The following is a 287,596-nucleotide window of genomic DNA, read 5'->3' as shown; positions in this document are numbered from 1 at the left end:
AAGACCTAGGAAGGAAGGATTAGACTTTGTCCCCCGAGGGGTGGAGAGAACAAGCCAAGGGGAGGGGTCACTTCCGGAGTCTGTGCAGCGAGACAGAGCCAGGAGAATGAAGGGGGAACCGACACTTACTTAGTCCTTACTATGTGGGGCACCTTTGACTCACGCAGGCCTCTGAGCGCCCCTATTTCACAGACCCATTTTCTAGATGAGAACTCTGAGGCCCAGAAGGGTCAAGGAACTTGAGTGACAGCTGGTACGAGGTAGAAGCAGGATTCGCACCCAGGCCTGCTTCTGGAGCTGGGGTCTTCACCAAGCTGCTGTCCTCCCTCTTAGGAACAGCGCCTGTGGCCTGCTCCCTCTGGCTCACCACACAGTGGGAGCTCCAGAGCTTTCCAGCTGCGTGACTTTGAGAAGCACCTTTGCCTCAAGACCCTGCTTTCTGCATCCTTAAATGGGGCTTCCAGTCCTTCCTCCCAGGGATGATGATACGATGAGAGAGGGCATGAAGCCACCGGCATGCGGCCTGACACAGCTCTGTGCTTCCCCCCAAGCCCCCAGCCACTCCCGAGGTCCCCACAGCATCCTTGGAGCTGCAGACCTAGGTGGCCCCTGGGATACACAGGACAGGACATCCAAACTCCCTTTGAGAGGCAGATGAGCCCCGCGCAGGCAGGTACTTGAGGAGGACTGGGTCCCCAGGGAGGACAGAGATACATCATGAGCAGGGCACAGAGACGCTCCAGGGCCCAGAAGCTAAAGCCTGTGATTAACGGAACATATCTCCTGTAGTCGCTGGTCACGGAGATGTGTCCGCTAGCTGCATACAGACCTCTGCACACTCGCACACCTTCCCTCTCCTGGGCTTTCACTCACGCTGCTCTCTCTGCCTGAAGCCCTTCTCTCCTCTCTTTTTTCTGGTTCACACCAGGTCATCCTTTAGGGCTCCACCAAGGGGCCCCTCCTGCAGGAAGCCTGCCCTGATTCCCATCCTTTCACACATTCCCCTGCCTGCCAAGGCTGAACATGGGCCCCCAAGAACCCCACGGTGCCCTGAACACTCCTCTGGCATAGAGCCTCTTGCTTTGTGTCATGATTGTCACTTCGTGGGTCTGTCTCCCCGCCCTTGCAGGGAGCTCCTTGTGAGTGGGTCTGGGTTTTATTCATCCTGGCCTCTTCTGGGCCTGAACAAAGCCTGCACGTGGTAGATACTCCATAAATGTTTGAGTTGCCATGACCCTTGGAGAGGCAGAAACAGAATGGTTTTCAGAGTGAAAAAGTATAGTGATGCCTCAGGGCCTGCAATGAGAAAGCTAGGTGAATGGACCATCCACACTTGAAGACCAACCACAGGCTTCTATGGTTGCAATTTCCAGCTGTGAAGAGATTGCTACCCCAATATCCAAAATAATTCTGTCACTTGTTTCTAGTGGTTGAAACCCCACAGTTAGACATTCACTCCTTTGGCTGCATTCAGCCAAATTCATTTCCTATTTCAGCGGAAGCCTCCTGATATTAAACTTGAGCATTCACTGATACCATGTTTGGAAGGAGAAACAAGTGAAGCCACATATAGGTATGCCAGGAAGCCCTGTGTCTCAATCAGCATGCTCTTCTGCTTCTCTGAGTGCTTATTTTGTATATCCTTCTGTTTGGGCTCATATAGTTTTATTGCAAGTTTTAAGAAAGACTTAATGCATGGTTTTCCCATCCCTGTACTAGACTTTTTTTAACGCTGGCCTATTTCTTTCTATTCTCACACAATAGCCCCTGAACACAGGGGATGGGGAGATGGGTACTCTGTGCGGGAGGAACAGGGGTCCAGAGAAACAGGTGCATCCTAAGAAGCGCTTCTCTCTGGCTCCTGACAGATGCCTGAGTGTCCAGCCAAGGCCAGGGCAGGGAGCAGGGGCCATCACTGGCCCACCTGGGAATCAGGGAGGCGGCTCTTACTTGGACAAGGCCAGGCCGTGCTTGTCCAGCTGTGGGTGCAGGTCAGCCAGGAGGATGCCGGCCTCCACGGTCACCTGCTTCTTCTCCGTGTCCACCTGCAAGAGACCAGCGGAGACTGGGATGAGCTAGGCCGTCGCTCAGTCCTTGTCCTGCAGCCCCGCAGGGCTGTGAGTACAAACATGTCTCCCGCTGCAGGCAGCCAAAGGGGTGCAGGCAGAGCCCTAGCGTGCTGGGGCTTTGGGACTATTCTGTGTAACCCTTCTTTTCACAGGGGAAAGAAATAAGAAGCAGGGAAGAGAAGGGATTTGCCCAAGTCACTGCAGGACTGGGGGAACTGTGCTGTGTCCTGAGACCCACCGCCCCCAACCATGGCCCGGGGGTCGGGGGAGGAGCAGTCTCTCTCCATTTCACAGTGAGGAGACTGAAGTTCAGGGACTTGAAGTCACTTGCCCAAGGTCACACAAACATCCGTGGCGGAACCGAGATGAGAATCCCATCTGTGTGACTCCAAAACACACATTCCGTTGACCCTGAGCCCAGAGCCTGGCAAAATCAATTACTGGAGCCCAGGCCTCACTGATTAGCAATCAGAGTTAATTTCTGCCATGACTGATGTCTTGACTGGAACATTTTCTACGGGGTGGTGACCGTCAGCCTGAGCAAATCAGGAAATAAATAGTAGAGAGAAACCCAGAACCTCTGCTAGCAGGGCTGGAGGGGAGGGTACCTGGCAAAAATTACAGCTCAGGGGAGCTGGCCCCGTCAGGTCAGGTGAGAACAGGAGCCCTCCTAACGGGCGGCACGCCTGCCAGAACTCTCACTCCCAGGCAGGCACCTGAGGGGGTGGTGGCGGGGCCTGAATTCATGGCTGAATTGCATGGACAGTATCCCAGCACAGGGCTGATGTCAGACCCCTGAGTCCGCAGCCCGCTCTGCTGCTGATCGGCTGTGTGACCTTAGGCAAATCACTCTCCCTCTCTGATCTTCAGTTTCCCCATACGTAAAGTAAAACAAGTTAAGTGCAAAGCCTTCTGGATTTCTCATTGTAAGCCCACCTTTGGGGGCCTGACTTGCCATTCTTGTTCTAGAGAAGTGGAGAGGAGGCTCTGGCCGGAGGGGAGGAAGGACATCCTCTCCGTGGCCACAAGGGGGCGCACAGACCAGACGAGAGGCCTGAGCAAGCCCAGGCAGGACCCTGGGGAGGGGTGATCACCGGGGACCAAGAATTGGGGGGTCACTTTGGGACTCAGAGGTGGGGAGGGGATAATGCCCAAGGAAAAGGCTAAGGAGTCTCCGCCTGGATTCTGAGACGGAGACCATGGCTGCCCGGCATGGGGCCCAGCAGAGGTGGGGAGCCCAGGGCTCCGAGTACCTTGAGGACGCGGTTCATCTTGCCCATGTGGATCATGAAGCCGTCGGTGCAGGCGATGTCTGACGGTGAGTGGCCGCCGCCCACCACCTTCACCCGCTTGTTCTGCTGCCTGGCCAGGGCCAGCACCTGCCGAGGCAACGCCTGCGTCAGCCCCGGCCCAGGCCTTTCTCCGTGAGGCCGCCGGGCCGCCCAGGGTCTGGGCCCCCAGCGCCCCAAGGCCCTGCCTGGCTGGAGGCCGCTGTGCAGGCCACTCCGGGAAAGAGCCAGAGAGACGGGCCGGGAAGCGAGCGGGAGGGAGAACCAAGGAAGCACCCTAAAGTGGGCCTCCTGGGCGTGCTCCCCGAGGCAGCTGGCAAAGCTGATCACATTCTTCTCCTGAGCAAAACCTTTCAAAGGCACCCGGCACCTTCAGAAGAAGGCCCGTCTCCTCGTGTTGGCCCACATGGGCTCAGCTGTCTCCCAGGGTGGGATGAAGGCTCCCGGGGGCAGGGGCGGTGGCTTAATTGACACTGTAGCCCCGTGTCTACCCCGGGCCTGACGGGAATAGGCCGTCTCTAGTGATCTTGAATGAATAAAGAAATGAATGCATGATGTCACTCAAAGGAATCCATACTCTTTCACCCTTGTGTCTGGGCGTGGAACACCAGTCTCCGGATTTATACCTCGAGGGGTTCCAGGGTCAAGGAAGATTGGGAAATGCTCCATAGCCCTTGTCTTCCACGCCCACCCCCATGCGTGAAGCACGTGTAAGGCTGCAGGTTCTACTGAATGTCAGTACAATGAAGACATCTGTTTAACACCATCTCCCTCGCACTCCCTTGACCACACAACTATTTTTATTCCCCGCCGCCCCCCGACCCTACCAGCTCTCCAGGGAAACACGGGCCTGCAGTAGCCTCCTCCTATTTGTAATTCACAGTCGTGCAGGCTAGCACAGCTAGAAACGGCCTTCACACGCAGGACATCAGCACCCCTCCACCCTCTCCCCTCAGCTCAGAATGAAGCATATTGCCTCGGCATTCAAGGCCCTCAGATCTGTTCAAAGCCACTCTGCCTCCCAGCCTTCCTCTTCTGCCCTCCCCTTCCCCCATGCAGCCACGTCTGACGACGCTCCAGGTGTCCTCCTCACCTTCCTTCACCTCACACTGCCCTTGCCCAGCTCCCTGTTGAGCTCCTATGCATCCTCCAGGGCCCGGCTCAGTGACCACTTTCCTTCATTCTCATGCATGAGAAGTTGGGGGTTTTGAATCCTGGTTTGGATCCTGGCTCTGACACTTACTAATATGGGAAAATTACAAAGCCTCTCTGAGCCTCAGTTTGCTCATCTGGAAAATGGGGATAATAATCACTACCTCACAGGGGGTTGTGGGGACGGATGAGACCACAGATATGAAGCAGTGGTGCTGATCACTTAGTGGTGACAGTGTCGTTCCCACTGCTCTCCTCCAAGTGCCCTCACACACACCCGTTCACAGACTCACACCCATGCACACACACGCAGCATGAATTTCTCCCTTCTCTGTGCTCTGCTGGTGCTAGTGAAACGTCTGCATCCTCTGGGGTTAGTCACATGCAGCCTGTCTTAGGGGCAAGGCTTTAAAGGGCAGAAGTTGGGTCATGTCCATTCATTCATTCATTCACTCACTCATTCAACAAATATTCATTAAGTGCTTCCTGTGTACAGGTCACAGGGCTGGGTGCTGAGGATAAAATGGAAAACAAGACAAGCATGGTCTTAAATCCTTATGAGGGAGAGAGACAAAAGCATGCAAACGTTCATGTCAACGAAATAACCACAGGTTTTGAACATGCAATGAAAGAAATAAGCAAGGAGCTGAGATACAGAAGATGGGGAAATACTCAGATAAGATGGTCTGGGAAGGCTCTGAGGAGGTGATTTACTTTGAGACCTAAAGGATGAAAAGGAGTCAGTCGCATTAAAAGCGATGGGACAGGCATCCCAGGCGGTGGGAACAGCAAGTACTAAGGTACGGAGGTAGCGAGCCAGGGAGAGAGGGACCTTAGGGAGGCCGGAGAGACAGGCCCAGAGGATGCATGGCCTTGGGGTCAGGAGTTGGGGTTTTATTCCACAAACAATGAAAGCCTCTGAAGGGCAAGGAAGTAGCCCAATTCAACTTACATTTTAAGAAAATTACTTTTGCTGATTGTGGAAAGTGCATTTGAGGGAGGTAAGAACTGAAGCTGGGAGATCAGGGGTGAGGCCATCACAGGCCACGGCATGTGAGGAAGGGATGGTGGCCTGGGCCTAGTGACAACAGTGCCGGAGAGAAGGAGGTGGGCTCTAGAAACCTCTGAGGCAGGACTTGCTGAGGTCCGATAAGGGACAGTGACCTACTTCCTGGCTTCTAGTTTGAGCAATCCCATGGTTGCTACAGAGTCAGGGAAGACTACACTAGGACAGGTTGAAAGCAAACAAACATCAAAAACATCGTTTGGGGAATATAAGTTTGTGATGTCTTCGATGAAAGAAGTCAAAAGCGAATCTGAAGTTCAGAGAAGAGACCTGAGCCAGAAATAAAAATCTGGCAGTCACTGGCAGACACCACAGGTGGTCACGCAGCAGCAGAGTTCAGCTGGAGCCGACCACATGGAGCTGTCACCCCACCGGCAGTTCTGGGGTGGGGATGAGGGTCTTAGCTGGGAAGTCCACCTCCTCTCTGGGGCTGGTCCACAGGGCCCAGATGGAGCTGGAGGTCCGGCGGCTGGACCACTGGGCCCTGTGCTGAGATGGGCACTCACCTCTCTGATCTCCTCCACGGACGTGGGCTGGTAGTACATCTCCGGGTAACAGCCATAGGTCCTCGCCCAGTTTTGGAATTTGACTCCTTTGTACCCATGGACCTGTGATAGGACAAACCCCGGGTCACCACCAGTAAGTGGTCTAGGGCTGCCCTGACCCCCATCCCACTGTCCCAACATTGTAGAGGTGGGAGGCTGGGGCCACGGCGCTGAGCCACTGGGAAGCTCAAACACACAGTGGAAGCTCTAAAGCCATGCAGCCATGTGCGGGCTTCCTGTTACGATCTCCCTTGATCCCCATGGTCAGGGGAGCAGATCACGCAGAAAACTCGGCCCCCCTTAGGAGAAGGGGGTTACATGAGATCAGCGGTGCAGCCCTGGGAGACAGCACAGCAGCCTTTCCTGGCCTGGAGGCCACAGCAGAGAGCCTTGGGGAAAAGACTCCCGTTTGTGGGATCCCCGCTGTGTGCCGGGCACTGTTCTGGGGTCCTCCACATGTCATATCTCTCCACATGTCATACCTTATTTAGGCCTTACAATAAAGCCATGAAATAGGTAATATTACTCTCATTTTCAGGAGCAGAAACTGAGGCCCAGAGAGGTAGAGTAACCTCCCCGAGCTCACAGAGCAACCAAGGAAAGACACAGGAGTCCAACCCCGGCCTTCCTCTTCCATCCCTTCCCCAGCACCCCAGTGGCTCCCCAGAGCCGCGAGTCTAATTCAAGAGCTTCCCCGTGGCCTCCCCGTGGCCTCCCAGTAGCCCCACACCCGCCCTCGTTTTGCCCTCCCAAGCCGGGTTCACAGGCACAGCCTGGATGCAGACGGGCAGGGCTGAGCGGCTGGCCACGTGGCCCTACCATGGCTCCAGCGGTGGGTCAGTGGCCTTGGCTGACTCTGGCCTCCTCGTGGAGCAGAGCACAGGGCAGCGGGGTGCGGAGGCCAGGCGGAGCGGGGGGCTGGAACCAGCAGCGCGGCGATGGTGACCGCAGGAGCTCAGGGCCGACTCTGCAGCTGCAGCACACAGAGGGGCCTGGGGCCCCGGCAGAGGTGGATAAACAGTGTGACAACAGGCTCCACCCAGACAAACAGCAGTTTGGCCTGGCCCCTGCCCCGGGGCTCCTCTCAGGCCGCAGGCTGGACACGCAGCATTTATAAGGCGGCTGCTCTCTTCTCAAAAGCTGCTGAGCTCTGACACCAAGTAGAGGCGTTCTGGAGCCGAAGGACCCCCGGCCTCGAAACTGGGTCCTTAATGCCACAGGTCAGGGGAGGCTGTGACATGGGGGCCCGTGTGTTAGTTCACTTGTCAGAGCTGGGGGAGGGATACACCAGGCTGCCCATCGCTATAGGGAGACAGAACAGGATGCTGGTGGCTGTAGGACGGGGGCGCGGGGGACGGGTGACGTGGGGGGGCGGATGAGTGACACTCAGACCAGGCAGAGTCTTCTAGCTGAGGTCTTCCTTCCCCAGGCCTTAAGGCAGGCAGACCTGGGTTCCTCTTCCATGCTTTGCCAGTTAACCTCTGTGAAGCTCAGTTTTCTCTCCAATAAAGTGGTGGCATTTTTGCCTAATCCTCTGGGTGGACATAAAGGTTAGAGCAGACGTCTGAGAAGCACCGGGACACCATCAGAGCTTGCGAAGGTATCAAGCTCTTGCATCTGCCCCCAGCGCTGAGCTTTCGGTGGCAGGCTCCTTGGGACGTTCCTGTCCACGTCACCACCCCTTGGCTCAGTGCCTGGCACCGCACCAGCCTCTGAGGCATGTTTGTGCAATGAACAGATTAATCAGTCACTGAGCACCTTGGCATTCGATCTCTCCAAGCCAAGAGCTGGGGTCTAGCGGGAAGTGTGAGCAACAGCTCTAGGGTTTTGGAGGCGAGGCCGGGCTGGAGGATCGGAGCTTGGGGTCAGATATACACAGAAGTTCTGGAATGGGGGTTGGGGGACACCTGTGTCCCCCAAACCAGGATCTCCTCCAGCTGCCGGGTGCATATGTGTGTGCATGTGCATGTGTGTGTTTGTGCGATCACACTCCCCAACTGCAAAGTTGTGTGCTGAGGGGGAGTGGTAGCCACGTGTTCCCCACAGGGGGATCCCAACTAGTGGAGATGCTGTTTATGATCGCTTAGCAGCAGCTCAACAGCAGAGAGGAAAGTCCCAGGTACGCAGAGCTCAGGGCCACAGAACCGAGCCGATCTGGCACAAGAGCTGGGACCTGTGTCATGGGCTGAATCGTGTTCCCCCCACCAAGTTCCTAGGTTGAAGCCTTAACCCCCGGGACCTCAGAATGTGACTGTATTTGGAGATAGGATTTTTAGAGGTAATTAAGTTAAAATGAGGTCATTGGAATGGGCCCTGATCCAATATGACTGTGTCTAGATAAGAGGAGATTAGGACACAGACACAGACGGAAGGCCAGGTGAGGACACAGGGAGAAGACGGCTGTCTACACGCCAAGGAGAGAGGCCTCAGGAGAAACCAACCCTGCCGACTGCTTGGCCTTAGACTTCCAGCCTCCAGAGCTGTGAGACCATGAGCGCCCGATGTTGGAGCCACTCGGTCTGTGGTTCTTCGCTCTGGCTGTCTGCAAGCCTCCATGCTAGGGTCTCCACCAAGGACTTTGTGCGGGAGGAGAGCAAGGCCTCTTGCCTCTGCGCTGTCTCCCTCGGGCTGTCCCTGGTGGAAGGCAGGGCCAGGGCGCTCCAAGGCTGCCAGCTCCATCACCCGAGGGCACCTCCCCATAGACTCCCTGCCTGGGAGAGGCAGGCCTTGGTAGGGGTGCAGTGGGGAGGCCCAAGGGCTGAGGGATGGAGAAAGCACCTATCAGGTTGGCTACTGTCCCTCCTCCGAGTTGGAAGGGGGTCCAGGGGCTGCAGCCACCAGATGGGGTGGGGTGAGCATCATGCCAGGAGGGCAAAGAGGCCCATGGCAAAGAGGGGAGGGGACAGCCCGATGCCACCCCAAATAAATAGCTTGCTTCCCGCTCACCCTCAAGCCCTGTCCCACAGCTTCAGGCGAAATGTACCCTGTGCCCACCCACACATGTTCCTCTGCAACTACAGTGGAAGCCAGGTTTTCTCCTTTGGGTGAATGCATTCTGAGGCAGGACATTCCAGAAGCTGGACCATGGGTGTCGGTGGGCCTGGCCTGTGCCCCCAGACTGCCTGCAGGCTCCCTTCCCTCCTCTGCTGAGATTTCCTGAAGCCTGGAGTCACCCACCAGGCTTGCTTTCTTCACCCTGTGCTACTGCCCTTGCATGGAACGCTTCCTCCCTCACCCCCAAACCAGTCGCATCACTTTTATGAATCGCCTTTACTGAAAAAAATAAAAAAAATGACATGAAAAGAAATATAAAGATCAGCAAAAATGGTGTCTATCAGTTAATTCAATCTGCCTCGCCACCATCTCGTGGTTGAGGTCGATGGTATATTGCTCATTTCTTCTTGTCTGAAGGACTCAGCTTGTTCTATACTTGCTGAGTCTTAACTTTTCCAAACATTTGTTGGCAAGGGAAATTAACGTTACCATCCCGATGGCCACTGAAGCTTTTTTTAAAAATCTTTTCCCCTCCTGTGCTTATTAATCAGTGAAAACGAGTCCTTAATATACAATTTGTACATGGTAACTTAACACATTTCTTTGAAACACTGTGAACATTTGGAAGAGTGTTTAATGATTTCTGATCGGTAGGTATTACTTCCTAGTCCCACTCAGCCAGCTCGTTCTCTTTAAAAAGGCTGCTGTACCGAAGGTAAAATAGTTGGCTGGTGGGAAGCAGCAGCACAGCACCGGGAGATCTACTCGGTGCTTTGCGATGACCTAGAGGGGTGGGATAGGGAGGCTGGGAGGGAGGGAGGCTCAAGAGGGAAGGGATATGGGGACATGTGTATGCATATGGCTGATTCGCTCTGTCGTGCAACAGAAACTAACACAGTATTGTGAAGCAATTATACTCCAATAAAGATCTATTAAAAATAAATAAATAAAAAGTCTGCTGTAAGGCATAAAGTTCATTCAACAAATGACAAAGTTGGATGGCAAGGTTTAAAGTATCCCCCGCTTCTTAGGGTTCTTTTCCATCTCAGTCCAGGATAACTGATGGAGACAGTGACCAAATAATACATCTCCTCAATCTATTCCAATGGCAACAAAGACCACTGTTTGGGGCTTTCTCTGGATTTTTCTTACCTTGATTTGCATAAACAAAGCATTGTTTTTGTCTTGCAAATTCTGACATAAGCCAAATAGTCACACAAGCTCCCCAGTGCTGAAGCATTCTGCCCATCCATCTTGGCAGTAACTTTATGGAAAACAGTGAGGAACTACATACAAAACAGAGGCTAGGTCCTAACCCAGGTCCTTTTAAAATTGGAGTTAAATTTTTACTTGATTAAAAAGTGAGTTTGTGACCGGCAGAATGGGAGAAAATATTTGCAAATCATATAATGGATTAATATCCAGAATATATAAAGAACTCCTACAGCTCAACAACCAAAACCCAAGCCTGATTTAAAAATGGGCAAAGAATGCACATTTCTCCAAAGAAGATATACAAATGGTGAATAGCACAGGAAAAGACGCTCATCACTTAGTAGTAGGGAAATGCAAATCAAAACCACAAAGAGATGCCACTTCAAACCCATTAGGATGGCTATTACCCAAAGCTCAGAAAACAACAAGTGATGATGATGATGTGGAGAAATTGAAGCCCTTTGCATTGCTGATGGGAATGTAAAATGATTCAGTGTGGAAAACAGTACAGTGGAGAGAATTATCGTATGATCCAGCAATCCCACCTCTGGGTACGTACACAGAAGAACTGAAAGCAGGGGCTTTAAGAGATACTTGTACACCCAAGTGTCAACTGATGTATGATTGGATAAACAAAATGTGGAATATACATACAACGGAATATTATTCAGCCTTAAAAAGGAAGGAAATTCTGACACAGGCCACAACATGGATGAGCCTTGAGGATTTTAGGGGCTCAGAACGAGCCTCCCCAAAATGTGTTACTTTTGCACGAGGAGTTAAAGGCAATAGAGCCCCTGTGGGTTCAAGAGAAACTACTGCTCCTCCCTCAACTACCTACAAGAATTTAAATTGGGGATTTTTCCCAGAAAAGAGTTATTACCGGAGATAAATTTTGTCTGAGTGGCACCATGTATATGGCAGGGCAAATACCTAAGTACCCAGCATCTGCTCTTCCTTTTATCATCCTGTGAATGACCCTCCTGTACTTGGAAGCCCCAGGCTCCTATCCCATTCCTTAGCTCAGGGTGGCATATATACCTCATTTTACCTTTCTCTTTCTGACCCTCTCATGTATGTAGGGTTCCCGTTATGTGCAAAATTAAATTTGATCTTTCCTGTTAATCTATCTCATGTCAATTTAATTCTTAGACCAGCCAGAAGAACATAGAAGGGTAGAGGAAAGTTTTCTTCCTCCCTGACAGGATCTTATACTAAGTGAAATAAGGCAGTTACGAAAAGACAAATACAGTATGAATCCACTTATATGAAGCAGCTAGAGTAGCCAAATTATAGAGACGGAAACTAGAATGGGGGTTTCCAGGAACTGGGGGATGGAGAAAAGGGAGTTAGTGTTTAATGGGGACAGGGCTGTTTGGGAAGATGAAAAGGTTGCGGAGATGGATGGTGGTGATGGTTACACAGCAATGTGCATGTACTTAATGCCACTGAACTGTGCACTGAAAAATGGTAAATTTTATGTTATGCAAGTTTGACCACAATTTTAAAAAAGTGAATTTACAGGAATAGGGGTATCACTGGTATTCTTTCTAAAGCAGGTGCCGGCCTCAAAATCCAGGAAATATGTATGGAAATAAGACAAAATGTATTTAGGTAAACTGCCAAAATGACTACCCATGCCTTATAAATATGAAAACTGTAAAAACCTACAGTATCTTTAAATACTTCAACTGTGTTATTAAAATAATTATCACATTTGTTTCATGAAGCAGAAGCTCAGTGACATACCCTCGTGGTTTATCCAGTGGATCCTAGGGAAGATGTGTAGATGTCTAGAATCTGGATGTCTTCTCCTGAATTTAGTGCTATCGGCACACATGCCAACAGTAAGAGATCTACCAAGGCTTGGGACAGTGAAAATACTCAGACAATTGGTCGTCTATCTCATGAAGCAGGACATCAAAAATCAAGCATTTGAAACTAACTCATTTACCCATTCAAAACACCAGGCATGCGCTGGGCTAGGATCAAGGATGAATCACCTAGACAGTCAGGCTCCAATCCCAAGAACCTGACAGTCTGGCAGAAGAAACAATTAACAATTGGGTGCAGCAGCCAACACTGGGGAGAAACTTCCGCAACTGCCAAGAAAGTATTTTATTTGTTGCCAGATGGATTCCCTTGAACTGCGAGGCATGATATTTCCCACCCAATTCTTGTTGCCAAAACCTTTGAGCTTCTGACCTACATATTTTAACCATTGTTTAGTTTTAATTTGTGCTCATGGTAATGTCAGTGTGAACAGTGGGCCTTAGAGTCACTTCCAGGCCTAACACCATGGGTTCATTATACCCCAAGAGAGACAGGAATAGCTTTTTGTCGCATGTTCTAAATAGATGCATTTTTAGAAGCTATTTCTCCTGGAAACCTTGGACCCTGCTAGTTGACAGCCATCGAGTGTGAGGACAGAACCTGTGAGTGATCTCAGCTCCCTGGAGGGAGCTCTATGATCTCACTGATATGTGGGTGGGGTCTTCCATGCCTCTTTTAAAAAGCTAATTCCCTCTGCAGAGGTAAATACACTTGTTATTTATGCCCTCTGTAGTCTGAAATAAAAATAACATTTTAAAATCAAATCAATTTGAACATACTTCAAACAACTTGTACTTAACAAGGCATCTGAAAAGTATTTTCGGGAATGACCTAAAGACCTTTTCCAATGGAGCGTTTTTTTTATGACCCTCAATCTTGTATGACTGGTGATGCTTGTGTCGCAATGCTATGAACTAGATTCGTCTGGCCCTTATTTGCCGAAAGAGTAGAATTTCTGGACATTTTGAATGGTTTACAGAGATTACTGGGGAGAATACTGGAAATGGAGACAGGCCGAATAGGTTTGCCTACTTGTGCTTCTTCAGATGAGAGATGTTCTAAGATTCTTGTTTCCTCCAACCAATCCCGGACAAATAAGCCTGGACACACGCAGTTAGTGAAATAATGTTAGCCGGCTTCTGTAGTCATTCCCCCAGAGCACACATTTGCTTTTTAAATGAGTCCTTTAATTCTCTGATCCACAAGGGAGGAGGTGGTGGTGGGCTGGCTGGAAGTTTAAAGCCCTCAGAAGCCTCATCCTGGGATAAACCGGAAATTTTATGGCTAACACATCAGTAGCACTTCCTCTGTGCCAGGCACCGTTCTAGGGCCCTGTATGTATTACCTCATTTAACACTCACGATCACTTATGAGTTTGGTGCTATTAATGTCCTTTTCTAATAGAGGAAACTGAGGCACAGTGACCTCTTTCTGGAGGTCACTCTGTGGTCAGTGGCCGAGCAGGGATTTGATCTGGGTAGTCTCACCCCAGATTTAGAAAAGAAAAGAGCTTTTGGTAGAAGGAGCTCAACCTGCAGAACCAGAGAGCATGCATCTGAATCTAGGCTCTGCCCCGCACTAGCCAAGCGACCTTGGGCAAATTATCTGAACCTCAGTTTTCCCATCTGTTAAATGGGAAGGATAAGAGATGGTCAGTGTAGGGCTCCAGGCACACAGGGGTATTTAAGAATGAACGCCGTTAACATTTCTTTTCTGCACACACCTGGACATACAGACCCTTTTCCGCCTGGTTAATTTACATTCATCCTAATTCAGAATTCAGCCTGGAGACACCACCTTGTCCACAAGCTTGCCCTGCAGAAAGAGCAGCGAGGGAGGTGAACATAGGTTGGTGAGCACACCATGCCAACGGAGCAGGGAGACAGGGCACATGGCTACGCGTGGCTGGTGGCCACTCTATCTGGTAGCACAGAACCGACCATTTCAATCGTGTCAGAAAGTTCCACGGGAATATAAATTGGTGCAGCCACTATGAAAACAGTACGGAGGTTCCCCCAAAAGCTAAAAATAGAGTTGCCCTCTGAGCCTGTTATCCCACTTCTGGGCATATACCTGGAGAAAACTATAGTTTGAAAAGATACTTGCACCCTATGTTTGTTCCAACACTATTTACAATAGCCGAGACATGGAAGCAACCTAAGTGTCCATCAACAGATGAATGGGTAAAGAAGACGTGGTACATATATACAATGGAATATTAGCCATAAAAAAGAATGAAATACTGCCATTTGCAGCAACATGGGTGGACCTAGAGGTTGTCATACTAAGTGAAGTAAGTCAGAAAGAGAAAGACAAAAACCATATGATATCACTTACATGTGGAATCTGAAATATGATACAAATGAACTTATTTAAAAAACAGAAACAGACTCGCAGACATAGAGAACAGACTTGCGGTTGCCAAGGAGGAGGGGGGGCCGGAGAGGGATGGATTAGTAGTTTGGGATTAGCAGATGCAAACTACTACATATAGAATGTATAAACAACAAGGTCTTACTGTATAGCACAGGGAACTATATTCAATATCCTGTGATAAAACATAATGGAAGAGAATATGAAAAAGGATGGATACACATATGTACCGGAATCACTTTGCTCTACAGCAGAAATTAACACGACATTGTAAATCAACTATACTTCAATAAAATAAATTAATAAAAAAAGAAAGTTCCACCAGACAGCACTGTTCCAGATCACGCAGAGACTCGTAGAGAGGCTCAGAGCAGAGGGAACAGTGTTCACCCAAACGCGATACTTTCTTAGAACAATCACTCTGCTTTCCTCCCAAGAACACAAGGAGCACTATGGCAGCTGTCTTCATTTTATTGAATAAAGGAGTTCCCATCTCTGCTGAAAAGCTTCTCAATTGCTGATTTTGCATCATCAAAACGCTGACTTGATTAGCCAAAGAGAAATCACCCCCTGGCCATCCCATTCTGTCCCCCACAGAATCCTTAGACATAAAGGGATACGTTTATACCCAGAGAATTAATCACACGTGATTTTTCCTGTATCTAAAATTATGTCAAATCTGACTCATTTCATTTAGAGAAAATCACTCTTTGCTGCAAACCCTTTCAGAACAACGCTGCTGGTTTTGAGAGATGAGGGTAAGGCCCCATCCGGGTACCAGAGAAGCGCCCCCAGCAGATGAAGCGGTTGGAGTGCCTGCTGGCGGCTGACACAAGTCACACCCTAAAGCTTCGAGACCTCCGGTGGGTCGCTGGCGTCAGTCTTCAGCCACTCAATGAGGATCTGATTCAACTCTGCGGGCCTGGAAAGGGAACAGAAGGCAATTCGCATCTGTCTGGACGCACTCCCTCACTCAGGTGAAGGCAGAGGTGGTAAAGTAAGCGGCTTATTGGAGGCAAACAGGGAGCCCTGACGTCCCCCACCCAGGGACCCCCATCTCCTTACTTCTCCATCTGTGTCCAGTGTCCACAATCCTTAATGTGACCCCTTTTCAGGCGGGGGATCTGGAAGAAAACCCCACCCGGAAAAGTAAATGGCAGAAGGCAAGTTCTCTGCTCCCTGTGGGCCACCCCCCTGAAAACCCCACATGATTTAGGAAAGGAATGATCACTGATCAAGCTCCTACTATGTGCTAGGTGCTGCTCTTGCACTGCCTTATTTATCTTTTTTTTTAATAAATTTATTTATTTTATTTATTTATTTTTGGCTGCGCTGGGTCTTCATTGCTGCGTGCGTGCTTTCTCCAGTTGCGGAGAGCGGGGGCTACTCTTCGTTGCGGTGCACGGGCTTCTCATTGCGGTGGCTTCTCTTGTTGCGGAGCACAGGCTCTAGGTGCGCGGGCTTCAGTAGTTGTGGCACGTGGGCTCAGTAGTTGTGGCGCACGGTCTTCGTTGCTCTGCGGCACGTGGGATCTTCCCGGACCAGGGCTCTAACCCATGTCCCCTGCACTGGCAGGTGGATTCTTAACCACTGCGCCACCAGGGAAGCCCTGCCTTATTTATCTTTGACCATGATCCTTTGGGTAATATGAAGGCTCAGAGAGGTTAGGTAACTGGCCCAAGGCCACACAGAGAGTGGCTGAGCTAAGATTCAAATTCAGGCTGACCCATACTCATCACAACAGACTCTCTCCCTCCAGAACCATTAGGACTTGGCCCGTTCACTGCCTGGAAAATGCCGGGTCGAGCTTGGCTCTTGCCCTATAGCCATGACTGCGTCCCCTTCCCATGTCGCCTCCCTCCTCCCTGGTGGTCTGCACGCAGGGCTGTTCAGTCTCCCTTTTGGCACCTGAATCCCCAAAGTGGGTCACAGCCCTCCCTTCACTGGCTCCACCACCCACAAAGGGCGTCCTTGGCAACATCCCTTGAAACACGCTCTGTCCACTGCACTGGATGACGCTAACAAAGCCACGGCCAAGTGCAGGCGAATGCTCTCCGCATCCAGCCGGGATACACGAGCAGTCACGGTGACCCCACTTGCAGGTCTCCCAATCCCTACCAACCTCCACGCTTTCAGCAGAGTGTGCTTCCAAACCACAGGTTTGATACCCATCTCTCCACTTCAACGGTCCCCTCACCCATAGGTCCACACAGCTCAGCCTGGCCCAGTGGGCTCAGGATAACCTCCCAGCCCCACCCTCTGACCTCTCTCATCCATCCTCACCTCTCAACACCCTGTCTCCTCTCCCGTTCTCTCTCTGCCAGGCAAGGCTTAGGAGTTCCTCAAGGCCAGAGGCAGTGGTCAGCACCTCTGTGCAGCCCTCGCTCCCAGCTGTGCCCTCGTCCACAGAAGCCTCCTGCATGTGGGGTTAACTGCTGGACATGACCTCCTGCGGGGTGGGGGCTGCACCTCATTCTTTACCTCCCTGGTATCTAGCACTGTCCCAACTCATCTAAGTGCCCAGGAAAAGCCCGTGAAATGAAAGAATGAGTGAGTGATGAGAGACTGCATCAGTGAAGGGGAAAGGAAGCAGCAGTCTTTTTTTTTTTTTCCTTTTTTCTTTTGGCCACACCGCGTGGCATGCGGGATCTTAGTTCCCTGAAGCGTGGAGTCTTAACCCTTGGACCACCAGGGAAGTCCAGGAAGCAGCAGTCTTAATCGCTGCTCCCAAAAGGCGACAGTGATGTTGCCGAGAGGAAGCCCTCGTCAAGCGCGTGGCTCCCCCGAACATCCCGCTCTGCAGCCTCTGGGACGCCCGTGCCCTCCTCCAAGAAGCCCCGACGGCCCCGAGCAGGACCATTGCCTCACCCAGTCCTCCATATGCTTGGACATCTCAGGAACGAGCACGAAGTCCTTCTCCGCGGTGACCATCAGGGCCGGGATCAGGATCTGGGGAGGGATAACGGGAAGGAGAAGCAGCCTGCACGCTCAGGCCCTCCCTCACCCGGGCAAGGAGACGGTATTTTCACACCGCAGGGCCTCCTCCACTGTTAACTCCTCCACAGAAGACCCCTCACAGCACCACTGTGGTCCGGCTTTGTTTCCACCACGTGCTTTGCGTGAAGGAGGCACCAGTATTACTAGAGATCTGAAATGATGGTGTGCGAGATTAGAAAACGTACATCTTGCTCTCCGCCCCTGGTTCCCGGCATAGAGCCCCTGAAACCCTTGTAAGTTCCTGAGTGATAAGAGCGTGTATCTTGCTCTCTGCCCCTGGTTCCCGGCACAGAGCCCCTGAGACCCTTGTAAATTCCTAAGAGATAAGAGCACTTGGAGCGTCTTTTGTTCCAGTGAGGTGGCTCTGGCTGGGCTCCTGGATGGGGGCTGGCCACCAGGAAGACAAAGCCATGATTAGACACTTGGGATTTTCAGCTACTTCCTCCTCCGCCATGTCTGGAAGCGGAGAGGGATGAGGGGCTGGAAATGGAGTTAATAATTGATCGCATCTACGTGAGGAAGTCTCCATCCCAGTAGCATGGAGTTCGGAGAGCTTCTAGGTTGGTGAAATCCGCACCAAAAGGATAACACACTTCAGATCCACAGGGACAGAGGCTCCTGGGCTTGGGACCCTCCCAGACCTCACCTTGTGGATTCCTTCGTCTGGCGGTTCAATTGTGTCCTTTATCAAATCCTTTAATAAACTAGTAAACGTAAGTAAGTGTTTCCCAGAGTTCTGTGAGCCACTCTAGAAAATTAATAGACCCAAGGAGGAGGTCCTGGGAGCCTCCAATTTATAGCCGATCAGTTGGAAGCGCAGGTAACAACCTGGACTTGGGGTTGGCATCTGATGTGGGGAGCAGTCTTGTGGGACTGAGCCCTTAACCTGTGGGCTCTGACGCCGTCTTCAGGTAGACAGTGCCAGAGCTGAGTTAAATTGTAGGCCACCCAGCTGGTGTTGCAGAGAACTGCTTGGTGGTGTGTGGAAAAACCTCCACACATTTGGTGATAAGAAGTGTCAGCAAGAAAGTGATTTGTGTGAAAGTAAAGGAGACACACAGGAGGAAAAAACTGGGTTTTTCTCATACGGATGGATTCAGCCACGTACTGACCACACAGGCTCTGTGTGCGTGTGGTCCACTCTGTGTGACTGATATTCCTGACACCAAACAGATGGCACTGGGAAGGAGGAAAGATGCCCTTAGACGGAGATCAATATTCCTTTTCTATGAATTGAACGGACGCTTCACAAGGGCAGCCAGAGTGTGACTGGGCCAGCCACGCTGGGGCCAGTGTGACATTACAGGTAGCAAAGGGACTTCACTTTTTGTCTGCTGATACATGGGGCACCGCAAGGTCGAGAGAACCTCCTTTTACTCTGTGTTCTCACGCTACCATGACAATTTCCAAAAGGCGTTCACTGTCCCTGGGTAAGGAATGCGCACCGTTTTTTACCTACGACGCAGAACTGTGCGCTTCTCACTGCGCCCCGTTCACCCGGGGGTGAAGACCCAGGGGTGGTTTTGTGGCTGAAACGAATCCTGAGGCTGCTGTGGGGGTGGGATGGACATTCTAGAATGTTCCAGGTGAGAACGTAAAGCGGTGGCGGAGGCAATGGGAGGAGGTGGGAGAGGAGGAAGATCCGGAAGGAAACTGCAGAAGAGGCGGTCCCCAAACCTACTGCCATCAGGGTTCACCTCCCCGAGGACCTCCTCCTCGTCCCTCATGCTTTGAGAGAGTCTGCCAATCAAACTGCAGTTTTGTCATTTTTGTCCATCACAGATTAGAGTGATGATAGGCTAAAGAGCATTCATTAAACCACTACTACATACTAGGCACTGTTCTAACTCAGCATTTGATGTGCGTCAACTACGTGATGCTTACACAGCTCCTGCCTGAGGTAGGCACCGTTCTTGTCACTTCCATATTGGCGGCCACGGAGAACAGAGTGTTTAAGTGCCTTGCCCAAGGTCACACAGGGATTACCTCCCAGGCTGACTCTCTGCCCAGCCTGCTCTGAACCACTGCTTTTATGCTCTACTGCCTCAAGACCTAACCCCGTGAAGTCAGGACCCCGCCTGTGTTATTTGCACCATTCCTGGCATATAGAGGGCCGTTCATTTGCGACTGAATCAAGAAGATGGCCAGGGCTACCGAGTGAGCTAAGGAACGTGAAAATGCAATTTCCCTTAGGTTTTTAATGTTTTGAATGTAAACCAGGGACCCCATTACTCCCTTTGCAGACCCAGGGATTGGAAACCTGTCTTCTGCTTGACAAACAAGGAAACTGAGACTCGGACTGACTCGGTCGAGGTGGTGCAGCCAGAGGTTAAAGCCCCGTCTCTCTGAGAGCACGTAATGTTCCTCTGTGAGCCAGGAGTTTCATCCTTGTTACCTCTGGGAGTTAACTGGACCACCTGCGCCCTGAGCCGGGGCACCGCCGGGGGACCTAGGCCGTCCAGACCGCTGCTGCAGTCACCTGGCAGACCCCTGTCCCCACCCTCTCCCCACTCTCTGCCCTTCCAGGAGAAGCAGCAGCAAAAGAGGTCCTAAGAGGAAACCCTGCAGTGGAGGCACCTCCAAACGCAGCCGGCCGGTCTGCCCACCCCTGGCTCTGACCCAGCGGCCTATCAGTTGGGTCCATGGATGCCCGAAGGGTGACTCGTGTGGGAGGAGAACAGCGCCGAACTCACCTTCCTTCCCAAGCCTTTGCAGCCCCACTGCCAGTTCCTCTCCATGTTTCGGTACCAGTTTAGAGGCCCCCTGGGAGAGGCGGACGAGGGAGTAAAAAGAGGAAAGCTTTTAGTAGATGCTTGTGCTACAGACCCCACCGGCAACCCGCTCAGCATAGAGCCAGTCTTCCCAGGAAGAGCAAAGGCTCCTGCAGGGGGAAGAGAACAGAGCCCAGGATTCACACCCCGGTGCCCTGCGTGCCTGCCGGGCTTTATCGAGCATGGCCTGGTGCAGGCACAGCGCGGGGCTGAGGGCTGGTGTTCTCTGAAGTGGGCATCCAGGGACACACAGAAGTCAGCCCTACGGGACTCTCCATTTTCTCCCGGGACTGTCTTGGAAGAGGGTGGGGAGCTTGGTTTGGTGCCCTCACCAGCCAGGGCCGCTCCCCTGTCCCAGGGAGCCCACAGAAAAGGGCCACCGGGAGGTGCTTCCTCCTAATGTGACACCGGGAAGTGATGCCAAGGTGTCTCCTCCGGACAGGTAGGGTGGCTCCAGGGCTGTACCTGGAGCATTCTCCGGATCCTCAGGTATGGAATGGGCTGGTGCTGGCCGGCCCTCGAGGCTTTCGGTGAAAGGGAGGGCCCGGAAAGACCTTGGACAAGCCACGTGCCCTCTGGGGACTTCTAATTTTCCCTCCTGTGCAAGGAGGGGTCGGATCGGATCGCCTATACGTTCCCTCCCAGAGAACCTCTGTCTCCCAGTCTGAGACTCTTAAATTGTCACCCACTTCGCGGGGGTGGGGGAAAGAAAGGAGATGCTTAGGGAAGGGTTGAAATTGTGATACTGGAGACACTGGGGTCTAAAGGCCACCACGGGTGTTCACGGCCAAGGTCGCCACACTGTGAACTTGTGGGCTGGGCTGACGAAGGCGGTCCTGCTGTTGGGCTCCTTCTGCGCCCCTGGGTCTGAGTGAAGGAGGGGGGCGTGAGGAGAGAGGAGGAGGATGGAAACGCGGTGACCTGCAGCGCCCCTGAAGGACTCACGAGCTTCGAAGATTTGCAATATGCAAATACTTGAAGGGACATGCAGAAAAGGGGCTGTTAAGAGGGATTCTCAGTGATTTCAGGGCAGGGCCCTGAACCGCAGCATAAAAACAGACCTGAGGAAAAGGAACGAAGTCTGGCAGAGACCACAACATGGGCGGACCAGAGTGAAAGGAGCCACACACGAAGGACCACACAGCGAACGACTCCGTTTGCGTGAAACGTCTGGAACAGGCAGCTCCAGCGGGACGGAGAGCAGACGGGGGAGTGACCAGAACCGGGGGCCCAGGGGAAGTGGGGGTGACCGTGAAAGGGAACAGAGCTGCTTTTTGGGAGATGAAAACACTCTAAAATGGATCGTGGCGATCCGTAAAACGTATCGTGACGGCGCAGCTCCATGAAATGACTAAAAACCATTGAACTGTACACTCTCAGAGGGTGAATTCTATGGTGTGTGAGTTAGAGCTCAGTAAAGCTGAGCCTATAACCACCGCCCCCACCACCGAGCATGTATGCAGTTTTTGAGGTTACGTGGGGTTTTGTGTTTTCCTGAAGTAAGAACTCAGAGCTGTCATCTGTTCCTCACAGAGGTCATCAATGAAAAAAAGTTAAAAACATCTGCTCTGAAGGGGCCCCTAAGCATAAGGGAGAACAAGCTGAACTCTCCAAACTCGAGCAGGCTGAGCGTCGTCAGATAATGAGCCTCCCGACGCTGGGGGCATTCAAGCAGAGGCTGGCCAGGCTTTCACTGGGACTGAGCTGGCCCTGGGCCTCACCCAGCACTGCGAGAGCAGAAGAGCCCCTGTCTGCCCACCTTCTCTCTCCTGTGTTCGGGGTGCTGTTCTCTTTACCTGAAACCGGACTTCTTGAACTGCTGAACATAGAACTGGATCTCCTCCTCGGTGACCATCTTGCTGAGGCTGGGCTCCTCTGGGGTATTCACAAAGAGTCCTCCTACAAAAAGCCACTTGTTTCCTCTCCCACCCTCTGGGTCAGGTGTCCAAGTTCCAACACCTCTGAGACCCTTCACCACCTCTCCTTCTTTCATTACTGCTCTCTGTCTCCCCAAGAGACTTGGGCTCCCGGAGGGCAATGGCCCTGACTTGTGCGTTTGGATATGGATACCTGCCCCTGCCTCACACCAAGTGTGCGCTCAAAACTTTTGAGGAATGAAGGACTGAACGATTGACTACATGAATAAGTAAAGAGGTGGAAGGAGGGAAGGGAGAGGTGTTCCTGACCAGTGAGAGGAGTATGGTCTTTAGGCTTGGAGGAGTTTAACCCCAGCCTGGCCACCTGGACAAATTCTGTAACTCTTCTGAGACCCATTTTCCTCATCTGTAGAATAGAGATAATAGTGAGAGTCTTTACGGATGTCACGAGAAATATAAACAATATTACTAAAGGGAGCTAGCCCAGTGTCTGATGCACACAGTAGGTGCTCAAACAAGTGATAGCAATCATCATTATTAGGGAATGATGGCAAAGTCACAGGCTTGGGGTCAAACAAGGTTCTGTGGGAACAGTGCCGGGTCCAGGAGTCAAGGGGATGAGCGCCAGTCTGCTCCCGGCTCTGGCTCCTCACTTATATCCAAACTGGGAGGGAGAACAGGGGCTGTCCTCACGGGATGGAACTGAGCCTGATGGAGGGGAGGCCAGGGCACTAAGACAGAGGAGACCTGACTGGGGGTCTGGCCTGATTTCCGCCCTGCCTGCACCAGGTGACCCTGCAGAGGTCAGTTCCTCTCCTGGGTCTCTGTCCTAATCAGTAGAGTGTGGATCTGCCCTGAAGAGCTCTGAGAGTCCTCCAAGCTCTTACTGTTTAAGATCTTGAATCCAAAACTTCGTGGGGGAGAGGAAGCCAAGGCTGTGTGGTCAGCCCAGGGTGAGGGTGAGTGCGATTCACCAGCGGGGATCTATGTTAAGCAAGTCTGGGCTTAACTAGTTCAGGGCTGGCAGATGGAGAAACGCTCATTTAACGTTTGGCTGGTTCCCATCATGGCCCTCCTGTCTCCATTCCCTCCTGAGAATGTCTCTTACCCATTTCACAGACTCTGTTCGTGGTGAGAAAAGTCTGTAGGGAGAAAAGTTAGAAAGGATGTCATGGGTCAAGCAAAGGAAATATGTAGGAACGGGGCATCTAAAAACCCTACAAGTGCCAGCAGACTATACAAACATGCTAAATGCCCAAGAGAGCTAGGCGGGTCCTGAGTGGTCAGAGCAGAGGCAGCTCACAACCAAGCTCCAAGGCCAAGACTGCTCCTGGGTGCTTGCGGGTCTTGGGAATGTAAGGACTTGGGTGTATCAACCAGTGGGAGCAAGAGATGAGACCTTAGGTCAGATGCGAAGGTAAAAATGAGATCCTCCCCACCCCTCCACGGTGAATCCAGTCAATCTGGGGTCCTCAGTTAAAGGGTGAACTAGAAAAAACCCACCCACCCTGACAGAGAGATGTCAAAGGAGTTGGACCATTCAGTTTGGTACTAAGAGGAAACCAAAAAAAGCTCCCCTAGGAATTCATAGCCACAAGCCTGCCTTCACACGTGTTTCGGTTTGAATCCACACTACAAGATCTGGAAACCCCTGCTAAGTGAAGTAAACGACAACAGCAAAAGTGAGCTTGGGCTGGTAATGCCACCAGAAGGCCTGGCAGGAGAAGCAAATGCTAAACCACCCAGGAGGGCCATTTCCTCCATCTCAGCTGAAGCAGGTTGGAGGAGAGTTAAGTGCTGCTGAAGATGAGCTCACAAACCCAAATTACAGAGCTCTCTCACTACCCTGCCCCACCCCCTGCACATATACACTAAAGCTCCATTGCAGGAGACAGCAAACATAGCAAACAGTAAAACAAGACTCTCCAAGAATACCAAATAATAGAACTTGCACAGAGTGAGAATGAAAAATGAGTATGCTTAAAATGATTAAAGACAAAAGAAGGAACTGAACAACAAGAATAGAACAAAACTCTATTGAAAGAGATCAGAATGCTTTGAAAAAGAACCAAATGCAACTTTCAAAAATAAAGACGGGCTAAACTGCAGATCAGACATGACTAAAAGACAAATAATACACCAGAAGGTAGACCTGAGACCAATTTCTTACAAGCAATGACAGAAGCTTCTAGAAGAAAATAATTGTCAACCTAGAATGCTATACTCAGATAAACTGTTCTTTGGGATTGAAAGCAAAATAAAGATATTTTCAGGCCAAAAAATTATATGAGTTTACTGCTAACAGACTGTTACTGAGAAAACTACAAAAGAAGGTACTTCAGGAAGAAAGAAATTTGAACTCAGTATGAAAGAGTGAGGTCCCAGAAGTGGTCAGCGAAGAAACTGGCAAAAATCAGGCCATCTAAGTAGGCACGGACCAGATAAAGCAACAGCAACAGTGACTCCTAACACGTAAGACAGGAGGGTGTTAGACAGGGGTTACCGCGTTAAAGCATTCTAGGCTCCTGTGGTTGTTCAAGAAAAGGGTTAGAAGCATCAATTCATTCTGCACTTTGATAAGCAATTATCCATATGAAAATGGTAATGGTAATAACAGCAGAACTTCTAAACTGTCACCATTATAATCCTTCTTTGATCTGGGTTTCAAAGCCCTACTGGTGTGTGACAGTGAGGACAGGACCTTTCCCCATTAATGAAGCGACCAGTGGAGTGACGACCCTAACTGCCCTAACTACAGAAGTCAAAGAAAAGAAGGCAAGGTGCTTATTCCCAGACCCTGACATCCCCTATCCCCCCATCCTCCCAGGGAAGCCATCTGGGGACCTGCACCCCTGCAGCTCCCCCTTCCTGCTCACCCCCCACCCTGCCCCCCACACCCCTCACCTCATCACTTGCTCTGAAGAAGCTTCTGAAAGTCCGATTCAGATTCTGTTCCAGTTCAACCTCCGCCACTCCCTAGAACAACCAAGAAAGTAAAATGAAGGACTCAGCAGAGACCTTGGAAACTGATCTGACCCAAAGCCAGAAGCCCCCAGCCTCTGTCCCATCCAGCCCAAGTCTCATTAGAAATGCATGAATTTGAATTTTCATATTGAAACACGTTTTGTTTTTTTTTTAAAAAAAGGTTTGAATAAAATATGAGATGCTCACAGTGGTCCCCTCCACCCTGCCCCGCACCGGGGAGGTGGGTTTATGGCTGCTGCTTTCTTTTCTGTTTATCTAAATCCCTACAGTGGGAATGTATTACTTATAATAATCACTTTATTATTATAGGCTGGGGAGCCTATAATAGTAAGAGTATGGCGGTGTATGGTGGTCCATTCTGGCTGCTATAACACAATACCATAGATCGGGTGGCTTATAAACTCAGACATTTATTTCTCACAGTTCTGTGGGCTGGGCGGTCCAAGATCAAGGCATCAGCAGATTCAGGATCTAATGACAGTTTGTTTCTTGGTTCATAGATGGTCATCTTCTCACTGTGTCCTCACATGGAGGAAAGCACAAGAGAGCTCTCTGGAGTTTCTTCTAAAGGGCACTAATCCCATTCATGAGGGCTCCACTCTCAAGACCTAATCATCTCCTCGAGGGCCCACCTCCTAATACCATCACATCAGGGTTAGGATTTCAACACACGAATTTGGGGGGCTCACAAACACTCGTCTAGAGCACAGTGCCAGCCTACTTTCTTCTCCTCCTTTCCAACTGCTCACCTGAACCAGCTAAACTGAGTTGCAGGATGTTTTCTGAATGGGTGCACCCCTCACAGAGCCTTTCATGTCCTCTCCATGGTCCACCCTGAGAGCAGGCAAGCTCCTACTCATCTTCTTCCCCAGGGCATCTGTGACTGGTCCCGGATGGAGCAGAGGCTGAATGTATGTTTGTTCCTTTCCTCCTAGTAATGTTCCCGCAGAGAAGGGTCCGGTAAGCCAGGTCAGCAAAGCGTTCTGGTGGCCAGCGGCCCTCAGACCCTGCACACTTTAAGAGGTCCTGCTACCCTGCACTCATTTGTTCTGCATATTGCACGTCATGAGAGCTCTGGATCTACGAGACAGCAGCACTGCAGGCAAGGAAACATTTATCATCAAGCAGTGCTGGATCTGCAGTTCGAGATTTTCTGAAGAAAGCAATGCCGGCATGTTAATTACAATCCCCTCACATGTGTAAGATTCCATTATGACGGAGAATCAATCGTGGCCTTCAGTTACGTGATGAATGTCGAGGCGAGAAACAGCCACGGAAGGCAGTACATTTTACGCGTTCAATAAACGCCCTGCATGTTGCCACAGGTCATCATTCTTATTTATTGAGAGCAGTCCCTAGCTGCTGTTCATGAGCTTGTGATGTGTCTCAGTGTGTGGAGGAATCTCCATGAGTCCAGAGGTCTGGACTGGCTGCAGAGCTCAAATAGTACTTAGAAGAGCAAATGAATGTCAAAAGGGTCAATAAAAAAATCAAAGAGAGCCCAAAGGTAAATAAGTCTCTCCACCCACGTGAAAGCGTGTCAGGTCAACAGGGATGAAGAGGACAAAGGTGAGGGCCAGAAAGGGGAGAAGATAAGAGCATTTGTACTCTGGTTGTGTGCCCTGCTGATACCATCGGACGCTGTGTAATTCATAAAAGGTGATACCCTATTTTTAAGTCCCACAGACCAATGGCAAGCCTCCCACCAGTCCAGCTGGATAGGGCTCCTCCCTTTGTGCTCCTGATCACAGGAATTAAAGGATGAACTTTGGAATCCAACAAACAAGGTTCCAAGCCCCAATACTACTACTTATTAACTGGGCAACTTGATCTTCCAGAGCCTCAGTTTCCTCATCTATAAAATGGGAGTATTGTAAGGATGATAGGAGATATTGCCTGTTTCTGTCCATGCCTGGTAGATACATAGGAGGGAGGCCAATAAATGGTGACTGTTGTTGTTATTATTATCTCCAACGTTAAAGTTATCTAGTTGTATGAGAATTGTCTATTTTTGGATCTGGTCCCCTCACAAGCCTGTGAATTTCTTAGGGACACACACTGTATCTTACTCATATTTTTATTCCCACCGTGATAGCACGGTAATAGCAGGTACCCAACACAGTCTAGAAGGTTGGGAAGAGGAGAGGGGAAAAAAGGAAAGAATGTGAGATAAAGACTGTGGTGGGGGTGACTTCTAAATGATCACGTGGATTGTGGCTTTTATTTCCTTGCCCTCCATTGCAAGCTCACATTCATCAAAGAGGATGTGAAATAAAATCCATATTTTATGGCAGGACAAGAAAAATTTAAACATAAAAAAATTTTTTTCTGCCCTTTGGCCTCCTTTCTCCCCTCTCCTGTGCACTGTGTGTCTACATTATGCATCAACCAAGCCTCCCCCATCAGTAGAAATACCTGCTCAACCATAAAGAGCAATATTCTCCCAGCATCAACAAGACAACTCCATAAAAGACAACATTCCTTCCTGATGTTGTAAGGGGCCATGATGGGCCATGACCCACTACTTGCTAGATTGTGTAAACTGTCAATAATACATCATTTAACACACAGCCCTCTGTCTCAAAACATGTAACTGCGGTTTGTTTTTTTGTTTTTTTTTAAATGTACCTTTCTAATTATGTTTGGGTTACCTAGTATTTTTATAAATTTATTTATTTATTTATTTATTTATTTATTTTTGGCTGTGTTGGGTCTTCGTTCCTGTGCGAGGGCTTTCTCTAGTTGCGGCGAGTGGGGTCCACTCCTCATCGCGGTGCGCGGGCCTCTCACTATTGCGGCCTCTCTTGTTGCGGAGCACAGGCTCCAGACGCGCAGGCTCAGTAGGTGTGGCGCACGGGCCTAGTTGTTCCGCGGCATGTGGGATCTTCCCAGACCAGGGCTCGAACCCGTGTCGCCTGCATTGGCAGGCAGACTCTCAACCACCGCACCACCAGAGAAGCCCCTGTGACTGCGTTTTGACCTCGAACAGGCAGAACTTTCTGAGCGGCTGTCCCCGGGTTATAGTCCTCAGTTCGGCTTGAACAAAATTTTCCGTTTCTGTCTTAGATCGATGGATTAATTTTTTCGTCGCAGAGGTAATTCACCTCCAGCTTGAGGTGGCGGGGAGCAGTAAACCTACAGAACTCTGCTCAATGTTATGTGGCAGCCTGGATGGGAGGGGGGTCTGGGGGAGAATGGATACACGTACATGTGTGGCGGAGTCGCTTTGCTGTGCACCTGAAACTATCACAACACTGTTAATCGGCTATACTCCAATATAAAATGAAAAGTTAAAAAAAAAATGAACGAGTCTGCTCTACTATTACCCCAAAGCTATCACCTGGGCAGGCAACTGAAGACAGCTCTAGGTTCTAAGGAAAAACTCCTAGAACAAAGCCTTTGGAATTCCATGAATCCTGGAGCTTTGTCTCAGAAGACTCTGGGGCTGTTTAAGGAGAAAGACTTCCTAAGAGTCAACATAGAGCTCATGAAGGACTTGAAGTATAAGAAACCAACCTTGGGGCTTCCCTGGTGGCGCAGTGGTTGAGAGTCTGCCTGCTAATGCAGGGGACACGGGTTTGAGCCCTAGTCTGGGAAGATCCCACATGCCGCAGAGCAACTAAGCCCGTGTGCCACAACTACTGAGCCTGTGCTCTAGAGCCCGCGAGCCACAACTACTGAGCCCGTGCACCACAACTACTGAAGCCCGTGCGCCTAGAACCCGTGCTCCGCAACAAGAGAAGCCACCACAATGAGAAGCCTGCGCACTGCAACGAAGACCCAATGCAGCCAAAAATAAATAAACAAATAAAAAAGAAACCGACCTTGGAGAATTCGTCAGAATCTCTTGGCCTCGTTTACTAAAACCAGCCACCTCTTCTCTACTCCTCTATTTTAAACTTGAAATCACAGAAACTTATAGCTAGGAGGAAACTTCTAATTCTCTTCTCCTTTGTTTCCAAGGCTTCCAGATCAATCTCTATAGCTTCGTCCTGACTCCAACTCCAATATTTCCAAGTGTCTGATAAACATGTCCATGTGGATATCTTATCACACTCCTCAATGTGATCATTAAAATTCACTTTAAAAATTAATAAAGGAAATGCAGTGTTTGATGAAACATGTTTTTTCATTCAGACTCCAAAGTCACACCCCACCACAGTGGGTTGAACAGTGGACCCCCAAGAAGATACGTCCAAGACTGAACGCCCAGTACCTGTGAATGTGACCTTATTTGAAAAATAGGGTCCTTGTGATGTAATTGAGTTCGGCTCTCCAGATGAGGAATGAACCTACAAACCAAGGAGGGTCAAGGGTTTCCGGCAACCACCAAAGCTAGGAGAGATGCATGGAGTGGGGTGGGTGCCTCCCTCTGAGCCCCTGGAAGGAAACAAACCGGCTAACACCCTGATTTCAGATTTTTTTAAATGTCTGTTGTTTTAAGAGTTTGCATCTGTTACAGCAGCCCTAGGAAAATAACCCACCCCCTCAAGAAGTCTCTTGATTTGAGCGGTGGGTGAGGAGGGAAAGGGATAAGGCTCTACATAACCTCCGGGTTCAGTGCGGTCAGGCACCCACCTAGCAGCCGGGTGACACGTGTGCTGACACAGGTGGGGGATCCGGAGTTTCCCAGGATCCAAAACACCCGAACTTCTCTTCACCCCCCACCTCAGTTTACTCTCCATGTCCATCCTCAGCTCAGTGTCAGAGGAGCCCCAGAAAGAACTTGGAAGAAGACTAAGTTCTGCCCAGACTTTTCACCCAGAGCGCTGGCAGGGGTGGCGTTCTCAGTCACCTCATCTGCCGGGGAGGTGCCCGCAGCTGGCACTTCTGTTCTTGCCAAGATGTAGAATAGGTGTGCTGCAGAAGGGGCACTTCATTGGGTCTATTGTTTCATGGCTAAGACAGTGGAGACAGCCACTTAAATAACAGCTTAGCATAGCTCGGGCAGCATCCGGCCCTCGATGGTTGACAGCACGAGATGCTTCTCCGAGGGAAGACAGAGCATCCCTTTAATCAGTGGGCTGGGGACAGCTACTCCGCTTCCTAATCTGTCTACCTTGATAACACTTACTTGAATTCCTCTGATACTCTGGGGCAGAGTTCTCTCAAAATAGGCCAGAAAACATGGTGGCTGGGGTGGTTATCCCTAGGGTGAAAGATGCCAGTGGATGGAGTCATCTAAAATCTGGGCAAAAAGAGAAAACTGTTTACTACTCTGCAGTTTGGCCAGGCAGATGAGAGGGCCTCGGAGGGGCTGGGTGAAGCCACCTTCCCTGTGTGGACTCTTTTGTTCTTCACAGCAGCTCTGAGTTGGAAGGTCATCTCATGGACGAAGAGCCTCAGGTAGACACGTGACCTCGCTCCAAGCCAGGAGGAGCAGAAACAGCCAAGCTGGAAACGAGAGCTCCGGACTTTAAAGCCCTCACTATCTGGTTCTTTTCACTATAACAGAATACTACCCACTTGAGAAAACAAAAATAAAATGCCAAGAGTTTCTTCCACGGAAGGCACACAAACTGAAACCGTGATAGTTAAAGACTGGTGAATAAGGTAGCATGTGGTGACAGTTTCTTTTAAAATGTATTATTCAGCTGTGAAAAACAATCAAAATGATGTCCCTCAACAGAGGACTGGGTAAATAAATCATGGTCCATCCGTATTATGAGGCACCAAGCAGCCACTAAAAAGAATGAGGTAAATCTACATGTACTGACAGGAAAATCTGTCCAAGATCTAGTAAATGAAAAAGCATACGATTCCACTTGTATTAAAAAATATATATACACACACACACACACACACACACACACACACACTCATGTACAGACACACTTAAAAGCATATTTTTAAAACGTCTGGGAAATACTCATCAAACTACTCCTAGTAGCTAGTTCTACAGGAGTGAAGGGGGAATTTGACTTTTTATTTTACACAGCTCAGTGTGGTTTCTTTTAAGTAGCAAGCATGAATTACCTAAAAAATAAATGATGTTAAGAAACCACCAGCTGTCTCTGTAGCTGGAGGAGTTACTGTGTTCTAGGGATTAAGGAAGACTCAACACCGTGAGGGAAAAGAAAATGATTTGTGGATGTCGAGGTAGCTTCCACCTCAAAACCACCTCTCTTAACCGCTACCTGTAATTTCCTTTCCCCACGTTTTCTCTCTATCCCCACGTTTTCTCTCTATCCCCACGTTTTCTCTCTATCCCCTCGTTTCTCAGCTGGTTGAATATTTAAAAGTGAGTTTTAGTGCTTCAAATCTGCCTATAGTTACGGTTACACACACACACACACACACACACCCATGTGCACCATACAATCTTTCCCAAAGAAATAAAAATACAAATACACTGCTACAGAAAAATAAAGAGGAACCAGTGTCAGGGTTGGGAGAGGGCAGGGTTAATAGGATACACTAGACATGCGCTGATTTGGGGGGCAAAGGGGCTCTGAGATGTCCCCAGGCGAAGCAAGGACGTTAAGAATCCTAAGATTTAAAAAATGGAGCAGGTGGTGCTGAAATTATCCAGCTGATTCTATCTGTCTTTGCTGCCCAGAGCTGCCTCCTCTTCCCTTTCTTACTACACAGATGCAAAGGCCGTGATCCCTTCTCTGAGAAGAAAATCACAGCTTTTGATCTGAGTTTCCACCAGACTCGGCAAATTCACAGGACAGGACAGTAAACGTTGGCCAAGCGTTCAAAGAGCTCAAGGAGCTGGATCTTAACCTGGCGTTTGTCTAAGCTGCACCTTGAGGTGCTCAGCAAACTTGAGCAAGACGTGGAAGGGCTGCGGGCAGGAGTCTGGACCCCTGAGGGCTGCTCCTGGACACGGCCTCCAGGCTGGAGAGCGGTGGGGATGACAGCGTGGGGTGGGAGGAGGGACGGGAAGGAGGGGCTCCCAGTGCCCACCCCTGAATCAAAGAGTTGCTCTATGTTTTATTCATTGGCTTGAATTCAGCTTACGTTTAAAGCTATCATCCATGTGAAAACCATCCAACTAGACCATCCTTTTTCTGATGAGGAAACTGAGGGCCATAGATAGGAAGGGACTTGGCCAGTCCGTTTCCTCACCAACAGGGAGCAGACAGGCTGGCCGGACCGCCCCCCCCCCCCCGCCCCCCACCATGGTTTCTCCTTAAGACCCAGCTTGGTGCCCATCCGGTCCAGCCCCAGTTGCTGGATTCACCCAACCGCTTCCTGGGAGCCTTTTAGTGGACAGATCACTAATTTGAATATCGAACATTTCCCTGCCAAGAGGCTTTGTTCTAAGAACAAAACCATCCGCCAACAGCTACCACAGACCAATAAAGGTACCGATTTTTCCACAAAGACTGTAACAACCTTTGAAATGAAAATCCTTGCTCTACTAGGGCTGCAATTAAGTAAGCATCTTTCCCCTGAGGTCCCTCCTTCCATCAAGACCTTGAGCTTATCTTGGTTTGCTCCTCCCCTCTCTGCTTCGATGCACAGAGCACACAAAGAAAGTCCAAACTCCCTCCAAAGTGTGGCTTAAGAGGAGGTGTGTGGGCTTGGAAGTCAAACAAGGCGAGGTCAACATCCTGACCCAGTCGCGTACCTGATCTCAGGCTAGCGAGTGAGGCCCCCAGGGCCTCGGCTTGCTCAGCTGAAAAGATGGGAGAGAACGCCACATACTGTTGCGAACAGAACCACCTGGCCCAACAGGCACCCAAAAAGCAGTAGTTGCAACCCAAGTGTCCATCAAGGGGAGAATGGATGAACTAAACACTCACACAATGGGATATTATTCAGCCTTAAAAAAAAAAAAAAAAAAAAGGAAATTGATACATGCTCCAACATGGATGAATCTGAGGACATCCTGCTAAGTGAAATAAGCCAGACACAAAAGAACAAATACTATATGATTCCACTTATATGAGGTACCTGGAGTAGTCAGATTCATAGAGACAGAAAGTAGGTGGGTGGTTGCCAGGGGCTGAGGGAGGGGAGGATGGGGAGTTAGTGTTTAATGAATAGAGTTTCAGCTCTGCAGGATGAAAAGAGTTCTAGAGATGGATGGGGTGATGGCTGTACAGCAATGTGAATGCACTTAATGCCACTGAGCTGTACACTTAAACATGGTTAAGATGGGGCTTCCCTGGTGGCGCAGTGGTTGAGAATCTGCCTGCCAATGCAGGGGACACGGGTTCGAGCCCTGGTCCGGGAGGATCCCACATGCCGCGGAGCAACTAGGCCCGCGAGCTACAACTACTGAGCCTGCGCGTCTGGAGCCTGTGCTCCGCAACAAGAGAGGCCGCGACAGTGAGAGGCCCGCGCACCGCGATGAAGAGTGGCCCCCGCTTGCTGCAACTGGAGAGAGACCTCGTGCAGAAACGAAGACCCAACACAGCCATAAATAAATATAAAAATAAATAAATTAATTTTTAAAAAAAAGACCTAAAGAAGAAATACATGGCGAATATCTTCTCTTCAAAAAAAAAAAAAAAAAGGTTAAGATGGTACGTTTTGTGTTATGTGTATTTTACCATAATTTAAAAAATAATAAAGAAAAATAATTTTTAATGAGCTGAATTCTGTTGATAAATACCCTAAATGTAGTTTGATCAAAGATAATACATAGTGAAACTACTACTTCCCTTTTTCTATCTCCTATAACTAATACAGCCTAAAAAAAATAAAAAGCAGTAATTCTCAAAGTATATAGTCTGGAGACCTTTGGGGAGCCCTGAGGCCCTTTCAGGGAATCCATGACAAAAAACTTTCGTAACAATAGTAACATGTTATATATCCCCTTTATTCTCATAAGCGTACAGTGGAGTTTTCCAGGGGCTCCAATAACATGTGACATCCCAACAGACTGAATGCAGAAGCAGATAGGAGAATCCATCTGTCTCTATTAAGTCAGACATAAAAGAGGTTCGAAAAACGTAAAACAATGCTATAATTCTCACTAAATCTTTAAGGAAAATAAAGATTTTTAAAAAAATAAAAAGATGTTATTTATATCAACATGGGCACATTATCCTTTTTTAACGAATTGACAGTTTTAAATTTCAATATCTAGTATGGTAAATACCAGCAGATATAACCCACGTGAACTAAAGCTCTTTGAGGCCCCTAATAATTTGTAAGAGTGCAGAGGGGGCCTGGGATCAGAAAATCGGAGAATCACTGTGATAAAGGGAACCCTACGAGATAGTCAATGCCCTGCGCGGTCCCCTCCAGCCACTCTTGACTTGAGCCAGCTGCCCAGAGGTCTCCAATTCACTGAGAAGGACGGCTGCCCGCCCATCACTACCTGGGAAGTGGCTGGATTACCCCCTTCCTTGGGGCTACACTGATGTTTCTCAAGGTGTGGCTCCAGGACCTCACCAAAGAAATGTGAATCCTTTGGCCCCAACAAAAACCTACTGAATCTGAACTCTGGAGGTGGTGTCCAGGGATCTACGTCATAACTAGCCTTCCAGGTGATTCTGAAGCACACTGACATGTGAAGATCATCGGACTAGAGAGTCACAGAAATTGATTGAGAATCACAGAAGACAGCTGTCAGAGCTGGGAGGTTATGCGCATGGGGGTCACCTGAGGGACCTGGTTAAAATGCATATTCTCATTGGGCAGATCACAAAGGGGGCCGGTGAGTTTGCATTTCTAGCAAATTCCCAGGTGACACTGACGCTGCTGGCCGCCCCCTCCCCGACTCCGCACCTCACCTGAAAGCCCAGGGCCATCCAGTTCAGCACCTCTTAGCCTTTATCGAACTGCTAAGGTTCTGATGAAAGTTAGGGACTCTTCCTGGAAAAATGCGTGCACCTATTAAACTCTGGGGGCAGTTTCCAGATGTTCCAGACCTTCTGAAGTTCACCTAAAGGATCACTGACTCTTTTGTTACCCTCTCTTTCTCATCTCATGACATTTATCCCTGAGTTAAGGGGTTTCATAAGCATCTTCAGTCACTTGTCCCCTCAGGCTGGCAGCCCCTTCTCTCTCAGATCCCTCCACCCAAATCCTACTCACCTCCCTGGGTCCAGTTCAAATGCTCCTTCCTTTGCTAAAAGCTAACTGTGTTTTCTTGTGGGCTCCCAGAGTAAGCTGGACCTCCATTATGGTCCTTTCTGCTGCCTTATTCCCTGGGTGTCTGTTACGTGCCTGTCTCCCCAAGAGTTGTTTAAGCCCTCAAAGGTTGTCACTCATCTCTAGATGTCCCCCAAAACTGGCACACAATAGATGGTGCATAGCTACTTGCTGGACGAACCAGTTCTTTACAATTGACACTAGTCAAAACATTTCTGACATTTCAACAGATTTGTCAGGCTCCAGCCCTCCCCCAAATTACAGGCCACCTCTGTTTTGCAGCAGATAGGAGTCTTCTTACGAATGTCCAATTCAAAAGGATAAGAAAGAAAATGGAAAAAAGAGATGGAAGAGAAAGAAGCGGGCACACAACCCCACGCCCTCCCTCTCCCTCTGGATGCTCCACGTGCGGCACCACAGCAGTGGGAGCCAGAGTGTCAAGAGCCCGTGGTAACCTACCAACGGGGCCTGGGGGCTGGGCCGGGGGAGAAGGCAGGCAGGTGAGAGCAGCTCTGACGCACGGGACACTCGAGGTGACGGCAGAGCCGGGTGGGGTGGCGTCCTCTGGGCACACAGAGGGCAGTGGGAGGGGGTTGGGTTTTGGCGGGTGGGGACCAAGCAGGGCCAGAGATTGAGAAAGGGTCAGATAAGAGGTTAGAGGGACCCAAACACCAGCTTCACAGTTTTATGTGGGGCTGTTTCCTTCCCAATCCCTAAAGGCTAAGGCAGCTGCCACTCAAGAACCTAGAAGCAGCACTTCGTTTCTCTCCCACCACCAGATGCTTCTCACCAGTCTGAGATGCACTTGAGTGATGCAAACACCTGGGAAAGGGTGACCGGCAGTGCATCACACCTTGGTCTGGGATGCTGACTTCTAGTTCAGCCGAAAGAATTAGATGGGGGCCACCTACGATAAGCGTTAAACCTACAACAACTCTCTACTAATTCCGACATCGACTGCAAACCTGGGGCTGCTTTCCAGGCCTTGCACAAGGACACGCCCTCCTTCCTGTACCATGAGCTCGGGTCTCAGTCCAAATAAGTCAGTTTCTCACGGTCCCCACCCTTCACCCTCATGGTCCCCCATCTGTTACAAGCTGAATTGTGTCTCCCCAAAATTCCTACGAAGTCCTAACTCCTAGTACCTCAGAATGTGACTGTATTTGGAGATAAGGTCTTTAAAGAGGTAATTAAAGTAAAATGAGGTAATTAGGGTGGGCCTGATCCAGTGTGACTGGTGTCCTTATAAGAAGAGGAAATCTGGACAGGGACACACACATACAGAGGAAATGCCATGGTGAAGACACAGCAAGAAGAGGGCCATGTACAGACCAAGGAGAACAGCTTTAGAAGAAACCAACTGTGTGGACACCTTGATCTCGGACGTCTGGCCCCTAGAACAGTGAGATAATAAATTTTGTTGTTTAAGCCCCCCAGGCTGTGGCACTTTGTTATGGCAGCCCTAGCTGACTAATATACCATCTAAATCATCCTTATCTCTCAAGATCAAACTAACTCAAGACCCTGTGATTCAATTCAAGCCAAAGGAAGCTCATTAGCTGTCCACACTCTGGGCTGTGGCAGTGGGGCTCTGGCCTCAGTGGAGGGTGTGATACTCAAGCATCTTGTCATGACGTTGCTGGAGGCTCCTGGTGTCTTACTGAATCAGTCAGATTATTGCTTGAATCAGGAAGTTCCTCTTCCAAGGCACCATCTTATTAATTAAAATCATTCTTAGAGAAGAGTTACTCGCCACATCAAAACTGGGATGGTTGTGACCCTCGCTGGCAACGGTACCTCCTATGAGTAGCAGACGGGCTAGGGCTGGATGAGAGGTGTGGTGAGATGCTCTCGTGCTCTTTATCAATTAATTCGATCTATTCTTCTCTCTTTGGAGTGTTAGGAAACATCTTTTATCCTCCTTGGAATTACCCAGACATAGCTGGGCATCGGGGTCCAGAGCCCACAAACAGAGGAGCAGGTACCCTCCACAGATGAGGGCAGCTATGGGGGGTGCAGCCAGGCCAGACAATGCTGCTTTCAGTGAATCCAGTGAAAGGTGGCAGCCACACCCATCACACATCATCCAAACCCCAGTGGGCATCTTTGAAAGGTATCTTGAGCTTGTGGCACATAGGTGACACCTAGAAACCTTGCACCATCTCTCAAAGGATACTTGGGGCCTGATGCAGGGCTTTTAGGCTCTGGCACTCTCTGTAATCACAAATGTCACTCCTCAGCAGAGATATCAAATCCCTGGCAGGAGGCCAGGAGCTGTCACCAACAAGAGGTGGGTTTCACCAGCCTCTCAGACAGAGAATTAAGAAGAAGCGGCTCCAAAATAGAGTTCAGCCCCCATTTCCCAATTTCAGAGAAGCAGGGGAACCCCATGCACCATCCCCACCCTCCTGCTCCCCTCATCATCCCAAATACACACACGGAGAAATGCACCATCAGCCGGGAAGGACCAGCCCTGCTCTGGCGCCAGCTTCACCTGAACCCATCTGTGAACTCATTTCTCATTAAAGCCACAGAAAATTCAAGGGGACAGAGATAAATCAGATCAACGGGAAGAAGGAGCGAGGAAGGCAAAAGAAGAGCAAAAACCTTGCTGGGATCATTGCTCACAGGGCCCCAAACTTACTGGTTCCTGGAAGTAGAGCTGGTAATCAAAGACAGGATTGGCTTTGATTATCTCCACTGGGGACACGTTGGGATTTGCTGGTATGAAGGGAGTATTCAAGCTGGCCACTGCCCTGTGGAAAGAAGAGGTGTCAAGACACAGACCCCATAAGAAGACAGTCTGTAAGGACCAGAAAGGACCTTATGTGTCAAAACCCAAGCTCAGAGCGGGAGGGTGCTACACACAAGATCTCACACCAGCAGTGCAGGGAGAACAGGAGCTGAAACCACACTTCTCGACTCTCCAGCCCAGTGTGGTTTTTTTTTTTTTTTTGCCACTAAACTGCAGTATTTCTCACCTACTTGCCTTCGACAAAGACACACACGCATACGCGCACGCACACATACACACACGTTACATGCAGTATATCCACCTTGATTAGAATATGTGAACAGTACAATCTTTCTCTAGTTTGTAAAAACACAGTCATTTCTTCCTTCCTTCACTCACTGTTTCCTCTGTGTTGAGTGTAATTCCATGCCACATACTAGGGGAGAGAAAATATAAAACCAATACTCCAAGAGCTTATTATAGTCTAATAAGGAAGGCTAGTCAAATACACCCATGACTATATTATGAGATAGACTGCAACATGAGCCATAGGAATTCCTACAAAATACCACAGGAATTCAAGGAGGTAAAGGATTTCTAGGTTTGGGCATCATGGAAGACCTTATGGAAGAGACAGCATTTGAACTTGACTTTTACAGGTGGGGGAGAGGTGGGGAGGGGAACCGATACCTGCAAGGGAAACATCATGAGGTCGCCTGAGCCATTTCTAGAAGGAGGCAAAGCTTGGGGTTGAGTTTGATGGAGCAAGGAGTCTACAGGGCCAGAGGCCAAGTGGTTAATGGGGCATCTTGGGAAATGAAGCCAGAAAGGCTCGTGGGACCCGGAACATGAAGGGCCCTGAGTCTGGACTTGAAGCTGCAGAAAACAAAGAAAGCCATGAGGGCTTCTGGGAAGAGGTGAGAGTGGATGGAAGCTGCAGTCAGGAAGTGATGTATCAAGCAGTGACCCATCACATGGATGCAGAGATGGGGAGAAGCCAGCAGACTACTGCATTAGTCATCCCGAGGGGAAGAGGATGGCAGCAAAAGGAATACAAGAGAGGGTGAATTTGAGAGACCGCACAAAGGCAGAATTGATAGAAGTTAGCCAGGACTACATTTAGCCTAGCTGGTCGGCAAAGAATTCCGTATCCCACGCTTACCCTGTGGAAACTTTTTCCCAGAAAAGAAATAGATATATAAAATAGGAAATATGGGATAATTAGGGCAAATAAAACAATCAGTGGAAGGACTGGTGAGGCTTATCCAGCACCAACCAATAGAAATAGAATGCAAAAAAAAAAAAAAGGATATATATATATATATATATATATATATATATATATATAATGCAAGCCATATATGTAATTAAAATTTTTCCAGTAGCCAAATTAAAACCAGTAAAAAGGAACATGTGAGATTAATTTTAAATATTATTTAATATTAATTAACTTATTAATTTTAAATTTAATGTTAACTTAAATGTTAATTTAATATTTAATCCAATATATCTAAAGTATTAATAATTTCAACATGTAATCAGTATTAAGAATTATTAATAAGATATTTTACATTCTTTTTTTCATACTAAGTCTTTGGAATCTGGAAGGTATTTTCTACTTACAGGAATCTCAATTCAAACTGGCCACATTTCAAAAGTTCAATAGCCACGATTAGACAGTGCAGGTTAGGGTATAAAATAAGTTATATTGATGCAGGTTAGGGTATAAAATAAGTTCCTAATGCTACCATAGTGAACCTATTTTAAGCATTACTTAAATCACAAGTCAAGAAATTCTAGCTTTTACTGAATATTCTGTACAGAATGGGGTGTTCTTTTTAATCGCTTTGACAGATCATTTATTCCATATATAAAAATATCATCACTAAACGAGATGATAATATATAAATGCTGCTGCCAACTGCATTAAGATTAAGAAAAAGCTGAACCACAGCCTCCTTCTGGCAGCAGCGTCTCCAGGTGATTGTTAAAGAAAGGATATAAAACAAACAAGTGAGTAGACCCTTATTTTAAATAGGTTCCCAAAGCTTATTTCAGTAGAAAGGCGAAACCAAGGATTCAAAGAAATATTCCACATTAAATGTGGGCTTTTTTTTTTTTTTTCTTTCATTCATTGTCTGGCTAGAAAGGCAGAGATTAGTGCTGTTAACAATACCCTTAAATAAAAGATGCTTCCAGACCCAGAGATGCGGGGTCCCCTCCTGGACAGCCCTGCAAGAGGGTCTCGGCTCCCTCCCGCCCTCCCAGGAAGGAGGTAACAGGGCTGCTTTGATGAGAGCAGACGTAGAATGAGCGACTACTCCAGAATCAACAGCAGGCACGGTGGAAACAGCACAGGAGAAGAGGAACAGGAAACCAGAGCACGCCTGCATCTCAGATCTGATGTTACTCTGCACAAAACCTCACTTGGCTCATGTTAAATCTTTTAAAATTCTCACAGGAGAGAGAACTAGATTAAGTTTAATAGAACAACAACAAGGTGGAGACCATATGTTGTTGCTCTATTTCTTTTTTGTTCCCTTCAAGGAGCATCTAACACAGCCTGCTGTGAACTTGATTCTTAAGAGCTTTCTTATCTCACTTTTGAATGACAGAGAGGACAAAGAGAGAAGCTAAAGGGATCAGAACAGGGTGCAAAAACTTTAAAAATACTTTAGGAAATGTTTGATTCTTTCTGGTCTTTGAGATCATCCAACCATTTGAGCTGGGGTTGAGCTGAACCAAGTTTCTCCAGTGTTTCCATTCCTATAAACTCAGCCAAATAAAAAGTAACTGGATTAGCTAGGGAAACACAGATGGCTGCTAAGGATGTTGTTTTAACTAATTTGCTAAGATCCGAGGCTGAAATGGGAGGTCAGACAGGCTTTAACTGCAGTTACCAGCTCAAATGGGGTGTGGCCACAAAGACCACCTGACTCTCCAGATTCAAAACCCACCATCTGAAAGCTCCCACTAGTGTCCTGAAATGTCATTCTGAGAATGATTATGAGTGATGTGATGGTGATCATGAAACAAGGTGGAGACCATATGCTGGAGACCATTCCAACCTGACATGAAACAAGGTGGAGACCATATGTTGGAGACCATTCCAACCTGACATGAAACAAGGTGGAGACCATATGTTGGAGACCATTCCAACCTGACATCTGTTTTACTGTATTTTGCAGGTTGAGTAGTCGGGTAGGAGTGACCATTACCACTTTGTGGTTGAAGATACCAGGGCCTAACGGGTGAAGTGATTTGTCCCGTAGCCAGTTCAGGGTAAAAGTGAAAGCCACATTTTTTGACTCTGACCAGGGCTAAAGTGTCTCCTGGCACTCAGTTCTATGAATCTGACATCCCCTGCTGCCTCACTCCCTCCCCTCAAAGTCCACCCTCATTCTCCTGCATTCCCACTGGCTACTCAGGCCCTGAATTATGCGTTGCATTACTGGTGATTGGGACAGGCCTTGTGCCCAAGACATTAGCTCATTAAACCCTCCTTACTTATACACCAATGAGCTAAGGAGCTATGGTGTCACCTTCCCAGATAATAACCTATCGTTTTCAAGAAGTTTTCTGGAATTCAAGACCTGAGGAAGGAGTCTAGGGAATTTAAGTCCAGTGTGACCCAAATTCTTGATGCCCGAGGCCTAATTACCTCACTCTCTTGGGGTAGAAAAGAGCCATATTCCACACCAGCATGCCACCCCAGTCGTGGCCAATGAACACGGCTTGAGAGATCCCCTAGGAGGACAAAGAAGGGGGCTGAGTGTGAGTAGCTTTCTGGGACAGGGGATGGGTGCTGAGAGCCGGAGGCCTGGGGCTCCCCTTAGGCCTAACCGCAGCGGCGACTCCCAACAGCCGCCCCCTTGAAGCCTCTGGTCCCATGTACAGGCCCCACCGACCCTGCACACAAATGGCTGGCCTTTTAAATCTTCTCAGAAGACTGAGGCCATTGGCCATGAATTCCCTCTCTACCTTCCCACAAATCAAACTTTGTTTCACCTTCTTTCCTCCCTTTTGTCTTCACGTTAGAATGCCACCTCCCCTCCCCTCCGTGCTCATCTTTCATTGAGTGTTTATTATTCTGTTCCCCATTCTTTCGGATCTTTTCTACAAGCCTCAAAAGCATCCTTTACCTCCCAATTTCTCCCTGCACCTTCCTCTCCTCTGCTGCTGTAACCACAAACGACAGCTCCCTTCATGGAGGACCTTCTGTGTCACAGGCCCTTTATCTGGAATCCTCCCAGTAACCTTCGAACTCACATTTTACAAATGAAAAGACGGCTCACAGGGGTCTGGTGACTTGCCCAGCCTGCACGGATGGTAAATGGTGGAACCGCCATTCAGACCCAGGTCCCCTAACCTAAAATCGGGCTCCCTCCTCTATGCCACCCGCTGACCGCTTTAGGGCCCTCCATCCTCCCCAGCCTCAACACCAGCTGGAAGGGTGGTTCCTTGCCTCAGCTCTCTGCCACGCTCCGTCTCCTGTGTTCTCCGGCTTCTCACAGTGGTTTATATCAGGTGCCTCCCTAACGACCTTCCTAAGTCCCTCCAGTGGCTTCTTCCCTGCCACACCCAAGTCCACTGAAACTTCTCTCTTAAAGGCTACTAATCACTAATCATTTTTTTCCCCCTCTTGGTTCTCATTCTTCTGATTTTTCTGCAGTGTGAGTGAAAAAAGATGCTGCCTGGCGTATCAGTAAACAAAGGATGTTGCAGCCATCAAGCCACTGCAGTCACCTCGCTGGTGAACCCTGAGGGAACTCAGGATGGAGACAAACAGGCTGCCCACTGCCAAGCCCTCAGTCACTGCAGCCACCCTCAGTGGGGCACCCGGAGGGGATTCAGGATGGAGAAAAGCAGGATACTGGCCCCAGCTAGCAGAGGTGCATGTCGAAGGAATGATTTCTATGAGCCCAGACTCTTGCACCTTCCAATACAGAGAAAAATGTTAAATTCTTTAACTTGAGATGTCTGGTTTTCTTTAATTAACAGTAATCTTTTGATGTTCCAACTACCTAGTCTTTGCTGCAGAAACTACTATATATCCTGGCTCCTCTCTTACCTCTCTGGAAGCGGTCTCAGAGCTAGGCTATCTGAGATGCTGTATCCGGGCTTAAGTCCTCAGTTTGTCCACCAAATAAAACACAATTCTCAACCTTTAGGTTGTGCTTTTTTTTTTAGTCAACAGCAGCATGAGGCATTTCCTTTGAAACATTCTTCCCTGGGCTTCTGTGACACTGTGCTTTCCAGACTCTTCTTACTTCCCCGAGTCTACTACTACTCCCTCTCTACCTCTCACTTGGGACTATTCCATGGCTCAGCCTTCTGGCCTGTTGTTGGGGAGCTCATCTCCTCCAAAGGCTTCAGGCACCACCTCCAGGTGGCAAATGACCACCTCATCTGGTCACCCAGGTCATCCAGGTTGGCCCAGTCTCCTTCCCACATATCCTAGTCATGACTGGGCCGGGGACGGACACCTGACCCAGCTGGCCAGCAACCACAGAGACTCCCTCTCAACCATCAGAATAAGAGACGCTCCCAGCCAGGTGGAAATCTTCTAGAAAAAGTCAGGAGTGGGGCGGCCACACTGGGCCTTAGTTATCCCCATCACGCTCAAAAGTTCCAAAAAGCCAGTTCCACAGGACTGAGAATCTGCAGAGGATGGGACGTGACATTGTTACCGCACGTCCTACACCAGGCCCTGCTGTAGATCTGGAACTCCTTCGTCATCTCAGTTGCTTCTCTCAACGCACACCCAGTGAACAGGAGAAAGATCCCACTGCTCTGAGGTTCTCTCTTAGCACCCCCGCACTGCCACTGTCCTGGCTGGGCCCTCTGCCCCCTCAGCCATGCTGCGGTGTCTCCCTTCTGCCACGTGACCTGGCTGAGGATGGCAGAGGATGTACCTGAGTCTCAGAACAGTGTGTGTGCCCTGCAGCAGCGTATTCTCAGATGACCTCTGTTGATCGTTTTCATTGAGTTTGACATTCCAAACCATGTTAAACGAAGACATTCGATTTTAAATATTTCAAAAGGGATGGAAGTTTTAAGAAGTTGGGAATTATTAGCCTATCGGATGTTTCCCAAACTTCTTCAGCTGGCACTAAGGCTCTTCATCTGGCTTAAAGCCAACAGAGACATTTCATTCCCTGGAAGATGCTTTTCATGAAACAAGAACCAAAACAATCTCACCTCTATATTCTCCAAACCTGTCTTTATAATCCCTTCCGACCCACCACCCCACCTTCCCGCTCCCATACCGCTCCCTCAAGGGCTCTAACAGCTGACACCTTCAAAGGTTACATCTTTTCTTTAATTGCCCAGTTCCAAACAGAATTCTCCAAAGAGATCAGTTCAAAATAATTACTTACCAAATTATCCAGGAAGGTGACCATGTCCTAAGAAAGAAAACACACACAAAAAATCAGAACTGTATCCATCACCTCAGCGGCTTTGAGGTTAGAATTACTATGTTTGCCTTGGTTACAGTCTGAATTGTGTCCCCCACCTTCCCCCCCCCCGCGAAATTCATATGCTGAAGCCCAAACCCTAACCTCTGGTACTTCAGAATGTGACTCTATTTGGAGATAGGGTCTTAAATAAAGATGTGATTAAGTTAAATGGGGTCATTAGGGGGGGTCCTGATCCAATATAAGACAGAAGATTTGGACACAGACACATACAGAGGAAAGACCATGTGAAGACAAAAGCAGCAGATGGTCATCTATTGATACAAGCCTCACATGAAACCCTGCTGATACCCTGATCTTGAACTTCCAGCCTCCAGAATGGTGAGAGGTAAATTCCTGTTGTTTAAGCCACTCGGTCTATACTGCTTTCCCATGGCAGCCCCAGCAAACTAACACCACGTTCAATCACTTCACACTAGCTTTTTAGTTATCTCCCTTCCCCTTCCAGCATCCTTTCATAACCACACAGACTCCCAACAGACCCAGTGAATTATTCAGGGTAGGTCAGTACACATCCCTAACTGAAATGGACCATTCTCAATATAAGACAGAAATCATGGCTTCTTCCCTGGAAGGAGAAAGGGGAAGAAAACTGCCCTGGAGAGGTCTGGCTGCTTGCCTCGCCCCAGGACGGTCAGCTCCTTCTCCCCATCCCCCAACAGATGTGGACACCTGGCCACATGGCTGGAAACCACGGAGTCTGAAAAAGGTGTATGAGATGCTGAGGAAGTGTCTCCAACACGCAGTTATGTTCTGAGATTCTGGGCATGGGAGGAAGGGTCACCTAGAATCAGGGCCGGCACGGTTGTATGGGCCACGTGTGAATGAGCAGGTAGGGGAACCCTGCTGGGGACATAGTGGAGGGAGGACAGGGCAGACATGTGGAGGGAATGAAGCGGAGACCAGATGGGCTGCCCAGCCCTGCAGAAAGCAACTGTGGCTTCCTGTTTCCCAGCCCTGCTCCTCTGAAAAACTCCCAGATAACTTGTCAACACCACCCGTTTACCTGAGCCAATGCGAGGGGCCTCTGCTCGCTACAATAAGTCGACAGAGCTGCGTTTATGGAGCCCTTGCTCAGCACCATCGTTTCCTCTCCCCTCAAGCGGAGCTGCAGGGAGCGGGTGTGTCTTCACTTTACAGATGAGGAAACCGAGGCTCAGACGGGTTAAATGATGCAGCCGAGACCACACAGCTAGTAGTGGCAGGACTGGGACTGATCCCAGGTCTATTTGATTTCACAACCTCAAAATCAAAACTTTCAAAGGCATCCTTTTTTATTACGTAGACCAACGACTTTATTTTAAATATTTTCCAGCCCCGGAATCCTCCCCTCTTTCTACCATTTGGGAAGTAATCTTAATTTGTCTTTGATTCTCCAGGTAAATGTCCTCGTTGGGAGCTATAGAGATTGCACAGGCAAGAGTTTGAAGAGTTGGAAAATAGATGCAATTGTATTTCCATCATCTACTATTCTAGGTGCTTCCAAAATAAAGGGTGATTTTTCTTCCTCCTCTGGGCTGGGTCTATTTTTTCTTCTAAATTAAGCAAGGAGATGGAAATTTCAGGACAGCAGGAGACAGAGACAAGACAAAAGCCCACAGCCCACAGCTGTGGGTATCTCTTCCCACAGCCCTCGTATCTCTGCCCCAAGAGCATCAGAGAGTGTTCAGATATTCCCCACCCTGGTCTCAGTCCTCTGCTGGGGAACCTTCCAAGATGGACACCCCCTTTTAGGGAAGGAGAAGATGCGATGCAGAGTTCTGTCTACACCAGTGACTGCTTCCAAGGGAAAAGCTGTTAACAGATGTCTGATTCCTTTTGAGGCCCCTGCCCCCAAGCCTGCCCTGTAAACCCAGGGCCATGATGCCAACTTCACGTGGTGGGGAGACAATGGGCAAGCCTCTCATTGGCCCCTGAAAGCAATATTAAAAAGCAACAACAGGGCTTCCCTGGTGGTGCAGTGGTTAAGAATCCACCTGCCAATGCAGGGGACACTGGAGCCCTGGTCCAGGAAGATCCCACATGCCGTGGAACAACTAAGCCCACGAGCCACAACTACTGAGCCCACGCGCCTAGAGCCTGTGCTCCGCAACAAGAGAAGCCACCACAATAAGAAGCCCGTGCACCGCAATGAAGAGTAGCCCCTGCTCGCCGCAACTAGAGAAAGCCCGCACGCAGCAACAAAGACCCAACTCAGCCAAAAATAAATAAATAAATAAACAAACAAATAAATTAATTTTTAAAAAAAAGCAACAACAGACATGTCCAGAGGGCCAGACTGCACGCCCCTCCTGGCAGCAGTAGCATGAGAGCAGAGTACGAACTACAGTGGCTGGAGTCATGGCAGGACAGGCATTTAGAAAGTTTCTTCCCCTCTTTGGCCAAGTATTAGTTGAAAGAAGTGCAGCCAAACCTGTATCCAAAGGAGGCATTATGCTTCCAGAAAAAAACTCAAGGAAAAGTATTGCAAGCAACAGTAGTCGCTGTTGGATCGGGCTCTAAAGGAAAGGTTGGAGAGATTCAACTAGTTAGCATGAAAGTTGGAGATGAAGTTCTCTTCCCAGAATATGGACGCACCAAAGTAGTTCTAGACGACAAGGATTACTTCTTATTTAGAGATGGTGACATTCTTGGAAAATACGTAGACTGAAATAAGTCACTATTGAAATGGCATCACTGAGGCTGCCCATTCCACTCAAGTTCTGAAATCTTTTCATCATGTAAATAATTTCCATGTTTCTCTTTTATAATAAACTAAGGATAAAAAAAAAAAGCAATCACAGATGACAGGTTCCACTGGTGAAATTACACACTTTGTTTTTAGAAGGAGGCTCACAGTATTGGTGTAATTCACTTCAATCATTTATTTTCATCTTCCCCCCCCAAAGAGAGGGGAACAATTATTGAATGGTGCCAGGAGGTCTTTTGAACCCTCTGTTATATGGACTGAATGTCTGTGTCCCCTCAAAATTCCTATGTTTGAAGCCCTAATCCCCAGTGTGACTGTATTTGAAGACAGGGTCTTTACAGAAGTAATTACAGTTACATGAGGTCATGAGGGTGCGGCCCTGACCTGATAAGATTAGCGTTCTTATAAGAAGAGTCCCAGAGAGCCGGCTCTCTCTCGCTGCCATGTGAAGACAGCGAGAAGGTGGTCACCCACAGGCCAGGAGAGGGTGCTCGCCAGACCTGACCCTGCTGACACCCAGATCTCAGAACTGTGAGAAATACATTTCTGTTGTTTAAACCACCTGGTCGGGCTTCCCTGGTGGCGCAGTGGTTGAGAATCTGCCTGCCAATGCAGGGGACACGGGTTCGAGCCCTGGTCTGGGAAGATCCCACGTGCCGCAGAGCAACTAGGCCCGTGAGCCACAATTACTGAGCCTGCACGTCTGGAGCCTGTGCTCCACAACAAGAGAGGCCACGATAGTGAGAGGCCCGTGCACCACGATGAAGAATGGCCCCCACTTGCCGCAACTAGAGAAAAGCCCTTGCACAGAAACGAAGACCCAACACAGCCATAAATAAAAATAAATAAATAAATAAAATTTAAAAAATAAAATAAAATAATAAGAAAGATATATTATAAACAAATTAAAAACAACAACAACAACAAAAAAAAAAACCCCACCTGGTCTGTGGTGTTATGTCAGCTTGTTATGTCAGCCCAAGCCGACTAACGTACACACTAATGGGGAATTTAGCTGAGGGTTTCCCAGAAATCCTATAACATGCAAAGTGGCAGCACCCATGAGGTTCCCGATGAGGAACAAACAGACTGATGTAAGAGTGTCTCTAAGGGATGAAGGGTGCAGAATTGTGGTCCAGCTACAGTGGTTGAGGTGAGCTGGGACCCCCATCAGCGAGAGAAGCGATTAAGGAAGAATGGGGGAAATTAAATAGGTGCAGGGACGCCTTTACCTTCTCCTTCTAGGACCCCCAGCTGATGTTGTCCAAACCACTCCCTCAGCACTACAGTTTTATTCATAGCATCTCTCTGCTTTCTTCTTTCTTTATTATTCCTTTAACTTTGGGGTTCTCAGACTGGCTCCTCAGACTTGCCCGAGCACGGGCTGCTGTTTGCTGAGTCCACGCCTCTGCTGTGGAAGCAACTCAGAGCGTGGGCTTTGCTTTTCAGCAACTTGCAGAGGCTGTTCACAGGCCAAAGTGGAATCAAGGTCACTAATTCCAGGGCAGCCAGAATCTTGTGCTATTCCCGGGACCATTTCATTTCTAATAAGAAACTGCCTCATTCTCAGAGCTTCCTAAAAGATCCCTGGTCCTGGTGAAATTGTTTCCAGAAGGAAGGCCCTGGATCCACACACATTCTCAGGGGCCTACCCTGGTAACTATCTATTGGAAAACTCACTTAGTGTACTTTGCCATTCGGACAGGTAGGATTATACCTGGACATGCCAGGTCCCCTCATCCTGCTGGTAAGAAGCATCTGCAATTCCATCCCTTCCCTCCCAAACCTCCATCACCAACACACAACCCAGTAAGCTCCCTGCTTAACAACATCTATCCTCACAGTTAAAACTCACTCAGCGCCTGCTATGGACCAGATACTACTTAAGTGCTGGGGATGCAGCAATGAACCAAACAGACCAAACCCATGATGTCAGGGGAACTTTAATTTAAAAACAGAGAGGACAATCGACAGATGAATGGATAAAGAAGATGTGGCACATATATACAATGGAATATTACTCGGCTATAAAAAGAAATGAAATTGAGTTATTTGTAGTGAGGTGGATGGACCTAGAGTCTGTCATACAGAGTGAAGTAAGTCAGAAAGAGAAAAACAAATACCATATGCTAACACATATATATGGACTCTAAAAAAAAAAAAAAGTTTATGAAGAACCCAGGGGCAGGACAGGAATAAAGACGCAGGCGTAGAGAATGGACTTGTGGACACGGGGAGGGGGAAGGGTAAGCTGGGACAAAGTGAGAGAGTGGCATGGACATATATACACTACCAAATGTAAAGTAGATAGCTACTGGGAAGCAGCCGCATAGCACAGGGAGATCAGCTCAGTGCTCTGTGACCACCTAGAGGGGTGGGATAGGGAGGGTGGGAGGGAGGGAGACGCAAGAGGGAGGAGATATGGGGATGTATGTATATGCATAGCTGATTCACTTTGTTATAAAGCAGAAACTAACACACCATTGTAAAGCAATTATACTCCAATAAGGATGTTAAAAAAAAAACAAAAAACAAGACAGAATATGTCATGATCCCCCTACCCCTTTCCCCCAACTACAGTGGTTCCTCTGTCTCCTTAGACCTCTTCAAGGATCTGATGGCAACTGTGGGTCTTCTCCCAGGAAAATACTCATGGGCACCTTTGCCTCAACCTCTGCACACACTACCAGGGGTTCATGGACTCCCGAGGGTCTGCACACCATGGATGAAGCATCCCTTATCCCTGCTGGACTGCCTGCAGGCCACTATTTTTTCACTTTCCAATTAACAGAGAAGCTGGAGATTAGTTCAGCATTGTTTCCACAGCCCACAAACTGAGAATCACGCTCAGGTCTCGAGGGGCCTTGGAGAGCATGAAGCCCACCCATTCACTGTATTTTACACCTGACAGCATGATCTGGAAAGGTTAAATGACTTACCCAAGGTCACACCCAATGAAAGGGACAACTGGGTGGAGATAAACCTCCCGACATTAATGAACTTTAGAAGATAGTGGGGTAATGTTATGTCATAATTCTAGTTATTACTTTAAAATGTATATCTCAGAAATAACTAAATTTCCTTGTCAACTGCATTATTATGAACTTTCATCAAATCTTTAACCGTGGTCATTTTTAAGTCTTTTGTCATTTACAGACAGTTCTGGGTGTACTCCGATGCTTTTGCAAAAATGTTCCTATAAAAGGATTTCATCTTCAAGGAATTCATGGAAAAGACTCTGACAAGTACAGGTTTCTGGTAACTGACTATACTGCTGAACTGAATAAATAAGCATTTTCAGAACTGTAATGGAAAACTGATGAATCCATAAAAGTGCTAACAAAAATCAAGATGAAAAAAAAATTAATTACATGGGACTGAGTGAACTGATGAGGATGATTATCATTTTTGTGACTTTCTGTTTGAATAATAAAAAAAAAATCCCACAAGGACTCAGAGGCAAAAAATATACAAATCAATTTTCACTGCAAAGTAAAGGAGCTGTTGCAGTGGAGGATTACTGGACTGAATGTCAATATCATGACATAGTATGAGTGTGTTTCATGTTTGGTAATTGCAATCATTGTTGCTTTTGTTGTGGTCATCCATTTACAATGCTTGGTGTCAGTGTATTTATCTCTTGTAAAAATAAAATACAGCGTGTGTGTGTGTGAAAAAAAAAAAGATAGTGGGTTTTTTTGTTTGTTTGTTTTTTAATATATTTTGGCTGCGCTGCATAGCATGTGGGATCTTCGTTCCCCGACCAGGGATCGAACCTGCCCCTCCTGCAGTAGAAGCGCAGAGTCTTAACCACTGGACCCCCAGGGAAGTCCTGTTAATGAACTTTAGAAGACAGTGTTATTGCTGTGTCGCATCCCAATATTCCTAACTGGGAATCCTAGGACTACAAACGTACAGAGAATAGGTTTATGGTCCCTTAAAGGTACCCATTCTAAAACAAATAACAGTTGTTTGATGAACTGGCACACAAATTTGTAGTTAAGAAGAAAGGGTTTTCAATACTTTTGAGGGGGAAGGTAGTTGAGAAAAAAATTTTAGGGGCACTTAAGGGTAATCACCATTAAGGATCTTCATTACGTTTTCTATAACCCTGTATTTTAAAGATGATAGAGGCTGGTGAGATCTTGGCAGGATCAAGGGGTAGATCCGAGCAAGAAGTGGCAGAGTGAAAGAGGCAAAGATTCAGAAACTGAGGAAGGAAGGACACCCTAACTGGAAACTAAGTTTTTTCCCATGCTCCCCTGATGAGACATCAAGCCTACATGTGGGGCCTGATGGGGTGTTCCAGGCAGAGATGTGACCCTCCTAGATGAAGGCTTTCTGTAATTTTAGCATAATCACAGGCATAGCCAGTTTTCTGGCCAAGCAGGAGGCTGTTTCTTCCTCTCGGTCCCTCCAGCCTTTGCTTTTGCTCCAGGGCTGATGGAGGCTTGGGTGGCAGTCTCTCCTCACCTCAGCCTTGGCCTTCCCCTGCAAGCTCTAAGATGAGGGTCCCTCTCCCCGATGGTGCGTATGCCTGTCTTAGAACAGGAATGCCTCTGCAGTCCCCAGTCCACACACTAACTCCCTAGATCTGGCCAACAATGTGTTTACCACAATAAAGTGATTTTTTAAATTCTCAGAATGGAAAGGTGATATGGTGGAGTAGCTAAAAGCAGGAGCATGGGAGCTACTGCAGGGTTTAAACCTGGCTCTACAAGCTGTTGACCTCAGGCCGTTACCTAACCTCCCCATGACTCAGTTTCCTCTTCCATCAAATGCTTAGAAAAGTACTTGATATACAGTCAACATTGGCTATTATTTCAAAATACTTCGACTTTCAGAAAGAATTTGTACCCAACTGTTGTGAAATGCTGCTTTCCTAGGATTTAAATGAACACCCACACTTCTGTCTTATATCAATGAAAACCCAAGGATGGAGAAGTTACAGATGTTACCCAAAGATCCTTCTTACGTTGCATAACACTTCCACGGAATATTCTTCTATTTCTGCAATTAAAAATAAAAGAAATACACTTAATTTGCATGTTTAAAAATTACCAGCAAACTAAAAGAGCCCCTTTGGCAGAAAAAAAAGTATATATCATATTAAATTCTTAGGTTGATACAGTCTGCTTGCTTATTTTTGTTGTTGTTGCCTGTGCTTTTGGTGTCATATCCATGAAACCTTTGCCAATACCAACATCATGAAGCTTTTCCACTATATTTTCATTTAGGAATTTTAGTGTCAGGTCTTCAGTTTAAGCCTTTAATCCATTTTGAGTTGGTTTTTGCAGATGGTGTAAGATAAGGGTCCAATTTCATTATTTTGCATATGGATATTCAGTTTTTCCAACACTATTTGTTGAAGAGACTGTCCTTTCCCCATTGAGTGGCCTTGGCACCCTTGTTGAAGGTCATCTGACCAGATACACAAGGGTTCATTTCTGGACTCTCTATTCCATTGGTCTAAATGTCTGTCTTTATACCAATACCATACTGTATTACTGTAGCCTTGTAATATATTTTGAAATCAAGAAGTATGAGTCCTCCAGCTTTGTTCTTTCTTAAGATTGATTTGACTATTTGTAGTCTTTTGTGGATCCATATGAATTGTAGAATTGTTTTTTCTATTTTTGTAAAAAATGTCATTGGGATTTTGATAGGGATTGCATTGACTCTGTAGATTGCTTTGGGCAGTATGGACATTTTACCAATAATAGCAATTCCAAAAAAGAAAAAGAAAGAAAAACAGAGAAAACAGAAGAAAAAATTTATCAAAGAAATAATTCAAGAAAATTTCCAAGAACTGAAAGTTAAGTGTACCCAGCAAAGTAGATGAAAAAAGACCCATATCATAGCACAATACCGTAACATTTTAGAACACAACAGATAAAGATCCTAAAAGTCTCAAGGGTAAGGAAAAAAGGTAACATGGCACTGGAATGCTGTATAGCAACAAGGGAAGCTAGAAAACACTAGGACAAAGGCTTCATAATTTTAAGGGAAAATAATTTGTTACTTAAAATCTACTGCCAAATGATCTGAAATTTATACACAAATGATCTGAAATGTACATATATGCACCTGGCTTTAGAATCATTGCACTTGGCTTTAGAATTAATGTTATGCATAATCTTAGACAACAGTTAACACGTAAATTATGTTTTTCTTTAAAAAAAAAGAGTCATAATTAGGGTATGACCATAAGTCCCAGTTTGTCCAGGACAGTTTTAGTTTATGTGTTATTATTAATAGTTTCTCTTTTAATAGTGTTGTAGTTTGAACGATAAATTATATTACTAAGTAATGCCCATGGGATTCAGGGAAGATTGCAGTATAGATAAATAAAAATAAACATTTAAATAATGAAGTAAAAAAAAAAAAAAGATGTCTTTCCTGAATATTTGGACTGAAGTCCTTCCTTTTGTCTAAAATGCTTCTGCATTGTTCAAGAGGCAGTAAGCAGAAGCTGAGTCGACACCATGACATTTAGGGAACAACCATGGAAGCACATCTCTGTCATGACAGGCTGAGTGGCCTGGTGGTGGCCTCCTGAGTGACTGAGAGCCCCAGCCCACGTCAGCGGGCTTCAAACTCAACACAACAGGCCTGACGTGCATGCAGCCAAAGCAGCTCAGAAAAGGGGTGGTGAGCTGCTGCTTGGCTTGCTAAGCTGCTAAGAGCATCACTGACCATGGAAGGACCAGCGACTCTGCTGCACACCTGGCTGCTTCCCATTCCTGCCTCCACCCGGGGTTCTTAAAGGTTTGGGGCTGAGGATCCCTCTGAAACTGATAAAAACAATGGACTCCCCCCTCCCCAAGGAAAATGCTCATAGACCCACACATGTTCTCAAGGGTCCACAGGTCCCTGACACCCATCCTTGGAAAGACTCCCACTGGGATCCATAGACGCTGGGTTAAGAATCTGGCCTATGAATTACCATATGATCTAGCAGTTCCACTTCTGGGTATATACCCCAAAGAATTGACAGGAGGGACTCAAAGAGATCTTTGTACACCCATGTTCATAGCAGCAGTATTCACAGTAGCAACCCAAGTGTCCATCGATGGATGAATGGATAAACAAACCGTGGTCTATACATACAACAGAATATTATTCATCCTTAAAAAGGAAGGAACTTGTGACATATGCTATAACATGGATGAACCTTGAAGACATTATGCTAAGTGAAGTAAGTCAGTCACAAAAGGATAAATACTGTATGATCCACTTAGATGAGGCACCTAGATTAGTCAAATTTATAGAGTGAGAGAGCAGAAGGGCACTTGCTGGGGGCTGAGGGGAGGAGAAATGGGGAGTTACTGTTTAATGGGTATAGAGTTTCAGTTCTGCAAGATGAAAATAGTTCTGGAGCTGGATGGTACCTCCTACATCCTATATCCTCAATGGCTAGCAGGAGAGTCCCTTGGGGCACAGGCCATTGGGTTTCTTGTATTCATTCAGAGTATGAGGAGGAGAGACATCTGGGGCCGAAAGTGCACAGACACGGACACTGCAGGAGCTGGGACGGGAGGGGGAAGTCAGACCCCCTTGAAGGGCTGCCTGCTCTGACCTGGGACCAGGGGAAGACAGTGCAGTTGGAGAGCTCAGACAGTCAGAAGGCATGACCAACACCGACAGCCGTAAAACAGCTAACCCACCAGGAGGAGCAGGTGACTCTCCATAGCCTTTCATGTCCACAGCTAGTACCCGGAAGCCCGCCTGGGCCAGAGCAGGGATCTAGAAAAGAAACAATTCAGACCCTCTCCAGTGTGGGCTCATCGGTGTTTTGCTGACACCACCTCTTTGCTTCCTTCTATCTCCCTGTTATTGTAAATGGCTCAATTCAAAGTGCCACACGGCACGACCTGGTGTCCTCATCATGGGGCTGGAATGAGCCCACCCGGCTGCCATGGATGGTGGTAGGGTTTGTGCACTGCACCTAATGCCACACCTGACAGAGCACCTTTCCTAGCAAAGACCTTGCAGATTTCTATGTTCATTACAGAGATTTCCCAGCAGGTGGCATAAAGCATCTTGAGGAAGTATGCTTGTTTTTAATCTGCAAAGGTGGCCTATAGGCTAGCACAGCTCTGAGCTCTGGAGCAATCTCCGGCCCCAACATTTCATAGATATCGTGGTCATACTTGGGAGATGATGTTCCACGGTAAGGTGCCAGCTTCTTAATGCTATTCCAGGCTGCCTCACACCATCTAGACTCTTCTCTCCCCTCACCCTGACTGGGGTGCACTTCCCCCAGTTTCCCTTACCTGGTACCTCCAAGAGAACCAGCTCTCTGGAAATCCATGGCAGAGGCACACGGCAGGGCCGGAGCCCAGCTCCACAAAATGCAGACGCATCCCAGGCTGTAGAAGAGAGAGGTGAGCGGGGAGTGACCTCAGCGCAGGCCGGGGGTAACCAGGCACCTCTTCTGTAGATTGCCCCGGGCCATTTCAATACGTTGCCAGATCGCGCCTGACCCAGCTTTCTCAGCCAAAAACCCACCAATGTTAGAAGAAAATGTCTGAGAAGAGACAAGTGATCAAACTGTGCAATAAAAACAGGCAGTTTCACTGGAACAAGAAGAGCCTGAAAAGAAGATCATAATGTCGGAAAACAAAACACCTTGGCCTTCCTCCCTAAAAGGCCCTCATCCTGTCAGAGTTTCTGCTGTCATTTGACATGTTTTCCGTATTTTAAACTGGGGGCTGATTTTGTACAGGGCATGGTATTCACATGAAGGTGCAGAATACCATGATTATTTCATTAAAAGCTGTTTATCTCTTGAATATGAAAATTTTTTCCAGCTTTGCTATACTTCTGGTCTTTTGTGGGCTACATGGGTATGGCCAAGACTGCTGGGGCCTAATATCCACCTTCTTCCCTTCTTCTTGGCTCCTGCTGGTATTTTCCAGGCCTCCCCCAACCTTCCTGCAGCGGGTGTGGCCGTGTGACTGGCCAGTGCAATATGAGCAGAAGCAATGTGTGCTCCATCTGGGCCGTAAACCTCCCGCGCACCTGGTTCTCCCTCTCTTTTCCTATCTGCACCTGAATGGACTGGGCCTTAAGGAAGGAAGAACCTGCAGAAAGAAGGCGCCTGGGTGCTTGAATGACTGCGAGGAGAGAGCCCACTCCCAACCCACACGGGATTGTGCTGCAAGCCAGAAACAAACTTGGAGTCAAGCCACTGAAAGTGTGGGGCTGTTTGTTACAGCACTGAGCCTGCTCTGACTATTACAGGGGGGTCTAAGCAAAAGAACTAAAGCAATATATAGTCAAAGTACCCTATTTTTCCCCAAAAGTACCTTATCTCTAACTTTCTAGTGGAAACAAATGAGAAAAATAATCCTCACTTTATAGAAATCCACTTGGAACAACTCTATTTCGCTGCATCTCACACTACTCCAAGCTGGCGTTCCAAACCGGAAGTTTCATTCACAATTCCCAACAAGCTATTTTGCTCAAGAAAACGTCGGGCTGACATTTTACAAACCCTTTCTTGGACTACAGTCTTTTTTTTTTATCAGAATATGTTCTCTAGTCTTCCCTTTAGTACTTGGCAAAAGGAGGGAATTGAACTTTAAATTCTATGCTCCTTTATACTGAAAAATATTATAGTTCTGATGTCCAATCAAATGATCCTAATCCGCCTCTGTCCTCAATGGATCTTAACTAGAAGGCTCGCTCTTGCTGCTACATATTTGATTCAGCTGAGTAGCTCAGCAAATGCATGCACTTTCCCATCTTTTGAACAGTGTGTTCTATAATTGCCCTTAAGCCAGAAAACGGAAAAGATCTATTATCAACGCACTTTGAGTTGCATTAGCATCAAGGCAATAGCACTCCCAGAGCCTGGGCTCCCCAGAGGCCACTGCCCCAGCTCTTTAGTTTTGGGGTGAGGGCAGAGGAAATGGTCAGGCAGCTCTGATCACACTCCTTCAACGTCAAATGGGGAATCTACTGAAACTGGCTGGATACGCAAGTGTCAGGAGGATTATGAGAGTAACCCTGTCTGTAGGGTTGGAGATGCAGGGTCACAGCCCAGACAGACCCCAGCCCCAGGCAAAGAGCCCCTTACTCGGCATCAATATTAGAGACGAGGTCTGAAGGGAGCTTATGAAACCTTATGAAACCGGTCCAGGAGCACCCAGGGTTATAAGAGCAGCCACATTGACCAGAAAAGCCCTTTCTCGCTATCCAAATCCCACTCATCCTCTGATGCTCACTTCACCACTGAATCTCATCCCCCGCAATTACAGTCACTCTCTCCACCCCCTACAGAGCCCGTTCTGAGTGCTTGAGCCACTGCTGTTAGGGCCGCATCCTGTGATGTAACTGCAGGGAATGTTACCTCGGCAGAATGCAGACCATACAATCCTTGAGGTCACAGAAGACCTCCATTCATCTAGGTATTTCTCTCTGTGCCTAGCAAATAGCAAATGCTCACCGAACACCCATGGGGCTCTCCTCCAGGGCAGCAGGTCCTCCCCAGGTCCCAGACCTGCACAGCTCAGGACACCAGCTCTCTTCTTTATGGAGCACGAGGTACTAACACCCCGTGATCAACATGGGGTATTTCAACTAATCCTTACAAGAACATTGAGGGGAGGTATTATCGCCATCTCATTATAAAGCTGTGTACACTGGGGTCCAGAATGATAAGAAATGTGCCCACATTTGCCAACTTAGTAAGTGCCAAAGCCAGGATTCAAACTGGTTCCATCTGGCTCCAAAGCAACTGTTGAGTTTTGTTTTGCTTGTGAGCTAACCTGTAGCTTTAGGTCCTTAGTTAAATGGCCACAGTGACAAATGAAGAAAGATCGCAAAGTGAACCTGAGAAGATGTTCTAAAGCCCTGCTCTGTATCCCGGCTGGGTCAGGAGTCAGGGCCCCTCTGCACGTGGCCTTGGTCTTGCTGCAGCCCTGACCCCTGGGCTAATGACTGCCCATTTCCCTCTCTGTATCTGGTGCAGGTCTGGTGCCTCCCCGCATCCCTCCTATCTGGTCCGCGTCTGACACAAAGGAAGGGCCGATAATACCCACTGGAGGAAATAATGAAATAAAGTGCCAGACACGCAGGCTGTGGGGACAGAGCAAGGCCCCACGTGGTCTGTTGTTCCGTGGGAGTCTGACCACATTGGTCCACGTCTGCTATTGATTTTTGAGGAATCATACTTGTGGGAAATACCATTTCCGTATACATGATGGATGTGTAGCTACCCTTGAGATTTCACAAACGTCTCACAAGTCGTTTTAGGGGGGCTGGTTAGAGAGACTCAGCTGCTGGTGAGAGAGCGCTGACTCACCTTTATGGGCACGTACCCATGGCTCACGGTGCTTGGATCGCAGGGGATTGGTCGGGGGGCTGCAGTTTGGAGAAGCTGAAAGTAAGAGAGACACAGTGAGGCGGACGGCTCTGCTTCCTTCCACGAGAAGGCCTCAGAGTGAGTTCACAGAACTCCATAAGACAGCCCCTGGGTCACCTTTGCCATGGCCTCCTGAGTCCTATGGGTGACTGACCAACCCAGCCCCCTCTCCTCTAGGGTCATTGGAGTCCGGTGACTGAGTTCTGGCCAACAGGATGCAGACAAAGAGCATGGCCTATGCAACTAGAGATGATCACACTAAGTGAAGTAAGTCAGAAAGAGAAAGACAAATACCATATGATATCACTTACATGTGGAATCTAAAATATGACACAAATGAACTTATCTACAAAACAGAAACAGACTCACAGATATAGAGAACAACCTTGTGGTTGCCAAGGGGGAGGGAGGGAGGGAGAGCAATGGATTGGGAATTGGGGGTTAGTGGATGCAAGCTATTACATTTAGAATGGATAAACAAAAAAGTCCTATTGTATGGCACAGGGAATGATATTCAATACCCTGTGATAAACCATAATGGAAAAGAATATAAAAAATGCATTAAAATAAAATAAAAAAAGAAGAGCATGGCCTGACCGCCAGAGCTGTGAAAATCCCTATGTGATTCTCTATATTCTTTTCCCCCTTTACATCTGGTGTTCAGTGTGACCTAGGAAACCACCAGTAGAAGACGGGGGTTCTCCATCAACCTGGGTCCTAGAATGGCTGTGAGGCAAGCCCCTGGTCACCACCCACTGAATTTCACATCTGCGAGGAATAAACACCGCTTGCTCCCAAACACTGAGATTTTGGACTTTAATGAATATAATTCTTCTGTAGGGCAGTTCCTCAAGTGGTCAGCCAGGCTCATGCTGGACACAGCCAGGAATGCCAAGTTCACAGAGCAGTCATCCCATCATTACATGACTCTGTTGAAGGGTTTCTTCTTCAAGTCGGCCAAAATCGAACTCTCCGGGCCTTGTACGGGTCAGCTCGGGCGGCCACAACGCTGTGCCGCAGACTGGGGGGCTTAAACAACAGACATTTATTCTCTCACAGTTCTGGAAGCCGGAAGTCCAAGAAGGTGTTGGCAGGGTTGGTTCTTCCTGAGGCCTCTCTCCTTGACTTGTAGACGGCCGTCTTCTCCCTGTATCCTCACATGGCCTTCCCTCTGTGTGTGTCTGTGTCTTAATCTCCTCTTCTTATAGGGACACCATTCTTAATGGAATAGGGCCCATCCTTATGACCTCATTTTACCTTAAATACCTCTTTAAAGATCCAATCTCCAAATACAGTCACATTGTGAGGTCCTGGGGGTTAGGGCTTCAGCATATGAACTTGGTGGGTGGGGGACGCAATTCAGCTGATGAAATCCTTCTGCCTGTCGGCCCCAGTTCTGTCCTCTGGAGCCCCAGAGGGGTCAGGTTACCCATCTTTGTCCATCTCGGTAAACAGGAAAATTCCTGAGCAAAGGATCCTTAAGAAGCTTCCGTAATGTATTGGTGTCGGTTTCCTTGAGACAGAAATGACAAAGGACAGGACGCTGAGCACATGTAAGTGGGCCTTCTGTGAACAGCATCATGTTGGTGACTCCCACTGTTTGACTTCTCATCTTTAGTCCTAAAGGTGAGACCTAAGGAAGAAGCCGTTCTCCTCCACCACCAAGTGTTCTGCCCTCTAAAATGGGGGGGAGTAGACTATGGAATTCACCTACTTTGAAACACGGAAGAGTCTGCCTGGGCAACCTCAGAGGTTGAGATAGGTGGGCGCCCACCTCTGTGGCGTCTGGAGAGGACCCAGGGTGTGGCCCGTGGGGATGGGCAGCTGGGTGCCTCTGACGGCAGTGAAGGAGCCCAGACACCCACCAGGGCCAGCGTCCCCTGGGGTCCTTTATCTGATGTGTCCCCGACTTCCTAGGTCACACACCAGGGGATGCCCATTGGTTCCAGGGGTGGGGAGGGTGCGGGTTTCCTACTGTAATGATTCTGCCATGTGTTTGTCCAGTTTATAAAGCCCATTCATGACTGATTCCCACAGCCTTCCTGAGAGACAAGAGGCGCTTCTCTTCTGTTTAAAAAGAAATGATTCTCATTTTTCCTTATACCTTCCCCATACCCCTCAGGAAAACATAGGTGGGACAATGGCTCACTTTCCCAATTTTACAGGACAGGTGTCTGTGGCTCAGGTGTAATGAGGGGAGGAACCTGGTAAGTGGGACCAGCAAGAGGATGCTCCGATTCCAAGTCGGGATGATTTCTTCTCCGCTGCACGAGACCTCCAGGCTTGCAGAAGGACACATCAAGCTTGGGTGAGATGCTCTAAGGTTGTAGAGTCACTAGATATACGTTTTAATTTATTTGTTAAAGACGAAAAGTCAGCTGTTCCTGTTATGGGGGCAAAACTGTGTGCCCTCCAAATGCATCTGCTGAAGTCCTAACCCCCAGGACCACAGAATGTGACTAACATTTGGAGATAAGGTCTTTAAAGAGGTGATGAACCTTAAATGAGGCCCCTGTAGTGGGCCCACTGGAGGCAGAATCCAATCTGACTGGTGTGTTTACAAGAAGAGACACATACAGGGGAAGACCGTGGGAAGACACAGCGAGAAGGCTTCAGAAGAAACCAACCCTTCACAACTTGCTCTTGGACTACTCTTAGTGAGATTGCTGTCTCAGCCACCAAGTCTGTGCTACTTTCTGGCAGCCGTAGGAAGCTAATACAGTTCCCTTTGAAAAAACCGTGTGACGCCTTTTACGTCAATCAAGTGTATGGGCTCCCGCACCTCCTTTCCCATCACACTGACACGAGCAAAGCATGGCCTACAAAAGCCTATGAAACTGTCACTCCCAGACTCAGTGGGATCAGTGATCTTAGGTAAAATTACAAGAACAAAAGGTGCCTCAGCTCTGGCAGAGCAGGCTAATCCCATCAGCCCCCAGGGGCATTATTACGGGCATCCCAGCCTCCCGGGCTCGGGATAGGTTAACTTAGGAGCCTTCCCTCTGACTGCCAAGAGGGTGTGACCCAGGTGGAACTAAGCCACTACACCTGAGCGCGAGCAGCATGACCAGGCAGAGCAGAGGAGGACTGGGGGCCCCTCCACACCCCAGGGGCAAACCCAGCAGCTGCATTCTCAGTATTTACTCTGAATGGGTGGCTTTGAAGGCCCCACTCTAGTCTTGGTCCCCTGAGTCTGACCAGTATAGATTCTTGCTCTCAGAGTGTCCTTTCCCCGTTCACTGACTGCAGAGAAGGAAAGAGGAAGTTCTTCAGGGACATCATGCTGATTGCACAAAGGGTCATGGTCTCCCACCGAGGAGCTCCCTACTGGGAACCACACCGGGAGCAGGGAATGCCCTCACTTGTTTTGTCGCATGCATACCTAAACACAGACGAGAGATGGGAAATCTGACTCAGCGCAGACAGCAAGTTACCTGCACCCCGGTTACTTTCTCCAGCTCCCTCAGGGCAGTGTCAGTGTCACGGACGAGGATGGTGACCATCCCCAGGTCACGGGCCGGCTTCAGATTAACCCCGGAGTCATCCAAGAAAACCACCTGAATGCAGAGCATGGACACTAGCATCACTTCGACCAAAGCAAAACTCATGCACAAGGGCCACCGGCCAGGAACACGTTAAAGTGAGAACCGTGGTTGAGATTAAGAATCAATAATCTCATAATAAGATTGATTGATTAGAGATTAAGAATTATTTTTTCTCTCCATGTAACTGTTTACTCTTAAAATTAAAAACATTTAATTACCTAAGCATAAACATAAACACACAGATAGATACACATGTTCCCTGAATTCTGAAACTGTAAAAAGATTAAAGAAGAATATAAACGTATCAGGATGACATTAAAATTCGTCTAGGAAAATCAACATGTATGAATAGAGCCCCCCAAAAATGTCTGGAAAAGAACTATAATAAAGTCAGATAATAAAACAAATTATGAAGCTACTTGTTCTTCCCTGGTGGTCCAGTGGTTAAGACTCCGAGCTTCCAATGCAGGGGGCCAGGGTTCGATCCCTGGTCGGGGAAGATCCCGCAGGCTGCGTAGTGCAGCCAAAAAAAAAAAAAAAGAATAAAAAAGAAAAACTATGAAGCTACAAAAGATAAAAAGAAAAAGTTCGGTACTAGAAAAGAAATAAACATATTAATGAAATAGAAGAGAGTTGAGGAATAGACTCATATACAAATGAAAATTTAGTTTCTAATAAAAGTGTCATGCCCAATTGGTGAGGAAAAAGATTATTTAAAAGATTATTTAATTATTTCAACTGTTTGGGGAAAAAAGTGGGTCCTTCCTTCACTTATTCCCCAAATAAGTTCTGAATAGATCAAAGATTTAAATGTCAAAAGAAATGATCCTTAAAGAAAAAAGAAAATCCTTAAAGTTGTAGAAGAAAGCGTGGGGCAGTTATTAATAATCTTGGATTAGGGCAGGCCTGGATATCTAAGCAGCTCCTCCAACCTAAAAGCCATCAATGAAAAGACTTTTATTTATATGCATACTAAAATTTACAGCGCAGTTATAATGCTTAATCTGGGGGCTGAGAAGAGCAGAAGCAAAGTTTGAGAGGAGAGGGAAGAGTTCTGGGATTGAACAGGTAAGGATTTCCCTCTGATCAGGGTGTGGGTGAAGCAGGGTTAACAAGAAAGGGTCAGAAATGCCAGAGAAAGGAATTTCATCTTGGTCCAAAGGCCTTTTTGGAGATTAGAGTAGGGAAACACAACAAAAACAGCATTTTAGACTAGATAATCTAGAGACGGCATGAAGACAGAATTAAGGGGTGCGGGGATACCCTACAAGGAGACTCCTGCAGTATTGGAGCCCATTCCCGCCCAGTCTTTGGTGGGGTGACCCTGACTAGCCTGTGTCTTGGGAAAGCCTCCCAGGGTCTACGTTTCTTTTAGGTAAACTGAGGCAGCTGGTCTGGCAACTTTTGACAATACCTGTTTTAACCAAGGTCCTGTAAGAGCCACGGAGAGGAGCCAGATGCCCACCACCGGTAGAACTTTCTAGGCTGAAGGGGTGGGTAAAAACCCTTTAGAAGTCCTGGCCTGGGAGAAGTGGCACCTGCCACTGGACATAGGACCACCCTGCCAGGCCCCAGGTGTCTCCTACCTGTTCACGCCTCCTCAAGTTTTCTTGATTGCAATATCTCTAGAACATTCTTTTCCACTGAAAGGCAGTGTGTAGGTACCTCATTGGGGCTGGCCTTCAAGACGTCCAGCACGAACTTGTAGATCTGAGGGTCAGGCTTGGCCATTCCGATCCTGCATGACTCAATCAGGAAATCGAAGTGCGGCCTCAGTTCACACATCATCTGGGCCAGGCTGCCTCTCTGGGTGCTGTCATCCAGCCAAATGTTGGTGAGGATGCAGGTTGTAAATCCTGAGTGAGAAGATGCCAGTGAATAGACCAGCTACAGAACTTGGCTCTGAGAAGCTCCGGGTATCCCACAGGGGGCCCCAAGACGGGGCCAGGCGGGGTTCTGCTCACTTACATCAATCTCCTGATGCCTGGCTTCTAAACTGACAAGTTAGAAAAGCACCATCGTTACCCATAAGCCCCTCCCGGCGCAGGCGCTAGAGCCAGCTAATGGTGTGCACCAAGGGCTTTCAGATGGAAACACTACATCCCTTCATTTCTTGCAATCGTAGAGCAAGAAGTTGTGATATTCGTCAGCTCATTTGATCAGTGTTTTGACATTCATCAGCCCACTCAATCCTCACACCTTTGGGGCAGGCAGGGCAGATCTTACCATCCCACTTTTACCAACGGGAAAATGGAGGCTCAGACAAATTATAAGCTGCCCAGAGCCACAGACTGCAGGCAGAGCTGAGGCAGGCCCAGAATCCCACCTTTGGACTGCCACTCCAGCCCTCCTCCCAGTCTACATTACTGCAAACTCTGCTGGACCACGCTTCAAGACACCTGCCTTGGCAGAGATGGTGTTCCCATTTCAAAACTAGAGAAATGTAAACAGAGACAGCATTATCCCCTGCCTAACCAGACAGGACAAGAACCAGGAGATGCTGGAAACAAGACAAGGATAAGTCAATGGACACACCCTTTCCATGTAATATGAGTGGGAAATATGGACCAGGAAAAATGTGTCTCAGCCACAACCAGGTAAGGCTACTGGTAAGTGGGTAGGATGACCTCAAATATGCCTGTGACGAAGAGCTGGGCTCTGTCACTAAATAAATGCCTATTCGAGGAAAATCAACCGAAGGAATTACTAACACATATGAGTATAAATGTGCCTGTCATTGAATAATGTGAGCCGACTCCTTGGCAGATTCCAACACTATTTTTGAACCTGAAAAAAAAATGTTTCAGCATTTATCACATGCAGGTTTTATTTTATGGATTTCATGGTAAGGAGTGACTAACTTTTTCGTAAGGGGTTGGCTTTGACTTAAAATAACTTTTCTTATAAGAATATCATAGGAACATTAAAGGGTATTTTCAAAAGAAAAAAAAAGAAATTGCTTATCATCCTATCAATACAACACCTTGCCTTTTCCTTCTCTACATCCAACTGCATTTTTACATATCTGTGATCTTAGTGTTCTGACAGTTTTGCATTCTGCTTTTATTATTTAACCTCACGTCTAAAGCATTTTTCCATATTTTGAAATCATCTTTGTAATTAACAATTAAATTTTCATGTGCAATAAATAAATAAATAAATAAATTGCTATTGACTGAACATGACCTCGTATCCTAGCCTATTTCACACTGCCTGAATCCGTGTCAGCCAGCTCATAGCTCAGCTACTCTGACATCAGAGGTTAAGAAAATCATGGTTGCTTGAAAGGCTCTGTTTTGGGGACTTCCCTGGTGGTCCAGTGGTTAAGACTGTGCACTTCCACTGCAGGGGGCACGGGTTCAATCCCTGGTCGGGGAACTAAGATTCCGCATGCTTGGGGGGGGGGGAGAAAAAAGGCCTTGTTTTCTAATAAATGTGACAAGAGGTTGGGTCATTCGGGTCATTACTAGTACATTGGTAGGGAGAGAATTTTGCTCATGAGGCATAAATCGCTTTATTAAACAAAATTCGTTCATTTTTCCAGCTGACAGGGCTGATTTTGGCCATTTGCTGAAACTTACTTTGAGGCTATGTTTGAAGAAGAGCTTTTCATCAAGGCCCAGAAGATTCGTGATCTCAATGCACATTTAGATATATTCTGACCTGACCCACCCAAGGGTTCTGGTGTGGTTGGGTCAGAGAACGGCCAGTATCAGATCCTTACCCTTCTTTTTGAGAGTGAGAGCTGCCTGAAGCATGGGGTGGTTGACCTTTCTTGCTGCAAGCGCCTTGCCAAAGATCTGATTTATAGAGAAATTCTCAGGGAGGCAGATTCCAGAGTCCTCAGAACATTTCCTGCAGTTTTCTTCCATGAATGGCATCCACTGTGAAAGTGAATTGATGAGGGGTCGTCAATTGGTGAAAGCACTTGGAAAAGCTTTGGGCAGCATTTACTAAATCTGAACACATGCATTCCCTGTGATCCAGTAATTCCACTCCTGGACACATACCCCGTGGAAATGTCTACATATGTTCACCAAAAGACACGTACAAAAATGTCCATAGCAGCACTTTTCCTAAGAACTGCAAACTAGAAACTACTCAAATCCCCCTGTTAGAGCTGCACTGGGTCCCCGACAAATTCATGTTGAAGTCCTAACGCCCAGGACCTCAGAATGTGACTGTCCTTTGGAGAGAGGGTCTTTAGAGAGATCATTAAGGTAAAATTGTGGTACTCCAAGGACAATGGTGCTTCAAGGACAAAGGACAACCCTGCCTGTAAAAGTTTCAGCGTTACACCCCCTACAGGACTCTTACTCGCTCTCCCCACCGTGTTGCGATGGTTATGAAATTCCTGAGCCCACCTGGGCAACGCCCACCTGGGCAACGGGACCTGTCCCAAAAAAGGAAAGGCATCTTGCCTGTCCCACTCCACCCTATAGAAGGAAGGTATATGTGCCTCGACCAATCCGTAAATGAAATTTTCACCTCGGACCACTTCTTTGTTTTCTGCCTATAAAAACTGATCAATAGCACATGTTTGGCCTCGACTCTCCCAGAATACTAGGAAGTCAGCCAGCCCACTGTTCAGGCAGCCACCCCTCCCTCTAATAAATTCTATCATCTTTACATTCTGCCTTGTGTCTGGAAATTCTTTTCCAACCTGCGTTCGGACCACGACAAAAATGAGGTCACGGGGGGCCCTAATCCAATCTGACTGGTGTCCTTATAAGAACAGGCAATTAGGACACAGTCACACACAGAAGAAAGAATGTGAGGACACAGGGAGAAGCCGGCCACCTACAAGCCAAGGAGAGAGGCCTCAGAAGAAACCAACCCTGCCAACACCTTGGTCTTGGGCTTCTAGCCTCCAGAGCTATGAGAAAATAAATTTTGTTGTTTAAGCCACCCGGTCTGTGGTATTTTGTTATGGTAGCCCTAGCAAACGAATACACCCATTAATAGCAGAATGGATTGTGGTATATTTATACACTATCATAGTAGCACTCTTGTCTCGTATATAATAGTCCCGAACTAAAAATTACCCAAATACCCATCAATAGCAGAATGATACAGAGCCCAGAAAAAAACCCCACGTGTCAATTAATTTATGACAAAGGAGCCAAGAATACACGATGAGGAAAGAACAGTATCTTCAATCAGTGGTGTTGGGAAAACTGTATAGTCACGTGTAAATGAATGAAATTCATACCACTTCTCCCTTTCCTTACCTTCCAACAATATTACTGCAGCTTTTTTTTTGATTCAAGCTTCAGTAATGTTTATCCCCAATGGTATCATTACAGTTTTCATTCACAAGTTGCCGAAATATGTGTGTGTGTGTGTGTTTGTGTGTGTGTGTGTGCATGTGTGTGTGTATGTGAAAGAGAGAGAGTTTTAAAGTGACCACAATTCACTACACTCCCCACGCTAAGACCACACTTGTCTTCACTGGAAAGGTGGGCTTTGCTTTCTATTAGGATGGGCCCCAAGTTCCCTGTTAGACTGATAGGTGGCTGTAATTCATAAATTAAGAAAAAAGCAACAGACTGTTTTATCTGTGTGCTCATAGAGTAGATTCTCAATAGCCTTTCTTCTCCGAGGCACTAATTGAGAATTGAAGTGGTTTTAGATCCTGATTACTTTATTTAAAAATAATCTACAACGACACTTCAATTTAAAAAAATCGAGGTTGTAGTAACAACAATAACTACTACTCATTGAGCACTGATTACGTGCCAGGCATTGTGCTAAGCACTTTTCAAGCTTCATAACAACCTAGGAGACGGAGCATGTTATCGATCTCATTTTACAGGTGGCAAAACTGAGACTTTGAGAGGTTCTGTGACTTGCTGTGCTCACACGTCTGTAAGTGGGAGCTATGGTCCAAATCCCGACATCAGATTCCAAAGTCCACCCATCTTATAGTTATTAATTAACAAAACTTCCCCTGACCCAGTGGCCCTTGTCTGAAAATAACTAAGGATGACTACTATCAAGAAAACAGAAAATAATAGGTTGGCAAGGATGTGGAAACGCTGGAAACCTTGTGCACTGTTTGGAGGAAAATGTAAAATGGTGCAGCCGCTATGGAAAACACTACGGTGCTTCCTCAAAAAACTAAAAATGGAAAACTACCCTATGATCCAGCAATCCCACTTCTGGATATATATCCAGAAAAACTGAAAGCAAGATTTCAAACTGCTATTTGTACACCCATGTTCCTAGCAGCATTAGACATGATGACCAAAAGGAGGAAGTAACCTAAATGTCCATCGATAGACGAATGGATAAACAGAATGTAGTCTATCCATACAATGGAATATCATTCATCCTTAAAAAAGAAGGAGATTGTGACACATGCTACAATATGGATGAACCTTGAAGACATCATGCTAAGCAAAATAAGCCAGCCGCTAGAGGACAAATATTGCATGATTCCAGTTATATAAGATATGTATAGTAGCTAAATAGAGGCAGAAAGTTCAATAGTGGTTGCCAGGGGTTGGGGAAAGGAGGAATGGGGAGTTGTTGTTTAATGGGTATAGAGTTTCAGTTTTGCAAGATGAAAAGAGTTCTGGAGATGGACGGTGGTGTTGGTTACCCAGCGTGAATATACTTAACGCTACCGAATTGTATACTTAAAAATGATCAAGGTGGTAAATTTTATGTGATGTGTATTTAACCACAGCTTAAGGGGGGAAAAAAAAACAGCTACTCTGGCTGCTGTAATTCCCTGGCATAGATCTTCAAGGGCTTGGAAATTTCCTAATCACTGGGGTGTGGCCCTCTGCTTGGATCAAAGAGACAATAAACAATCTTAAATGTCTCCAGCCCCGCCTTGTGAGTTAAGTGTTATAAGGGGTAAACGGGTGAGGCGGACATGGCCCTGCCCTCACGGAGCTTACGGTCAGAGGGGGAGATGGGTGTGTAGTTACAGAACACCTTCTCAAGGGGGTCTATGAGGTGTCGCCACACCTGGGAAAATGTGATCTCTCCCTTCATCATGCGGGCACTGGAACCATCTGGGCCTCCTTTCATGAAAGCTCCATTCAGAAAGCCTCTGCAAGACACAAAGAAACATCAGGAATGTTCAAATGACTTCATCACAATGGCAGGTAGGGGACAGACACCTTGATTTTGGACTTCTAGCCTCTGGAACTGTTGTTGAAGCCACCCAGTCTGTGGTCCTTCGTTAGGGTAACCCTAGGTGATTAATACACCTCAATGCATATTCATCTCTTATATGTGGTCCTGAGGAGTAGCAGACACAGAGAGACACCAGCTCATTACCCTCTCACTTCCCTACATTACAAAACATAAGGTCCCATTCCACTTTCTTCATCATTTCCCACACCCAGTAGTGGCTGAGCTACCCCAGCATGGCTGGCTGGGTGACACCAGCCAGATAATGGATGGCACGTACCTGGCATGCCCGCACAACTCTGTTCCCTCGAATCCCTGGCCGATTTTAATAACCCATCACCACATCCTATACCACTGCATCCACACACTGATTTATGATCCCTCTTAGGACAGTGTTCCAGGCAAATATTTACAATGGACTGGAACTGGCAACCCAGTTAAAAGTATTTACCATTCCCGTGTTAAGAGAACAAATATCTGGGAGTTTCATATCTGATAACAGTCAACAACCTTTTACCTGACTCACCGTCTTGCAGGTAACAATAATCAACTTTAGACAAAACATTAAAAAAAAATCCCGACTATTTGTAGCCTTGCTCAATTTTCCGGCATCCGCAGTGGCTCTGGCACATCTTTGCCATCGGTTGTCTTTTTTAAAAAACAGCATTGTTAAATTATACTTACATAACACCCAATTCACATGTTTTCAGTGTACGATTCAATGACTCGTAGTAATTTTATAGAGGTGTGCAAATATCACCACGTTGCAGTTTTAGAGCATTTCCATCACCTCGAAAAGATCCCTCATGCCCTTCCCCAGCTGCCATCCAATTTCAAGGAGCAACATACAGTTCAACTCAACAATCTTGCATTGAGGACCGAAGGCATCAAGGCATTGTGCCAGATGCCGTGATATAAAAATGGAAAAATTTGGATCTATTCTTAGGGAGCTCACAGGAGAACAAGGGAGGCAACATATAAACAAATAACTATTACACAGTGGATGAGTGAGATGGAAAAGCAAAGGGAAAATTGTTTTTTATGCCTGAAGATTAGGGGCTGATAAAAGAAGAGGAACTGAAGGAAGAATACAGCTATAGAGGAAGGAGATGTCAGTGACTCTATAGGACAAAAGCAGGCAGTATTTTTTAAAAAAGAAGCAATTTGAGATAAGTTGTTGGCATTGGAAAGCATGACTTTCAAATTTTAAGGTTAATAAAAGCAGTGAACAGTGAAATGGCTATTACAGAAAATGAAATTAGTCAATCAAAAGACCCAACAAATTTTCCAAGAACAAAGAGTAAAATGATGAAGCAATTAAAATTAATGTGCAAAAAGATAAGACCTGTGGAGGCCAAATTCCTTCAATAAAGAAGAAAAATCACAGAAGGAAAGATCAGAGAAGCAATAGTCAAAGGAATAATGGGAGAAGATGTCTCTGGGCTGAAGAAAAATCTGAGCTCTTAAATCAAAAGTGTTCGCCAAACACCAGGCAAAATTAATGAAAAAGAACCACAGCAGGCATAGAGTAGGGAAACGTTTTAATTCCTGGGATAAGAAAGTATAACAGACAACCTTCTGTGTAGAAAAACAGATTATACACAAAAGAAAAACAATTCAGACTGATAACAGCCCTCTATTCTGCAACTTTAAATGTGAGAAGATTGTGGAGTAATACTCAGGAGACATTGAGATAAACAGATAACTAGAAACAATACCCCCCAAATCTATCTGCAGACAACTTACTTTATGTCCAGTGAGGCGCCTTTGTTTTAGAGATCTTGGTTGATTTCAATAACTGACCAGTTGGGTCATTTGGTTTTTCCTCTTCCCATGCTTTAAACTCCTGCTCTTGTTTTAAATTCACCGATAAAGAGTGAGCCCACAAAACCACGGCGGCCCCCACCATGATCCCCAGTAAAAGCAGAATTCGGGCCCATGTGCTCGCTCTCTTTCTCCTCACGTCCTCACTGTGTGGCCCTAGGAGTGCTGTGTAATTTCCAGGGCTTGTAAGTAACAAACCTTTACTTTTTTCCCTGATGACTACTCCTGAAGGGCGTCTTGCAGTCACAGTAGAACCACAAGGACTGGTCCAACCACAACATTGATTATTGATAAGCTGAGAAGCACACAAACCAGTTTCAGACAGGTAAAACTAATACGACAGTTTGCTATCACGCCTTTCCTGGAAAAAGAATTCAAGAAAGACTTCTAGTCAACTTAAAGACAGAGCAAAATAAAAATCTTGAGGACAGGAAAGAGATGGTTTAAAAGAAATGATAACAAACAATTGGAAATGAAATTTTTAAAAAATATCATTTACCTTAGCATTAAAAAAAAACACAAAAATAGATCTAATGAAAGAGGTTTAAGACCTCTACACTAAAAACTACAAAATTAAGAGAAATTAAAACCCTTGAAAGAGATTAGCGGGGGACCTTCAAGATGGTGGAGGAGTAAGACGTGGAGATCACCTTCCTCCCCACAGATACATCAGAAATACATCTACATGTGGAACAACTCCTACAGAACACCCACTGAACGCTGGCAGAAGACGTCAGACCTCCCAAAAGGCAAGAAACTCCCTACGTACCTGAGTAGGGCAAAGGAAAAAAGAAAACACAGAGACAAAAGAATAGGGACGGGATCTGCACCAGTGGGAGGGAGCTGTGAAGGAGGAAAGGTTTCCACACACTAGGAGCCCCTTCGCGGGCGGAGACTGCGGGTGGCAGAGGGGGGAAGCTTCGGAGCCACGGAGGAGAGCGCAGCCACAGGGGTGTGGAGGGCAAAGCGGAGAGATTCCCGCACGGAGGCTCGGCGCCGAGCAGCACTCACCAGCCCGAGAGGCTTGTCTGCTCAGCCGCCGGGGCGGGCGGGGGCTGGGAGCTGAAGCTCGGGATTCGGTGCTAGCCGGTAGGGAGTCCGGGAAAAAGTCTGCAGCTGCCGAAGCGGCAAGAGACCATTGTTTCCTGGTGCGCGAGGAGAGGGGATTCAGAGCGCTGCCTAAACGAGCTCCAGAGATGGCGCGAGCCGCGGCTATCAGCGCAGACCCCAGAGACGGGCAGGAGACGCTAAGGCTGCTGCTGCCGCCACCAAGAAGCCTGTGTGCGAGCACAGGTCACTCTCCACACCGCCCCTCCCGGGAGCCTGTGCAGCCCGCCACTGCCAGGGTCCCGTGATCCAGGGACAACTTACCCGGGAGAACGCACGGCGCGCCTCGGGCTGCTGCAACGTCACGCCGGCCTCTGCCGCCGCAGGCTCGCCCCGCATCCGTACCCCTCCCTCCCCCCGGCCTGAGTGAGCCAGAGCCCCCGAAGCAGCTGCTCCTTTAACCCCATTCTGCCTGGGCGGGGAACAGACGCCCTCAGGCGACCTTCACGCAGAGACAGGTCCAGATCCAAAGCTGAACCCCAGGAGCTGTGCGAACATAGAAGAGAAAGGGAAATCTCTCCCAGCAGCATCAGGAGCAGCGGATTAAAACTCCACAAACAACTTGATGTACCTGCATCTGTGGAATACCTGAATAGACAACAAATCATCCCAAAATTGAGGCAGTGGACTTTGGGAGCAACTGTAGACTTGGGGTTTGCTTTCTGCATCTAATTTGTTTCTGGTTTTATGCTTATCTTAGTTTAGTATTTAGAGCTTAACATCATTGGTAGATTTGTTTATTGATTTGGTTGCTCTCTTCTTTTTTTAAAATTTTATAAATATATATATTTTCCTCCTTTTTCTCTTTTTGTGAGTATGTATGTGTATGCTTCTTTGTGTGATTTTGTCTGTATAGCTTTGCTTTTACCATTTGTCCTAGGGTTCTGTCTGTCCATTTTTTTTTTTTTTATATAGTTTTTAGCACTTGTTATCACTGGTGGATTTGTTTTTTTGGTTTGGTTGCTCTCTTCTTACTTTTTTTTTTTTTTACTACTTTTTTCTTTTTAATAATTTTTTTATTTTAATAACTTTATTTATTTTATTTTATTTTTCTTTCTGTCTGTCTTTCTTTTTTTTTTTTTCCTCCCTTTTCTTCTGAGCCATGTGGATGACAGGATCTTGGTGCTCCAGCTGGGTGTCAGGCCTGAGCCTCTGAGGTGGGAGAGCCTAGTTCAGGACATTGCTCCACCAGAGACCTCCTGGCCCATGTAATAACAAACGGTGAAAGCTCTCCCAGAGATCTCCATCTCAACACTAAGACCCAGCTCCTCTCAATGACCAGCAAGCTACAGTGCTGGACACCTATGCCACACAACTAGCAAGACAGGAACACAACCCCACTCATTAGCAGAGAGGCTGCCTAAAATCATAATAAGGTCACAGACACCCCAAAACACACCCCAAAACACACCTGGACATGGTCCTGCTCACCAGAAAGACAAGATCCAGCCTCATCCACCAAAACACAGGCACCAGGCCCCTCCACCAGGAAGCCTACACAACCCACTGAATCAACCTCACCCAATGCGGGCAGACACCAAAAACAACGGGAACTACAAACCTGCAGCCTGTGAAAAGGAGACCCCAAACACAGTAAGTTAAGCAAAATGAGAAGACAGAGAAACACACAGCAGATGAAGGAGCAAGGTAAAAACCCACAAGACCAAACAAATGAAGAGGAAATAGGCAGTCTACCTGAAAAAGAATTCAGAGTAATGATAGTAAAGATGATCCAACATCTTGATAATAGAATGGAGAAAATACAAGAAACGTTTAACAAGGACCTAGAAGAACTAAAGAGCAAACAAACAATGATGAACGACACAATAAATGAAATTAAAAATACTCTAGAAGGGATCAATAGCAGAATAACTGAGGCAGAAGAACGGATAAGTGACCTGGAGGATGAAATGATGGAAATAACTACTGCAGAGCAGAATAAAGAAAAAAGAATGAAAAGAATTGAGGACAGTCTCAGAGACCTCTGGGACAACATTAAACGCAACAACATTCGAATTATAGGGGTCTCAGAAAAAGAGGAGAAAAAAAAAGGGACTGAGAAAATATTTGAAGAGATTATAGTTGAAAACTTCCCTAATATGGGAAAGGAAATAGTCAACCAAGTCCAGGAAGTGCAGAGAGTCCCATACAGGATAAATCCAAGGAGAAACATGCCAAGACACACATTAATCAAACTATCAAAAATTAAATACAAAGAAAACATATTAAAAGCGGCAAGAGAAAAGCAACAAATAACATACAAGGGAATCCCCATAAGGTTAACAGCTGATCTTTCAGCAAAAACTCTGCAAGCCAGAAGGGAGTGGCAGGACATATTTAAAGTGATAAAAGGGAAAAACCTACAACCAAAATTACTCTACCCAGCAAGGATCTCATTCAGATTAGACAGAGAAATTTAAAGCTTTACAGACAAGCAAAAGCTAAGAGAATTCAGCACCACCAAACCAGCTTTACAACAAATGCTAAAGGAACTTCTCTAGGCAAGAAACACAAGAGAAGGAAAACACCTACAATAACAAACCCAAAACAATTAAGAAAATGGTAATAGGAACATACATGTTGATAACTACCTTAAATGTAAATGGTTTAAATGTTCCAACCAAAGGACACAGACTGGCTGAATGGACACAAAATCAAGACCCATATATGTGCTGTCTACAAGAGACCCACCTTAGACCTAGGGACACATACAGACTGAAAGTGAGGGGATGGAAAAAGATATTCTATGCAAATGGAAATCAAAAGAAAGCTGGAGTAGCAATTCTCATATCAGACAAAATAGACTTTAAAATAAAGACTATTACAAGAGACAAAGAAGGACACTACATAATGATCAAGGGATCAATCCTAGAAGAAGATATAACAATTGCAAATATTTATGCACCCAACATAGGAGCACCTCAATACATAAGGCAAATGCTAACAGCCATAAAAGGGGAAATCAACAGTAACACAATCATAGTAGGGGACTTTAACACCCCACTTTCACCAATGGACAGATCATCCAAAATGAAAATAAATAAGGAAACTCAAGCTTTAACCGATACATTAAACAATATGGACCTAAAACTGACCGTTGTAACCACTTTTAAGTGTACAGATCAGTGCCATTAAGTACATTGTTGTGCAACCATCACCACTATCCATCTCCAGAACTTTTTCATCTTCCTATCTTTACAACCTAAAATTGTGTACCCATTAAACAATACTCCTCTTTCTCCCTCCCAGCCATCATTTTAAATCAGATTATATTGCATACATTTTGTATGCCTGTGCACCGCAATGAAGAATAGCCCCCGCTCGCCGCAACTAGAGAAAGCCTGTGCGCAGCAATGAAGACCCAACACAGCCAAAAATAAAGAAAGAAATAAATTTATTTAAAAAAAAAAGGTTTAAGAGGATCATCTCCTCTGCAGGGAGGATCTGGGCTGGCCTTCTCATGCAATGTTGGGACAGGTACAGCATTTTTTGAACAGCTTGGCAGGATCTGTCAATATTTTAAATGTAAATACATACACTTTTACTTGGCAACTCCACTTTTATAAAACTACCCTACAGAAATATTACAGTGATATTATTTGTAACAGTGACAACTAACAAATAAATAAATGTCCACCAACAGGGAAAAATGGTTAAATAAATTATGGCACTTCCATATTGTGGAATACTAAGGAGTGGTTAAAAAGAGCAAGGTAGATCTATGTAAACGGACACAGAAGATATCCAACTGTCGAATGAAATAAAATAGTTAAAATTCCGTAAAAATATTAAAACCTAGAACAATATATGTTCTATGTTTCTATTGTGTTTTTTTTAACCTACCTGTCTACCAATCTACCTACCTACCAATCTATGCATAAATGTGTCTGCAAATTCATATAAATAAGTGACAGGCTGAGGATCCCTTATTTGAAACCTCAGAACTAGATGAGTTTCAAAAGTCAGAATTTTTCCGATTGTAAAGGTAAAATGGGGGATATACCACATATTAAGTAACATCTCCAGGAGAGCCTGCAGCAGCCTTCATAATCAAACTCATTAATATGTTTACAGTGAGATGTGTGATTATTTACAGTAGTAGGATAGATAATGGTAATAAATAGCCTCATGCTTATTCAGATCAGACTTGCTACCAAATGAAGACAGGTCGGATTTTACTGCCAAAAAATTATGAAAACAAACAAACTAAACCCTTGGTTTTGGATAGATGAACTATGTATCAACTAAGATGATATCTGGGATGGGGAGAGGAACAAGGAAAGGTGAAGAGGCACTTACATTTCCTGTTCTACATTATTCTGTTCATTTGAATATTTTCATAATAAGAATGCATTTATGCTATCAGTTGTCAAATTAAAACCCATATGTAAAATTAAAAATAAGGAAAGATGCTTCAGAGAGTACAGAAAAGCCCAGAGGTGGAAAAAGCAACCCCAAATCTGGGAACTGCCCCAGAAGCTCCTGGAAACATTCAATAAATATTTCCTGAAATAGCACACAGGATATGAGTAGAAGTCCTGGTTCTCAAATACTCTTTCTGTATTTGCTGGTCACTTGTTTCTCTTGCTCAGAAAATGTTCACTGAGCATTGCATATGACAAGCACCTCAAGTTCTAGGGTAAACATTTTTGAAAGAAATTGACACTTTAATCATTCCAAGGGTTCAGTCAGTCCAGTGGTGCCAGGCAGACCCTCCACGAGGCTGGGTGAGAAGGTATTAAATGAAGCACACGATGACTGTCTACATGTCAGATCTGGATCTCAAGGAACCATCCTGGCTCCTCCAGATCATGTCAGCCTCAGTTGCCAAGGTACCACCATCTCCAGCAAGCACACCCTCAGCGGCCTCTGGTCTGGAGGACCACAGATGAGATTGGAGCTCCCTCTCCCTCCTTCCCCTGTATGATGCTGGAGGAATCTGCATCTCTCTGTTTCACCCCAGGTATTCAACAATCTCTCCACTTCTGGAGTTCAGCACAGCCACTGGCCCCCGCATCACCTTGTCCTCAGGCAGGTATTTACAGATGTCTGGGCCCTCACCCCCTAATGCACTCTCAGCTTCAACACCAGCCTCACAGGCTTCCTTTGTCCTCCGCTGGGCCCTGGAGCCTGGATTCTTCATCTTCATCTTCGTCTTCCATGCCAATGACCCTGCAAACTCCTAGCTCAAGAAGGTCTCATTTGCTTCCGTTCCAGTCTCCACCGGGCTTCACCATCTCTCCACACTGCTCCCCCTCCAGCTGCCAAACTCTCAAATCTTAAACTGGGAGCAGTGGCCTCTTTCCTCTCGCCAATGTACTTGATCCATCACCGCAGCTGATGGTGAGCAACAATTATTTTACTACATCTCCACCCCAACTCAACTCAGAGTCAACTGCTATCAAATTAGGTACAGGCTCAGCCTGACTTTCGCGTGGTACTACAGTGCAGGCCCAGCCAACTTCCCCACTTCCCTCTCATGCCTTCCCTCCTGTCTGGCTAGGCTGGAATATTCAGTGTTTTGTGAACTCTCCTTGTTTTCCACCTCCCAGCCTTTGCTCATGCTGTTCCCTCACCTGGAAAGTCCTCCCTTCACATCTCTCCTCATCAGCAGCCTATCAGCCTTCTCACGGTCTGCCTTCTCAGGGTCTGCCTGATTCCCCCTGATCAGACCTAATCTCTCCCGCCTTTGAAGCAACTAAGAACTCTGTACCTCTCGTGGCACTGCCTTCATTTTAAACTATGGCATCTGTGGATGTCTGAGTTTTTATACCAGATAGCAAGCAAGTTGGAAATGCCCAGTGCAAGGTAGGCCCTTGAGGCTCACTGTCTGAATTCACACCTTCATGGTTAGTTCACAGACTCCATAGGCTAATAAGGTCAAAGTCATGGACTCTGACCTCCTGGGGTCAGCTAGGTTTGCTATAACCTGTTTATGGCTTCTGGGAACAATCGTGACCGTGGTCACAGGGAGAATGTGTGAGTCAGTGTCACACCAGATGAACGAAATATGCCCAATAATCACTCTGAATGTGCATGAGACTTTAATAAATAAAAAAATGTATCAGGAACACAGCTACCCACCCACCTTACATGTCATCTAATCTAACTAGCACAAAAATTTCTGGGGGAGGTGTTTTCTTATTTTAAGACTAAGACTAAAGTCTCAGTTAAGTTGACTAAGACTAAGTCAGGTTAAGCAAGGTCACCCAACGCTAAGTGTTAGAATTGAGATTTTAACCTGGGTCTGACTCAGAGACCAGTGCTCTTTGAAATTCCCCACATCTGTAAACTTGTACACTTGTGACCTGTGTACTCACAAATATACTCTCAAGTATATTCACTGGTATACTCACAAGTATACTTGTGACTTGTATATTCACAAGTCATGTTCACTCCCACATAGACGAGGTCACAGGTACAAACATATCTCATATTGTAGCTTACGCCCTTTTTATGTCTTTTTTTAAAAAAAATAAAATTTATGGGCCAAAAAAAAAAAAAAAGTGAAACAACACTGTGGATAAAAGAGCTTCCAGGAAATGCAAGCAAAACCATAGTGAGATATCACTTCATATCTGTTAGAATGGCTATTATCAAAAAGACAAGCAATAATGTGTGTTGGCAAGGATGTGGAGAAAGGGAAACCTTTGTGCAGTGCCGACTGGAATGTAAATTGGTGCAGCCAGAGGGATATTATGGTATATTTCTTCCAGGCATATTCAACATGTAGCTTTTTTCCATACTTGAAAAACAGTTTTTCCATAGTTTCCATGTTGTATAAATAGTTGTACGCTCTGGTGGGTTAATTGTTTTGCACTTATTATGACAGATATTTTCTGATGTCACTGAAATCTCTTCCTGAACGTCACGTTTACTGGTGATGCTTCCTTGTTTACCATTTTCCAGTGCTTACGCTTTGGGGCCGTTTCTGGTTTGCTGTTATAATGTGCAGGGCACAGGACTTTTTTCTCTAGAAACCTCAGCTTAGGTCTTTAACATCCATTCCATTACAGAGAAGTAAGCGGGCAGCAGACAGCTCGGGGAGCAATTTCTCTTACTTTGAGAAAAGCTTTCAATATAAAGGTCAATTTTGGAGTCCTTAGAGAGATTTAAATAACCAGCATTTAGAAAGACAGTGGATCTAGTTACACACACTGGTACTTTAGGGTCGAGTAATTGTTTTAACCTTTCACCTAGCGCTCTCGCCCAACAGCAATCTGAAACCAGGGCTAGGAGTCCCGAAAGGCAACTTCTCCAAGGGGTCGCGCCCCTGCCGCCCGGACCCACCCGCGCAGGCTTCTGAGTGCGGGCAGCGGCCCGGGTCCCCTTACCTGGGCAGCGCCAGCTCCTCCTCCGCACGGTCCCAGGAGCTGGCGAGCGAGGGCAGCGCCAGGACCCCGTCCAGGTCGAACACGGCAGCACGCAGCGCCATGACTGCCTGCACCTCAGCCTTCCACCCAGGACGAAGGCCGGGGCGAGGGACCAGAGCGGCGAGCCGACGGGGCCTCCCAAGTCGAGCTCGGCCCCGTCCCAGCCCCCTGTCCTGGCCCCGGCTCCGCCCCTGCCCCGGCCTCCGCCTCGCCCCATGTCCCGGACTTGACCACGCCCCACACCCGCCCCGGCCCCTGTTCTGGGCCCGGTCCGCCCCCCTCCCCCGCTCGCCTTGCCCTGGCCTCCGCCTCGCCCCCTGTCCCGGACTTGACCACGCCCCACCTCCGCCCCAACCCCTTGTCCTGATCCCGCCGGCGCTGCGTCCCACCGGGCCTCCCTTGATGTACCCGCACCCACGGCGGCCCGGGCTCCATCTCCACCGCCTCCCGGCGCCTGGACCCGGGGCTAGAATCTCACTTCTGGATGAATCACCTTCCGTCGCCTAGCCTTAAGTAACCCCGCGCCCCGGCAGTGGCTGCTTGAAGAGGTGGACCCAGCTCTGGGAGAGGCTGACCGCTAAAAGAGAACCTGCCAGACTTTCCACAGTCTGGGCAGGCCCGGAGAGAAGGGGAGCCCTGAGAAAGAGCCAGAGGCCACAGACCCTTGAGAGAGAGAGAGATGCCAAAAGTTTCTTCATTAAATATTTGGATCCTCTATATTTGTTTTGGTTGTCATATCTAGTAAAGTAATAGCTTTGTTGCCCTTCTTTTCTAGATTCTGTACATATAGTTACAGGTCTGTCACTATCCTGACCATGAGCCTCTAGTCACGCTCTTCTTTGTCAAAGCAAAATGTATTTCTAGAATAAAATATCATGCTCCAGGTATTGTATGCCAACCCAGAATATGTCCATCCCAGTCTTTTGTGAAATGAAGTTTAGAAGGAATAAATGTGAACTATGATTACCCCTTTGTACAGTCTTCTTATACTAATGCTGCCTAAAAATGTTTGAGCTTTGTTTTAAACCACACTCTTGGCTCATTTGTGTTTCTGGAAAACCTAAGCCTTAGGAGTGTCCGAGCTGTGCTTGCAAACGGGTTGTTGGACTCTCTGTGCCTTTGTAGTCAGCTCCATGAATTAAAACATACTCCTGGCCTGATGTTCCAACTTGCCATTAGCACGGCTCAAGGACATAGGTGCCGAAGACCTCCCTCTTGACCTCCCTCCCTCCTTCACAGTGTCATCTGTGAATTTACCCAAGATATTTTCCCCCTTTAGCTAGAAGAATGTTGTAAGAGATAGATACCCTGCTGAAATCAAGAAATACTTGATCTACCAACCATCAATCCGATCGACAAGAGAAATGAGTCTGCCTTGGGGTGTCTTGTTCTAGTGAACCAGGACCATGCTTGCTTCTCTTGCCTCATAACCTCTTCTGGGATTGTGCCTGAGACAGTGTTTTCTGAGATCCACCCCTGAGAAGCAGGAAGTAATTAACAACCCCAAATGTTGTAGAAATAACTGAAAAAAAAATTCGATATTGCACTTGGATGACGCTGGGTGACCTGTTTCAGAACACTTTCAGTGGAGTTTTTGGAGATAGACGCTAGATTACCCTAGGTTTGAAGACTGAGCCAGAGTTAAAGTGAGTACATACAGTAGTCGCTCAAGAAGTTGGTGATCTCAAAAGTAAAATTGAGTTAAAAAAAAGAAAGCAAATGGCAGCATGCTTATGTAGTATGAAACCACTTAAATTGAAATCTCCAGTTTAGACTTCCATTTACCTCCACACTTGCATATGCAGTTTCTTATTCAGCACCTCCTCATGAATGTCTCATAGGGTATCTCCACTTTCTCATGACTAAAACAGAACTCTGGCTGCATTCCCACCTCCCAAGCCTGCTCCTGGTCCTACTAAAGGGCATTTCCTTTCAGTCGCTCAATTCAAAGAACTTGGAGCTGCTTCCAGACCCCTGGTTCCCAGCTAAGCCCTGTGTCCTTGAACTCAGTCCCAGTGGTGGCCAGCTGATTGGGGCAGAGGTGACAGCTTCCACATCAGTGGTGGTGTTTTTCTGGGAGACTTTCTTAAAGGCCCAGTCTGGAGCTCACTCCGCCATTCTTTTCAAAGATTTTTGCAGGTTCCTAATTTCCTGTATTCAATCTCTCCCTATTTAAATTAACTAGAGTGATTTCTGTTGCCTGACTGGTGCAGTACTGTTTAGGAATACATGTATGTGTTTGTAAAATGTAGCAAAGTGAAGAGAAAGGTCACACTGACCGAACTGGATTTTATAAATCCCCCTTAAAAAAAAATAAGAAACTTAGAATATGAGACTCCACTTTAGATGGAAATCATCTTTGGTGAAGAGGAAGTTATGGAGCTGTCTTATGGACCTTTGTTTGTTCCAGGGCTGTAAACTATAACACCTGGTGAGTTACAGAACTTCCTGGATGAATTGCTTAGGCAAGGATTAGAGGTCTCGACTGCATTTTATTGTGCTCTGCTCTTTCTCATGCATCATTGTCCTGCTATGCTTTCTGCCACCCAAGGTACAGGAAGATGAGAGCTCACTCAGCTGGGCTATGGAAATGGAATATCTTTTTGAAATGTACATCCTAACCCTTATGTCTGCTAATTTGAATATTTATAAAATTTGTTTTAGGTGATAGCACGGATTCATAAAACACGGCTAATGTAGTAGTGAAAATTCAGAAGTTACACCTGCTGTCAGTCACTAAATTTGTATTGAACTCATTACACTGAACTCATGAGATTTCGTGTTGGATTTCCTGCCCCTGCTACCCCTTTCCCACCTCCTGTTAGACCTTGGTTTTCCAACGCTACTTTAACACTCCGTTTAATTCCTAGTGGTTGAGAGAGAGGTTCACACTGCTGCTTCTCCTGCTGTAGGTGTTTGAATCAAGCTTAAAGTTGTCTCAAGCTGTTTTCTAAACCCACATTCCACCTGAAGCTTTGTCTTTCTTTCGTGCAGCAAATGAATTTCTTTTATTCATTCAACAAATATGTATGGAGCACCTGCTATGTGCCACGTGCTTTCTTGGCAATTGGGATTCATTGGTAAATAAAACAGACAAAAAATAGAGATGACCAAGAAGTTTCCATTTTAGTGGAATGATGAGTTCAAGCAGTTGCCAGTTGTTCGTGGGACTATGAGAAAAATGAGACAGGGAATATTGATGGTGGCTACTCGTCGTGTTTCTTCTTTGTCATTGTTTTGGCTGCCAATACCTATAACCTCTTGCTACACTTGGAAAATTCTGCCCCGTAGCGGACATCTGTCATTCAGAGATGCACAATGTCCTTCAAACATCGCTCTGATTTAATATCTCACATTTTGAGTTGTACCTCCTTAAGGTAGCCTCCACAAACACCACGTTAGCTGGGCTCCCTTAACACTGATCACGTGACGTGGGCTCTGCCAGTCACGTGAGAGTTGGGTATGGGAATGAGCAAACTGAAGCAACAGCTGTGTGAGCTAGAACTTTCCTCCAGCCACAGCAGTAGCAGAAGCATCTAGTTTTGATCTCAGAGAGACAGCAGGGGCTAGAGGTCATAGGCAAAGTGGCCCTGACTCTTTTCCCCGTTTGAAAGCTAGAATGTTTCAAGGAGGCAAAAACTGTAAAAACAGGTACAAAGTTTATTGTTAGAGACACAGCATAACATCTGGGAGAGCACACAGAGAAACAGTTCGTTTATTAAAGACAGAAGCAAGGCAGAAATACACACCCAGAGAACAGTGCGGGAGTCCTGAATGGGGAGTGCAGGAAAGAGATGATTTAAATCACTTATATAGGACAGTCCTTCCAGGTCTTTGTTTACACTTGACCAATTATCTTGTTTCTTTTTCCACACTTGACTGGTCCCAGGACACTCCCCAACATGCATGCGCAACTTTTCGTTAAGGTGGATCCCACTGCAGAGACCTGTGGGCGCATGCCCACACTTACTATATGCAGTGGCATCCCCTCCCTTTTTGACCCCCAAGGAGCCTTCCTGCGCATGTGCAGTCAGGGAAGTTTTCCTGACCTCAGGAGTGGCCATCTTATCTCTTTATTTCAGCGGAGCTCAGCTTCTGCCACTAGCTTTGTCCTTGGAGTATCTGGGTGAGAACAAAGCTTCAATTTTACTGCCCTTGACAAACACCAGCTGTCCAGCCCAGGGGACCATCTATCTCCTATCTCAGATTCTCTGGGGAGGCTGAGACGGAGCTTCTCCAGTCTAGCTCTGGGTGTGCACGGTGCCAATGGGGTGACACAGTGATGGCTTTGTTAAAATTGTACCTGGTGTGGTTTGCTGTCACTGCATTGTTCTTGGCTGTGTGGTTTCCACACCTGCTTCTCTTGTCCTCCCTGAGATTCTGTGAGTTATCAGTATCCTATAATAAGACCCTTTCTGCTTATAAGACTGAGAGAAATGTCTGTGGTTGCAAATAAGAACCCTGTAAGACGTAGCCACCTTATGAATCTTAGAAGGAAGAGCCACTCTGACCGTAGAATCCAAAAATGCTAAGTGCTCACGTTCTCAGGTGAAGGCCTGTGAGCTTAGCTCAGCAAATCAGATGTACCCAGTCCAGACTTTACAGCAGGAGCTGGTGAGGTGAGCAGGGCAAGAGGAGAAAGGTTTTGGTTGGCAGTTTCGGGGCGGCAGCAGCAGCCGGTGTCCCCAGCTGGCAGGGATGGCGCAGGCCCTGTGACCCTCTGCTTTCGGCAGCAGTAGTTTCAGCGTTATAGTTGACACTCACAGTGTGAGCACTTCAGCAATAGGGTCCAACTCTAACCTTTTACAATGATGAAGGCTGTGCCTGCCTTCTTTTCTTCCTTACTTTGTTAATCTATTTTATTTTCTGCCCACTCCATTACTTTATATGCAGTATGCTTTTGATGGACTTTATGGTTTATTCCATACGAAACAGAATTTCAAGATGACATTGTGTCAGGATTAGAGCAAGAAAGCGCATTGTCTAGAGAGGCAAGACTTGGAGCTAACTGGAGTAACTGACGAGACATAAGACTTCATCCCTTTGGGGTTGCGATGAGCTCTTTTGTGTCTGTGAGGAATGGCTGTCTTGTGTTAGTGCTCTAACTATGTTTTCTTAGATTCACTATTGGTCGGTTTGGCATCCGTTACAAACAAGACAACTGATGGCCAAAGTTGTTTACATCTTCCCAGTGATCCAGCCTTCATGGGAGTACAGACATCATATTACAAACCCTCCAGCCAATCTCAAGTCCACACCCCCAGCCATCTCCTTTACCTCTCTCTCACACCGGGCCAATATTTCCCCTGCACTGAATCCCCCCAGGGCCAGGTACTGCACCACCGGAGACCACCCCTATACCCACAGCCCACCAAAATTATTCAAACTATCCAGTCCTAGGCTGCTTACCCTGTCCTGCCTTACCTTCCCTACAGAAACTCCAATACATACTCTGGGCCATGCTTTCTCCTTTGCCCTTCCTGCCCTCTGTCTGGCCCATGTGCTTCCCCATGTGGCCCTATGTGACATGCCATGATTCCTGCTTCTGGGGATCTGTGAGTATAAACTTCTTCCTCTGTGACAATCATTCCCGTGTCTGCATGTCTTAACCATACCTGATTAAAACAAATTCTGGGTACACATTTTAGAACAGAATGGGTAGGTGTAAGCATTTGTTTCAAAGTGTAATTATGGAAAGTTGGGTCTGCATTGGTGGGAGGAGCCAAAGAGCAAGATTTGCGGGAGTTTCCCAGCATTTAGACTCCTTTCAAATATTCTGGGAAAGTTCCCACCTTGAATGTGGCAGAAGCCACCTTTCACATAGAAGCTCAAAACACCAGATTCCTGCTTCCTCAGCCTTCCATGCATTTAGTTCATGAGCACATGATTAATCAGATGCGTTTATCCTGACCTTTGTATTGAGAGCTAGTGACACAATGAGGTAGGAATAGAGGAGAATTAATTCTGGCAGCAGCAGAAGTGGCTGGTTTCCAGGGACAGCAGTGACAGCAGTACCAGTGACAGACGGTGCAAGGTTCTGCATCCATTTCTGCAGCAGCAGGGCCCACTATGCCGGTAATGGCTTGTGACTTGTGCTTTAGCCCGGCTGGTGTTTCCCTTGCTCTCACCTGTGCTCCAAGGGGGTTCTCCAGCTTTGTAAGTACACCTGTGAACTTCCCATTGCCCTTTAATAAAATCATTTTCTGCTTAAATTAATCAATAGATTTTTATTGCTCAAACCAAAGACCCTGACTGATACAATCTATTATTTTCCCTTTTCCTTCCCTCTTTCCTTCCTTCCTACCTTCCTCCTATCTTTCTCTCTGTATGCATTTAATACTTGCATAACTTTATATACACATAGATATACATATATATCAATATGAAAGTACATATGGTAAAATATTAACATTTGTTAATTCTGGATAGTGGGAATGTTGGCGGTTACTTTTATGTGTTTTAATATTCTCAAAAGATAATACTAGCAATCATATACACATGAGTAAATATATGCACATATATATCATATTTATATATATCACACATATATATCGGGTTGGCCAAAAAGTTCGTTTGGGTTTTCTAAAGAGCTTACAAAAACCCGAACGATCTTTTTGGCCAACCAATATTTACAAACATACACATATATATCATGTATTATTTCAGTTTTCTAAGCCCTTTATTTATACTAACTCATTTACTCCTCATTACAAGCTTATGAAGTGGAGCCAGTATTCATATCCTCCTTTTACATATGAGGAAACTGAGGCACAGAAATCTCTAGAGACCTGTCCAAAACCACACAACTTTAAAGGAGCAGAGCCAGAAGTTAAACCCTGGCAGTCATGTCCTGCGTCCTTGGCTTTTAACAATCTGTGGGAGATGAGATAGCAAGGTGCAGACCCCAGAGTGTTTTTAGGATGGAGGATGAGCTTCCTTATGGGCTGAGGGGAAGGAACAAGCGAGAGGGAGAGGAAGATACGAGAGAGCCGGGCGACATTTGACAGATGGGGCCACCGTCAGGATCACAGGGCCACGCTTCGCCACGCACAGCAGGAGGAAGAGGACTCCTGATTTGATGCGGGCGACAAGGAGGCAAAGGGTCAATTTATGGTTTGAAGGAAGGTGAACTTCCTTATCTGGGAAATTGAAGGCAAGGTCACCCAGCAAGGAGGTCGAGGAGGAAACAGGCAAGCTGCAGCCAAACCAGGCGGCAGCACGAGGGAGCCGGGGTCCTGCAGGAGGCTGGCTGCGGGGAGCAGGGGCTCCTCCAGGGGAGAAGGGGAAGAAGAGAACTGCAGGCTGCGGACTGGCGGCTCTGTCCTTGGTCCTATTTTACTCAAAACTGTACTGCTCTGTCGACAGACAGTCCCAGGACATTCCCCATCTATGGGTGAGGTTGGGGGACCCAGGAAGTGATCCTGGAGCGCAGGGTCCTTCAGAGCAAAGAACGAAGCATCTTCGTAACCAGACAGAGGGCAAGCAGTCTGCTGTCAGTCCCCGCTGGGCAAGGACTAGATAGTCACAGGCTCCTTCTCCTTCCCTCCAGCGAGGGTGTGTGTGTGTGTGTGTGTGTGTGTGTGTGTGTGTGTGTGTGTGTGTGAGAGAGAGAGAGAGAGAGAGAGGGAATATGAGCATCCATCTGTGTGCCTGCCAAGCTGGCGGTCCCTCCCGTGGACCCGCCTGCCTCTTACCTGCAGAAGCATCCGTGCCAGGCTCTCCGTGCTGTCCTCCTCAGCAGGACCTGCATGCAGCTTCTCCGGTCACCAGAGCTGGGAGCCTGGGCACAGCAGCCTGTCTTCAGAACTTGTCCAGCCCTCCCCAGGAAGCCAACCTGACTCTCAGTGTCAGGTCTTCCTCATCCGCCAAGGCATGTCCTGTCCCAGCATCTGTTTGACCAGGAAATGAAGACACCCAGCTGGGCTCTGCACCTGCCTTTCCATTCTGGGGCGACTTTGGTCAGCTGACCAGGACCTCCAAGCCAGGCTGGTACTCTGTTCTTTGAATGGCTTGTCTTCTGTGGTCACAGGTAAGAAAGGCGCGCCCGAGCTTGTGTTGGGGACGTTGTGAGGGCGGTTCAAAGTGATATGAGCAGATTAGCAGCTTCTGGGTACTTAGGAGGGAGGTATGTCAGAATGCTGGGAGTTGCCTGCGTCTAGAAAAATGTTAGTCTTTTGGTTGTCCCCGCTGGGGCTGCTCCGATCCCAGGGACAGTCACCCCCTCCCACTGGTGAGGGTGGCTCCATCTCAGGAGTTATTGGCTTTACTTTATTGAATCTGCTTCTATGTCTTTATTACCACTCTTCCTCTTTTGTCATTTATTTATTCACTCAGTAAATACTCTACATGCTTTAACAAAGGCTAACAGACATCAGTGTTATTCACTGACTTGGAAGATAGCAAGTTCTTCATTGCTGGGTTTTTTCTGAGGCTGGAATGTGTGGGGGGAAATGATCAGCTGGTATGGTAATCCAAATGACCTTTACGATTCCACCCAACCTTGAGATGGCAAGCTTCTGCGATTAATTGATGTATTGAGCAGATCAAATATAAAAGCTAGAAATAGGCTCTCTCTCTTCCCTAAGCATCTGTGATGAAATGATTTGGAAGAAAAGACACTGTCATTTCCTCAATGATTTGAAATGATTTGGAAGAAAAGACACTGTCATTTCCTCAATCAAGAGACTTTCTTTGGGGTGTTGACAGTTATGGGAGAGTAATGACTCCCAGGCTTGGGATTGTGCCAGATGGCGGAGAAGTGTGGGGTGAAATCGAAGCAGGTTTTATGGAGAAGGTGGGGCTTGTGAAAAGAATAGAATGGGGGTGAGAAGTTGAAAACCAGCTGCAGTAGGAAGATGGACAAAGAAGTCAGCCCACATCACCTTGACTTCAATGGAACCAGGATTCAGGATGTGGGCAAAAGAGGCTGACCTGAGTTGGGGTATGGGGCGCGGGATGGTCTGGACACACTGGTACATTGCAGCGATACAAGCACAACGAGGATATTGGCGTCTGAGCCCTTTACATATGCAGTATTTTTTGTACAGGTTTCCCTGAGAGCTCCATTCACCCAGACCCACTTTACAAACAGAGACATCAGCCCACAGACACCACCGCCCCCCCCCCACAAACCTGCCAATCCAGCCACTTAGAGGATCAAAGGGTCCAGGACTCTTCCTTCTAAAAAGAGGTGGAAGTTTAATCACTGTCAAATACCTGGAAGAATTTCTCCTTTGGTTTCCAGTGACAAATTAATGAAATTATCATAGTGGGCTAATTACAAGGGATGCAAATTTGAGGCGTCTTGCAGGAATTTGTCCGCTGGAGTCAGTTCAGTCTCATTTGCACATTCTTCCAGAGGGTCCAGGATGTCTCTGGTTGGGTCTTTATACGATGCAAGTTCAGCATGCCTGGACTTCTATTTCTTTTCCCCCTGTTCTCACTAATGGGGAAAAAAAAAAACCGTGCTTTTATTTAGTGCCCTTGAGTGAAAGGTGAAACAGATTATAGCCTTGGGATTTGTGCACGTGATGTCAGTTGGAAGGAGAGGTGAGTGAAGCTGCACACAGAGGAACCTCTTAGAACCTTGGATCCAGGTGAGCCTGGATTCGGGGTAGGGCACCTGTACCTTGTCACCACCTGTCTGCCACAGACCTCAGTCGTGATCATGGCTGAGCAATGACAGTCATGGTGCTAAGATCTATAAAACACAGGCGAGCACTGGCTGAGGTGCCCATACAAAATTATCCTTCTAGTTGGCACCACTGAGTAGCACTTGAACACGTTATAGTTTAGAAGCTGAAGATGTGAGCTTGAATCTTGACTTCATAGCTTTTTAACTATGTGGCTTGGGCAAATCAGTCAACTTTTCTGAACATCAGCATTTTTAAAATTTAAATAAAAGAGGTAATAATAACCCTTCCCCATACCTTCCTAGGGGTGATGGGAGGCCCAAATGAGGTCAAAGGTGTGAGGCACGAAGGTTCACTTGTGTCAAAGATGCATCATCCTAAGAACCCTTTCCTGGGCTCACTCAGGCTTGGCAGTCAGAGGGAGCCACGTGGAATCCCCAGGGAGCTCCGCCGTGCCAGCTCCCCAGGCCCTGCTGGGGAAGCGGTCCGAGGTTCAACCCACAGCCAAGGCCCGGCCTGCCCTCCTTCTGATGTCCAGCGGCAGCCAGACCCCTCCTCTGAAGCCATGGGCCCCGCCCACCCTGCACTCCCGTCCACGACAAAGCTCGGGCTGTGGTGGCTTTTTCTGATCCCGGCAGGTGAGTGGGGATGGTCCCTAGGGCATCCTGTCACACCTGTGAGCTCACACATGCCTCAGGGAGGAAACTCCTGCAGGTGGGCTGGTGGCAACCGCCAGAGCCGCAGGGGAAGTAGCTGTTCCACCGCGGGAAGGTGGGGGGGGGGCGATCACTGCGTCACCTGAACCCCCCCCGAGTCGCAGTGCTCCCCATGTGCACAATGCCAACTGCACTGTGACCCTCCCAGGGCTATTGCGTGGTGACCTGGAATGAGAGCCTGTGACTAGCGCCTGGGATACCATAGCACACGGCAGCTGTTCTTATCGATGTTCTGAATTTTAGAGCAGTAGTTCTCGACCTGCTCAGGCAGGAGAACCCTGAAGAGGTGAAGCTGTTTGCAGAACATGGTGAAATCAGACACGGATGATTCCATCAGACAACTGGGGACACTGCCCAGCTGATGAGAAGGAGCAAATGCCTGTGGTTTGAGGATAAACAGGCGAGATGCTCCAAATGGAAGAGAATTTCATGGTTAGCATTAGTGGTTCATTACAAGAGGATGGGAGTGAAAGTTCCTGGGGCCAGGTTCCCCCATGTTGCTGTCCCTTGGGGCTCCCCAGTTCCAGGCTGGATTTCATGCCCTGTCTGACTTCTTCCCACTGCTCTGCACCCCTCTCAGCACTTGTTTTCACCCCTTATCCATCAGTCACAGAGTAACTGACATTTCTTGAGCACCAACCATGTGCTGGTTGCTTTGTAAGCTCTAACAGACATGATTATATTTCCTCCTCGACAGTGTTTTGAAGTAGGTTCTGGATTAGTGTGCCCATTTTGCAGATGAGGAAACTGAGGCTCAGTGAGGTTAAGTGGCTCTGATTGGACAGGAGGGGGAGCCAAGCGCCCAGCACCACGGACTCCCGGAGACCCCTCTCTCCCCTCCTGTCCCACAGCATCCGTGCAACAGGCCTCCCCCACCCAAGCCGAGGACCGCCTCTTCCAACACCTCTTTAGGGGCTATAACCGCTGGGCGAGGCCGGTGCCCAACACCTCGGACGTGGTGATCGTGCACTTCGGGCTGTCCATCGCCCAGCTCATCGATGTGGTGCGTCTGTCCTACCATCCTTTGCCCCCTTGGGATCAGCCCCAGGCATGGGCCCCTTTCTGGGGCTCCTCGTCCCTCCCCAGCCCCAGCCCTCCCAGCCCACCTCAGTCAGAGCAACACCCCTCGGAGCCTGGGGAAGCTCCATCTCCCTCCCGCTCTCAGCCCTGAAACCCCTCCTGGGAGGGCGTTGACCGGCAGCAGTGGGTTTTCTAAATGCCCTGCCCTGCTTGTTCCACCTGACACAAGCCCAGAGGACCCAGTGGAGATAATCTGAGTGAGGGTGGCAGTGTCAGGAGGGGTGGTGGGTTGGCTGGGCTTGCAGTGTCACCTGAGAGGTTCTCTGGTGAGTGGGGGGCCTGAATAAGCCCCTCCTACTCTACCTTGTTTTCTGGGGCTCGTTCATCACTCTAATCGCTTTCTTTCCCGCTACCGGCCAGGATGAGAAGAACCAAATGATGACCACCAAAGTCTGGCTAAAGCAGGTGAGGACCCCTCCCCCGGGCAAGACAGGAGCGGGGTGGGAACCCACAAACCCCAGCCCCTCCCAGGACTCTTCCACTAGAAGCATGATTCTGAATTTACCTTTTGCCTGAGTTGCCACTCAGGATGTTCCCAAGGCCAGCCAACTGCAGACTGCTTCTCGTGAGGGGCTGTGCTCTTGTGCGGCCAGGCTCTGTCCAGCACCTGAGAATGTCACCTACAAGAGCCACGTGGCCCCCTTTCTGGGAGTGGGCATTGCCTATGTCCCTGCTACCGTTTGCAGATCAGCTGGCCGAGTCATCACCGAAAACCATGCGAGGTTTAATTCTGCCCGTTTTACAGCTGAGGAAAACAGAAGCAGAGGGCAGCTGGTCTAGACAAGGGTGGCCCAGGTGTGCCCCACTTAGAACCCGAGGCTCCTTCTGCAGGAGAACGCTGAGTGTTCTGTGTCTACGCTGCCTAACAAGCTACCCCCAAACTCACTGGCTTAAAGCAACTGACAGTTTATTACATCTTTAGTTTTTATGGCTAGGAGTTTTAGCGGTTTCTTCTGCTTTGCACGGGGACTCCTGGGGTTACTTGGTGGCATTTGGCTGGTGTCTGGTCTGCTCTGGAGGGTCCAAGATGGTTTCACTCACAGGTTCATCCCTCAGCAGAGATGTCTGGAAGTCTCTGGAAGGTTCTGGAAGCCAGGCCCAGCTGGGCTCTTCTCCTCCAGGCACTTTCAGGGTCTCTCTGCCTGTTCTCTCCAGTAGGAGAGTTCAGACTCCTCACCTGACGGCCCAGGGACCCCAGAGCGAGGGTCCCAAGAGATAGGAAATGAAGTTGTTGTCTCTTAACCAGAAACTGGCTCAGCACCAGCCCTGGCCAATGGATGGGTAGCCCTCTTTGATGTGCCATTCTTGGGGCAGAACTTGGGGGCACAGGCTTTATAACAGCCTGAATATATTCTCTCCTCTTTACAGATGAGGTGCAGAGCCATGAAGGGACTTGGGAAGCCATAGCAGTGCAAGGGTCAGACCTAGAACCTGGGTGGCCATAATTGTCCCCATAGGCCAGTTACCTAGGCTTCAGGGACTGGAGTAGGGAGGAGAGGAAGGAGCACTGGAGCAGGAGTCAGGCCAGCCAGCACCGCCTCTGATTAGCCTGTGATACCATGCAAGTTAGTCTCAGAGCCTCACTTTGCTCATCTGTAAAATGGGGACAATATAATCTATTGCCGATTAATATAACACAACTTGGTGTGGATGCCCCCCCAAATGTTGGTTGAACCTGAAAACTTAACAGACAATGGACTGGGGGAAGGGGGTACATTTATGAAGACCAATCCCTTTCAAAATTATTCCTCAGTGTCCTGAGAAATCCTGACAATTTTAGCAACATTTTTATCTTTCCTACTTTGCAAGTCTGGCCCCTCTCTCTGCCTAAGCCTTCCCCTACAGAAAATCAATCAGCACCACTGCTGGGCCAGCATCTTCCCAGGTGTGGTTTCGGTACCAACGGCAGTTTTGTGAGATGATTTTAGTTGGGTCGCAATCCTTTTTTTAAAATAGTCATATATTTCTATTTTAGTGGATGGTTTCAAGCGCTGTGGGTTTTCCAGTTATTTCAGTGATGTAAAATTCAAAAATGTATGTAGGTTTAAAAATAATGAACTAATTTAAAGGAAAATACTAAGTAAATGCTAATATAGGCAGTGCGAATATATTGGCAAAAATTATGAAGCTGGGACTTGAGTGCTTGAAGTTTGTGAACCATTGGGCTGGATCAGTGCTTTTCCTCTCATGTGCCTGCTTCCTGCAAACACTCCTGTTTCCCTTACTTCTTCCTGGATCCCTAGCCAGTTGACGTGCTTGTGTAAATGTTACACGACTATCCTTAGAGGGGAAAAGGCACCACGCATGGAGACTTTTCAAGGGCACATCACTGCCCTATTTTAGTGCAAATGCACAAAAGCAAAATGGCCCCTAGAATTAGGGCAAGTTTGGAGACAGGGAAGGCTGGGTTCAAGCCCCAGTGCTGCCACTTATTGACAGAGTACCCTCTAAGCCTCACTTGAGAAAACAGATTCGCTTGGACCAGCCGGTGGAAACAGGGCTCCTAGGGGGCGCTCTAGAGCACAGTTGGAAATCCACCGGGTGACTCCCCTTTCTCAGCTGTGTAACTCTGATAAAGGGGTTGTTTTACCCCTCTTGTCCTCAGTTTCCTTATCTGTTAGATGGGGAAATACTTCCACCTGCTCTGCACTCTTTGCCCGGCTGTCCCATTGAGGGTCTTCCTAGACAGAGGGTGTGAAAAACCTTTGTAAACTGCGATACAGTAAAAAATGTTACTACGAATGAGTGAGGCTGCTTGCCGGGGTCGTCCAGCTAAGGAGTGACAGAACAGAGGCGGGACCAGGGTGACCCGTCCTCCAGATGTGCCCGGGACTTTGAGTACAAGAGTGGGGGCAAAGCGAGGGCTAGATTATTTTAGACGGGACTCCCCGTTCCCATCTCGGGGCCCTTTCCGGGCATCCGCGGCACTTTCTATTCTGTGGGGCTAGGTGAGGAGCTCCGGGCGCTCCGGGCGCTCCAGAATCCGGCTGCTGGGCGTCCCCAGGCTGCCCTAGGTTTGTCCCGAGGCTCCCTCCCCCGGCAGGGCTGCTGACCTGACTCCCCTCCCCACGCACAGGAGTGGAACGACTACAAGCTGCACTGGAACCCGGCCGATTTCGGCAACATCACATCCCTCCGGGTCCCTTCGGAAATGATCTGGATCCCCGACATCGTCCTCTACAACAAGTAGGAAACGGCTGGGGTTGTGGAGGCCCCTTGGGACCCCTGAGACAGGGGGTTCCCTGCGAGGGGCGGGTAACGTGAGGCTAGGCTGTGTTGGACTTGGGAAGTGCGCCCCTTGTGTCCAAGATGCGTGGCCTTCCTTTCAACTCCTGCTTTGCTCATCCTCGCCGCACCACCTTTTCTCTTGATTCCCTTATTTCTTTCATCTTGTTCTCTCACTCATACACCCAAAATTTATTGAGCACCTACTGCATATCAGTGGCTGCGCTGTGCTACTGGGACACAGCTGTGCCAACACTGGGCATTATTTGAAAAATATGATTGGTGCAGGCTGTGAAAACAATGCCTAAGTGTTGGAGTTTTGCAGGATGGCATTATTGTTGGAACAGGTAAGCAGCATCCCAGGGTAACAACTTTGAAGGGATCAAGCATGGGTATTTTAAAAAATATTATTTATAGTTGCCCTGTATTCAAAACCAAAGAGGACCAACCTTTGAACATAATGACTAAAAGTTAGTAAAAGGCAGGGGAGTCTAAAGAGAGCCCCAGAGGACCAAGTCGGTTTTTTTTAAAATAGAAGATATAAAGAGCTATAATTTCATTCATGTTTGGCATCAGGTAATTCTTCATTTAGAAATGAAGGACTTAGATGTTTGGCATGATGTTTGTCTAAAAATATTTTCTGAAGTGGGGCTCTAGGGAGCACTAGTTCCTGGAGATATGAATAGGTATGAAAAATAGTTCTGTGGTCAAATAATTTTAGATAACATTGTATGTTCGTTAAAACCCTTTCTGCACCCCAGCCCCGGTCCTTTGGAAAATGTCATTTTAAATGTTGTTAGAACTTGTACAGACAAGAAACCCCTTTAGCCCAGCATTTCCCAATTCATTTGACCCACATTTAGAATAGCTATTTTTAAACAATAGAATAAAGGGAAACAGATCCACTTCTGAAGTTAGGTGTCTCCAGATAGGTCAGAGGAGGGTGACAGTGATCCCTTTACACTGCCCAGTCCTGGTCAGGCCCAAAGCCCTGTCATCTGAGCCATCTCTGTAAACACACGTTCAGCATGAATTACCTGCAAGGTCTAACATTGCCACTGGACTCACGGACCCCTCACCCCATATCTGCACCCAGGATCTCTCTAGTTTCTGTTTCCTGTGCACCTGGCAGAGGGCAGGAGCAAAGTCCTAGCATCAGATAGGACCCAGAGTTTTAGGATTGCCAATAAGGCTTTGGCCAGTGTTACTTGATTATAACAGGAAATTCTTTTGATGGGACAAAAGTTCAAACCAAATTCTTGCAGACATTTAAAGAAGGGTATCTCCTCCACCCACTCCACTTCAGGTTAAGAAGACCAGGGGAATTGCTTCTTTCCTTCCTCAAAATGGGGGCACATGTTGCCATCTAGTGGTGCTTCTGTATGATGACAAAAATGCCTTAAAAATTTTTTTTTTAAACTTTTGCCCTGATCTGTTTGTAACTCCCTTTCAAAGTTCCGGTTTCCAACCTGCCTAACTCTCTATCCTGGAACTACTTCAAGGGAAAGAAGTCTCTCTTCCTGTGTATTCTTTTTTTTTTTTAATTTTATTTATTTTTGGCTGCGTTGGGTCTTCGTTGCTGCGCGCGGGCCTTCTCTAGTTGCAGAGAGCGGGGGCTTCTCATTGCGGTGGTTTCTCTTGTTGAGGAGCACGGGGTCCAGGCACGCAGGCTTCAGTAGTCGTGGCACGTGGGCTCAGTAGTTGTGGCTCACAGTCTTAGTTGTTCCCTGGCATGTGGGATCTTCCCGGACCAGGGCTCGAACCCGTGTCCACTGCATTGGCAGGCGGATTCTTAACCACGGCGCCACCAGGGAAGTCCCTCTTCTTGTGTATTCTTCTGGTTCCCCTGTCTTTAGGATTGACCGTGGGAACTGGAGAGGGAGGGAAGGCGGGGGCTGAGAGCTCACTGCGCCACCTCGCAGGGGGAAATCAGACTCAGGCCCGACTGGTCACCGCTGTTCCAGTGTCCCCTGCGTCCTCATGGGCCCTTAGATGCCTTAAGGGCCCTCACGACGCCCACTCGGGCCCCGCCCTCACTCACGCCCCGCCCCCAACTCGGCCCAGCAGCTCCTCCAGTCCAAACACACAGTTTTATCCTTTTATCCTTTCCCTCCTCTGTTCCTTGTTCTGCGGATGCTCTGCTGGTCCGCTCTCCACCCCCAGCTTTCTGCCAAATCCTACCATCCATCAGCGCTTTGCTAAAATGGCAGTGTGCATGGTGACCCTGCTCACCGGAAGCGGGTTCCCCCCAGTAGTTATAATGCTGTTGCCAAACCGCCTGCCTGGCGTTGTAGGTGTTCAGGCCTGCTTCTCATTTCCTCATGGTTCCCTAAGGGCAGGCATGAGTCTCCCCTCCACCAACAGCTCCTGCAGAGGCCCCAGTGGGTGTGGCTGGCTCAGAAATGCATGTTGAAGGAAGACGGATGGCGTCTTCCTTCACCACCAAAGATGTCAGGTGTCTTCTGAGCAGGGAAGTAAAAATCTCAGGTGTAAATGACATGACGCCCAGCAGAGGGGCTTACTCACCATCTGCAGGGGTGGCGGGGTGGAGGAGAGAAAAAATACTCATATAAACAATCACTCTAAAATGTTAAATGAATACAGACAGGCCATCAAACTACATATATACCACATGATCACAAAAACGTAAAAATGCTGTATGTGTTATCTAGATGACAATCAAATATATATGAGATATAGATATATCTCATATATGTATAGATATAGATCTATAACATCAAAACGTTAATAGTGGTTATTTTTAAAATTCTTGGTACTTTCCTATATTCTTAAAAATTCCCACTTTTGTAGTTAAAAAGATGGTGTTTGAAAGACAACTCAGGTAGCTCTGGATGTCTGTGTGCTGGGGAGTCTTACTTGCACAAATCCCAACAACCTGGCCCGGTCCGGCTGTGTTATTGGGGTCCCCCTGCTGAGGGTTATCTGGAGCAGTCTGGCTTGGGTGCCTGGGGTGCGCAGGGTCCCCCCAACGCCTCTCCTCTCTGCAGTGCAGATGGGGAGTTCGTGGTGACCCACATGACCAAGGCCCACCTCTTCTCCTCGGGCACCGTGCACTGGGTACCGCCCGCCATCTACAAGAGCTCCTGCAGCATTGACGTCACCTTCTTCCCCTTCGACCAGCAGAACTGCAAGATGAAGTTCGGCTCCTGGTCGTATGACAAGGCCAAGATCGACCTGGTGCAGATGGAGCAGACGGTAGACCTCAAGGACTACTGGGAGAGCGGCGAGTGGGCCATCGTCAACGCCACGGGCACCTACAACACCAAGAAGTACGACTGCTGCGCCGAGATCTACCCTGACGTCACCTACCACTTCGTCATCCGTCGCCTGCCGCTCTTCTACACCATCAACCTCATCATCCCCTGCCTGCTCATCTCCTGCCTCACGGTGCTCGTCTTCTACCTGCCCTCCGACTGCGGCGAGAAGATCACGCTCTGCATCTCCGTGCTGCTCTCGCTCACCGTCTTCCTGCTGCTCATCACCGAGATCATCCCGTCCACCTCGCTGGTCATCCCGCTCATCAGCGAGTACCTGCTCTTCACCATGATCTTCGTCACCCTCTCCATCGTCATCACCGTCTTCGTCCTCAACGTGCACCACCGCTCCGCCAGCACCCACAACATGCCCCACTGGGTGCGGGTGGTCTTTCTGGGCTGCGTGTCCCGGTGGCTTCTGATAAGCCGGCCCCTGCCCCCCTTGGAGCTCCGCGACCCCCCAGATCAGAAGCTCTGCCCCTCCTACCGCTGGCTGGAGACCAACGTGGATGCGGAGGAGAGGGAGGAGGAGGAGGAAGGCAGATGGGCGTGTGCGGGTCATTCGTCCCCCTTCACAGGTGTCCCTTACAGCCATGGTGGTCGGCACCCAGGGGCCTCGGGTCCCAAGGCGGAGGCCCAGTTGCCGGAGGGTGGGCTCCTGCTGTCACCCCGCATACAGAAAGCACTGGAGGGCGTGCGCTATATTGCCGATCACCTGCGGGCCGAGGATGCTGACTCCTCAGTGAGTGGGGGCTGGGTGAGGGGCCCGTCCCCCGGGGGACTCCACCAGCCTAGTCGGGAGCCATCCCTCCAGGGTGTCAGCTTGGGTCAACCCAGGCTCCTCCATGAGGACCCATCTCCCTTAGTCACGGCCTTGGAGTCTGGAATGAATTGTGATGGAGAATGTCTAGCTGGCAGCTCTGAAAACGTTTATTGGGTGGGTGGCAGAATAGCAGTGAGAATGTCCCCGCTCGGCCTAACTGGGAGACACAGGACAGAGATGGAGGGGGTCTCCCCACGCCATCCTCACGCAGGCCATTTCCCACCATTGCCCGTAGGCGGGGGTGGGGGGTGGGGGGGGGAGGAGTGGGGGGAGGGGGAGGGAACTCATCAGGAGGACCCCAAGCAATCCAGCCTCCCCCTTTGTCCTGACGGGCTCCTCCTCCTTCTTGTCCTGGGCTCTGGGCATTTTGTGAACTTCACTATTCACTCACAGACACTGAGGAAGCTTGGGTGGGCCTGGTGGGCTCCCCTCCCCCGCCCCCTGCTGTGTCCTGCATTATTAGGTAAGCAAGCCACTGCCCAGGGTCACAGAATCCTTCTTATCAACTTAGGGAAGGATGAAAGGCCAGGAGGTTATTACTGGGTGGCCTTGCTGAGTAGATAAGACAAATTAATTGTTATCTAATCCGGGAGCAGCTAGGAGTCCAGATCCACTTGCCTGGGCTGTAGGCCCCAATTCCACAAAGCCCCTACCCCACTGCAGACACCACCCTGCCCTTCCCTGGGCCACACCTACCCTCACCTACCCCCCCAGCGAGTGGGTGAGTGGGTCGGGAGGCAACATGGGGGCCCAAAGTCTTCACCATTTTGTAACTTCTGAGTGTTGCGTTTAAATCACTGCAGGCCCCCTGGGAGGGTCCATGCCCCTGGGTGATTCTAGAACCTTCTGTGTCCCTCCAGCCTCCCTTACCTGGAACTTGAGAGCCTATGGAAAGGCTCTGGGCTATTGTCATAGGGGTGGTATAGGACGGGAATCTCTAGAAGAGGGTTGTTTGAGTCTTGAGACATCCCTGTTTACCGCCCCCCCCTCCTTAGCTCCCAAGGTCTCAGTGGCGTCACCGCTATCCCCAGTGCCAGTCTTACAGGGGCTGCGCATGCGCGGGACACCTCCCCTTTCCCAAGGCCTCGGTCGGTCACTGTGCACCCATCTCCCCTGCAGGTGAAGGAAGACTGGAGGTATGTGGCCATGGTCATCGACAGGATATTCCTCTGGTTGTTTATCCTCGTTTGCTTCCTGGGGACCGTCGGACTCTTTCTCCCTCCGTTCCTCGCTGGAATGATCTGATGCCACATCGCCTGCTTTGGCCCAGACGTGGCATAGCTGACCGTCTTTAACGGCTGCCGCCTCTGGAGTATGCCTTTGGGGTCAACACCATCCAACTACAGGTGCCTTTCCATGGCGTCCGGACATGGAAGGCTTCTTGGAATGATTCACTTGACATTATTGTAGTTTGTGCTGAGAATCTGCTGGGCACGGAGCCCTGTGCGGATGCTGAAGAGCTGGGCCAAAAGGAACTTGCTCTGCAGAAGGTTACGACGTGGTGGTGACAACGTGAAGACGTATAAGCTGCTCCTGGGATGCAGACTCTGAGGGATGCGGGTGGAGGGAACCCAGGGGTTGGGGAAGGGCCATGTGAGGAGGCTCAGACCTCAAAGGAGGGGTGTGTAGGGAGAGAGTGCCTCGCGGGGGTGGAAGGGCTATGAACAACATTTGGCATTCAGGAACGAGCCCCAAAAGGCAGGGGGGACAGCCAGGCTGAGGTGGGCTTGAGGCTGGGGAACAGAGGGAGGAGGTTGGAAGGGGAAGAGGAGGAGGAGGGCCACAAGTGGGGCAGATGCAGGTAGCTGGGCCGTCCCACCCACCTGGAAGCTCTTGTGACAGCCCAGACATCCCCCTACCTTTAGCACCCCCCGCTTCCCCGTTGCAGACCGGCTCAGCACCAGCCGGCCCTCCGAGAGGTGTGGCCGCACTGAGACTCCCCACCTGCAGGGGCGCTATCTGTCCTTCAATGCGCATGGACAAACCAGAAGGACACCTCCAGCCATTCCTGACCCAACTCAAGCCCGCGGTGCGCTCCCTCCCTCCCGCACAGGGTGAGTGGTGGTCGACCCCCAGGCATCCAGGACTTTTGCTCTGAGGAACTGAGAGGAATGAGCTGGATGGCTTTGGACCCCGAGACGTTGCAGGAACCCTTCCCTTCCCAGCCTGCCCGCCCTTCTTACCCGGAGCCCCGCGATGTCTTCTGACCGGCTCTGTGCAGCCTGTCCTGCCCCTTGGAATCCCGCAGTCCCTCGCCCTGAACTGAGAGGAGCTGCCGGCGGGATCGGGCCTCACCCCAGCACCGTCCAGCCCGAGGGCAGAACCTCAGCCCTAACAGATGTGGCACTGGGTCCTCCAGACAGGGTGGGGACCCTGGGTGAGCAGCCAAGCAGGGCAAGCATCTAGTTCTCTTTGACCTTCGGAGTCCCCTCCTTCTGAGCCCCACTTGCTCTCCCTGACAGACCCCGGGGGACCCTGCCACAGCGGGCCCAGTCCTCCTGCCTCAGTTCTCTGCGAGACCCCCCACTCAGAGGCCATTCTGGTTTCTGGTGTCTTCTGCTCTGCGGACGCAGCTGCAACCTCCCCCGTCCTCCCCGCTGGCTCTCCTGGAGCAGTGGTGCTCCCAGACTGGACCTCCTGGTGCAGCGATGTTCCCTCTGGTTATTCCGTTTCCCACCCCACTGGCAAGTGAGTAAAGAGATCAAATAAAGCTGAAGGCCTGCTCAGTCAGCTGTGGGACCCCTCCCCAGCACCCCTGGGACCACCCCAGCCCCTCAGAGCCCTGGCTATTTGATGGCAGCTGGGAGAGTGCCATTGGCATCCCTGTGTGGCCCTGGAGGGGCTGCCTGGGACCCCACTGGAAAGTCGCCCTTGGCTCAGGTGCAGGGAGCGGGGGGGGGGGGGGGGGGGGGCGCAAAGGCCTGGGGCAAGCGCCTGACCCCGCCGCCCTGGCATCACCGCGTGCCCCGGGGGGTTGAGCCCTGGCTTCAGCCTTTGATCTTCGCCCAAAGTAAGCACAATCGATTCCTTCCAGGGCCGCGGCTGTAGGTCATCGTTACCCGCCCCGAAGGTCAAACAAACAAAACAATCAAACCACAAAGCAAATGGTACAATTTTAATTCATCCACAAGTCAAATAGAAAGAAGGTAAAAGAGTGTTCTGCACAAACACAAGAACGGGAGGGAGGGAGTGGATGAGAAAGCGGGAGAGAAGACAAGTAAGAAAAGAGAAGGAAGGGGCCAGGGAGGGAAGAAGGGAAAGGGGGCGAGGAATGCGGGTCGCGCCCCAGTCCAGTTTGGCCTCGTCTCTCCCCTTCTCCCCTCTTGGCGCGTGGACAACACAGCCTCCTGTGTCCCGACTCCCAGTAGCTTGTCCCTGGACTGTCCCAGGTCTCCCCTCAGGGGGACACACGGCTGCCAGTCCAGACCAAACGCACATTAAATAAATTCCACTATACACTGTACAAGAAAGCCAGCTCCATCCCTCACGGCACCAGCCGCCCGCCTCCCCAGCGAGAGCCCCTCCCGGCCCCTCCCTCTGTGCACGGCGTGGGGCGGGGCTCCGTGGGCGGGGGAGGAAGGAGAAGGAAGAGCTTGGTTCCCCGCTGCCCTTTACACGATGCGTAAAGCCGGCGTGGCCGCAAGGGGCCCCCGCGTGACCCCCTCAGGCCAGGCAGCAGCGGCTGGCGGACAGCGGCCCCGCTCCCTCTGAGCCCTCTTTGTCACCCCCTGCCGTCTGCGGCCCCGAGTCACCTCTGTCCAGCTGCGGCCTGAGCAGCACAGTCTGAGGGCGGGGTGGGGAGAGGGGACGTGCAAAATGGCAGGGGAAGAAGGACTCTCCTCGCCTGCCCCCCCCCCCCCCCCCGGGGGGACCCACAGGACCGAAGGTCAGGCAGGGGCCGGGGCAGGGAGGGACACGGCGGGCGGGGGCGGAGACGCAGGCGGGGGGCGTTGCCCTCTTCACTCTGCCGGCGGCTGGGCCAGGTTGGCCAGAACCTTGGCCTGGTCCACGGCGTCCAGCAGGTTCTTGGCATCCACAGCCAGCGTGTGGGAGGCGGTGAGCATCTGCCGTTTGCACTCCTCACTCAGGGAGGTCACGGCGTTTTGCTGCGCCAGTCGCATCTTATTGATGAGCTCCGCCAGGTCCTTGTTGAGCAGTTTCTGGGTCCCCTCGATCTGTAAGAAGAGCACACGGGAGGGGCTGGGACCATGAGGGGCTGCGACGTGCAGGCCGGGAGGATGGGGAAGCCACACGGGAGTCCACCTGGCGCTGGCCCAGGAAGTCGGACGTTCTCTGGGGGGTGGGTCTGATCCAGGCTTGGGCTGAATCCAAGGCCAGTGCGGGCTGGGGGCCAGGTCGGCAAGGACAGACACTGCGGGCACCCCAGGCCCCAGCCCGCCTACGCCAGCCCCCTCCGATCCAGCCCCAGAGACCCTCCCTTTGTGCCATCATGCCCTCGTGCTGGCCCGACGTGGAGTGAATGGTCAGGGGTCAAGTGCATTCACTCATTTGTTAACTGTCTGCCATCAAATCAAGAGATCAGGGACAGCGGTTTGGGCTGTAGGGTCTTATTTACCGCCATATCCCCATGCCTAGTGCACTGCTGAACATATACTTGGCGCTCAAGAGATATTTATCAAGTGAAATGAATGACTGGCGCTCTCAAGCCGGACAGGACAGCCTGGGCAGGGGCTCCTCTGGGTTCTTGCTGCCACCCAGAGGGAGCCTGGGAAATGCCCAGACTCTCCTGCCCTATGCGTGGTCACAGTGGGGACAGTGGTGGGATGCAGTGGTCACCTGTGTCACATTGCTGACCACTGGGAGATGGTGGGTCAAGCTACAGCCTGGCAGGGGGTGTGGTGTTCTGCTGGAGCCTGTGGCTGGTTTCCAGACAGAAAACCAACACATGTTCAGAGGCACAGCCTCAGTTTCCAGTTCTGCAGTAAAAAATTACCACAAACGCCGTGGCTTAAAACAACGCACGTTTATTCTCTTACAGTTCTGGAGGTCAGAAGTCTGGAATGGGTCCCATGGGGCTAATGTCAAGGTGACGGCTGGGCTGCGTTCCTTCTGCAGGCTCGAGGGGAGAATCTGTTCCCTGCCTTTTGCAGCTTTGAAAGGCTGCTGCCTTCCTTGGCTTGCAGATCCTTCCAGCAGTGGCATCATTCCAACCTCTGCTTCTATCATCACATCTCCTTCTCTGACTCATAAGACCTCTGCTTCCACCTCCCTCTTACAAGGACCCTTGTGACTACATTGGACCCACTTGGATAATCTCAAGATCCTTCACTTAATCCCATCTGCAAAGTCCCTTTTGTCATGTAAGGTCCCATAGTCACAGGTTCTGAGGATGCAGACATCTTAGGGGGCATCACTCTGCCTACCACTGGGACCATCTCAAGTTAGAGCACCAACACTCCCATTTTGGTTTTCAGTGATTGTTTCTCACTTAAATAAAGAAAATCGATTAAATGATCAATTGAAGAAACCTTAACGGCTATTTCCATGACGCACTCACCTTGACCTTAGTATGGTGGGTACTAGACAAAGAATCACAGGGGGCGGTAAAAAGGAGGGTGTGTCATCCTTTGCATGTCCTCACGCAATAAGAAGTCACCACAACCATCTGAGACCTAAACTAGGAAATTCGCCCGAAGAAGCCGGCCGGGTCCCTGGGTGCCAACTCCGCCCCCTTGTGGTGCCTTCCCAGATATGCCGTGCAGAGCCATCCGCTGGCGGCTCCCAGCACAGACGAGGCTGCCCCAGGCGGCCCTTCTGAGTCTCCTGTGCAAAACACAGCTGGCGCAGGTGAAGGGGGCAAGTGACAGCTGATGGCACCGACTGGCACGGGGACACTCACCTCTGTCCGCGAAGACGACGGCAAGGAGGGCAGGAGGTCGTCCACACTCCCGATGAGCTTCCGCAGCGTCAGGCCCACGTTCTGGGAGAGAAAGGGGCGGGGCGACCGTCAGCTTTGCTTTTTTTGAGAAAGCCACGTCTCCCTTGGGAAGAGCCCTGCTGGGATGGTGCCTGCCTTCCGAGGCTACCTGGGACTAGATTCCCTTTGACCACCTGGCTCTAATGGGGGTCTTCCTGGGAGAGGCACCTACCCGGCAGCCTGGGATGCTCGGCCCCTCCCCCTCCCTTCCAGGGCTGAGCAGCCCGCCTCCCCCGGGCCACGGCTCCGCCCTGCCTCTCACCTTCACCACCACCACGTAGCCCTCGGGGGGCAGCTGGCAGAGCTCATTCTTGAGATCCAGCACAGCCCGCACCAGCTCCATGACGTTGAGGTACACCAGGTCGTCGGTCCGGTCCAGGTTGGCTGTGGGCTGGATGGACTGTGCGGTCGGGGGAAGAGAAGCAGAGGGCCCGAGGGGAGGGTGGCGAGTCAGGCGGACACAGACATTCTTTCCTGGGCAGGCACTACCGGTGCCAACTCAGCCACCAGCCCAACTGGTGAAGACTCTTCTCCGAAATAGCAGCGCCCTGTCCTGGGGGTGCCTCCCTCCCTTCTGCTTCCAGGTCAGTGGTTCTCACATTAGAGTCTGCCTGGGAGTCTTAAAAAAATACTGGTGGCCGGCCTCACACCAGACCAACTGAACCATCACCTGGGCCTGGGGGCCACGCGGTTTCAAAGCTTGTCAGAGGATTCTAATGGGTAACCAAGGCTGAGAACTGCTGTTCCAGAGTGAAGCAACCAGCATCGGCCCCAGAACCACGTGGGTGCCGGGAGCCAAAGCGCAGCAGCTCGAGAAAGGGAGGCGGGCCACACCTCCTGCTCCTCGGGCTGGACCAGTGAGCTTTCCTCCAGGTCAGGGAGGGGGCACGGGAGACAGGGCACTGGTCTTCCCTTTGCTTTTTTATGAATTAGCTGTGTGGCCTTAGACAAGGCCAGCTTCAGCAGACCCAGCACGTACCTGCGCGCCCAGCCTCGGTGGCTTCTCTGGGGGGCCCGTGAACTCCGCTGCAAGGGGGGAGGGGGCACAGTGAGCGCAGGGTGTTCTCAGCACCCCGACCCCTCCCTTAGTACCTGCTGAGAACCCAGCAAAGGCCCTCTCCACTACTACCAGGAGACCCGGGGAAATGAAACCCGAATCCCAGGACGATGGCGGGGAAAATAACCTCTGGCCTCCCTGGTCCTCTGTAGTCAGGGACAAGCACTATTGTCCATTTCAAAGACAGAAAAAGCCAAAGTCACGCAGAGATGGAGTGACGGCAGGGGGTGTTCCGGCCTCGGGGCTGCTGCACCCTGGGCCCTGACACCCTGACCTTGACAGTCATGAGGGAGAAGCCCACTCTGCAGGCAGCAGGCGTCCGTGAAGCCCCACCCAGGTGCAACAGCCGCTGTGCAGTAGATTTGTGAGGCTTCCCTCTTGTCTGCTTTGACCATTTGGGGGGTCAAGGAAGTGAACTTGTAGAAGCAGCATGCTATTTTCTCTCCACTCTGATGAGCAAAGGCACACACAAGCCCTGTGGAGCTGCCTGAAGTAGACGTCAGAAGACTTGGGTCCACTCTCACCTCTACCACCAGGGAGCTGGGTGACCTGGGGCAGCTTACTGACAGTCCCAGGCCCTTAACTGTCTTCTGTCAAATGGGAGGGTTCGCTCAGAAGGGACCCTGCAGGAGCCAGACTGCCTGGGCTCAAATCTGAGCAGATCTGAGCTCTGCTAATCACTAATCATTAGCTCTGCTAATCACTGTGGGTAAGTCACTTGACCTTCCTGTGCCTGTTTCACGCCCGTTGTAAAATGGGCATCGTGATAAATTGTACCTGTCACATAGGAAGGCCTGCCTGCTGTGGGATTAAACGAGTCGACATTTTTCAGCACCTTGGGCCAGTGCTTGTCATTGTCATTGGTCGCTGCCATCGTCACCATCACCATCACCATCGTCATCAGTCGTCGTCCCCCCCCCCCCCCCCCCGACCATGGTGATGAAGAGCCTGGCTCACTGCCATCTCCACCCGGCCAGCCTGCAGCAGAGGGTCTTTAGGCTCCAGGAAAGACCCTGCGGGCTCAGTGGGCCCCGCCCTCTTTCTCTCCTCTGTCCCTGGGGCCTGGGGAGGAGCATCGCCTGGGAGAGACGGGTGGAGCTACTCTAGAGCCTCCAACGGAGCGGGTGGGAGACAGGAAGGGTCATCAACTCCTCCAAATAAATGCAGCCACCCAGAGAGGTGGGAACAGGGGCGGCAGACGGAGGGGGATCGGGGTGGGGTGGAGGGTGGGAGGTGGTGGATATCAACTCCCAAACTGCGCTTCCCTGCACGCTCTGAACTCAAACAGGGCAGACGTTTCTTCCAACGGCAAACACGCTCCCTTTGCCGCTCTCTGCCCTGGGCAGGGATGGCGGCTGCTCCCAAGGTGTGAAGAGGAAACTCCCGCCCAAGAGGAAGGGCGCTCACACTTACTGTAGCCGACCTCCTTCTCTGGGGTCTGGAAGGAAGGAAAGAGAACAGGTCACTGATGCGGCTCTGGGACCACCCACGTCCCTCCTTGGCCTGTTCCCCACCGCCAGGTGTCCATTTAGAGCTTTAGAGAGCATAGCTGCAGGAGGACCTGGGGAGCTCCTGACCGGAAGCGACCTGGGGGCCCTGTGGCCGAGGAAGGCGGCGCTAAGGGTGCAGCTCAAGTGCGAGCTCAGGGAGGGGGCCTGTGGAGACCAGAGTGAAGGGGAAAGACGCGCTCCCGAGGTGACAGGCAGAAAGGGAGAGATGGGCAGGCCTGGAGCCGGGGTCCCGCTGACTGCCAGGCCCTCCCAGGCCTTCCCCCTAAGGCAGGGACCTCTCCCGGTGACTTACCAACGGGGACGTGTCATTCATGTAAACCATGGGGTCCTGCAGAGGAGGAAACCAAAGCAGGGGACTTAGGATTCTAGAACTAAAGCCCCCGAGGATGCACGGAGAGCGCTCGCTCTAGCCAGCTGGGGAGGCGACAGCGGACACGAAGTGACACGGCGGCCTGCACATCTCTCCCAGGGGAGCGCGGTTATCAGAACGGTCCAGCGGCACCGCGGGGAATGCGCCCCTTCCCCCGGGCGCAGCGGCCGCTCACCAGGGATCTCTCCTCCTGCCTCAGCCACTGGTAGTCCTCCACCATCTGCCTCTGCTGCTTGGCTAGGAGCTGCCGCATCTTCACCCTCTCGGCCTCCCACAGCTGCTGGGCCTCCTCTCGGCTGCTGGGTCGGACGAAGTCCTCCTCCTGGGAGGACAGCGGGGAGACAGGAGAGGACACGGTCAGTCCAGTCCCCACACCCAGGAGGGACAACCCTCCGAACAGCCTTGGAGCCACACGCCTTGGCCTCACCGGCTGCCTTTTTCTTGTAAAGTGGTCCTTAAATCTGCAGCCATCTACGCAGACAGTCATTTGCGGGTCCGTCAGCCGCGAACACACGCCTGTGTGTCAGTGAAATGCCGAACCCAAGCGCACATAGTTTAACAGGCATTGTTTTCAAACGATCACATGATCTGTCACTACCATTTTATTTTCAAATAGCTGTCCTAATAGTATTTTCTCAGTTGGCATTTGTCATGGCTGCTGTCACTTAGTACAGCTGGTAGTGCAAAGCCAGCCCTCTGGGAAGCCTTGGGCGCTTGTCGCCGCCTAAGACCACGGTGGCAGGTCTGGAGGCTTTGAGGAGCAGTGGTGTGATTTCCCCAGAGCTGTCCACAGTGGGGTGGCAGCTGAGAGGAGGTGGAAGCACAGCGCGCACCCACGATCATGCCTCTTTATTAGAACAGGCTCTTGATTAAGAAAGTAGCTTGGGTTGTTTAACCAAAGGTTAAAACAGATGCATGAGCTAAGAGGTAAAGTGAAGAACAAAATTTAAAGAAATAAGGATCTACAGATACGCAATAAATGCTTCCTCTCCCTAGCTTTATGAATCTAACCCTGTTTTAACTCACGTGTGGGGCTTTGGATCTATTCATTGTTCTACCTGCTATTTCTTAAACAGAAGGTGTTGCATGTTTTCCTATTAATTCTCTTCCCTCAATCTTCCCCAGGGTTCATTTATATAAATATCTGCTCAGTCCCTTTAAACTGGCTTGCTTTTTTTCTGCTGCCCAAGATTACTTGGGTCTCCTGGACATAGGAGTGTTATTGGCATTCTTTTGATTGCATAAATCCTGGGGCGGCCTTTGCCAGGCGCATGTGGCCTTTCCATGACATTCAGGTTGGCAAGCCACTCAGATTCTTTCCTTTGAACTGGCCAGTTTACATACAAGTCACTTACATAAAATGCTAAAAATTACTCTCAGTCTACTTTAGCAAGGCATAGTCTCTGCCAAGCCGCTAAAAAAGATTATCCCACCAAAGTCTCTAAAACACACTTGAATATAACACACAGTTTGAAAATAGTTACATTGGTATGTTTCTCCTAGGCTTGTTCAGCTACAATTACTGCTCTCAGTTTCTAACAGTACTTCTCCTCATAAGTTTATTTTCTTGCTGAAATATTCTTTGTTCGTTACTCTATTCAATAACTGTTTATTAAGCAGCTACTATGTGGCAGGGATGGAGCTGGGTGCTGGGAGGGCAGTGATGGTTAAATATGCAGTGTCCCTGTTCTCATGGGTCCAAGTAACCAATAGTAGACTGGGGTTTCTCAACCTCAGCACAATTAACATTGGGGCCAGATAATTCACTATTGGGGGGAAGATTTCCTGTACCCTGTAGGATGCTTACAGCAACTCCACCCTCTAGACGCCTACAGCACCTCCCCAGTTGTTTAACAAAAATGTCTCCAGATGTCACCAAATGTCCCCTTGGAGTTGAGAGCTACTGAGTTAGATCTTATTTTAGTAAAGCAAATTTCAGAACATAAGAGTATTTCATAATCATAGAATTGATAAAAATAAATAAGATTTACTTCACAACAGCTGATGCCCCCAAATGAGGGGATTTTAAGGCTGTAAATATCCTCAGTTAAATGCCAACACCTGCAAACACAATGGCATGTCTACCGTAGGCTATTGACAAATAGTGACAAATAGAAACTAAGTGTCAGACATTCTGAAGATAGAGTTAGGAATCTCCAGGTATAAGAAAAATGTACGGACTGAGGAAGACTAGAGTAAATACCGGCAGAAGGAGTTGCCAGACTCAAGAAAACACTATGCAGTTTTGTAATTGCCAAAAGAAGATTCCTACCGCTCAAATGTCTAGTATGTGCCAGGCCTGATCACCACCTTACCAAATATTTTAACATGTATTGGTAGATGTGTTCTTATGTCTTCCAATTGTCTCATAAAACTCAAGGAGCGAATGATTTTTTTTTTTTTTTTTAAATTGGACCTCTTCAGGGCTTACTTGTCTGAAGTATACCTCAGGTGTTCTTATCTGGCAATGAATGCTTACATTGCTGGTCATTTTTAAGAGAAATCAGGTCCTTGTGGTGTTTTAAAAAGACTCTGATAAGCTTTGACACCTTTTATAAGTTGGCTACCCCCCATGCTGCCAGTCTTATTTCTACCTCCACACGCACCTTCCTTGTTCTAGACAAACAGCTCCTGCACTCATCCTATGGTTTCCCATCACTCAATCTTGGCTCCAACTGATGCTTCTGCCTCCTTCATCCCCTGCATCCCAGTATTTTCCCCTCCAAATCTTCCCCATCTACTTAGGCCCAGCTTCAAAAAAGAAGCTGGAAAGGGTTGTTTTTCCCTCTGAACTCTCACTGCACTTTCGCTGTACCTCTATGTGCCACTCACAGCTTTCTGGTTTGCATTTCAGGCACATCTGCCCTGTTCCTTCTGGCTGATGGTAAGCTCACTGAAGGCAGTTCTCCCTTCAGAACCTAGGACAGAGCCCAGCAAAGTGTCCCTTAAAAAAGGTGCTGTTTAGTGAATTCTATTATTATTTTAAACCTCAATTGTGAGGTCTTCAAGAGGGAGATTGCTGCCATCCTGACTCTGGTATGGAATCCCACAGATTCTCAGATGAGTCAAGCAATAGACTTAGTCAATAGAAAAATTGTTTTTGTGGGAACAAAAATCTCTGATTTTTGTTAAATGCTTTCAAATGCTTTGCAGGGAGCCTATTATACCTTTTCAGCATTCTACCTGGAAGAGGCTTTCTCGATGTTTCTGATGTATACCATAAAATGGAATTTATGTTTTTAACTTTTTTTTTTTTTTTTTTTTTTGCTTATTTTAAGAAATGCTCATTACGTTATTTTAGGCAGACTTTCCTTATGGCAAGTACCTCTAAACCCCTGACAGAAAAGGTCTTCTTTTCCTGCCACACAGTCTGTCTTTACGGAACTGAACAAAGTCCTTATGGTGAATCAGGGATTAGAAAAAGGCAGTGCCGTCCCTCAAATGTACAAAATACCTTCTTACCGAAAGGACACATTTTAAAGCCAATCTCACTAAAACTCAATTAATTATGAATAAAGACTCAAGGGCAGGAGAGTGGAGGAATTGAACACTGCCTAAATGATAGTGCATGCTTAAAAATGCAGTTTTATTATCGTTAAGTATATGCTAAGATATAAATTGGTTACATTAATGTAAAAGAGAAAAACGAGCTAGGTCAGGGGAATATTGATTCCACTAAGATCTCACTGCCTAGAATTCGAAGTTATCTTAATCATTTCAAAGTTTTACTAAATTAAGAATAACGGCACAGGATATCTCAACATACTTTCCTACATTTTGTAAATGTATTATAATAGAACTGTAGCTTCCCCTCAATTTTTAGAGTCTTATATACTGAGTGTGAAATATCATGCATGGTAATGGAGTTAGAGCTAAAATAAGAAGGGTTTTAGTCTGTTATGTCACATATCAAGACTCCATTTGGTAAAATATATCAAGTGCTCATGGCAACTGACCACAGGGACCATTTGTATTGAAGGAGAAGATGGGTGAGGACAAGTTACAAGTGGACAGGCAAAGGTGCTTTTTTTTTTTTTTTTTTTTAACAAGACTTGACAATTAGAAGCTAGTCCACAAAATACTCAGGGCCTCATTGGCAGCTGAAAATAAAGAGGTGACTGGGGAGGGTGTGGCTTGGCCCCACACTAGCCCCCAAGCTCCTTCTCGTACAGCAGCAACTTTTACAAAGCAGCAGGAGTGGCAGCCATAAGGAAGCCTTTCCTTTGACCGAGGAGAGATTGAGCAACCACAACAATCAGACAGGAAGGGCAGAGCGGGGCGGAACCTCCAGGATCTTTTACTTTTCTGGCACCATCAGGCTTGATTGCCCTCTTCCCATGAGCGAGCTTTCACACAATCGCCAGGGCTGAAGGAAGGGGGGAGATTTTACATCCTTCGCCACAGTACCAGAGTAGGGATGGGGCAGGTCTGGGTCCAGCTGGTGTCCTCAAGAGCAGCACCTGGCTTGGCCCCTTAACTCTGATGTGCTTGCAGAGGAGAGGGAGTCACAGAGCCCCTCAGTGGCCTGACTGGTACATGGAGGGCACCTCCTGAGCCCGAGGACGTGGGGTTCCCGGTATCCCAGGTACCTCCCTCTATCAGTCTCTTCGGTCCTGGCTGGGACCCAGCATGCAGAGCCCTCTTACCCGCATGCTGTGGCGCTTGAAGACATTGTGCCGGTGGAGAGGTGGGGTGTGCAGAGAGTTTACGGGAGATGGATACTCCATAGGGCTGGTGAGCGTGGGTGAGCTGGCACACAGACCCTCAGGGACCTATTCAGGAGAAGCAAAGAAGCACCAGGCACAGGGACAAGGCAAGAAGGTGGACAATTAGCTGCTACAAACACGAGCACAAAGAAACGATACAAGAGCTCCATGGGAGAAACAGGACTTGCTCTCCAGGAGCTAATAAAGAACAAGTTGTGGGCATTTCATTGGCCCTGTTTGGGAGACACGGCGGAGCGACATACACGGCTCTTGGCTAGAAGTCAGCACAGACACGGTGGTCTCTCTTCCATCCAACAGCCCGCCCCGTGACGTGGTGCATACCATGGGTCCATGTGTGTTACTGACCTACTGAGTACGTCTCCTCCTTCAGGACTCTTCAGAAAAGAGTTATATTCCATCATCATGTTACAAATTTGACAGATATGATTAACCCACAGGTATATGTATATATAATACACACCTTAAAAAAAACCCCACTATTTTAAACATCACAAAACGGTATGTTTAAACATCATAAAGGGTATGTTAATTCTTTTCTGGGTACCCAAGAAGAGCCAATGCAGGCTGTCTCCATTGCCCGAGCAGGTGACTACTGCTCCTCTAAGGCACGAGGATGGAATTCCGGGAAGGACCGAGATGAGGAATGGCCCTGAACTTCCCCAGCCCTCTGGTTACATGTTTACCTGGAATTGCAGCTTGGGTGCCAGAAGGTTGGTTTGTGGAGGGGGTCTGTACTTGGGCCGGCTGGGCTGGAGACAGAACACAGAGATGAGTCAGTCCCTGTCTCTCTCCTTGAGTGAGCACAGCTCACCAAGGGGAAGATCAGGTAGGAAACAGGTCGGGCTCGTTCAGAATGAAGAAGATGGGGAACAAAGTTATCACTAAAATCATCTGCGTCCACTAACTGCGCATCTCTTCCTGCTGAGTGATGGGAAGGTACAAAGCAGCCAGCCTCCCTGTCCTCCTGGGGGCTGCCGCTAATTGGAGGGGTTACTGATCTCTGTGTGTAGCCTCTATGGATGTGGGAGCGCCTGCCAAATTAGCACTCAAGCGCCACATACATCCAGAGGTGGGTCATGGAAGGCTCAGGCACCCACAGCAGCTTCACGGAGGGGATGAAAACTGAGCTGGGCCTGACTGAGGGAAGGTGCAGGGCACAGCAGGCAAGGGGGACAGTGAAAAAGGCCCTGCACCCATGGGGATTTGTTATGGACTGAGTGTCGCCCCTCCCCCCCACCCTCCCCACTCATATGTTGAAGTCCTAACCCCCAGTGTGAAGGTATTTGGAGGTGGGGCCTTTGGGAGGTAATTAGGGTCAGATGAGGTAACAAGGGTAGGGCCCCTATGATGGGATTAGTGTCCTAATAGTAACAACAACAACAATAATGATAATAATAGACACCAGAGCTCGCTCTCCTCACTGTGTGAGGACACGCGAGAAGGTGGCCATCTGCCAGCCAGGAAGAGAGTCCTCACCAGACGGGAACCTGCCAGCACCTTGGTCTTGGACTTCCCAGCCTCCACGCTGTCTGTTATTTAAGCCGCCCAGTCTGTGGTGCTTTGTATGGCACCCCGAGCTGACTACTACAGGCATGGTCCCTCGCAACCCACCCACCTAATAGCGGGGCAGCGGGGCTCTGGCTCCTGTGCCCAGAGATGCCATGGACATCGGAGGCCGGACCTCAGGGGCCCAAGGATGCTCCCCATCATGTACTCTCAAGGGTAAAAACACCAAAAGGAAAAGTGCTCCAGTCTCTCGAGGGAAACATTTCCAGGGTGATCCCCTGCTCCAGCCGTCCCACAAGGTGCCTGCTCTCTTGCTGTCTCGGATTCCATCTGCCGATGTGCTGACGGATGGTTGGGTCGAAGGGCGGAGAGGACCATAGGGGCGCGATCCTACCTACGCTGTGAGGGGAGTTAGGCAGCCAGGCCTGGGAGGGGCCGCACAGGGGCCCAGCTCTGCTGTGATTCACGGGGCCAGTGAGGCCAGGGCTTGGCTCACCTTGGGTGGGGGTTCCTGGAAGGCCATGGGCTCCAAGATTTTGGGAGGTCGGTAGCGAGCGTTCCTCTCCTGCTCTATGGTGACGTCCTTCTCCATCTGATAAATGTCACTGCCGGGGAGTCAGGTCAGATAAGGAGAGAGAAACAGGGTCAAAAATGCTACTGGGGGCTCCTCTCTGTGCTCCACCACGGTCCGGATCCCATTCCCATGTCCTCTGCAGAATGCACTGGGGAGACCCCTCGGAGACAGGCTGCAGTACGGACGCTGCGGCCCCCCTCACCGAGGCTGGGAGGATCACGGAATGGGTCCAGGGTGGGGAAAAGTCCTCGGAGAACAAGTCCTAGCCCCACCGGACAGTGCGAGTGTGTCTCCTGCCCACGTCGCCATGCCTCTTGCCCTCCCGTCCCTCCTATTGGCACTGATCACCCGTGTAGATTTCTGATGTCCCAGACAACCTCGTGACAGAGGCCCGTGCTCTACATCTCCTGTTTTTCATTAAACCTCCCACCCATGCATTCCTGGTGTGTGCTAATGGGAAAGGGTTGTGGATTCCCTCCCAGATTAGGTAAGTGCATGCTTCTTGCCTTTTTAACTAAATCCAGTGGTTCCCAACCTGGGAATCACAGACCTCAGAGGACTCGAATAATTACAGGGGGTCTATGAATCCACATGTTCACATGTGTACCAAGCACTGTCTGTAGACAAGTATTATGTACTCTTGAAATAAACGTCTAAGCCCAAGAGGGAGCCGCTCCTGCCCAAGGGGGTCACATCAGCAAGCCAAAATGCAGATAACTTTCGTGTCCCTCTAAATGCTCTGCTTGACCAGAAACAAAGTACCATCCAGTTGGCCAACCCCAACGCCAAACCAGCTCTGGGCTTTATACTTACTTCCTGTTCTTTATTCATTCTCTATTTTTCTCTTCCTTGTTCCTTATTCTTTATCCTATAAAAGTGTCCTGACTTCCACCCCATTTTGCACTCTGGCCCTTGGGAACGGAGACTGCCACTTCATGGAGTGTTAAATAAAGTTTGTCTGTATCACTTAAATTGTCTTCTTTAATAATTTTTAACAGTACTACTAAATATATAATATTTGGTATTGTGTTTTCAGATGTATATGCATTATATTGTGTGCAATAAAAAATTCATTATACGGCCTACTGCGTTCTGTCAATCAGTGGATTCTAAAAGTGTATGTTACATGGAAGAGTTCTCAAAATTCAACATTAAGAGGGTTCTTCCTACCCCCAAAGATTGGAAGACCTCATGAAATCCTTTCTTAGCTCCAGTGGAGGATCGCCAGGCTTGGGCCTGAGGGAGGTATCCTGGGGTCATCAGGGTCATATGAGAGAGTCTCCCCATGTGTCTCAAGCCTCCAGAATGAATGAAGACCCCGTGACCCCAGAGCTTCTGCCCCCCTCAAGTTTCGTCTTTCAAACACTTTTCTCCCGGAACCCTTTGGCTTCTCAAATCTCCCTTATAAGGGACCAACAGATGAGTCTAGAATTAATCAGGAGCATCAGTGAGGGGAGAGTCAGGAACAGAGAGGCCTTCTAAGCTGGAGGTCTTGCAGACTGTGTTGGAGCCCTGCCCACAAACAAATGCAGTATATTTCCCATTGCCTGGACCTGGGGTTCCCAGCCTCCCCCTGGGGCTCCTCCCCACAAGGCAGTTTCTGGGGGCTATTTTCTTTCTCCGAAAAAAATGCCCATATGTTGACAGCAGTGTTTAAAGTTGCAGTATTTAACATTAATTAAACACTAGGTTCCCTAATGTAGGATCCAGCAAACTAGGCCCACAAGGCCAAATACGGTCCCCTGCCTATTTTTGTGTAGCTTTAAACTAAGTATGGTTTTCACATGTTTGAACGACTGAAAAAAATTAAAAGAAGAAAAATATTTTAGGACATGTCAAAATTACATGAAATTCCAATTTCAGTGTCCACAAATAACGTGTCACTGAAACCCAGCTACACTAATTCATTTCATGTATTGTCTTTGGCTGCTTCCGAGCTACGGCAGAGTTGAGTAGTTTCAACAGAGACTGTATAGCCTGCAAAACCACAAATATTTATTGTCTGACCTTTCGTAGAAAAAGTTTGCTGACCCTGGCCCTAAAGGATGCCAAAAGAAGTCAAACCACCCAAGGGGGCACTGGTGGCAGGCGGGCCACCAAGGAAACAGGAGTACCCTCTAAAAGGCTCTCCAACAGCAACCTTCACCAAGGACCTCCCAGCACCCGGGGGTAATGGCTCTTGGGCAGCTGAGAAGGATCAGACCCTCAGGCCACCAGTGCCTCATTCAGAAGGGAGAGGGGACGCCTTGTCACTGTCTTCACAGCCAAAAATCACTCCTTTCCCTGCTGTCTGGGGGGAACAGTCAGAGGTAGAGGAAAGGCACAGGGGTGCTGCCAGGGAAGCAGGTCCCATGCCCAGGCTGGGTGCCTGTAAGATGCACCCCAAACCTCAGCAAAGAGCACAGGCACTGCAGTGAAAGTCTGATGCAGCCTTTGGGTTCAAACCTAAAATATATTCTCTGGGCACATACTAGGAGCAACGCCCTGTGCTTGTGGTTAAGAGATGCAGAGATGGTGCGGCTGACCCCAGCTCTGCGTCTCTGAGTTCATGTCTGACAGTGAACTCGGGTTCAGCCTCCTGCCTTTGACACAGCACTGAGCCTCTGTAAGGCCTCCTCCGCTGGGAGGATGGGCTAACTCCGCTGGAACACAAGGCGCTGTGCTGGCCAGGGGGCGGGATGGGGGGGGCGGTCCCGGGGCAAGTCCCAGCCCCACCTACCATGCCTTGGGCACTGAGTCACCAGCTGAGCCTGAATTCCCTCCTCCCTCGGAGGGGACCAGGACGCCGGCTGCATCTTGTTTAAGGAAGGATGTTGTAAACCTGTAAGCGCTACTGAAGAGGAGACTTGCTCTTCAGGGGCCCTGGGCCTGCACCCACCTCCGGCCTCCTTGCTCACCTGAGGCTGCACACGAGCTCAGTGAAGCGGGGCCGCTCACTGGGGTCGTAGTCCCAGCAGCGGGTCATGAGGGTGTAGAGAACAGGTGGGCAGAGGTCAGGCTTGGGCAGCCGGTCCCCCTTCTCGAGCACCCCGATGACATCCTTGTTCTCCAGCCAGAAGAAGGGCTGCTTCCCGAAGCTCAGGATTTCCCACATGCACACGGCTGAGGGCGGGAGGAGAGGTCTCAGGGCCCCTGCTGGGGGGGACTCTTGCCTAGAGAGGCAGCCCACCCTCCCCAGGAACAAGCGGGCAGTCCGCACTCGGCGCCTGCCGGGAACCGCCCTGCGTTCCCCCGCTCGCCCTATAGCATCCCTGGGATCTTGCTCACTATGGCGGTCCACCAAGGGACCAATCAGCTGCATCCATAAGCGAACTAATCCCCCCACCCCTCCGGCCCCTTCCACACGGAGCTGTTAGGGTCTGTGGGATGAGGAGGGGACCATCAAAGGCACGTCATTGGGACCACTAGTGCCTCCTCTTAGGAGAGGGTGGAACCTCCAATAGAAAGCTGGTATATATGTCAGTTGGGATGTATATACACTACTATGTATAAAATAGATAACTAATGAGAACCTACTGTATAGCACAGGGAACGCTACTCAGGGCTCTGTGGTGACCTAAATGGGAAGGGAAACTAAAAAAGAGTGAATATATGTAGATGTATAACTGATTCACTTTGCTGTACGGCAGAAACTAACACAACATTGTAAAGCAATTATACTCCAGTAGAAATTAATTTTAAAAAAAAAGAAGAAAGAAAGCTGGTGTTCAAAGCCTAGCACCAATGCTTGCTGCCTATGTGATCACGGGCAAGCCCCTGACTCGCCTGAGCCTCAGTTTCCTCATCTGGAAAATGGGAAGAATAATAATGAGATTTTACTGGGCTGGTTTTGGGGACCTGAGAGGGAGAATCTACACGGCTGTGTGCTCTGTAAGCAGCTGTCCATCCGTCACCTGGTTTGGCTTTCACCTCACCCTGCACCTCGTTCTCGGAGAAAACCTCAGCTTTGCCTTTGAGGATCCCCTCCAGGGTGGCCCACCTTAGTCCCGGGGCTGGTTGGTGGAGCACATGCTCATCTCAATAGCCTTTTCTGGGAAGATGAACCCAGGCTGGCCCTTAGCCCATGTCACCCCCGACCCACCACTGGCCTCCCCACTTCTGGGACTTCTCAGTGGCTGCAGCAAAACAGGACCTGGGGGTCCAGACCCCTGCTTCCTGTGCCCCCTCTTAACCTGGCCACAGAGGTGAGAATCAAACGCTTTTCCACGCCCTCCAGAAAGTCCACTCACCAAACATCCAGACGTCACTGGCCGTCGTGAAGCGGCGGAAGTTAATGGACTCGGGGGACATCCATTTGATGGGGAGACGTGTCACAGAAGCTTTGGGTGGACAAAGGGTTTACAGTAGTTATTAGAGAAGGAGATCCAGATTTATCCAGAAGTGCAGCCTATTCTCCAGAGACTGTTGGCCTGGGCTTGCCTAACAGTCACCTTTTGGGGGGATTTTGGCTTCAGCGACCCCTCCAGGGGACAAGGCCGTAACACCACCTGCACCTCACCTTTGTAATACTCCTCATCCTCGACGTACCGGGAAAGGCCAAAGTCCCCCAGCTTCACACACTCAGGGGAGGCCACCAGGACGTTCCGGACAGCGATGTCCCTGGAAGGAAGAGGCAAAGACACGGGTGAGTCGGTTCAGAATGCTTCAGGGGGACAGACAGACAGACAGATGGACAGAGAAGCAAAGGAGAAGAGAGCCTCAGGGCCCCGGCCTCCGGAGCAGAATCGGGCAGCTTCTGTCGGTCAGTCCTTCCTGGCCCCACGAGCCGTCTGGCTGGAGCCCAGCTCAGGCGGGAGCCTCGGCTGGCCCACCGCCCCTGCCACACACATGCCGCTTGTCTCCCTCCATCTCGTTGCTGAGCCCGGTCCCCATCACCCCTTCTCCCGCGTCTCTGCCTCCAAGCCTGTCTCGGTTCCCCAGACTTGCTCCAGTCACCGCCCTGCAGCCTGTATTGTCCCCTCGGCCGGGGATGCCGTCACCCTGCTGACTCTTCAGGGAAGAAGCCCAACCACTCTCCTGGTCACAATTGACCTCTTCTTGTTCTGTGATGCCAGCAGCCGCTCACAGCTCACTTCCAGGGAGCACGGGGCTAGCCAGGACCCTCCAAAGACTACACACACCAGAGCCGTGACACGGAGACCCTCAGAACCCGGGACAGAGGAGGAGACCGGGGCAGAGAGCTGGTGCAACGTGCCCAGCAGCTGGCCGGTGGGGAAAAGCATCAGCCCAGGGCTGAGCTCTCACCCCCCCGGGAGCCCGCGCGGACTCAGTTACCTCATGCTCAAGGCATCACTTCTAGCCCCAGACTGGCTCGTCTCTTGCTGCTCCCGGACAGGCTGCACACCCTACCGTTTTTCTTTATTATTGAAAAGATGACTTCAAAGCATGACAGCTTCACACAAAGCTGCAAATCTAGTATCTCACCACCTTTGCCCCATGACTATTCACTGTAGAAGATGCTAGAAGATGAGTTTCACAAGGAAAGGGATTTTTGTCTGTTTTGATTATGACTTCATCCCGGAGCCTAGGACAGTGGCTGGAGGCCCACGGTAGGAGTTCAATAATATTAGTTGCATGAGTGAGTGAATGAATGAATGAATGTTCATATCCCCCGACATAGCTTTGTGTAGTGTCACCCCTACGGCCACATATCTGAGGTTGATGGGCTTGGATTGAAGAAATCACCCGCTCACCCCAGGGCTCTGAGAGCACCCCGTCTGTCTCCTCCAGGGGATCATGTTCCCCATGGTGGGGACCTCCTTTCAGGGAATGGGGACAAAGCCGGGTGGAGAAGGGGCCAGCTCCATAGCCAGATGGAGGATTGGTCTTGGCAGCCTGGAGGTGCCGGGGACCAGGGCAGTGCCAGCCACTTGGGCTGGCAGGGCCCCGACCCCAAGATCATACCAGCGCTGCCAGGACCCAGTCTCTCCTGCCTGGCCAGGTGCCACCAAATGGAACTGCTGGAGGAGAGCAAGCAAGGAGCAAGCAGGGAATTGATTTCCTGGACCCCCAGGGAGGCGGCCTAGACAGCACTGAGTTACAGGCAGGCACCTCGGACTTCGGATTTCCTCTTAATAGCCATCCTGGGAGGAACATATTGCTGTTCTACTCTTCAGAGGAGGAGATAGGTTCCGAGAAGGTGATCACAGTGTCACACAGGCAGGACCAAAGCCAGGCCTGCACCCCTGTTCTGTGCGGCTACAAAGTCCTGCTTGACCCCAACCTCTCCAGGCTCCCCCCCGAGCCCCACCTGTGGACACAGTTGATGCTCTCCAGGTAGGCCATGGCCTTGCAGATCTGCAGCGAGTACAGGACAAGAGTGAGCACCTTCAGGCAGTTCTTGTTTCGCTCCAGGTAGTGGCCCAGCTGCGCGAAGGGGAAGACGCCCTGAGATCCTGCCCGGCCGGGGCATGGAGCTGGGGGGAGGGGGAGGGCACGCCCAGGCTGGCAGGACTGTCTAGCAACTTTCTCTCCAAACAGCCTCTGGGCTCTTTCAGCAGGGAGCTAAGGGCCCCCTGGCTCTGAGCGCGTCCCCCGCCCCCCGAGGCCCTGCTCCCCTGCAGCCCAGCTGTCATGGCAAGGGTCCTCCTCGGCCCCCTCCAGCTCACCTCCCCGTAGGGGTACAGTTCCATGATGATCCAGGTGGGCTCCTCTTCAATTATGCCGATCAGCTTCACGATGTGGGGGTGCTCCAGGTTCCTCATGATCACTGCAAGTGGCGGCGAGAGAGACGGGCCCGAGCCCTTCTGAGGTCCAAGGTGAGAATCGGGCTTGGCTGGTCCAACCTGGAGACACCGGCGCAACCCTCCTCCCCTGTGGGCGCCAGCGCCGTCCATGGCCTCCCGGCCCACGCTCCGGGCCCTCCCTGTCTCCGGGTCTGCACAGTCTCGGGGCCTTTTCCAGCTCCTGGTCTGGGGGCCTCCTCGGGGACGCCTACCTGCCTCACTTACGAACTTCTCCTTGCTGTCCTGAGTGCAGTCTTTCTTGCAGGTCTTTACAGCCACGTTGATTTTCTCCCCTTTCTGCAACGAGCGTGTGTCCAGGGCCCCTCAGTCCCGGCCAGCACTTCCCTCCCCGGCGTTCCCACGGTCTTCCCACAGGGAAACAGGTGATGTCTGGGCATCTGGGTCTCTACAAAGCCTGCTCTTCCTCTGTCTCTTCCCCTCCTCCCCTCCCCACCCCCTTCTTCCTGATCAGGACTGGAAGAACTTTCGAGATCAGATCCCTCGCGCCCTGGGCTGTCCAGATGAAGACATGGAGCCTGAGGGGCCACGTGATCTGCCCAAAGTCAGCGGGCTTGTTTGGGGCACGTGCAAGGTCATTGTCAGACATGGCGTCCTGGTCTCTTTCTCTTTGTCATTGGTTTTTACATTTTTGCTGCCCCTTTCCTCCGCTCTGGCTTTCCCCCCAGGCCTGGTAGAAGCACAGCCACAAAGGCAAACCTTGTCCCGCCCCACCGGCGGCCTCAGATCCCACCCTTCCTTTTCTCACAACTGCATTACGTGGCGCCTCCCCATTGTGCTCTCCCACCAAGAGTCAGTCACCCCCCGGCAGGTGCTGCCTCTCTTTGGATCCCTGCTATTGCTGCCTTTCTTGGAAATGACTCTTGTTTTCATCACTCCCTGTGTATTTCATAAATACTGCAAAGACCAACTTGGGGAAGATGCACACACCACGGCAGCCTCCTCCAACTCTAGAGTATTCGAGCTCCTTTCTCATTCTACAGAAGAGCAGAGGAGGAGTGTCAGGGAAGAGTCTGGAACTCACGTGACTCGTGTAGACACCTTCGTAGACCTCCCCAAAAAAGCCTTCACCAAGAATACGATTCAGGACCACATCTTCCCGGGCAATGCCATACTGTGGGCCTGCACAGGTGGAGAAAGCAAGACAGTCCTGGAGTGCAGAAACCGGCTGGCACCCCTGGGAATCCGAGTATCTGCATCCCCGGGAACCTGAGCACCTGCATCCCTGGGCAGCTGGGCATCTGCAGGCTCTAACACCTGGCTCCGCCCCCTCCTGCCCAGGCGTTACCAGGCCACCCCCCCACAGCCCCTGCCAACCCCTCAGCCAGGATCCAGGGGCTGGGCTGGGAAAGGGGATCTAGAAGGTTTCATTGTCTCAGACAGGGGAAGAGTTGTTCCCTCTGAAGGCTGGATCCCATATCCACAGGCTTAGGTTCCTTCTGCCCCCCTCCCCAGGGCACACAAAAGTTCGATGGTGTGGGGATATAAACAATACTCTCCGCTTTCAAAATCAAAGATGCCTCACTCAGCTTTGTCCTTGTCTGAGGCACACGTGGGAGAGGACAAAGGAAGGAAAGAAAGTCCCCCTTTGGTGTCACATGTGTCCCCAAATGTCACTTGCCAGGGCCCTGGCTGTGGTTGACGTGCAGGGGTGGGGTGGGGCAGTCAGGGATCTACCTCCTGGTCTTCGCAGGGTCTCGTCGGGAATCTCTGCATAGATGTCTGATTCTGGAATGACAGAAAGAGGACACCCCATGGGCAAGATGCTTCAGGGGGCACCACCAGGAACCAGGTGTGGGGCTCCCCCGTGCAGGCCAGTGGAACCAAGCTGACATCACCGGGAGGGGCATGGGGAGGAGCCAGACAAGAACTGGGCTCCTGTCCTGCATTTCAGAGTGGCCACAGGGCCCAGGGACCTCGGCCTGAGTCCTTGCTCACTGCTGCTCGCGGCTGTTATTTGGGGCAAGTTGGTTCGTCTCCTTTAATCTGTTTCCCTTTCTGTGAAATGAATGTTTCTGGGGAATGCAAAGATTAAATAAAATCATACGTATTATGTATTTAATGCTGTCATGAACTGAATGTTGTGTGTCCCCCCCGCCCCAAATGCTTATGTTGAAGCTCTGATCCCCAGTGTGATGGTATTTGGAGCTGGGGCCTTTGGGGGGTGATTAGGTTTAGATGAGGTCATGAGGGTGGAGCCCCCATGATGGCATTAGTGTCCTTAGAAGAAGAGGAAGAGAGACCAGATCTCTCCATCTCTCCACCATGTGAGGACACACAGAAGGCGGCTGTCTGCAAGCCAGGAAGAGAGCCCTCACCAGGACCCAGCCATGCTGGCACCTTGACCTTAGACTTCCAGCCTCCAGAGCTGTGAGAAATCAGTATCTGTTGTTTAAGCTCCTGGGCCAGTGGTTTTTGTTTTGGAGACTGAGCTGACCAAGACAAACACGGTGCCCCGTACTAGCTGCCCAACATAGGTTAACTGTTATGATTAATGATATTTTAAGCCATCATTGAGCAGTCATGGGGGAAGTTCATTTTTCTGCAACTTTGAGGGAATACTTGATGATGTCACAGGAGCAGGCAGAAGAGAGGCTCTGGGCGCAGGCAGAGGACGCCAGATGGGCAGGCTTACCTATGCTGCAGCTTTCTGAGAGATGGAGTCGCCGAGCCTCCAGGTTTCTATAGGGGGAGATGGGAGGGCAGGGGCCAAGTGAGCTCAGAGCCTGGCAATGCTCCCCCAGGGCAGCCTCAGCCCCCTCTCTCCCACCCACCCTGCCTGGAGAAGCAGCCTGTCCTTATGGCAATAACCTGGGAGCACGGCCCAGGCAGCCAGGGGGCAGGAGGGAGGGAACAGCAACAATACCACCCCCTCCCCCCACTAAAGATGATGCCAGGTGGCATTAGGACACAGGGATATCCCTGCATGAATTTTCTGGGAGAAATTTACTGGTGAAAAATCACCACTTGTGAAATGCTGGGGTTCCAGCATTTTCTCCTGGGGCCCAGAAACCAGAAACCATGGCGGGGAGGCTCCCTGTTTGTTCTGCCTTTCCTGGGAGGACACAGGCTGAGTGCGGGGCCAGTTCCCCACCTTCCAGGTGTACTCACAGTGTGGGGATCTGGGGCAGGCTGTTGCGCTTCTCACCATCTGGGAAGAGGGGAGGAGGAGAGGGAGCTGGAGTCAGGGACACAGGGTCCTGGGTGCACTGCTCCTAGGGGCCAACACAAGGGACACCCCTCCCGCCTTTCTGTGGCCCCTGAAAGTCGGAGTGGAAGCTGGGTAGGCGTCTGGCCTGAATTGGAATCTTTTTAGTAGAAGAAACTGTCAGGCTTCCTCTGCCACTGTCGAGTGTTCCAGCCTGACCCCTGCTTTCTGACTCCATCCCCAAAGAGGAGGGACCAGCCATGTTCCGGCAATAGCTTTGATCTTCCCGGGGCTACAAATCCTCTCCTCTAGAAGCCAGCCCCCATGCCGTCCTTGGCCAGCGGGGCCAGGGCTGTAGCCAAGGACCCAGGATGGGACCACGGGGAGCAACCAACAGGGCTGGGTGAGCCCCAATCCCACACCTCCAAAGCCTCTTCATTCACATATTAGTCAATGGTTTTAGCTTCTCCCGCTCTGCCTCTGGGGGGGCTTGGCTCAGCTGTGCCGTCATCTGCCCGTTGGTCCAATTTACCTTCAAGTGGAAACACACCTTTCTTGGCTCGAATGATGAGAGAGCCTTTGTGCTCCCCCTGCAGCCGGCAGTAACCGTCTACGAGGTCAGCCATGTTCTCGGCCTCTGCCAGAGAGGAGGTTTTGATGGACAAGGACTGCAGGGAAGAGACCAGCCAAGGATGAGACCCCAGAGCCTTGGCTAGAGTCTACCCCAAGGGACTGGAGAAGAAACTGCAGGACTCTGTTGCCCACCCCCGGCCTCGACGCCATCAGCCCCTCTCCTGGGGCTCAGCTTGCATTTCCCACCGCCGCCAGAGGGCGCTCTCATCACCTCTCCCAACTGACCACCCTACACTCTAGGAAGGCAGTTCCAGGTTGGCTTATTCTGGTCCTTCAGGGCATAGCACATGCCTTGTACCTAGGAGGCGCTCAGTATGCAAGAGCAGAAACTGAGAGAAGGGAAGAAGGAGGGAGTGGGGCAGGGGACAGACGGATGAAAGGAGAGATAGACAAACTGTTCACAGCCTGAGGTCTCTCTGATTCTCCCACCCACAAAAAGCCCTGGGGCCCCAAGGCCTTGATTCTAAGTCATTGTCACTTGTTCAAAGTTAGACCTCTGACCCATACCTTGATTTCTGATCACTTTACCCCCGCTCCCCGCCCTCCCCCCCCAATCTCCTACAACTTCTTTCTTGACATTTTTAACAATAACGTTGCTTCCTGAGATAGTTTCTTTAATTTATCATCATCCTGCTACCTTGTCTAAGAACTAGGTGCCATTCTCTTAACAAGATCACAGCAGTCAGGGAAGCCCCGGCCAGGCTGGCCTGAGCAGGAGCTCCCAGCCTGCAGCCGTTCCCAATGTTTCCAAGCTTCTGGGTGCCCAGAGATGCTCACCTGGGGGGCGCCTTCAATGCCTAGCTGCAGTACCGCCTGGCCCTCCTCCAGCGGGAGGCACCTGATGGACTTGATCTGCTTGAACTCGGCCAGGCAGGTGGGCTGTGGGAAAGGAGGGGGTCCTTCAGACCATCCCATTCCTGGGATCAGGCCATGCAGATTGGTCAGTATGGTGTGGGGATGGGGCCCAAGAAAGAACTGAGAACTGGAGTCTCTCAGAGGGATGAAGAGGGAATCAACGATGATTAAGGAGGATCATCTAGCCCAAGCCCCTTGCAGAAGAAAACAATTAGCCTGGAGAGAGCCAGGGCTTGCCCAAGGTCATACGCCAAGTTGGTGGTAGAGCCAGGGCTGGACCCAGGCCTTCTGACTCCCGGGGGCATGATTACCCCATTTTGCCATTGAAAGAGCAACTCTTTCATCTGAGCCAGAAGAACAATAGTAGTGTCCTTCCCTCTTCCCCTCCCCCCTAAACCACCCCTGCCCCCCTCCTCGGTGCAGGGGACAGTCACAGGGATGTAAAGAACCATCTGCCCCATGCTGTTATCCCAAACACCCTCTCCACAGCTACTGATAACCAAGGGCCTCTGTGCTCTCAGCAATGGGGGAGGAAGAACCGATGGGGCAGGCCAGGGTACAAGGCAGCAGAAAGGGGAAGACGGCTCTGCCTGGGGCTGGGTGGGGCCTGCCCCCCCACCTGTCTCTACCTTTGCATCTTGACTTGTCAGCTGGCGAATGCCTTTAGGGCCGATGACCAGGTCCACAGTAATGTTCCATCCTTGCTGGAATCAAAGGAGAGACGGGCTGTTGCCCCAGCTCTGCCCGCCCGTATTTCAGAAAACAGCTCACTAAGCTAGACATGCGCCATTGTCTCCCGGGCCCTCCAGCTCCTTCCATCCTAACCGCACCCCGCCATACAGATTACCCGCCTCCCAGCACCCTGCCAGCACTGCCCACCTCCCAGAGCTGGAGCCAAGATTTCAGTTCCCTTCGTCAGGCAAGTGGCTTAGCGTTAGTTGCATTTTTGGATACATTAGGGAGGCCCTGATGCTACAGAACTTACAAGCAAGCAAAGCCTCTTCTCGGCACGTCCTGTGCCCCCCTCCCCCCTCCCCCCACCCCCCCACCGAGTTGCCCTCATGGCCCCCTTGCCTGAGAGGCCTGGAATTCAGGTCAGAGAGAGAATAAAGAGAGCGTGGCATTACAATGAGTTCACAGCGATAGGTCTCCTGGTCGATGCTGGCAAAGCCTGCAAGGGTGTTGAAGAACTTCATGACGCACTCCTCCTCCCGGAGCGAGGCATACTGCTGGAACGTCTGCTGGATCATCTTTCGGAATTGCTTGGGCTGGGGGAGAGGGCCAGGGGTGAGCGGGGCCTGATTCCTTCCCTTACGATCTCATCACAAGCCTGCCTGCTGCTGTAGGATGGTCCCCAGACCTCTGCCACGAGGGCAGTGGTAATGTCTTACCTAAAGTGCACATCTGTTGTCTCAAGGGAGCTCACCATGGCCCGGCCCTGGGAGGGAGGCAGGGGAGATGGCATCCCCAGTGCTCAGGCCACGAAGCTAATTGGCCTCTGATGTGGAACTAGAGCCAGGTTTCCTGATTCCCAGCCACAGAAAGGGCCCGCTGGATGCATGGAGCGGTCCTATGTCCAGATGGCCCAAGGCAGTGCAGACCCCTGGCTTCCCCGACTACCTCCAGCCCCATCCCTTTAGCTCTAGTCCTAGGGGGACACACAAAGGAGACACACAGGGAGCCTTTCTGAGCTCCTCACCCACTGGTTTCCTCACCTTTAAGTTCTCCTGCATCTGCTTTGGGAAAAACAGGTCCAGCCCCACTTCTTTCCTGAAAGAAGGGGGAGGAAAGCAGCATTTGACTCCCCTTCATCCCCAACCCAGGACTTCTGGGCAATCAGGGAAAGGCGAGAGGACCAGGGAGACAGGTCCTTCCTGGCTGTGGTCTGGGGATGAGGGGGCGTATGGGGTGGCAGGAAGAGCAGGGCAGGAGGAAAGGAAGGGAGGAGAGGCTGGGGCCGGTCCCAGGACTTACTCCAGGAGCTCGAAGTTGGACTTTTTGTCCAGTGCGTTGTGGGGCATGTCCTTGAAGAACCGCCTGGAGAGAGAGAAGCCAGGGAGAGGCTGATGGCTGGGGAGTGGGGCCATCGGAGCGGGGTCACCCAATGCCCACACGTTGGCCTAGAAGCCCCCTCCCCTGCCCGACGTGGGAACCACTGGGAGGGAAAAGTTAGGAGAGTCAAAAAATTCGATATTTAGAAAACCATGAAGAAAAGGAAAACCCACAAATTTCCTTCCTAGAAAAGACTCCAGCTGTGCTCTGGGGGGCCCAGATCTGGGACTACACAGTTGTTGGGCAGAGGAAGAAGATGGTGCTTCCACCAGTGGCCTCTAAAAATAAATGACCCAAGGCTGCCAACACTTGACCTATCAGCTAAGGAACACCTACCTCCACCTTTAGGCTTTGGGTTCCCTTTGTGATTTCCTTTTCCCTCATTTGCTATCTCTGTATATGTGTGCATGTAAATAATTGTTAAATGTATTAATAGTACACAGGAAAACTTTAGAATTTATGGAACAGAAGATGAAAATAAAAATAATCCATAATCCTGCCACCAGGGGTGACATCTATTAATTTGTTACACATATTCTTTAAGTCCCATTTTCTCTTAAAAATGTATGTCTTGATGAAGATTTTTTTATGTATTATGTATTTATAACAATTAAGTGGAGATCAAATAGCCAATGTCCCCATTTGTGTTATCCTCCCTTCCCTGCTTGGATCACTGTGTCTAGTAATTTCTTCAACCGTTGCAGACATTGTCCCACTCTTGATTGTACATTAGAGTAACTCAGTGTTACTTTAACCCGGGTGTCCTTGTGCACATCTGGGAATACTTTTAAGCTACAGACACCATAAGCAGAGAGGGGCAAGCAACTTATGATTCAAAAGCAATAAATTTGCATAATTCACAGTGTTTAGAAAAGAGTAAGGTTAGATCCTCACCTCGTACTTTATTCTAAATATTTATTCTAGATGGATTCAAGGGGGAAATGTTAATAATGAAACTATTTTAAAACTAGAAGAAAAGCTAGGGAAATATTCCCAAATCATGGGATTGAGAAGAATATCTAAAGCATGAAATCACAGAAGAGATCTCCAATAAAAACTTAAAACATGTAGTGCTATGTCCTTAACAATTTTTAATAAATGGTATTTTTGAATATATTGTCAATCAAGATAAGTAGTTATCTTTTAATAATTATGGTCTCAATTTTAGAGAAAAAAATGCATTGGAAAAAACCTGACTGGATCTACCCTGCTAATGGAGGTTATCTCTGGTTAATGAAATTTCAAATGATTTTAGTCATTTTTTCCCCCTTTCTACATGTCCCAAATACTCCACATTGAACAGGTATTACCCTTTTTACCTGAAAAAAATGTAAGGCAGTGAGATTAGTCAAACCATCATAATGCACAAGTTTTCTGGGTTCACTCCCTGCTGAGATGGCATCCTCTACACGTTTCCCCTATGTAGAAAGTTCTTCTTTCCTTTCCCGTCCTCTCATTAGGACCCTGGAGCTACGGAGACTAACTTTAATCCTTTCTTAGATGCCATATATTTGAAGGCAATTCTTTTATCATCATTTCTCTCTTCATTATGGTCCGCTCTCTTCTTATAGCCCCCAACACACACACACGCACGCGCACACATACACACACGCACACACGTGCGCGCACGCACACACACACACACCAGGGCATTGTCCTCAATTACTTCAACCGCTTCACTCAGGTGACAAAAAGTGATGCAAAGTAAGAATGAGAAAGAAAAATTGGCTCTGTGGTGGGAGGGGCACAGGAAGACAAGTGGTTCCTTCTAGTTGAGGCAGGGCCAGTTATTTCAAATGCCAGCAGTTGGAATGGAGGGAAAGCAAAAGATAAAAAGTTTCATATAAAATTTCTCTTATAGAATCAAAGATGAGTACATTAAAATGAGTTTCAAGGAGTAATAATATTTAATGACAGCTCAGTAAATATTGTTGAATTATATTTCACAATATTGAAATGTATTTCTAGTCTATCTCCTTCTAAGAAAAGATGCAAGGATACAGTTTTTTTTTTTTTCGTTTTTTGTTGCTGTTGTTCTTTTTGGGGTTTTTTTGGCTGTGTTGTGCGGCATGCAGCATCTCAGTTCCCCGACCAGGGATGGAACCCGTGCCCCCTGCATTGGGAGCCCAGAGTCTTAACCACTGGACCACCAGGGAAGTCCCTAAGATACAGTTTTAAAACATATTTAAACAAAATAGAGTTAGAAAGAAATCAGGCAATGAGGTAAATGAGATAAAAAATGTGCCAACCTGTGGCTTGGGGTGGCTGTCCCGGCAGCCAGGGTAGTGGACAGAAAACCCCACCAAGTGCTTAGTTCATCAGGAGATAATATTAATCATAAAACAAGGACTGCATTTCGTAAATTAAAAAGTTCGAAAAACCACTGATTGAAAGAAAACTAATAGTCGTAACATTCATTTTACCAAAAAAATGTGAAGCCAATTTCATGGTTTTTTTCCTCCTGCTGCAATTTTGGTAAATACCAGTCATATAACATTAAAGCACAATTCAGTAAATGTGAGAGTAGGAGGGCCTGACTAAATGTGGTCTGAGTGTATGACCTTCCAATGGTCTAATTCAGTGGTTTTCAACCAGAGGCAATTTTGCTCCCTCTCCCCAGCCTGGAAACATTTGTCAATGTCTGGAGATCTTTTTTCAGTCACAGCTGGTTGGGATGAGGGGTGGTCCTACCAGCATCTAGTGTGTAAAAGCCAGGGATGCAGCTAAATATACTACAATGCATAGGATGGCCCCTACAACAAGGAATTATCCAGCCCCAAATGTCCTTCGTGCTGAGGCTGGGAACCCCTGGGAACCTGATCCAAGGGGAGAACTTGGGAAACTAGAAAGAGTGGCTCTTCCCTAACCCCACTTCTTGCTACCGGGTGCCTGACAGAGCGGGACTGCAGATGCTGGAGGTGTGTTCTAGCTGAGTAAGGGCAGATCTGCACTCTGGAAATCAGACAGCAGGTGAGCAGGGATGACATTCAGTTATAGGGCACGAGGAACTTATCCAGGGTTCTCCCCTGGATGGAAGATCATTTTCCTCCTACTTCCACCTGAAGGCACTTGCAGTTGAGATCCAAAATTTCCAGTCAGTCATGGCAGCTTTAGAAAGTTTTCTGGGCCAGTGTTCCCTGCGGCTCTCCGTATTCATAGGAAAGCTCAGAGCACGCCTGTGCGGCTTCCACGACAGGCAGCACAGACACCCGCATTTCCTCCTGGGGTGAGTGAGCTGCAAAATGTACTCCCAGGGAACTGAACGAATTGGCTTGCTGCACGCAGTTATGTAACTCTAACAGAATAAATGTTAGCACGTGTCCACCAGAGGAGAGGAATTGAGATCTTTCAGGGTTATCCATTCATTCAAATACATACTGTGCTCTCATCGTGTGCCAGGTGAAGGCGGCACCAACCCTGAGTTCCAAGGTTTGATAGATTTCAGACTAGCGGATGTGAACCACTCGGTGCCTGCCGCATAAGTATGGCAGATCCCTGCAGGGTAGGACGGGTGGGGAGGGCATAGGGAAGGGGAAGGTTTCGAGGTGGAGAGACCCTTGAGGTGGCTCTGCAGGAAGAGCCCAGGGCCACATTGCTTATTGCCAACATTTCACAGGTGTGCTCTGAGGTTTTCTATGAATGTAGAGGGCAAGTGGGCAACCCTGGCTCAGTGCATTTTCTAAAGCTGCCAGAACAAGGAATAGTTTATCAGGCTGAAAAGGGGTACCAGGCGAGTATTCCAGACAGAGGGGATGCACTACCCACAGAGGGGGTGACATCTGCTTCCCAGTCCCAGGTGACAGTGGTCTGTTAATATCACTCCTGGTTTACAATAACGAATGAATGAATGAATGAGTTTTGAGACTAGGGATGGATGAAAGAATTCTGAGGACTGGGGTATTTAAATAAGTCTTAGTAAAAAAAAAAAAAAATTGGGGTTGGCTAAATGGAAAGGTGAACAAATTTGGAAATGAACACCAAGGAATTAAAAAGCATGAAAAATAATAGCAATTTTAGAATGATTAAGGAGGTGGTGAGTGGAAAAATTTTTTATTAGGAAAAAGGAAGATAACACATCTACACCATCCCAATCTCTAGAAATCCAGCTTACTGCCTGTATCACTGATGGCCCTTCTCTCATGCACTAAAGATCATTTATTGTGTAACTTTGGACAAAGGTGCCCCGTCACTCAAGTGTGCTGTGATCTGTGTCCCTAATGTTTGGATCATTTGAACATCACTGGGATGTCCAGGAGAAGCAGTCACCACCCCTCATCAGATGTACCCTCTCGCCTGAGACTGATCTTCCCAATCCTCTGTGCTGAGCCCCGTCTCAGCTGCTGTCAGTGATCCCCAACCCGCCCTGACTGCCATCCTTGAATGAGGCTGCACCTGCTAGGAGTACCCTCTAGTGCCTGGCTGGTTCTCCGCAGCCTGGGCCGCCACTGTGACTGGCAAACACCAGGTGGGCAGCAGGGCCTCTGGGCTGGCACAGGTCCCTGACTGATACTCAGGTAAGGACAGCAGAAAGTAAAGAAAAGCAACAGAAATATTAACTCACCGCCAACATTTATAAATCAACTATGAGATAAAATGCCTTTTGAAACAAGCTGAGTGTTCTTTCTCTAATCTTTACTTATTATCCGTTACTACCTAACTACTGTTGGGTTACACATTCACTCTGAGTTTTTAGGTCAGAGTGTTCTGGGGCTCTGCTGGGAGTGGACAATAGTCCTGGATGTCTCTGGTGAGGGGGAGGCTATTTGGTTCCTCAAACTGGGAGGGTACTCTAGCATGTGGGCCATAAATTTCACACTTTAATTCATAAGGGGATATTTAGAGAAAATATTTGGCATTTATAAAGCACTTCCAGTAAATCAACAAAAAAAATTAATTAAGTATGATTCCAACTATATGACATTCTGGAAAAGGCCAAATATAACGACAGTAAAAGATGAGTGGTTTTCAGGGGTTGGGAGGGGAGGGAGGGAGGAATAGGGAGCACAGGGGATTTTTAGGGCAGTGAAACTGTTCTTTAAGATACCGTAATGGTAGATACATTGTCACTGTACACTTGTCAAAACTCACAGAATGTACAATACCAAGAGTGAACCCTAGGGTAAACTATGGGCTTCGAGTAATCATCATGTGTAAAAGTAGGTTCATCAGTTGTAACGAATGAACCATGCTGGTGGCGGATGTTGATGGGGACAGGGGTTTATGGGAACTCTCTGTACTCTCCACTCAATTTTGCTGTGAACCTAAAACTGTTCTAAAAAATAAAGTCAACTGAAGTAAATAAACAACAAAATAAAGGTAAAGAGAAAAAATTAATTAGTACAAATGATGGATAGCTAGTGAATACTTCTGTCTCTATCACTGTTCTAACTACTTTAAGTATGTTAACTCATTTATTCCTCATAACAACCCTGTAGGGTTGCTACCATTATCATCCTTCCCATTTTACAGATGAAGGAACTGAGGCTCAGAAAGATGAAGTAACTTGCCCAGCAAGTGGAAGACCCAGCATGCAAATTCAGGCAGCCCAGCTTCAGACCCTTTGCTCTTCATCATTATGCCCAATGGCTCCTCGCTATGAATTGAGTCCATTGAGGATTCATCTTGGTACTCTCATATCTTGTGCATATACCATACTTCTTGTTTAAGCTAGGAAAGAATACATTTTTTTTTTTCTGGAGACACTATATTATCAGTAGGCAGGTGACACAACAATGTTAATAGGACTTTTGCCCATGATCTGTAGGTAGACTGCACTCTGGAACCTTTTCAGGAAAAAAAATCACAGCCTTGGAAAATTCTGCATTATGGCCTGATTTTCAGAAGTGCATCTGTCTCTCTTGGTGAGAAATAGTCATAACTTGACTTTAAAATAGTCCTTGATAATGGATAGCTTTGTATTCAACTTTAAAAAGTATAGGCTTGAAAATCTATGAAGTTTACAAAATAGGTGTTTTCCATATCCTTTCCCGAATATGTAAGTTGTATCTCAAAGGTCAGCCCATAAGAATAGGAACATTTACCTGACTCTGCTCATCAGGCTAGGGGAGATGTGAAATAATACATCCCTGTCGTAAAACAAGTATGGGTTTTGGAATAATCCTGAGTTGATAAGATAGCCAACACCAAGAGACCATCCACTCCTTATAAGACTATAAATGGAGCCATGTCAGCTGGCGCGCTTTGTCCTCCAGTGTATTTAGCCCAGTGCCCGGTGCTAAATAATGATAGTCATTATTATTACAACCAATAATAGTTTGGGAGTGATTCGAGGAAAGAAGAACATGAACTAGAATGCTCACGGGTCTTCTCTACGCTGCTATTTTACTACTAAGTGATGATATTTTGATAGTGACTTCAGTGATCAGAGTCTCAAAGTGACACTGGAGTTCTGGGTATGAGATCCACAGACAAAAAGGTAAAGGTGGGCTTTTCTGAGTTGTCTAATTTCAGAGGAGAAGATAGGCGTGTGTAAGTTGCAATGCTGTGATGGTCTTGGAAGGCATAAATGGCACACGTAATAAGGTAAACTTCGCGGAGAGCCCCCGAACCAGCAGCACGCAACTCCCAGGACCACTGCCAACTGCGGCGAGGTGGTCTGTCTTCCAGCTGGCATCAGGGGTGCAGACTTCCTCTGTGCAGGGGACCCTTGTGCTCCCTGGCTTGCTGAAGACAGCCACCAAGCAGGAAAGTAAGGAGGAGCCCTCTGAGGCTGTCCTTGACCTATTCTGTCACAGATGCCAACAGTTTCAGAAGCCCCCCTTCCCATCCCACGGCTCTCCCTGGGGGACCCCTCAGCACTCTCTCTGAGACCCAGGATGGGAGCCAGAATTCCTCAATGCTCCCCAACTTAGCAGAAGCAGCAGCAGAGTCCTATTCTCTATACCTTTAAGGTCACAGCTAGGGCAAGACTCACCCTGGAACCGTCACCTCATACGAGGCTAACTGTCTCTAAATCATCCGGAGGACTTGTCAAAAACGCATGTCCTGGGACTTCCCTGGTGGCGCAGTGGTTAAGAATCTGCCTGCCAACGCAGGGGACACGGGTTTGAGCCCTGGTCCGGGAAGATCCCACACGCTGCGGAGCAACTAAGCCTGCGCGCCACAACTACTGAGCCTGTGCTCTAGAGCCCACGAGCCACAACTACTGAGCCCGCATGCCACGACTACTGAAGCCCGCATGCTTAGAGCCTGCGCTCCGCAACAAGAGAAGCCACCACAATGAAAAGCCCGCGCACAGCAACGAAGACCCAACGCAGCCAAATAAATAAATAAATGAATGAATGAATGGATAAATAAATAAATTAAATAAATAAAATTTTTTAAAAAAGCACATCTACTAAACCAGAGTTTCCAAGGGTGGGGTTAGGGAATCTCTAATTTAATGAGCTCCCAGATGATTATGATCTGCAACCAGATTTCAGGACCACTGTTCTAGGACAGACAAGGAGTACAGAAAAGGTGATGAGAGGGCAGAACGGGTCATGGATACTGGTGGATGGTGAAAGTGAATGGTGCTGCTTTGGTTGAGAAAGTGCTAGAGCACGGTCTTAACATCCTCCCCCTCTGCCCCCAGTGCTCCCAACAGCCAAGAATAAGGTTTATTTCTTAGACTGTCATTCAAAGTCTTCCACCATCGACCCCAGCTCACCTCCCTAAGCTCATCTCCCACGGTCCTCCAGTCTGCTCTTTTCCTGCCACTGGTCCCTGAGCCCAGAATGCCCCCTCCCCCACCTCCCAGTTCCCCCCAGTATCTACCGATGGAAATCGTTCTCTTGCTTCCTGGACCAGTTCACATCCCCTCTTCCTGATGTCCTCGGGCAGGATTACTGGCTCCTATATGTATGTCTATTTGGTGCTTATTTCATTCTGCTGTATTATGATCAATTGTAGACACACTTGTCACCTCCCAAACACTGTAAGTTTACGGGCCTCCCCGGATGATTTACTAACTTTGTCCATATCTATTAGCACCTACTGGAGCTGGGGGTACAGCAGTGAATGATACAGATGGAATCCCAGCGTTCGAATATCTCCCAGAAACTTGCCTAGTGCTCAAAGAAACGTTTACTGGATCACTTGGATGGCAGGTACACTGAAGAAGCAGGCAAACTGGAGGCAAGAGCAGTGGCAGCCAAAGGAAGATAGGGGACACCAACCACAGAGGGAGCTGGCACCTCTCTCCCAACGACCAGACGCTGAGCACCTCGGGGCCTTACCCTCTGTCGGCCACAACTCGTCCCTTTCCAGCTCTCACATACCCACTCTTGCTTCCCACACTGGAGGAAAGTCCAAGCTGGCCAAGAGCCCAGTACAGGAGGGGAGGTGCAGGCACCCACTCTGGAGAGGCCTTGAGGCCACATACCTGAGCTCCAGACAGCCCAGCTGCAGGGCCATGCCCTCGCTGACCTTGCTGGCATAGCGTTGCATGTAGTCATTGCGGAGCTGGCAGGGAGAAAGGCCAAAGTTCAGACTCCCGCCCTTGTTCCCTGTTGCCCTGAGATGAGCAGGGCCCCAGGAGATGGTGGGTGCTTTGAACACCATCCTGCCGCCCTGAGCTACCTCTCACCCCCACCCCCAGCTATGCACAAATGCGTAGCAGGAGATAAATAGCAGGAAGGGGAGACTCAGGAAGAGCCCTGGGCAGTGGTGATCCCCCACAGGCTGAGGCCCTCGAGTTTCTGAAGCAATTTCACGGCACATTCTTTCATGGATCCACGAGGCAGCAAGTTGAGGCTCCCCTCTCCCACTCCTCATTTTGGAGATAAGGATGCTGGGAATTTGGGGAGGACTCAGTAATTTATCCAAAGCCTTGTTGGTAAGTGGTGACAGATGTCATCCACTGTAGAAGAAAAGTCTGGCTTGGTCTCTAGTGAACCAGGAGGGAGGTGTAGGAGGGGGCTAAGGCCAGGCAGAAAACAACGAGGGCAACTCCCTGTACCCGGCACTCACTCCTTGCCGGGTCCCGTTCTGGGCACGTCATGTGCATTATAGCCAGGGGTGTGGTGAGCAGCTCTAAACAGCTCATGGAAGCCAGTTATTACGTTTTCCAAAATCTCGCAAGCTGGTTGAAATATTGGTAGTTTGAAATAGACCACGATGGGAGTATTTACACCATGGAAATCGGCAAGTGCTACAAATCAGAGAGCTGGTTTACCAGCACACTGCTAATGCTATCATTAGGCCTTCACATGAGCCCTGTAAAGTAGGTATTCTTACTATCATCCCAATTTTACAGAAGAAGAAACAGCCTCGTGCAGGTAAATTAAGTCCCGAGGGATACCGGGTTAGGAAGCGGTACAGCTGGGTAGATACCAGGTGTGTCAGACGGCCGAGCCTGTGTGCTAAGACTATTGCCTCCTCTTCGGACCTGCTCTGCCTGCTTCCCCAGCCAGGTCTCCTGGGCACTAGGAAAAGCCACTAGGAAAGCCCAAGAGAGGCTGTGCCTACGGGGTGGGGTTAGCCAACCCTTAGCTGTGAGGGAAGCAGGGTTGGACAGCTGACCAGGGACCAAGGAATGTCCCCGAGAGAAGTTTCCTGGAATGGGACCTCCAAAATCTAAGCTTTGTCTTTCCATCTCTCCAGGAGAGGATGGTCATATGACCATGGGGACCACAAGATAAAATACTTTTACCTGTTGGTAAAAATAAAGCAGTGTGGTCCTGTCTTCTTTCAGGCTCTCCATGAAGTCCTCTGGCAGGTAGCGGATTTGAAGGTCATACCTGGGACAGGAAATTCAGACTCTCTGGTTGACACAGGGAAGCTGGTCATACCAGGGGCTGCCCGTGGAGCTCCTGGCCTCCCATTCAGGACTTGCTCCTCTTTCCTTTCTCTGTGGTTGGTTGGAGGACCATGAAGGACAGAGGGGTGGCTGGCCAGCGCATGGTGGTCAGTGCTGGTCCTGACTCTCCATCTTCTCCCTCTGATGGCAGCTGTTTACCTTAGGTTCACAGACCAGCCCTTGGCCTGGCTCTCCCTCTTGCCTGCACTTCTGTTCTTCCTTCTCCATAGTGCCAACGGCATCCTGTTTAGGGCTGTGCCTAGATATCTGTCTTGGGATGTGCTGTGAGCCCATATTAGCTCTTAGCAAACACATGCATTGGACGCTGCAGAAGGACCAACCTAAAATGCCACTGCGATGTTCTAGAATATTCTCAGAGGTTGGGAAGTGCTCCAAGAAAGGACTTCCCAGGGTCTCCCCACTCCTCACTTACCGCCCCCCCCCCATTTAGGAGCACAGGGCTCCTCTCCTACCTCCACTCAGCTTCCATGTGTAGACACTCGTACTTGTCCTGCACCTCGCCCACCGTCATCTGCGGGTGCAGCCAGTGGATCTCATCCGACTTCATGTGCTTCAGCCTCAGCCCGTAGCAGTCTGCCAGCTGGATGTTGGGCCCGATCCGCCCGCTCAGCAGGATGGAGGTGATGACCTCCTACAGAGGAGAAGAGAGGGGGCATGACTCAGGGGTGCCCCTGCTAGGCCCCCACAGTCCTCATGCAGGCCCTGGAGGTGTGATTCTCTAGGGTGGGATTCCGACTTAACGTTTTATTCATCACTGATTCGCTAGCACTTAGTGCAAGGCGTGGTACACAGTAGGCTCTACGTGATGAATGGGCAAGTTGGCAAAATGACACAGAGATGGAGGAACTGAGAGGAGACAGGAGAAGCCAAGGGGAAAATGCAGTGAGGCAAAGAACATGGATTCTGTGCTTCTGTATTTCATTCCAACCAAACCAATCAAACCAAGCATCCGCTGTGTAAGAAGGACCCTCTGAATGGTTCCCAATTCAGCCAGCATTACTGAGCGTCTCCAGTAGGCACTTCTGGGCACCGTGCATGCATTGTTTCATTGAATCTGTGCAACACAGGGGAGCAGGTGTCACATCCCCATTTGGCGGATGAGGAAACTGAGGGAGGTCACACAGCTCATGGAATTAAGCTGGGATCTTGAACCCTGAGCCACTGGACTCTGAGGACTTGTACTAGACCAAGCTGCTTAATGGGAAGGTGGGCTGGGCAAGATAGAAGGACAGGACTTGCATTAAAGATTAAATGGCACAATTCCCACACAAGAAGCATGGCCACTGGAAATAGAGTGTTGACAAGAAATTAGGTGCTCTCCTTATTCCTGCTTTCTTGACCAGAAGCCAACCTGCCCCACAACCTGATGCCATAGCTTCCTGGCCTAGAGCCAGAGCTGGATTAAGAGGGGATCCACTGGCAGCTGCCTGGAAACCCATCATCTATAAGGTCCCGTCTAGTTCTGAAATCACATTGGTTTCACTTTAACTCAGGTTTCTCATGTGGTTCCATGCGTAACTGGTGAATCAAGCCCACTCCTGATGGAGCAAAAGGTACCCTCAAAGGCAAATTAAAAAACTCACAAGCACTGTCTAATCTCTGTTGAGTACCTTTGCAACGCATGCCACCTAGCCTATATACAACCAGCCCGAAGGCAGAACAATGCAGGGTGGGTTGCTGTCTGATCAGGAAGAACAGTGACCCCAGATTATTTAAATTTTATGTTTTTGTTACATCTCCCAAGAAGCTGTCTAATGTAGTAAATCAAATATAATCAATTCCTTAATTGGAACAAAAAGAAAGGTATACCATTTTTCTTAGAAGAAAATCAGTTTCTTCTTATTTTCACTAATAAAATGTCCAACTAATATTTAAAAAATACTGTTTTGAAAGAACACCAAATTCTTCTTCAGCCTGTGCACCCACATGTCTTAGTCCAGTTCTGCCTCCTGTCAGCCCTCTTTAACTCCATGGAGTTGTGAAGCTAAAAGACTCTAAGCTTGAAAAATCCCTTCCCCATTAGGAAAGCAAATGCCCATCAGAGCAGTCAAGTATTGCTCTGAGATGGAAACTGAGGCACAAAATGCAGATGTTAACTGTGGTAACAAATCAGCACAGGAATCAGAACTTCGGTCCTGGAATGAGGAAGAAGGCTGTGATCAATGGTACCTACAGTGAGAGCGACACAGACAAGAGGAAGAGTTCAAGACTGTGAAGTTGACCATTTTGTCATTATTTCCACCCATTTCTCTTGCCACTCACCCTCTGTACTTCTCTGTCCACTGGGCCATCCAGAGCCCCCATGTCAGTTCCATACAGACTCCCAAACTGGAGTCCCAGGCTCTGGTGTTTTTAAACTTAGAGACTTCCCTACCCAAGTTAAAACTTATATAACTAAAGGCTGATTTCCCCAGAACTGGGACCCCTGTGATTATTGAAAATTTCAAATATATACGAAGAAAACAGAAGTCAGTAGAATAGTATAATAAACCCCCATGTACACATCGCCCAGCTTCAACAATTACTAACATTCAGCCATTCTTGCTTCTTCTACAACACCATCTACTCCCTAACCATCACTCAACTATTATCAATTTTTACAGTTCTTCTTTTACAGTGAAATTTGTATTAATTTAAACACGCAAATTTTAGCTATACAATTTGACACATGAATACACCTGTGCAACCCACATACCAATTAAGAGATTTCCAGATCCCCAGAAAGTTCCCTCATATCCCTTTTCAGTCAAACTTCATGCACATTCCCACCTCCAATTCTAGGCAATGATTTTTTTCCTCCCACTTTTACTTAGTTTCGCCTGTTGTAGAACTTCATATAAATGGAATCACTTAGCATATATTATTCATTCCCCTGTTGCTAAATACCTGGGCTATTTCTCATTTTTGGCTATTGTAAATAAAATTACTATGAACATTAATGTACAAGTCTTTTTGTGTATGTATGCTGTCATTTCCTTTGGACAAATACCTAGGAGAGGAATGACTAGGTCAAAGGTAGATAAATGTTTAACTTTATAAGAAATTGCCAAGATTATTCTATTTTATATTTCCACTGTGATATATGAGATTTCCATTACACCACCTCCTTACCAACATTTGGTGTTATATAAGTATTTTTAATATTAGTCATTTTAGCGAGTATGCATAGAATCTCATTGAGCTTTTAATTTGCATTTTCCTGGTGACTAACAATATTGAGCACTTTTTCATCTGCTTATTGACCATTAATATGTCTTCCTTTGTGAAGTACTTGTTTAAATTCTTTGCCCACTTTGTTTCGGTGTGAGTGTGTGTGTGTGTGTTTATTGAAGTAGGAGATCCTTATACACTCTAGCTAAAAGTACTTTGTATATGTTTTATGAATATCTTCTCTAGGTCTGTACTGTGCCTGTTATTTATTTCCTTAACAGCATCTTTTGATAAAGTCTCATTTATCAAAATGTTCTTTTATGATTAGTGCTTTTTGCATCCTGTCTAAGAAATTTTTGCCTGCCTCCAAATCATGAAGATATTCTCTTTTCTTTTATAAGCTTCATAGTTTTAACTTTCACCTTTAGCTCTGTGATTGATATTGAATTAACTTTGGTGTATGGTGTGAGGTAGGGGTCAAAATACATTTTTTTCTCTCATAAAGATCTATGGTTTTTCAACATTGGTTGTTGACCTTCACTTCCCAACTGAATTATTTTGCTGTCTTTGTCAAAATCAATTGGCCATATAAGTTTAGGTCTATTTCTGGACTCTCAGTTCTGTTCTATTGATCTGTGTCTACACTATGCCAGCACCACGCTGTCTGCATTACTGTAGCTTTCGAGGAGATCTCGAAGTCAAACAGCGTAAGCCTTCCACCATTTCCTCCCCAAGATTATTGTGCTATTCTGGGTCTCTGCATTTCCATATACATTTTCGAATCAGTTTGTCACTTTCTATTTAAAATGTTTGCTGAATTATGATTGAGACTGTGTTACATCTATAGCTTAGCGAGGGAGAATTGGCATCTTAACAGCACTGAGTCTTCCAATCCTCACACATGGTATATCTTTCCACTTATTTTGCTCGTCTTTAATGTTTGCCAGCAATGATTTGTAGTTCCTAGTATATACGTTGTACAGGTCTTTTGTTAAATTTATTCCTAATTTATTCTTTTGTTAAATTTATTTGATACTTCTGTAAAGTAAAAAAAAATTAAATTAAAATTTCTATTTTGGTATTCACCCTCTCTGTGGCTCCCTGTTTTCCAGGACTTTCCTCAATCTTCTGGCTACGCTGCCAGCCCCAAGTTCTATCCTCTGACACCTCAAACCTGTAAGGCTGCTGCTTTCTGCCCCTCTAGCCCCTCCCAGATTGGAAAGTGCCATTAGGCAAAAGCCACAAATTTGCAGATTTCGTTCTTTGCAGTTCAGCTCTCAAGAGCAGATTTTCCTTCTGCTTTGCTGTGGTCTCTCTCCAGAATCTTCAAGAGAATTTGATTTTTTATTTTGTCCAGATTTTATCATTATTCTATGTGGGAAGATTAGTCCAGCCAAGCGACACCATTTTTGAAATCTATGTAGTATGTTAATGAACAAATCTGTCTTCTCTGCAGATGGGAAAGGGTTGGGGAGCAGAGAGCTCTCTTCAAGTCACAGGCAGCCATCATGCAACACAGCAATAGCCAGAAGTACAAGCCCTGGTGTCAAACTTCTACAAGTGCTCCATCCACCCACCACCACGTAGCTAGTTTTCCTTGGACAACATATTTAAGCTCTTTGCATTCAGCGTTCTCATCTGTGACATGGAGAAAATAGCAGTATCTATTTTGAATGGTCTTACGAGGATTAAATTAGATAAAACCCCTTAAGACAGAACTTGGCGCAAGGTAAACACTCAAAAAACCTTAGCATTATTTTAACACAGCAATCTCTTATAGATTCTGGTGCTTTTGTAAAAACAAAGAAAGATTGGAAATACAAAACAAAACTCTGCTTTCCTCTTCTGCTACCTTTTTATCTCCTTTTCTTTCTTCTTTCCCTTGGAGGTGGTGGTTTGCCCAGGGGTCAAAGTAGTGAGGCTGAGGGGTTGGCAGTGGCTGCAGAGCCAGGAGCGGATCAAAGGAGGAGGTGGGGCCAGGGGTGGAGAGGTCTGGAGTGGTTAGGAAATTGGTTACATACAGGTGGATTGAGCAAAGGAGTCAATATATTGAGGATAATGGGAAATAGGTTTCTTACTGTTGGAGAAAGTATTTGAAATATAGAGAAAGGAAGAATAGAGAGGAACCTTAGGTGAGGAACTGGAATTAAAAGCATTGGTGAGAGAGAGAGTGAGAGAGAGAGAGAGAGAGAGAGAGAGAGAGAGAGAGAGAGAGAGGTTTGTTTACTGAGAAAGCCTAGGACCAATGACACCCTGATAGTCAAGTGCATACCAAGCACCCAGTCTTACTTTCCAAATACCCTTCTCCACTAAACGGATCTAGGGTTCCTTGGAGAAATGGCTGATTCCAGGGCTGGGGCAAAGAAGGTACAAGATGAGCCTGGAGTATCTTTTTGTGCTAGAAAAAAGGAAGTGTTTAGAGAATGTTGGGGACATATAACAAGGAAGCAGTATCAGCTTAAAGGGGCTGGCACGGGCCAAGCCTGGGAGAACCTAAGCATTGAAGTCTATAATGGTAGGAATGGATTGCATCCACTGAATAAAATAGAATCTAGGACAGATAGATAAATAAATGGGGGAGAAGAGGATGCTCTTCTTTCCAGGAGATTGCTAACTAGTGAATGTAGAAGGAAGGATGGAAATAGAAAACCACCATTTGGCAACAAACTCGGTGTCGGTTGGTTCATCAACGGATGATAAAGCTGGAGGGTGGAGGTCTGATGATGAATAGGACATTGACACGGTCTTAGTGTATCTCCTTTCAGACACTAATCAAATACAAAGGAAACCCTGGCAGACACAAATGACCAGGTCATCAAAGTTAACATCACCAGCGTTAGAACAAGGTAAACAGGACATGCCTCCCACCTTGATACACTGAGAAGGGTATAGCATCATTTCGGAGCTATCCCTGCTAAGAGTTCATGATGAGTCTAGTCATGAGACCTGGGTGAGGGGTCTCCTCAGAGATTGATAGAATAAAAGGCCTGTACTCTTCCAGACTGAGAAACTCTTCCAGATTGGAGGAGACCAAAGAGATATGACAACGCAATGTAATGTGTGTTCCTGGACCAGACAGGAAAAAGAGACATTGTAGGTACAGTTGGTAAAATCTGAATGGGCTCTGTGTTTCGGAGGGTAGAGCTGTTTGCAGCAATGGCGATTTCCTGATTTAGATGGTCGCAGTATAGCTCTGTAGGAGAGTGTCCTTGTGTGGGGAAATAAACACTGGAGTCTTTTCAGTGATGGTGCAGTATTGCTGCAACTTGCTTTCAAATAATTCAGAAAGAGAATGATAGTGGGCATATTGTATGTGTGTTTATCAAGAGATAGAGCTACTACATATGGCAAATGATACATCTGAACAATTGGGGAATCTGGGTGAAGGTGATATGGGAGTTCTTTGGACTGTTTTTTCAACTTTTTTTTATAAGTTTGAAATAATTTCAAAATGAAGAGACACTCTGGTGAGGGAGACTCCCAGCCACATGAGAAGTAAAGGCACCATATCAAATGGACAAATAAAATTTTTGCCAGGCTAGATGGGGCTTTTCAGCTTCTCTTCCACTCAGAGTCTCTGAGAGGGGCCTGACTGAATCCAGCTCTTGGCTCTGTGGTCTGTGAAACTCTCCAGGGCCTAATTTATGCAAAATTTTGTCTAGGTTTCCTGCTAAAAAGCAACCAATTTCTGTTGTAGGGATGTTGGGATAAGGTTAACTCTAGATCCTTGGGGTGGAAATTCATTAAGAGACTCTTCATCCAACAGATTTTCAAAGGAAGATTGATTTCAGTTTCAGGTAAGGAAGAATCTGGGGATTTTCTAAACATGAAATGCATTCTTGGGAGGCTGCCTGGTACTGAACGGACTTTTTATTGGGTTGCAGGGGAGCTTCTTCCTGGAGGAGAAAACCTGAAGTTCCTGGGGAGATGGAGCTTTACCAAATGGCTACTCCACCCACCATCACCGTCACCCTGCTGGTTACTGATGACAGGATGTTGTATAGGAAAGAACTTGGCTGGTCTTTGTCCTTGCTTCTGGGAAGGGAGCCTCTGAATGCTTGGAATTTCCTAAGTGATGTGTGTCTTTATTGTTCCTGATGGGTACCTTGGACCAAACCTCACCACCAAGGTTTATGGTGATGAGGTAACTCATGGTGGGCCCTTAGGAAGTCTCATGATGAGGGCTGGCCTTGTTGGAAAGATCAACCATGTGATTAGAGGTTTGGAGCTTTGAGTCACATGATATCAGCCTGGCATCCAGGGAGACGAGGAGGGCTGGAGATTGAGTCAAATTACATGGCCAATGACCCAATCAACCAACAGTCAATCAGTCAATCAAGTATGTCTACGTCATTAAACCCCAATAAAAACTCTAGACACTAAAGCTGGGGGGAGCTGCCTGGTTGGTAATGCTAGCTGGAGCATGACATGTTCTAAGAACACAGAAACTTCATGTTTAGGACCCTCCTAGAACTCACCCTATGTGTCTCTTCATTTGGCTGGTTCCTACTTGTATCCTTTATAATAAAATTTTAATTGGCCTGAGTTTTGTGAGTCATTCTAGCAAATTATTGAAACTGAGGTAGTGGGAGCCCCTAAATTTTTAGCCAGTTGGTCAGAAGTGTGGGTAGCCTGGGAACTCTGAGGAAGGGTGTCTTGTGGAGGACTGTGTCCTCAACCTGTGAAGTCTGTGCTAGCTCCCCAATTGCACTGGGTCAGAACTTCACTGCAAAGTGTGTCCATCCTCCAGGCATACCTGGGGAGAGGCAAAGTTGACAACCACAGGTGACATACAAAGAGCACTAACTTTGGAGTCACCCAAGCCCAGGCTGTGAACCCCGTTCTGACATGTACTTCTAGTAGGATGACAAGCTCCCCGAGCCACAGCCTCCTTCCTGCTGTTCCCTGCCCTTGTCCTGTGAAGCTGCAGACGGTTCCTTCATTCCAACCATCAGCAACTATCTATGACGTATGCATTCTGCAAAGTGTAGCAGGAGCCCTAGAGCTCACGAGAGAGCCCTCTCCTCAAGAAGCTTCTATTCAGGGGGTGAGAGGAGGAAAGCAGCTTAAGTGGCGGGTGCCCCAGAGTGGGCTGGGAAATCAGTTTAAAAGAAAAAACTTTAAGGTTTGACATGCTCTCCCCGTGGAGGCTTCTGCATCAGCCCTGGCTTTCCCTCACACTTCATTGCCTCTTCTCTCATATTTACAAAGCTTCTCACGCAAATGGTGGGAGCAGCAAAACAAGCCCTCCACCCACGGCTCACAATTTGTCATTAATGAGTTCCATATTTCTTTCTCTATGAATAAATCGCTTCTAAAAACAACAGTATAAGATATTTACCTACTCACAAAATTGCCATATGTAACATGACACAAAAGAAAAAAAAAAGCTGTCTTCATTTTATCAATTGTTATTTAGCTAAGCCCAGGATTCTATTTTGCTACAGGAAAAACCTTTCCTTCCACCCACGTTGAGGGCTACTGAAAAGCAGGCCCCCGGACAGCCCATGGCTCACAGCTTCTGAGGCTTTCTTGCAAACAGTGGGATTTCTATGGCTTTTCTTCCTGCTTGGCTGACGTTGATTTATTGGCTTTATCAAATAGCGTGAAGACCCCAAACTGCCTTCACCTCTCTCCCTATTCTCTGGTACTTCCTCTTGCCCATCAGAAACAAAGAAGGAACAGGACTAGGTGCTTGTCCCCAGGCCCAGAACAATTTATTTCCAAAGAGAAAAAGGTCACCCAAGCAATTAATTACTCAATCCACTTTCTCACTCATTTGTTGGATCTGAGTCACATTTTTTTAATCTGAAATTGATTTTTGTATATAGCGTGAGGTATGGCTGAACATGAATTTGATTTCACCAGGATATCTAATATTCAGGGCCTATATGTGTGGGGCTGTTTCTTGTCTCTTTCTCTGTTGCTTTGATCTAATAGCCCTTGTACCTCGGTCACATTTTATAACTTCTGTAGTAATCCCTGTATTCTCGTGATTTTCTCAGGTTCACCTAATTTTCTTTTTATAAAACACCTAAAGCTTTTTGGTTTTTCTCCCTTGAGCTTATGAAACATATTTCATGTTAGTGGCTGGGTTTTTAGAAACAGCCTGACAGCTGCATTCCCCACTCTCTCTCCCAGAAGTGCCTGCACCTTGCCTGAGGTCACACCCCTTACTGGGGGCAGCCTGCAGCCACTGACTGGTTACACTGGGGGTTTAAAGGCCCTGTCCTTTCATCCTAATTTGGAACAGCTCTGCTGGGCCATCCCAGCTCCAGCGCTCCCTGTGATGTGGCCGCGTCACAGCCCAACTTTTCTCTCTGCCCATTCCTGCTCTGTCATTCCCTGCACGTGAGGTTCACGGGGGCTTACTGATGCTTCCTGCCTGCAAAGGGCACCTCGGGGTCTGCTTCCCGGGAACCCATCTGAGGATCTGGCCTTCATTTGTTTTCCAGGCTTGATTTGACTCACCCTCTCTACTCTTTGGCTTATGAAGACAAAACGCTCCTCTTTTGAAAAATGATGGAACTTAAAATTTTAATAACTTGAAGCCTTAGTTTGATAAAGTCCTGCTTAAATTCTCTTTAAAAAGATATCCCTTTGAGATGGAAGGCAAATTTAAACAGGTGACTTTTGTCACTGGGTCCTCATTTTCTATGTGATAAGATCCAGGCTCTTTAGCGTGAGGCATAAAAGGCCCTATGGAATTTTCCTCTGTACGTTTTTTCCAGCCACATCTCCCACGCTCACCCATGATGCACTCTAAGTGCCCGCCTCCCAGGACTACTCTCTTTCTTCTCCAAGCCCAGCATGCTCTTCCCACCTGGAGGACACCTGGCCCCCTCCCCTCCTGTCCTCCCCCTCGCTGAGCTGCAAGTTATCCTTTTCAAGGCCCATTAGCACTGTGAGGTCCCCTGGCAAGCCCTCCCTGACTTGCCTAGACAGGGTTTGTTTCCGCCCCTGGGTTCCCAAAGAAGTTTGCTCACACATCTTACAAGATGCTGTTACGGGTTGAATTTTGTCTCCCCCAAAAGGTAGGTTGAAATCCTAACCGCCAGTACCTTAGAATGTGACCTTATTTGGAAACAGGGTCTTTACAGACTAATCAAGTTAAAATGAGGTAGGTAAGGTGGGCCCTAATCCAATGTGACTGATGTCTTTATAAAAAAGGGAAATTTGGACACAGAGAGAGACATGGACACAGGGAGAATGCCATGTAAAGATGGGGGATTTGAGTTATACCTCTATGAGCCCAGGAACACTAATGATTGCCAGCAACCCACTGGACACTAGGAAGACGCAAGGAAAGACTCTTCTCCTACAGGTTTCAGAGGGACCATGGCCCTGCCGACACCTTGATCTTGGACTTCTAGCCTCCAGGTCTGTGATACAATGAATTTTTGTTGTTCTGAGTCACCCCATTTGTGATACTTTGTTATAGCAGCCCTAAGAAATGAATACCGACATTTACCAATTAGAACTAAGATAATTACTGATGTTTGCCTTTTTAACCTTTCAAATGCAAGGTCAAAAGGCAAACCTTAGATGCAGTATTGTCCTCTACCAGCCCAGAGCTTGGCCCAAAGTAGATCCTCAAGTACCTGAGGAATGAATGAATGATTAAATGAATAGGAGCCAGCTCTCTGGATAACAAGTTGGGGTTATGAGGCACAGTGACCCACATTCAAAAATGTTCAAGAGATCAGGAGTGTGGTGATTAATGACATCACCAAGGCTTTGGCGTCTACTGGATCTGGCCAAGACTGTGTGGTCGTGGCAGTGTCACTTAATCTCCATTTCCTCATCTGTAAAATGGGGAGCATATCTCTTCCATCATGAGATTTTTGGGTGGGATTAGATAACATGTGATATGAATAAAAGGAGCAGATATAAAATTATAAACATGTGACACTGCCCGCCCCCCCCCCCCATCATCTAAGGAGGTTTCCATGTACCACTCAACTCTTGAACTTTCGTCGTGTGAACTTGGTAATGGGGGAGCGTGAAGCAGAGAGGTTCCAATCCAGTTGAATTTGACTTACACACTGGAAGAAGCAAAAAGTGACTGAGGGAAAAAAAGGAATGGATTTTGCCATGAGCAATAGAGGGGAGAAAGATAAGAGCCTTCGTGGACTGGATTTCAGGAATTTTTAAAAATGCAAGTAAAGATTTTTTTGGACAGGAGCCAACCCTATTGGATATTAAGAAATGGTGATACAAATTTTCAGAAATTTTGCTATTTATCTTGAAAGTGATCCCTCAATGATATTTTTCCCCAAAGAGATTTCAGTAACGATTTAAATTGATTTCCAATTATTTTTATATGACAGACTAATAGTTTTTTGGAATGTGATACTACTGAGACTGGCTTCGAGGGAAAAGCAAGCTGGCCAGCTTTATGTGGGTTCCAGACACATAAAGAGCTTAGCCTAATGGTAGCTCACAGTAGGTGCTAAATAAATGCTGGCCATGGTCATGATGGGCGGACAAAGAAGAAGGGATAAGCATGGCTCAAGCTCAAGCCATCCTGGGGAGTACTTAGCTCAAGAAGTCTATAACCGAGACATGTATTTGAGAGCCTGAAATGGAGTCTAAGGGTCCCTGGGCAGAGAGGCTCCTCAGACTCTCCCAGCCTGAGTGGGAGCTGGCGCCCTGGGAACAGGATCCACTCCCGTGGAGTAACTGGCTGAGCAGTGGCCAAGGAGGGAGCCATGGTTGCTGGTAACTTCCAACAGCCCTTCAGGTCCACAGAAGAGGTGCAGGTGGGGGAGGAAAGCCATCTCTGGAAAAGGGATCTGAGACCGTTTCCAAGCTTAAGCTGGTAGTGGCAGCAGCAGGAGGCTGACGCGTGATGAATGAGCCTTGGAGGATGTCAGGTCGTGGCCATGGAGAAGAAAAAATGCAGAGAAAAATGACTTCCTTCTGCCTGGAGCAAGAAAGCCACGAAGGGCTTTATGTTCCTAGGGCGAAGCTCACGATAGCAGGCTCCTTCCTTTCCCCTTCTGCTACACGTGCAGACAGGAAGTGAGGGTCTGAGAAAGTGTAAAAACAGGTGGAAAAGGCAACAAGAGGCCTTCTTTTTAAATGACTTGAACTGAACATAAGAGGCGGCTCTGAAAAATATTCTGTTAAAAATAACACTATTATGTCAGATGTTTGGATTTACTAATAACCCACAAGGAAAGGCTCTGGATGCCAAGCTGAGATTTAGAAGGGATGAAGAATGTGATAGGTCCATTAGGACAGAACCGGGAGGACTTCATGAACTTCTTTGAAAAAGTCTTCCTACCAAAATATCTCTTAAAGTAATGACTGTGATTTGTTTGTGTGGCGTGTAGTGTCTGCCTCAGAGTGAGTCACTTCAGCACGACTAGTGAGGTTTTATTCTCACACAGGGTGATGGGTTTGGGGTGTTCATTTCACCATAATGCTCTATAACTCACATTAGTGAGTCCCAACGGGCGCCGTTGGCATTTGGGGCCAGATGATTCTTTGTTGTGTGGTGCCATTCAGCACCCACAAATGCCTTGCCCCTGGTCCTGGTCCTCCTGACAATGATGACAACGTGACAAGCAAAATAAAGAAGGCCCATACACGTTTCCAAACACCACTTTCCAGGAGATGCGGAACAGCCCCCAGGGAGAACCGCCGACTCGTCTATTTGGTACCTATTTTCTTCTGCATAGACCCAGAATTACACAAGGAAACCTCTCAATGATTCTTACCTATGCATTCAACAGTTACATACTGGGCACTTTCCCCGTATCAGGCCCCCTTCTAGGTGCTATGGATACAGCAGAGAATGAGACAAAGTCCCAGCCCCGGAGAGCTCCCATCCTACTGCAAGGACAGATACCAAAGGAGTATATGTTTTGTATCAAGAACCTGAAATGTGTTTATATCTTGGCCTTAGTTCTATGCCTGGAAGCATGCTGTGGACTGAATGTTGGTGTCACCCCCAAATTCATATGCTGAAGCCCTAATACTCAATGTGATGGTGTCTAGAAGTGAAGCCTTTGAGAGGTGCTTAGGTCATAAGAGTGGAGCCCTCATGAATAATATTAGTGCCCTTATAAGAAGAGACACAAGAGTGATGAGCTCTCTCTCTCTGCCACGTGAGGACAGCAAGAAATGGCCATCTGCAAGCCAGGAAGAGGGCTCTCACCAGAACCCAGCCATCCTGGCACCCTGATCTTGGACTTCCAGCCTCCAGAACTGGGAGAAATAAATTTCTCTTGTTTAAGCCCCCAGGCCCGTGGCATTTTGTTATGGCAGCCAAAGCATAAATTGAAGAAACGATTTAAAATACAGAAATATTCTGTATACCAAGAAACTCACTGTAGCAATTTTAAAAACAGCAAAAGCCCCACAATAAGCAACCAATCCAAATAGTTTGAAAAGGACCATGAAAATGATGGGAGGACCACACAGGGTTTATGTGCTAGTTTGTAAAATTGTATAAAGAGCTTGTTAACTCCCTGTTACGACAGTGGGAGTTATAGTATATAAAATCATATACAAAGCATGATAGGGATAGAAGTAGAAATAAACAAATCCAGAATGAAACATATCACAATGTTAACAGTGTTGTCTTGCAGGGGTGCAATTATACACATATGTGTTTTTATTCTTCTGGGTTTCCTGTGTTTGAACTTCTGTATATATTGTAGTGGTTCAGAGAATGGCCTCAAGAGTCAGAGTCTCTGATTTGCTTCGTGACTTTGGGCAAATTAACTTCTCTGCTTTGGTTTCCTCATGTGTAAAATGTAAAAATTTTCCTGTTTCATAGGGTTCTTGTGAGGGTTTAACGAAATGATACAAGTAAAGAGGTCAGCAAAATGCCTTGTCCATAACAGTGCTAAATAAAATGCTATTATTATTATTATTATTGTTATTGAGTGAACATGTATTCATTCTACATATTGTTGGATTCAATTTTCTAATATTTTGTTGAGGATTTTTGCATATACATTCATGAGAGATGACTTATAGTTTTCCTCTCATGTTTGTCTTCCATGTATTTATTTTATACTTGTAAAAAAATCTCTTCAAAAATAAATGTCTAAGTTTAGCTATTGTATTGGGCTTGGTTTAGCAGATTAGGCATAAAAAATACACAGTTAAATGACAGGAGAAGACATCAGCTTCCAACTTGAGACAAATGCCATAGCTTATGCCCACGAGCTTGGTTCACGTGCTACCCGGTGGAGACCTCCTCCCCTGCTTATAGGCTCAGCTTTTAAGAGATGAATAAACTCCTTGTAAAATATAAAACTCTAAAATTAAAATGCTGGGAATTCCCTGGCAGTCCAATGGTTAGGACGCTGCCCTTCCACTGCAGGCGGCAAGGGTTCGATCCCTGGTTGGGGAACTAAGATCCCGAGTGCTGCACGGTGCGGCCAATAAATAAATAAGTAAATAAAATTAAAATGCTGATTAGACAGTAAATGTCACAGGGCTAGAGAGAAAAAGAATGGCCAAAATTCACTCAGGTCTTGATGAAAGTTAAGCTGAACGGCTATTTTGCCTTCTAGATCCTAGAAGCTCATATGTGAAAGCAAACCTCACTGATGCGGCCATAAGAATAAAATCTACAACTCCACAGATATTCAACTATTCAGACTTTAATAAGCTCATAAAACTTAGACCAGAATTTGAGAGTCTTAAGTAAATTTAGAGATCACTTAATTTGATTCTGATTTTAAATGAAGACACTGAGACCCAGGGAGGTCAAGTGACTTGCCCAGGAGTATACAGGAAATTCTATCTGAAACCAGCTGAGATTCTATTAACCCTCCTACACTTTATCATTTATGAAGGCCAAACTTCCTTCCAGTCAACTTCCTATTTGGTCTTTATATCAAGCGATGTAGGAGATTCCTAGTCTCATTTGTGCTCTGTAGGCTCGGCTCATTCACTTGTTCATTCATTCATTATACAGACATCTACTGAGTGCCTACTTTGTGTTAGGCTCTAAGTAGGCACTGGGGAGATAATGATGAGCAAGATATAATCCCTGCTTTCCAGGAGGCCACCTTTGCTTAGAGACTGACAAGAGGCAATTACGATACAACCTGTCAAGTGCTTGGATGAGGGGAACGGGAGCAAAATGTGCCACCTCCAAGCACCTGATGCCCACCTACACACCTTGTCTTCAATTCTGCCCCATCAAGCCTGCTCCTGTCATCCTTTCACAGACCCTCCAAGACTCTGAGTATCTTGTGAGTTCTCAGATCCTCTACCATGACTTCTTACCCTGGGGCTCCGCCCCACCTGGGGGATGGTTGATAACCCTTCCCCAGGGCATGTGAGCCAGGTAGGCATCCTGCAGGAAGAAGTGGGTACTTCAGGGCAGTGGCCAGTCCCAGCACCCCTGAGCTTCTGATTCAGTGAATTTGGATGCGACTTGCACAACTGATATTTCTCAACGCCCCTGGTGACTTCAGATAGCTTGCCTCATCTGGGAAGACTGTAGCAGTGGTTATATGAAACCCTCTGCCCACACCCCATTCACAGCACCTCTTGGCATTTAATGCCACTGACCCCAGACACCGCCCCCTGTACACACCAGGTCAGCCCGAAGCTCCCTCTCCCTTACTGGAATCTGGAGTTGAGACATGGAATTCTAACCAGTCTCTGTGGGCTTTATAACTGGAATCCATCCATCCATCCATCCATCCATCATTAAATAACTACTCATTAATTAATTCAGCAAACTGGGGAAACAAAACATCTCTCTCTCATGGAGCTTATTTTCTATTGGGGGTTAACAATAAACAAATAAGCATAATAATATCTCAGGTTCTGATAAGTGTTAGGAAGACAAACAAAGCAGGTAAGGGCACAAGAATGACGCCGGGGGAGGGGTTGGGTGGGGGTGCTATTTTACATGGAGTGGCCAGCAAAGTCCTCTCTGATACGGGGGCATTTGAATGGATCCCTGAAGGAAGTCAGGGAGAGAGGGGTGGCCTCGTGGGGGAAGACCCTTCCAGGCAAAGGGACCAGATTGCACAGAGACCCCGAGGTGGGCATCTATGAGGCCCTGTGTGCTTGGCACATCTGGGTGACTGTGAAGAGGCCAGTGGGGAGGGAACGGAGGAAAGTGATGTGGGAAAAGGTCAGAAGGGCCAGGCCAGGGCTCGGCAAACTTTTTCTACAAATGGTCAGGTAGTAAATATTTTAGGCTTTGTGGGCCAGACGGTCTCTGTTGCAACTACTCAACTCTGCCCTTGTAGCTCAAAAGCACCATAAACAATAGTAAACAACTGAGTGGGGTTTTGTCCCAGTAAAGTTTTATTTACAAAAATGGGTGGTGGGCCGTATTTGGCCTGCAGGCCTTGCTTGCTGACCCCTGTTGCAGGCCAGGGTAAGGACTTTGGATCTTATTTTGAGCGAGGAAGGTAGTCATCAGAGAGTTTAAAGTAGAGCAGTGATATGCTCGAAGCTATACCTTAAATATATCCCTCCAACTGACCTGTGTTTTAAAAATTCACCATGGCCGCTACCTGTGGAATGGATCACAGGGGGATAAGGGCAGAGGCAGTTCGGAGGTGAATGCGTTATTCCAGGTAAGAGATGCTGACAGCCTGGACCAGGGAAGAGGCAACGGAAGTGGCGAGAAGGAAATGGTCAGTATCCGGATATGTTTTGCTGGTAGAGCAGACAGGATTTCCTGATGGATGAAGTACAGAGTGTGAGAGGAAGAAAGAATTCAAGGAAGACTCCTAGGTCGAAAGCCTGAGACACAATAACTGAAAGAACTTAGCTGCAGTTAGTGGAGCTGGACAGACTGGAGGAGAAGCAGAGTTTCAGGAGAGGATTCTGAGCTGATTCTTCGCATGGAGGCTGGGCGACCAGCGGAGATGGCAGGCAGGCAGGTGGACATGTGGCCTGGAGTTATGGGAGGAGGCTGGAGCCAGCGTTTCAGATTTGGGCACCACTGGGTAAAATGAGAATTTCAAGCTATGTGACTGGCTGAGATCACCTGAGGAGTGACAAGGGACCAGCCTGTGGTGACATACAGGCTGTCAGCGTCACGGGAATCAGGCCAGGGAGGGGACAACCCACAGCCGGCCGGCAACTGAGAATCCCAGGAAAGGGCAAGGAAAAGTGACAGGCTTTCATCAGCCTGTGGTCACCTTCTGACACTCAGCCTTGCATCACTGTGGGTGTGCATACGTGTGCAAAATGCTCGTACTCCCCTGTGTGCTGTGTACGTGTGTCTGTGTGCCCCTGAATGGGGGTGCCAGCAACTGCCATTGTGATCCCAACTAATGGCTGTCGTGGCTTGACTGGTGGCCCCCAGAAGATGAGTCCATTCCCTGGAACCTGTGAATTGACCTCATTTGGAAAAAGAGTCTTTGCAGATGTCATTAAGTTCAGGACCTCAAGATGAGATCATTCTGGACTATCTGGGGGGGGGGCTCTTAAATCCAATGAAAAGTGTCCTTATAAAAGACACACAGAGGAGAGATGCACAGAAGGAAGAGAAAGGAATGCGAAGATGAAGGCTGAGATTGGAGTGATGCAGCCATAAGCCAAGGAAGCCTGGAGCCACCAAAAGCTGAAGGAAGCAAGGACGGATTCCACCCTAGAGCCTCGGAGGAAGCCCAGTGCTGCGACCCCTTGAAACAGTCCGGCCTTTGGAACTGCGAGAGAACACACTTCTGTTGTTTCAGGCCATGAGGATCATGGTAGTTTGTTACAGCAGCCCTAGGAAACAAATAACAACAGCAATACGAGTTCTGACTTCTTCACACACCTAAGGGATAATTTTTTAAAAATTATATATACACTAATACGTATACAATGGATAACAAATAAGAGCCTGCTGTATAAAAAAATAAAACAGAATTCAAAAATTCAAAAAAAAAAATGATTGAAGAGCAAAATAATAAAAGTTAACATAACTTACTGTGAAAGCTTTCATTTGGATGTGCTAAAAGCCTGTACCTAACAAGGACATTCAGCAATGCGACTGCTGTTTAAAAATAGAAACGTAAGCGCAGGCACCTGGCTGCTGATTTGTGGACGGCATGAATCTGGGCGCACAGTGAATAAAGGGGCCCAGAATGCTGCGCGTCTGCCTCGAGCTTGCCTCTGCAGGTGTCAGGGCTGGGTGGGCTGGCCTGCCGTGCACATACAGGAACTGGGGACGGGGTGCAGAAAGGAGGGGGTCCTTGTGAATGTGCCTCTTTTTATAGCGCTGTGAGTGTCTCTGTGGTGTTGGTCCGTGGTTTCCTGGATGAACCCCTTGTCTCAGGTTTCCCAGGGCTGTTCTCATGCATGGGGGGCTGGCCTTGTGTGGCTCCGTTATTCTCTTTAGGGTAACCTTTCTTTTAGCGACAGCAGCTTCCCGGGACAAAGAGTCACGAATTTCCTTCCTCTTGCGCCTCAACCTCATGGTCTTGCCCGCGGAGACGTGTGAAGAGGGCAGAGGGGATTGTTCTGGAAACAAAGGACGTGGGCCCACGAACTGCGGCCTGGAGACTCTCCTCTGACCACACGGAGCTGCTGCCCCTGTGTCTGCTCGGGCTGCTACAACAGATGACCACAGACTGGGTGGCTTACATGACAACATTTATTCCTCAGTGTTCTAGAGGCTGAGAAGTCCAAGATCAAGGGGCCAGGAGACTGGGTTCTTGGTGGGTGCTCTCTTCCTGGTTTGCAGACAGCCACCCTCTGGCTGTGCCCTCACACGGCAGGGGAGAGAGCTCTGGTCTCTTCACCTTCTTCTCAGGACACTAAGCCATTGTGGGAGCCCAACTGTCATGACCTCAAGCCGACCTCCTAATACCATTGCATTGGGGGTTAGGGCTTCAACATATGGATTTGGGGGGGTGTCGGGGGGAACACACATTCAATCCATAATACCCTGTGTCTGGTTAAGTGATAGGTTTAAACTTGAAAGTAACTGGGATGAATGTCTGATGAGTCTAGTGCAGGGCCAGTGGGTCGCAGTATCTGAAATCTGCGTCTCTGGGAATATTCTGGAATGTATTGTATGACCGCTGAGTCTACAGGGAGGGCAGTTAGTCCAAGCATGTGTACAGCAGGCTGCCTTTGGGACTGGACTGTGCTCTCCTCACACGCCAGGCGAGCGGCACCTGCTGGCCACCCCACAGCCTGGAATCCCTGCTGTCGAGGGGAGGGGACACCACTGGACCAGCGGGAAGGGTACAGGATGGCTCCGTCTCTAACCCTCCCAGGGATGTAAATGTGGATGCTAAGTGGGGTGACGCTTCGGGACAAAACAAGGCTGGGTCTTGATCGTGGCTTTTCAGCACGATAGAGGCTGGCCGAGGGAGAGGGCTTTTGAATGTGGGTGCTCTGCTGGCATCCTTGGAAGCACACCATATCACACACAACTGCCTCATTTTCTGCTTAAGGCCCTCCTGTGTGAGACACAGATGGTCCACTGATGGATAGAGATGGGCCCATGCAGGGAGTGGGTCAGCTGGGGTCAGCAGGGGAGGGAAAAACACCACGAGTCAGCAAGTCAGTGTGCCAGGCAGAGAGGAGTGAGAACGGCAATTAGCAGTAGGTGACCATTTATCCTCCGATTCATGATGCTCTTGAGATTGGCAGGGGCACTGTTCATAGTCACCCTTGGACAGTGTGTGTAAACTAGGACTGTCTGATTGGCCGGGACATATGGTCAACCTACCCCGAAGAGAGTAAGAATGGAGATGGGAAAAGGAGCAGGGAGAGGGAGAGAGAGAGAGAGAAATGAAGGAGAGGCTGTAAGAGTCAAAGAGAGACGTTCTGTGTGGGCACGTCTGGGTGGCACTCTGCTGGTTGTTTACAAAGTGTTATCTTAACCCCTTTCCCAGACAAGCAAATTAGCATGTTAGAAAAATACATAATGATAGAAGACTCCACTTGCTCCAGAGCTCCAGAGCTCCCAAACAAACACAATTTCCTATGAATATCAATCAAAAGGGAAATGGAAAATCAAGAAGAACAAAATCCATTTCTCATTCGGCACGTTGCTCCCTTCCCTCCAACACCTGTCTAATTTCTTTTGGGTCCTAAGCACAAGGGCCAGAGCTTATTTACATAGCTTTTAACAACCCAGAGAAAGCATCTGAGGATATTACATTTGTATAGAAAGAAGCTGAGAATAAAAAGGAAAACATGAAATCAGCAAGTATGCATGGAGTAACCATGTTTTGAAAATGTTTTACCACATGGACTGTGCCAGGGCGATTCTGCATTGCTTCTATTTGATCAGACACAGCTGTACGGAGGTGTCAGAATTTTAGGAGTGTTCTTATGGAAGGACAAGTGCTTGGCAAGCTTGAAAGGGCTGGTAGTACTTTGACACATAGAAGATGGTGAAAGAAGATAGAGAGCTGGAAGTAGAAAAATCCATTAGAGGATGCAGCCCAGCTAGGCAAGGAGACTGCAAGAAATGCTCTGTGGAAGCAGCGGGTGGGAGGGGCCGGTCCAGGAGATTCTCAGGCAGGGAAGCTGGTCTGGACCTACACGACTGGACACAGCATCTACAAACAGGCCCAGAATAGCAAAGCAGTTCCTTGACGTCTGGACCAAGCTCTTTTGTCTTCTGTGCTCTCACAGAATCTCTGTCTTCTTGTCAGAGCTCTTGCCTCCATTTGTAAAGGTTTATTCATTAGTGGGGGTCAATGTCATTCATTAGTGTGAGTCCTTGGCCTCAAAACCCATTGAAAGCAGGGAGTGCCTCTGGGTTTTGGGATTTGATGATACTTCCAGGTCATAACCAGCCTGGTGTCAGGTACTTTTTCCCATGGTATACATGTAACTCCAAGATCCACATCCCAGAATTGTTTGTATTCTGTTTTTACAGCTTTGTTTAAAGCCCAAGCCATCTTAATGACCTTGGACTCAATTTTATATGACACGGAACTAAGTTTCTGAGGAGCCCGAAATGCATCTTGTCAATGAACCATGCAGACATAAGCACAGCTTCTGGGAGGAATCATATTAATGGATTCAATCTGTCCAAACTCTTCAAACAGGTGGGTAAATCTTGCTGCGTTGCTGTCTTGTCTACCCACAGAGTAGTACTACACACACTTAATGTTTTAGATCTAATTGGAGGCAATCCCTTCTTCTGTTGTTCTTTCTCCCTTTCTCTAGCTCTTCTTTCACTTGAGTATGAGCGTGATGATTTCCTTTTTCTTTCTCCAGAGCGTTCTTTCTCCCTTCCAACACATACTTGTGAAATGGATGATGAAATTATTCAGGATTCCTTCATTAATGAACTTACCCATAGCCATGGCTTTAACCACCACCCAGAGGCTGATAAGGTTCAAATGTCTCTCTCCAGCCCAGTTCTTTCCTCCAGAATCACATATCAAAAAGCCTACTCAACATTTTCACATATTTAATGTAACGTGAAAATGTTACAGCATCCCAGCTGCACTTGACAGGTCCAAAACTGAACCTGTGAGTTCCCCACTCCCCAGCCAGTTTCTCCTAAGTCTTCTTCATCTTGGGGAGTGGGACTTTCTCCACCTGAACTAGGGCTGCTGTTCTTTCTTCCTTTTTATTTTTTTTTTGGGGGCCATGCCGTGTGGCTTGCGGTATCTTAGTTCCCCGACCACGGATCAAACCCGGGCCCTCGGCAGTGAAAGCGTGCAGTCCTAACCACTGGACTGCCAGGGAATTCCCAGGGCTGTTGTTCTTGACACCTCCCTCTTCTTTATTCCTGCATCTCTGGTCCATCAGCAAAACCTTTCATTTTCATCTCTTAAATTTTCTGGATTACAATCACTTCTCTCCATAGACCATGGTGGTTAAGAGTGCAGGCTCTGGAGGTGGATTGCCTGGGTTTGAAAACAGTCTCCACCACTTACTAGCAATTTGCTTAACTCTTCTGAACCTTGTTTCCTTATATATAAAATGGAGATAATAATAGTATGTGCTTCATAGGATTCTTCTGAGAAGTCGATGGGATAATGCATATGATGTGCTTTCAAAAGGGTAGCTGCTATTATCACCACCACCACCACCATAAGCAGCACCAATATCAACATCGTCACTACCACCATCATCATCACCATCATCATCACGATCTCCACGATCATCATCATTGCTACCATCACCATCATCACCACCACCAACACCATGAACATTATCATCATCAATCCTTACCATCACCACTACCATCATCATCATCATCACCATCACCATAAACATCACCATCATCATCACTACCATCACTATAAACACCATACCACACCACCACCATCACCACCATCATCAACAGCATCAACATTATCATCACCATCATCATCATCACCATGAACATCATCATTATCATCATCACTACCATCACCATAACACCATCACCATCACCACCACCATCATCATCACCATCACCACCATCAACATTATCATCACCATCATGATCATCATCATCATCATCTCTGTGGCTACAATCCTAATCTAAGCTATCAACATCTCTTATCTGGATCACTCCAATAGCCACCTAACATCTCCTCACATCCATTCTTGCCTTTTCCAGTCTATTTTCCACTATGTAACCCAAGTGACCTTTTAAAAATGCAATCTCGTATCACTCACATGTTTAAACTATATCAGTGGCTTCCCACGGAAGATGGGGTAAAATCCAAAATCATTAACATGGTCTAACTAGTCAACCTTGGACATCCTTTAGCCTCAAACCTGACATGTGTGTTGGTCACTTCAGGATCTTAGCATATGCTATTTCCTCTGCCAGTAACACTGTTCCTCCTTCCTTCCCTTCATGAGCAAAACCTCTCTGAAATGGTAACATTCACTGTCTCCACTCTCCAACTGACTGCACAATGGCTTCTGCCCCCATCTCTTCACTGAAACTGCCCAGTAAAAATCATCATAGCACCTGTTGCTGAAGTCAATGAACCAATTTTTAGCCTTATCTGATTTGACCTTTCTGAGTGTCTGACACTGCTAACCACTCTTTCCTCAAAGTTTCCTCTGCTTCTGTCTCCTTCCTGTTCTCTTGGTTCTTTTCACCTTTCTCCGGATGATTCTTCTTTTTCCCTTCATTTGTCCCTCTTTATCAGCCACTTAGAGGTTGGTTTCCCAAGGTTTCCTAATTGGAACTCCTTCTCTTGCTCTGCTCATTCTCCATGGGTGATTCTACCTATTCGCATGGTATCCACTGCAGAATGACTCCCAAATCCTCACCTCTAGGTCCTTTCTCCCTCTTCAGCTCCAGGCCCACGTTCCTCTACGAGTGTGTTTCACAAACACTTCAAACACAGCACATGTAAAGCTGAAATCTCAGAACACCCTTCCTTTCTCTGATGGTATCTCAGTGAAAGGCATCAACACCCATTCAGCTGCCCAAGCAAAAGCTTGAGTCATCCTTGTCTCCTTCCTTTCTCTTCCTCCCTACGTCTAGTTAATCATCAAGTTCTGTTGACTCTGCTTATTTAGATGCACTTAGATCTGTTGACTTGTCTTTGTTCCCAATGCCGCTCCCCTAGTTCATCATTTCCCACCCACACTATGGCCACAGCTTCCTAATCCATCCCCCTTTCACCAGCGTTTCCTCTCTCTTACCCTTTCTGTACTTTGGTCAGAGTTTAGGAAAAACGGATCCCTAAATGATTTCCTAGAGAACTGGTTGTCCAACTTTTAAGAGAAGGGTTTCTTAGGCAAATAAGAAATGGCTGACTTAAGAAAACATCACCTCTGTGGCTCTTTCTTGGTGACCCACCATGCATGACAGAATATTTAAGATTCTGAGAAGTCCTGTCACAAAGGAATTGGTTCAGAATTGTTTAACCAAGCATTTCCCAAACTTCTTCGACCATAAAAACCCTTCTCCAGCATGCACGTCCTAACATCTTGCAGGACACTACATACTGTTTCAAAATACAAATCTGATCATCTTACTTTATTTGAAAATATGACAGATAAGTGGATAAACACTAAAAGAAGATGATTTGAACTTTATTCTGTGGGTGATTAGAAACCCTTGGAGATTCTTGAGCAGGGTAATGACCCACACAGTCAATAGCTTCCAATGATTGAGCTCCTGCTATATGCTGGATGCTTCTCATCTATCATCTCTGATCCTTACAACAAGGTTACAGGTGGGCATAATCCCCAAGTGAAGGGACTGAGCCAGGTTAGTTAAGTGTTGCGTCTAAGGCCATAAAACCAATAAGGGTAGAGCAGTATTGGGCTCAAAGTCTAGGTGATTCGAAAGCCATGGCTGTTTGCAATAAGCAGGTGACATGTTGCCTATAGGACACATTGGAAACAGGCAAAATCAGAAGGCTGGGACATAAACGCCTAGACGGCTATCACTTCCTTCTTTGTTCTTGTTCCACCTCTGTTCTCACACCCCTCCAGGTAATGCCTCAAGAGCTAGCCATTCTTCTTAAGCTTGGGTCTCACTGCCCTTCCTGTAGGCTGTTGTATTTTTTCCCCTTAGACACCTAGCAAGACATCAGACAGCTCCAGGAAAGCTTCTCCCCTGCTTAAAAGCTGTGTGTTTCTAATGCCTGTCCAAATACAAATTCCTTAGCTTGATATTCTAGGCCCTCCCTTATTGGCCATCAAATTTCCTTTCTGATCTTGACTTTAGATACTTTTAGTTTTTTTTAAAATTAATTAATTAATTAATTAATTAATTTATTTATTTATTTATTTATGGCTGTGTTGGGTCTTCGTTTCTGTGCGAGGGCTTTCTCCAGTTGCGGCAAGCGGGGGCCACTCTTCATCGCAGTGCGCGGGCCTCTCACTATCGCGGCCTCTCCTGTTGGGGAGCACAGGCTCCAGACGCGCAGGCTCAGTAATTGTGGCTCACGGGCCCAGCTGCTCTGCGGCATGTGGGATCTTCCCAGACCAGGGCTCGAACCCGTGTCCCCTGCATTGGCAGGCAGATTCTCAACCACTGCGCCACCAGGGAAGCCCCGATACTTTTCTAAATATAACCCACGCTCCAGCCTCCCTGGAGGCTTCCATGAGCAGCCTCTCTGCCTTTGTTCTTGCTGCCCCCTCCTTTTGGAAAGCCCCCTGCTCTCCTCAGCGCTGCCTCTTCAAATCTACCAATCCTTTAGGGTCCCTTTTCACCATAATGCCACAGAACATGTCCTAATCTGGTCTAAGCAGATGCTCTTTGGGTTTCAGCACAAAAAGGCAGGGAGGTGCTCCGAACATGGGAATCAGGCTGCCTTCTGAAAATTCAACTCGTAAACCCCACAGTGGATGGCATCAGCTATCTGCAAAGATGATACACCCAAAGGAAGACTCAAGAAGTAGATAGTTAAGGAGACATGAAAACGTCCTCCTGGAGGAAGGTGCCCAGGGCTTGCTCTCGGGACACAAGTGTACCTACAGATCTGGAACCATAAGATGCAAACAAGGCCCTAATCAAATCAGTTATAGGAAACAGAGGGAAGAACCAAACCATAATCAGTTGTGACAACTGGCTAAGACAGTGACCTAATCAATTACATTCTGCTCGGGTGTACTGAAGTACAGCGTGTGCTGTTACAGACAGAAGGCAGCCAGAGGGACAGACGTGGAGAGGTTGCTGCCAGCACCGACCAGAAAAGACGCTGACTGAGTTTGGGGGATGCTGACTTCCAGGGCAGGGAAGGATTAGTGATGAGAGGATTGGAGATGGTTCATCCAGCTTTCTCAGACCTGGGTGGTTTTCCCAAGGTTCTCCTGCTTCCTTTGTTCAAATTACAGACCCACTAAGCAACCTCTGGAGAATCGATTTGGCTTTCTTTTGCATCATCAGAAAGGAATATTCTGAGCAGTGGAAAGGGATATCCTCATTGTATCTACCTCATGGCGTTGTGCGGAGGATTCAGTGAGATAATGTAAAGGGATTGATTCGGGCATGTATATAGTAATTATTCAATAAATGTAGGCATTTAAAATCAATCAGGGTACTGTGACTCTGCTTCTGACGACAAGTTCTTACACGTTTGGCTAAAGAGAACTGGCTTCCTGGTGTCTAGGTGCCCTGATGACTGTGGGTACCTGGATTTGCAAAACAGATTCCGAGGCCCTGGGTGAAAGTGAGCCAGCTGAAGTACTGCCTCAGAAAGGGCCTGGCAACCATGCCCCTGGTCGAGGGCATCTCCAGTTCATTAGCATCCTCTAAACAACTCACAGCTCCCTTCTGTAAGCACCCAGCACATGCCCTAAACCACTTTTGTTCTATTTTCAATGCAAGCACTTGTGTATTCCAATTCCATGAGAGTGTAAACCCTCTGAAGGGGTGGGGGGGCGCTTACATCCCTTGCAGAGCCTCAAATGTCATAAATATTGAATGAGTTGAAATGAGATAAATCAAAGCTTGAGCAAATGATCTGGGGTTCAAACAAAGGCTACACAATCTGTGCCTCAGGCTGCAGAGCCCTGGAGAGGAGGCCTGGAGCCACAGGCTGAGAACATCCCTCCAGGGCCCCCAGCCCAGGTGGCGGATACAGGATAGCCTGCTAGGCTGAAGGAGGGATGCTCAGCTGCCCAGGAAGGTGAGGGAGAGACAGACAAACGGACGGAGCAGGCAGCACCCACCACACTCACCCGGATCTCGGTCTGCACGGTGCATTTAACTAGTTTGAAGTTCTTCCCGGGGTTGAAGCTGTTGCTATAGAAGCAGACCTTGAGGATCCTCACGTCTTCCTTTTCCACGTCTACTGGCACTGCCACCATGGGCTCTGGGGGGCCTTCAGGCCGACGTAACGTGCCCACCTTCACTCGGCTCAGGGCCTCAGAAACCCCGGACATCCTCTCAGACGGCAGCTAGGACCGGCACATCGCAGTCCTGCGGAGACAGCAGAGGGACGGCCCTGAAATGAGTGGTGTGGGCCCACACGCCTCATCCCCCAGGGACAGCACCCAACAAGCTCCAAGACCTCTGCAAAGCACACATCCTCCCACTCCCGAAAACTCCCCTTTAAAGGCATCCGGCTTCACGGATGGGGAAGCGGAAGCACAGGGGAGCAGTTTGTGTAAACGTCCAGGTATCGACCTGGACCCGGAGCTCGCAGGCTGTGAGCTCTCTGCTAGAAGCCTCCTCTCGCCATCGCTTTTCTCCTCCCATGCTGGCTCCCAGGCAAGGGGTCCACACTCTGCCAACGCAGCTCTGAGAGGAGGCAGCCCCAGCCTGGTTCCAAGGCACAGCTGAGCAGAAAAAGCGAAGAGCGAGACAGTAGAAAATAGCAGGAGAGAAACAGGGACAAGGGGAGAGAAGCCGAGAAGGAATCGAAGTGGAGAACAGGTGGCCTGCAGGGCACTGGAATGGGAAAGACAGGCAAGGGCCCAGGCTGGGGGGCCAGCCTAGCAGCTGAGGGCTTCGCCCACCCCCACCTGCAGCCGCCAACCTGGGCTTTCAGGGATCGAAGCCTCAGTCCCACAGGAAGTCACCTCCCAGAGCATCATGCACCGCATGCAGAGGGACAGCACCCCGGCAGCCCAATGTGCGAGGTCTTTCTGCTGGGGGGCGAGGGGATGGGGCTGGGCCTCCATACCCAGCCCAGTTCTGATGACAGTTTGGTTGACATCTACATAGACTATAAGAACCCTAGGAGTCTTTAGATCACCCCAAATCTCAGCCAGATTGGTCCTGGCCTCTTGATCCAACAACAAACAGCTCTGTAGGGTTTATTCCCACTGGTCTAAAGCAGAAATACCCAAAGGAAGCAATAGAAGTTCTATCTCCAGACTGGAGGTGTCGATCTTGGCTCCACATTAGGAGCCCCTGGGAAGCTGTCAAGAAAGTCTAAATGCAGACCCTGTGCCCAGAGATTGTCACTGAGGTGGTCCATGGGAGGCCTGGCATTGGTATTTTTAAATTTCTAAGGATGTTTCTAACATTCAGGCTGGGTTGGGAACCTCTTCTAGACTAAGCTTAGCTCTCATTTGGAACCCATTCTTACAGAAGCATCTCTCCCTTCTAACAGGAGACTGTGATTTTAGGGGAACATTCCTCAGACTAGGAGTTGGGGGCTGAAGGATGAAGTTGGCAAAGTTAAAACACAAATGTGACAAATGAACTTATTTACAAAACAGAAGTAGAGTCACAGATGTAGAAAACAAACGTACGGTTACCAAGAGGGAAGGCGGGGGGGGAGGGATAAATTGGGAGATTGGGACTGACACATACACACTACTATATATAAAATAGGTAACTATTAAGGACCTACCGTATAGCACAGGGAACTCTACTCAATACTCTGTAATGACCTATATGGGAAAAGAATCTAAAAAAGACTGGATATATATGTATATATATAACATACATTTTGCTGTACAGCAGAAACTAACACAACATTGTAAATCAACTAGACTCCAATAAAAATTAATTAAAAAAGTACAAATGTGGAGTCAAATATTTTAGATGTGGAAGCAAAGTCTATGTTCATTCAATCACACTGCTGGGCACTAGAAGGGAAACGTAGACAGTCACTAGCTGCAAGGAGTCATTCCTTTAAAAAGCCAGCGTGTATTATGAAGACATGAAAGAGATGCTATGAGGACAAGGAAAGAAGCAGGACGTGTCCCTTCCACCGGGGCAGGCAGACAAGGAGCAGAGCGCCAGCCTGAGCCCACCTGGGCAGGCAGAATTTGGGACAAGACAGATGGAGAAAAGATTATCCAGTCTGCTTTATTTTAGAGACCAGTATGTGTATTCTAGAAGCATCCATGCCTTCTTTCAATGTCTACTGGACCTGTCCCGTGTGCCAATCCTCTGCTATGTACTGGGTGTGTGTCTCAGTTTCCCCAGACCTTCAATAAGGAAACCGAGGAAGTAGCTTGAGAGGCAACCCCAGGAAACCTACTAGGGAGTGGGACGTGCGGGACAGGGAAAGGAAGGCGGCCTGTTATCAATGGAGCGATCGCTTGGACAACTGCAGAGGAACCCTGCTGGGAGCCCTGGGAGCGAGGACAGAACCCAGCTGCAGAGCCACTCCAGCCAGGGAGGGAGGGAGCCATGCCACTGCTTAACCGTCATTGTCCCAGCGTTTCCAGCCAGTTCTGCAAAAGCGCTGAGCGGACTCAGAGCCAGAGGAAGTCCCCAGGCAAAAGGACGCAGATGCTGGCAGGAAAAAGTAAGCCGAATACCGAAATGGCGAGGCCCAAGGGGACATCACAAGGGACCATGACAAATCTGCTATAGGATGTGAAGATGAGGGAAGGATGTCTTGCCCCTGAAGAGCATACACTCTAGTCATAGAGACAAACCGCATATATATATAACCATCAATAACACACACATATCTGGTCCTAGATTCAGGATCTCCTGTGTCTACTGAGCCAGGGACCCCATGACCCCAGGGCATCTGTTTGTATAAACTAATTTCCAGGCAGGGGTCTCATGACACAGTTTTGTGAAACGGGCATCTGGGTAGGAAGGAAATGCAGCAGCACATGGTGTCTGTCCCCAGGGACTAGATCATGCCAATGGAAGCCAAAAGGCCTACACCCCAAAGACCATTTGGAAAATAGGGGTGCAAGCAGTGTCATCATGTTGGCCAGTGGGAACGTGGACTCAGAGCTGGAAGGAGGCCGTTATCCCCACAACTGCAGGTCACACCACGTGGCTTCTGGACATCCACAGTGAAGGGGATGGGGTGCCGTTCAGAAGATACACCCCAGCCCAGGCAGCATTCCCACCCAAAGGGTACTGGTGCTGGTGAGCACACAGAGACACCCTGGGGACTCCCCAAAACACTAGGGGAGAGTTTGAAAGAGAACAGTTAGGTAGGAATAATATGTCAGTAAAATTCAAGAGATCCGGCTGTTACGATCTTGGAAGCTCCACTTTCACATGTGATGTGTATCATTGGCTGAAGAGAAGAGTGAAGGAGAGAAGCCCTCTCTGAAAGGCAGAGCCCAGTATCAGAGGTAGAGCAAGTCAGAAAGCTTCGCCAGGACAGAGGTCAGGGCAGAGTCTGCAGGGGGAGGGGGTCAGACCCCCACAGTGCTTTTAACCTTGCAGTTAACAGCCAGTGGTGCAATGAGATGCGGTACTTTTAAGCTTGAGGAGCCAAGAGGATGTAAACACGTAACGAGGATGTGGAGCAACAGGAATGCTCATTTATCGCTGGTGCAAACTTCGGAAGACAGTTGTATGGTTTCTTACAAAACTAAACAGACTCTTATACGATTTATCAGTCATGCTCCTTGGTATTTACCCAAAGGAGCTGAAAACTTATGTCCACGCAAAAACCTGCACATGGATGTTTATAGCAACTTTATTCATAATTACCAAAACTTAGAAGCAATCAAGATGTCCTTCAGTAGGTGAACAGATAAATAAGCTGTGGTACATCCAGACAACGGAATATTTTTTTGTTTGTTTAATAAACTTTTTATTTTAAACTAGTTTTAGATTTACAGGAAAGTTGCAAAGATAATACAGAGAGTGCTCATATACCCCTCACTCAGTTTCCCCTATTCTTAACATCTTACCTTACTATGGTACACCCAGACGATGGAATATGATTCGATGCCCAAAAGATATGCTCTATCAAGCCATGAAAAGGCATGGAGGAACCTTAAATGCATATTACTAAGTGAACGAAGCCAATCTGAAAAGGCTACAGACTGTATGGTTTCAACTATATGACATTCTGGAAAAGGCAAAACTACAGCGACAGTAAAAAGATCAGTGGTTGCCAGGAGTTGGGGGAAAGGAGAGATGAGTCGGAGGAGCATGGAGGATTTTGAGGGCAGTGAAAATACTCTCCATGATATTATAGCGATGGATACACGTCATCATACATTTGTCGGAACTCATGGAATGCACAACACCGACACTGAACCCTGATGTAAACTATGGACTTTGGGTGATAGTAATGCATCACTGTAGGTTCATAAATTGTAAAAAATGTACCACTCTGGTGGGGAATGTTGTGCTTGTTTGAGTGCAAGTGGTAGGTGGCAGATCTCTGGACCTTCCGCTCAATTTTGCTGTGAACCTAAAACTGCTCTGAAGAATAAAGTGTATTAAGGGGGAAAAAAATGTGATGATGAGAAACCACAGCCCGATAGTTGACTCCCCTTTCCCAGCCTGACTGGGCGGTGCCTGGCCCACGCAGGAGCCAGCTCGTACCAGACCCTGATCAGAGAGAAGTATTCATGTTCTACATCCAACCTAGACTGATACGTTGGCCATCGCCAACACACTCGGATGACACTGGTTTCTTATCGTCATCAGTTTTTTCCTGGCCTTTCGTTCAGGAGCCATCATTCATAGTAGTCAACCTGGCTCCCATCGAAATATTTTAGCAAAGTCATTTCAGTCACCCGGGATCTACCTTTGCCTTCAGACCGATGCTGGTCCCTCAGGTCTGCCTTCAGTCCTTTGTAGTGGTAACCTTGGGCTATCCATTCCAAAAACAATTACAATTAAAAAACTTTAAAAGAAACATATGTGTTTCGCACAACAACCCTGGGAGATGTTCACAGATGATTATGACCATTTTACAAATGAGAAAACATACTCAAGAAATTTTAAGCCATCTGGTCAAGGATCGTGCTTGTTGAGTAGCAAACTTGGATCCCAAAGCAGATTTGAATCCAAGTTCAAAGTTTTTCCCACCTTCCCATGTGCCTTTGAAGAAAGTAGTATCTCTTGATACCACAGACGTGGGCACAAACTCCATGCGAGAAGAAATGTGTCAACCCAGCATGGAACACCCCAGTCTGTGAAGAATCCAGAGTCCTCCTGGCTTAGAGAGCATCACCCCTCCCCAAGCTAGGGCTTGGTCATGAGAGGTCTTGGAGGTGTTTGGCCAAAAGACCTCAGCCCAGAAAGGTGGTGCCCACATCTCTGCTGACACGTGGCAACCCCCTCAAGGGCATCCAAAACTCCCAACTGTCAGTACAGATCTGCAGTAAACTGCCAAGGGGTCCCCCAAAACTCTCTGAAGCAGAGTAACTGAAAGGTGTTATATACGGAAAGCCTCAGTCACCTGCCTTGGGGGTCTTGGAGAACACAGCCCTCAACGTCATGCACAGTCTTCTCTCCAGGCCCACGACGGCTGATTTCAAGCTACCAACATACGGCACTGGGCGTAGTTAGGAAGACATGAGAACGACCTGCTGACTCTAGCTTCTGTTTCTGGACCACAGAACTTGCCTGTTCCTCCAGACTTTGCCTGATTACTTGAATTTCTCATCAGTAGCTTGTCTCTGGATTTTGTTGATCACAAAGTCCTCTGACTCTAAGTGTGTGAGCCAAAACCCCTGCTCCTTCCTGCAGGCCGGACCTGGACCCCAGCCTGGCGATCCTTCCTCCCTGCATGCTGGCCTGCCCCAGACCCTATGAGCACTGTCACGAGGAGAGACCGTCCGTCCCACGGCACTGGAGAAAACCCTGGCTCACAGCCACCGTGGGCTCCGGCTGTCTCCCAACCCCCAGATCTGCCCAAGGCAAAGCCAAAGAATAACAAACACAAGGAAATGGGCTCAAATTAAAACAGGAAAAGTTTTGATTGGCTATAAGAACGTCTTGGCCAAGACCTGCCAAGGGCACTGAGGGAAGCTGTACAATCTCTGAGTCCCTGAAGTCTTCAGGAAGAAAATAAATGACACTCTTCCTGCACGGCAAGACATTCACCTGCCTGAAGGGGGAGGGGAGACTGAAGCAGCACTGAAGTCCCTTCAGATCCTCTGGGTTGTCACCGTCCCCAGGGCTGTGCTCCTGCTGTGGGGAAGATGTCAGGGTTACAGGGGTCAACATCACAGAAAAATACACTCTTGATCTTGAAGACACTGCAAAGTAATGTTACGTCTTATTGAACACATACTGTGTGCTAGGGAGTTTATGTAAGTAACCTCTAATTCTCTAGGAGGATTCTGCAGGTTAGGTAACGTTAGAGAGGTCTAGCGAGGTGACTGTCCAGAGCATACAACTGGTAAGCGGCAGAGAATTAAGGCCACCATGTTGCCAATGGCGAGAGGGCTGCTGGTGTCACGTCCTGCCACCATGCTTAGGACTTAGTGTCCGGCTCTGCCACCAACTGGCTCTGATGCCTTGAGACGTCACGCTGGGATGGGACAGAGTTCCCAAACAGCAGTTGGCAGCTGGCTGATGGCCTTTGGTGATGTTTTGCCGTGTCCATGGCAAAATGAGAAAAATAAGAACACTGTAAAGCAACCATCATAAAGCTGAATGTATTCCATTTGAGAGGCAGTCTTTTATTCTAACTTTGTCTTTCCACCTTTTTTTTTTTTTTTTTTTTTGGTTTTTCAATGTTAATTCATTTATGAGATGACAACGATAGCCTTTACCAATTGGCCTCGAAGCTTGGCCTCTTCGGGAACCAGACTTGAGAGTGACGCTGGGAGTTCCAAGGGTAAAAGGCAATGTCTTGAGGATTGAAAGTTCTGCCCATGATTTCAGTGAGCACAGAAAGGGCACCATTTGTCAGGAAGGTGGCACGATGTCAGGGAGAAGGCGCACACATCTGACTCATTTGAACCTGGGTTTAAAACTCATGTCCTCGGGGCTGCCATGCTGCAGAAGTCTAGGCCGTTATTCACGAAGGATTTCAGAGCTAGGCAACGTGGTGGCCTTAAGTGTCTGACACTTACCAGTTGTGTGATCTGGACAAGGTCACCTCTCTAGACCTCAGTTTCCTCTCTTGGAATAGGAGGCTAACATTACCTATCCTGCAGAACTTTCTGGAAAATCAGAGATTACTTCTGTAAACTCCCTGGCACATGTATTTTTAAAACGCCTGTGACTTGGCAGAAGAAAGAACCAGAAACCCAATACCAGCGCCCACTTAAAAATATTAAACTGGCCCAGTAAGTCGAGGCTCAGGGGGTGGAGGCAGCCCCTCCTGTCTCCAGGGCTCTGAGGCTGCCTTTCCTCCAAGACCCACCTTCTCCACCTGCCGGGGAACCTGAAAAGAACACCTCTACCTCCTACTCTCTGCTCACATGGAGGGCCGTCGTCTGTCCTGAGAACCCACAGAAGCGTGGACCGAGGCCACACAGGACACAGTTGAAACACCAGCCCTTTGGATCTAGCAGAAGCCAGAATGTCATGAGACACACATTTTATTTCCACTCTGTCTCTGAGTCACTTCCTCTTGCCGTTTCCCCATCAACAAAATGGGGAACACATGCCTTTCCTCTGCAAAGGCCTGCTGAGAACAGCCACTTAACCAATTGGCAATGACCTTGCCGTCTTGGGGAGCCAGGCCTGTGTGTCTGGGAAGCTGGGCCCTACTGGCTCCACGCAGCGCTCCCTCCCCAGCCCCGAGCCCTTTCAAACCCCAGGTCCCATGAGGGCCAGCATTCTGCCCGCTCCAGGGCCACCCAATCCATCACTTGGTTAATCCCCTCCCCTCCTCTCCGAGCGTCCCTCCCCATTACCTTGCAAAGGAAGGAGCCAGGAAGGTTGTGATTAGCACCAGCTATAATTCAATGTAATTCAAAAAACCTTTATTGAGAGTCTCCCACATTTTCAGCTCGCCACCCCCGCACACACGACCCACTCAAGACCATTCTGTTGCCAGCACTTTGCGACCCAGATGTCACCTGACTCGTAGCTGGCTCTCAGGGCACTGGGAGGGGGGCGACAGAGACGCATTACCTGTCCTTCCTTGTTAACAGAACCTCTGTTCTCCCACTGGTTCAAGGACTTTGATCCCTGCAGCAGGGCAGAGTTTTCTTACCTCCTGTGTGACTTCTGGGCGCCGCTAGCTCCCCAACCCTTCAAGAAATCCCATTCACCTTGCTCCTAGCCGGCCAGCTCATGAGTGATTCGGACTGGACCGTTTTTCTCCCTCCCCCCACCCCCCGCCGCCTTTCTTCTTTTTCCTCTTCGCCCCTTTCCCTCCTCCCCCACCCCTCCACTTCTCTCTCTCTCTCTCTCTGCCTTGCTATGTTTCAGGAGACACACCAGACTCCGGAGGTATGAAGATAAACAAAAGTGGGAAGAGGGTCCCCGTCCAGCAGAGACTCACAATACCGTAAAAAGGACAAAGATTAGAGCAAAGCAGCCACCATATGATATGGGATCTAATAGGGGTCTCTGCTGGGTATTAGATGATCACAGGAGAGGACTTGCCTCTGGGGCCCCTGGATCTCAGGAAAAGGTGACACAGCAAGCTCGGGAAATCACATGCTATGATATAGGGCTGGTCAGGAGGGTGTTGAAGGGTTGCTGGGAAATGAGAGGAGATGGTGACAATATAAGACCCCATGGAGAAGCAGATTTTCACTTAAAAAATATAATTTTGGCCATAGGATGAAGCCAGGCATGAGCTAGGAGGCAGAAGAGTGGCTCACATAAGGCCTTGGCATGAATTTCACCAGTAATCCAGGGCAAAGATGGCCAGATCTGCAGCATTTGCCAATTTCTCTTGTGTAGATACTTCCGTCATTGCTGATTTCAAGCTACCAACATGATCTCACTGACGGCAGACTTGGGGAGAAACGGGTGTTATGACAGCTGATTGCAGCACCACACGGCCTGAACAGTGAGTGACCCAGGAGTAGGATGGGGGCAGATTCTATAGTCACTTGCTTCAAGCCTGCCTCTGACCCTTGACGTTGTCTGGTCCCGGCAGTGGTATCGCCACCCAGCACTTCAAGATAGCAATCTACAAGGTGCACGGCAGCACAGAATTTTAAGAGGTGCTCCTTCCTCCAAGGAGCTCCTGTTACTTTCCAGTTTCCTAAAAAGTTGTAATTTTCAAAGCCACACTCTGTCCTCGTTAACCTCAAACTAAATTCTTCTCCACTTCAAGTCCCAATCTCAGCCTCTTCCTTCTCTCCCAGCCTGCAGCTCCAGCAAATCCCATTTCCCTCTCTGCGTGCGATACAGAGTTGGTTGTTGGGCTGGGAAATTTGGTACCATAATGAATCAGTGCTACAGTTGAGTATTTTGAGTTCTTCCCCATTTTCTTGAGAGAAAAATGAGGAGGCCAAGTGACAAGGGGGTGAATTCATAACTGGCCAAATGGTTTTTCCCAACAACTGCTGGTCAAGTGTCTGTATTAACCTGAGGACCTATGGCTTTTTGAATGGGTCCTTGTTCACGCCTCTTAATTTGGCATTAAGGAGTTTGTGGTTATCAGACAAAAAGCACCATGTTGAGCACAGCATTAGGGGAGATTGTGACTCTGGTTGAAGACCACAAAGGGCCCCTGACATCTGCACAGGCAGGCAAGACACGCCAAGGGGAACAGAATGCAGCCAGTGAAATGGGATAAACGTGAAGTTCTTCACGTAGACTTAAAAAAAAAAAAAAAATCTTCCCCAGTCTGGGATGAGGAAGATGTGGTTTAGCAACAGCATGGATTTAAAAAATGGGGTTTAAGCTGTGAACTCACTGTTAGTCACTATGAAATAGCTGCCAAAAAAGTTAACGTGGTTTTGGGGTTACTAGAAAATCCCTAAAATAAGGACAGTGATTTCCCCCGGGGCATGGAAACAACTGCATCTACAGAACTGGTGGCCCACAGCCCCGAGGTTTGAGAGAGTGTGTTCTATGGTGAACATCCCAGGACTTTCAGAGCATGGGGAGCCTGGGAGGCAGACCCTTAGGCTAAAGGGAGATGGGAGTCCTGGGAAGTGAGGACGGGATTGCTGGTTTCAAATGGCTGCAGGGCTGCCATGCAAGAGATGGACCCCACTCCTTCATCCAAATCAAGGTTTTTTAAAAAGCGCAACAGGCTTTTTTGCAAAACTACAATAAGATATCACCTCACACCAGTCAAAATGGCTATCATCGAAAAATCCACAAACAATAAATGCTGGCGAGGGTGTGGAGAGAAGGGAACCCTCCTACACTGTTGGTGGGAATGTAAACTGGTACAACCACTATGGAGAACAGTATGGAAGTTCCTTTAAAAACTAAAAATAGAGCTACCATATGACCCTGCAATCCCACTCCTGGGCATATATCCAGAGAAAGCTATGGTTTGAAAGGATACATGCACCCTAATGTTCACTGCAGCACTGGTTACAATAGCCAAGACATGGAAGCAACCTAAACGTCCATTGACAGAGGAATGGATAAAGAAGATGTGGTACATATATACAATGGAATATTACTCAGACATTAAAAAGAATGAAATAATGCCAGTTGCAGCAACATGGAAGGACCTAGAGATTGTCATACTGAGTGAAGTACGTCAGACAGAGAAAGAGAAATATCGTATGATATCCCTTATATGTGGAATCTAAAAAGAAATGATACACATCAACTTATTTACAAAACAGAAACAGACTCACAGACTTAGAGAACGAACTTATGGTTACCAGGGGGAAGGGTGGAAGGAAGGGATGGTCAGGGAGTTTGGGATCGACATGTACACACTGCTATATTTAAAACGGATAACCAGGGACCTTCTTGGTGGCGCAGTGGTTAAGAATCTGCCTGCCAATGCAGGGGACACGGGTTCGAGCCCTTGTCCAGGAAGATCCCACATGTCACGGAGCAACTAAGCCCGTGCGCCACAACTACTGGGCCTGCACTCTAGAGCCCGTGAGCCACAACTACTGAGCCCACGTGCCACAACTACTGAGCCCATGCGCCACAACTACTGAAGCCTGTGCGCCTAGAGCCCGTGCTCCGCAACAAGAGAAGCCACCGCAATGAGAAGCCTGTGCACCGCAACAAAGACTAGCCCCCGCTCGCCGCAACTAGAGAAAGCCCGCGTGCAGCAACAAAGACCCAACGTAGCCAATAAATAAAATTAATTAAATAAATAAATAAATAAAATGGATAACCAACAAGGACCTACTGTATAGCACGGGGAACTCTGCTCAATGTTATACGGCAGCCTGGATGGGAGGGGAGTCTGGGTGAATGAATACATGTATATGTATGACTGAGTCGCTTTGTTGTGTGCCTGAAACTATCACAACATTGTTAATTGGCTATGCTCCAATATAAAATAAAAAGTTTAAAAAAATGATACAAAAAAAGAGCGGTGGTCTTTACATGCGCAGAACACCCACCGTGCACCCCTTTCTAGAGTGTTTGCACCCTCGCTATCTTGCTCCTATCTCCCAAGGCAGACGCCACTCCCATTTGGAGGATGGGGAAAAGTGACCAAGCACTTTGCCTGGGGTCACTTTTCTTAAGTGGCAGCGGCAGGACCAGCCCTCAGATTTCCCATTTTAGCCCAGCAAACACTGCCCACAGCCCAAGTCCCACCACTAGGGGCTTTGTCTCCGCACAGCAAGGTGGTTCCAGATGAACACTGCTTTTCTGATATGGCCCCAGAATTCTGCTCACACAAAAACTTACACATAAACATCAGTTTCCAGCCCTGCAGCGCTAAAAGGAATACTGGCCTTTTATATATTAATATGTGTAATAATCATGGGGACGTAGAATTTTGTTATCTTTGACAATACATTTAATAAACAGAAAAAAAATTGACAGTGAAAAGAAAACTCAAGTACTTTTTTTTTTTTCAACCAGGAAGTACAAAGCCAGGTCTGACAGTAGAGGTATAGTCGCCTCATCCAGTACCACCTTAAACACAACCAAACATCTTCCTGAACAAGCTTCTCCACCTACCAACCCCAATCTGCTACTCTTTGCAACTCCAGTAGACACTGCAAATTTGCTTTCTGTAAACAGATATTCAAACCATTAAATAGGACGGTGCCCCCAATCTGTACACTGCAGTGATCAGCTTTCACTTTAGTGGGAATTTAGATGCTCCGCCCAGCAAACAGGATGCCACCTGTGTGTGAAAAGACTCGGGAAAATTAAAAATAGATGGGAAAATCCTCAGCAGTTAAAAATGCTAATAAAAACCACTTTGAGGTATCACTACAAACCTTTTAAACAGCCAAGATACCTGGAGAAAAATAATAAAATCTTATGTTTATGGGCTTGAAATGAAACTGGTACAATTGCCTGTTGATTCAGAACCGACTTCCTGAAGAGCAAGCTAGTTGAATAGAAAACGACTCACGTGGGGCAGAAGACCTAGACAGACATTTCTCCAAAGAAGACATACGGATGGCCAACAGGCACATGAAAAGATGCTCAACATCACTAATAGAGAAATGCAAATCAAAACTACAATGAGGTATCACCTCACACCGGTCAGAATGGCTATCATCAAAAAATCTACAAACAATAATTGCTGGAGAGGATGCGGAGAAAAGGGAACCCTCCTACACTGTTGGTGGGAATGTAAATTGGTACAGCCACTATGGAGAACAGTAGGGAGGTTCCTTAAAAAACTAAAAATAGAGTTACCATATGATCCAGCCATCCCACTCCCTGGCATATATCCAGAAAAGACAAAAACTCTAATTCGAAAAGACACATGAACCCCAATGTTCATAGCAACACTATTTACAATAGCCAAGACGTGGAAGCAACCTAAGTGTCCATCGACAGATAAATGGATAAAGATGTGGTGTATATATATATATATATATATATATATATATATATATATATATATACAATGGAATACTACTCAGCCATAAAAAAGAATGAAATAATGCCATCTGCAACAACCTGCAGGACCTAGAGATTATCGTACTAAGTGAAGTAAGTCAGACAGAGAAAGGCAAATATCATATGATATCACTTATATGTGCAATCTAAAAAACAGTGCAAACGAATTTATCTACAAAACAGAAACAGACTCACAGACATAGAAAGCAAATTTATGGGTACCAAAGGGGAAAGGCGGGGGAGGGAGGGATAAATTAGGAGTTTGGGATTAAGAGATACACACTGCTATATATAAAACAGATAAACAACAAGGATTTACTGTATAGCACAGGGAACTATATTCAATATCCTGTAATAACTTATAATGGAAAAGAATCTGAAAATAAATTCACACACACACACACACACACATGTATAACTGAATTACTTTGCTGTACACCAGAAACAAATACAACATTGTAAATCAACTACACTTCAATAAAAAACAAACAACTCACATGTATTGACTTGGCCACCCAACTGTGGGAAATGCACACCCCACATATCTAAAGAGGAAGCAAGGATCACATGCACAAAGATGTTCATAGCCGTACTATTTATAATAGAGAGAAAGTGAAATCAGAACAAAATGTTCAGGGAAATGCTGAGGGGGGGAATTCTAAGCAATATCAATCATGATATACTCCATTAAAAAACAAGAACAGTGGTGATTCATGAAAATATTTACATTAAAAATGTTAAGTGACAGGGAATGAAGTTCACATACTGATTATAACTATAACTACGTAAAAATGCATGTACGTTTAGAATTACATACAGTTAATAGACCTTAAGTTTTGCTGTTATGTTGGTTAAATATATATAAACATTAAGTGGCTTCCACGAGGCCAGATGCTGGCCCTCTTTCTCCTTTCAACCTCTAGCTCCTCCTCTGACAGCCTGACTTTCTTACTTTCTGTACTCTCCACGTAGCCCAGAGTGGCCAATCCTCTTACCCCAGAGTTAGGCTCGAGAGTAAATAGGCCCCAAATCTAGATGTCAGGACTTCCCTGGCGGTCCAGTGGTTAGGACTCCACGCTTCCGCTGCAGGGGTCGCGGGTTCGATCCCTGGTCAGGGAACTAAGATCCCGCAGGCCACCTGGCCAAATAGGGGAAAAAAAAAAAAAAAAAGGGAATTGGGGTGAATAAGGCAGAGAGAAAGCTCAATAAAATCTGTCAAGAGAACCTGGGACTACAGAAAGTTATCCTTAACTCTAGACAGTCCTCCAAGAGACCAGAGCACCTGCCAAGGCCTGGGGGGTCTTTGCCACACTGTGACCTTGATTCCGTCTCCAGCCCTGAGCCCCTGAGCCCGTGTCCCCTTCCTTTCTCCTCCCCTGCACGCCTGCGGCAGGCTCAATTCTGACAACTGACAGCGGTTAACCCAGAGCCCGTTCGATCCTAAGAAGAAATTGAAAAGGTAGGTACTGTTAATCACCCATCTCAAGGATGGGGCAGCTGAGGCTGAGCGAAATGACTCCCTGAAGATCACAGGGCAGGTAGAGACCAGACTGGGATTCCCATGTTGTCCCGAGGGCTGCGGGTGTGGGCTCTTTACTGCCACACCCTGCAGTAATGGGTCCGGGACTGCCGGAGAAGGAGGCCTCCGCCCACAGACAACCCCAGGGCTCTGGATTCTAATGGTGAGAACAGTGGACTATTTGACCTGACACATCACCCCTAACAGCACTTGGACCCGGCCTTCCTCACCTGGCTGTGGGCACATGTGTTAATACACGTCTAGACAAAGATTTTCTCCACGACCAAACTTCAGTCAGGCTCCTCTGAGCCCTCTGCTCTAGTAGGCCTGGATGTCGGCTTCCATCTCTGTCTTTGCAGAGTCCGGCTTTAGCAAGAATCCCACTAAGTGGGTTTAGCCAGAATTCCCCACCTTCTATAGCTGCCCATCCCCACCCCCCAGGTAACGTCTGGTCACTGGAGCCTGTCTTCAGCAAGAGTCCTGTTAGGTCAACTTAGAAAAGGAATACCCTGCCCCCTCACCCTGTCCATCCACTGGCCACCCCACCAGCACCGCCACCCTGGTCCTTGGCGATCGTTTCCACCTTTCCTGGTTTTATTTCAATTTCTTTCCCCTACTGCAAAACTCCACTGTAGTAGTTTCCCTGAATAAAGTCTGCCTTACCATTCTTTAGCAAGTATCTGAATAATTTTGCTTTAACAATATATACATATGTATACATATATATATATATATCCCAAGTCTCAGTCCTGTCTTCCTCTCCATGAATGGAGACCTCTGGGCTGAGGCCCAGCCATCTGTATTTTTAAATCACAACCCAGGTGATTCTGATACATACCAGTGAGGGTGCAGAACAGCTGGTTTGGCCCTTGTCTTGCTGGTGAGCACGGAGTTTCAGAGAGACTAAAATGCAAGGCCTCTCGGCTGGAACCCAGGTCTCCCCATTCCCAGGCTGCAGGCTCCCACTGGCAGGGTGGGGTCTGGCAAACACTTGGTGCCGTGACAGACCTCAGTGAATTAAGTGTGGGACCTTCCTGGCTGTCTCTGACACGGAGTCCAGAGCACAGTGGTGGTTTCTGTTTTAGTTTCTTACTGTTACCCAAGCCTATTATTGAGAAATGGGCAGAAAGAGCAGAAACAGGTGGCTTCAGTTATTCGGAGCTCAGAAAAATCAAAAAACTGGGGGGAACTTTGGCCTTTTCGAACTCTGGCCACAGTAGTTCCAAGGGAGGGAAACCCTGAGTACGGTGGCAAGAAATCCCCTCGCTTGTAGCTCTTCTCTCACAATGTTCTCAACCACTTCTCAAAGTGTGGTAGGAATTTTTTCTCCCCTGGTTAGAAAAACAAAATAAAATACAAAGGGAAGTCCCAAGCCAAAATTTTCTGAGCCCAAATGGTAGCAAAATTGCTGTTATCCTTTTACAAGAGCTATGGAAGAAAAAGCTCTCATGGACCCAAAGGCAGGCATACAAACTTGGAGCCAGGTGGCTAGGCTAGGCTGGGGAAGAAATGACCCTTAGGGACCCAACTGTGGGTCACAATTTGAGTAGGAGGCCCTGAGAATGGGGGTTTATGGGCAGGTAGCTCACAATGTGCCATCAGAAAAAAAAAAAGAGAAGGAAGGAAAGAAGGGAGGGAGGGAGGGAGGAAGGAAGAAAGAAAAAGAGCGAGCCTCACGTTTCCCCATAGTTCTGTCTTTCTCACCCAGGTACAGAGCTTCACTCATAAATCAATTCCTGCCGTGTTCTAAAAGGTACTTGTAAAGAGACTACTTAGGCATACACAATTAAAGTAAAATTAAAAACTCCAAAGAGTCTATGCATATTTGCTACACAAATACGCGCCCACGGTTATAGCAAGGTGTATGCAGAAAAGAGAAATTAAAACAGTTGTGGTAGAGAAGTAATTAAGCGTTCCACTTTAATGGGTTTGGTTTCAGTGATAAATGCTTCTCAAGAATCACTTAGGCTACCTCCCAAGGTACAGTTGATCCAAACCTGAAAATATCCAGGACCCCCCTACCTACTTCCAGCCCCAAGCGTTTGTGCTCCCTAGAAGCCAGGTAGGAAATGGGGGGGGCAGTCAGAATCCTGGGCTCTCTTTCTACAGGAATCATGAATCTAGCCACCCCCGCCCCCAGGTCGGATGTAAGTCTATGTTTGGCATAACGGTCCTCAGCCCTTTCTTCCTTTAGCTGTTCTTTCACTGAGGTTTCCGAAGCACACAGGAAGTCAGAAAAAAGAACAGCCAACCCACTTGTCCACAGCTTAACCGCAGACCTGGAGGGACAAGGCACAGCAGAACCCAGAAAGGGCCCCGCGTCAGAGGAGGGGCTGGGGGAGCCAAGAGCCGTCGGTGGGCCCTCCTCACACCACAGGGCAGGGGTGGGAGCTGGCAGAGATGGGAGGGAGGGCGGTGAGGGTTATGTTCACAGCCGGGCCTTCCAGAGTCCCCAGAGGAAACCAGTTCTAGTACTTCTCTCCTGTTGACTGAGAATTTTCTCTTTTTCTAATTAATTTTTATTGGAGTATAGTTGCTTCCCAATGTTGTGTGAGCTTCTGCTGTGTAGCAAAGTGAATCAGCCGTACGTATTCGTATACCCCCTCTTTTTTTGGATTTCCTTCCCATTTAGGTCACCATAGAGTACTGAGTAGAGTTCCCTGTGCTATACAGTAGGTTCTCATTAGTTTTCTGTTTTATACATAGTAGTGTATATATGTCAATCCCGATCTCCCAATTCATCCCACCCCACCCCCCTTGCCCCCTTGATATCCGTACGTTTGTTCTCTACGCAGAAACAGAGACACAGACGCTGAGAATTTTCCGGTTACCTCACGTACACCCACAAAAGCTACAGCATTTAAAATCTTTTGAATCACAGCTAACCTAAATGCCAGAAAGATACTTAGATAACTCAGTCAAGTCACCTCATCTCCTGGGACCTCAATTTTCTCATCTGAAAAGTGAGGGGACTGAGTGAGAGGAATGTTTTTTCCAACACAGTCTTGAGCACAAATGTTTCAAACTCTACCAGTGGCTCCTGGGGTGGCTTAATTCATTGTTTGGCTGAAATGCTTCCATGTTTATAAACCCCTCCAAAACACCTTTCAGTGGCCCTGAATTCCAGGCCAAAGCCGCTGGACCAGATTAGATGCTTCCCAAAATGCCCTCTTGGATATAAAAGTCTTGGAGCTAAGATCATTAGCCCCAAGGAGAGACCCCGGGTCATTGAAACAGGAGCAGGGAGGGGTAAGTCATTAGGACAAAAAGAAAAGGAACAATCTGGGATATTGATGAGGGAGAAAACATAACAACTCCGATTATAAATTCATTGGTGGTGAGAACCAGAGCTGAAGGGACTCATAAATGATGTATTTTTACCTCCTTTGTCTTACGGGTGAGGAAACTGAGGTCAGAGATGTCAAGTCACTTTCCCAAAGACACAGAGCTGAAATCTTGATGCGGGGAGCGGAGCAGGGACCCTTTGATGCATCAACCACAGGACTGGAGGACCTGCGTTCTTGTCAGGAGGTCCATCTCACCCAAACGAAATCCCCTGTGGGTGCTAGAGTCCTGGTGACCCCACATGGACTGACTACTCAGGTGATGCCAGCCGGGCACAGAGTTAAACAGAGGAGGCCTCTTTCTTCTAGAACTTTCTGCATCTGGTTCCAACACTTCGGTGGTTTTACCTCGCCCTGCCCATGGTGGACTGCCCTCTTGGGAGAGGTTTCTTCCTGCCCAGAAAGGGAGTCTACATTTTAATGGCGGCCTAAGGTAGACGTCCTCTCCCCTCACACATGGAGTAGCAAGCGACAGTCCACAGGCCACCTGCCCTTCTCCTTTCTCCTCTCTCTGGAGGTGGTACAGGCCCCTTTACAAGGGAGGGTACACTGGCTCAGAAAGGGTAAGGCCCACGCTCAGCAGGAGGCAGAAGCGGGGCCAGAACTGAGGCCTCCCAACCAGCAGCCAAAGGAGGCCTTCCGGGAGAGGAAAGTTTCACATCATACTGGGCACGGAAGAAGCATGTATTTGGAGGTCTGTCCCCGCCCAGGCAATTCAGCTGGGACAAATCCTGTCACCTCCCTGAAGCTCACTGTTCTCACCCACAGGAGCTGGGTATGTTAATACTATCTTCCCTGAACTGTTGTGAAGATGAATGAAAACAATGAATATAAAAACACTTGGTAAACTCCAAATCCTCAACATCAAGCATCGGTCATAATCACACCTCATCCGTGATCCTCTGGTTCCTTCAAGTGTTTACGCAAACGTTTCCATGACAGAGACTCATTCCTGTCAAAGAAACTCATTTGTCCCATTTTGGGGCCATTTTCAGTACTGGAGAGGTCTTTCCTATGCTGTGTTAAAGGAGTTTTTCTGCAGCTTCGACCAGTAGGTGCTAGATCTGCCTCAGGAGCTGCCAGGCATGAGCCCTGCCCCCTCACCCGTGCTTCGCACAGCCAGTCCTGGTTCTAAACACAAGGCTGCAGAGAAACATGCGGATTTGGGGGACTCACAGATCATTCTACACCAGGACCACCCGCTGCACATACACACTTTAATGCCAACCTCAAGAAGCCCGTAGAAATCGTTTGGATGAGCTATGCCAACACCAGTGATGGTAACCGGCTGCCTGCAGAGGCCACTCAACCTCCAGCGGTCAAGGCCCCCAGGGCCTGCCCAGACATGCCTGGCTTGAGCCTGCCCCAGCTCCCAGCTGTCTGGGTCTAGACTCAGGTTCTTAGGATTTTAGAGCTGCATATGGGCTTTGAAGACCATACACGCCCAGCCCTTCTCCCACGGCCTTGCAGTCACCGATGGGGCTCCTGGGAACATTCAGTCCACTGTGAACACTGGTCCCTGCTCATCCTCGAGCTGAGGTGACAACCACACTCCCCTTCATCCCCACAGCACTGGCTGAGCAAACAACCTCCCACTCGCGGGTTCTATTCTCGGTTGTCAACATCGCCATCACCATCCCCATTGTCTGTCAAGTGTCTAATTGCACGTGGCTGTGTGCCAGGTGAGGGGAATAAAGGACCCAGAACATGGGCTGCCCTGTGTGCTGCTGCAGCCCACGGCCCTTCTGAGAGCAAACAGGTTGTAAGGGCAGAATGCTGCACCAGACGTGGATGGACACGGTGCACTTGTTACATACTCTGGGCTCGCCAAAAGTGGGGAGCAGGGTTAAGTGCATAACTGGGGGTGGGGAAGGGGGTGGGGAGAGGCTCACTATGGGCGAGACATGTGGGGGAGAGGAAAGAACTCAGCCCCAGGAGGCAGGGCCATGCGCTTCCTATGCTGAAACCCTAGCTGACACCCAGGACCTCAGAATGTGACTGCATTTGGATTTAGGGCCTTTAAAGAAGAAATTAAGGTAAAATGAAGCCATTAAGGTAGGCCCTAATCCAATCTGGTTGGTGTCCTTATAAAAAGAGGAAATTTGGGCATGCAAAGAGACACCAGCTGCATGCAGAGAAACAAGCCTGTGAGAGAAGGCAGCCGTCTGCAAGCCAAAAAAGAGGCCTCAGAAGAAACCAACACTGCTGATACCTTGAATCTTGGACTTCCAGCCTCCAGAGCTCTGAGGAATAAAATGTAAGCCCCCCAGTCTGTGGTATCTATTTCTGGCAGCTCGAGCAGACTAACACAGGCAGGAGATGTGGGTTCTGATTCTCACCCCTTCCCTCCCCATGTGGACCAGCCTGGACAGACCAGAACACTGTGGAATTTAGCATCCGAGACGGTCTCTAAGATTCCCCAGTCTGGATGCTCCTCAGGGGCAGACTGTCACGAATACAGGCGGCTCACTCTAGATCTATCGGGTAGAATGAGTGGGTGGGGCAAAGGAAGAGGAACCTCTATTTTAACAGGAAGGATGACATACAGCAGGTTGGGAATGACTGGATCACAGTTGATAAGCCTGATACCAGGGAGGGAGAAAAGCTGCCCAAGTCAGACCCTCAGAGCAGGGCCAACAAAGCTGGGACCTGCGTAGGGGCTCCCTGTCCCAGGCTGCATCTGCTCTAAGATCCCGGTCCTAGGTCTTCCTTGTGCATCCAGGGCAGAGGAGGGGGAGTCAGGAGCTTTGCTGTGCTGGCAGGAGCTGCACTTCTGACATGCCCTGGGGACCCCGGGTGCCGCAGGCTGCAGGCGTTTCCTAGTCCATGTTCTCCTATCGTGGACTCTCATGGATGAGGGTTCTCTGCCTTCTCCCTCCAGCCCCTTCCAACCGCAGAGAGCGGCCCGAAGAGCACCGGGTTCCGGGCCCTGCTCTGCAGTGAACCTGAGACTTTGACTAAGTCCATTCACCTCTTTGGGTCCAGGGTCCCCCTCTGAACAAAGAGAGACTAAGGCTGGACTCTTGGGTCACTTCTCGCTCGGAGGTGCTGTCTGATAGACAGCACCTCTGGGCTGGAAGGAAACAGGCAACACCTCGTCTGGCACTCCCCTCCTGGTGCAACCTGGAGGAACCCATCTCCTCAGCCCTCGGGCCCATGGGCAGAGCCTTGTTAATAACCGTGTTTCCAGGTTTCTGTATTTGGTGCTCTGAGCCCTGGGGCCTTGCTGACTCTGGAGGGACTGCTCCTCGCTCTGTTAGCAAATTCTTGAGTAGGTGCCTTTCCTGTACAAACCAACGAATCCAGAGCCCCTAATCACCCCGGAATCACCTCATTTACTGGGCTCTCACGCTCTGGTCACTAACCCCCTGCCCTAATCACCCCAGGGCCAGGTACCAGACAACCAGGGACACTCCCCATGTCCCAGGGCCTGCTGAAATTATTCAAAATAGCTAATCCTAAACTTGCTTACCCGGTTTTACTTGTTCCTTTCCAAGGAAATCACATGGAAGGATTTTTTTAAGACTTTTTTTGATGTGGACCATATTTAAAGTCTTTATTGAATTTGTCACAATAATGCTTCTGTTTTATGTGTTGGTTTTTTGGTCGCAAGGCATGTGGAATCTTAGCTCCCATACCAGGGATTGAACCTGCACCCCCTGCATTGGAAGGCGAAGTCTTAACCACTGGACCACCAGGGAAGTCCGTCACATGGAAGGCTTTTGCCCACGTTTTTCCCTCACTCCCTCTGCCTCCTGACGCTCCCTGGTGCTTCCCCATGTGAACCCCCAACGTGGCATTCTCTGCCTCTTATTTTAGGGACCCGTGAGTGTCAACTTCTTCCTGCAGGACAGTCATCTCCGTGTCTGCATGTCTTTCCAGACCTGCCTAAAATTAATCCCTGGTCTCCTCAAAACTGCCATGGCCTGGAACTCTAGGCCTGTATGCAACCCCTTTTGGGGTTAAAATCCCCACTAGTTAACCTCCCACGTGTCATACAAATATTTTCACCGTCTACATGTACCACCCACGAAGGAGGTGTGGGACCACTGATCCAGTCAACTTCCAGTCTAACCATCAAATCCCCTCTGTAGCCTCCACTGCCCCCTCAGCCATGGGGCCTTACTGCCGTATGCACTAGGCCTTTCTACTTCTAAGGAGCCCTCCTTGCTAGAAAAGTCTGCATTATGCTTGCCACAAACCTGCCTTCTCATGGCTGTTGGTCCCTGGTTGGATTCCTGCCCTCGGGATGTACAGAGTTGGTGCAATCCTGCTTCCGATGACATCCCTTCAGCTTCTTAAAAGCAGCTCTTGGTTCCCCTAGAGGCATTTCTTCTTCCAGCTAAATACTCCCGGTTCCTTCATTGTGCCTCATCAGTGGAAAGTCATGTTTTTCATGATTCTTTGACTCTAGAAGATTCCATCCTAGGGCCCATCTCTGAGCATCAAGCTTGAAGGAGAAGAAAAGACACCCTGACCTTAAAGATGCCCGACCTCCATGTGACCACTTCTTCTAGTTTTTCACAAGATTCTGAATGTGAAGTCTAATTTTTAAATGTTGATACAAACTTACAAAACATGGCAGCAGCATGGAGCTGCTGGTCCTCTCCCAGCCACTCGCTCAAGGCCAATTCCCTCTGGATGGCTTGGCTGCTCCCTGGTTGGAGGGGCTCTTAAGTTTTCCCACTGCCACCTAAGGCCCCTCCCAGTCAAACAGCTATGGAAGGTCTGTGGTCACAACGACACTTTGGAGAGAAGCTTGTGAGGGAACCGGGGAAAGATCTCGGGTGTGTGCTTTGCCTCCCCCTCTGCTCTCACAAGGAGATGACATAGCATGCTGTCGGCATGGGCTCTCTGCTGGGGGCAGCGGGGGAGCCCTGATGTTCAGGTCAGGTGTCTTTTCTCCTACAGCAGGAGTGGTAGTAACAGATATGAGTGCAGTGGGTCAGATGTGGGTGGTGGAGGCTAAGCCAGCAGGCTGGGGTTTCCCAGGCTGGGGGGCAGCCCTGGCTCAGTTGCCTAACCTCTACATGACCACTGCTATTTTTTCATGAGAAGCCAGAAATTCAGACTTTTAATGTGAACTCTTTAAAATATTGGCAAAAACTTACAAAACGCAGTGTAAACTATCAACAACACACCTTCACAGAGCCCCAGGAAAACTAGTTTGCATCCTGTCCTGATCTCAGCCAGTGTTACCTTCCCCTTCAGGGCTGGGTGGTTGCTCAGTGATTCCCCAAGGGCTTTCTCAGCTACAACATCCTCCAGCCATGGGTCCCTTTGCTGGCTGATTTTATGTGCCAACTTCACTGGGCCACAGGGTGCCTAGATATTTCATCAAAGATTATTCTGGGTATTTCTGTAAGGGTGTTTTAGATTGAGGTTAATTTGAATTGGTAAACTGAGTAAAGCAGATTGCCCTCCCTAATGTGGGTGGGCCTCATCCAATCAGGTGAAGTCCTAATGTTTAAAAAAAAAAAAAAAGAAAAGAAAAGGGCTTCCCTGGTGGCGCAGTGGTTGAGAGTCTGCCTGCCAATGCAGGGGACACGGGTTCGAGCCCTGGTCTGGGAAGATCCCACATGCCGCGGAGCAACTGGGCCCGTGAGCCACGATTACTGAGCCTGCGCGTCTGGAGGCTGTGCTCCGCAACAAGAGAGGCCGCGATAGTGAGAGGCCCACGCACCACGATGAAGAGTGGCCCCCGCTTGCCACAACTAGAGAAAGCCCTCGCACAGAAACGAAGACCCAACACAGCCATAAATTAATTAATTAATTAATTAAAAAAAAAAAAAAGGCTGAATTTCCCCTGAATAGGACAGAATTCGTCCTGCCTGATGGCCTTTGAAGTAGGACATCGGATTTTTCCTGTCTTTTGAACTTGAACTGAAACACTGGCTCTTCCTGAGTCTTGAGGCTGCTGGCTGCAACTACACCATTGTCTCTTCTGGGTTTCCAGGCTGCCTACTGCAGATCTTGAGACTTGTCAACCTCCATAATCACATAAGCCAATTCCTTACAACAAAGCTCTTTATACATTTACATATACATATACACGCACACACATATATATGCATCATATATATGAGAGATATGTATATCCATCTCCTATTGGTTCTGTTTCTCTGGGAAACTCTGACTAATACACTCTCTCCTTAACCAAAGAGATCTATAAATCTGAAAAAGCTAAACATTTTATGGAATGAAAACACCCTTTCTGGTTCTCTGCCTGACCATTTTTACCATATTTTTAGTGTTAAGTATAATAACAGTGGGACTTCCCTGGTGGCGCAGTGGTTAAGAATCCTCCTGACAACGCAGGGGACATGGGTTCGAGCCCTGGTCCGGGAAGATCCCACATGCTGTGGAACAACTAAGCCCGTGCACCACAACTACTGAGCCTGTGCTCTAGAACCCACAAGCCACAACTACTGAGCCCACGTGCCACAACTACTGAAGCCCGCGCACCTAAAGCCCATCCTCTGCAACAAAGAGAAGCCACCGCAGTGAGAAGCCCGTGCACCGCAACAAAGAGTAGCCCCCACTCGCCGCAACTAGAGAAACACCATGCTCAGCAATGAAGACCCAACGCAGCCAAAAATAAATTAATTAAAAAAAAATATATATATATATATATAATAACGGTAACAACCACCACTTATCAAGCACTTTTTGTGCATCAGGAATGGTGTTAGGTAACATACACACACATATGTATGCATACGTACATATACATATACCTTATTATTTAATCTGAACACCACCTGTTCCCCTTATCAGAACACCTGAGTATCATGAGGACAGGAGCCGTATCAGTCCTTCCCACCACTGATGCTCATGTCTGGCAAGCACCTGGCAAGGAGGAGGTGCTCAATAAATTATGCGTTGATTTAAATGTTTTTTAAAATAGATACGATTAATATCCCCATATTACAGATGAGGAAATGGAATCTCAGGGACACTAAATAGCTAAGGTCACCAGACTAAGGAATGGTGGAGCTGAGACACAACCCCGAGTTCACTTGAGTTAGGATCCCACATTCCTGAGCCTCTGCCCCCTCCCGGTGCACATGGAAGAGTCAGGCCCCTCTCCAGTGCCAGACCTTGACACTCATGCCTACAACCCTCCCAGCTAATGGGGATGCCCAGAGTGAGCGCCTTCACAGCTCAGCACCCCTCACCTACCCCCAAATAGATAGTTCTGTTACCAAGCCGTCCACTGAGGTTTCTAAAGACTAATTTGAGAGTCTAACCACAGTTTCATCTTTAAAAATAAGACGAAAGCAAGAGAGAAAACTCGCCACAGAGGTCTTGGGTGAGAAAAGGGCTCACCCCCTTTTCTCAGAGCTGCCTCAGGGAACAGAGGAGATGGAGCAGGCAGACGCCCAGGCTGAGAGGCCAGAGCATAGAGCGACTGAGGAGAGGCTGGCCACTCTTGGCCCTGGGTAGGAAGAAGGTTTTGAGGAAATTGTGCACAATTTCTAGAAACTACCACCTCCTTACTTTCTGCCTCTGTGACCCCATGTGGGTCAAGCCACACAGCAGGCCAGCAGCTAAAGAGCAGATGATGAGTGGAGTTAGGTAAAGCTCATGAAAGGGAAAACACAGCAAGCACAGGAAAGAGGCAGGAGAGGGAAGTGAAGGAGGGGCTCCAGATGGACCACAAGGAGGTGGGAAGTCTGCACAATCATGGGTACGCTGTCGGACCCACTTGGAGTAGAAGGCACAGCAAAGGGTGATTAATAACTTGATCTCGAATGTGGCCACATACATAGGTCTCTTCATTTGCTCCTTAATGACCAGCCCCTCCCACCCCCTTGTATCTGGAAAGCATCCCTGATTGCCTTGATCCCTCAGGAAAGCCATTTCAGTCCACAAATACACTGGGTACCCCACATCTGTTTTGTCTAGAACAAACAATGGTCTGATTTCTCTTTTTGTCCTGGAAGCATCATGTTCCATTTCAATGATTTCAGTACAACACGGCCATTCTGATAACGACACAGGAAGGTCTGAGGACAATTGCAGGTCAGGGTGTTACAGCTCCTACCTTAACTCCCGGGAGCACTGAGGCCCTGCGCATAGCACATCCCCAGCGGGACCTTGGTTGCTTCATCTAAGCAGGAGAGGCTGGGCCAGCTATTCTTTGGCTTCAGTCCTTATTATATGAACTCTTGTGTCACTTGACTGAGTTCTTTGCACGCCCTGGAGCCTCCAAGCCTAGCACAGGCTGGCTATATAGCAGGGGCCCATATGTGTCTGGGAGGGGATTCTGTGATTATCAGATGGTTGAAGGAGAGCTACAGGGCAGGGAGGGAGGTGGAAGGGGTTTAGGGGAAGGCCTTTAAAAAGAGGAAAGTGGAGTTTGGAAAACATTGGGAGGAGAGAGGGCATAAAGAGGAGATGATATTCCTTTCTTCTTTTATCCCAACATCACAGCTCTATTTACTCTAAGAAGCAACCAGCTGCAGTTCCAAAATAGATATGCCGAGAAACGCCTCTAATGACAGAATGCTTCTGAGGGAAGCAAGGTTAGAACAGCTCTTTTCAAGCGGAAGAGCCTAGAAGGGGACACTCCTGGGTGCCCTGACGGCTCCCTCCTCCTCCCTCTGGTCCAAGGCAGTAGTGGTTCTTTCCGGAATCTCCAGGGCATGGAGCTGAGCATGGCTCTGCCTCTGCTTGCAGGCCCTGGTGACAGTGATCAACTCTTCCCTGACAGGGGTCCCATGGCCAGGTGTGACAGATGGCTTTCCTCTCCCCAGACCTGAATATCCTTTCCCAGCAGCTTTTTGGAGCTCAGGACAGATAATGAGACAATGCAACAGAACCAGAGAGTTTGTTAAGAGTTTGTGTGGATACACATACAGGCACAAAGGAAAACTGCACCAGAGGGAGTTCAGCAGGCAAGGAGGACTTTATTCGAGACCATTGCAACAGGGGAGAGAGACTGAGCTCATCTCCAGATACAACAGGGGCAGCTGGGGGTTTACAGCAAACAGGCAGTCGAGGGAATCAGAGGATGGAAAAGTACTAAGAGGAACTTGATTAGGTATCAAGGGTGGCGGTATTCCTGATGAACTGAGCTTGTCAGGCCCAGGATGGGGCCTAGTTGAGAAGAGGGCTCCTGACTAAAGTTTGGTCAAGAAGAGGGTCCTTGCCAGCAGAAGGGAAGCAGAGAGATGAGTAGTTTGAGGGGATACCCATTGCCTCCCCTCTTGGAAAGCAATGGCTTCCTCAGAAACAACCCAATATGAGCATCAGCTCTGATAAGGGCCACCAGACGGTCACCCACTCACCCCACGGCAGAGTGAAAGGATGGCCCTCGGCTACCTGGAATTGGTCACACAGGCGGTGTGGGTTTGGACCCACAGAAAGACCATCCTCCCTGAAAGAGCAGGCCCGGTCTAGGCCTGACCCCACCACGTTCTGATCCATGGAGCCCTCTTTGTCCCCCGGCTCTGGATGAGGCGTCAAAGGGGCCTGACAGGAGTTTCCCATTGACGCCTACTACCCTCGCAGAGGATGGATATGAGGGGGAGAGGAGAATTTCTTGGTTCCCCCCAAGCAGTCCACGGTCTGCTTCCCTGCCTAGCTGGACACTTGGCTGAGAATGGACAGGTCCAGACACTTGCATGCCTGGCATGTTCAGCCCCTCACCACCTCCAGCAGGACCAGGTGCAACCAGGTCTCTTCCAGGACACACGTTCTGGACTTTTCATTTAACCGCCCAGAATGCCAAGACCTCCATCTTCCTCCCGAAGCCCCCAAGAGAGTCTCTCAGGAAGGGCTGGGCTGCCCCAAAGCCTAAGAGGGCCGCTGGCTCAGGCTTCACAGGACAAAGGGCCTCTGACATTATTGCTAAGTGAGTCCCTTCGTAAAGTCACCATGTATCTGTGTGTGTGTGTGTTTAAAACTACTGGTTGGTGAAAGTAAACATTTAAAATACATCGTGATATTTGTTGTCCTCTTTTGATATTTCTTCTTCTTTTTTAATACAGAGAGTCTCCAAAAATGGAAGAGGTTCAAATCTCTCTAGAACCTGAGAGACCCCAATTTCAGGGAGCTTCTACTTCTTCAAATCGCAGATTCAAATACTAGGTAAGGCAGAGTACAGCCTCCGGCTCTCTCCCTTCCCCCTCTCCTCCCCTCCTCACCCCCACTCCACCTGGTGCTGTTTCCTAGGCTGCTGCGCCCCACTCCCCTCTGCCCAGCGCCCACCCCACCCCTGCCCTGCAGCACCCTCTCCTCCCCCAACACACAGACCCACAAACACAAACACCCCTGACAAACTTGAGCTGGAGCCCCTGAGCTGTCCTCTCCCAGCTTCTGCTCTACAGGCTCAGAAGTTTCTAACGGGGCTTCCTGCCCCCCTCGGAGATACAGGCTCCTTCACAAGCAATTTGCATATTGTGCAGTCCGACCAACACAGGAACCCTGCTCGGGGCACTGCCTCCTGCCCTGGAGGGGGAGCTTAGGAAGTGAGGGGGACAAGGAGGAGGCCAGAGGTCTCTGCCATCCCCAGATGCCACTCTGATCTTGGCCTGGGACAGTCTCTGCAGGATTTTGGGCAGATGCTGACCGGGCAGCTGAAAGATCTCCTGAACAGAGTGAGGCGAAGGCTGCCCACCTCCACGAGACCCTGGGCACCCTCATCTAGAAGCTGGTTTTGCTTGGACAGACTGTGCCATTTAAATAGGAAACAAACTGGGTTACTGGAAAACCTATGGCATGGGAAGGGGGGAGGGGACTAACTTCAGAGTTAGTCTGAAGCCCTGAAATAAGCCCACAGCCTCCTGGGTCGGGGGAGGGTGACTGTGTACTAGCAGAACCCCTGAGGTGCTATCTTTGCCTGTTACGGCTGCTATCACAGGATACCACAGGCTGGGTGACTTATACATGACAGACAATTATTTCTCACAGTTCTGGAGGCTGGGAGTCTGAGATCAGGGTGCCACTGTCCTCTTCTGGTTGGGGTTACAGATTTCTCATTGTGTCCGCATATGGTAGAAGAGGCTAGGGAGCTCTGAGGGGTCTCATTTATAAGGGCACTAATCCCATTCATGAGGGCTCCACCCTCAAGACCTAATCACCTCCCATAAGGCCCCAGTTCCTGATACCATCACCTGGGGTGGGGGTAGATTTCAACACATGAATTTGTGTGGGTGGCGGGGGTGGGTGGGAGGGACACACCTTCAGATCCCAGCAGATGGAGAGATTGAGGAGGTGGGAGTGCTAAGGGGGCACCTGTCCTCAGGGAGGTTGAATTGATTCTGGGGTCGGGGATGGGATAGCACCCCCTGAGATTTTCTAGAATGTGCTTGGTCACCCTGAGACTTAAGTTCCTAGCCATGATTGGCCTGTTTGGGTTTCAGAGTTCCTGTTGAGCACAGGAAGTGGAATATCAGGTAGGTTATTGTCCTATTTGAAAAAGAAGCTGAGCAAAGAAGAGACGATAGGGTGTTGCTGGGGCTGACAGCCAGAGGTCTCTCATTTCTGGGGTAGTGTCAACGGGGAACACTGTGAAAACGTAAGGTCTGAGTGGAGTTGTTCGGAATCCTTCTCTCAGGACTGCTCAGTCTGCAGTCCCTCATCACCTCATTGCACGTCTGAACCCTCCGAGGGTCTGTTTTGTGGCCTTTGGCAGGAAGGTACACTTCCAACAACCACCCCCAGCAGTCCCCATCACTTGGGGCCCCTCACAGCTCCCTAGTTTTCAGATGTGCTCGTCTTGCCTGCTAGGAGGAGGCCAGGTTATTAGCAACATATTATTATTATGTGATTTTGGTTACAGTATAACTATGATTATAAAGTTAGTATAATAACCTTAAAATAATGACGTATATTGGGTATTTGTAATGTATATTTTGCCAGTTACAAATATTAACTTAATTCTCAAAAACAAGGCAAAGATGTTGGTACTGTTATTCTCCTGCCATGTTACACGTGAGGTATAGAGAGGTCAAATGAACTTTCCCAGAGTCACGGAGCTTGGAAATGGCAGATCAGGCTCCTATTTCCTTCACCAGTACATCACACGTCTCTTAAGGAAACATCTAGGACTTTGTTCACATTGTGGAGGAAAACAACCAGGGCTTTGGCAGGTCCCTGTTCTTGCTAAATTGTTTCTTTTTCCACAGAAAGCCTGCGATGCGCTGGGTCAAGGTTAAGTCCTGTGTGCAGCCGCTTTCCCAGGGTCTCCGTCTGCACCCCCTCAGCCTGGGGCCGGACCGCAGGCGCTGTGATTACAATCAACTCCGTAAACATCACTGAGCAGCGGACAGGACAGGGACGACAAAGGCAAGCAAAGCATGATGTGGGAACGTACAGCCAAGTTGGGCAGACGGATGGATGTGTCCACAAATTAACTTCACGTGGCAAAGTGTGGTATGTGCTACCAGAGAGGCATAAATCAAATCATACCCGGGAGCAAGGAAAGAGAAGGCGTTAACTTCACCTGATGGGGCACGGTAGCATGTGGGGCGGGGGGGGGGGGGGAGGGTGTGAGAGGGGACTTCAAAGAAGGACAGGTTTGTAAACAAAGGAGGTGGGTGGGGAAGGCCATCAGCAAAGGTTAGAATGAATGAGGGCGAGACGGCAGGAAAGGGAAGGCTTGCTGAGGATTCGGTCCAAGTGCCAAGGTTTATAAAGATGACTCTACTCACAGCTATGCATAAGGAAAGACCCTGGGGGCAGCAACTTGGTGCCTGATGCATTGATTTAGGCAAGAAGCATGAGAGTCTGACCCAGGATGGGAGGTAGCAGTAAGGGATAGATAGAGGGAGATGTCCACGGTAGAAGCCACAGGAATTGGGAGTGGATTGGAGGAGGAGGTGATGTCGCCCACAAGCTTCTCCAGTTGCTGGGAGCCTGGTGAGGCTCTTCATCACGTCAGAGGATGAGAAGCTTGGGTTGGACAGTTCTCTTGGGGGCTGGGGCCACCCACGGGTGGGTAGAGAAAATGGGAGGGTCAGTTACGCTTGCTTGACAACAGCTCAAGACTTCACGGGCCCAATTCGGTTACCTAAGGCTCCTGTTCGCAAAGGCCATTTCAAGCTCCATCTCTGTTACGAAGCTTTCCCTCCTGTTCTTCAATGAGTTGACCTCTTGTGCCCGATGCGGGATACGTGGCTTATTGTGAACACGCTATGTTCACTCTTTGGGACCACAGGTTTCTCATAAGTTGGGAATAGGACCTTGTACACTTTCCCCCCATTGTATTTAGCACAGGATATGGAGTAGGTCATATCCCCCCGGAGTATGGAATTGAACGGCTCTGGCCCAATCCCCTGGGGTACATGCAGGCAGCTGCACGGAGCTCCCTCCTGCACGTCCATGGGATGCCCCTCACAGCTCCTGGTGGAGGTGCCAGTAGCACAGCTCTGTCCCTTCCTAGTTGTGTCCCAGACACCGTCCCAACTATTCTGAGCCTTGGTTTCCTCCTCTGTACAATGGGATAACACAGCTGTTTCAGCGTTGCCTTAAGGCTGTGTGTAGGATGTGCATGGGGCACACAGACACTCCCCGAACAGCGTCAGGAACAGCAGGGCAGGCTCCGGGCCTAATCTTAGCCCTGCAGTGGCCTGGGTGTTTCCTTACTTCCTCATCTGCCTCCCGAGGGAGAGTAATCTTGACCTACAGGACTGGGGGCGGGTAAGATGAGCAGTAAGAATTCACAGAAACGCGTCACAGAAACGTTCGGTGACCGGACCAGCTCAGCACACGGCAGACTTTTCTGGGGCCTCGGCCAAGAGCCATCACACGGCCCACCCCAGGCACAGGCACAGGCCAGCCCGAGCTTCAGGCCTGTGCAGGAGTTCCACCTTGGCCAACTTCTGCTGGAATTCTTCTAGTGATAAGAAACTCACTATCTCAAAATGCTAGCGGCCTGTTCCATTGTTCAGAGCTCTCATTAGAGGCAAGCCGCCATTTCTATGCAGCCTGGACACGCTTTTCTGTAACCTTCAGAGCCTGTGTCCTGGACCTGCACATAACAAAGCACATCTCACTTTCCCCAAACAGCCTCTCAACAGCAGGAAACAGCTCACCTGCTCCTCCAGATTGCCTCCGGGCCTTCAAATAGTTCTCGCGAGACAAGACCTTCCGATCCTTCGTCTCCCTAGATCCTTCCAGCAAGCTCTTTACCGCTAGCTCAAGAGGGGGCCCTCAGAACTGGGTCCAAGACCACAGAAGTACCATGGCCTTCTAGACTGAGCTGGCCCTGTCCTGGTCCCTCCGCCAACAGGGAGACTTGCCCGGGGTCAGTGGGAACCATGCGCTTTTCCCCATGTCCCACCGTGAGCGGCAGGATGGCTGCTCTCCTTGGAAGACCTGACTCGGGAGCCCATATCACAAGGATTCCCAGCTGACTCTAGCCGTGTGGGCATCACACATGTCTGTGTCCCTTGTCGCAAAGCAGTGGGACAGTGCCTACAGAGCAGTGACGTGCCCGCGTTCCTGAACCTCATTTCCACCTAGCGGTTCTAGGTTTCACACGGGAATGGCTCTTTGCCTGCTCGCTGGTCTCTCTCTCCCTGGTCCGATATTGGAGCGCTAACCGGGGACGGCTGGAGATGGACTTGTGAGGCTGGGCCCCTCCTTCCCAATCACAGGGCTCAGCGCCACCCCACTGGCCTCCCCAGTGAACAGCAGGCTGCCGTACAGGGGGCTTGCGAGCAAGCCCAAAGGACGCATTGCTGGGGGGAAGGTGAGGGGAAAGCAGAACAGTTCCGGGGCCTGGCTGGGGATGGAGGGGCGGCTGGCAGAGAACAGGATGAAGCTGTCCCAGGCCCCTGCGTCTCCCAAACACCTCCCAGTGAAAAATACAGCCTCCCATAGGTGATGGGTAAATTCACTCCAACGATAAATCCCTACCAGGATGCTGCCCTGGGCTTGAGGGTCCAACCCTTTCAGCCCTATTCAATCAGACTGGAGGAGTCACGGGGGCGGGGAAGGGGGGGACACACTCAAAGCCTGGGTCTCACCAGCGTAAGGAAATGACACATAGCTGCCATGCTGAGAGGGAGCCACTGGGTGAATCACGCCCAGGAAGTGGAACGGGGAGAAAACGTTGGCCCCGAGGAGAGCAGAGTGGGGGAAAGGGGTGGGGAATGAGGCCCGGGGAAGCTCGGGCTCCTGCCCTGCCTCAGGCTCTAACTTTTCAGCTCGGCCCTGCCTCCAGGTTATAAACTGGGTTAGCAACAGAAAAGAGGCTCGGGGCCAGCCCTGGATTAGCACAGGCCTGCGAGGGATTGGTCAGCAAGCTGTGTCCATAAAAGGAAGCTTCCGAAGGGAGGCCCGGCTCTCGCTTCCCACCACCTGACCCAGGCAGGTTCATAAACACAGAGGAGACAGCACACTCACACTCTTGCGGCAGAGATTGCATTTCCATGGCACGACGGGGCGGAGCTCCACGGCCCCGTGAACATGGGTACAGGGGCCCCAGGGGCCACAGCTCACTGGGGACCGCGGGGATGCGGGGCAGCTGGGCCTCACCAGCACCCCCCCTGGGGAGGCATCTTGAATAGCCGAGGCAGAAGGGTCCTTCCAGCCCCAGGGCAGCCTCCTCACCTTACAGGGAAGGGGCCTGGCTGCGGGTGCCCCTGACCAGCGGTCCCGCCAGGAAATCAGAGGCAGAGTTGGGCTGTGGTTCTCCCAGGGCCCTTTCTTTAAAAAGCCAGATCCCCCCCCCATCCTTCCTTCATCACTCCACGGGCTACTTGAATGACCAAAAAGTTTTACTTAGAGGATAACCAAGGACCCTTTTTTTTCCTGGTCATCATCTGGAAGGAGAAGAGATCCCCAACTCTAGACCCAGAGGACAAAAGAAATACAGTTCTGGCTTTTCTTTCTCCATCCTGCTAGTCAAAATATACCAGGTGCAATGTTCCACAGACAAGTCTCTCACATCCCTTTTTTTGCTCGTTCACAGCATGCATGGCCTCATAGTTGGGGGTATTTCACAGCATTTTAGGGCATCGTGCCACGGGAAATCCTGCCCCTGCCACCCACTCTCACATCTGTAGGGTTTCATCACCCGGGGAGCCTGCTACCTGGTGGGGAGAAAGCTAGCTCCTAGGGCAGCCGAGCTCACACAGTGAAGGGGGAGGGAGGGCATGACGGAGGGCCCTGGGGACAACTCCGCCGCCTTAGGCTATCCTCTGGCCTTTGTGACATCTGGGCTGCTTCTTTCCTGACCGCTGGCTGAGTAAGGCCCCACTTGGAACGTCCACAGCCTCCGAGTAATGTGCCTTTCCTTAGCTAGGGCTGCAAGTTTACATTTATTCCTCAGGCTACCTGATTCAAGGCTGTCTCCCTCTTTGGGTGTCACCTTCTGGGAGGGCAGGGCAGGTGGAGTCTCTTCACTCCGCACTGTAGCCCTCGGATCTAGTTGACTCAGTGACGTTTGCTCACTGAAAAAAATGAAAGTGAGCTTCCACCAATTTAAGAAGATGAGGTCGGATGATTTACAATCATCCTGAGAGACTGACCTAGTGTAGAAGAGGCCCGCCCCCTTCAAATATGTAGAAATGCTGGACAAAACATAACAACAGAAAAATCTTATCACAGCCAAGCTTGAAAGAGAAAATTCTCAGGTATCAGAAACAGAGGGACTCACAGCAGAGCAGTGGGTGGGGGCTGACGCTGTGGAGACCCCAGGGGCTGGGGGCTAATGTTCATGCAGCGGGGTATCATCCGGGTTCAGATCCTTGTGAGGCAGGGACGGAGCACAGAGAATAAACACTGCTCACCAGCCCACAGAGGTGAGGAAGCTTGACCTCTGCCTGGGGGAAAGAAAGAAAGAAAGAGAGAGAGAGAGGAAGGAAGGAAGGAAGAAGGGAGGGAGGGAGGGAGGAAGAAGGGAGGGAAGGAGGGAGGAAGGAAGAAGGAAAGAAAGAAAGAAAGAGAGAGAGAGAGGAAGGAAGGAAGGAAGAAGGGAGGGAGGGAGGAAGGCAGGGAGGGGAGAGAGAGAGAGAGAGAAAGAAAGAAAGAAAGGAAAAAAAGAAAGAAAGAAAGAAAGAAAAAGAAAGGAAGAAAGAGAGGGAGAGAGGAAGGAAGGAAGGAAGGAAGAAAGAATTTAGAAACCAAAGTCTGTGCAATTCTACACATGTGCACCTGAATCCTAATCCAAGTAATTAAAATAAAAACAAATCCAGGGACTTCCCTGGCAGTCCAGTGGTTAGGACTCCGAGCTTTCACTGCAGGGGGGCGGGTTCGATCACTGGTCAGGGGAATTAAGATCTCACATGCCACTGTGGCGCAGCAATCAATCAATCAATAAATCAATATCCAGAAATGGTGACAACTGATTCAGGCAGAGGAAAAAGCAAAACTCGGGGGGCCAGTTCCACAATCGGAAATGAAATGGGAATCCCCAGCCCTCACATACACAAACACACAATTCAAAATTACAAACCATGCTAACAACCCACCGTGAAGAAGGCTCAGCAGACAAAAATCATCGATTAGAAAATCAAGACCTGGAGTTAATAGAATAATTCCAGGACCATAAAGAGTCTTTTGAAATATTTAAATAGAGGGGAAAAGAAAGGCATGAGAAATCCAAGATGATAATCCTAATGGCTAAATTTGGGAGGGAGAATTTTAAAAACAAGGTAACATTAAAATGCTTGTCTGTAATAGCTTGGAAGATGGGAGGCCAAAGATTGGAGTTGAAGTGCTGTATCCTTCCACTTTGGGGAGGAGGATGATATTGGCTAATGTTAGACTTTCAAGTCAAGTAATGTGTTAAAGATGAGCAAAGCCATTAAAATATGAGAATTGTAATATATAACTTCTAAACCAGGAGGGTGAAAAAGGAAGAAATTAAAGAAACATAATCAATCCAATAAAAGGCAATAAGCAGGAGAAAGGCAAAGGGAAAGCTGCATTTGCAAGTATAAAATAATATATTGATAGTAGAAACGTACTGAATATGCTAGAAATCTTAATAAATTTTTTTAAAAGCTTAATTCCCTGTTAAAAGACAAAGACCTTTAGATTCAATCTTTTAAAAATCCAGCTGTATGCAGTTTACAAGAAAGAAACCTAAAACATTAAGACATTAGAAAAGTTCAAAATAAGGGGAAAACTATAAATCAGACCATTACTTAATGAAAGAAAGCTGATACAGATATATAAAATAAACTAGCTCGATTTGAAGAAAAAATTAAAAATATGATTATGAGGAAGAGTGATTTTGGAAAGAAAAAATTTACCAAGAAGATACAATAATGAACACATCCAAACACAAAGAATTAAAAATATAAAGCAAAAAGTAACAGAAATACATAAAGAAATTTCTCCTTCTGAACTTCATTTGGCCTGAGCTCTACAGAACTGTGCAGATGCCCTGCATTCAATCCAACAGAACCTCCAATACTGAGCTCTGCCTACAGCCCTGTGCTCCCCCGATGGAACTCAGATGATTATAAGCAATCTCTACAGAAGGGGAGCCAAGAGAGAGGACAATGAGAACTAAGGGAAAAAGCGGAACACCTACTACATTTAAGAGATTGTGCTAAGCACTTATGTACCACCTGATGCAACCTCACGGAAATCTAGTGAGGTTGGATTAGTAACCTCAATTTACAGTGAAGAAACTGAAATTCAAGGATATTAAGTAACTTTCCAGAAGTCACAAGACTGGTGAGCAATACAGCTTGAGTTCAGACTATTCAATATAATCTCTATGAGGCCAGGGACCGTTTTTACCCTGTATCCCCAGGGCAGAAAACTATGCCTAACACAGATTAGGCACTTGATAAATACCTGTTGCTCTAGACTAAATGTCTGTATGTCCCCCAAATGCATATGTTAAATCCTAACTCCCAAGGTGATGCTATTAGAAGCTGAGTCCTCTGGGAGGTGATTAGGTCATGAAGGTGGAGCCCCCACTAATGGGATTAGTGACCTTATAAAAGAGACCTTCGAGGAATTCCTTGCTCCTTCACCAAGTGCAGACACAGCGAGAAGACAGCTGTGAACCACGTAGCAGGCTCTAACCAGACACCGAATCTGCCAACGCCTTGATCTCAAGACTTCCCAACCTCCACAGCTGTGAGAAATAAATGTTTGTTGTTTAAGCCACCCAGTGTATGGTACTTTTGTTACAGCAGCCTGAACAGACAAGGACGCCTGCTGAATAAATGAATGAATTCAGATAATACTCCAAACCCGTGCTTTTTCTATTGAGCCAGAGCACCTATTGTTTCTCTTTTAATCTTAGTTTTCTGTCTCTTCACTTCACCCCATATCTTCCCCCCAACAAAGGCTTCTCCTCTCTCCAGTCTGTTTACTGGCCATTTCCCCTCCCTCATCCAGACTTGGCAAAGGAAAGAGAAGAAAGCCAGGCTCTCATATGTCCAGGGTGTCTCACAAACACAGCCAATCTCCTTACAGGCTGGTGGTCGGGAAACGATGCTCCTGATGGTTGTTGACAGACAGGGCAGGCACGGGGTGGTCCAGTGCACTGGAAGTTTGGGAGGAAGTGAGTTTTCCATTCTCCTCTGCTGTCAGTTGCTAACATCATCTCCCCACCCTATTTGGCCCTGAGCGGACGTCCAGAAGTGATGGGGGAAACGTGAGGTGTTTAAACACCAGTTAAAATGGATCTGGAACTATTTAAGTGGTGAGAAAGTTCTTGGGGACAGAAGAAATATTATCATCAGACAGATGAATTTTAGTCTGTAGCTGTTCTTAAACGTTTTATTTTGAAATAATTATAGACTCATAGGAAGTTGCACAAGTAGTACAGAGTTCCGTGTACCCTTGATCCATCTTCCCCTAATGCTGACATCTTGTCGTATACTATCATGTTCCATCATCAAGAAAGAACTTCCTTGTGTTACCCTCCAACTCTGCAACTACTACTTTGTTCCCCAGCTCTATAGTTTTGTCTTTTTAAGAATGTTACCTATTGGGATCATACATGAAACCTTTTGGCACTGACTTTTTTTTTCCACTATGTATAATGCCCTTGAGATCCATCCATGTTGTTGTGTGTATCGATAGTCCATTCCTTTTTATTGCTGAGTAGTATTTTATTGTGTGGATATACCAGTCACCCACGGAAGGACATCTGGGTCATGTCCAGTTTGGGGCTATTGATTGCATCTCTTTGACCGAAGGGTGGCCAGGGCTGCCTCAGGCTGCAGAGCCTTCAGAATTCCTGATGAGCAGCCAGGATCTCTCTCCACTTTCAGTTACTATGCACCCACGGAATGGGGACAGGATTGCATGCCATGAACTGGCTTTTCAGCTGAGGCTCATTCCTAGTGATCCCTCAGGTTTTAAGTGGCACATCGCCTTTTCCGAGAAGTCTTTGTGTTAATGACCATCTCCCTGGCTGGGCTCCTGCAGCTCCCCAGAATCTATGTGTCCTCTGCCTCTGTACCCCTGGCTCTGGCGCAGGACCCCACATGCTCAACGAGCATTTGTTGAATCACAAGACTGACAGCAATGCTACCACAAGGCCATCCCCACCCGTGATCATGACACGTTCACGAAGCAACATCATAGAGAAGGATGGCCATCACCCCATGGGTCATGTTTTCTTACTTGTCAAGTTGTAACTGTAATAAAGACAACCAGCAGGGCCCTCAGAAGATTTTGTTATTATACATAATACCATAATGAACATCTTAGTATATAAGAAGTACATTTCTGCATATCTGACTGTTTCATTAGGAGAGAGTCCTAGAGGTAGAATGACTGAGTCAGAAGGCCTACACTCTTTCGTATCTCTTAGAACTTGTTGCCAAGCTGCTTTCCAGAGAGGTAGTTGTATTAGTTTTCTACTGTAACAAATCACCACACACTTTGTGGCTTAAAGCAACACAAATTTATCATATGGTTCAGGAAGTCAGAAGTCCTAAAATTAAGGTGCCAGCAGGGCTGCATTCTTTCTGGAAGCTCTAGGGAGAAGTCTTCTCCTTCTCTTTTCCAGCTTCTAGAAACTGTTTGCATTTGCTGGCTCACTGGTGCCTTCCTTCATCTTCAAAGCCAGCAGAACAGCGTCTTCAACTCTCTCTCCCTGTGACTTGTGCTTCTGTTGTCACATTTCTTTCTGTCGTCACGTCACCTTCTCTGACTCGGATCCTCCTATCCCCCTCTTAAAGGGCCCCTTGTGATGTGTACCCAGGTAACCCAGGATAATCCCCCCATCACAAGGTCCTTAACCTAATCACATCTGTGGTGTCTCCTTTGCTGTGTACATTAACTTATTCACAGGTTTTCAGTTTAGGACCTGGCCATCTTTGGGAGGTCCTGATTATACCTCAGTTGCAGAATATTAAAACATTAAGACTCCTTTTGAAAAAGAGTGAAGTATAATCTGGAGACGGAAGAGGCAGAATCAAAAATAGTCATTTACTCTAAGAATGCCTTTCACTCGAGACTGAAGGGCACGCTGGTTTTTCAATTTCAGTCATAGGCAGTACAATAAAAACATCATTCTTGAAAATCAGGGATGATTATGTGGGAGGACCGTCACTAATATTGACATCGCGTTCAAGCCCAGGAAAGAAAGACCAGCCAGTGAGCACGTGACTTGGTCTGTTAAATCCTACAAGTAGGGCGACATGACCAGGAAGTCAAACACAGTTATTTCTTTCATGTAACAACTGTTGTCAAACAGTTCAGCAGTATGTAAATGATTTACTGACGTATAATTTATGACCCTGCCATCCATCCTTTCTGCAAAGTTGTATTCAGTTCTTAGCTATAACATAATTCTACATTGCAAATTCCCAAGCACTTTCAATGTCACCATTTCCTTCCATTTCTCAAGTTGAATGGTCCTCCCAACAGACATACCTGCCAGCAGATGTGAATTTGCTACAGGACCAAAGCTTGCAAATTTACTGCAGGGGACCTTGATTTTGTCTGCCTGCCATGCCTCCTTCCCCTTCTTCAGAGAATTTCTCTCACTTTCTTTGTGGGGAGCTAGTCCTCCTTCCATGGCAATCAGGTAGTTCTAGTGGAGGCTTCCTGTCATGGGAGACCATCTCTTCTATCTCCTCCCCCTGTCTGGACCACAGGATGGGATGCATTACCCAAGCTGGGGCAAACGTGGCACCCACCTTCCCGGCCAGGGGATCTGGTCCAGAAACGGACACATGATCTTAAGCAAACCAGAGTTCTTCTTTGGCATTTTTCAAACTTTGGCTTAGGGAAAGAGGTTTTCCACTGTGGGTGAGAAGGCTGTAGATGAGAGCATGGACTCAATTAGCAATGATGCCCCCTGCCTTTTGCAGAAATTGTTCTGAAAGAATGAAGCCAACATGCAATGAGAGCCAGAGAGGCAGAAGGGCAGACCCCGGGGCCCCTGGCTGTGTCTAAGCGCCTGGTTCTAGTCATCCCTGAGTTCAGCTGCTTCCCGAATCTTCCCTTAGTTTGGGTATGCAGCGAATCCCATCTTGGGGGTTTGTGTCATCTGCATCTACAAGGCTATTGACTGTGACAATGACAGGTGTGTGATGCCTTCCTTTTCTTGCTTTATCCTCAATAGTAGGTTCTTTTCTGTGGATGAGTTTATTTTTCCTACTCTTGGGAAACTTATTCCAAAGCCACCCTTGGTGAGGTCTAAGTGACTGATAAGGTTTAATGAGTTGGCACTCCCAGACTATTCATCCTCAAGCAGATGAACAGTGGGAGATCACATCCCCAAAGCAGCATTGCCTTAGAATAATCCTATCGCCAAAGTGCCTCGTTTATTTAAGCATTGGTCTTGCTCTGCACTGCCATTACAGGGTACATATGGGGATTGTGTTGTGGAAACCAAAGCATGACTCTGTGTGTGTGTGTGTGTGTGTGTGTGTGTGTGTGTGAGAGAGAGAGAGAGAGAGAGAGTGAGAGAGTGTGTGTTAATGTGTGAATGAATGCATTAGGGACTTTGCTTACTCATACTCATAGGTCAACATGTACAAGTAGGCCAGGCTGGGCCCTTCCTATCCCGCGAGAAGAGAGAATAAGGAGGGAGAAAATCTCAACAGCGGATTAGCAAGCAACGGGCACTGCCTCAGAGTTGTCCGGGCAAACAACAGCACTTTCTTGGACAGGCAGGCCATCCCCCAGACTAAGGGTGACCCACTGGCTCGGCCTGGTGGCTCTCTATCTACCCCACTGCCTTTACCTTGAGCATCTGACAGAACAAGCCTCCAACATTACCAGCTCCATCCATGTGTAGCTCACTGCAAATTTGTGCTCTAAACTTTCTGGGCCTCTTTTGGAGTGGGTGCTAACTCAATATGTTTGGAATGAATCCCCTTCAATCCTGAGACTAGACAGGCAGTCCCATGAGCATGTAGTTCTCTGCCTCTCTGTATCCTTGAGGGGGGCTGTGGCCTCAGCTGGCTTAGGGGAAGGAGACATGCTTCTCATTCCATGCTTTTTGCTGTTCTTGGGATAGAAAATGCTGGGACACGGTACCATCCCCTTGGGTTCAAAATCACGTGCCTCCCAATTAATTAAAGTTCCTCTTTGGACTCATGTAGTCAAAACAAGTTCACAAGGGTGGGCTGGCCCAGATGACATGTCCCCTCTACACAGTGAGGATAGAATGTTCTTTTGCTCTAACAAGCGTTTACAAGAGGTGAGCTGGTGAGGAGGCTTTTCCTGTCTTTTGTTTTCGTTGTTCACAGGAACCCATTTTGACCTTTACTTGGCTTTCTGGGTATCAGGCATATGCTGGAGAATACAAATTCTGTGGATGAGTAGGTGGGTGAGAAAAAGCACCTTGGCAGTTTGTCAAGGTACGTGCACAGCGCTTTTTTTTTTTTTTTAAATGGGGTGGTGGGGCGACACCATTTGTATTCATTGGTGAGCGCTTTGGAAGCTGGGGAGGGTGGGGATCTTGGCGCTCAGATGAGCAGAAGGGCGCTTGGTCAGCAGGGGTGAGGGGAGGCCAGGGTCGGGGGTGGGAGGGAGCGTGCCCCCTGAGTTACACACGACGGGCCCAGCACAGCACGCGCTGCAGTCAGCTCCCTGCCCAGGGGAAGTGGGGCCCGAACAGCAGACTGAGTCATACTTATTGAAGAGACCATGGGAACAAAAGCTGTAATCAGGAGGCTGTGTGGGGGCCAGCATTCACACTGCTTTCACCACCCATTCGCAGCGGTTCTCTTTCCTCAAGTGCATGGGCGACGTGGGATGTGCGTTAAGAACATCAAACACAGGTTCCATTTTGCACATCACCCTTCAGCGGGCAGGTTTAACCCTGTAGAGCCAGGTGTGTTTGTGAAGTAAGTCAGAAAGAGAAAAGCAAATGTCGTACATTAACGCGTGTATGTGGAATCTAGAAAGACGGTACAGGTGATCCTATATCCAGGGCAGGAATAGAGACGCAGACCTAGAGAACAAACATATGGACACGAAGAGGGAAAGAGGGGGGACGGTGGGGGGAATTGGGAGATTGGGACTGACATATATACACTATTGATACTATGGATAAAATAGATAACTAATGAGAACCTACTGTATAGCACAGGGAACTCTACTCAGTGCTCTGTGGTGACCTAAATGGGAGGGAAATCCAAAAAAGAGGGGATCTATGTATATGTATAGCTGATTCACTTTGCTGTACAGCAGAAACGGACACAACATTGTAAAGCAACTATACTCTAATAAAAACAAAAAGAAAACCAGGTGTGTTTTGAGAGATTTGCTTGAAACTGACATGTTACTTTTAACATTCCCCCTACAGTAAGGCCCCGTTGTATTCAAAAGAAAATGTTTATGAGATTGACCTGGAAATTGGAAAATGCTGGTAATTTAAAGTTAAGTTTTAAACTGTGAAGACTCATTGGTAGCACGATTCCACTCTTACTGTAAAAGATCTTTTTTGCAAACCCAGGTCTAGACCCAGATGGAATCCCCCAGGGACAAGCAGAGGAACAAAAGTCAACAGATTTGGGGGCTCGGCAGCTTCTGTCCCTACACTGCTACGGGGCCTTAGGCAAGTCACTTTCCTGTTTTCTCATTTTAATATTTTTATTTGAAAAGTAAAAAACTAGAAAATGGCAGTCACCCACATTTCCACATTTCCAAATTAAGCACTGTTTACACGTTGGAGACTCTTGTCTCGTTTATTAACAAAAGGGTTGCACTGGGTGATGGCCAAGGTCCCTTCCAGCTTAACATTCTCTGATTCTATGACTAATTATTCCATGCGTCCAGTCATAACAAAGATTAAATGTCCCCCTGAAACTCCCCCACCAAATACCTATGTTTTTGAAAAGTTAGTGGTAATGTGGTTAACCATTGACACTTGTACTGTATCCGACCCCTTGCAACTTTATTACGAAGCAGGAGTTCCCAACTTTTTAATGTATTTATTCATCTCTCCCCTGAAGCAATGGGATTGGAGGATGGGTAGCAGTAAAGGCCCTGAGTGAAGGGCTTGGAAATAGATCTTCCAAGCAAAGCCAGAGCTTTGAGGGCTGCCCACAGTGTCCATATTTCCTGTTGGGATCCTCCTTATATGGAGTCCCTGCACCTGCCTGGGGGAAGTCTCATGGAAGAGAATACAAATGCTCTGGAATGTTCGTTCATCCTAGGCCAGACTCCCAAGCTTCAAGATTTCAATAACATCCAAATTCTATCCGTTGGTCACACTTTTATTTATTTAACTTACTGTAAACTACTGATATTAAACTACTTTAATATCTCTGGCTTCAGGTATACTCCATTTGCAAATTCCACTTTTTCAGTCCACTATTAAACACAGAACCACCACAGAAGTCTCCATGACATCCGTCCAAACACCTCCACCAGGGATCACTTCCCCAGTGATCAGGCAATGTTCTGACTCATTTGTTTTCCTGATTGAAAGGACAGAGCTCTATACACTTCCAAAGCAGAACAAGAAAAAGCCTCTAGTACTAGATAATAACCAGCCATCTTGGTCATGGGGCCCAGGGATGAGGGAGTGGAATCTATTCTTTGGGCCACAAGACAAATACACTCTCTGAAGAAGGATTCGGTTCTCTCCACGGAGGTCTTTGGAGGGCAAGTGACTGTCATCTCTCAGTTTGCCACAACTTTCGCACTTAAGGGGGCTTTAGACATTTTTGAATCTAACTCTTTCATTCTACAGGGTGGGAAATGGGACCAAGGTTGTCCAAGATAATTCTTATCTCTAAAATTTGTAAAAGACTTTGAAATGTGTGGAGGATATTGACACATATTATTTCCTTGAGCTTTACAGCAGCTCTGTACGTTCGACAACACAGATGTTCCCAGCTCCATTTTGCAAGTGAACAGAAGGAATCTCAGGGCTGTCTAGTGCAAGAGCCAAGATCAGAGGAACTGCCTGGGAGACCTGGAGTTGGTCCTTTCCCTCCCAGTCCCGTGTCCTTGTCGTTGCATAGCACCACCTCTTGAGAATCCAACCAGAAAACTGGTTTTCACTTGAGGAAGAGCAGCTTCCGAAAGATGAATAAAGAGGTAGCGATGGAAGGAGAGGAAGGAAATAGTCAGAGTTCTCCAACTGTGTGCGATGTATCTTGCTGCGCTCTTTCTATGTTACTTCTCACGACTGTCATCATAGCCCAGTGAGGCAAAGATTCCAATCCCCTTAGAAAACAAAGGCTTAGAGTGGTTAAAGAAACTTGACCTAAATCGTAGAATCAAGGGGGAAAACAGGAATCTGGAATTGGAATATACGTCTTCAGACTCCAGACTCTCTTTCTTTCTCTACTCTTTCATGCTACACGACACCTGGGAATTCCAAGTCACAACGATCCGGTTTCTGATCAGGACACCAGTAGAGGGCAGGAGGTGGACCTCAGTCCACTGTGTGGTGTCTGGCCCAGTGGCCTGAGGCTGGGATGTAAAGAACATCAGGAAGGGGAGGGGCGTGGCTGACCTGAGGACCTGGGGGCTGTCCAGCCACAAGGAGAAGCATCCGAGAGGCAGAGGGACCAGGGGCTAGAAGAACAAGACGGCTGCAGGGGGGTGGGGTGGGGACAGGGCAGTGCCAGAACATTGAAGAACAACCTCCAAATGGAAGAGACTGAGGGGAACGCAGAGGCTGGGGGCGGGAGGATGCGGGCTTGGTGCAGGGCAGGGTTGCGTGGGAACAGAGAGGATTCTGCAAGCTGCCCTAACTGCATCACAGGCATCCTGAGAACAAGTGCAAGCAGAGAGATCCGGCCCTGCAAGAACCACCTACCCAGCCGCCCCCACAGAGACATTACCCAATGCCAAGTAAGAGCGAAGCAGCAACCAATTTGGGCCCCCGGGGGATGAGCCAATATCTCTGGAGCATGATGCTGGCCACCCCTGACAGTTACCTTCCTCTAGTTGCAGAGAGAAACCAGGGAACTGTTTGTATTGTCTGCAGTGCTCTGTGGACAGTGCTGGGAGGTGTGATCACACTTCCCCTACTGGTTGCTAAGCAACAGCATTAAGACGATGTGCAAGGCTGAAGCTCTAGGAGGTGTGTGTTGGAGGGTGTACATGCTGGGGAAGAGCTGCAGAGTGGAGTGGAAAGAGGAGCAGGCTCTGTGGGTTTTGCTTTGACTGAGGCGTCTTGGCAGGTGAAGTTTGGGAGAGCCCTGTCTTGCAGAGGGAACATGGGAGAGGCTGCAAGATTCTGAATTGTGGGGAACGAATTAAGAGACTTGAGTACTCACCATATAGGAAGAGGACCGAATTCTGTTTAAGTCTTACCTCAAGGACAGTATCTCAGAGTAGACAGCTCTCAGGCATCTAGTCTCAATAGTTTCCAACTCCTGAAATATTTCAGACTTTTTCCCCATATGCTACTCAGTTCTCATTGTATCTAGAGACAATTTATTCATTTGGAGATCATTTTATCTGAATTGGAAGGAAAAGCACCTTCCATTTGTGAAGCTTGAGGCCTTTCTAGGTCCACGTTGCTAGTGTGGAAAGCTGTTGAAGCAAGCAGAACGGGCTGGCTCAGAGAAGAAAGGGAATTCTCCATCTCTGGGAGTGTCTACACAGACTGAACAACCACTTGGCATGAGAGCTTCTTGGAAAAGTGGCCTTGAAAGAGAAGCAGTGGAGGCAGGGCAAGAGGCAGTAGGAACAAAGGCAGGAGAGATGAAAATAAAGGATGTGTTCTGAGAAGACTGGGTCAAACCAGCTTAACTAGAAAACAGTAAGATGGAATGTTATGGGCTGAATTGTGTCCCCCCCCCAAATTCACATGTTACTGTCCTAACCACCAGTACTTCAGAATGTGACTGTATTTGGATCTAGGACCTTTAAAGAGGTAATTAAGGTAAAATGAGGTCATCAGGGTGGGCCCTCATCAATATGACTGGTGTCCCTATAAGAAGAGAAAATTAGGACAAGGACATGAACAGAGGGAGGACCATGTGAAGATACAGTAGAAGGTGGTCATCTATAAGTCAAAGAGGGAGGCCTCAGAAGAAACCAATCTTGCCAATACTTGATCTTAGACTTTCAGCCTCCAGAACTGTGACAGAGTACCCAGTCAGTGGTATTTGTTACAGCAGCTGAGCTGACTAATACAAGGATGATGAGAAGCAAGGCTGTGAGAGTGGACCAGAGGCAAACTGAGAGGAGTTCTGGGAAAGCCAGGCCGAGAAATTCAAACTTAATGGGATTGTAGATAGGTTTTACTTAATAACTTTAATTAGGATACTTCAAAACAGAAGGTCCATTTGGAGAGGGGAAGGACAGCAGCCCACTATGATGAAGAGGCTGGAATCAGCTAAAAGGTCTTGTTTCTTGTGGAGTGTTAGGGTCTACTGCTGGCCTCGACGTTTCAGGATGGCAACAAAATCAGTTATGCAGAAGTGGAGAGCCAGAAAGGCAGGGGACGAGAGGAAGAGGGGAAACAGTTCTTTATGTGAAGCCTAGATCAGAGAATCATGGGATGGGTGGCCCCTATCTTTCAGGGCTGTCATATGGAAAAACAGTCATTATTTGCGGCTGTTGCAGAGAGCAGTTCTAGCACTGGTGGGGGTGAGTTTCAGAGAGAGTTCAGCTCAATGAAAGGAAGAACCTTCTAGCAATAAGAGTTTTCCAACAATGATGAGTTCTCTGGGTGAGGCATTTCCCACAGGTGCTCAAGAGAGAAGAGCTTTCTCCACGAGTTTGGCTGACAAGACTTCAGCAGTCTACTCGCTCCTTCCCGAAATAATGCTCTGTTCAGTGGGGCCATCTCTGGCCCTTCAGATGCTCCACTTTTCTGTCACTTTCCCCATTACTCATAGCAACATGGTGATCGGAAAGCAAGCAGTTCTATAAGACTAGAGTAAAAGTAAGGATCCACAGAACCTCCTTCTTGAGCTCTTTCTTCCCCATCCATGAATGGGAAATGGAAACTCCAAGAGGGCAAACTACCTGTGATACAAACTGTGGTCTTGAGTGACCAGACTTGCAGCTGAAGCAGGTCCTCCTGAATTTCAGAATCGCACTGAATGGATTTCTAAAAGATATGTGGAGAACTTACTGTGTTCCAGACACTTGAAGCCACTAGAGAGGGCAGAGAGTGGATTTGAAAACAGGTGAGACTGCTTTACAGGGCTCGCTGAAAGTCGGAAGGAAGGGGTTGACCATTGTCACCCAAGGCCGTGAGCTGGGAGGCCAGCGAGAACAGGGCCGCTCACTCTGACTACAGGTAAGAGGAAATCAGGAAGGCCCCTCGGGGTTGGTGGTGTAGAAAGCTGAGGAGGATTTTAAAGGGCAAATAAGAAGAGTGATGAGGCAGGACTTCCCTGGTGGTCCAGTGGTAAAGAATCTGCCTTACAATGCAGGGGACACGGGTTCGATCCCTGGTCAGGGAACTGAGATCCACATGCCGCAGGGCAACTGAGCCTGCAGGAGCCTCTACTAGAGAGCCCGCTTGCTGCAAACTACAGAGCCCACACGCCCTGGAGCCCACGCGCCACAACTAGAGAGAAGCCCAAGCGCCACGACAAAAAGCCCACGCCGCAACAAAAAGATCCTGCATGCCACAACTAAGACCCAACGCAGCCAATAAAGTAACTAAATTAAATAAATAAATATTTTTTTAAAACCTAAAAAATAAATAAATAAAATAAATATGCCATTAAAAAAGAAGAAGAAGAAGAAGGGTGATGAGGCAAGAAGGGGTGAGGAGCTTCTGGGTAGATGAAACAGCGCTTCTGGCAAAGGTGTGAGAAGCGAATAGCACTTTGGGGGACTAGGAGTTTGGACCCCCCCTGGCAGGGTGAGGGGGACAGGCTCAGTCCTTCGGGAGCCAGTGGTTTGAGCTTCTTCTGCTTCTCAAACTTCCGCACCACAGCCCAGAGCCCTTGCTGAGGTCTCCAGGGTCATGAGCTCCTGGACCCTCCATGATAGCTGTTTGTACACTTTCATTTGACTCACCTGCCCATGGATGCATCAACCCTGTCTTAGGTTTTGTTTGTTTTTCATGTCTGACTCAACCATATGTAATAGAGTTTATCTCTCGTCAGCTTGTTTGATCAGGAAGTCATTGTGGTGGTTAACAAGTCCCATCACCACAACATCGGGTCTGCAGTCTGAGGAAAGCAGCTGCTTCCATTCACGAGCAGTAAAAACCCCAACCTGGCTCAGCTTGCCTTCACAGGGGCAAACTGTTCCCACAACCTCTGTTCTCCAGCCGTTTTGCTCCCAGTCGTGGGCAGCTGCCCCCGCTTGGCCTTGTTCACCATTCGGGCTCCCCAGATGTCAACTTGGGCGGTCCTGCCCCCAGGATGTAGCATGCATCTTTGTTTAAACACGTGTACAGAATGATGAGAGCTCTACTTCCTTAGGAGAGGGTAACAGAATTCCTCCAGGAATAAAACTGTAGTTATTTAGAAAGATGCCTGCTATGGTCTGAATGTTTGTGTCCTCCCAAATTCATATGTTGAAATCCTAACACCCAAGATGATGGTATTAGGAGGAGGTGGGAGGTGATTAGCTTCTGAAGGTGGGGCCTTCATGAATGGGGTTACTGCCCTCATAAAAAAACCCCAGAGAGATCCCTTGCCCCTTCCACCATGTGAGGACACAGGGAGAAGTTTGTTTATGAACCAGAAAGCAGGTCCTCACGAGACACGGAATCTGCTGGTGCCTTGATCTTGGACTTCCAGCCAACAGAACTGTGAGAAATAAATTTCTGCTGTTGATAAGCCAATCTATGGTATTTTGTTATAGCGGCCCAAATGGACGAATGTAACACTCCACTAAATCGCAGCAGCTAGGAGATGAGGCTCAAGGAAACTGGGCAGGTACAATTTGTTCATTGTCCTGGGAAAGGAGGGAGAAAAGGAAAGCAAGGGGTGGGGGTGGGGGTAGACCAGAGAATGAACAGAATGTTGTAGGATCTGTGTGCAGGGAATTGGGGAAGGGGCTGAGTTCTGTGCCTTGGGGTGATGTGACAGAACGAGATCTGACAGCACAGATGTGACCAGAAGCACAAGGAAGTGAGTCTAGAACTGGCAGAGATCACAGGGCAGAGCCTCTGGCTGCCGTTAAGCTGTGGAGCTGGGATTTCTGCCAAGCGTGACCACACAGATGAGGGGCAGGGGCCCCGGGCGACACTTCAGTTACACATACTTCTGTCTTCTAATAATAGATGCCATTGATAAGAGTAACTGCTGAATGAATCGAGTACTTATTTTGTGCACTGCACCCACGCTAAGTGCTTTACATACATAGACATATTATCTCTCTTTAATCTCTGCAGTATCTCTTTAAGGAAAGCACTACCATTATCACTGTCTGGCTGGTAGGAAAGCTGAGGATTACTGGGTTGAGAAAGTGCTTGAGGTCACGTGGCTGGGGAACAAGGAGCCACACCTTGGGCGCAGGATCCTAAGCACTGCTTCTCCCCGTTGACCGTGCTGCCGGCTGATGGGCTGTCATTGTTTGTGTGCGAGCTGGCTGTCCCGCTGCCTCCTCTGCGAGACTCCATTGCTCCATATTTAAGGAGCAATAATGTCAGGCCCAAGCTTGAACTGGGGAGGGGAGGGCTGGGGGGAGGGGAGGATGTGGAATCGGGGGGCGGGGGGGCGGGATGGCACACAAACAAGGCAGCTGATGTGCTTGCCATTTTCCTGAGAAGTGAAAGACTGTCGAGAACAGAGTCCAGGAGCCCATTCTCCAACCTTAGGCCATTTTCCCTTAGTCACGGCACTCAGAGGAACAAAAACAAAAAAAAGAGGAGAGGAGGCCAGAAGGCAGGGGACGAGGTTAATGAAAATTGAGCTTGGGAAGGGGTTACCGAGAGCGCCTCCTGCAAACTGTGGTCTCCTCCTGCTCACCTTGTCATCAGACAGTTGTAAATAAACAGCGAAGGGCAGTGGTCATCAGAGATGTATCTGGGTCACCTGGGGCTTCTGTGATTCTCGTGGGGTCCTCAGGTCAGGGAGACCATCAGCCTGGGGAACCTCAGTGGCCTCATTTGAGAGGAATGAGTTCTCTTAGCAAGAACTGCAAGACAGTGTTGGGGGAAAGCAACTATGTTTGGAAGTTTTTTGAGTGTTGAGAGGGCAGAGTGAGGGTTGGCTATATGTCAAGTGAGAGATCTGGAGGAAGTATAGGAAAGAGCCAAAAAAAAAAAGAGAGAGAGAGAGAAGAAGAAGAAGAAGGATCAATCATAAAATGAAATTCCTGAGGCTGACTTGGATGCCAAAGACGGCACATTTTTTGCCCGAGGAAAACATTCTTAATACAGCTCTGGGGATGGTAGTTCCCTGAGTGACACAGATTAGTAATCAAATTATTTTTGAGGCTGATAGGCCCATCGACAATGCTGGCACTCGGCCCCATCATCTCACAGACGGGGTTCAGCAAACGCCTTCTCTTCTCCATCGTCTCAGCCTTTGTGTATACATTTCAAGAATCGGGGGCCAGCGAGGGCCAAAGTAAACAGGTCTTGGTTTGTTTTGGTTTCTTTCAGACACTCATTGTGATTCAGCAGACATGGATTGAACTGGTCCTCCACAGACCCATTGAAGGGGAGATGGGCACCATGCCTGTGACCTCCAAGGTTTATAGTCTAATTGGGAAAGATGATGTTATGGTCTCAATGTTTTTGTGCCCCCCCATCCATATGTGGAAGCCTTAATCACTAATGGGACTGTACGTGGAAATAAGGCGTTTATGGAAGTAATTAAGGTTAAATGAGGTCATAAGTGTGGGCCCTGACTGGATAGAGTTAACGTCCTTATAAGAAGAGGAAGAGAAACCAGAGCGTGCTCCCTCTCTCCCTCTCCCCACCCCCCCCCTTCTCTCTCTCTCTCTCTCTCTCTCTCTCTCTCTCTCTCTCGTACACACACACACCCACCAAAGAAAAGGCGTGAGAGGACACGGCAAGAAGGTGACCATCTTCAAACCAGGAAGAGAGCCCTCACCAGAAACTGACCGTGCTGGCAGCCTGACTTCAGACTCCCAGCCTCCAGACCTGTGAGAAAATAAATGACTGCTGTTTAAGCCACCGGTCAACTTTGTTATGGCAGCCTGTGCTGACTCAGACAGAGGGCACACACATAATAAATGACAAAATAAGGCAGGAGGAAAGTGCTATCAGGGTCAGGAAGACGGCTTTGGGGACAGAGAGGATGGTGAGATGAAGCCAGCCTGAGGGTGTGGAGGAGAAGGGCTCCATGTCGAAGTCCATGGAGACACGGTGGGTATTTCAACCAGGGTGGGCATCAGAACCGTTCTGGGAGCATTAAGCACAAAACAGAGCAAAGCCAGAAAAGGAAGAGATGCCTGCCTGGGTCTGACTGCAGACAGACACAGGAGCTCCCAGGGTCTCTAATACACACCCCAAGTAATGGAATCTGTGCTACACAAAGTGTGGTCCTTGGACCGCCAGCATTACCATCATCTGTAAGCCTGTCAGAAATGCAAAGGAAGTTGGAGCCCAGTAATCTGTGCTTTCGAAAGCTCTCCAGCTGATTCTGAAGGCACTGACAGTGGAGAAGCACCACTGTCAGCTATGCCGGAGGATCTAGATTGCTTCTGCCCTGAAAGTTCTCCAAAGTGCATGCGTCCTGGGGTCAGGAAGTCCTCTGCCCACTCGTCTCTTTCAGCAGCTGATGAGATTTTTGTATCTCGTTTTATTTGAATCCTTCCGGTGCCCCTCATTTTCACAGGCATTGGAGACCATCTCTAAATTAGCACTTTTTCCTCAGCTCTTTTCCCCAAAACCTCCTCCATCCGAACAAATGTCTCCTGAGCACAAGTTTCATATCCTGACATTTGCTGGAATAGGATCGGGAGACATAGGGGCATGAAACAAGGTCCCCGCCTTACCCCATTCCATTGAGCAAGGCATGTACTTGTGAAAAATAAATTTATCTCAGGATAACATGTGCCTGGCAGAAGTGGATGGTACAGCCAAGAGCTCTGGGAGGAGGGGGGCTCAGGGAAGGCGGGGTGTGAGCTGCTGTCCTGTACAAGTCCCTTTCCCTCCACCAGAGTCTTCTGGTCCTGAATGTCCTGTACATCCCGTAATATCTGTGGGATACCCTATTCCAACTGGTGGGGCAAGAAAGGATGCCTGGCTGGCCCCCTGCTTTGCAGCAGGCGTCCTCTCCCTAGATTCTCCGTTCCTGTAGTTTGAACGCTGTCTCCCCCACCGTACTTCCCCACTGAAGGCAGGTCGGTTCTCGTTGCCCTGGCCAAGCCCCCCTCTGTCCTCTCTGCCCCCTCCTCACTGCACGTGGATGTCCAGGGGAAGGAAACAGGAAGTAGGCTGTTCCTCGGGGCCAGCCCTCGCCACACCCCTCTCTGGCCAGCCAGCAGTGTGGGTAGCTGCGACACCCAAGCTGACGACAGGAACTCCGGGCCTTTGGCATGACACTGCTGGCAGCCCTTGGCCACACCCCAGAAACGCCTGTCTACAGGTCTCCGAGCCAAACCCTTCTCTGTGTTTGGCACAAAAGCTGCTCTGACCCGGGGCCAGAGTTCTCTTTTCCAAAACAAAAATCTGAGTCTCTTCCCTGCTTAAATACTCCTATAGCTACACATCCTATAGATATGCTCTCTTATCTATCCTGTCACTTCCTGTTGCTACAGAACAAAGTCCAGGACCAAGCAACCATGATAAAGGGTCTCTCTGCATCCTTCCAGCTTTATTCCCACAACCGTGCTGCCAGATCCAGCCTCCCTGAGCTGGTCACAGCTTCCCAAATAGGCCACACTCTTTGATGCCTTATCTTTAAATATACTGTGCTCTGTGCCTGGTAGGGCACCTCCCTGCCCTTTCTCTGCATAGCACACTCCTATCCATTCTTCAAAACCCTTCCCAGCATCACCTCGTCAGTAAAGCCTTGTCAGCCTCCCCCTGGTAACGTTGGTAGCTCTGGGCTTTGTGCCTGTACGGTGTTTGGCCATCCTCTCACAGCCCATCTGGTGTTACTGTGGCTCTTTCATCTTGAGGATGGTCTCTTATTCACCTTAGTATCCCCAGCACCTCGCCCAGCACCTGGGAGGTGCTAAGTGATGCAGAGCTGGACTTCAGATTCACCACGTCACAGCCACTGCTCTCACATCCTTAAAGAAGGAAACAGCACTTCAAGGAAGAAGAATACAGACTCCCCTTCCTTGCAGAGGTTTAATACCAAGAGAAACATTCGCATGAGTGGTGGTGGGGACAGCTTAGACTCAGTGCCGTCATGGCACAGGAGGAAGGGCTAGCTGTTACCATCACTGGAGAATGCTGGGACCCCGCCTAGGAACACACTCAAGTGGTGGGAAGGGACTCAGACTTTGCCTGATATACCAGACGTGTCCCCTTACTTCCCTTACGGACCGCCACCCATGAAGGAAGGGGTCCAGCCCCCACCAAGGCTTCCCTTCACTGTCCCTCGCTCCCCGACCCCCAACTCCAAACATACACGCTCCGGCGGAACCGTGATGATCGTGCTGGGTCCGGCCCCCCTGAGCCGTTCACAGCTTCCCAAACAGGCCACAGTGTGGCTCCCCGTTCTGTGACTGCGGTGAAGGTCTTTCTAAAGAGGAGTCTCATCCGTCACTTATTCCCCCTCCAGGGTCTGGGCCTCTAAAAGCCGCCTCTCGAGCTTTTGTCCATGTCTGTCACTTCTTCACACCTCTGGCCACAGCTTCCACTCTGGTCCTCTTGCCCGCCAATCTTCATCTTCCCTTTCCTCACTCTTAGCCCAAACTCAGGAGTGCTGTTCTCCAGCTCACATGTGTCTTCTTAAGAGAAGACTGGTGGGGAAGTATGGAAGGGGCAGTCTCTCTCGGAGGAATTTACTGGTGAATCACTAGGGAGTGTGGTTTCTGAGATGGTCAGACTGTCCCACTCCCGAGAAGGGAGGGGGAAAGGCCTCCAGCGCCAGATACCCCGAGTCCTCACGCTAGTGGGAAGGGTAGCAGTGGACTCGAGGCCTGAATGGGGCAAACCCAAGAAAAGCCTTGTACCACGTCATATCCCTAAAGGTCCTGCTCCAGCAATTTATAACCCTCAACCGTGCAGTCATGTTACGTGGTCTTTGGGTTTCTCAACCACTTCCAGAAACTGGGCAGACTCTGGTTCTCCCATTTTAAAGAAGATAATAAAGACTGTCCAGACAACAGAAAATATAGTATCTTGTTTCCAACTTGTAACTACAAGTCTGTTTTTTAAATAATTTACATATGGTTCTACAGAGTCTAAATGAAAGACCAGTGCTGGTTTTCTCCATGGGAATAAAGAGGAAATAAAAAGGGACAGATCGGCGTGGCTGCTTGATTGACTGTCTCACCAGCTTGCACTCCTTCCTTTGTTCATTCACTCATTCATTTATTCCTAAAGTTATTCGTCCATCCATCCGTCTATTTTCAATATCATATGTGCTCTTCCCCTCCCCAAATTATCTGTCGCAAAACAGGAAGTTTATATTCTAGCCCTTTTAGAATCTTTCATTTTATGGGCTGCTCTCACGATCACCCTATTTTGAACAAAAATATACCGCCTGGGAAAAAATATTAGCCCGACATCACTACAATAAATGCTAGTTTGGGCTGCTTACAAAGGTCACCTGATAGAATTGTTTTTTTAAGAAAGGAAGCACGGTACTATAATATAGATTCAGTAACTTTGCTTGGGGGCATAGCCTCACAATTATAAGTGCTGAATTTTGTAAAAGATCATTTTTCAAAAAGCAATGCACTAAGTAGTTATACTGTAGACATCAAAAGGAAATACCTTCTAAAGGATTTGATTAAACATTTTTCCAAAGTGACATATGAATGGCCAATAAGTACATGAAAAGATGCTCAATATCATCAGCCATTAGGGAAATACAAGTGAAAACCACAACAAGGTACCACTTCATGGCCACCAGGATGGCTAAAATCAAAATTACAGACAATAACAAGCATTAACGAGAATGGGAAAGATCACACATCGCTGACGGGAGTGTAAAATGGTGCAGCTGCTATGGAAAGCAGTCTGGCCATTACTCAAAAGGTAAACATAGTTATCACATGAGCCAGCAATTCTACTGCTAGGTATGTAACTAAGAGAAATGAAAACATATGCCTGTGCAAAAACTTGTACACGAATGTTCCTAGCAGCATTACTCATAATGGTCAAAAAGTAGAAACAACTCAAGTGTTCATCAACTAATGAATGGTTAAACAAAATGTGGAATATACATACAATGGAATATTAATTGGCAATATAAAGGAATGAAGGACCAACCAATACATGCTACAACATGGATAAACTTTAAAAACATTGTGTTAAGAAGTCAGTCACAGGGCTTCCCTGGTGGTGCAGTGGTTGAGAATCTGCCTGCCAATGCAGGGGACATGGGTTCGAGCCCTGGTCTGGGAAGATCCCACATGCCGCGGAGCGACTAGGCCCGTGTGCCACAATTACTGAGCCTGCGCGTCTGGAGCCTGTGGTCCGCAACAAGAGAGGCCGCGATAGTGAGAGGCCCGCGCATCGCGATGAAGAGTGGCCCCCACTTGCCGCAACTAGAGGAAGCCCTCGCACAGAAACGAAGACCCAACACAGCCATAAATAAATAGATAAATAAAATTTAAAAACAAACAAACAAAAAAAAGGGTTCATTTAAAAAAAAAAAAAAGAAGTCAGTCACAAAAAGACCCACAATGTTGCGTGATTCCATTTATATGAAATGTCCAGAATGAACAAATCCAAAAACCAGAAGGTAGATTAGTGGTTGCCAGGGACTGGGGGGAGGGGAGAATGAGGAGTGACGGCTAATGGGCCGAGGGTTCTTACGGAGTGATTAAAAAAAAATCCTGCAATTAGATAGTGGTGATGGTTGCACAACTCTGTGAAGATACCAAAATTCACAGGACTGCACATTTTAAAAGGATGAATTTTATGGTATGTGAATTCTATCTCCAAAAAGCTGTTATTAAAAAATATAAATCAACACTTGCTGGGTTAATAAGAAAGAGCAAACTCTCTCTAGACTGTAGGGACGATGATATAAGCCAGAACACAGATGATTCAAAGAGGGGTGCTAGCGATGAGAAGGACGCTGATGTCCAGACGTGAGTCAGGTGTCGGCTGTTTCATAAACAGGGAGTGTTGGGGAGAAGCCATATTTTAAATGTAATGTATTATTTTATATAGCATGTGATTTAAAACGTGCGTCGCTAAAATCATATTAAATATTTTGAAATGTTTACAAATTTACATTAGCTGCTTTTTACACAATCCTCCTTATCAGGAGGCACACGTGTATGTATCAGATGTCGACTGTCAGGCACCATCTGTCCCTCTGACTCTCAGTATAGACACGGTTCTGACCTCAACAGAGCTTACAGCCTAGTTCAACCGAGTTAAAACGGAGCTTAAGTTTGAGGTCGTTTCTATGAAAAGTTTGTAAAATTGATTACGAAACCTGTGGGTCATTCTTAATATTTGGTGGGGTCGTAAGTTCCTTGGAGCTCAGATGAAAGCTTTGGACTTTCTTCCCGTAAACATGTGCATTTGCTCAGAGGTGAAAATTATGCATCTTCTCCCAGGGCACTCATGTATGCAATCCCCCCTCACCCCTTGCACATATACACGTCATGCCCCAGGTTGTATTCCTTACTTTGAGATCATTCTTCACTGAATCCACTTGCATCTAGACCCATTCTCCAGTGTATGTGTGTTTAGACACATAAACAATGAGGACTTCAAGAACTGGAGGCCTGGAGAGGATCCCAGATGATCTGGTCTCCCCACGAGGCAGGAGGGCCCAGGGGTCACTGTGGAAAGGGCAGAGGGCCTGGCAGGCACCTGCCCTCCTCGCTTCAACCCTGGCAAGATCTACTTTACCCTGGTTTACACACTGGGCTTTAACCTAAGATCCATGTTGAAGAAAGTTCTCCTCTAGTTAAGAAGTCCCAAACCCCATTACTGTAAGTACAAATGGAAACACTGAGGCTTGAACTGGCCCACCCAGGTGACTCACCCAAGGTTACATGGCAGGGAGGTGACAGAGCAGTGACTTCCTGGTCTGCTCTCTAGGTAGCGCTCTCTCTGTCACCACACCTCTCCCTGGGAGTGAACACAGGTTTGCAGCTAAGCGTTTAGCAAACAGGTACAGGAAGGGTTTTACTAGACAGAGAATCAGGTAAAGAAAGAGGGAGAAGGTTCAGAGGCCACTCTGGGGACAACGGAGGGCCACCCTCTGGACAGCTCAGAGTGCAGCCAGCACGGCAAGCCCCAGGACTGTGCACAGGTGGGTGGAAGTCCAGGTCACTAAAAACTGCCAACCTCTGCCTTGCAAATCTCTCTCCTGTATCCCCAAAGCGACTTCACCCTCTACCAAGGCTCCCTGCCTTTTTTCCTACTCCCTGTTTTTCTCCTGTCATTCAGCCTGGCCAGAACGGGCTCCATAAGCAGGAGGATGAGGGGGGAAAAGAAGGCAAGGATCCAGTGGGTTAGACACTGGAGTAGCTCAGCAAAGGGATTATCAAGCTCCTGCTCTAAATCACCCACTCCCTCTCTCTGGGCTCTAAGAAACCTCCACATGCCCCGAGAGGCCAGGATAGCATCCTGACCCTGGGGGAGAATGCGGTCCTGCTCTGTTGCAACTGGCTGCTGTGAAGCCCAGCACAGGGAATGAGGAAGATCGCATCTGGCCCTGGGGAGCCAGGCACGAGTATGTAAAGAAGGAGGCACATGGAATCCCCAATCCTTGGAATTTGAGGGAGTTTGGAAGAAGAACAAAAGAATGGGAGGGGCCTGATCTGAGCCTGGGGGAGGAGTCTGATTGAAGAAGGTGGAAGGGGCTAGGTGGTCCAGGCAGGACAGAGGACTTGGGCAGAGGTTTGATGAAGACCAGTGGGCAGACCAGGCTAGCTGGGATGAAGGGCTTAGTTTGGAAAGTATGGGGAAGTAAGAAGAGAAGGTAAATGAAGGTCAGATTACAGAGGGCGTTAAACAGTAAATGCAAGGGATCTGGATTTGCCTAGAGGCACAAGAGCTTCTGAGGGAACCAGAAATAAGGAGAGGCTCTTAGGTAACATCAGGTGATATTGGGTAATATGGGTCAGACTAGGGTAGGGGCATGGAAAAGGGAGGGAAGGAATGAGAGGCATGAAGAAAGAATTTGCAGGATTAGTGATGGGTAAGATAAGAGCAGAGCAGAAAGGGAAGATAATTCCAAGGTTTTTGACCTGAGTGTCTAGGAGAACTACAACTTCATGAACAGGAGGGATGCCAGAAGGAGACGGTTTGGTGTAAGAAAACGATGAGTTTAGTTTTCAACTTGTAACATTGAAGATGAGTTACTCAGGTGGAAACTCTTAGAGTTATTCTTACAGATTCTTGGAAGTCGAGTGCTGAAGCAAGGGAGGAGGGTCAGACAGGAGGGGGAGACCAGGAGTTGTCTGAACTGATGACGGTGGATAAGGGGGCGGCAGACTGAAGTGCATGACTCTCCAGGAGGCTGCCACACAGAGGCTGCCATTAGACCTCTAGACAGGCTGACACTTAGTGCATCGCTACCAAAGATGAGGTCCATGGGAAAGGGCTTACACATGAACTGAGAACACAGAGGAAGGAGAAGATTAAGGGGAATGACAAATTACTTACATAACCTAAACAATTTGATGCTCCCATAAACCTTACATCTTTTAAATCCATATAAGGACCAATTTCAACTCAGAGAACATAGAAGCCTCTGATCGACCAGCAGATATTCTCCAGGACCCACAGATCATCCCAGATTACAGAATTTATCCAGACTCTTGAGACTCCCACATGCCCCGCCTTTGAGGTCAAGCTCTTTACTCTCTGATGCACTTTATACACTGCTGCCCAAATCTGATCATGCCCCCTTCACCCAAGTTCATATCTCAAGAGCTCTCTGCAGCCTTTAGAATAAAGTCCAGTGGCTCCCTACAGCCTTCAAATGATGTCCAAACCCTTCAGCCACCATGTTTGAGCCTTGTGTAAGTTTCCACCCTTAACTTAATTGCCCTTTGATACTCTTGGCTCCAGCCAAAATGAGTCATTCAAATCACGCCTCGCCACCTCCCTTTTATTTACACTCTTTGACCACAACAACTGTTCCAAGTTTCCGTGGCCATACACTAGACATCCTTTGAGAACTTTTCCAAATGCCCCTTCCTCCAAGAAGCATTCCCAGACAACCCAGACAGAAGAATTCTCTCCGTTCTCTGACCTCATATAGCACTTTATTGGTGCCTCTTTTATGGCACCAAAAGTCCCCATCTTGTCTTACAGTTATTTATCTTTATGTATTACAACCCCAAGCAGACTGTAAACTCGTTGAGGACAGATACAGTCCCTCAGACGCAGGGAAAGATTATATACTCTGAGTGACGAGGGGGCTGAAGGAGGGGAGAAATATTGAACAAATGCCGAGAATGAGTCACAGGTGAGAAAACTCAGGCTCCGAGGGGTTACATAACTAGGCAATGTCAACCAAGGAGAAAGTGACAGATCAAGACTCAACCCACGTCTTTCTGACCCAAACTCTTCATCTTTCCAGGGATCCTGCCCTGCGGTGTTTTATGAGGCATTTTCACATAAGCCAAGTGTTTCTCTCAACGACCCTATCAGGGATGTGGTACTAGTTCTTCATTTTCAAATGAGAAAAGTGAAGCGACTTACCCAAAGTCACACAGCTAGCAACTGGAAGAATCTAGACCAAAGCCGTGTCTCCTGACCCCTGACCGTCTGTCCACTCACCCAGGCTGACAATCTGCCAGCATTGAGCTGGGGGCTTGAGAACTTCAGCTCGGGACAGCCACTCACAACTGCCTAAATGGACATGGGCATGTTTCTGTGCCCAGCATCTGTGTATATAGCAGACCAAAGGTAAACCGATGCCGGTAAGAGCATCTTCGAAGGTGCTGGAGGATCAGATCTCTGGTAACCTGCCTGGAGCTGGAACTGGGGGTGGGGAGAATGTACACCTGAGCCAGGGAGAGGAGCTGGGTTCTCACCCCCAAAGCTCCGGAAGAACAAAGAGAGTGCTTGAGGCTAGGTGCGGGGGAGGACGAGACAGTTGACATTTATTTAGAAACCAGAAAAACACGTGATGCTCCAAGTGGCAGGTACCCGAGGAAGGACGGTTCCCTCACCGGTGGGAAATGGTACCCCTCCCCCAGAAGAGCAAAACCCGAACTCAGGGCAGAATTCCCAATGGGCCCACAGGTGTCCCAGTGGGACTGCAACAACCGGGGAGTCTGAGAGGCAGCTGGAAGACCCTTAGAGAAGGAAAGGGCATGAAACACGGGGACTGCGGTCCTGGGGCCCTCAAAGTTGTTGGGAGAATTGGCCTATTGAAAGGGAGACTAGTCCACGAGTCAAGAACTAACCCCAGCAGCAAGCTCTAAACTCTGGGCAAGTACATTCCTTTGAGCTCCTGTCTAGTGAGCGATGGTGCCAGGTTCTGCGTGGGTGGATTTCAGGACATAAAAGGGAAGAAGGTGACGGGAGAGGAGGAAAATGTTAGTGAGCTGTTACCAGGATAGAAAAGGGGAAGGCTCCCCTTCCACGGCCTTGGTGGTGGCTGATCTTAGTTCTAATCACGTTGACCAGCTGCCTTTAGTGCTAGGCAAGGTAAGAGCTGGGTGGGGTCTGCAGCCCATCCGCAGCCCACCTAGAGGGTCACTTGGAGACAAAATCCTGCACTCCTATCAACCCACCCCTCGTGTCTAGGTAAAAAGTGCATCAGAATACACAGTCTCCAGCCTGCTCTCTTAATCAAACCGTCATCGTGAGTAATAATTATACCTTGGGAAACGGCAGAGTGACTCAAAAGAGCTGCACCCTGCCCCACCGCCGCCCCCTCGCATGGCTCAGAGCTTCGTGCTGGGTGCCTAGAACCCCGGAAGCCGAAGCCACCATTTTCCCCTGCCGGTCAGCCCTCGGAGCGCCTTCAGTGGCCGTGCGGACTCCAGTGTCTGGTGGGCAGCAGTAGAAAGTCTCTTTGCTGGCTACAGAGCTAATCAGGCCAGGCTGTCACAGACACAGTGCACTGGGGGTGGGGTGTGCGGATGCAGGTTGGGGGCAAGAAGCAAATTCTGTCTTGTACATGATGCACAGGAGAAGCCCACTCCTGCCCCTCAGAACATGGCCTTTTTCCCCGGTGGGGGGGGGGCAGGAAATGGCCCTTCCCCACCAGCTCGGATCAACTCAAAGTATGAAATAGAATGACAAGGAGAGCTACATTCATTGTGTGCCTGAAAAAGGACTGAATGTCTTATGTACAGCCAAGGTTATTAAGCTGGTGCATAAGGCCATCTGGGACATTAAAATACTGGACTAGTCCATCCAAGCTTGTAAATGTCCACCCCAGGGCCCTGACTGCCTGCCTCGTCCACCTCCCAGGTTCCCTGTGACCACTGGCACAGCAGGCTCAGTTCTGTTAGATCCCTGCCCACGCCTTAGTGGCTGTTGATATTTAGCATATTACTCCCGGTATACCCTCACAAAAAGCCCTGTCATTATCTCAGAGACGAGGAAGAGAGGGCTACACGACTTAGCCAAGATCACACAATGAGTCCCAGAGCCAGAGCTGGAACCCAGGCTGACTGACCAAGTCCGGGCACTGGACCACTGGACCACCAACCACGCTAATGTTTCAGGGACTCTCACCGCTCTCCCTGCTCCTCCCCCTTTACCCCAGAACTGGCCCAGAGTCTAAGAGAAATTCTTGATCGGGGAGCCAGCAAGAACTTCTGTTAATTACCACCCTTTCTGCCCAAGGACCTCATTATTCCAGCCCCCTCAGAGATCCATTCATCTGGGAGGCCAGGGCCACAGAGTCCCGAGCCTATGAGCCTTCTGGGCAGGGAGAAAAGTAGGAATAGGACACCTACCGCTCGGGGTTCACCCAGGGGACGCTTCCTCCCCTCCCCTGCCTCAATTGTACTTTCCTTAACAATATTAAGAACATATGGAATGACTGCCATACCCTGGAGGGCTACATGCTGAGAGACATACTTTTCCAGGGTCCTCCGAACAATGGGCAATGGGTGTGAACTGTGGTAGGAAGATTTAGGCTGACACAAGTGGGGGTTTGTGTCCGTGAGGGATGAGTGATGCTGGGACAGGGGCTTCGGTCCCTGAAGATCTTCTGTAAATTGGACACTACTAAGTCCAGGCTAGAGTTATGGGATGAATAATGTCTGCAGAAAGATCTGCTTGGTTCCAGAACTGCACCTACATCAACAGTCAGTAGGAGTGGAGTGCTATTTCCACTGAGATGGTAGTAGGTGTCCCCCAAACCCACTACAAGGGGTCTATAGTCAAATTTAGGGGATGCTAGTAAGTCCAGCGATACAGGCGTCTTTTCTGAGGAACTGACCATAGCCTTGATCATATAAATACGCAGGACAAATCTCCGAGAGTGGGCTCACTGGAACGTTTCACCAGTGCAACACCTGTAACTATCTCATGGTAGAGAGTTTCTCTGAACACTGTTTGGCAAATGCTGCTCTAAAGAACTGGGGACAAAATGCTTACCACTGGGCAGGGGGATGGGGAGATTTAGCCACTGGAAAGAGAGACCATTTGTAACCCAGTGGTTCCCACAAGGGAAACACACTTTCCATTTCCTCTTTCTCTTAACAAATTCTTAACTCCCTCCAGGTTCGCTTCTAGGAGGCCCCCTAATTCGCTCTTATAAATGCCCCCATTAAAGTCAAAACAAGGCATCCTTACTTCTTCTACCCCTGAGCTCTATTTCTCTAATAAGGTACTCCTTTTAAAAATGGGAATATTGACAGCTAAGTTTTATGGCACATTTGTCTGTGTCAGTTGTGCTTGGTGTGTTACCTGGATTCTCCCTTCTAATTCATTCACATTTCCTTTCAGTTAATTCAACTTTGAGTTACCGCCCACCCCCCCTCCCCAGGGTCTTCCAGGGCATCTGGGAAGCAAGTCAATGACAAAGCTGAAAAACTGACCCAAGCTCTCCCTTTCTGCTCAGGAGCTAACCCACTCTCTCACTAGGAGAAGGACCTCCACCATGTACTTCCCCTGTGGCCTCTGAGTGCTCAATAAATATAAACAGAAATAAACAAGCCCCAAGCACTTCAGGGATGCTACTTTGGTTACCCCTGTGAAAGTGCTATGAAGATTAGTATCTACCACTTTTTCTTCAGCACTCCCTGGGCAATTTACATGCATTACCAGGGATCCACTCCACAACCTGAACGAACAGATACTCTTATCCTCATTTCTGAAAAGAGATTCTGGGGTTACAAGGAGTTAAGTGGTTTACATAAGGCCTCATAGCAGGCAAGTGGCCAAGTTGGCATTTGAATTCAGGTTCATTGGGCTCCAAAGACCAAGGAATTGTCTTTCTTTTGTTTTTAAGAAATAACAGGCTCAATCAGTGAAGGAGCCCCAAAGTGGAATCTAGGAGGATTGGTTACAAGATAATACGTCCTGAGCAGCGGGGGTGGGATGAAGTGGGAGATTGGGATTCACATATATACACTATTGATACTATGTATAAACTAGATAACTAATGAGAACCTACTGTATAGCACAGGGAACTCTACTCAGTGCTCTGCAGTCACCTAAATGGGGAGGAAATCCAAAAAAGAGGGGATATAAGTATATGTATAGCTGATTCACTTTGCTGTACAGCAGAAACTAACACAACATTGTAAAGCAGCTATACTCCAATAAAAATTAATTAAAAATTAATAAATTTTAAAAAATAATAAAAAAAGAAAAAAAAAAGATAATACGTCCTGAGACTGTTCCCGTGGTGCCTGGGCACTACGCTACCCTTCACTTCCCAGCACTGTAGCATCCTCAGCTTTCCCCCAGAGGACAGGTGCCAGATAAAATACCAGATGTCCAGTTAACTTTGAATTTCAGATAAACAGTGAATAATGTCTTAGTATAAGTATGCCCCAAAGATTGCATGGGACATAGTTATACTTGACAAATATTCATTGCTTATCTGAAATTCAAATGAGTGTCCTGTATTTTCATTTGCTAAATCTGGCAGCCCCGCACCCTTGAGTCAAGTCGGAGGCTGCTGGCTCTAGGGCCCAAGTGACAGGAGTTGCCATGGCAGCCAGAACAGGCCCTTCTGGAGCTGTCTCCCCCACCTCTCCGGCTTCAACTCGCCCCTGCACTCTCCACGTGCTGAACACCCCGAGCTACTTTCAGTTTCCGGGGTGCGTCCCGCTGCTTCTGGCCTCAGGTCTCAGCACTTGCTGTGCGCTATGCCGTTCATCCCCCTTTATCCCTCCCGGGCTAATTCTACCAATCCTTCAGGTCTCCACTTAGAGTCACTTCTGCCAGGAAGCCTTCCGGGACACGCTGACCGGCTCCACCCACAGCCCCCAGCACTGGGCTGGTCAGCACCTGTTCCTTCCCTGCCCACGGCACTGCTCGGGGCGCAGGGCTGGGTCCCACGCACCCTGGTCTCCCATGCCCAGCGCCAGCACCTGGCCTCAGGTAGGAAGTCAGCCAATGCTTATTGAATGAAGGAATGAGGGCAGAGTGTCGTGCCAGAGCTGGTCTCTCCATGTGACTACTTCCCTCCCTCCTTCCATCTTCACGCACTTTTTTGTCTCTGCTTCCTCTTCGCCCTCCCCCAGAGGAGTTGTGAAAGGCTGGGGTTAGGTCCACACCTGCATTCCTTGCCCTCAAGGGAGGGGCCTCCTTGTGCCCCTTCCCTGATCTTTTCGAACCAACTGCCCCGAGGGCTCACGTCCAGCTGTGGGTCGGGGAACGCTCTTCCTCTTCTGGTTTCTGAGCGCCCCTGGCGAATGCCCCCTGTGTGTCCAAAATTCGGCTCTCCTTCTCCCCCGCCCCGACCCCTTGGAGGAGCGTAATTGGACTGAGCTCCAAGCTGGCGTGTGGGGAGACGCCAGTGTCAGACGGCTGAGGTTTAGGGCAGGTGGTGGGGCTCGGTGGGCTCAGAACAGCACCCATATGTTGCCTGTTCACCCACCCAAGGCTTTGCCCACGCACAGCCTGACAGGAGGAGAAGGCGGCACAGAACTTAACCCTTTAGGGGCATTCCGAAGTAATGTCACAAAGACCCGGGGTGGCAGCGAGCGTTAACTTTAGTCCCCACAACACACAGGCACACACACATACACACACACACACACACACACACGCGCGCACACACGCACGCGCACACACGCACGCACAGAGTTCTGCTTCTACCCCCCTGCAGAGCCCTGCTTGCTTCCAGTCGGCGCTAGATTCAGAAGATGCCCTCTGGGGGGCGGGGAGCGCAGTGGGTTGTGCGTGGGAATGTGAGCAGGGTGGGCGAGCAGAAGGGCACGGCAGGGGGCACAGCAGGAAGCGGCAGAGGCTCTAAGGCAGGAGTTGAAGAAGTTGGATTCTGAAAGCTCTCTGGCCTGACCTTTAGAGGCAGGCGGCCTTTCTGTGCCCTCCCATCACCCGCCCATCCTCCCCTGTCTGATAAGAGAACTAAGAGGGAAAAACACCCTTTCGTCTCAAATAAACTCCAAAAATAGAATCCCTCTCCCTCCGCGGAGGGCTCGCCGGCCCCGGGAGCGCCCCACGCCGCAGCGCCCACTTTTGGGCCCGCGGCTCCCGGTCCCGTCTGGGTCCCCGCAACCCCGGAGTCACCCCGACCCTCCCGCCTCGTCCAGCCTCCACCGTCTGGCTGGGCGCTCAGCCCCGATTGCGATCGCGGGAGGGGACTCACACGGAGCGAAGCGCCGACCCCGGCGGCGGCTCCTCGGCTCGGCCAGGGGCGGCGGGGCGGCGGCAGGTGAGAGGTTCTTCTTAAGGGGTGCGCGGCGGCTCCGGGGGCCTCCGCTGAGAAACAGCGCTGACAGGTTTGTGTTTTCCCCTCTCCTCCTCCGACTTAACCACACCCCTGCTGCTCTCCTCCCCACTTCCTTAAGGGGTGGGGTGTGTTGTCGGCGGTGCCGAGCATGTGCTGCTCCAGCCTCTTACCATAAACTCTGAAATAGACGCCGCCGCCGGTTTCCGGAGCTGCACGTGCCCAGAGATGGGGGGACATCTCTGCCACGCCCCGACCCTAGGTGGGGTCTTCTGCTGTTCTGTCCGCCCCCCCATGAGCAGTTGAGCCCCCCATTCCTACCACCCCTTCCTTTTTCTTCCTGTCTACTTGGAAACTTTGGGAGGCCACACTTAGAGGTTGGCGTTTCCTCTTAGCCCCCAGGTATGTTTCAGAGCTGGAGACTCACCTGCCTGCCACGCTCTCAGCATCAGTGTCCCTCCCGGTCTCTTCAAGTCCTAAAGTGCCCAGGCCCTTTTGGGGGCACCAGAAATCAGGTGAATATCGCCAGGAGCTTTGGCAGAACTGGTCGAGGGGCCTGAACGCCATGGACCAGGTCCCTGCGCTGTAACAGCCAGGACCAGAGGCACAAGAATAGTCATAGAAACTGGGCAGCCTTTCTCACCCCATCTCTACATCAGCCCACTTGGTTTGTTGCCTAAACCAAGAGGCTGGTTTACCTCTTCACTCAGGCCAGCAGGGCAGTGAGAGTCAAGGCACTTAGCAACCCCTTCCCCTATCACTAGAAAGATTCCAGACTTTCTCCCGAGTAGGAGGAGGTGAACCGGTCTTAGCATAAGGTCAAAAAGCTGGTGTGTCACAGTGTTGCCCCACACCCTCAGAGCTCCTCTCCAGAGCCCTCACCCCAAACTTCTTCATTCTGTATCCTGTGAAGGGTTGGGATCTCCCACAGTTCTAGAGGATGCTATTCACAAAGACGTCTCTGAGGATGGTGCCCCCTGGCGTTGTGCAGCCACATGTGACAGCCCTGCATACACTATACTCACCCCCAGACTCTCTCACCCCCCACCCCAAACTCAGCAGACGGGTCACCCCAGGAGAAAAGCCAGCATTTGGTGAGCGTGTCTAAATGCCAACCACTGTGCTAAGGAAGCACTCAGTTTACATTTCATCTATGTTTACGTTTCCTTTAATTCTTCCCATTTTCTGAAAAGAAAACCGAGATTAAAAGATTAACATGTCCAAGGCCACAAAATCAGAAAATCAGTGTTCCTCCAAGTATGATCAGTGGACTGCCTGTAGCTTTTAAAATGCAGATACCTGGGACTTCCCTGGCAGTCCAGTGGTTAAGACTCTGAGCTTCCAATGCAGAGGACACAGGTTCGATCCCTGGTCAGGGAACTAAAATCCCACATGCAATGCGGCCAAAAAAAAAAAAAAGCAGATACTTGGATGCCACTCCAGGTCTACTGAAAATCAGAATCTCTGTGCCTGGGGCCCACTCCCTCACTTAGGGTAACTTACAACCCACCTGACGGAGCTCACGAACACGACTGCTGGAGCTCTGCCTTGTTCATCCCGTCCATCGATCAGCCATGTTCTCAGCACCAGGTAATGCCAGGGTCTGCAAAGCAGCAAGAAGTCATACAAGTAGGTATCGAGGGAGACCTTGGCTAGGGCTTGGGCGACAAGGCAAGTCAGATGGGGTAAACTGGAGTTAGCAGGGGACATATGGGGGAAGACGAGGCACTAACCGACCACTCTGTGAGGAAGATTGTCAGAGGGTGTCAGCAAGCAGGTGGCCCATCCGTCTTCCTGTGCACGGGAATGAGGTGATGAAGGTCCAGCAGTGTGAAGGTTGGGGACCTGCGTGAATCGTGGAGAGTCTGATGCCAGGTGATGACAGTGGGAACTCAAGAGCAAGGCGACTGCAGACTGGTTTAAGAAAAGGTGAGTTTGTGTATGCTGCCCTCCTGTGGCCAAATCCATGAACTACATTCTCACTGGGTCCTAATTCAGGGAAAGAAAAGTTTTCAGATATTCAAAATTTTGAGGTTGTTGAAGTCTTCAGCAATCTTTTTGAAGCTCCAATATCTAGCTCTTAGAATCGTAGCATCATAGGTTTTATTTATGAAAGAGACCCTGAGAAACTCCCTGCAGTGGATGACTCCGTCTTCAGGTCTTATGCTCTGTCCAGTGTTGCCCGTGAAAGGCTAAGGTGACAGGGTCAAACATCTCTGCCTGTTACTTGCCTCTAAAAAATACCTATCAGAAACACTTTCAGGAGCCTCGAACTCTATATAAAGGCTCTTAAAAATTCTACCCATGGCTCTTTGTGGGTTGGGATAGTGACCTATGCCAGTGAAGATGAAAAAAATTTCCCTTCTATCTACTTCTGTCTGTCTCAAGCCGAGACAGTGCTATTGTGGGAAGCTCTGGTTGGAGGTGGGGGGAGAAATGTGGGGCTGGTTCAGCAGGAGAAGGAAACTATAAGAAAAAAACACTTTGAATTTTCCATTTAAATGTTCCACCCTCACCCCAGGTTCGAGTCTTCAACCCTCCATCACTTGGCTCCGGCAACACAGTCCTTTCCAGTCTTCCCCATAAGTGTCAGTAACATTATCCCAGGAACCAAGTGTTAAGTCCCGAATCACCTTTGACTCTCCTTTATTACCCCACAGCCATTCTATCTCTAGGTCCTGGGAATTTTTCCAAGCATTTTTCCTATTCATCATTTTCTTTCTAGTCCTATTGCCCCTACCATGGTTCATGGTCTGTTTGTCTTATGCCCAGACTTGTGAAAAGGGTTCTCCTAACCTGTCCCCCCTCCCATCCCAAAAGGAGTTGGGACTGGAGCTCGGTAAAGTGGTCTGAGCTGGTGATGAGCTTCTGGTTGGCATCTGAAACCGCAGGAATGGATGAGATGGTCTGGGGCGGAGTAAGAGGAAGCAGAGACCTTAAGGTCAGGCTCTTGCCAGGAGCAAACTTAATGAAGAGGCAAAAGTTGGATGGGGTGGGCTGATGAGTGAATTGGAAGTGAAGTCATGGAGGCAGCATGTCTTGGCTGAAGGAGGACTTGAGAGAGGCGGGTGATTGAGGGGGCTGTGGGTTGAAAGAGGGCTGTTTAATCATTTGTTTAAGAAGGATCCAGTCTAGAGGGAATACGTGACCTTGGGCAGGTGAATCCATCTCTCTGAGCTCATATCTCCTAATCTAGAATAGAAGACTAAGGACTACGCGCTCTGCCTATTTCACAAGGTTTTGTGATGCCCAAATTAATAAGTATGAAGATGCTATAAAATGCTATAGTTATTATTTTTAGAAGTGATAGGAATTAAATAGGATAGGATTAGTGGGTAGATAGTACATATGTATCTGTTAGATAGGTAGTTTGTCAAGTGTTCACTGTGACCAGAACTTTCATCCATCATCTAATCTTCACAACAGTTGAGGTTGATAATAATATTCTTATTTTGTAGAAAGGAAAAGGAGGCTTGGAGAAGGTAAATAAAAAATTTGTCCACCACCCAGGTGGTAAAGAGCGAAGCTGAATCCAAACTCATTAATAGCAGGGCCATGATGGTATGTAATTAGAGTCTCTCCATTATGGACAATGGAATTAAATCACACAATATAAATTTACTATTTCAATAAATTTCATTTTAAAAGGATAGTGTGGTTATAAGTGTTCAGAATAAAAAAAAAGATTAACAAAGAAAAAACTCATGGGCACAAGGACTAAATAATTGAAGTTGCTCACGACCAAAGGACATCCATCTCTAATTTAACCAGGCACCACTAGGTGTACTAAATGGACCACAGTTGAGGCCAAAATGGAGGACTCAAAGCCACACCCTTGACTTCTAAAGAACCCTTTATTCCATCCATGAAAGCATTCCTGGTTGTCCCCCTTTCTTCACTTATAGAGAATCCCTGAATTTTAGTTGGCCAGAGGCTGCCCAAAATAAAGACTACCTTTCCCAGTCTCCCTTGCAGGTGTGACTGTGTGATTAAATTCTGGGCAGTGGCTGGTGAGTAGACGTTATGTGTGCAGCTTCAGGACCAAGTCCTTCAAGGGAATGGGTATGCCCTCCGCTAGTCCCTTTTCCACTTCCACCTGATGATGGGACCTGGAACAGTCATCTTGGTCTGTGGCGTTGAGAATAGCAGAGTAACATGAGAGATGAAGCCTGGGTCCCTAATGAACACCATCAAGCCACCATGCTAGCCCCAGACATGGTCTGGACCTGGGAGAACTTTTATGCAAGAGAGAAAGAAACACTTCAATTGCTCACGTTACTGAACTTGAGGCTTTTCTGTTGAAAACCAAAGCCTAAACTGAATTCTAACTAATATACCATCATTTAGCCCATTTTCTTTTATATACAAATTAAGGCAGAACCTCAACATCCCCATCTATAAAATGGGAATAATTGACAGGGTTTTGGGAAGACTAGAGATAATACATGTAAGTTTTCTTGCTAGTGCTGTGGTTCACAGTGGACAATAATATAATACAACAATATTATAACCTGTTGTAACTTTAAAAGATGCATTCCTGAAATAAAAATCATGGTTGCTTTAAAATATTCCACACACGCCACCCCCCAATAGTGTAGGGGAGAGGAGGAACAAAAACAGCAAAATTGAGAACTGATGTAAGATGAAAGATGGGTACATGCGGGTTAATTACACTGTTCTCTCTAATACTGTGTTTGAAAATATTCATAGTGAAAAAGTTAAAATAAATAAGATCATTCCACAGAGAAAAAAAAGGAATTCCTGGACATAATCCAAAGTGTCTCCTTGGGAAAAATGAAACCATATTAAATGCAGTGAGAAATTAATTTGGGTACCCAAGAGGGAGGGCAGACGGATCAGGCCGAAGAGTGTTTTTATTTTCAGCAGTTTCCACAGCCCGGGGCACTGCTGCCAGCCCTTCTGTAGCTCCCCAAGGTGGCCACAGGACAGGGGGCTGTGGGATGCTCTTGGAAAGTGCCTGCATGGAAGCGGATGGAGCCCGCCCCGCCCACTCCGGGTCAGCTCCATGACTCCTGTGACTTTGACCTTGTTGGTTCCCAGTCCTTTACCCCCACCTGTGAGTGAGCTCACCAGGTCCCCCACTGCCTATGGAAAACCTCTGAAGCAACAGAGTGACTGCATGACTCTTGCCATTGTTGATGCCAGCGATTCTAACACAAGTGGCTATCAGGTCCCAGCCCACACTATGCTAGAAGCATCAACTAGGAAGGGAGAGCAGGTTGCTGCAGGCAGATTCATTGTTAGTAGCAAGAAGAACCTCTAAGCAAGAAAGAACAAATGCCTAGCCAATGCAAGAACCCACAAATCACAGGCATCTGTGGCCATTTAAGGGACAAAGAACCCCACACACTTCATTAACTCCTGAGGGCACCCCGTTATTACCCAGCCCAGCCCAGCCCAGTAATTATTGTCTATTTTGGTAAGTCATGAAGAAAAGCTTAAATTCTGTTCTGCATCCTCTATTTTAGAGAGAAAAAAGCACATGATGTATTTCAGAAATTTTTCTGTTAAAAATGTTTGCCATAAAATAATTGGGGGCTTAAAGATAAATTTCAGGAACATGGAACATCAGTTTAGATTTCATTTTGTCAAGTGGTCAAGTTGCCAGTCTGTACCAGAGTATTTTACCACCCTCAATCCTTCACAATGAGTAGCAGCAGTGTGCAGGCTTCACTGGGGACCTCCAAACAAGGGGTCAAACCCCCAAATGCTGACAGAGACAGGGTAGGGAGTGTGAGGGAAGCTGGCTGGATAGGGACCGTGGCAAACAGGAACAAATGTCCCCCCTACAGGAAGCAGCTGCTATTCAGCTCAAGTCTCTTGCCATGCAGGAGAGGGAGCTTAATGTAGCAATGTAGGCAGATCTTTCTTTCTTTAAAAGCAAAGGCAGACAGCGACTTCTATGGCAGTCCAGTGGTTGGGACTTCGCCTTCCAATGCAGAGGGTGCGGGTTTGATCCCTGGTCAGGGAGCTAAGATCCCACATGCCTCGGGGCCAAAAAACCAAAACATAAAAGAGAAGCAATGTTGTAACAATTTCAATAAAGACTTTAAAAATTGTCCACATCAAAAGAAAAAAAAAATCTTAAAAAAAAAAAAAGCAAAGGTGGACAGTGACTATCCGAACAGGAAATTAAGAAAATATTTCCATTTACAATAGTATCAAAAAGAATAAGATGGAGGCGAAAGACTTGTACACTGAAAACTGTAAAACATTGCTGAAAGAGATCATAGGACACAAATAAATGGAAAGCTATCCTGCATTCATGGATTGGAAGACAGTATTGTTAAGATGGCAGTACTACCCCATTAAATCTGCAGATTTAATGCAATCCCTATGAAAATCCGAGCCATCTACAGATTTAATGCAATCCCTATGAAAATCCAAACACCATTTAATGCAGAAATAGAAAAAAAATCCATCCCAAAATTCATATGGAATCTCAACAAATCCCAACGGTCAAAATCATCTTTCAAAAGAAAAACAGAGTTGAAGGTCTCACACTTCCAGATTTCAAAACTTATTACAAAGCTGCAGTAATCAAAACAGTGTGGTACTGGCATATAGACAGACACATAGAGCAACGCAATAGAGCATCCAGAAATGAACTCTTGTCATTTGATCTTCAGCAAGGGTGCCAAGACCACTCAATGGGGAAAGGACAGTCTCTTCAACAAATGGTGGTGGGAAAACTGGATATCCACATGCAAAAGGATGAAGTTGGATCCTTCCATTACACCATATATAAAAATTAATTCAAAACAGATTGAAGACCTACATATATGACCTAAAACCATGACACTGGCAATAATTTCTTGGATATGACATCAAAACACAGGCAACAAAAGTAAAAAGAGAGAAGGACTACATTAAAATAAAAAAAATTTTTGTGCAGCAAAACGAAAATGCAACTTACAGAGTGGGAGAAAATATTTGCAAATTATATATCTGGTAAGGGGCTAATATCCAGAATATATAAAGAACTCATACAACTCAACAACAACAACAAATAACCCGATTAAAAAAGGGGCAAAGGACTTAAATAGACATTTCTCTAAAGATGATATCCAGATGGCCAAAAAGCATGAGAAGATACTCAACATCACTAATCATTAGGGAAATGCAGATCAAAACCACATGGAGATATCACCTCATATCCATTAGGATGCCTACTATTAAAGAAAAGAAAGAAAATAACGAATGTTGGTCAGGATGTGAAGAAATTGGAATCCTTGTGCACTGTTGGTGGGAATGTAAGATGGTGAATCTGTTGTAGAAAACAGTATGCCAGTTCCTCAAAAAAGTAAAAATAAATCAAGAGATTCCACTTTTAGGCATATATTCAATACTCGAAAGAATTGAAAGCAGGGTCCCGAAGAGATATCTGTACACTCATGTTCACAGCAGCATCAATCACAATAGCCATGGGGTGGGAGCAATCCAAATGTCCATCAGTGGATGAATGGGTAAACAAAAATGTGGTATACACATACAATGGAATACTATTCAGCTTTAAAAAAAGGAAGGAGACGCTAAAATATGCTACAACATGGATGAACTTTGAGGACATTATGCTTAGTGAAATAAGCCAGTCACAAACAAGTGATTCCACTTATTTGTGGTACCTAGCATAGTCAAATTCTTAGAGACATAAAGTAGACGGGTGGCTGCCAGGGGCTGGGGAAAGGAGGAAGAGGGCATTTGTTTAAAGGTTCAGAGTTTCAGTTCTACAAGATGAAAAGTTCTGCGTATTTGTTGCACAATAATGGGAATATGCTCAATATTACTGAACTGTACACTTAAAAATGCCTAGGATGGTCAGTTTTATGCTTCTTTTAGCACAGTTGATTTTTTTTTTAAAACAAAAAAGCAGAGGTAAAAAAAATTTTTTTTATGGGAAATCTCCCCATTTGCATATGTTGGCAACTGTTTTGATCCTGTAGTTGCCTATCTTATGGCGATTTCCCCATCTTTCATTACAACTAGCTGAGCCCCAAAGGTATCTCAGTGACCAGCCCTCCAGCGCATGACTCAGGTAAAGCCTAACTGATTTAAGTGAATCATAGCAGTCTCATCCTCCTTGCTGGTGATGGATTTAGAGGTGGGCATGTGACCCAGTTCTGACCGATAAGGTGTGAGGGGAAATCTGGCGGTTTGTAGGAAAGGTTTCGTGGCTCTGAAAATGAAACATACTAGGGAGAAATGGTCCTATTCCATTTCTGGACATTGATTTATAACAGCATAAGATATCTGGAGCAGCTGCAGTAATTTTCTAACCCAAAGGCAGCCCCAGGCAGACCAGAAAGATGGAAAGAATCTGGGGTCTCAGTGTCACAGGGCTGGACACAGCCTTCTTGCCTCCAGACTTTCTGTTATGTGAGATCTTCCATGCCCTTATTGTTTAATCATTGTGAGTTGCAATTTATAGTTGCAGCTCAGAAGATCATAAGTGATACAGAGGAAAAAAAGCATATGGATCAAATAAAAGAAGTCTGCAACTGAATCTGATCCAGAGGCAGGCGATTTACTACCCCAGGTGTTTCCCTAATCACTTGCATTAAGCACTACTTCTTATGGGAGTTCCCCCTGCATGTCAAACTCAGAGACCCTACCCTCCTTTTCTCCATGGCAGAGACCTCAGAGAAGGCCTAAGCCATCACTATGTCCAACATCAAGCATCAGACTACAGTGATTTCCTCTAAGATGTCCTTGGTAACGTTGCTGAACAAGTTCAAGTACATCTGCATCTCTGGTTGCCCGTTTCTGAAAATGGTTCTTGCTACTGCCAGCCCTGTAACTGTCAAATACAGCAGTCATCCTCCTTATCCCTGTAATATTCTTTGATATTGAATCTGCTTTGTCTGATATTAATAGGGCCACACCAACTTTCTTTGATTCGTGTTAGCATGGTATATCTTTTTCTATCCTTTTACTTTTAACTTACTTGTAGGCTTATATTTAAGTGGGTTCCTTTTAGGTAGCATATAGTTGGGTCTTGCTTTTTTATCTAATCTAACAATCTCTGCTTTTTATTTGCAGTAGTCACTTTCTAGTCATCTGCTTTAAAAAGGAAAAAAAAAAAAGCCATTCTTCTTTCTGCACCTAGGAATATTTTTTTTCCTAACACGACATTTAAGAAAGAGTTGTCATTCCTTACATAAATGTACATGGTGATAGCAGGGGGGTTGGAAATGTGGCAGTACCTGGCAAAGATGCCTGGGGATGGGATGGGATGGGGCAAGTTATAGTAGTGAGAACTGCCAGTTGAGTTTTGCAATAGTTTAGCTGGTATACAGACGACCTGAACTTCAGGGCCTCTGAAGAAGGTCCTTTCTACTGGAAGAAGAAACAGGAGCTGGTGACACATTAGTTACAATCACCAAGACTTCTCTTTCCTGGTCTCTGTATCTTAATCACCCTCTTTCCTGAAATTATGTAAAGAATAAAAAAAGTTCAGAGTGTCTGAGCTGGTAAGAATTTGGAGCAATTAGTCCAATCTTTCCTTTTACAGTTGAGAAAAAGGTAGTAAGGAAAGTGAAATATTATGCCTCAGGTCTTGCCCCTGGCTAATGGTGGTGCTTGGAATAGGACCAAGTCCTTCACAGATTTCCAGAAAGACTGGAGGACCTTATTGCTTTAATGTTAACCTTTGTATTCTCCTTAAAGGAAAAAACAGATCCATTTGTTAATTTCTACTCTTTACCCTTGTTTTGATTTGCGGCCCTACTCAGAGACTTGAGAAAAAAACCAACAACAAAACAAACAAGGGACATCATAAGAACAGAATGAAACACACATACAGCAAAACAGATTCGCAGAGCAACAGGGACACGTAGATAAAACAGTGAAAGAAAGTGAGACTAGGAGAGCTTCCCTGGTGGCGCAGTGGTTGAGAATCTGCCTGCCAATGCAGGGGACACGGGTTCGAGCCCTGGTCTGGGAAGATCCCACATGCCGCGGAGCAACTAGGCTCGTGAGCCACAACTACTGAGCCTGCGCATCTGGAGCCTGTGCCCTGCAACGAGAGGCCGCGACAGTGAAAGGCCCGCGCACCGCGATGAGGAGTGGCCCCCGCTCGCCGCAACTAGAGAAAGCCCTTGCACAGAAACGAAGACCCGACACAGCCAAAAATAAAAATAAATAAATAAATAAAATTAAAAAATAAAAAAGAAAAGTGAGACTAGAAGAGACAAGATTTTCCAGGGAGGTGCCTGGCATGTAGGGTTATTAGCCCCATCTTGTGGCCTTTTCGGATATTGTCTCGAAGGTTAATTTTTGAACCAGCAAGCCTAACTGGAGACCTACTTGCTGGGTGAGTAGATCTAGCACAATGGGCCTCAAACTTTACTGTACCTGAGAATCACCTGGAGAGCGTGTGAAAAACGCAGATTCCTGGGCCTTTCCCCCCAAAGAGGCAAGTAGATCAAAGAATCTGGACTCAAGAATCTGTGCTTTTATTTAGAAAGCTCCCCAGGTAACTGCAGGAGGACCACTGATCATGTATAGGAAACACTCCAGAAAGCAATAACACTTAGTGGCATCCATCGGCTTGGGATTGTGGGGAAAGGCCTATTCTGAGCAAAAGTTTGAAAGGAAATTGTCTAGATTTTAGCCTACTTGCAAGCTAACAAGTATCAATGGAAAAAATGCTGCCTGCCATATCAGTAAACAAAGGATGCTGCAGCCATCAAGCCATCACATTAACGCTACCCCGACCTAGCAGTCAACTGCTGCAGCCACCGCCCCCCTCCCCCCAATGATACACCCCGAAGAGACTCAGGATGAGAAAGCACAGGATACTGGCCTCAGATAGCTGAGATGCATATCAAAGGAATGATTTTAGTGAGCCCAGACTCTTGCATCTTCCCATACATAGAAAAGTGCTAAATTCCCTAACTTGAGATATCTGGTTTTCTTTAATTAACAGTAATCTTTTCAAGTTCCGACTACCTGGTCTTTGTTGCAAAAACTATATATCCTGGATCCTTGCCTACCTCTTTGGAGCAAGCAGTCCCTCAGAGCTTAAGTCCTCTGTTTTGTCCGCCAAATAAGACGTAATTCTCAGCTTTTAAGTTGTGCTTTTTTTTTTTTCTTTCTAGTCAACACAAGTTAGCATGCCACAGTTTCAGGAATGCTGGTAGATGAAACTCTTGAGTCAAAGGACAGTTTATTACTAACAGCAATGGCATAGTCAGGTTATAGTCATTTGGGCCAGTTTCCTGAGCCTTAATTCCCAAAAGCCTACATGATGTGGGCCACAGGAGGAAGCTTAGGGAACCCAAATCTTTTATAATGAAGAGTAAGATGGCCAGATCTTTGCCTGGAGGGAGACATTATCTCTGCCTTCCGAGGCTGTTCATCATAGAAACGTCCTTGAAAAGACAGTCCAAAAAAGGCAGTGTCTCTGGGTGGCATACAGAAACACGAGACCTGTGGAGACTTGTCTTCCAACGGAAACCGGAAATGAAAGTGTTCCAGGGGAAAGGAATCCCACATCTGAACGTTGTAAAGTGATCAACGTGACACAGGTTGGAGAGACTCAGGCCTGCTGTACCTGGCAGGAATTTAGCCTGGATTCCAGTTCCCATAGCTAACTTTGCAGACGTCCTTGATCTCTGTTTCACTCACGAGGAAACAGATTTTGGAAAGATGGTGACTTGCCTGCCTATTCAACCACGGGACAAGAATCGGAGCTTCTCAGAGGTCTTCCACTGCCCCCTTCTCTCATTTGTTCCCGCCTTACCCCAGGGGGCAGGCACAAGACTGCCCAAAATAAGTAAGCAACTAATGCGAGCGGGCACAGATCTTTGAAAGGGCACTGCAAACTCTTTTAAGCGGTGAAAAACCTAACGACGCCGTTAAGATCAGACTTCACTTCAGAACCACGAAGTAAGGAGCTCTGGCTTCTCCCACCTCACGGGCCTGAAATTTCCGGGAACCGCTTAAGGAAGGGGCTCCTACACTTCATTTCCCATTTGAAATCGGAAGTAGGTTGCAGCGACACGGAGGCCCTAGAACACTGCTTGAGAGCTTCTTCCCGGCTAACCTGGCTCGCCTAGGACTGACCGGGACTGCGGAGCATACCGGGCCCACCCCGCTCTTCCGGGGTTTCCCGAGCCGACCGGAACTGGGGCGGAGCCTCCCGAGCGCGCCCAGCGCGATTGGTCGGCACCGCAGTCGCTCAGTGCTCCGAGTGGAAGGGGCTGACCGCCGGCCTCCGCAGGGTCGTGGGAGCCGCGCGGCGGATGGGAGGGGCCGGAGCGAAAGTTGCGGGCGCGGGATCCGGGATCCGGGGCAATGGAGCCGGGCCCCGCCTTGTCACCCGGGCCTTCCCGCTCCTTCAAGGAGGAGCTGCTCTGCGCCGTCTGCTACGACCCCTTCCGTGACGCCGTGACTCTGCGCTGCGGCCACAACTTCTGCCGCGGGTGCGTGACCCGCTGCTGGGAGGTGCAGGTGGCACCCACCTGCCCGGTGTGCAAGGACCGCGCGGCCCCCGCCGACCTGCGCACCAACCACACCCTCAATAACCTCGTGGAGAAGCTGCTGCGCGAGGAGGCCGAGGGCGCGCGCTGGACCGGCCACCGCTCTCCGCGCCTCTGCCGCCTGCACCGCGGCCAGTTCAACCTCTTCTGTCTCGACGACAAAGAGCTGCTGTGCTGCTCGTGCCAGGCCGACCCCCGGCACCAGGGGCACCGCGTGCAGCCGGTGAAGGACACTGCCCACGACTTTCGGGTAAGCGCGGCCGCGAGCCGGAGGTGGCCGAGCGCGCACGTGGGCTGGAACGCAGCACCCTGACCCCGCTGCTCCTGCACTCCAGCCTGCCAGAGCTGGCTGTGCCCGGTCCCGCCCCTCTTCCCCCTGCCAGCTTGCTGGTGCCTCCTGGGGACCCCCACTCCCTGCCGCTGGTAGCATACAGAGGCTGCCTTCTTCATGAAGGCCGGCCCAGGGGCCTGAGTTGGGAGGAGAGAGAATGTCAACAGGAAGTGTGAGAACTGGGGTTACAGGATGTTCTCAAGACACCTCCCCACCCCGCCCCACCTCTGAAGGGCTGAGGCCGTGCACCCTTTCTACCACAGGTGTGTGGCCCATGCCCCTTTTAGAAGCACAGGTGTGGGTAAGCCCGCAACCCTGGAACTTGGCACACTCAGGGTGGAGGTGCAGGACCCCAAGACCTGGCCAAAGATGTGGAGCCTTTTAGATCTCCCCACATCTCTCCCCTCCTTCCCGGGCTGGAGCCCTGTATTGTGTAGCTGTGGGGAGGCCTCTGGCCCTGGCCCTGGCCAGCTGGTCTCTACTGGATCACTCTCTCAGCATCCCCCTAGAGTTCCAGTGGCTATAAATAAGGTAAGGAGCAATTTTAGGGCAAACTAACATGGAGAAGTTTTTGGCAGAGGAAGGAAGAATGATCAGGAAATAAGAATTAGCCATATCAGGGGTTTTCAGATTTTTTGACCTCAGCTAGCACATGGTAAGACATGTTTTTTCCATTGTGACCCAGACCTGCCACATGCATGTATGGTGTCTCTATCAGCTGAAGCAAAAGTTCTGTGAAAATGTCTATTGTACTCAGGTATTTTCTGTCGTTTTATTTTAAAAACTGCACAGGGTGTAAAACATTAATTTATTTCATCACCTACTGAAACCTGCTAATAAACAGGTCAGACCCACAGTTTGGAGAACCCAGCTTTGCTGGTCTGAAGCTGAGTGTATTGAAAAGGAGGCACTATAATATAAGAATGCCTGTCTCCAGACACTGTTTTAGTTTGTTTACTTTAATGCTTTTCTTAAGAAATATCAAAAGTTGACAGTTCCATACACATTTTGACAAAGTTCAAGTGAAGGGGAATGTCATCAATATGCTTGTTTGAACCCTACACTAGCTCGGCAACGGGATAAGCCTGTAACTGCTGTCACAGTGGTCCACAGCAGTGCTTTTTCTCATTCATTTCCCTTGGTAGAAGTGCCAGGTCCTGATTTGGGACAGCTGAAGTAAGTGCTGGACATTCTGGGGGCTGGGGTTGAGGTAGGGGGCCACCATGGATTAAGTCATGACGAATCACCATGGGACTGCCAGAAGTGTATAGATCAGGAAGATGGGCAGGGGTCAAGGCCAAGAGCACTAAGGCAGAACCCAGGTCTGAGCTAAGCCAGGATTCAAGATCAGTGAGCCAGGGGCTTCCCTGGTGGCGCAGTGGTTGAGAATCTGCCTGCCAATGCAGGGGACACGGGTTCGAGCCCTGGTCTGAGAAGATCCCACATGCCGCGGAGCAACTAGGCCCGTGAGCCACAACTGCTGAGCCTGCGCATCTGGAGCTTGTGCTCCGCAACAAGAGAGGCCACGAGAGTGAGAGGCCCGCACACCGCGATGAAGAGTGGCCCCTGCTCGCCGCAACTAGAGAAAGCCCTTGCACGGAAACAAAGACCCAACACAGCCAAAAATAAATAAATTAAAAAAAAAAAAAAAAAAAAGATCAGTGAGCTAGGTGCCCCGAAGTGCATATGGTCTAATGACATCTTTCTGTTTATTCAGCAGATGCCTTGTACTGCTAGGCCCCGGGGATACTGCAGGACACGGGCTAAACAGTAGTTCATACCTTCAAGGAGCTTCAAGCAGAGACTGAGGGGTTAGGAAGTGTTAGCCAGGTGAAGGGGGGTCAGGGAGGGTATTTCAGGCAGAGGCAGCAGCATGTGTAAGGGTCCAGAAGCAGTGACTTTCCAGGCTCTGAGAGAATGAGGATGGAGATGCAGAAGGAGCCAGGAGGCCCCAGTCTTGGCCTTTGTCCTAAAGGCTGTAGGGAGCAGTTGGAGGGTTTTAAACAGAGGAATGATGCTGACAGACCAGTGGGCACTCAGGGCGATGTCTGAGGGGGTGGGGAGTCCAGTCCCTAAAGATCTAAGGAGTGTGCTCAGCCTGGTGCTGGGTGGCCTCACTCGTGTGTTAGACAGCTGTGCACCAGGACTTATCCTGGGTGCTGAGGCTGCAGAGGTCAGTAAGCCAGAGCCCCTGCCCCACGGAGCTCGCACTGTAGTGTGGGGACGTCAGCCAGCAGATAGACAAGTTGTCGTTCTGGATGGGTGGATAGGTGGTGGTGGTGGGGACAGTGTGGGAAGGCTGGACAGGTGAGAAGGGGCTGATGGGGAGCCCTGAAAGCTCTTCCATAGGGGCTTTGCGGTGAGATGTGTACATTCGAAAGATTACTGTGGCAACCATGTGAAGAACTCCAGCAAAAATAATCATACCAGCCAACACTTTTTGACCACTTAACTAGGTACCATGTGCTCTTAAGTGTTTACTTGTCAACACACTTAATCCTCACAAAAACCCTGTGAGGTTGTGTATTAATTTCCTCTTGCTGTTGTAATAAATTGCCACAAACTTTGTGGTTTAACACAGCACAGATTTATTAGCTTACAGTTCTGGAGGTCAGAAGTCTCAACATCAAGGTGTTGGCTCCATGTCTTTTGGAGGCTAGGAGAGGATTTATTTCATTGCCTTGTCCAGCTTTCGGAGACCCCTTCCTTCATCTCTGAAGTGCATCATTCCAACTTCTGCTTCTGTTGTCCCATTGTCTTCTCTAACCCCCCTGCCACCCCAATCGTAAGGAGCCTTGTGATTACAGGGGGCCCCTGGAGACAATCCAGGATAATCTCCCCATCTTAAAATCCATATTTTAATCACATCTACGAAATCCCTTTTGCCATGTAAGGTAACACATTCCCAGGTTCTAGGGATTAGGACGTGGACGTCTTTGGAGGGGCTGTTATTCAGCTTGCTATAGGTGGGTACTGTTCTCCCCATTTTACAGGCAATGACACTGAGTCTCACAGAGGTTAAGCAACTTGTCCAGAGTTAGGGCAGTTACTGTAGAGTTCACCTGGGGCCTTGCTCTGCTCTTACTCTGGTCATGGACTTTGATAGAAGCTTCTCTGGTCCCAGGGTAAGACCATCCCTGCTGGCCCTCTGTTCCGGAGCCGTGAGGGCAGCTGCCTCTGTGTGTGGGTTCTTAGAGGCTTGTGTGGATGAGGACCATCGTCGGTGGGCCGACAGGTGTGGACTGAGTGCCTGCTCTGTACCAGGCACAGTGTGTGCAGGAAAGGGCAGGGTGGTCCAAGCCCCTGCCTTCTTGGAGTCAGGTGGGCGTGATCGAATACTAATCACGCCAATGGTCAGTCACGGGGAGTGAAAGCAGTACATCTAGGATTAGAACGCAGGTCTCCTGACTCCCAGTCTGACGTTTGGCCCGGCTTGCATCTTCAGAGCAAACCAGCCCTGAACCTCCACCAGGTCCCAGGCCTCAGCACTGCCTTGTCTAGACCCCTTGCTTCTCCATCTCACTGGACTGATATGACGGCCATTCTCTGCCCTCCAGCTTCTTCCTGCCCCAGACCCAGCCTCTTCCCCTTCTGGGGTTACCTTCTTAGAATCAGTCTAGCCAAGCCTAATCGAGGTTTATTCCAGGCACCTCTTAAGTCTTCCCCTTCCAATTCTTTCCCTTTTTCCCAACTGCTCAGCCTCATCCTGGATCTCTCCTTATGGGCCAGGCCTTCCCAGATCCAAGTTGTACTGGAGGATGTTTAACTGCCTCCTGGCAAGGCCTGTGACCAGGGGCAGGATGGGGTCTTACTGAGCACCGCCCACTGAGGCTCCTGAGTTAGGGGGCCTAGCACCAGTTGCCATGGTAGACACCTGCTTCTTAAGGAGGACTGACCACCAAGGGGAAAGGAAGAATGGGAGCCTGGATTGGAGTTGGAGAAGAAGGGCATCTGAATGAGATCAAGTTGTCCCAGATGCATCTCTGCGGTCCATTTAAGAAACCTGGAAAATAAACCAGGAGGAGAGTTAAGTTACCTGGGACCAAGTGACGCTCAATGGTAACGAGCTAACACATGCCTGGTGCACTCTTACAAGCACTGAACGTGGATCCTCACAGCCATCCTCTGAGCTAGGTAGTGTTCTCACCCCTCTTATCCAGATGAGGAAACTGAGGGGCCGAGAAGTTAAGGAACTTGCTCAGTATCACCTGCTACTAAGTGGAGGAGCTGGGATTTGAACCTGGGTGGCCAAGTGCCAGAGCTCTTAGCTGCTATTTCAGTCTGCCTGAAAAACAAATGTTTGAAATACGTAGGAAAAATGACACTACCTGGAGACAGATGCCAGGAAATCCTGGTGGTGGGCTAGGTGAGCATGTACAGAGAAAACTGCATTCTTCATTTTTATGGTGGCATTTGAGAGACCATGGGCACTTTCTTGCCTTTATCTTTCAGGGTTGGAGCCTGACTGCCCGAGAAAGAGCTTTTGCCAAAGTTCTCACCAGTGGTCAGTGAAAAGGACAAGGTACAGATCAGGCCTCCGAGCTCTCGATCCAGGAGGCCATGAGGTGTAGTGGAGAGAACGTCAACACCCAGTGTATTTGTCAACTGGGCAAGTGGTTAGTTGAGCATCTAGTTTGTGCTGAGACCTGGAGATGTGCAGTGGTTGAAACGGTCTCTACCTTTTCAGAGCAAGCCTTCATTCCGTCTGCAGTTTATGGAGAACCACTGTGCTCGGTGAGAGGCCCAGGCAGGAGCACCTGCCCCCAGGAAGCCTGCAGCCTTTCCAGGAAAGTGAGGCGGTGATGCTGGGTACGAAGTTCAGTGGCAGAGGTGTCCGCAGAGAGGCAACTAAACTCTACTGGGGAGGCCAAGGCGGCTTTCTGGAGGAAATGAAGAGGGCCTGAGCTTAGTTTTCAAGGCCACTTTGGGATAGTTGGGTGAAGCAGGCGGGAATCGGTCAGAAGCAGCGGCAGGGCCTCAGAGGACAGAGAACCTGGCTTGTGCTGGACAACCCTGGCTGCACACATAGCTCTAGCACTTTGATAAGTACTTGAAAGGGTGCTGTGACAGGAAATAATATTCTCTTACTGGCACCCTTCCCCTTTTCTATTATATCACATAGCACCTGTGTTAATGGATATTTTGGGTAAAACAATATTGTAAAATCCTTACGGTATTAAATATGCTATTGAAATTTGCTGCTTAAGGTATCAAATTGTAATTTTTAAAAACACTTTGTAGACTATATAATCACATTCTGAATTCTTTAGTGTAAATAAAAACTTCCTATTTTGTGTGCATTTATAATTTAAGTCATGTTGAATGTTATAATTGAAGCCAAAATCAGCGCTCTTGCTGGGCTTGGGCCCTGGGTGATGTTCCAGATGTGTCATGGGCCACTTAGCTCCACCCGGGGCAGTGATGACCCTTATTGGTCCTGACCAGCCTTTGCACCAGAGCCCCCACTAGTCTCTGTCATTTCAGGCACTCCTTGGACTACATGCAGGTCCCTGAATGGTGGGTCCAATTGTGATCCAAGGGTGTTTAGTGTTAAAATCAGAATATCAGAAGCAAACATGAAAAGTGTATTGTTTAGATTCATTTGAAATCGCGCTTTCTACCTGTAGTATTTTGTAGGTTAACCACTAAATGTATATAGGGGAAAAAAGTGGAATAAAAATTCTACAATCTAAAAAAAGACAAGGAAGAGAAGAAAAAGGCGTATTGAGCAAGCAGGACAGATAGCACAGAACGGGAAGGTGGACTTAAATGCAATTATATTGGTAATTATGTTAAGTACTCCAGTTAAATGACAAAAGCTGTCTGACTGGATAAGAAAACAAAATCCAGTTCTGAGCCACTTAAATTTGATGAAGTCATTAAATGAAAAAATTGCATTTGCTTAAATTCAGTATCCTTTTGTGATTGAAAAAAAATTAGCAAACTAGGAATAGAAGGAACTTCATTAAACTGCTTAAGAATACCAAAAAACTTATAGCAAATATCATATTTAATTGTGAAACACTTACAGTTTTCTTACTGAGAGCAAGAAAAAGGCAGGAATGCCTGTTATGACCAATTTTATTCAAGTTTGTATTGGAGAGCCTAGCAAATAAAGTCAGTCAGGAATAAAGGCATAAGGTTTGGAAAGAGGGAAACAACAATGGCATTATATGCAGATAATATGATTGCATCTGCATAGTTTAGACAGAATTCTGGTTTGCAAAATAAAGATTAAAAGTTGTATTTATATCAGTAGCAAATAGAAAATTTAAAAAACCATTTACAATAGTATTTAAAAAATCAGATATCTGGGAATAAATGTAATGAGAAGTGTGCAGGCAGGGAAAAATAGAAAACTTTGTTGAGGGACATCAAAGAAGGCTAAGTGGGAAGATATACCATATTCATAGATTAGAAGACAGTATTTTAAAGATGTCAGTTATCCTCAGACTGACCTGTAGAGTCAATTCTATCCCAATCAAAATCCCAACATGATTATTTTGTGGAATTTGACAAGCTGATTTTAAAATTTACATGCAAGCTCAAAGGGCCAAGAATTGCCAAAGCATTCTTAGGAAATACTTATTAGATGTCAGTTTATGTTGTAGCTGTAGAAGTAAAGATTGTGATACTGGCACAAGGATAAACAGATGGCCAGGGAAACAGACTGGGGAACCTAGAAACAGATCTGTGTGTGATGTATAACAAAGGTGGCCTTCAGACCAGTAGGGGAATGGTAGTATTCATTTTAAATTTTTTAAAAAAAATTTCATTGAAATATAGTTGATTTACAATGTTGTATTAGTTTCCAGTTTGTTCTTAAATAATGCTTTTGGAGCAAACAAGCTACTGGGTCACACCATTCACAAAATAAACTTCAGGTATCCACATTAGACCCAAATGTGAAAGGAAAGCTATAACTTTAAATAATATAGGAGATTATCTTTATGACCTCAGAGAAGGGAGGTATTTCTTAAAACCAACAAGCACTAATTCCAGAGGAAAACACTGATAACATTGGACCACACTGAAATTAAGAAATATAAGTGATACAATAGAAGATACTCGTTATGCATTTAACCCATAAAAGACATACATTGTGTATTTATAATAAATTCTTACATACCAGTAGGAAAATGGCAGGCAACTCAATAGAAAAAGGGTCAAAGATTTTAATAACAGGTATTTAAAAATAAAGATCCAAATGGTTAATAAACATTTTTCATTAACATTGCTCATGTGGTATAAATTGGTACACCTGCTTTGGAAAAACGTTTGGCATTTATCTACCAAAGTTGAAGATACATGTACCTGTGGCCCAGCAGTTCTACCCCCAGGAATATTTTGTAGAAGAACCAGTGTACCTGTGCACTAGGAGACCTATACAAGAATGTTCGTCCTATTTGTATTACTCGAAGTTGTAAATGACCCAGCTATCCATTGATAACGGCATGGATACCTGATTGTGGTGTATTCATAAAATAGATTACAATGCAACGATGAACGGGTAAACTTACATACAATTATGTATTTGAATCCTACAAACTTTATGTTACATAGAGGAAGCAAGACACAAAAGAATATATGTAGTTTTATTCCTTTAATATAAAGCTCAAAACCAGGCAAAACTAAAGTGTATTATTTAGGTTAGGGATCATACGTAGCAGATATAACTATAAAGAAAAGCAAGGAAGTACCATAGAAATTAGGAGCTTCCTCTGACAGAAAAAAGGGATTAAGATTCAGGAGGGACATGTCCTGGGTGGTGGTTACAGGGGTGTTCAGTTTATAATTATTTAAGAGATGGCACGTTTATGTCTTATGCAAAGAAAATAAATTGGTGACAACAAAGGAGATTGAAAGGTACAAAGTAACTCATTAAATTGGAGAGAAAAGGGAATTAATTCCCTGGCGGTCCAGGGGTTAGGACTCGGCGCTTTCACTGCCGTGGGTCAGGGTTCCATCCCTGGTAGGGGAACTAAGATCCCGCAAGCTGCACAGCAGGGCCAAAAAAAAAAAAAAAATTGGAGTGAAAAGGAAAGAATTTCCTCTCATTAAGGGAGGAAAGCTCTTGGTAAGTTATAAGAAAAGGTTAAAACTTCTAAAGTTTTCATTTTATAGGCTTTTAAAAATTTGAGGTATAACTTATATACAGTTAGATGCATAGATCTTAAATGTTCAGTTGGATGAGTTCTATTACACACACCCTATACCTGCCACTCCAAACGAAGTAGAGAACATCTCCATCACCCTGGAGGGGTCCCTCCTTCTTCCCAGTCAGTCTTCCACCAAGAGCAACCACTTTCTGATTTATCACCTTGGATTAGTGTTGCCTGATCTTGGACTTCACATAAATGAAATGATACTGTATGTACTCTCCTCCAGAGTAGTATATACATATACTTTTTGATTCACCTGTTATATGTATCAGTAGTTTGCTCCTTTTTTTACTGCTAAGTAGCTTTCCATTGTATGAATATACCATAATTTACTCACCCATCTCTTGCTGATGGACATTTGGGTCATTTCCAGTTTTTGATTTTCCATAAGTTTTTAAGATGCGTTGTTTAATTTGACATTTATGGGAGGAAAATTTCATTCACATGCTAGGTTGTTTAAGGAATTGGGCAAAGTATGGCCAGAACTATAAGCTTTTATTCTCCAGAAGTAAAGAAATTGACATGTTTGATGTCAACAAATTTGGAAATAAGATGACACATTTAGAAACACAAAAGACAACTAGACAACATAGTAGTAGCTTCCTTAATGAAATTGGGTGGGTAGTCTTGTGGTTAAGACTGTGGCCTTTATTCTTGGACAGTTCTGCAGACAGATCATGGTTCTGCTGCTAACTATAATTTTGGCAAGTTACTTAACTCTTCTGGGCCTTCTTTTCTCTTCTATATATTAGCAATATAGCGCCTACCTTGCAGAAATGTAAGAATTCGATAGAATGATGTTTGTAAAGTACCTAATTTAGTGCCTTGTGCATAGTACATGCTTAATAATAACTGCTTGCTGGTGGTAATATAATCATTGGTGGGTCTCACCAGCTAGCATCTCAGAGAAGGGCACAGTTTATTTAGGGTTGGGATTTGCTGAATTAAAGCAGAACTCTCCAAGTGATTGAAAAGTTTGGGAAGGACAAGGGACTGTCACCCCCTTTCCATCTTCATTACCCCGTAAATCCTGGACTGAAGGTTGAAGGGCAGAGGGTTGGGCTGTGTTGTTTGGGGCCGGCATGCCCCTGGGTAATGTGACTTGCTTCACTCCTGTCATTCACACTTATTTGGCAAATCGTGGAATTGTCTTTGGGGACCCTATTACATAACTTTGCAACAAAACATCTCGTCCCACAAAATAACACATTGGGATGATATTTCAGTGGTTTTGTGGGACGCTCATGCTAATGTTATTTTGCAGTTGAGGAGACACACCTTAGAGATGATAATACTACAGAGAACAGTATTTTTTAAAAATCTGTTAAATATTGTCAAGAAGAACATAAACGTGACTAGAATGAATAGAAAACAAAAGCTGCAGAGAAAGAAATCATTGTTTATTTTCTGTAGAAGAGTGGTTAAAAGAATGGACTGTGGAGCAGGACAGATGGGCTAGTTATCTAGTGCTGTGTAACAAATCACCCCAATCATAGTGGCTTAAAACAAAAATGTCTATTATGTCATGGTTTCTGTAGGTCAGGAATCTGGCATGACCTGGCTGGGTGTTTCTGCCTCGGGGTCTTATGATGCTGCAGTGTTGGTTGGGGCTACAGTCTCATCTGAAGGCCCAAGTAAGCCAGGATCCCCACTCAGGCTCACTTGTGTGGTTGGTGGCAGGATTCGGGTCCTTGCGGCTGTTGGTTGGGTACCCTCAGTTCTTAGCCCCATGGGCTGCTCCAGAGGGTGGATCACTTCCATGCAAGGGAGCAAGCACGGGAGGGCAAGAAAGGGTGTGTGCAGGCTTTTTGTCACCTCAATTCATGTCCCATCACTTTTGCCATATTCTGTTGGTTAGAAGCAAGTCACTAGATCCAGCCCACAGGGAGAGGATTCCACCAGGGCATGAGTACCGGGAGGTGGGATCATTGGGGCCATTTTAGAGGCTGTCTCCTTCAATCTGCGCTCTGGCCCCAATGATGGATGTCCCTCCCACATGCAGAGTATGTTCACCCCCTCCCAAGATTCCCAAGCATCTTGTCCCATTACAGCCTCAGCTTGAAGTCCAGAATCTCGCCATCTAAGTCAGGCCCAGGTAGGGATGAGGCTTTTGAGGACAAATCTGTATTTATCACTCATAACAAATTACCCCCAAATTTGGCAGCTTAAAACAACAAACTTTCTTATCTCACAGGAGGGAGGGATCACTGGGAACCATCTCAGAGGCTGCCTGCCACCACTGTTTAGGTTCTCATCCTTGCTCTACCATGAACTAGCTGTGTGCCCTTGGGCTAGTCACTTCCCCCTTCTGTGCTTCAGTTTTTTCATCTGTAAAAGGGGGCTGATAAAATTGCTAATAGGAATAATGTGACGATTAAGTGACGTAACGTGTAAAGTAATTAGCAAAGTCCCTGGCACATAGTAAATGCTCAGTAAATGGTAGTCATTTATAATTAATGTTGTTAGAATTGTTATTTTTCCAAAGAGAAAACTTGCGAGGCTTTTTCAGAATGTAGAGGGAAAAGGATAAAGATGGAGAGAAAATGCTAGGCCTAGGATACAAAAGGTCAGAATCCAACCTAAAACCAGCAGTGGTTCCTCTAGGAGCCCAGGGAGATCAGAGCAGAGGTTAAATTTATAAAACAAAAACTAAGCAAGAAGTATTTGAATCTGCTGATTAAAGTCTTTCACACGATCCAAGCACTATTAGAATATCAGGATAAGGCAGGGATGCGGGGAGACGTGTACAGTAGCCCCTCTGTAGTTACAGGTTCCGCATCTGTGGATTCAACCAATGGGAGATCAAAGATATTCGGGGGGGGAAAATCCAGAAAGTTCCAAAAAACACAACTTGAATTTGCCACTCTGGCAACTATTTACATAGCATTTACATTGTACTTACAACTACTTACATAGCATTTTATACAAATACAACACCATTTTTATATAGGGACTTGAACATCCTTGGATTTCAGTATCCATGAGGATCCTGGAACCAATCCCCTATGGATACCAAGGGAAGACTGCAGTTTAGATAAGGCCCTGTGGGAAGAACTGGGTCAACGCCACTATCAGGCCTATTCTTTCGTGACTGCAGACCAGTCCAGTTCAGAAAGTCACCAGGGGAGCCTGTGAGCACATTGTTTTAACGTCGGGCCCACAGCTCGGGCTCATGGCCCAGCGTGCACCAGCTTTAGGCCAAGCGGGGTGCCTTCTGTGTTGTCCCATGACCAGCGTGGGAGGGAACAGGTCCCTTTACCTCCTCACCCTGTCTCTCCGTCTGTATCAGGTATAAACGAAGGGGCCGGGTTAGAGGGTATCTGAGGCCCTTTATGCCATACCCCATCCAGTTCAAGGTCAGGGCTGTGCTTTTCCAGCTGTGTCCCACAGCACGTGGCCGGACCGGGTTCAGTAAATGTGGTCGAGTGGTACCCACGGTGAAGTGCAACTCCCGCCGTGATGTGGCGTGCCGCATCCCTGCCCGGCCTCCGCCCTAACCTGCCTCCTTGCCTCCTTCTCGCCCCTCACGGCAGGCCAAGTGCAGGAACATGGAACACGCGCTGCGGGAGAAAGCCAAGGCCTTCTGGGCCATGCGGCGCTCCTACGAGGCCATCGCCAAGCACAATCAGGTGAGTGACGCTGGGGCTGAACGGGGCGATGGGGACACCCGGGGTTGCTGGGGGGGAGAGGTGCAGGTGGGCTGGCCCTGGCCATGCTGCTGCCGACAGGGTCGGCCTTCGCCAGCCCTGATGGCCTCGCACAGCCTTGCCCTCGGACGCCGGTTGCGGCTGCGTGGCCTCTTTAAACACCATGCCAGCAGCCACAGAGCAGCTTCAACAGCCCCCTGCATCACCTCCCCTGTGGTTTCAGGCTGACAGCACGTGCCACGCTGCACCACTTGCCCGGCCGCTCAAGCCAGCGACACCCTCATTCTCACTCCCCACGTCCATGGTTTCCAGAATGCATCCCGTCCGTTGACACTCCCGCTCCACTGCCACCATCCTGGTCCAGGTCCCCGCCTCCTACCTGGGCCCCGTACTTCCCACTCTTGTCCTGCAGTCCACGCTCCTTGGAGTGGGCTGATCTTTTAGAAAAATAGATCGATTGTGTCACTCCTCTGCTTAAAACTGTAGAGTGGTTTCCATGGCACCCACGGCACAGTCCAGACTCCTACACCATCCAAGGCCCTCATCCAGCCTCCGTGTGCCCCTCAGCTTCATCTCCTCCCGAGCTTGGCCTGTGCCGTCTGCCTGGCTGGCCTGGTGCAGGATGCGGTGGGGACACCTAGGGAGTGTCCATGTGTCCAAGTGACAGCCACTGTCTGTCCATCCCAGGCACTGTGGAATTCTCAGGTGGTCAGGTGTGAAGATTCCAGGATTCTGGCTTCATTAATGCTTTTCCTCTAAAGCCAGTCAATCCAGGTGGATAAAAAGTGAAAGTTTTGTGTTTACCTCTTTATTGAGGGGCTGCCATTGCCCGCATGAGAGTGGCTGGAGCTGAATTTACACTGGCTGGTTTTTCCTGTCTACTCTGTTTTTTATCTTCTGGTGTGATAAGAATCACCCCAGATCTCACTCTCTCCCTCTATACGTACGTTATCAATCTTTTTACCTGATATTTCAACAGCGCCATCTCTCCTCGTATGCATTTCTTTGTTTATTAATAAGTGTGTACATCCTTTCACAAGTATAACAGCCATTTGCATTTCTTCTGTGAAGTTCACATTCTTTTTCTTGGAATGTTTGTCTTTTCTCCTTGCACATTCATAAGAACACTATTATGAAGAATAATAATAATCTACCATATAGGTTGGAAGTATTTTTCCTAGTTCGTCCTTTTTCAGAAAATCATTTCCCCCCTTTTTTGGTCATTTTCCTTTTTTCAGTGAATCATTTTGTCATCGTATTATCAGAGCCATAAACATATATTGAATTTTCAGTTCAAAGATGTGGGTTACTAACCTGCCATTGCTAGAGCGCACAATTCCAAGTTGTTTTTCCAAAAGTTGTCATAGAATTGTACTTATGTATTTAAACTTATTAGTAGTCTCTTGCCATATAAAACTTCTTATTTTTACATGTATCCAATTATCTCATTCTTTCCTTGAGGCTTCTCAATTTTATATCATGATAAGAAAAGTCTCATTCCAAGATGAGAAATAGGTCTCTGCTTTTTCTTTGAGTGTATTTATGGTTTTGTTTTAACTGTTATTTTAAATGCTTTTCGTAATTATGATTAGGAGTGTGCATATTACTAATGATTCAGTTTTAAAATAAATACTTCCTACTATTTTTTTGGTAAGCCTCTCTATCAAATTTGAAGTCCTGATATTGGAAGGCAAATAATTTGTTTTAAACGATTAGACATTGGATTTCATTCTATTTATTTATTTATTTACTTATTTTGGCCATGTGGCGCCGCAGGCAGGATCTTAGTTCCGTGACCAGGGATTGAACCCCTGCCCCCTGCAGTGGAAGTGCGGAGTCTTAACCACTGGACATCCAGGGAACTCTCTGGAAGGCAAATAATTTTTTAAAATCTTTGCTGTTTGCCACAGTTCACTTCTGTGATTCAGGGCTTCCCTCACTATTGCACAACCTATACAGGTACAGAGTATTGCTGAGGAGTTTATAGGACTACAGTTGTCATCTATAAGCAGTGATTTGATTTGATTTTTCATGTATCAAAACAACCTCATTAGGCTGTTTGACTTATTTTAAACTTATAAATTCGTGCTAAGAAAGCTGCATGTATATTTTGTCTTTCGAGGTTTTGCATGTGATTTCTCCTGAAAAATGGAGTTCCTTTGCTAAACATCTGGGAGCCACCGGGCTCGGTGATGGCTGAGGCCCCCTCCCACCCTCTGCTGCAGGTGGAGGCTGCCTGGCTGGAAGGGCGAATCCGGCAGGAGTTTGACAAGCTTCGAGAGTTCTTGAGAGTGGAGGAGCAGGCCATCCTGGATGCCATGGCCGAGGAGGCCAGGCAGAAGCAGCTTCTGGCCGAGGAGAAGATGAAGCGGCTGGCGGAAGACACGGAGGCCCTGGCCCATGAGATTGAGCGGCTGCAGATGGAGATGAAGGAGGATGACGTCTCCTTTCTCATGGTGAGGAGCTCAACGTCCAGAGTCAGTGACGGGCCAGACGTTCAGGGGCCAGCGGGGAGCCTGAGGCCAGCGGCCCTGGCCGACCCAGCCTTCCCGTAGCTTCCGGACCCCAGGTTGGAGGAGCTTACAGATGCGGTGCTTGGCTTGTGTCAGGAGGCGGAGGAGCTTTTAATCAAGACCTTGAGGGCCTCTCCACTCCTCTCTCTCTGCCTCTCTCCTTCCCTCCTCCTCCCTCTCCCTTCCTCTCTTGCACTTATTCTTTCTCTCTCTTTTTTTGTTTCTTCTCTCTTGACTCCTTCTTGATACAGTGGAGTACTTTTTAAATAATTTTTTACGTGGGGCTTCTTCTAGATTTATGGAAAGTTGCCATTCTGTAGGTTATCTTTTCACTTTCTTCATGACATCCTTTGAAGCACAAAAGTTTTCCATTTTGCTGAAGTCCTATTTATCTGTTTTCTTTTGCTGTTTGCGCTTTTGGTGTCATATCTAAGAAACCATAGCCTGATCCAAGGTCATGAGTTTTATAGTCTTATCTCTACATTTAAGTCTTTGATCCATTTTGAGTTAATTTTTGTATATGGTACAAGGTGGGAATCCAGCCTTTTGCATGTGGATACCCAATTGTCCCAGCACCATTTGTTAAAGACCTTTCTTTTCCCATTGAATGGTCTTGGCACCCTTGTTGATAACCAGTTGACAGTAAATATGAGGGTTTATTTCTAGACTTTCAGTGTCCATTGATCTGTATGTCCTTATGTTAGTACCACACTGTCTTGTTTAGTCTTGCTTTTAATGAGGTTTTTTTTTTAAATTGAGGTATAGTTGATTTAGAATATTATATTAGTTTCAGGTGTTCAGCATAGTGATTCAAAATTTTTATAGATTTATATTCCATTTAAAGTTATTATAAAATATTGGCTATATTCCCTGTGCTGTAAATATATCCTTGTAGCCTGTTTATTTTGTACATAGTAGTTTGTGTCTCTTCATCCCCTCTCCTTATCTTGCCCCTCCCCACTTCCCCTTCCCTACTGATAACTACTAGCTTGTTCTCTATATCTGTGAGTCTGTTTCTGTTTTATTATATTCATTTGTTTGTTTAATTTATTTTTTTAGATTCCACATATAAGTGGTAACATACAGTATTTGTCTTTCCCTGACTTATTTCACTTAGCATAATATAGTTGTTGCAAATGCCAAAATTTTATTCTTTTTTTATGGCCGAGTAGTAACTTTTAATAAGTTTTGAAACCAGAAAGTGTGAGCCACCAACTTTGTCCTTCTTTTCCAAGATTGTTTTGGCTATTCTGAGTCCCTTGAATTTCATATCAATTTTAGTATCAGCTTATCAGTTTCTGCAAAGAAGCCAGCTGTTATTTTGCTAGGAATTGCATTGAATCTGTAGATCAGTTTGGGGGGGGTATTGCCATCTTAACAATATTAAGTCTTCTGATCCATGAACATGGGATGTATGGCTCCTTTTGAGGTCAGAAACTCATGTTTTCTCTGTGTCTCTGTTTCTGTCTCTGGTTTTTTCTTTTTCAGAAACACAAGAGCCGAAAACGCCGGTAAGTTGCCAAGGCTGGTAGAGGGGAGGGGAGGAGTCGGCAGAAATACCAGGGGCGCAAACTCCCATGGCTCCAGGGCCAGGCATGTAATGAAGCTGTCTGGGTGCAATACAGAGGGAGCAGGGGGACTGACCAGGTGGAGAGCCCTCTTTCAAGGCACCCACTTCCGATTTGCACTGGTGCAGTGTTGTTTTCCTGAGTGTGGAACGTGACCACTCCCTGTGTGGGGAGAGAGTGCCATCGTGCACAGGGCTTGTAGTTCTCTGGGGGCCAGCCCCCTGCCTCTGAGAGCCTCAGGACATGCTGGTTTGTGTTGATGGTTGTAGAGTTCACAGGGATGAATACAGAAGAACTGTGTCCCCGTCAGAGCTGTACAAAGATGGAAGAAAGTGCTTTGGACAGTAGTGAGTTCCCTGTCACTGGAAGTGTTGAAGCAAAGGCCAGTGACACCTTCAGAATGTGGGACTAGGGGACCCTTAAGGTGCCTTCCAACTCATATACCCTGTGAACTGATGTGTACATGTGATTTCTGCCCACATGCATGTCTGAGAACCTCCTATTTATATTTATCCCAGTTGGGGCAGGATGGGCTCAAGTACTGAGTCCTGAAGGGGCGCGAGCTGCCCAGTTGGGTCCTGTTGTCTTGAGTAAGATGGCCAGGGAGTCTAGGCCTGAGGCAAGGGATCCTGTTTCCAGCTGACCCAGTTAGGCCCCAGGATGCATGGCCCTGGCCCAGCGCACCAGGCCCAATTCTCCTTTCCCAGACTCTTCTGCACGATGGAGCCGGAGCCTGTCCAGCCTGGTATGCTCATCGACGTTTGCAAGTACCTGGACTCCCTGCAGTACCGAGTCTGGAGGAAGATGCTCGTGTGTGTCGAATCTGGTGAGAGGGGCCCAGGCAGGTGTAAGAGGGGGGAGGTCATGCAAGGCAGAGAGCCAGCTGAACTCACTCCTTCCAGCTTCCCACCCCTCCTCCTCCTCCCCCCACTGGTCCCGTCTCCAGCCTCTTTCATTCACGTCCCTGTGCCCTGCTCCCCTTCTTGCCCCACTGCTCAAACCCCTCCTGGCCGAACCCTTCCTTTTTGGGTCCTGACTCTTGGCCACCTCTTCAGAAAGAGCAACTGACTTCCCTTTCTATTCCGAAACATATTGTATATATAATATAATGAAAGAGTTCCTCAGTTCAGGGGCGCCTCTCCAAGGTGATTCCAGCCCACATGAGTCACTATATCATGTGCTGTGGACTGAACGTTTATATGTCCCCCCGCCTTCCAAATTCATATGTTGAAGCCCTAACCTCCATGTGATGGAACTTGCAAGCAGGGCCTTTGGGAGGTGATTAGAGTTAGAAGAGGTCATGAGGATGGGGCCCTATGACGGGATTAGTGCTCTTTTAAGAAGAGACACAAGAGAGCTGGCTTCCTCTCTCTCTCTCCCTCCCCCGTGTGAGGACACAGCAAGAAGGTAGCCATCTATAAACCAAAGAGGGCCCTCACCAGCAACTGAGCATGCTGGTACCCTGGTCTCTGAATTCCAGCCTCCAGAACTGTGAGAAATATAGTTCTGTTATTTAAGCCACCCAGTCTCTTGATACTTTTGGGGTAGCAGTCCGAACATGATTTTACAGGGAGAAATGTCAGTGACCCAGGGGCATGTTACATGCTTTTGTTAGATGTCACAGGCATTGTGTCAGGGTCAGGATCCCTGCCTGCATTGGCTTCCTGTGGCTGTCCGAGCAAGGGACAAAGACTGGATGCTTTAAAATGGCAGAAATTTATTCTTCTGGAGGCTAGAAGTCCAAAACCAAGGTGTCAGCAGGGCTGTGCTCCCTCTGAAACCTGTAGGGGAGGATCCTTCTCTGCCTCTTCCTACCTTGTGGTATTTGCTGTCAGACCTTGGCTGGTGGCTGCAGCATTTTGACCTGTGCCTCCAGTATCACAGGGCTTTTCCCCGTTATGTGTCTATGTCTCTTCTCCTCTTTTATAAGGACAACAGTCATATTGGATTAAGGGCCCCCTCTACTCCAGTCTGATCTCATCTTAAATACTTATATCTGCAACAACCCCATTCTCAAATAAGGTCACCTCCTGAGATACTGGGGGTTAAGACTTGAACATAGCTTTTTTTGCAGGGCACATTTCAACCCATAACACCACCCCTCAGCCCAGGGCAGCCCCCTCCATGCACTGGGCCCGGTGGGACACAGTCTGTCAGTTTAGGGGGACTGGAGGCATCAGGCTGGCCTGACAGCAGGGCGGGCTCTCAGGTTTGCTGATTTCACCCACGCTCTTCCCACTGCCCACCCAGTGCCTTTCAGCTTTGACCCCAACACTGCGGCTGGCTGGCTCTCCGTGTCAGACGACCTCACCAGTGTCACCAACCACGGCTACCGGGTCCAGGTAGAGAATCCGGAGCGCTTCGCGTCGGCGCCCTGCCTGCTGGGCTCCTGCATCTTGTCGCAGGGCTCGCATGCCTGGGAGGTGGACCTGGGTGCACTGCCGAGCTGGCGCGTGGGCGTGGTGCGGACGCGTCAGGACGCGGGCGCCGAGGGCCACTCGCACAGCTGCTACCACGACACGCGCTCGGGCTTCTGGTACGTGTGCCGCACGCAGGGCGTGGACGGCGACCACTGCGTGACCTCGGACCCCGCCACATCGCCCCTGGTCCCAGCCATCCCGCGCCGCCTGCGCGTGGAGTTGGAGTGCGAGGAGGGTGAGCTGTCCTTCTACGACGCGGAGCGCCACTGCCACCTGTACACCTTCCACGCCCGCTTCGGGGAGGTGCGGCCCTACTTCTACCTGGGCGGCTCGCGGGGGGACGGGCCCCCCGAGCCGCTGCGTATCTGCCCCCTGCGCATCACTGTCAAGGAGGAGCTGGATGGCTGAAGCCCGCCTTGCCGGATGCCACCGGGTCTTGCGCCCCGGTCTCATTTTCTTTCTGTCTCTTCCCAAAGGCACACTCGCCTTGGTACCTCTCTGCCTCCCACCTTCTTGCCACGATCTTCCTACGGGCCATCCTTGTCCTTTAATGTGGCTCCAGGCCACGTGCCTCCTCCCTCATTTTTGGTCCCTTCTCTACCCACCTTTGAAAGTCATCCAGGAGACACCTCCCTGATTAGGCTTTTTCCAAAGTTGTGGCATCCTCTGGATGTGAATTTTCTGATTCACATTCTAAGATTGCAGGGGATAGTGTTTGCTTCTAGAATGGGTCTGTTTAAAAATGTAAGTTTCATCATTTTCCAAGAGTGGTGAGGCCAGCAGACTGGAAGAGGACTGCTGTTGACAAGAGTTTGTTACTCACTATCCCCAGGAGGAGGGGCCCTGCCATGGGGGGGGGGGGGTGGGGGGTGGGGTTTGGGCAGCACCAGGGTCCTTAGGAGGCAGGGGGCGTGAGGGGAAAGCGTGGGTGGGAGACTTATTGTACTTTTCAAGGGAAGGAACAGGCCAGGCAGGGTAGGTGGGTTTATGATTGGCGAGTTGGAATGCTTTTGACCGGCTCTAGGGTACAGGGATTGCCCCTAGTTGTCTGATACCTGGCCCTGGGATGATTAGGACAGGGGGATATTGGCCTGGAGTGGAGGAGCCCTGTGAGAGCCTGATACAGGAGGTGGTTGGGGGGTATAGCTCTGCGTGTAGAAGGTTGGCTGCATTTGAAAGGCGTGCTCATAGGGGAGTTGTTTGCTGTATCCAGGAATTTGCTAGCCAGAGAAGCCCCAGATGCCAAAGCGTCAAGATTACAGAAAAGAAGAAAATACAGTTAATACAGGACCATTGCCATGGCTTTGGGGAGGACCCATGGCCAGGCTTATCTGTCACTTTATACCAGTACTTAAAACTGCTCCAAGGGCCTCCCTGGGGCCCTTCAGGGTGGGGTTGGGGGCAAGGCTGCCCATCAGCTCGGCTCTGATTTATCGATTCACACTTCTTGGATGATTTCCTGTGAACAGAGGTTCCAGAGCACTTTAAAACACACAGTTTAAAACACCATGGTTTAGACTTGTGCCCTCTGGGGGCCTCACTTTCCTCATCTGCAGATGAAACTGTAGGCCTGGAAGGCGGTGCCCTTCTGTAATTGTGTAGAGCATCTTCCTCTGATTCTTCTCACAAAGGTGCAGAAGGGAGGGAAAGAGGGGCCCTTTCAGTTAGGAAGGAAGGAAGGGGACGCGGTCCAGGGAAAGTACAAGGAGGGAGGGAGCTCCAGGGCTCCTGTCTTTGCTGACCTCAGCTTGCTCGTTCCTGTTCTCCTGGCTTTTGCGTTCTCATCCTGACTGCTTCTCCCTCTGCCATGCCTACAGACTCCTACCTCCACCTTTTCTTCCTCATACCTGCCTGCAGAGAATTTTTAATTGTCAACTCACCGTGTCCTGGGACAGTACTGTAAAAGGAAATGTTTTCCCACTGGAGCAGTGTTCTAATGGGGGCGCTTTTCTGACCGAGGACTCACAAACTTTCTCCTGCTTGTGTCCCCTCGTTCACAGAAGTGGACATTTTAAGCAGAAATGATGATTCAAAACTAAAAATTGGCTATAAATAGGATGTGTACATCATTGGCAGCCATGGGGAGCGACGTGGTAGGATATGCCACTGAGTGAAGGAGAGCAGGCGTGGGCGAGGGGGTGAGGATGTTGGCGAACAGGTGTGAGCTGAGCAGGGCCCTGCTAAAGGCTCTCAGACTCAGCAAAGCTCAAGGCACTTTGCAGCCAACACATCGGAGTCCCGTGTGCACTTTCTACCATAAAGTATTTATCTAGCCCATCAAATATAATTTCTACATAATAATCTTGACCTGAAATTATTTTGTTAGTTGTAATAAACTTCTACAAAATGTTTTTCCTTTCCGCCTTAGGTGCTGGAAGAGGTTTTCTTAGAGGATAATTTGCACAGCCTAGGCCCCTTTTTACCAAAATGAAAAACGATATTTGAGCTAAAGCCCAGTTCGTCTTTTGACATTTTCCTTTCAGTGTTGTTGTAAACAAAAGTGCATTCACCTTGTAGCATGTATGCAGCTTTTTTTGTTTTTATTATTGGGTAATCTATTGTATGGATATTCTACATTTTATTTATTCTTCAGTTGGTGGAAACATTTCAATTGTTTCCACTTTTTGCCGTTAGGAATAATGCTGCTGTAAACACTTGAGTACAAGATTTTGTGTGGACATACGTTTTTCGTTCTCTGGGGTATGTATCTAGGTGTAGACTTGCTGGATCATGTGGTAACTCTGTTTAACCTTCTGAGGGACTGCCAGGGACTTCCAGTGTGGCTGCACTGTTTTACAGTCTTACCAGCAGGGTATGGGGGTTCCGGTTGCTCCATATCCTCATCAACACTTGTTATTGTCTGTATTTTAACTTAGCCATCCTAGTGGGTGTGAAGTGGTATCTCATTGTAGTTTTGACTTGGATTTCCCTGATGCTTAATGGTATCAAGCCTCTTTTCATGTGCTTATTCTCCATTTGTTTATCTTCTTAGGAGAACCGACTTCAGATCCTTTGCCCATTTTTAACTGAGTTTTTTGTCATTTTACTACTGAGTTGCAAGACTCCTTTATATACATTCTAGATACAAGTCCCTTATCACATACATGATTTGCAAAAATTTTCTGCCACTCTGTGGGTTGTCTTTTCACTTGCTGGAAGATGTCCTTTGAAACACAAAAGTTTTAATTTTGATGATGTCCAGTTTATGTTTCCTTTCGTTGCTTGTGTATCCTAGATCTCTTACCTTTGACACTGCCCTTAAGCTCAGAGATTCCAAATTCTGGATTTTGGCTCTGGCTTGGGCATTTGTCCTGCTGACAAGGAGCCCTAGTCCAAGAGCCCGTTCCTTCTTCCCTTGAGCCCTCTTACCACCGCCTCCCTCTCTCACTAGCCCCCATTTCACTCTCCTGCTCAATGTGACATCCAGGCTGGAGGTTGACTTAATGATTCATGAGCTACCTGAGCCTTTTGAGCCTCTGCTCCCTCATCTAAATGAGGATTAAGATACCTACCTCAGGCTGTTGCGGGGATTTTGGTGTACAAATGCCATGTGGTATATCCTAAACATAGTATAGATGTAATACCTGTTGGCTAATTCTTCACAAAGTGGGAGGTTTTGAATGTTGACCTTACGAATCACGTTAATGAAAAATCCCAAAGGAACCTGAGAAATGTAAGTTATCCAATATTGGGAGCACTCAGATTTCTTGCGACTTTTAACAAGAATGTATACACAAAACTTATGTTTATGACAAATTTCAGTAACATGGGAAAATGGTTATGTTGTGATGACCGAGAAGACTAGGATTTATATGTATAGACATGCAACACACACAGAAAGACAATATGTCTCTACTTTGTGTGTGTTGTTTGATTAGATCATCCATTTATGTGCCTGTAAATTCCAAAGGTACAAAAGGTTCTAGAACAGTCTCCCACTTCTGCCCAAACACTCAGCTCCCTTCCTTGTGGGCAATCATTACCATTAAAAAATCCAGAGAGATCTTATGTACAGCAATACTCTTGTTTTATGGGTATATTCTGGTTCCCCCAATACACTGTAATTTAAAAGCAGATACTCTAGATCTGTATCTCTAAGCAACCCAACAAGAGGAGAAAACTCAAAATAAAGGATGTTATTCAAATAATTTCCTCCCCTCCAGGGGGAGGTTTGTCATGGATGTTTTCATGCAGTCAGTTCACTGGCGGATTCAGCTTTTCATTGTTTATTTCACCCTGGGGTTTTAAAACAGGGAAAAAACAAAGTGGAATTTAGTTGCTCCTGACATTGGAAGACAAACCTTACACTTGAGACCTCAACATATGTTTTAAAAATCTCAATCCTCACCAAGGTGTCTAGTGACCTATATAGCTAGCGGTTAAGAGGCTGGGATATGGGATGGACAACCTGGATTCAAACTCTGCCTCAGCCACTGTGTCACCTTGGGAGAGTTATTTAACTTCTCAGTGCCTTAGTTTCATCATGTGAAAGAATGGAGATAATATCTTAAGATTAATGGAGATAATAACCTACTTCATAAGGTGGTTATGAGATTAAGTGAGCAAATGTGTAAAGCACTTAGGACAGGGTCTGGCATATACTTTGCCGTTGAGAGTTTACTATTGTTTCCCCTGGCTCTGCTACTCCGTAGCTCTGTGACTTCAGATAAAGCCATTCAACTTCTCTTCTGTAAACGGGGAAACGAAGACGTGGGCATGATTTTTTCAAGGTCTTTTCCAGTTCTAATGTCCTGTGATTCATAATTTGTGTCCCTAGTGAAGGCTGGTATCCTGCACGCAGTAGGGGCTGCTGATTTAGGGTGCTGCTGTCGACCAGTATCCAAGACCCTGCATGTGGTACCAGAAGGCTTGCCTCATGTTTGAGTCTGGAGAAAAAGAAAACGAATGAGTCGTAATGTGTGAAGGATAGAAAAGTTATTCCAGAGAGCAGCAGGTCTTGAAACTTTGTTCCTAAGATTAGTAATCAATCACGCACAATAAAATTGTACTGTCATACTCCACAGATGGCTCATGTGCTTGTTTGCGGGAGGTTAAAGATGATGTCAGTGGACTTCCCTGGCGGTCCAGTGGTTAAGACTCCACGCTTCCAATGCAGGGGGCACAGGTTGGATCCCTGGTTGGGGAACTAAGATCCCACATGCTGTGCAGCCAAAAGTAATAAAATAAGATGATGTCAAATACTGACTCACATGCACCGTGAATATGACCTCTGTGGCGGCAGAGCACAGAGATTGGGCAGAAGATGGGCAGAAGATTGGGATTGGGTAGAAGATGACTGATTGTTGATTGTTCATGGTGGGGACTGTAGCAGGTCACTTCAATTCTCAAAAAGAAAATGCATCTTCTCACACGTGCCTGTGTCACCCATTCCTTCCCCAGCCATGACTGGTGGACTGAGCGAGATGGATCACTGGCTGTGAAAGCCTGATTCCTCAGCGCAGGGGAAGTGCTCCTCTGGGCGCTGTCTGTCCTCGTTTGTGGGTGTCTCTTGGGTGGGTTTCTTTCACTGCGGAACAGGCCGAGGAAGATGGGAGATTTTGGTTTCTGTGGATACTGGGCTAGCTGGGATTTGCATAGTGTATTTCAGAGACAGATAGGCTGGGGACACTGTGGGCCCAGGAGGAACGTAGAGGCACATGGAAACGAGTTGGAGGGTCTGGGTAGTCAGGCTCCATTTCAGCCCTCCTCTGGGGACGCGGGTCTGGGATCCTCCCCTACCTTCTGGAAAGGTGGCAACTTGGAGCCCCAAGGATCCAAGGATGTGGTGCGTGAACAGCGCCCCCTACAGGTCGTGGCATGTACTGGGGGCTCAACAAATATTCCCGCTCTTTTGCTGCCCCTTTTATCTCACCTATTGACTAAAGGGGATCCATCAATAAATAGGTTTAGCGTGTGAATCCTCCCTTGTTTATTTTCAAAGCATTCCACCATGCCCCTCGTTTTTCCCTTCTCCGTTATCGTATTTTTTATTTTTATTGTGGTAAAAATACACATAACATAAAAATTACCATCGCCTGGGACAACATTAAATGCAGCAACATTCGAATGATAGGGGTCCCAGAAGAAGAAGGGAAAAAGAAAGGGACTAGGAAATATTTGAAGAGATTATAGTTGAAAACTTCCCTAATATGGGAAAGGAAATAGTCAATCAAGTCCAGGAAGCACAGAGAGTCCCATACAGGATAAATCCATGGAGAAAAACGCCAAGACACATATTAATCAAACTATCAAAAATTAAATACAAAAAAAAAAATATTAAAAGCAGCAAAGGAAAGACAACAAACAACATACAAGGGAATCCCCATAAGCTTAACAGCGGATCTTTCAGAGAAACTCTGCAAGCGAGAAGAGAGTGGCAGGACATATTTAAAGTGATGAAAGAGAAAAACCTACAACCAAGATTACTCTACCCAGCAGGGATCTCATTCAGATTCGAAGGAGAAATTAAAACCTTTACAGACAAGCTAAAGCTAAGAGAATTCAGCACCACCAAACCAGCTTTACAACAAATGCTAAAGCAACTCCTCTAGGCAGGAAACACAAGAGAAGGAAAAGACCTACAATAACAAACCCAAAACAATTAAGAAAATGGTAATAGGAACATACATATCGATAACTACCTTAAATGTAAATGGATTAAATACTCCAACCAAAAGACACAGACTGGCTGAATGGATACAAAAACAAGGCCCATATATATGCTGTCTACAAGAGACCCACTTCAGACCTAGGGACACACACAGACTGAAAGTAAGGGGATGGAAAAAGATATTCCATACAAATGGAAATCAAAAGAAAGCTGGAGTAGCAATTCTCATATCAGACAAAATAGACTTTAAAATAAAGACTATTACAAGAGACAAAGGGGGACACTACATAATGATCAAGGGATCAATCCAAGAAAGATATAACAATTGTAAATATTTATGCACCCAACATAGGAGCACCTCAATATATAAGGCAAATGCTAACAGCCATAAAAGGGGAAATTGACAGTAACACAATCATAGTAGGGGACTTTAACACCCCACTTTCACCAATGGATAGATCATCCAAAATGAAAATAAATAAGGAAACACAAGCTTTAAATGATACGTTAAACAAGATGGACTTAATTGATATTTATAGGACATTCCATCCAAAAACAAAAGAATATACTTTCTTCTCAAGTGCTCATGGAACATTCTCTAGGATAGATCACATCCTGGGTCACAAATTAAGCCTCGGTAAATTTAAGAAAATTGAAATCGTATCAAGTATATTTTCCGACCACAACACTATGAGACTAGATATCAATTACAGGAAAAAATCTGTAAAAAATACAAACACATGGAGGCTAAATAATACATTACTAAATAACGAAGAGATCACTGTAGAAATCAAAAAATACCTAGAAACAAATGACTATGAAAACATGATGACCCAAAACCTATGGGAGGCAGCAAAAGCAGTTCCAAGAGGGAAGTTTATAGCAATACAATCCTACCTCAAGAAACAAGAAACAGCTCAAATAAACAACCTAACCTTACACCTAAAGCAATTAGAGAAAGAAGAACAAAAAAAAACCCTAAGTTAGCAGAAGAAATCATAAAGATCAGATCAGAAATAAATGAAAAAGAAATGAAGGAAACGATAGCAAAGATCAATAAAACTAAAAGCTGGTTCTTTGAGAAGATAAACAAAATTGATAAACCATTAGCCAGACTCATCAAGAAAAAAAGGGAGAAGACTCAAATCAATAGAATTAGAAATGAAAAAGGAGAAGTAACAACTGACACTGCAGAAATACAAAGGATCATGAGAGATTAGTACAAGCAACTCTATGCCAATAAAATGGACAACCTGGAAGAAATGGACAAATTCTTAGAAAAGCACAGACTTCCGAGACTGAACCTGGAAGAAATAGAAAATATAAACAGACCAATCACAAGCACTGAAATTGAAACTGTGGTTTAAAATCTTCCAACATACAAAAGCCCAGGACCAGATGGCTTCACAGGTGAATTCTATCAAACATTTAGAGAAGAGCTAACACCTATCCTTCTCAAACTCTTCCAAAATATAGCAGAGGGAGGAACATTCCCAAACTCATTCTATGAGGCCACCATCACCCTGATACCAAAACCAGACAAGAATGTAACAAAGAAAGAAAACTACAGGCCAATATCACTGATAAACATAAATGCAAAAATCCTCAACAACTAGCAAACAGAATCTTACAGCACATTAAAAGGATCATACACCATGATCAAGTGGGGTTCATCCCAGGAATGCAAGCATTCTTAAATATACGCAAATCAATCTATGTGATAAACCATATTAACAAATTGAAGGATAAAAGCCATATGATAATCTCAATGGATGCAGAAGAAGCTTTCAACAAAATTCAACACCATTTATGATAAAAACCCTCCAGAAAGTAGGCATAGAGGGAACTTACCACAACATAATAAAGGCCATATATGACAAACACACAGCCAACACTGTTCTCAATGGTGAAAAACTGAAAGCATTTCCTCTAAGATCAGGAACAAGACAAGGTTGTCCACTCTCACCACTATTATTCAACATAGTTTTGGAAGTGTTAGCCACAGCAATCAGAGAAGAAGAAGAAATAAAAGGAATCCAAATCGGAAAAGAAGAAGTAAAGCTGTCACTGTTTGCAGATGACATGACACTACACATAGAGAATCCTAAAGATGCTACCAGAAAACTACTAGAGCTAATCAATGAATTTGGTAAAGTAGCAGGATACAAAATTAATGAACAGAAATCTCTTGCATTCCTATACACTAATGATGAAAAGTCTGAAAGAGAAATTAAGGAAACACTCCCATTTACCACTGCAACAAAAAGAATAAAATACCTAGGAATAAACCTACCTAAGGAGACAAAAGACCTGTATGCAGAAAACTATAAGACACTGATGAAAGAAATTAAATGTGATACCAACAGATGGAGAGATATACCATGTTCTTGGATTGGAAGAATCAACATTGTGAAAACGCCTATACTACCCAAAGCAATCTACAGATCGAATGCAATCCCTATCAAACTACCAATGGCATTTTCCACAGAACTAGAACAAAAAATTTCACAATTTGTATGGAAACACAAAAGACCCCGAATAGCCAAAGCAATCTCGAGAAAGAAAAACGGAGCTGGAGGAATCAGGCTTCCGGACTTCAGACTATATTACAAAGCTACAGTAATCAAGACAATACGGTACTGGCACAAAAATATAGATCAATGGACCAAGATAGAAAGCCCAGAGATAAACCCACGCACATATGGTCACCTTATTTTTGATAAAGGAGGCAAAAATATACAATGGAGAAAAGACAGCCTCTTCAATAAGCGGTGCTGGGAAAACTGGACAGCTACATGTAAAAGAATGAAATTAGAACACTCCCTAACACTATACACAAAAATATACTCAAAATGGATTAAAGACCTAAATATAAGATCAGACACTATAAAACTCTTGGAGGAAAATATAGGCAGAACACTCTGTGACATTAATCACAGCAAGATCCTTTTTGACCCACATCCTAGGCAAATGGAAATAAAAACAAAAACAAACAAATGGGACCTAATGAAACCTAATAGCTTTTGCACAGCAAAGGAAAACATAAACAAGACGAAAAGACAACCCTTCGAATGGGAGAAAATATTTGCAAATGAAGCAACTGACACAGGATTAATCTCCAAAATTTATAAGCAGCTCATGCAGCTCAATATCAAAAAAAACAAACAAACCAATGCAAAAATGGGCAGAAGACCTAAATAGACATTTCTCCAAAGAAGATATACAGATTGCCAACAAACACATGAAAGGATGCTCAACATCACTAATCATTAGAGAAATGCAAGTCAAAACTACAATGAGGTATCACCTCACGCTAGTCCGAATGGCTATCATCAAAAAATCTACAAATAACAAATGCTGGAGAGGGTGTGGAGAAAAGGGAACCCTCTTGCACTGTTAGTGGGAATGTAAATTGATACAGCCACAATGGAGAACAGTATGGAGGTTCCTTGAAAAACTAAAAACAGAACTACCACATGACCCAGCAATCCCACTACTGGGCATATACCATGAGAAAACCATAATTCAAAGAGAGTATTGTACCACAATGTTCACTACAGCTCTATTTACAATAGCCAGGACATGGAAGCAACCTAAGTGTCCATTGACAGATGAATGGATAAAGAAGATGTGGCACATATATACAATGGAATACTACTCAGCCATAGAAAGAAACAAAATTGAGTTATTTGTAGTGAGGTGGATGGACCTAGAGTCTGTCATACAGAGTGAAGTAAGTCAGAAAGAGAAAAACAAATACCGTATGCTAGCACATATATATGGAACCTAAAAAAAAAAAAAGGTTCTGAAGAAACTAGGGGCAGGACAGGAATAAAGACGCAGACGTAGAGAATGGACTTGAGGACACGGGGAGTGGGAAGGGTAAGCTGGGACGAAGTGAGAGAGTAGCATGGACATATATACACTACCAAATGTAAAATAGATAGCTCGTGGGAAGCAGCCACATAGCAAAGGGAGATCAGCTCGGTGCTTTGTGACCACCTAGAGGGGTGGGATAGGGAGGGTGGGAGGGAGGGAGACGCAAGAGGGAAGAGATATGGGGATATATGTATATGTATAGCTGATTCACTTTGTTATAAAGCACAAACTAACACACCATTGTAAAGCAATTATACTCCAATAAAGATGTAAAAAAAAAATTACCATCTCACTTACTTTTAAGTGTATGGTTCGATAGTGTTAAGTGTATTCACATTGTTGTGTTTTCTTCCTTATCTTAACCTCAGTGTTAATCGCAGTTATATTCTTCTATGTCCTTTCAGAAAATTATATTGTGCCCTCTCATTTTAATCCCCACTCTCATTTGCCCACCCTGTGAGATAGATTCACCAAGTCAGGAGACTTGTCCAATGGTCATGTGACTAATCTGTAGCAGAGCCAGACCTCAATCCCAGGTCCCCTGGAGTTACCATCCCCAAATCCCAAAACATCTCCTGGAGTTCCCAGCATCAATGTGGCATAACTGAGGCAGTTCATTTTGTGAGGCCTGAACTAAGGGATGGGGAGTGAGAATAAAGAGAAATGGGCATTAGATATACCAAAGGAGGTAAGATGGTCAGGAAGTGTCCTGGAGGAATGTCCCAGGTGAGGAAAATCAGGAGTCTTACGGCTGCCGGGTTCCTGGCTCGAGTGATGTGCTGGTCACTGAGCTGTGAACCACAGGAGAGCAGGTGGCTTCAGTGTTGTGTGTGGGGCACTGGGTGGAAGTATAGAGAAGGCTGCTGATACAGCTCTGTAGCCCAGGATCTGGATGGGATGGGAAATACAGTCAGGAGTCGTCGGCAGAGTTGTCTCATTGGAGCTATTGGAGTCTGAGCTCTCGCGTGGAGAGTGTCTGGAATAAAAGGAGGCAGGGACAGAGTCCTGGGGGCACTGACACACGTTAGAGGTGGGCCGAGGATTCCAGGTTCGAGACACGAGGGAATAGAGAAGCAGAAGCAGAACCAGGGCAAGGTAGTGTGGCAGAAGCAAATACAACATGTTAAAGGTAGAAGGGAGGGAGCAACGGCATCAAAAGGCCCAGAAAGTCAGGTAAAATGAAGACGGAAAATAATTCACTGACTCTAGTTTACTCATGGGCCCTGGCACAGCTTCTCCCAATACTAGTGAAGACAAAAGAAAAGATGAAAACGCACATCATCCACAAGAAGTGATGGGTGACCAACCTGTTGGCAGACAGTAGGAGGAACGCCCCCCCAGGGGAGCTGCAGTTTTAGCACCCACTCAGACTTTGCCTCTTGAAATGCCCACCCAGGAGACATCAAAAGCTACTTTGTCTTCCCCCATCTCTCCTCTATCTGTATTGTGTGGACCAGATGCTACAGAGGTTCTGCTGTTGGTCCTTTGGGCTCTAATGAGGTAGAAAGCACAAAGTGGAATTTAAAGGGATATTTCATACTGACAAAAGCATCAAAAATTATAAGGCAAGTTGTTGGACATACTCTGCAAGGTGGCTGCTGTAGTATTTGCCTACAAACCCAAGAAAATCAACTGAAAACAGAACTAATAAGAGATTTGGTAAAGTGAATCCAAATGACATTAGTTTATAAAAATCAACATTTTTATGTCAGCAATATCCAGCTAGAAAATATGATAGAAATAAGATTCCATTCACAATATAAACTAAAATATAAAACTACCTTGAATTAAATTCTGAAAATGAACTAGAAAATTCTACCGAAATTTAAAAAAAAATTCACTAGACTAAGCAGCCATAGATCAAAATAACTAAGGTTTGATTCTGAAATTAGACAAAGTGATTTAAATTTAATTTGGGATAACAAGAAAGGAAGATTAATCAAAATATTTGGGGGTAAAAAGTCTTTAAGATAATCCTATCACTAAGACTGCATCTGAAATCTTCAGATATTGGGACTAGAAATTATGTACAAAGGCTCCTGTTCATCACAGAGTTAAAATAGGGAATAGTTGGAAATCATCTAAATATATAAGAATAGGGGTATGGTAACATTATTCCGTATGCTGCAAAACTATGAAGCCACTAAAAAACAAAACAAAACAAAACAAAACCACTAAGAATACTTAAAGACATGAGGAAATGCTCACATGAGAAAAGCCAAAGGGGAGGGGGGCATGAACACACTATAATCAGTGCATTTCCAAATTTGCAAACGTATCATATTTTTGAAGTGAACATCTGATATTGTTAACCACGGATATCTTTGGATGATGCTTACACATGACTTGTTTTCTTCCTCCTCCTCCTCCCTCATTCCTCTTCCTCCTTTGTTTTCTAAAAAGAGAAAGCATTACACTGAAAAATCAGAAAAAAGTAACTTTAAGAAAATGAGAGTCTGTTAGATGAGGCTATTAGGTGGTTACTGGTGCCAGTGACGCCGGGTTTTATTTCCAGAACTATGAGGCTAGAAGGGGGACGCCTGAACAAACAAGGGAGAGGGGGCATCAAAGCTGAACTGGGTCCTCACAGAGAAGATGAATGACAATGTGCGGACAAACTGAAGCAGTCGCATTGACTCGTGAATCTTCTATTGTTTTCAGCCGTCTGCTGAAAAAGCAAGCAGCTGAGGTGTCCGGAAAAAAAGTAGTGAAGCTCTGGACAGAGCAGCTGGGAGAGGAAGCCAGAGCCCTTCAAAGAGCTGCCGTGCAAGGGCCAGCACCGCGGACTCGGAGGAGACCCTAGGCTGGCGTGTGCCTGCAGAACAAGCCCCATCAGGGCACTAGGTGGGGGGGACGGTGGGCGGGGGGAGGGTCCAGATCCGCAGGTCGGGTCCACAGTGCTTAGCGGGCCACGTCTAGGGTGGACACGGCCAGCCACCAAGTGCGTCCACACGCCTCTTTAAAGCATCCGGGTCTTAAGGGCACTTCCTAAGCAGGGACGCTGCTGTTGGTTCCTGCTCCTGGCATGATGTCACCATCAGCCAATCTGAAGTCAGCAGCTCCTCCCGGGAGAAGGAGTTAATTAGGAATTAATTAACTCTTCCTAAACCATAGGGGCAGGCAAAAACAGTGCACGTCATCTTTTTTGGCTTCTCTTTGCCAGGAGACTGAGCAGGTGGAGTTGGAAATAAACAGAAGACCAGATAGTGCCAGGATTTGCAGATATAGGTATAGCTATGATTTTTTAACGTATAAAAGTAATGTATGTTCATTCAGAAAACTGTAAAAAGAATCACTCGTATTCCACCACCTAGAGTTAATAATATTAAACATTTCAATGCGGTTTCTTCCTACATTTTTAAACTCAAAAGAGAGAGATTTTTACTGAAATTAATACACACTATAATTTTTGTAGCATTTTTTATCCATTTACTGCGAATAATTAATAGTCTTCAAATGCGGTAGTACTTAATGGCTGCAAAACTTTTCAGCCAAACTGGCATTCCGTAAGTGCCCCATTTTCCAGTATGTAAATCAATGCTATCGTTTTTACTGCCTGCAAGGAATTGTATTGTATGGATATATCATAATTTATTTTTAAAGTGCTCTGATCACGATTGAAAATAATACTGCAACGAACACCGTTATATATACATTGTATATTTTGATATATACATTGTCCAATTAATTCCTTAGGATAAATTCCTGGAAGTGAAATTCCTGTGTCAAAGATTAAAATACATGTTCCCAAACTGCTCTCCAGACAAGGTGCCAACAGTCCATGAGAGTGTTCAATTCTCAACATCCTAAACAAACATGGGTGTTTTCAATCTTTTACATCACTGATAATCCAGTACAGAATGATAGGTAGCTCATGAATCTTTTTCAAAATTCATTTTCTCATTACTGGTGATGTTGACCATGTTTCCATGTATTCAACGGCCTCATATTTCTTTTCTGAGTTCTGTGTCTTCTTTGCCCATTTTTATATCAGGATGTTTGTTTTTTTTCTAATCTATTTGCAAGACCTTTAATCCAACTTGACACTGTTTTCTTGACTCCTATTTATTTATTTACTTATTGGCTGAGCCACATGGCATGCAGGATCTTAGTTACTTGACCAGGCATTAAACCTGCATCCTCTGCAGTGGAAGTATGGAATTTTAACCCCTGGACTGCGAGGGAAGCCCCTTGACTCTTTTTTAATAGATACATAAGTGGGTGTATGGTTTTCTTTTAATATGCTATTTTTTGTCGAGCTTTTGTTTCAGTGTTCAGTTACTTTTGTAGTGTAATTGGACAGCTTTTCTATTTTTTTTCTGTGCCATGGAATAGTTTATGTGGTATGTTCCTGGAAAGTTTAAAGAACCAGAGTCATTATTGGAGGTAATTCTTTGACCACTTTTAAAATATTTTACATAATTATTAGTCAATTCAATTCAATTAATCTATGCTTTACTAAGTATTAAAATTTTTAATTATTTTAAGTTCAAAAAGTTAAAGCTTCAATTAAAACTTTATTACAATATCTTTATTAATTTTAAAATTATGCTGTATAAAAAATAAATAAAATAAAATTCAAAAATTAAAAAAAATTGTTTTTAATTAATAATATTCACTTGGGAACAAATACAACTTCAAAAGGAAGACATTACAAGTTAAATTTCTCTATCTTCTCTGCCCCCAACCATCTACTTCCTCTTCCCATAAGCAACCATTATTACTGGTTTATTATGGATCTTTCCATAGATATACTAAAAATAAGTACATTGCTTTATTTTTTTTAACCACAGAATAGTCACAGACTGTAAATATCTTTACCTTGCTTTTTAAAAACATAATATACTTTGAAGATTATATCTTATATGTACACATAGAGGTACTCCATTCTTTTTAAAAGCTGTGTAGTCTCATTGTATGAAACTTATAATTTACTTAGCCACCTCAGTTTTGAGAGAAATTAAGGTTATCACTAATATTTGCTATTACAAATAATGCTACAATGACTGTCCTTACCCATAACTATCAAATCTGTGAGTATTTTCCTTTTGTTAAGCAAGGTTAGCTCATTTGTAATAATTAGTGTGACAGATAAGCTTAACTTAATCCTGTCATCAAATTAATATTATGAATTCTGTTTTTACATTCTGAATTTCTTTTTTAATACAGCAGGTTCTTATTAGTCATCAATTATATACACATCAGTGTATACATGTCAATCCCAATCGCCCAATTCAGCACACCACCATCCCCAACCCCCCGTGGCTTTCCCCCCTTGGTGTCCATAAGTTTGTTCTCTACATCTGTGTCTCAACTTCTGCCCTGCAAACTGTTCACCTGTACCATTTTTCTAGGTTCCACATACATGCGTTAATATACAATATTTGTTTTTCTCTTTCTGACTTACTTCACTCTGTATGACAGTCTCTAGATCCATCCACGTCTCAACAAATGACTCAACTTCGTTTGTTTTTATGATTGAGTAATATTCCATTGTATATATGTACCACATCTTCTTTATCCATTCATCTGTTGATGGGCATTTAGGTTGCTTCCATGACCTGGCTATTGTAATAGCGCTGCAATGAACACTGGGGTGCAAGTATCTTTTTGAATTACGGTTTTCTCTGGGTATATGCCCAGTAGTGGGATTGCTGGGTCCTATGGTAATTCTATTTTTAGTTTTTTAAGGAACCTCCATATTGTTCTCCATAGTGGCTGTATCAATTTACATTCCCACCAACAGTGCAAGAGGGTTTCCTTTTCTCCACACCCTCTCCAGCATTTGTTGTTTGTAGATTTTCTGATGATGCCCATTCTAACTGGTGTGAGGTGATACCTCATTGTAGTTTTGATTTGCATTTCTCTAATAATTAGTGATGTTGAGCAGCTTTTCATGTGCATCTTCGCCATCTGTATGTCTTCTTTGGAGAAATGTCTATTTAGGTCTTCTGCCCATTTTTGGATTGGGTTGTTTGTTTTTTTCAATATTGAGCTGCATGAGCTGTTTATATATTTTGGAGATTAATCCTTTGTCCGTTGATTCATTTGCAAATATTTTCTCCCATTCTGAGGGTTGTCTTTTCGTCTTGTTTATGGTTTCCTTTGCTGTGCAAAAGCTTTTAGGTTTCATTAGGTCCCATTTGTTTATTTTTGTTTTTATTTCCATTACTCTAGGAGGTGGATCAAAAAAGATCTTGCTGTGATTTATGTCAAAGAGTGTTTTTCCTATGTTTTCCTCTAAGAGTTTTATAGTGTCCGGTCTTACATTTAGGTCTCTAATATATTTTTTTGTTTCTCTCTGGACTCCTTAAAAGCTGCAGTGATAGCCCTGGGAAGGTGCCTTAGATATGACCCAGCTCAACCCTCTCATCTTAACAGGCTGGGAGCTTGAATCTCCACTTCCCTTTTCCATCCCAAAGAACACCTAGGACCCACTTGCATCAGGTTCTGTGACCAAATTCTTGTTCAAAGATTGAGATTTCCAAGGCCAGTTCATTCCCTGTCATTTGTTTGATCATTGCTTTTTCATGCTTCCTTAATTCAACAGTTTTTGAGACTCTGCCAGGTACTGAGATCCATGCCGAGGATAACAGGCAGATAAGTCCTTGCCCTCAAGAAGCTCACAGTCTAAGGGAGATACAGGTAAATAAAATATATTGTGCATGCTTAGTGTCAACATTCTGCTGGAGGCCAGAGAGGAGTTGGGGTGGGATGCAGAAGGCAGGGGGTTTCCTACAAGGAGGAAGGAAGGATGAGCAGGAGAGGGTGGGACCTGGAGGGAGATTGGGGTCACCCCTGCACTGTTTGGATTGTATGTTCCTTGAAGGCTTTGGGATACATGGATTTTGTTTCCCTAATATCAACCTACATAGAGTTATTTACTCCTAGGACCAGTGCAGCATAGAGTATTGGAGGCAGAAAACCTGGGTTCAACATCTGGCTCCATTACATAGAAACGTGAACTTGGCCAAGTCAGTTAACTTCCCTGAGACTCAGTTTCCTCATCTGTAAAATGGTAATAGTAATTCCCAACGTATAGGTTCATTATGAAAATTCAGTGAGATAATCTATGTCAAGAACCTAGCAGAAGGGGCTTCCCTGGTGGCGCAGTGGTTGAGAGTCTGCCTGCCAATGCAGGGGACACGGGTTCGAGCCCTGGTCTGGGAGGATCCCGCGTGCCGCGGAGCAACTGGGCCCGTGAGCCACAACTGCTGAGCCTGCGCGTCTGGAGCCTGTGCTCCGCAGCGAGAGAGGCCGCGATAGTGAGAGGCCCGCGTACTGCGATGAAGAGTGGCCCCCGCTTGCCACAACTAGAGAAAGCCCTCGCACAGAAACGAAGACCCAACACAGCCAAAAATAAATAAAGTCAGAAAACATCTTAAAAAAAAAAACCCCAAAAAACTAGCTTTTTTAAAAAAAAAAAAAAAAGAACCTAGCAGAGGGACTTCCCTGGTGGCGCAGTGGTTAAGAATCCGCCTGCCCAGGCAGGGGACACGGGTTCGAGCCCTGGTCCAGGAAGATCCCACATGACACAGCTACTGAGCCTGCGCTCTAGAGCCCACGAGCCACAACTACTGAGCCCGCTTGCCTAGAGCCCGTGCTCCACAACAAGAGAAGCCACTGCAATGAGAAGTCTGTGCACCGCAACGAAAGGTAGCCCCTACTCGTCACAACTAGAGAAAACTCGCGTGCAGCAATAAAGGCCCAACGCAGCCAAAATAAATAAATAAATAAAATAATAATAATAATAATTTTTTTTTTTTAGTTTTTATTTATTTATTTATTTACTTATGGTTGTGTTGGGTCTTCGTTTCTGTGCGAGGGCTTTCTCCAGTTGCGGCAAGCGGGGGCCACTCTTCATCGCGGTGCGCGGGCCTCTCACTATCGCGGCCTCTCTCGTTGCGGAGCACAGGCTCCAGACGCGCAAGCTCAGTAATTGTGGCTCACGGGCCTAGTTGCTCCGTGGCATGTGGGATCTTCCCGGACCAGGGCTTGAACCCGTGTTCCCTGCATTGGCAGGCAGATTCTCAACCGCTGCGCCACCAGGGAAGCCCAATAATAATAATTTTTTAAAAAAGAACCTAGCAGAGTAGCTGACCCATGTAGGAATCAGCATGTAGCAGCTGTTGCTGGTATTGTTTCAGGCTGAGATTCCAAGAAAATAGGGCCATCCATCCCACCCCTCACAGTCTAAAATGAGGGGAGGGACCCCAATGCAGGGTGTGTCAAGGGAACTGACAGCCGGTGTTGCAAACCTCAGCTCACCACCCTCTTCAACCGATAAGAGAAGTTGGGAAACCAAAGGGCAGGGCTGGGATTAGAGGGAGGATTTGTCTGAGGAGCATTGTTGGAGTTCTGTGGGTCCCATCTTTCCTCCCGATCCCTTTAGCCCTCACCTGTACTTCCACAACCACAGGGAATGAAAGACATGCTTCTTTCTCCCCCCAAGACTGGGAACAGGGATTTCACTGGGACCACCTGGAGTACTTCCTACGTGACCTCTGGAGCTCAGAGGTCACAGTGCGCTGGCGTCTGACCGATGCTTGAAGCATCAGGTTTGGGAGGGTCCGCACTTGGCTGATGGCAGAGGAGAGAGAGGCGGCTGCATCAGCGACAGCCCGGCCTCACAAGGTTTGTCAGAACAAAGTCTGTGTGAATCTCCTGGACCTGAGGCGGTCTGTGTAAGGAACTGCCTGGAGTTGTCTTAGATTCTGCCCCAGGGGGCCAACCAGAGGAGAGAGGGATCCCGACATAAAGAAGCTGCCGGGTACCTCCACCGCCCAGGGGCTGCTAGAGCCCCGAGCAATCAGCTAGAGAGGCACCCACCCACCATAAGGGAACTGCAAATCAGAAAGCCAGAAATAGGGGCTGAGAGGCACCTGGAAGAACCTTGCAATGTGCTCCATGGCAAAAAGTCAGCTCTGAACACCTGCGAGGCCCAGAGAGCACCCAGTTCACCATCGTGACCGGGGCAACCTCAGAAGACCCTTCTTTCCCCCACTCTCCTACTCCACCACCCCTTCATCCCCATTCTGGCAAGAGGGGGAGAAAGCAAGGCAGAGGGGTGGGGAAGGAGCTGACCCCAGCCCCAGACGCCCTCAGGCCGGACGGGGGAGGAAGTGGAAGGAAATAGCCTTTAGATGGATGCAGATGTGGACATGAGTGACCACGTGATGATGTGGGAGGGAAGCACATCCACATCCAGAAAGAACGAGAGAGGCTGGGAGAGAGGGAAAGAGGGGGAGAGGGAGAGAGAAATCCGCTGCTCAGATTCTGCTGGTTTCCTAGTTCCTAGTTCCAGCCCAGCTGTTCTTTTGTGTTAGCTTCTATATGATAGCCCGGTAAACTTGAATGTACTTCCTGTTTTTGCCTACGGTAATTTGGAGTAGTTTCCTGTTAATTTGAAGCCAAAAGACTCTGAATAAGATGCAACCTGGTATCAGGAAATGAAGCTGCACAGAACCACAGAACTGGCCCATTTCAGGGCTTGGGAACGGTAAGGATTCCTCCATCCAGGGACACGGAGGAATGTTAGTGGAACAGAGACTAAAGCAGCCAGTGGAATTAGTGTCAGTTGTTCCAGGGACTTCAATAATTTCCCTTTTGAGGCTGAGACTTTAGGAGGCTCCAAAGGCCACCTTGAAGGATGTCTGACTGTGCTGGCGACTCCTTGGGACTTCAGTATGGTGCACGGGAGACATGCACCAGTCTGAGGCTGCCTGGCTTAAAATGGATGGGGGAAAACAGGTCAGTTATGCAACTCTGCTCCTGGAAGTCCTTTCTGCTTATAGTATAGGAGCTGAGACCACTTTTGGTCCATTTTCAAAATTCATCGTAGGACTTACTGAGCTGCAATACTTCCACTCTGTGGGGCAACCTACATTGAGAGCTAAACGTGGTGAATCAGTTATGAAACAGTGATGTCCTAGCGCTTGGAAAGAGGACATCTGGGATGTGCCAGGGGTGTTGGGGAGTCCTGATCTTTCAACACTTTTTCCAAGTCTGTCTGCTGCACCCTCTTGCAGGACAGAGGTGCTGACACCTGCCACTGTGAAGCACTCCTTAGGACAGGTTTTGGATGCTCTATTGAGCTAAAGAGGTGAAACAGGCTCTCCGCTGCCCTCTTGCACCCTAAGGTGAAACCCATTAAGCAGAGAACTGGGCACAGCCCTTCTAAGAAACTGAAGCCCGCCATGCATGGCCCACCTCTGACTGCCCAGCTGAACAAGATGTCTAGAAAAGGCATCCTGCAAGTTGAATCTCTCTAACTTAACGGGCTGCCAGTTAAGGTCTTACAGGCATTACACTGCCAGGAAACCTCAAGCCTGGAGAACAGCATCTTTGGAGGGATGCAAATCCACGCCACAGGGCTTTTTGATCTCTCAGGCAAACCCAGGCTCAAGCTCAGAGGCTGCTGGCTCCATTTAGAAGGTGTCACACGCCCCACAGCTAACTCCTTCCCAGTCTCCTTCCAGGGGTGGCCCTGGAGGACCCAGGACAAGGGCCAGGTCCTCGGGGAAGGAACCTGGAGTGGCTCTACTGGAGAGCCAAGGAGCTCCTCCTGCAGGATTCTACAGATGATGGCCACGCACTTCATCAGATAACCAGCGACCGACTTGGGGCTGCTGTCTTGGAGGCCCCCTCCGTCTTCATTTTTAAGTGGAGGCTTTGTGCTTATTGCCTGGTCTCTCTCCCTGCATTCTGTATCAGATGGGGTATAGATGGCAGATTTTTGTCATGTCCTCTACAGACTGAACAGGCTTGGGACTGACTTGGAGAAGGAGGCGTGGTCTGGGAATAGGGCCTCAACGGGAGAGGTGAAGGTGTTGACATTGGCAGGTACATCCGTGCTGTGTGACCCCCTGCCATGGGGTGAGGCAGGACTCCAGGCCCAGACAGGCCTGGTTCATTTTGTTTTCCTGGAAATTTTGAATTGAATCAAAGAGAGCTAATGGATTTCTCTGTGTGGCCCAACTACGAAGTATACCAGCAAGGCCAGAAGGCAACGGGGTCCCTCATGGCCATGAAGCAGACACACGCACAGAGCAGCAGAGACGGTAGTCTACGAAGAGAGAAGGAAGCACCTTTGCAAAGAGGGGAGAGAGACAGAGACAGAGATAAAGATAGAGAGATACAGAAAGAGAGAGGCAGGGAGACAGACTGATTCATGATTGCTTTCCTGCTGTTTGTTTCCTGGGGGGAGGTGTTGCACCCTGCTTTGGGCTCCATCCCTGATACTCCCTCCGCCTTAAAAACAAACTTTTAGTTGTGAAATAATTATAGATCCAGAGGAAGTTGCAAGACAGGACAGGGAGGTCCCATGTGTCCATCAGTGTTTCGCCCACGGTTACAATTTACATAACTGTAATATAATATCAAAGCAGGAAATTGACATCAGTATAATGTGTGCTATTTTATCACATGTGTGGATTTGTGTAACCACCACTGCAGTCAAGATACAGAACTATGCATCCCATAAACGTCTTACTGCTACCTCGATATAGTCACCCCTCCTCCCACCATTCCTAATCCCCAGCAACTACCGATCTGTTTTTCGTCTCTATAATTTCATTATTTTGAGAATATTCTACGAGTGGAATCACAGTTTGTGACTTTCTGAGACTGGCTTCTTTTCTTCAGCATAATTCCCTTGAGATCCGTCCAAGTTAGGGTGTGTATCACTAGTCCGCTCACGTTACTGATGGCTAGTAGCCCATGGCACGGATGGACCAGGGTGTTTTTTTAACCATTCACCCAGGGAGGGACATTTTGGTTGTCTCCAGTTTGGGGCTATTATAAATAAAGCTGCTGTGAGCATTTGTGTACAAGTTTTCGAGTGAACTTGTATTCATTTCTCTGGGAATAATGCCAGGAGTGCAATTACGGTGAGCGTACGTTTTGTTTTTTTTAAGAAACTGACTATTTTCTGGAGTGACTTACCATTTTATGTTCACACCAGCTATGCACGGGAGTTCCAATTTCTCTGCATCCTTGCCAGCATTTGGTATTGTCATTTTTTATTTTATCTGCTCTAATAGGTGTAGAGTGATATCTCCTGGTGGTCTTAAATTTCATTTCCTTTATTGCTAGTAATGTTGAACATTTTTTCACAGGTATGTTTGTTGTCTGCATGCTCTGATTGATGAAATGTCTCTTCATATCTTTTGCCCATTTTCTTTTTTTTAAATTTATTTATTTTATTTATTTATTTTTGTCTGCGTTGGGTCTTCGTTGCTGTGCGCGGGCTTTCTCTAGTTGTGGTGAGCAGGGGCTACTCTTTGTTGTGGTGCACGGGCTTCTCATTGCAGTGGCTTCTCTTGTTGTGGAGCATGGGCTCTAGGTGCGCGGGCTTCAGTAGTTGTGGCACATGGGCTCAGTAGTTGTGGCTCATGGGCTCTAGAACGCAGGCTCAGTAGTTGTGGCGCACGGGCTTAGTTGCTCCGTGGCACGTGGGATCTTCCCGGACCGGGGATTGAACCCGTGACCCCCACATTGGCAGGCGGATTCTTAACCACTGCGCCACCAGGGAAGCCCTGCCCATTTCTAACTGATGTGTGTGTGTGTTTACTATCAAGTTTTTTTGTTTGTTTGTTTGTTTTGGATGAGGATGCATCTACTCCAACATCTTTTTTTTTTTTTAGTATTTTATCATTGAATTTATTTATTTGTTTATTTTATTATTGGGGTACAGTTGTTTTACAATGTTGTGTTAGTTCCTACTGTACAGTAAAGTGGAGTTCCCTGTGCTATATAGCAGGTCCTTACTAGTTATCTATTTTACACATATTAGTGTATATATGTCAATCCCAGTACTATCAAGTTTTGATAGAAATTATCTTGTTTTGTTAACAAGTTTGAAATGGGCTGTTGTTATCTGCAAACTTATAGGTAGTCTACTTTGTATTTAGTGACAATCGTAATAACATCTAATGTTTATTGAGCACACACTGTGTCAGGCACTGTCCTAAGTGACTCCCAGGTTTTAGCTCACTGGATATTCATTGTTTACAAACTTCATATATTGTTGTTCTAAACATTACCCGCTGTTACAATTTAGTTTACAAATAACTGTCAGCATAAACAAACAGCTCTGGCATTGCCTAAATTCAAATTGGCTGAGTTTATTTGTGTTCCAGTTGATTGAAAAAATTCTCAGCCACTGATACACAAGTCAGGATAGCTGCTCTTCAAGTGAAATAGGTTTTCACAGTTAAAACATATCACATAGTACACACCTTTGTATTTGTTTTAAGTAAATATCTGACCATGTTCAGTTCAACACATTCTACAAAAAAACAATCCCCCAAACTTTAGTCTCCTCCTAAAACAAGGGCAGAAAATAAATGCCCATTTACATTACATAGGTTTTTTAAAATGTTTTATTTTTATTTTTTTAACATCTTTATTGAATTATAATTGCTTTACAATGTTGTGTTAGTTTCTACTGTACCACAAAGTGAATCAGCTATATGTATACCTATATCCCCTCCCTCTTGAGAGTCCCTCCTACCCTCCCCCATTACATAGTTTTTAAAAACCCGCATTGGTGTGAGTGAAGCAGATACACATGCAGTGATCAGATATTCTGAGTTCCTCGATGACGTTGGGACCGTATTTCCTGAGGTTTGGAAGGAGGTGGGAGTTTGTTCAGGGTCCGCAAGGCGACTGCACTGTTGGCCGTACAGTAGAACCAGCCCGTGACGGGCAGGGCCCCTTTGGGGACTGGACGCGCTCCTCTGTGCCCCGGGGCTGTCAGTGGGAGTTACTGGTGAGTCATTGAGTAGGACTGCCCTTGGGCACCTGGCTTCTGGCTGATCAATCATCTGTGCCGCTGCTTCTTTCCACACTTCCAATCAACAGGAGGATGCAGAGCCCATTCCCACATGTTAGACAGTCACGTTTCCACCCTTGGAAGAGGCAAATGAATGGGGTCCCCATGCTGCAGCCGGGCAGCACATGGGATTCAGGGAGCGGCCACACATGCCCATCCTGGTCCCAGCGCCATTGCCACAGTGGAGGGTGGTGTCAGCAGAGTGAAGCTGCAGATCTGCACATCGTGGACCCAAGTCACTTTGACCAATATCCAGCTGCTGCGTTTCGATGGATTGATCACAATCAGCTGTCCCAACCCCCAGCAGACCCAGCAGGTCCAGGAACATCCTCTGCCCTGCCCGTCTTTCTCAGCGAAGTTCACGGCAGCTTTGGACACTGAGGTGTGAGGAGCACGCAGCCCACCCACCCTCGCCTCCATCTGTTCCCTGGGCACCCCCCACCCCCAGCCCTCTGAGCCTCCCAGCTTTGACCTTGCTCTTTTCTCTCCGCACCCTTTATCCTTTGGACTTGATGCTTGGTCCATTTTCTTACAAACCGTGTTTCTTTCTTTGTTCCGTCACCGTGTTGCCTTACGCCACCTCAGGGAAGCAGCCCTGGGACTCTCCCTTCCAGTAAGGTTCCAGGGGTGGTGGTTCTACCCACTCTCCCTCTTCCCAATGTTCTTTTCTCTCCCCCTCCCCCCAGTTCAACTCCAGGCCTCACCACTTACCAGCTAGGCTGTTTGCAAGTTACCTTTCCTATCTGACTCTGTTTCTTTTATAAATGGGGTCCTTTTTTGTGAGTCCCTTTCTCACAAGACTGTTGTGAGCTTTATGGATTATGTTACACCAGGGGTTGTGAGGAGAGGGAAAGGGGAATTCTTGTTTAATGGGCACAAATTTTCAGTTTGAGAAGATGAAACGTTCTGGACATGGATGGCAGCACATCATTGTAAATATATTTATATAGCCCATCACATCTTAGTACTCAGATGGTAATTAGATAATTCTAGAAATGGGCAGCCCTCCCCCTTTCCCTCCCCCATCTTGGTCTTTGCTCGCAGGTCGTGATGACCTGTCCCCCACCCCTTGTCCCAGCCCCACCCTCTTATCAGTCAGTCAGGGGGACTTACAGAGTTTCCCCAGCAGCGGAGGACCGCTCACTGGCTGCCATCACCATGGCAACTCACTGCCTCCTCCCCCCTCCCCTCACTTTCCAGAGCCGACAGATTTGTGGAGTTCCAGACTTCTCAGGGCTGGGAGGGAAGAAGAAAGAGACTGGGGGAGGGGAGAGAAGCTCCCTTGACTGCAGAGGCAGCCACAGGGTTCAGGTTGGCTTGGATCCCCGATCCCAGCCGGGTATGCAGTGTGGCCTCTGTTGTCTCCGCCTGTTGAGGAAACCTTTTAGGTATCCCTAGGCACTCCTGATTCCCTCTGAGATGGGCCAGTGTGGGGCCCGAGGGTGATGGGCTAGTGGCGTATGGCATGCACGGTAGGTAAGCGTGATGTTCAAACAGAAGATCGGTCTCTTCTGCTGCTCTTGCAGCACTGCTGGTTCTATCTATGATTACATGATAGAACCAGTGGCGATGAGCTTTGCAAATGTCAAAGGCTGTCGGGGGGCCGTTCGTCATTCTGGCCCCTCCCAGTGTGGTTGGCCAGAGCAAAGCAGCCTAATGAAAGGTCTTCCCTCCTGAAGTGAAGTGGGGGGTTTGGAGATACATGTCCACATGGGACCTCCTGGAGGACAACACAGGGGCAGTGGGCACGAGATGCCAACCAGTGAGTCCCAGCTGTGGGGTGCAGCCTGGGGGGTCAGCGCCAGATCTTGAGAACCTACTTTTCCCCAGCTCACCTGCAGAATCAACACACCCACGTCTTATACATGCAGGACCTGCGACATGCAGATAAATGCTCATTGGTGCTCTTATAGTTAGAAAAAATAATTTCAAAGCATGGGCTGAATTCGAGGTAACTTTTTGTCATGATGTGCATTCTCAGTCAGCAGGGCTGTGGTGGTAGAAGGTAAGGGTCCATGAAATTGATGGCGGTTGAACAAACCCTCCTTTAAAAGGGTGAGGGCATGGAATTCGGACCCAGGCTACAAAGTGGATGAACCTTGAGGACATTCTGCTGAGTGAAGTAAGCCAGACACAGAAAGACAACTACCGTATGATTCCACCTACATGAGTTAATACATGAGGTAATGAGTTTGCTGGAATAGGCAGATTCATTGAGACAAAAAATAGATTAGAGCTTACTGGAGGTTGTGAGGAGAGGGAAAGGGGAGTTAGTGTTTAATGGAGACGGAGTTTCAGTTCGGGAAGATGAAAAAATTCCTAAGATGGGGGACAGGGTGAT

General features: G+C 47.8%; 5 protein-coding genes and 1 pseudogene across 12 annotated transcripts in view; 3 read left to right on the top strand and 3 right to left on the bottom strand.

Moving 5' to 3' along the window:
• LOC137770071 (L-gulonolactone oxidase) overlaps positions 1-6,135 on the bottom strand; it is a 27,909-nt gene extending 21,774 nt beyond the window's left edge. The window contains exons 1-3 of the mRNA XM_068552458.1: positions 6,083-6,135; positions 3,323-3,448; positions 1,951-2,045 (exon numbers count right to left, since the gene is read on the bottom strand). Coding sequence (XP_068408559.1) covers positions 1,951-2,045; positions 3,323-3,448; positions 6,083-6,121 — 260 coding nt within the window. The 5' untranslated portion in view covers positions 6,122-6,135. The remainder of the gene's footprint in view (positions 1-1,950; positions 2,046-3,322; positions 3,449-6,082) is intronic.
• An 8,852-nt stretch (positions 6,136-14,987) lies between these two features.
• Positions 14,988-79,654, bottom strand: EPHX2 (epoxide hydrolase 2). The gene is made up of 19 exons (XM_068552946.1): positions 79,452-79,654; positions 69,019-69,103; positions 65,765-65,924; positions 63,706-63,896; positions 61,930-62,052; positions 58,436-58,510; positions 55,401-55,496; positions 54,792-54,870; positions 52,100-52,134; positions 44,337-44,363; positions 41,618-41,703; positions 37,867-37,978; positions 25,086-25,157; positions 23,290-23,323; positions 22,101-22,203; positions 20,227-20,296; positions 17,405-17,485; positions 15,602-15,660; positions 14,988-15,458 (listed from the first exon to the last, which is right to left on the bottom strand). Exons 1-19 carry the CDS (start codon positions 79,550-79,552, stop codon positions 15,380-15,382), a joined length of 1,668 nt encoding a protein of 555 aa, XP_068409047.1. The 5' UTR covers positions 79,553-79,654; the 3' UTR covers positions 14,988-15,379.
• LOC137770752 (10 kDa heat shock protein, mitochondrial pseudogene) lies at positions 46,776-47,085 on the top strand (annotated as a pseudogene).
• A 9,835-nt stretch (positions 79,655-89,489) lies between the features above and the next one.
• CHRNA2 (cholinergic receptor nicotinic alpha 2 subunit) lies at positions 89,490-99,486 on the top strand. Of its 3 annotated transcripts, none has more exons than XM_068552440.1 (6): positions 89,490-89,760; positions 90,690-90,841; positions 91,279-91,323; positions 93,995-94,104; positions 97,152-98,160; positions 99,361-99,486. In XM_068552440.1, the coding sequence occupies exons 1-6, from the start codon at positions 89,490-89,492 to the stop codon at positions 99,484-99,486; spliced, it is 1,713 nt and encodes a 570-aa protein (XP_068408541.1). The 3 variants fall into 3 exon arrangements, with proteins under 3 accessions (XP_068408541.1, XP_068408543.1, XP_068408542.1); XM_068552442.1 differs by having other exon boundaries at positions 89,688-89,760; positions 90,627-90,796; XM_068552441.1 differs by having other exon boundaries at positions 89,688-89,760; positions 90,627-90,841.
• A 1,855-nt stretch (positions 99,487-101,341) lies between these two features.
• Positions 101,342-229,890, bottom strand: PTK2B (protein tyrosine kinase 2 beta). 6 transcript variants are annotated; one of them, XM_068553584.1, is made up of 31 exons: positions 229,708-229,890; positions 163,873-164,113; positions 137,628-137,806; positions 137,008-137,095; positions 135,739-135,818; positions 127,278-127,340; positions 127,019-127,073; positions 126,431-126,571; positions 125,933-126,007; positions 125,226-125,327; positions 124,348-124,483; positions 123,779-123,818; positions 123,303-123,349; positions 122,345-122,395; positions 121,692-121,789; positions 120,862-120,946; positions 120,533-120,633; positions 120,175-120,290; positions 118,423-118,523; positions 118,154-118,243; positions 116,822-117,026; positions 113,847-113,955; positions 112,528-112,593; positions 111,764-111,889; positions 107,293-107,439; positions 107,040-107,075; positions 106,650-106,674; positions 105,159-105,205; positions 104,442-104,579; positions 104,102-104,182; positions 101,342-102,416 (listed from the first exon to the last, which is right to left on the bottom strand). In XM_068553584.1, the coding sequence occupies exons 2-31, from the start codon at positions 164,074-164,076 to the stop codon at positions 102,201-102,203; spliced, it is 3,048 nt and encodes a 1,015-aa protein (XP_068409685.1). In that variant the 5' UTR covers positions 164,077-164,113; positions 229,708-229,890; the 3' UTR covers positions 101,342-102,200. The 6 variants fall into 6 exon arrangements, with proteins under 6 accessions (XP_068409685.1, XP_068409686.1, XP_068409682.1 ...); XM_068553585.1 differs by having other exon boundaries at positions 124,366-124,483; XM_068553581.1 differs by having other exon boundaries at positions 120,533-120,946.
• A 12,172-nt stretch (positions 229,891-242,062) lies between these two features.
• On the top strand, positions 242,063-261,768 carry TRIM35 (tripartite motif containing 35). The gene is made up of 6 exons (XM_068552490.1): positions 242,063-242,541; positions 254,318-254,413; positions 256,657-256,887; positions 258,433-258,455; positions 259,220-259,338; positions 260,763-261,768. Exons 1-6 carry the CDS (start codon positions 242,107-242,109, stop codon positions 261,338-261,340), a joined length of 1,482 nt encoding a protein of 493 aa, XP_068408591.1. The 5' UTR covers positions 242,063-242,106; the 3' UTR covers positions 261,341-261,768.
• Positions 261,769-287,596: the final 25,828 nt, after the last annotated feature.

This window comes from Eschrichtius robustus, chromosome 10 (genome assembly GCF_028021215.1).
Source record: "Eschrichtius robustus isolate mEscRob2 chromosome 10, mEscRob2.pri, whole genome shotgun sequence".
In the NCBI taxonomy this organism is placed as follows: Eukaryota; Metazoa; Chordata; class Mammalia; order Artiodactyla; family Eschrichtiidae; genus Eschrichtius; species Eschrichtius robustus.
The sequence above is the reverse complement of the archived record's forward strand: the minus strand, read 5'-3'. Positions and strand labels throughout refer to the sequence as shown.

Coding starts and splice junctions, on each gene's coding strand:
- TRIM35 (XM_068552490.1), top strand. CDS start 242,107: ATGGAGCCGGGCCCCGCCTTGTCACCCGGGCCTTCCCGCTCCTTCAAG. Junction 242,542..254,317: donor ACACTGCCCACGACTTTCGG/GTAAGCGCGGCC, acceptor CCCTCACGGCAG/GCCAAGTGCAGGAACATGGA. Junction 256,888..258,432: donor ATGACGTCTCCTTTCTCATG/GTGAGGAGCTCA, acceptor TTTCTTTTTCAG/AAACACAAGAGCCGAAAACG.
- PTK2B (XM_068553581.1), bottom strand. CDS start 164,076: ATGTCCGGGGTTTCTGAGGCCCTGAGCCGAGTGAAGGTGGGCACGTTA. Junction 126,572..127,018: donor AGATGCAGGAGAACTTAAAG/GTGAGGAAACCA, acceptor CCTCTCCCCCAG/CCCAAGCAATTCCGAAAGAT. Junction 111,890..112,527: donor CACCCAAGCTGCAATTCCAG/GTAAACATGTAA, acceptor TCTCCTGAATAG/GTCCCTGAGGGTCTGTGTGC.
- EPHX2 (XM_068552946.1), bottom strand. CDS start 79,552: ATGGCGCTGCGTGCTGCCGTGTTCGACCTGGACGGGGTCCTGGCGCTG. Junction 63,897..65,764: donor TCTCACTCTCAAAAAGAAGG/GTAAGGATCTGA, acceptor CTTCTCACTCAG/GATTTACAACCTGCATCCTC. Junction 62,053..63,705: donor TGAAGGCCAGCCCCAATGAG/GTACCTACACAC, acceptor CTCTGCATTCAG/GTGGTTTTCTTGGATGACTC.
- CHRNA2 (XM_068552440.1), top strand. CDS start 89,490: ATGCATCATCCTAAGAACCCTTTCCTGGGCTCACTCAGGCTTGGCAGT. Junction 89,761..90,689: donor GCTTTTTCTGATCCCGGCAG/GTGAGTGGGGAT, acceptor CCTGTCCCACAG/CATCCGTGCAACAGGCCTCC. Junction 90,842..91,278: donor TCGCCCAGCTCATCGATGTG/GTGCGTCTGTCC, acceptor GCTACCGGCCAG/GATGAGAAGAACCAAATGAT.